General features: G+C 45.1%; 6 protein-coding genes across 11 annotated transcripts; 2 read left to right on the plus strand and 4 right to left on the minus strand.

Annotated features, from left to right (window-relative positions):
- Positions 1 to 49,658: 49,658 nt before the first annotated feature.
- Positions 49,659 to 123,153, minus strand: FAAP100 (FA core complex associated protein 100). Of its 4 annotated transcripts, none has more exons than XM_077253380.1 (10): positions 122,946 to 123,153; positions 109,840 to 110,022; positions 94,449 to 94,567; positions 89,739 to 90,619; positions 89,047 to 89,200; positions 77,634 to 78,349; positions 63,473 to 63,597; positions 59,281 to 59,397; positions 58,091 to 58,180; positions 49,660 to 51,242 (listed from the first exon to the last, which is right to left on the minus strand). In XM_077253380.1, exons 2-10 carry the CDS (start codon positions 109,990 to 109,992, stop codon positions 51,111 to 51,113), a joined length of 2,487 nt encoding a protein of 828 aa, XP_077109495.1. In that variant the 5' UTR covers positions 109,993 to 110,022; positions 122,946 to 123,153; the 3' UTR covers positions 49,660 to 51,110. The 4 variants fall into 4 exon arrangements, with proteins under 4 accessions (XP_077109496.1, XP_077109495.1, XP_077109494.1 ...); XM_077253379.1 differs by lacking the exon at positions 122,946 to 123,153 and adding an exon at positions 116,612 to 116,762; XM_077253378.1 differs by having other exon boundaries at positions 49,661 to 51,242; positions 122,905 to 123,153.
- A 2,981-nt stretch (positions 123,154 to 126,134) lies between these two features.
- Positions 126,135 to 134,094, minus strand: LOC143766035 (uncharacterized). Its single transcript, XM_077253382.1, has 4 exons — positions 134,005 to 134,094; positions 131,947 to 132,057; positions 130,704 to 130,833; positions 126,135 to 127,354 (listed from the first exon to the last, which is right to left on the minus strand). Exons 2-4 carry the CDS (start codon positions 132,041 to 132,043, stop codon positions 127,111 to 127,113), a joined length of 471 nt encoding a protein of 156 aa, XP_077109497.1. The 5' UTR covers positions 132,044 to 132,057; positions 134,005 to 134,094; the 3' UTR covers positions 126,135 to 127,110.
- Positions 134,095 to 136,392: 2,298 nt separating this feature from the next.
- Positions 136,393 to 203,810, minus strand: NPLOC4 (NPL4 homolog, ubiquitin recognition factor). Its single transcript, XM_077253383.1, has 17 exons — positions 203,573 to 203,810; positions 197,853 to 197,933; positions 194,393 to 194,505; positions 184,454 to 184,636; positions 183,784 to 183,832; positions 183,602 to 183,696; positions 182,695 to 182,818; positions 180,947 to 181,126; positions 180,514 to 180,600; positions 169,807 to 169,878; positions 169,247 to 169,373; positions 168,674 to 168,834; positions 163,364 to 163,435; positions 154,433 to 154,525; positions 153,470 to 153,586; positions 141,282 to 141,384; positions 136,393 to 140,547 (listed from the first exon to the last, which is right to left on the minus strand). Exons 1-17 carry the CDS (start codon positions 203,585 to 203,587, stop codon positions 140,387 to 140,389), a joined length of 1,833 nt encoding a protein of 610 aa, XP_077109498.1. The 5' UTR covers positions 203,588 to 203,810; the 3' UTR covers positions 136,393 to 140,386.
- Positions 203,811 to 229,068: 25,258 nt separating this feature from the next.
- TSPAN10 (tetraspanin 10) lies at positions 229,069 to 233,550 on the plus strand. The gene is made up of 3 exons (XM_077253385.1): positions 229,069 to 229,248; positions 231,003 to 231,607; positions 232,355 to 233,550. The coding sequence occupies exons 1-3, from the start codon at positions 229,177 to 229,179 to the stop codon at positions 232,659 to 232,661; spliced, it is 984 nt and encodes a 327-aa protein (XP_077109500.1). The 5' UTR covers positions 229,069 to 229,176; the 3' UTR covers positions 232,662 to 233,550.
- Positions 233,551 to 236,477: 2,927 nt separating this feature from the next.
- On the minus strand, positions 236,478 to 255,282 carry PDE6G (phosphodiesterase 6G). 2 transcript variants are annotated; one of them, XM_077253388.1, is made up of 4 exons: positions 255,148 to 255,282; positions 241,949 to 242,187; positions 238,661 to 238,701; positions 236,478 to 237,445 (listed from the first exon to the last, which is right to left on the minus strand). In XM_077253388.1, exons 2-4 carry the CDS (start codon positions 242,092 to 242,094, stop codon positions 237,369 to 237,371), a joined length of 264 nt encoding a protein of 87 aa, XP_077109503.1. In that variant the 5' UTR covers positions 242,095 to 242,187; positions 255,148 to 255,282; the 3' UTR covers positions 236,478 to 237,368. The 2 variants fall into 2 exon arrangements, with proteins under 2 accessions (XP_077109503.1, XP_077109505.1); XM_077253390.1 differs by lacking the exon at positions 255,148 to 255,282 and adding an exon at positions 249,857 to 249,966.
- A 47-nt stretch (positions 255,283 to 255,329) lies between these two features.
- CCDC137 (coiled-coil domain containing 137) lies at positions 255,330 to 275,662 on the plus strand. 2 transcript variants are annotated; one of them, XM_077253387.1, is made up of 7 exons: positions 255,330 to 255,486; positions 269,789 to 269,847; positions 273,035 to 273,162; positions 273,935 to 274,169; positions 274,633 to 274,715; positions 274,877 to 274,956; positions 275,080 to 275,662. In XM_077253387.1, exons 2-7 carry the CDS (start codon positions 269,795 to 269,797, stop codon positions 275,272 to 275,274), a joined length of 774 nt encoding a protein of 257 aa, XP_077109502.1. In that variant the 5' UTR covers positions 255,330 to 255,486; positions 269,789 to 269,794; the 3' UTR covers positions 275,275 to 275,662. The 2 variants fall into 2 exon arrangements, with proteins under 2 accessions (XP_077109502.1, XP_077109501.1); XM_077253386.1 differs by lacking the exon at positions 269,789 to 269,847 and having other exon boundaries at positions 255,355 to 255,486.
- The last annotated feature ends 12,696 nt before the right edge of the window (positions 275,663 to 288,358 follow it).

Here is a 288,358-nt window from a genome sequence, read left to right on the forward strand (position 1 = left end):
AAAATGGAGGTGTTTGCAAAATGGTGAAATCTGCATGCTGTACCTATATTCCAGATAATACAGGTCCCACCGGAAAGGTTACAGTAGCCATAAAAAAGCTGAATTCCCTACAAAAAGAATTAAAAAAAAATTCAGGTGTAGAAGATCCCTGGGACTAATACTTTTCATGGATGAAGGGATGGCTGAGATGGCTAGCTCAGATAGGCGTAGTTATCCTTGTCGTCCTAATCATTGCAGCTATTATTGTTTGTTGTGTTCTTCCCAGTGTAAGGAAGATGATCGAGAAAGGAGTAAAAACATCAGTGCCCATTTTCCTAGCTCAAGAGGTGAGTTATTCTGGAGACATAGAACAGCTAGGCCCTCTTCAGTCTTTTACAGTCCACAAATAGGCAGTAAGAGCAGCTGTATGCAAGTTTGTGCCTACTTCGGTCAGGATTGCTGAGCACCTCCTGGATCCATCACACACATTGTAAACTTGTTAGACAGGTAGGGACAGAGTAGGATCTGACCTGCTTGTCAAAGTCCAGCTACAAAGGGAGGTTTTTCAAAAGGGAAAACTTGTCTCAAACTGGTGAAAACTCCAATTCCCCCCCTCCCGGGCAAGACGGCCAGATCTAGGATGTGTACTTCAGGGTGAGTGACATGTGTATTTTATGTAACCATGGTGATGGGAGATTGGAGAGTAATAGGTCCAGCAGGTAGGAAAGTCCGGAGGACACAGGTAGAGCCCTCTGATATATCTCCTGATATACCCATAATTGGTCACACATTCTCTGGTGTCTATAGCATCCGTATTGTCATGAAGCCTCTGATGTCATAGTGACACTTAACACTGGTGGGTTGGGGAACCACGGTGGGATCAAGAAAAAAAAAGGGATAATAAAGTATTTAGGGGGACTGTTGAGGAGAGCCATAAGATCAAATACTTAATTAACCTCAAGACATAAGAAATTGAGAGAAGTGACCCATAACGTGTATTGTTTAACCTTACGTAAGTTTTCTCAGATCAAAGTAAGACACTAAAGATGGCTGCCATTTCCTGTATCAGCACACCGTGTGCTGATATCCAAGATGACGCCCACCCTGATGACCTCATGGATCCACCCACAGTGACGCCCACCTTGATGACCTCATGGACTAACCTACCCTGATGACCTCATGGATCCACCCACAGACTTGCTTTATGCCCAACCCACTAACCAATGGAATACATCCGATCACTCCCATTTTAAAGCTAACCGAGCCCCCCTTAGAGGGGTTATATAAACCTGTGTTCTGACTAAATAAAGACCCTTGGAGCTGAGCCATAGATTGATCAAGGAGAGTTTACATCTGACTGTGTGTTGTCATATGTTATTTCTTTGGTGTGCACCTGATCAATATCCATTAGGCCAGGAGTAGGCAACTAGAGAGTGAACATTTATTAATTGTTCAACCTAACATAAGTGCTACTATTTTACTTTGTCTCCTCATCTGTTTGGTATATGTTTTGGAAAGTTATATCCGACCTTACTAGAGAATATCTAGGGGATCATGCTACATTTATCTCATACCCTACATATTTCTTACTACTACCTGCATATGCCATTGTTCCTCTGCATGTGTGTTTAGCAGCCTCTGATTTTTTTTATTTCTGTACTTTGTGTCTTCGTTAATAAAGTTTATTTCTATTGGGTACATATACTCTGGAGGTTTCTTTTTTCCTACTCCTTTCTGATTTTGGTATATTAAGTGAGTTGTGCCAATTATTCAGGTTCTTATATGGGTCCTTTGTTGTAAATACTGAAGCTGTTGAGTCTGATTCACTCTGGATAGTGGACAGGATACCAGGCGGTTGACAACATAGGTAACCGCTTCATAGCTGCAGTCATGGAAGCTGGTGGGTCTGACTCACTGAGGATGGTGGGCAGAGTAGAATAGGAGAGCCAGCAGTGTAGGAGTGAGGCCATGTAGAAAAAAACCCAAGGAATATGTTATGTGTAAGGCAGAACATCTTTATTCCCTGTGGAGCCAGAGAGTGGTGAAGGGTTCAACTGGGGCGCAGTTTAGTCCCTTCTCCCCTGAGACCTCCTCCCAACAGGACTGCTGATATCCAATTGTTTTTTATGAGGAAAGCGGTTTTCCAGATGTTCCCAATTTTTAGTAAAGATTCCCTCAAACATCTTGCGATTGGAAAACGTCCAGGAGGGACGTTTTACCCTTTTGAATGAGTCGGAGTGATCCTGATGGGGAAACCTTGTCCCACTTTAATATTAAGGGTCTGGTTAATGGCTAATATGAGGCTGTCGACCATATGTTGAAACTTGGTCTGTTCCGTGTCAGGCTCAGAGTCTGACTGGGACTCTGGTTCGGACCACAGGGCCAGGGACACCTCAGGGGAGGAATACAAGTTAGGCAAGTGTTCTGGGACCTGGACCAGGGACTGTGACACCTTGGTTAGGTCAGAAACTGATTTAGAGCTAGCAGCAGCCCACTCAGGGGAAGGGGGTGCGGTCTCGTCTCAGTTGGGGGTCCTGTGATGCTAGCATAGTGGAAGGGCTGCAGGTCTGGCAGAAGGCAGAGGATTGGCCTGAGGGCCACTTCATTTTGCAGAGGGCACAGACCTAGTGAATGACAGTGGGGGAGGGATGGGAGTGAGGCTCTGACGGGTACTGCTGTGGAGGGCTAAGCCTCTGAAAAAAAAAAAAAAAAGATCGATATTTCCCAGGACAGAGCCTACCCGGTCCTGAAGAGGAAGGCCTTGTCAGTGCTGATCTGCTGAGGTTGTAAGCAGAGAGTGGAGTTGTTGTGTCCTCTCGAAGCTGCAGACGCTGCTGAGACCAGGAGAAGCGGGGAGCGGTCCCAGACAAAAAGCACTGCGGGACCCCAAAAAAATGAGCCGGTAGATCCTATAAGCCAAAAAAGGTGCGCATGTGAGGTCTCAGCCGCTGATAGGTCAGCCTGCCGACGGCATGGAATGGCCAGTAGAAAAGGGCCCAGTGATATGCCCGAAAAGCGCATCAAGACAGTCGCTCACAAATAGGCTGACCCGCACTGGAGGGGGGCATGGACAAGCCATTGGGGTTAGGAGAGACAAACTCGCTTATTGGATAAAAAAAAAGCTTGAGAAAGAAGCCGTGGAGCTTCTATTGTGGTGCCTCGGAGTGCCATGGGCTCCACCGATGCACCACCACCGCCTTGCAGAGGGACTGTGGGAAGGAGGAGGGACAGTACCTTGAAACTTGAGTCCCGACTCCTTTTTCACATATACAAGGATGCCATCAGGAGCCACCGAGTGAGAAGGGGGGTCATTGGGATATAATGGGCATCCTCCTTCCAGCACCGTCATTGTCCTAGACAGTGTAGAAGGTGTCAACCCCTAAAAAGGGGAGGGCCACTAGCAAGTGACCACCGTCTTCCTCCTAGCCCACTCCGAGGAGGCTGGGGAACTGGCTAGGACCGACCATCTGGTATCGCCATAAAATACAGTGAGGTAACGGGATAAGATCCTGCCATGTGGACCCGAGAGTGGACGATGTGGGTGACACCACACTGTTCTCTCGGTCGCTCATGTGCGGGAAAACAGGGTGAGAAATTACACCGTTACCCTGAAGAAAAAAACCTGAAAGAAAAAAGGGGAAACTATTAATAAAACACAGCAACCTGAAAAGGAAAAGATTGACTGCTTAGGAGGAGCTAATTGCTTTTTTGACTAGTGTCCGCCTCCTAGCGACAGCAGCATACACCCATGGTCACCTGTGTCCACCAATGAAGCGATAAATAAACAAGACCCCATATAACTCCAACAGAAAAAAGTTTGTGGTCTCAGACAAAAGCAGCACAAACCACTTTTTTTTTTTTTAAAGTTCAGAATTTTTTAGCCACTATATAAAAAAACTATGCAAGTTTGGAATTGACATAATCGTACTGACCTGAAGAGTGTTACCAGGTCATTTGTAACGCCGTAAACCCCCCCCCCCCCAAAAAAAAGGCAACAGTGTATTTTTTCCGCTATCTCACACCACTTAAAAAAAAAGTTCACTGTTTTTCAATAAATTATATGGTAAAATGATTGTTGCAATACAAAACTATAACCCACAAAAAAAAGTGGTTATACTCTTGAAAGAATAGGAGGAAAAAAGGGCAAAAATAGAAAATAGCAATGTCATCTAGAGGTCAAAAATGCTACTTGATGGCTTGTTACATTGCATTTTTAGGCGCACTTTTATTTTGCTGCAAAAAAATAAATGATTGTACCAGCAGAATGAATGAGATTTCTGAAATCTCGTGCTTTTTTCCCCTTCCAGCTTTGAATCAGTTTCAGATCTGCAGCATGTCAATTCTTTTAGCCTTTTGCAACATTTTTCACCCATTCCAACGAATGGAAAAAAATCCAATCAAAAACACATGCAAAAACAAGTGTATTTTACGTAGTATTTTTCCTACCACTTTTAGTGCAGAAATCTCTGCTGGAAATACCAATACTTAACGTGTGCGCATACTGTTAACATGTAAGAAAACAATGGTGTACACGACAGTTAAGAAATAAAAATGACCTTGTTAAATGGTTAAAAGACTTTTTTTTTTTTTTTTAAATGTAGAAAATACAGGACATTATTATAAAAAGTAAATGGTATCCTTGCGTAACTCCCATTAGCAAAGGTGACACATAGTTCTCATCATGTCGGGGTAAAACCCATCCACAGCATGCTTAGGTATGAGAGCTCCCGACATCCTTTGCGCTATGTATGTGCTCAAAATGACCTTATTTTTTACATTTGAAGAGAACACAAAGAGCTTTTCACTGGACTTGAGCTCCGATCGGGTTTTCAGAAGCGATACAGCAAGCTTCAATAATTGATAAGCTGTCAGCGCTTTTGGGAAACTGCCTGCGAGCTACCAGTCCATTAGCTTAAATCCATACCTCCAGACACCCAGTGCAGAACAAAAGGAGAATGTGAGTTCTGCATTAACCCTGTCACCCTGGAATCTTGATGCACCTAGCGGATTGTTTTGCTATCCATCTAACACATTGTACCTATACATAAGTAGAGCTCCACACCAGTCCTCGTAATGCCTGTTGCACAGATCCGTAAAGACAAAGTCCATGAATAAAAACCATGTAAAAGTAGATCGAGGAGAGTTAACAGCAGACACTCATGTACAAGCACACTGAGACACCTCAAGCAGCTAAATTTTATTTCTCTGCTGCTGTATTTGCCAATCTAGGGCAGAACGGTGTCCCAACAAGACTTGAGGACAGACATAATTTATAATACATGGTACAGAAACAGCACCGTGAGTCATACCCGTAATAGCAACAATGACAAATACTCTCCGTTCCCGAGGAAGGATGAAACAAAAATATATAGCCAAGGACTACTACAGCAAAACCACTCTAATTCATTACGAAGGGTTGAGGGGCATGTAATGAGGCAGGTGCTCCTTACTGACAGTTAACAAGTATAGTAATAGGGTGAGGGCTTAGGCTGCATTTTGGCTAAAAGTTGCACACGAACCACAAGTGCGGTATCAGTATAGTAGTCATAGTGCCTCAGGGGCTAGTTTCAAGCTCATCTTAATAGTAGCCCCTCTTTTTGTATTATCTGACATTGATTTCTTCTTAGCCTCTAATATAATTTTTCTAATGAAGACTACATTTACCGTCAGAAATATCTACAGGTAACTTTGACATAGTGGGAATAACCGAGACATGGTTAGATGAAAGCTATGACTGGGCAGTTAACTTACAGGGTTACAGTCTGTTTAGAAAGAATCGTAAAAATCGGAGAGGAGGAGGGGTTTGTCTCTATGTAAAGTCTTGTCTAAAGTCCACTTTAAGGGAGGATATTAGCGAAGGGAATGAGGATGTCGAGTCCATATGGGTCGAAATTTATGGAGGGAAAAATGGTAACAAAATTCTCATTGGGGTCTGTTACAAACCCCCAAATATAACAGAAATCATGGAAAGTCTACTTCTAAAGCAGATAGATGAAGCTGCAACCCATAATGAGGTCCTGGTTATGGGGGACTTTAACTACCCGGATATTAACTGGGAAACAGAAACCTGTGAAACCCATAAAGGCAACAGGTTTCTGCTAATAACCAAGAAAAATTATCTTTCACAATTGGTGCAGAATCCAACCAGAGGAGCAGCACTTTTAGACCTAATACTATCTAATAGACCTGACAGAATAACAAATCTGCAGGTGGTCGGGCATCTAGGAAATAGCGATCACAATATTGTACAGTTTCACCTGTCTTTCACTAGGGGGACTTGTCAGGGAGTCACGAAAACACTGAACTTTAGGAAGGCAAAGTTTGACCAGCTTAGAGATGCCCTTAATCTAGTAGACTGGGACAATATCCTCAGAAATAAGAATACAGATAAATGGAAAATGTTTAAGAACATCCTAAATAGGCACTGTAAGCGGTTTATACCTTGTGGGAATAAAAGGACTAGAAATAGGAAAAACCCAATGTGGCTAAACAAAGAAGTAAGACAGGCAATTAACAGTAAAAAGAAAGCATTTGCACTACTAAAGGACTACAGGATGGCACCATTGAAGCTCTAAAAAACTATAGGGAGAAAAATACTTTATCTAAAAAACTAATTAAAGCTGCCAAAAAGGAAACAGAGAAGCACATTGCTAAGGAGAGTAAAACTAATCCCAAACTGTTCTTCAACTATATCAATAGTAAAAGAATAAAAACTGAAAATGTAGGCCCCTTAAAAAATAGTGAGGAAAGAATGGTTGTAGATGACGAGGAAAAAGCTAACATATTAAACACCTTCTTCTCCACGGTAGTCACGGTGGAAAATGAAATGCTAGGTGAAATCCCAAGAAACAATGAAAACCCTATATTAAGGGTCACCAATCTAACCTGTTGTGAATTCTGTTCTCGAACTCCCTCCTGTGGTTATGAATGGTACTTCGGCGAGTTCTGTTCATGGACTCCCTCTGGTGGCTGAGAGTGGAGCTGCTGGGTCTGAGGTTCCTTCTCCAGCTGATCTCGTTTAGGCCTTGGCTGGCTGCTCTATTTAACTCCACTCAGATCTTTACTTGATTCCAGCTGTCAATGTCCTAGTACTGGTTCAGTTCACTTGGATCTTTCAGATTACCTGTCTATTTCAGCAAAAGCTAAGTCTCCGCTAGCTTATTTGTTATCATTGTTTTTGTCCAGCTTGTTATCATGATTTTGTTCTGTTAGCTGGAAGCTCTGGGATGCAGAGTGGCACCACCGCGCCGTGAGTCGGTGCGGTGGTTTCTTTTGCACACTATGCGTGGTTTTTTGTTAGTGTTTTATGCTGACCACAAAGATACCTTTTCTATCCTCAGTCTGTTTAGTTAAGTCTGGCCTCCTATGCTGAAACCTGTTTCATTTCTGTGTTTGTGACTTCCATCTTAACTCACAGTTAATATATGTGGGGGCTGCCTATTTCTTTGGGGAATTTCTCTGAGGCAAGGTAGGCTGTATTTTCTATCTTTAGGGGTAGTTAGCTCTTAGGCTGTGAAGAGGCATCTAGGCAGAGTCAGGAACGCTCCACGGCTATTTCTAGTTATTGTGATAGGATTAGGGCTTGCGATCAGCAGAGCTCCCACTTCCCAGAGCTCGTCCTGTATTACTAGTTTGCTCATCTGGTCATTTCTAGTGCTCCTAACCACCAGTTCAATCATAACAGTACAGCTGGCCCGTAAAGTGTTAATGCATCTCAATAGAGGGATAAGAGAAGTTCTGAGACCATTTTTTTTATTTTTTTCCTCTGCAGTGTGTTTTGTTTCTCTTTTCCCCTAAATCTCTGGGTGGTTCAGGACACAGGTGTAGATATGGACATTCAAGATCTGTCCTCTTGTGTGGATCAACTCACTGCAAGGGTACAAAGCATTCAAGATTATGTAGTTCAGAACCCGATGTTAGAACCCAGAATTCCAATTCCTGATTTGTTTTCTGGGGATAGATCTAAGTTCCTGAATTTCAAAAATAATTGTAGACTGTTTTTTGCTTTGAAACCCCGCTCCTCTGGTGACCCCATTCAGCAAGTAAAAATCATTATTTCTTTGCTACGTGGTGACCCTCAAGACTGGGCATTTTCCCTTGCGCCAGGAGATCCTGCATTGCGTAATGTTGATGCGTTTTTTCTGGCGCTTGGATTGCTTTATGATGAACCAGATTCAGTGGATCAGGCAGAGAAAATTTTGCTGGCTTTGTGTCAGGGTCAGGATGAAGCGGAGGTATATTGTCAGAAGTTTAGAAAGTGGTCTGTGCTTACTCAGTGGAATGAGTGTGCCCTGGTGGCAATTTTCAGAAAGGGTCTGTCTGAAGCCCTTAAGGATGTTATGGTGGGATTCCCCACGCCTGCTGGTCTGAATGAGTCTATGTCCTTGGCCATTCAGATCGATCGACGCTTACGTGAGCGTAAAAATGTGCACCATTTGGCGGTATTTTCTGAGCAGAAGCCTGAGCCTATGCAATGTGATAGGACCTTGACCAGAGCTGAACGGCAAGAATACAGACGTCAGAATGGGCTGTGTTTTTACTGTGGTGACTCCACTCATGCTATCTCTGATTGTCCTAAGCGCACTAAACGGTTCGCTAGGTCTGCCACCATTGGTACTGTACAGCCAAAATTTCTTTTGTCCGTTACTCTGATTTGCTCTTTGTCGTCCTATTCTGTTATGGCATTTGTGGATTCAGGCGCTGCCCTGAATTTGATGGACTTGGAGTTTGCCACGCGCTGTGGTTTTTTCTTGGAGCCCTTACAGTATCCTATTCCATTGAGAGGAATTGATGCTACACATTTGGCCAAGAATAAGCCTCAGTACTGGACTCAATTGACCATGTGCATGGCTCCTGCTCATCAGGAGGATATTCGCTTTTTGGTGTTGCATAATCTGCATGATGTGGTCGTTTTGGGTTTGCCATGGCTACAGTTCCATAATCCAGTATTGGATTGGAAATCAATGTCTGTGTCCAGTTGGGGTTGTCAAGGGGTACATAGGGATGTCCCATTGTTGTCTATTTCGTCTTCCCATCCTTCTGAAGTCCCTGAGTTCTTGTCAGATTACCGGGATGTATTTGATGAGCCCAAATCCAGTGCCCTACCTCCTCATAGGGATTGTGATTGTGCTATTAATTTGATTCCTGGTAGTAAGTTCCCAAAGGGCCGACTGTTCAATTTATCTGTGCCAGAACACGCCGCAATGTGGAGTTATATAAAGGAGTCCTTGGAGAAAGGGCATATTCGCCCGTCGTCATCACCGTTGGGAGCAGGGTTCTTTTTTGTGGCCAAGAAGGATGGTTCTCTGAGACCTTGTATAGATTACCGCCTTCTTAATAAAATCACCGTCAAATTTCAGTACCCTTTGCCGCTACTGTCTGATTTGTTTGCTCAGATTAAGGGGGCTAGCTGGTTCACCAAGATAGATCTTCGAGGGGCGTATAATCTTGTGCGTATTAAACGGGGCGACGAATGGAAAACAGCATTTAATACGCCCGAGGGCCATTTTGAGTAATTGGTGATGCCATTCGGGCTTTCTAATGCTCCATCTGTGTTTCAGTCCTTTATGCATGACATCTTCCGAAAGTACCTGGATAGATTCATGATTGTATATTTGGATGATATTTTGGTCTTTTCGAACGATTGGGAGTCTCATGTGAAGGAGGTCAGAATGGTGTTCCAGGTCCTTCGTGCTAATTCCTTGTTTTTGAAGGGGTCTAAATGTCTCTTTGGAGTCCAGAAGGTTTAATTTTTGGGCTTCATTTTTTCCCCTTCTACTATCGAGATGGACCCTGTTAAAGTTCAGGCCATTTATGATTGGACTCAGCCTACTTCTGTGAAGAGCCTTCAGAAATTTCTGGGCTTTGCTAATTTTTACCGTCGCTTCATCGCTAATTTTTCTAGTGTTGTTAAACCATTGACTGATTTGACCAAGAAAGGTGCTGATGTGGTCAATTGGTCCTCTGCGGCCGTTGAGGCTTTTCAGGAGCTGAAGCGTCGTTTTTCTTCTGCCCCTTTGTGTCAGCCAGATGTTTCGCTCCCGTTTCAGGTCGAAGTGGATGCTTCTGAGATTGGAGCAGGGGCTGTTTTGTCTCAAAGAGGTTCTGATGGCTCTGTGATGAAACCATGTGCTTTCTTTTCTAGAAAGTTTTCGCCTGCTGAGCGCAATTATGATGTGGGCAATCGAGAGCTGTTGGCTATGAAGTGGGCGTTTGAGGAGTGGCGACATTGGCTTGAAGGAGCCAAACATCGCGTGGTGGTCTTGACGCATCACAAGAATCTGACTTATCTCGAGTCTGCCAAGCGGTTGAATCCTAGACAGGCTCGATGGTTGCTGTTTTTCTCCCGCTTTAATTTTGTGGTTTCGTACCTTCCGGGCTCTAAGAATGTGAAGGCTGATGCCCTTTCAAGGAGTTTTGTGCCTGATTCTCCGGGAGTTCCTGAGCCGGCTGGTATTCTCAAGGAAGGGGTAATTTTGTCTGCCATCTCCCCTGATTTGCGGCGGGTGCTGCAGGAGTTTCAGGCTGATAGACCTGACCGTTGTCCAGCGGAGAAGCTGTTTGTCCCTGATAGATGGACTAGTAGAGTTATCTCTGAGGTTCATTGTTCGGTGTTGGCTGGTCATCCTGGAATCTTTGGTACCAGAGATTTGGTGGCTAGATCCTTTTGGTGGCCTTCCTTGTCACGAGATGTGCGTTCTTTTGTGCAGTCCTGTGGGACTTGTGCTCGGGCTTAGCCCTGCTGTTCTCGTGCCAGTGGGTTGCTTTTGCCCTTGCCGGTCCCGAAAAGGCCCTGGACGCATATTTCCATGGATTTTATTTCTGATCTCCCTGTCTCTCAGAGGATGTCGGTTATCTGGGTGGTTTGTGATCGCTTCTCTAAGATGGTCCATTTGGTACCTTTGCCTAAATTGCCTTCCTCCTCTGATTTGGTTCCATTGTTTTTCCAGCATGTGGTTCGTTTACATGGCATTCCGCAGAACATCGTGTCGGACAGAGGTTCCCAGTTTGTTTCAAGATTTTGGCGGTCCTTTTGTGCTAAGATGGGCATTGATTTGTCTTTTTCTTCAGCTTTCCACCCTCAGACAAATGGCCAAACCGAACGAACCAATCAGACTTTGGAAACATATCTGAGATGCTTCGTTTCTGCTGATCAGGATGATTGGGTGTCTTTCTTGCCTTTGGCTGAGTTCGCCCTTAATAATCGGGCCAGCTCGGCCACTTTGGTTTCGCCTTTTTTCTGTAATTCTGGTTTCCACCCTCGTTTTTCTTCAGGGCAGGTTGAGCCTTCGGACTGTCCTGGTGTGGATTCTGTGGTGGACAGGTTGCAGCAAATTTGGACTCACGTAGTGGACAATTTGACATTGTCCCAGGAGAAGGCTCAACGTTTCGCTAACCGCCGTCGCTGTGTTGGTCCCCGACTTCGTGTTGGGGATTTGGTTTGGTTGTCGTCTCGTTATGTTCCTATGAAGGTTTCGTCTCCTAAGTTTAAGCCTCGTTTCATTGGTCCTTATAAGATTTCTAAAATTCTTAATCCTGTGTCATTTCGTTTGGACCTTCCAGCTTCTTTTGCCATCCATAATGTGTTCCATAGGTCGTTATTGCGGAGATATGTGGCTCCTGTGGTTCCCTCCGTTGATCCTCCTGCCCCGGTGTTGGTTGAGGGGGAGTTGGAGTATGTGGTGGAGAAGATTTTGGATTCTCGTATTTCGAGACGGAAACTTCAGTACCTAGTCAAGTGGAAAGGTTATGGTCAGGAGGATAATTCCTGGGTGGTTGCCTCTGATGTTCATGCTGCCGATCTTGTTCGTGCCTTTCATTTGGCTCGTCCGGATCGGCCTGGAGGCTCTGGTGAGGGTTCGGTGACCCCTTCTCAAGGGGGGGGTACTGTTGTGAATTCTGTTCTCGAACTCCCTCCTGTGGTTATGAATGGTACTTCGGCGAGTTCTGTTCATGGACTCCCTCTGGTGGCTGAGAGTGGAGCTGCTGGGTCTGAGGTTCCTTCTCCAGCTGATCTCGTTTAGGCCTTGGCTGGCTGCTCTATTTAACTCCACTCAGATATTTACTTGATGCCAGCTGTCAATGTCCTAGTACTGGTTCAGTTCACTTGGATCTTTCAGATGACCTGTCTATTTCAGCAAAAGCTAAGTCTCCGCTAGCTTATTTGTTATCATTGTTTTTGTCCAGCTTGTTATCATGATTTTGTTCTGTTAGCTGGAAGCTCTGGGATGCAGAGTGGCACCACCGCGCCGTGAGTCGGTGCGGTGGTTTCTTTTGCACACTCTGAGTGGTTTTTTGTTAGTGTTTTATGCTGACCGCAAAGATACCTTTTCTATCCTCAGTCTGTTTAGTTAAGTCTGGCCTCCTATGCTGAAACCTGTTTCATTTCTGTGTTTGTAACTTCCATCTTAACTCACAGTTAATATATGTGGGGGCTGCCTATTTCTTTGGGGAATTTCTCTGAGGCAAGGTAGGCTGTATTTTCTATCTTTAGGGGTAGTTAGCTCTTAGGCTGTGAAGAGGCGTCTAGGCAGAGTCAGGAACGCTCCACGGCTATTTCTAGTTGTTGTGATAGGATTAGGGCTTGCGGTCAGCAGAGCTCCCACTTCCCAGAGCTCGTCCTGTATTACTAGTTTGCTCATCTGGTCATTTCTAGTGCTCCTAACCACCAGTTCAATCATAACACTAACCCAAGAAGAGGTGCGAAACCGGCTAAATAATATTAAAATAGATAAATCTCCGGGTCCGGATGGCATACACCCACGAGTACTAAGAGAACTAAGTAATGTAATAGATAAACCATTATTTCTTATTTTTAGGGACTCTATAGCGACGGGGTCTGTTCCGCAGGACTGGCGCATAGCAAATGTGGTGCCAATATTCAAAAAGGGCTCTAAAAGTGAACCTGGAAAGTATAGGCCAGTAAGTCTAACCTCTACTGTTGGTAAAATATTTGAAGGGTTTCTGAAGGATGTTATTCTGGATTATCTCAATGAGAATAACTGTTTAACTCCATATCAGCATGGGTTTATGAGAAATCGCTCCTGTCAAACCAATCTAATCAGTTTTTATAAAGAGGTAAGCTATAGGCTGGACCACGGTGAGTCATTGGACGTGGTATATCTCGATTTTTCCAAAGCGTTTGATACCGTGCCGCACAAGAGGTTGGTACACAAAATGAGAATGCTTGGTCTGGGGGAAAATGTGTGTAAATGGGTTAGTAACTGGCTTAGTGATAGAAAGCAGAGGGTGGTTATAAATGGTATAGTCTCTAACTGGGTCGCTGTGACCAGTGGGGTACCGCAGGGGTCGGTATTGGGGCCTGTTCTCTTCAACATATTCATTATTGATCTGGTAGAAGGTTTACACAGTAAAATATTGATATTTGCAGATGATACAAAACTATGTAAAGCAGTTAATACAAGAGAAGATAGTATTCTGCTACAGATGGATCTGGATAAGTTGGAAACTTGGGCTGAAAGGTGGCAGATGAGGTTTAACAATGATAAATGTAAGGTTATACACATTGGAAGAAGGAATCAATATCACCATTACACACTGAACGGGAAACCACTGGGTAAATCTGACAGGGAGAAGGACTTGGGGATCCTAGTTAATGATAAACTTACCTGGAGCAGCCAGTGCCAGGCAGCAGCTGCCAAGGCAAACAGGATCATGGGGTGCATTAGAAGAGGTCTGGATACACATGATGAGAGCATTATACTGCCTCTGTACAAATCCCTAGTTAGACCGCACATGGAGTACTGTGTCCAGTTTTGGGCACCGGTGCTCAGGAAGGATATAATGGAACTAGAGAGAGTACAAAGGAGGGCAACAAAGTTAATAAAGGGGATGGGAGAACTACAATACCCAGATAGATTAGCGAAATTAGGATTATTTAGTCTAGAAAAAAGACGACTGAGGGGCGATCTAATAACCATGTATAAGTATATAAGGGGACAATACAAATATCTCGCTGAGGATCTGTTTATACCAAGGAAGGTGACGGGCACAAGGGGGCATTCTTTGCGTCTGGAGGAGAGAAGGTTTTTCCACCAACATAGAAGAGGATTCTTTACTGTTAGGGCAGTGAGAATCTGGAATTGATTGCCTGAGGAGGTGGTGATGGCGAACTCAGTCGAGGGGTTCAAGAGAGGCCTGGATGTCTTCCTGGAGCAGAACAATATTGTATCTTACAGTTATTAGGTTCTGTAGAAGGACGTAGATCTGGGGATTTATTATGATGGAATATAGGCTGAACTGGATGGACAAATGTCTTTTTTTGGCCTTACTAACTATGTTACTATGTTACTATATCTCTGGCTTTGCAGCGGGGCACACTGCACTTGCTGTGTCCCGTCTTAGGGTATGTGAACATGATGTCTATTTCAAGCGGATACGTGAAAACGTCTTGCTGTGCATATGGTAAGTTTCTCTTGAGCTTTTTTTAATAGCTTCACATTTATTAAGACTTAGACGTGACCTGACCATTCTTCAGGTGGCTTCTGCTTGGAAGCCATTCACTACTTTAAAAAAAAGTATATAAAAAATAGTAATAAAAAATGCCGCTGTCGTAAACTGCAAAAAAAGCTGACAAATAGCATTTTGCTCATTCACCAATAATATGCGGCTTATTTAAACAATTGATAAATGAGTTAAACTGTAAAGCACTGCAGAATATGTTGGCGCTTTATAAATAAAGATTATTATTATTATTAGCGTTACCAATAATTCTCATTACTGATTATATAAAAGGGACCATTTAGGCAGGCCAAGAAAGCAGAAATTATATCGTTAGTTGCATGGTGGACATGCAAAAGGACAAGGAGGGCAGAGTTTGGGGAGAAGTCTCAAAACTTCCAGAAAGAGTTTGATAGGTGATGATGTCATCCTATAGTTCACAGGAAGTCTGACATCCTGTCTACCAAGGGGAGAATTTATTAGACTGCTAGTCAGACTGGGAAATACATGAATGGTTAAAACTATAATGTATGCAGCTAAGCAGGGATGAAATATATATCACAGATATAATGCTTACACACTGGCAGGATTCTATATGCAAAAAAAAATAAAAATTGCTAAGAGTGCTACTGTAAACCAGTGATCAAATCTGTGGCTGAGTGTTTGTTTGTTTTTTAAATCAGATATTTTTTATTCAACAAGTAAAGCAAATACAACTTATACCAAATAACATACAATTAGGCATTTATAAAATTTTTGGTTTGCAACAAGCTCGTACCCTCCAGAAAACTTAAAATCTCTTCCCTAGAAGCCGAAAGTTTAGAACTGTACATTTCTCCATAAAGCCTCCCAAATACACCCAAAATGTCCCATGTCTCCACCACCAACCTATCTTCCTCATCATACAGACTATACGCATAGGACAACCCCTCTGTGCAGCCGCTATCAATGACAAGAGATGACCCACTTTTTCACCATCTTCATAAAATGACACCTTCTGAAACTCCTGCATCTTTTTAGCGTTTTTAAATGGATCTTGTCTAGTACCTCCTGGGCTCCCTTTAGGCACCCCTGCGTCTCTGGGGTGGGCAGTCTTACCGCCTCTGCACTCCTCAAGTCCTCCAATGCCTGTCTGTCCTCCCGCCTAGATTGACTGTTACACCTGGAAATATCCCTAATGAACAGACCTCTAATAAAGGCCTTCATGGCGACCCATACAATTCCCTCAGGTGCGCTCCCTTCATTATCCTGGAAAAACAATTCCACCTCCCCCCTAATTTTCTCCAAATCAATAGATTTTAGCCAGGCTGGATGAACCTTCCATGTATGGTGGCGGAAAATACATTGCAGTCAGACACAACAAGTACCCATACACACGACACACTATATACTATATACACACATACTGTCCATCCTTATCCAGTCGCACCTCCACCTCCTCATACGGCACAGAAGTATGAACCAAGACCGAGACCTGTCTTGCATACTTAGAGTACGGCGCATGATATGAATGACGAATCCACCTTCTAGCCAAAACCCCGATCTTCTCTATGACCAGGTGTGTTTCCATCAGACACAGAATAGACGGTTTAAAAGAAAGAGCATGTTCGCAGTACAGCCGCTCTCTTACTCCTGTCAGCAAGGCCCCAAATATTCCAGCCAATTACCCTTACTTGTCTAGCCATATTACATTATACATTAGCATTAGTACCTAAAAGAGCTCCAGATCTTGCAGTCTACTCTCCCACCCCTCTCCAACCTCCACCCCCCTTTCGCCCCCGCCCCACCAAATAGTCCCCCCATACAAACCTCCACTACCAACTCCCCTTACCCACCAAAGATTAGCGTCTCTCTATCTGAGAGTAGGTAAAAACGCCTAAATCCAGCCCCTTTGCTCTCCTTTCAATTACACACACCCACAAGTCGCTCTCTTATCTAATATATAATTGTCAATAGGCTCTGTCACAGCTTCCGGCGATTGTGTGGCGACCACAATCCACCGCACCGGAAGTAGCCAACCACCACATTGGAATATCCAAGTGATGGGTATTCCAATATGGCACCGGCTGGTGGTACCGGGCCCTTGCGCAGTACCACTAGCGGGTCATATCATACTCACCTGCTCCCAGCGCGTCTCTGCATGTCCCTGCTTCTTCGGCGCCGGATGCTTCTTCCTGTGTTCAGCGGTACGATGTGACCGCTGAACATAGGAAGAAGCTGCCGGCGCCCGGAGACCATCTGTTAGTGAGAAGCAGGGACTGCGCCAGGAGCAGGTGAGTATAACGGGGGAGGGTGAGCATTCCGATATTCACCTGTCCCCATTCCACCGCACTGCGCCGCTCCATCTTCAGCGTCCTCTGCCTGTGACGTTCAGGTCAGATGTGTTTACTGTGCACGCCGCCCTCAGCCTGAACAAACAGTCACTGCAGAGTACGTGGAAGATGGAGCGGACATGTGAATATTGCAAGTGCCGGGGGCCTGCTCAGGACAAGAGGTGAGGATGTCTTTTTTTTTATCGCAGCAGCATATAGGGCAAATGTTTCTATGGAGCACCTTATGGGGCCATAATCAACCATTATGCAGCATTATATGGGGCAAATGTTTCTATGGAGCATCTTATGGGGCCATAATCAACCATTATGCAGCATTATATGGGGCAAATGTTTCTATGGAGCATCTTATGGGGCCATAATCAACCATTATGCAGCATTATATGGGGCAAATGTTTCTATGGAGCATCTTATGGGGCCATAATCAACCTTTGTGCAGCATTATATGGGGCAAATGTTTCTATGGAGCGTCTTATGGGGCCATAATCAACCTTTGGGCAGCATTATAGGGGCAAATGTTTCTATGGAGCATCTTATGGGGCCATAATCAACCTTTGTGCAGCATTATAGGGGCAAATGTTTCTATGGAGCATCTTATCTACTATATAATTGTCTAAGGGTACTTCCGTCTTTCTGTCTGTCCTTCTGTCGCGGTTATTCGTTCGCTGATTGGTCTCGCCAGCTGTCTGTCATGGCTGCCGCGACCAATCAGCGACGAGCACAGTCCGGAAAAAAATGGCCGCACCTTACTCCCCGCACTCACTGCCCGGCGCCCGCATACACCCCTCCAGTCACCGCTCACACAGGGTTAATGCCGGCGGCAACGGACCGCATTATGCCGCGGGTAACGCACTCCGTTACCGCCGCTATTAACCCTGTGTGTCCCCAACTTTGTACTATTGACGCTGCCTATGCGGCATCAATAGTACAAAATGTAATGTTAAAAATAATAAATAATAAAAAAAAAAACTGCTATACTCACCCTCTGTAGTCCGCTGAGCCGCTCGCCATCTTCCGTTGCAGGTTGCAGTGGCAAAGATGGTATGGCAGAAGGACCTGCCATGACGTCACGGTCATGTGACCGCGACGTCATCACAAGTCCTGCGCGGAAAGGACCTGACGTGACGTCACGGTCATGTGACCGCTACACGGTCATGTGACCGCGACGTCATCACAAGTCCTGCGCTTAGACCAACCCTGGGACCGGAAGCTGCCGTGGACTACAAGGGGCCCTCGAAAAGGTGAGTATGTGTTTATTTTTTATTTTTTAACCTGTGACAAACTTGGCTGGGCAATATACTACGTGACTGGCCAATATACTACGTGGCTCTGTGCTGTATACTACTTCGATGTGCAATATACTACGTGGCTCTGTGCTGTATACTACATCACTGGGCAATATACTACGTAATTGGGCAATATACTACGGCGCTGAGCAATATACTACGTGGCTGGGCAATATACTACGTGGCTCTGTGCTGTATACTACTTCGATGTGCAATATACTACGTGGCTCTGTGCTGTATACTACGTCACTGGGCAATATACTACGTGGCTGGGCAATATACTACGTCGCTGGGCAATATACTACGTGACTTGGCAATATACTACGTGCCTGGACAATATACTATGTGGCTGGGCAAAATACTACGTGGCTGGGCAATATACTACATACTACGTGGCTGAGCAATATACTACGTGGCTGGGCAATATACTACGTGACTGGCCAATATACGTGACTGGGCAATATACTACGTGGCTGGTCAATATACTACGTGGCTGGGCAATATACTACGTGGACATTCATATTCTAGAATACCCGATGCGTTAGAATCGGGCCACCATCTAGTAGGGCCATAATTAACCTGGGTGCAGCATTATATTTGGCATATTTTTGTATGAAGCATCTTATGGGGCCCATCATAAACTTTCTGGAGCATTATATGGGGCATATTTTATTATAGAGCATCTTATGGGGCCCATCATGAACTTTATGGAGCATTATATGGGGCGTATTTTGTATGGAGCATCGCTTGGGGACGAGAGATTCTCAGTGCTGCAAAGCCTGCCCCCATCGGGACGTCACCACCCTCCCTATGCAATAGCATCGGGCCTCATCTAGTATCTATATATATATAAATGAGTATGTTTGGGTGTATCAGCCATGCCCACTCCACTTCGCTCCAACCAATCACTAAGCGTGTGTGTGTGTATCAGCCACACCCACTCAACATAGCCCCAACCAATCACTAAGCATCTTTCATTTCACCAGAGCTGTTTAAAAGAAGCTGAGCTGTGACTGGTTGCTATGAGCAACAGTTTTCCTTGTAGACAGTTGTGGTAACTGAGGCCTATTATTCTTATTTCTATGGTGTTATTGTCCTTCTGTAAAGCTGGAAATAACACAATTTATTACCGTGCCAACACAGACCACCCTCTGCCACAGACAGCAGGGGGAGCAAAGAATCAGGAACTTCTCTTTGTCTGGCATGAAGCGTCATCATTAACTTAAAACACAGATTTAAAAAAAAACAAAAACAAAAAAAAACACACAAGACGGCCGTCTCCAAACCAGGTATCATTTTAATCAGTGTAACAGAGCCAACCTGACAATGTTGGCTCTGACGGGATGATGTGGGTGGGATATCAGGGGTAGTAGCCAATGGCTGTGGCTGACGGGATGATGTGGGATATTAGGGTTAAGTAGTCTGGTGGCTCTGGTTGATGGGATGATTGGGATATTAGGGGAAGTAGTCCGGTGGCTCTGGCTGACGGGATGATGTGGGAAATCTGTTCATCTTTGCACAGGAAGGAAAAACCAAAAATATTGTTTACCAATAGGCTCTTGAATGAGTTAAAAATAAAATACTATCAATATTTGGGTAATCATTTAGTTAATTTGTGTTGCAAATCTGTAGTGTTGAATATAAGATGCAAAATGTTTTTATGTGCCATATAATCATAATTTGTTATAACTAACCACAGTTTGTTACTATGCCCGGGCAACGACGGGCTCTTCAGCTAGTAAACTATAAAATAACAGTCAATTCGCACCTCCTCCCCCCCCCCAAATAACTCCCACTGTAAGCTATACTAGCTCGCCGCAGTGTCACAGCTCAACAAGTGACAGTCCAGGCTGCCCGTCCAAAAAGAATGCTTTTTCTTGAAGTGTTCAGAAACATGAAAACAGAAAAATCATTCAAAACTGACAGCACTCAGCCAGCTCCTAAGTCTCTCATGTCGTTGCATTCAATCCATTCCATGACTTCCTCCGGGGACTGAAAAAAATGAACCTTCTCAAACGCCACCACTCTCAACTTTGCAGGATATAGCATAGAGTATGCGACACCGAAACCTCTCAGTCTCTTTCACTTTTCCAAACCTCATTCTTAATTTCTCTACCATACAGAATAATCAGAATAGATGGAAACATTCTGACCATCGATCATCATGTCTAACATTCACGGCTTTCCTCAGAATACTGTCTCTATCCCGATAATTCAAGATCTTTGCCAGAATAGTGCGGGGAGTTACGCCGGGGGGGTGGGGGGGGGGGGGGTTGGGTGTCAGGGGTCTTAGTGGTACTCTGTGGGCTCTTTCAAACACAAACACTTTGGAGAGTGCATCAGTGCCGATTGTTTGTAGTAACCATTTCTCTATAAATTCAGTGGGATTTGAACCTTCGGCTTTTTCTGGGATTCCCACTATCCGAATATTGATCGGCCGCGAGCGGTTCTCAAGGTCATCATTCTTGGCAATAACCTCAGCCAGTTGTTTGGCACATTGTTTATGAGCCTTTTGCAATGTAACTATTTGATCCTCTGCAGTCTCAACTCTTTCCTCCACCTCTCCAGTCATGGCGTCTGCGTTTTGCATAGCAGCCCTCATATTCAGCATCTCAGCTTGAACGCCATGAACCTGCTGAGCCAGAGTGGTAAGGCTCTCTTTACAAAAATTCACAACAGCAAAGACATCCTTTATAGTGGGCTCAGTGATATTAGAGGCAGCCTTATCTCCTGAACTGCCAGCTGCTCCACTCACAAGTGGGCTTCCAGTCACGCTTCCATCCCCCACCATGGGCTCTTCCCTGCCCTGCTCCTGATCTTCATCATCCTCTTCAACCCCTGACTCCCAAATCCTCCTTCTCATCCACTGACCGCTCCTCCACTCTCGCAAGCCTTTCCAGGCATGCAGAAGCCATCCTCTTGGCACATGCTGCGTTCTCCTTTGCCACGTCCTCCAGCGCCTCAGCGCCATTTTGGATCTGGCAGCCCTCAGCGTTGCCGGCATCTCGCTGCCGTCTCCAAGTCATGATGTCGTCCCACTCAGCTCCAGATAATGTCACGAGGAGACTAGGTGGGCGAGAGCTAATAACCCGGGCCTCTGCAATTTCCCTCAGACTAGGGAAATGCTGACTGACCCTCTACCTGAAGTTTACACTGATGGTGTGCATGTCCAGGCCTCGAACCTCACCCTGCCTCCTGTTACAACCCTAGGCTGAAAACCTCCACCCTCCACCCGGTGAATGCAATACACCAATACCCACAGTTAGCACAGACAAGGATAAAGGAAAATATACACCACGCCGCAGTCACTCAGGAATACACTATAAATGTGCAGGGTAAAATAGACACAAATATAGGAAGGAGTAAATAAGACAAAGGAAAATACACCACAGCAAAGATTCTCCAACAACCAGCTCTCCACTGCAGACCGAGATAACAACGCAAGACAGAAGCTATAATCGGCGACGCCCAATGATCAGGAAAGCTATTTAAAGGCAATGGGCATGGCCCAGCTTCCAATCCGAGGATCAGGTAAATTAACCCCGGAACAGCTAGACAAAATCTAGCCGACGCCAATGAGCAAATAGTGGTCAAAAGCGGAACTACCGCTGTCTGTCGGACGACCTGGTCTGAACGGCGTCCGACATGACAGATACACCCTTGGGGGTCATCCTCGCACCAGCTCCGGTAAATGATGGGTCCTGTAGCGCGGCGATCTCAGCTCACAAGCAAATTTACAGGCAGGAGAGCTCTGAGCTGCGACCTCTCACATCGCTGGTAAGGCCACGCCCCTCATCCGGACATGTTAGGAGTCGTTGTTTCGCCCCTGGTGGAGTCTCAGGTTGGAGACTATTGTACTAGAGAACCTGGTCCACAGATTGCATTTGGTATTGAACTTCCATTCATTAGTATACTGCAGATGCTTTCATACAACCCTTCAGTGTTTCTTCTGAAGAGTTTCCCCACATCCATACGTGTGTTATATATCCTGAGGAGAACCTGACTATCATAGGAAGTCTACAAACTTCCAAAACTTTGATGAACACACTGCATCTGCTATAAAAACCATTAAACTGCTGCTCTCTGCCACTTCTAAGGCTTTTATTAGAATTATCTGCAGTGTTAACTACATTGCTGAGTGCAAGGAAAATTGTTCTTTGCTCCAAAGGAAACAAACTAATTTCCAGGCTCAATCACAATTATGCCATTTACGAAACCCACCACTTAGTGTGAAAGGATGCATCCGATCTAATCATGAATCCAATTTACCAATCTGCCATCATTCCCCACTACTACATGATGGCAGAAGTGACCTATACTGCTCAGGCTAACTGCAGATCATCATCAATCGTGTGCAAAAACATCCAGATGGGTGTAAAGGGCAATGGGATCACAGATCAAAACAGTTGAAATTACTTGAACAAGAGTAGAAACAGCCCCACTCTTGTCAATATGCTGATTCTAGTACTGCAACTCAAAGCTGTTTAACTGAAATAGTGAAAACTGCAGACGTGTTGTAGTTGCATAGCATTGGCCAGGAACGGGCACTGTGCGGGGGAAACAAGAAACCTCAGTCTCTTCATTTACTACATTAGTAGAAGTGTTAGAACAGATTCCACTGATACATATCAATCAAATTAGAAGGCCATATGCCTCTCTCAAGGACAAAACAATTATCACCATGGACACTCCCAAAACATGAATCCTACAAACTAACCACGGAGTGAAAATCCAGAAAAGAGTATTTGAAATTAATAATTTTATTATCAGAATATACGCATATAATAATGTACAAGCTATAACAACAAGACACATACAGAGCTCATGCATAAAGGACACCCTACACTGTAATAACAGAAGGGGTTAATTTGCATGCCTATACAAAAAATTGCACCCTGCAAAGCTAACTATGTAGGGTATGTTCCAAAAAAGTGCATAGTGCAAATAAAGTGCAATAAGTAATCAGTGGGGTCCTCAAAGCAATATAGAATATATCGAGCACAAGTGTGTTCAAAGCCAGAGGAGATCACCCATTAAAGAATGCTCATCTTACCCATGAATATCTGCCAGTGTGTCCAGTTGCAGCCTCGAGGCACGTTTCGCCCCCCCCCCCCCCCAAGGAAGCCCACACGAAACACGCGTCGGGGCTGCAACTGGACACACACTGGCAGATATTCATGAGTGCAATGGTGTCATTCAAAAGTACAACTTGTCCCGCAAAAAATAAGCCCTCACATGGCCATATTGACGGAAAAATAAAAAAGTTATGGCTCTGGGAAGGAGGGGAGCGAAAAACAAAAACTGAAAAAAGCTCCGAGGGTGCCCAAATACTTATTTTCCACCATAATTTGCAAAATAAATCTTTCCAAATCAGACAAGGTGATTTTCTGGATTTGTTTTCTCATATTGACTCTCATAGTTGTGGTCTATGGATATCTTGCACAACTGGTGGTTGACTAAATACTTTTCTTCCCCACTGTCTGTCCCAGGGGTGACAGATTCCCTTTAAAGCATGACAGTAGGAAGCACAAGACACCTAGATTTATATATGATATTGCCCAAATGATCAATGTCCAAGATGCAATAAGGAGGATATTGGGTTACTACACATGCTATGGCAATGCTCTGACTTGGGGAAATACTGGAAAAAGATTTTGTCTATCATTAGGAGAGTATATAAATATTGAGATTCAAGGAAGATCCCAGAAAATGCATATTAGGTTTAATAGAGGATGATATTGAATTTGACCCTATTCATAAAGGCATTTCCCGGATATTATATCAGCTAGGAAACATACATACGTAGTCAAAATATTAGGTACCCTTCGTTTAATAACAGAAAAACCCACAATGGTCACAGAAATAACTTGAATATGACAGAAGTAATAATAAATAAAAAGAAATCTATGAAAATTATCAAAAGAAAGACAGACATTGCTTTTCAACCATGCTTCCACAGAATTAAAAAAAAAAAATAAAACTCATGAAATAGGTCTGGACAGAAATGATGGTACCCTTAACTTAATATTTTGTTGCACAACCTTTTGAGGCAATCACTGCAATCAAACAATTCCTGTAACTGTCAATGAGACTTCTGCACCTCTCCACAGGTATTTTGGCCCACTCCTCAAGAGCAAACTGCTCCAGTTGTCTCGTGTTTGAAGGTTGCCTTTTCCAGACGGCATGTTTCAGCTCTTTCCAAAGATGCTCATTGGGATTTAGGTAAGGGCTCATAGGAGGGGCCACTTCAGAATAGTCCAATGTTTTCCTCTTACCATTCTTGGGCGTTTTACCTGTGCGTTTTAGGTAATTATCCTGTTGCAAGACCCATGACCTGCGAGTGAGACCAAGCTTTCTGACACTGGGCAGCACATTTCTCTCTAGAATCCTTTGATAGTCTTGAGATTTCATTGTACCCTGCACAGATTCTAGACACCCTGTGCCAGATGCAGCAAAGCAACCCCAGGACATAACAAAGCCTCCTACATGTTTCACAGTAAGGGCAGTGCTCTTTTCTTGATATGCTTCATTTTTCCATCTGTGAACATAGAGCTGATGTGCCTTGCCAAAAGGTTCTATTTTTGTCTGATCTGTCTATAGGACATTCTCTCAGAAGCTTTGTGGCTTGTCAACATGTAGTTTGGCAAATTCCAGTCTGGCTTTTTTATTATTTTTTCAACTATGGTGTCCTCCTTGGTCATCTCCCATGAAGTCCACTTTGGCTCATACAAAGACGGATGGTACAATCTGACACTGATGTTCCTTGAGCTTGAAGTTCACCTTTAATCTGTTTAGAAGTTTTTCTGGGCTCTTTTGTTACCATTCGTCTTATCCATCTCTTTGATTTGTCATCAATTTTCCTCCTGCGGCCACGTCCAGCGAGGTTGGCTACAATCCCATGGATCTTATATTTTTGAATAATATGTGCAGCTGTAGTCACAGGAACAAGCTGCCTGGAGATGGTCTTATAACTTTTACATTTAACATATTTGTCTATAATTTTCTTTCTAATCTCCTGAGACAACTCTTTCCTTCGCTTCCTGTGGTCAATGTTTAGTGTGATACACACCATGTCACCAAAGAGCACAGTGAGTGTCTGTAGCCCTATATACTTCCAACAGGTGGCGCTATAGAGTTAAGTCCTCTTTTTCTCAGAAGAGGCAATTTGCATATTTAATTTCCCAGAGGAGCATTGCACGGCGAATAAGCCTCCTTACCTTGACAAGCCAGCTGGTATGTCACTCTCCATAAGGAGAAACGTTACCCCTTAGACCCCAGTCCAGAGCCTCTCACCTAGCCAAATCAGTTCTCATGCTTCGCACTGACGAGGACCAACAGCCCGAAACACCGTGTCTGCGAATTGAGATACTGATTTGGCTTTTATCCTAAGTCATATTGCACGACTCGTTAAAGGGTTGATTGTGACTTGTAGGATCGCTACTTCCAACAGGTGGCGCTATAGAGTTAAGTCCTCTTTTTCTCAGAAGAGGCAATTTGCATATGTAGCCCTATATACTGTCAAGGTGAGAATATATTTTCTTATATACCTTTGTACTTTTATATATCTTATACTGTGAAACAATAAGTTTTTCCTATCTGCTAGCAAATGCAAAAGTAACTGTATTAAAGATGGCTGCCAGTGTTCATTCTTCACTTTAGGTTAGAGTTTGAAGGGTTAAGTTTCATTTCTCCTGAAAAGATAACTCTGGAATGTGAAGAAAGAAGTAACCACCGGGAGACGTTCTGACGAATCAGAGAGAGAGACTGAGCACTAGATGTATGCTGCTTAAACTCCGCCTAATGCATTCCTTTTTTCCTAAACAATAGTACTGTGTATTCAAAAATAAAGTAGTTGCTGCAACTGCTCTGGACACATATAGTCACATGAGCATGCACTGAGATTGAACCAGCTACCTGTCTGACTCATTCTTACCCGGTACCACATGCTTATAGTTTAATTTGGAATGACTGGTGAATGAGGGTATATTGTCGTTACGACCCCGACAATTTGGAGCCCAACGGGGGGCGTGGACAGCGATCCGAGACCCTCTGGACCCATGCCTGGATGTCTGCGGATGATACCCGTAGTGGCTGACCTCGAGGACTGATCACCCTCCGAACATGGTAAGTGGCGATCATATACACTGTATGTGTCACACTTGCTAGTGTCTCAGCCGTTATTGGTTTGTCTGTGGTCTCCTTGGGTCTGGGGAGTGACCGGTCGAGTGGTGAGATCGAATGCGATCCTGTGCCACGCTCTGAACCAGCAACTGAGAGACGTCGCATCCGGCGCGTCCTCATGTACACCACACCTCCTCCACCGGTCATTGTACTCCGTTCAACCACCCTACACGTGACTATTGTCTAGTAGTGAAGTGGAGTGAAAGATTGAGCTAGTTGTAGATTGTGGGGCAGTTTAGAGAAAGGGATAGGAGACGCAGCCTCTGTGATATTGTGCTGACAGGTAACTAAGGCGTTCCGAGAGGGGACCACCTGTCCAGATAGGTAACTAAGACGTTCCGAGAGGGGACCACCTGTGCTGACAGGTAACTAAGGCGTTCCGAGAGGGGACCACCTGTCCAGATAGGTAACTTAAGACGTTCCGAGAGGGGACCACCTATATTTTTGTGGAGGGGTCTCATTAGGAGGCTGCCTCCCAGCGGTTTAGAATATCGTGGCAGGATAGTCTGTAATCACTGTTGATCAGGTTAGGGACAGACAGGAAACATTGAGCGTGAGGCTCTTTTCCTAGTACGTGGAACGTGAGGCTCCGTACTGTAGAACAAAGTGTTGATATCGCTGCCAGTGGTTTACTGCAGAAAACCATAGTATTCTGTAAGAGTCATGCTACGTCTCTTAAAGCAGAAGAAGTCCGTGCCCCACAAGTAAGATGAGGATGCTGTGGAAGTCAAGGCAATAGTAGAGTCACGGGAGGGAAAGAAGGCAGTCAAGAATGTTGAGATTGTATAAGCATGTAGGATTGCCCTCGTCAGGGAGATTGCAGCCGGCTATGTGGCCCAATCTCATAGAAAATAAAAGGGGCATGTTGAAAGATAAAGGATTGTTAGAACAAGCGCAAGCTCATCTGCGAGTTGCGCAAAGCTTGAAGAATGAAGGATGAAAATAGGTTGATGGAGAGGGAGGATCAGACAATGTAGAACCCGTGTTTGGTTATAAAATGCCTTTGAACTGTGATTTTACAGATTGTAAAATGGCCGCCGTGCCACTGGTGATGAGAATGCAGTCCCAGCCACCGCCCTGTAATGGCGGCGGGATGAGCTTTCCAGAAGCGTAGGTGTGTCCTGTTTGTGTTGTGCAGAATCCAACCTGGGTGGAGACCTGCCGCGTGTGCGTGTACGGGCCGTCCTTGGGGCTCCGCCCAGACCACGGAGGATCATAGGAAAGTTTTGTAGAAATTAAGTCTGAAAACTGCTGCAATTTGTGACTGTGTAGAAGATACGGAGCTTTGTATCAGTGCTGTGTAGGAGAGGGGAGGAGGGAGCGGACCGCTGTGAGATTTCTCCTCTTTCCTCATCTGTGCTACGAACTTAGAGAAAGGGGGGCAAAGAGCTGGGCTTTTGTATTCTCCCTTGTGCGCTGTGGAATGCAGTGATTTTTCTTATCTCCGTGTTACTAGATGGGAGGGGGTGAGTGAATCCCTGCGCGACCTGCTTGAAATTTCTCCCCTCGGTGCTGTGGGCTAGAGGGAAGGGGGGCCATGTATTGCATTCTAAGTTTTCTCTGTCCTTGGTTTAGTACACGCTGAGAGATTTATGTTTAAAGCAATAAGTACTGTATGAAATTGGAAGTGAAATAGACCTGTGCTTAGTCTTAGAGGAAAACTTGTAAGTAATTGAAAGATTGGTAAAAGATTTACCTGCTTATATATAGCAAATTGAAGATCAACAGGGGGGCTCCCTGTTGGATAATATGGTCCCTCCCTAGCTTCGTTATGTCAATTTTCAGATTAAGAGTTTGTTTTAATCGGTGTAAATGGCAGACCCCCCAGCCCGGAAAGGCCCCTACATCTCCTCTTCCCGTGAAACCTTCACACTTACAAGGCCAGATTTTCCAGGAATCTGAAGTTTGGTTCCCCTGTCATTCACACTACTACATCACACCTCAGGAATCCCAGGTTTTTTTTTTTTTCTCAGTAGGGTATGGGGATATATTTACCCACCAGGTAGGAGCCATAGTGAACCCAGCTAACTCTACCCTGTCACATAGAGGTTGTTTGGCCCAACAGATAGCTAGAAAAGGGAAGCCCAGCCATAGCCCAAGAGTGTCAGGCCTACCTTGTCGTTTATGGCCCCTTGCATCCAGGAGACGCTATGTCCACCCAAAGAGGGAATTTGCCCTGTGATATAGTGTTACACACTGCAGGCCCCGTATATGATTACAAGACACCCGAGCACTGCTGTACAGTATTGCAGACTGCCTTGCAGACAGAGCTCACCTATGCAGGACATGCTACAGGTGTGCTGACTCAGCTTCATGGAAACAAACAGAGATCTGTTGCTTATTACAGTGGCCGCCTGGATACGGTGGCAAGAGGAAGTTCCTCCTGTGTTTGGACTGTGTTGTATTACCCACTGATGGTCCACACCCCACACGATGTATATAGTATCCTTAACCAGGTACAACCTAGCCACATGCCCATGGCTGGACAGCTGCGACTTTGGTGTGCTATTCTCATGCCTACTAATGTGACTTTGAAAAGGTGCACTGTCCTGAACCCCGCTACTTTTCTCCTAGTTCCCCTGGATCCAAAGGGGGAGGAGTAGGTGACATGAGCAAGGACACTCTTTTTGTTTCTAGAATGGATCCAGAGGAACAAGATTAGGTTTCCAAACCACATGATTGTCTAGAATTGATGTCTTAGGAAACGGCTGGCCTCCTTACTGTCTCTAGTGTGCCTATTCTAATGCTGATTTTGAGCTTTTTGTAGATGGATCCCGTCACCAAGATGACCAAGGACGCTACTGTACCAGATATGCTGTGGTCTCAGAACATGAGGTAATCAAGGCAGAGTCAATGCCAGCTCATATGTCTGCACAAGAAGCAGAGCTCAAGGTGCTCACAGAAGCGTGCAAACTAGCAGAAGGTAAGACTGTAAATATCTACACTGATTCTAGGTATGCTTTTGGCATTGCACACGGTTATGGGCCTATCTGGAGAGCCAGGGCTTTCCTGACAGCAAATGGCCACCCCTTTAAACGTGCTGAGGCAGTCCAGCAACTCATGAATGCACTACAGTTTCCCACCCAAGCAGGCATCATAAAGGTAAAGGCACATACCAAAGGCACTGATGGACGGACAAAGGGTAACGCACTGGCAGACCAGGCTGCCAAGAAAGCAGCAAGCACTCCTGTAGCCTCTCAAGTACATCACTTAGACACCCCACCATCTCCACTTGTGTTGAAAGACATCTTAGCCCAGTTACAAGAACAGGCAAGTAAGGAGGAGAAAAATAGGTGGCAAAAGATAGGGGCTTGCTCTGATACCGTCACTGGACTATGGGGGAGGGGTGAAAAGGTCTGCCTACCACAGGTACTGTACCCAATGATGGCACAGGTTCTGCACGGGAATGTGCACCACTCGAAGACGGCCATGTGTGACACCCTACAGAAACAATGGATTGCCCCCAGGGTTTTCCACCTGCGCAGAAAGGCAGGTACAGAGCTGCATGATATGTGCCACACATAATCAGGGTAGGACAGTGAAAACTCCATCCAAGCACACTCCCCGGCCCTTAAACCAATTCCAGAGACTGCAGATTGATTATATTCAGTTACCCAGGGTAGGGACGTATGAGTATGTGTTGGTCTGCATTGATTTATTTTCAGGTTGGCCAGAAGCCTACCCAGTTGCCAAAGCTATGGCTAAGACAACGGCGAAGAAACTGATGGCTGAGATCATATGCAGGTATGGAGTTCCTGAAGTCATTGAAAGCGATCGGAGTTCCCATTTTACTGGAGAGATCATGTCAGAGGTAATGGCAGCACTGGGGGTAAGTCAAGCATTACATACTCCATCCGCAGAACAGTGGAAAAGTGGAGAGACTAAATGGAATTCTTAAGCTTAAAATCCAGAAGGCAATGGCAGAGACTGGTAAACCATGGACAGAATGCCTTCCTCTAGTTTTGTTTTCAGTAAGATATACCCCAAACAGGAAGACAGGACTGTCACCGTATGAGATTCTGTTTGGCAGGAGCCCCAATTTTGAATGTTTCTTTCCACAACAGTTGCAACTCAAGTACCAGGACTTGACTAGCTATGTGCAGGCCTTACATGGACACCTTGCCAAAGTGCATTTAACTGTCTTCAGTTCTCTTCCAGACCCAGACAAGGATCCTGGACACCATCCCTTTGTGCCAGGAGACCTGGTGTATGTGAAAAAGTTTGTGCGCAGAGATTGTCTCCAGCCGAGATTTGAAGGACTTCACACGGTGATCCCGGTCACCCCCACTGCAGTAAAACTTGAAGGAAAGAGCACCTGGATCCACGCCTCATATTGTAAAAGAGACCAAACCAGTGTTTAGTCACAGTAGTGACTGAAGGGAAATGTTGCTGTTGTTTTTGATCCTGGAAATGGGGGCCATCCTCGCCCCTACCTTTTTGGCCCCTAATGTAAATGAAAATACTAAGGTCCCACTATTCTCTGGGTAAACCTGACAGCCCCGGTGAATATCTGGCGATTTGATTTCTGTGATGTAGTCAAGTGCCTCGAGACTGAACGGGTGGTAGAGGGAATCTTCCAGTTTTATATGTGTGTTACCAGAAATGACAACAATAACCGTTATTATTGGTCAGATGCTGCCTGGAATACGGGAGATGATTGGGGATATAAACCTAGCGAAGCCACGTTCCCTAAGGATGGGACGGGTAGGAGTCATCGTGGGAAAATGCATCTAACAGCCCTTCTGCAACCACTTAGGGGCTGTAAATGGGGTAGAAGTTGTCACCCCCTCCTCCTGAATCTTGAAAACCCCCAATCTGCTGATCTGCAGACGTTTGTACTAGGAAGGCATTTTAATTATGTATTTAGTAGTGGATATCATGAGAATTTAGGCCATATACAGCTCCAAGATATTAGTTTCAGACCAACCAAGGCCCCTGTTACCAGTACAGTTAAAACAGGCCCAAGTGAGCGTTTGCGAAATGTAGTTAATGAAGTGATACCCATTCCAGGTCTCAGTTGGCAAGAGGTTTTCTCCATAGAAACACAAACAGCCCCAAGGAAAAACCTATGGTTAGAATGGGTGAGATACAATGTAAGAGTCCAGAATATCTCTGTAGGATGTATTGCTTGTGCTGCTGCGAATACACATCTCTACACACATGCATTGCTTTTTTCCTGATGACAACACCACTGCCTGTGTCATGAATCTGTTGAAAGGTTTGAAGCCCACTGATTGCCCAGACTACGTCCCACTAATTCATGAGAAACCCAAACTAAAGGTCCCAGGAGAAGTAACCGTATTAGCTGACAACTACACCTGTTATAATTTCCACGACACCACAGGTACACCAGTAGGCATCTTCGAGACAGGTTTCTGCAAGGAGAACAGTTCCCTAGATACTGACTTGCTAATCAAACATACACATTATATGTATGACATTTATTGGTTATGTGGGGATGGTAAGCTCCGTCCTAGGTTGCCTAATGCCTGGATACGTCAATGCACCCTTGTTAAACTAGCCATGCAGTTCAAGATTTTACCTTGGGATCCAAAGATACCTGATGAACCTACCAGAAAGAGAAGTCTTGATCAGCTCCATATGAGTTATGAAGAAGATCCACTAGTATATATTGATGCCATTGGAGTGCCAAGGGGGGTGCCTGACCAGTTTAAAGCCCAGAACCAGATCTATGCTGGCTTTGCTTCTATAATCCCACAGGTGCAGATTAATAAAAATGTTGAATGAATCAATAATATATATATTACAGAGAACAAAGATTTGTTAATTATAGCTGTGATGCCTTTCAGGATATAGTTGAGGACTTGGGCCCTAACACTTGTATGACCCGTGCTGCAACCCGACCTAAGAGAATTACACTGAATCCTGTCCAGACAAGATCACATGTAGTGACATAAGAAGCTGACACAGGATTGTGGTTGGCGGATAGTGGGGACATTAACTTTTAGGAGTAGGCTGACAGTAATCCTTTTGGGAGGAGCTGTAGACCAGCATGTCATGTCACTCCCCACCACCAGAGAACCAACCACATCAGGTAGGGTAAGACAGATACAGGAGTATTATCCCTGGAGGCCCTCTGACTAGCTAGCTACGCAAAAGCAATTGGCTGACCCTGAGAACCAACCTTTCTCATTCTACAGACAAATAATTACCATATGATGGACGTATAAGTGCACCTAGGCAGGCCTAGGTAGTTAGTGAGCACAAAAACAGGTGACGTGCTTGGACGCAAATTAAGATTTTCTACAGATGTGACAAAGGAGAGAGTGTAGAGCTATACTTTGGACGGTTACAGCTGAAATGGGAAGATATGGAGTACAGTCCCATAAACCCACTTGATGTTAGAGTATTGGTAAATACATTCATTGACGGTATGACCAAAGACTTACGAGACGGACGAAATATAGACAGCCAGACCTGAATGGCGAAATGTAGATCCGAAAGACCTGAAGGTTTCTAAAGAAGTTGAACAAATTAGGACAATAAGACGACGTGTCATGTATGCTGGAGTGGACACATCTTTCTTCTCCAATTGGTTAGGTGGGATCAAGGGATTCCTTCAATAAGTTTGTTTAGTACTAATTGCCCTCCTTATAATTGAATCGATAATCCTCTGTTGTGTTATTCCCTTGTATAAAAAGGTTATTGCCAAAGCAACTCCGACTGGCGCCTTCCTCAATCAAGAAATAGATCCACCAGAGTACAATGGTACTGATCCAGGGGAGATCCCGAAGTATATTCCTCTCAAGAGAATAGACAAAACCCCCCATTCTCAGATGATGCCAAGAGATTTAGTTTAGGGACAGTGGGAGAACTCCATGTGAGGTTAGTGAAGGGTTCAGCTGCCTGGAGGCCTCTCGCTAGGGGAGAGTTTCTGAGGCGTCTGGATGAAGAAATCCACCTCCCCTTTTCCCATCACATGGACAGTCTCGAAGGATCCTTCTTTAAGGGAAAAACTTAGTGTTTAGGGGGGATTGTCAAGGTGAGAATATATTTTCTTTTTTTTTTTTTTTTTCCAAACTGTTTTTATTAAACATTTTCAATTAAACATTATCAACATTAGCATATCAATATGCAAACATAGGTACACGGGATTATTTCCCTCTTTCCGGTATTACAGAAGCCCATTATTAAAGACGGTAACTATTTTAGCGTTCCAGTTTGCAAATTAAAGGCAAAATACCTCTCAATCAAGATAAAGCATAGAATTCAACATGGAAATACAATACGAGTGGACTACCATTCTGTAACTAGATAACCCCAAATGGTGAAAGAGGGGAAGTTATAGCCAAAGAGAAAATGAAGAACAAAAAAAAAAAAAAAAAAAAAAAAAGGGGGGAGGGGTCAACAGACAGACTAGGGAAAGTCGAAGGGAGGGGAGGGGGGGGGGGGGCGAACACACGGCTCCGCACTTCGCCCAATGTGTTATTTAAGAGACAACTCCACTCACAAGGGTGCTCGGTCCGCTACCGTCTGTTCCAGGAACCATGTAGTTGTACAGAAGCATTGTTTGAGCCTCTGTTGTATATGCGTCGGAAGAATGGGTATAAGTGGCTGCCATAGTTCAAAAAAATTTTGGGTTTTTAGTTCTTTCTGAAGGGATGCTTCCACCCAATCCATCCTAAATAGGAAGGAGAGTTTGTCCAGGAAGATCCTCAGGGTGGGCACATTAGGTGCCAGCCAGGTTTGTAAAATCGTTTTCCGGGCCGAGGCCGAAATCATGTACAAGAATTTTCTACCATAAGTGGGGATCACAGCCCCTTCATTAGTAATGTACCCGAAAAGAGCCCAGGCTGGAGTGAGAGCCACCCTATATGGTGTATGCGTATGAGTAAATACAAGTATGCGTTGCCAAAATTGTTGGATTTGTGGGCAAGCCCACAAGCAGTGGAACATGTCTGCCTCGACCTCTCCACACCTGGAACAGATCGGACTCGGTATATTACCCATAAGAAAGTTGCGCCTTGGCGAGATATAGGATTTATGCATAATCTTCAACGTCATTTCCCAATAAGAGAATATATTTTCTTATATACCTTTGTACTTTTATATATCTTATACTGTGAAACAATAAGTTTTTCCTATCTGCTAGCAAATGCAAATGTAACTGTATTAAAGATGGCTGCCAGTGTTCATTCTTCACTTTAGGTTAGAGTTTGAAGGGTTAAGTTTCATTTCTCCTGAAAAGATAACTCTGGAATGTGAAGAAAGAAGTAACCACCGGGAGACGTTCTGACGAATCAGAGAGAGAGACTGAGCACTAGATGTATGCTGCTTAAACTCCGCCTAATGCAGTCCTTTTTTCCTAAACAATAGTACTGTGTATTCAAAAATAAAGTAGTTGCTGCAACTGCTCTGGACACATATAGTCACATGAGCATGCACTGAGATTGAACCAGCTACCTGTCTGACTCATTCTTACCCGGTACCACATGCTTATAGTTTAATTTGGAATGACTGGTGAATGAGGGTATATTGTCGTTACGACCCCGACAATTCAAGCTCACTCACTGATTCCAAGATTGTAGACACCTGTGATGCTAGGTAGTGGACTCACTTTCTTTTAACATGTCCCTTTTGACACATTATTTCCAGGGGTACCATCATTTCTGTCTGTTTCATGAGTTTTATTTTTTTTAAATTCTGTGGAAGCATGGTTGAAAAGCAATGTCTGACTTTCATTTGTTCATTTTCATAGATCTTTTATTTATTATTACTTTTGTCAGATTCAAGTTATTTCTGTGACCATTGTGGGTTTTTCTGTCATTAAACGAGGGGTACCAACAATTTTGACCACATGTGTATTGCATCTAAATTGATTTATCCAGGACCTCCATTAGAGGACTTAAAAACAGAATAAACATCATCATTAGAATGAAAAAAGGTATATACAAAATAAGTAATACAATGAACAAATTTGAGAGAATGTGGGGTCCATGGTTGGATACTCCTGGCTTGCCATCAAGAAAGTGGTTATTTGAGAGACAATTTGATTTATTTGGAAGTACATTACCTGCATCTAATGTGACATTTTGTTACTATAGAAATATTCAATGGGTCTATTAAAATTCTATTATCTGCCTGTTTCAATCACTGAAACACAATCTGTAATAAATCTGTTACTTAAAAGACCGTGTAACCATCGAATATGGAATAAAAATTTGCTGGCTATGTTTTCAATATACCGGTATATGTATTTTTTCTGAACTATGAGTGAGCTGGTCCAATAACTTCCTTGGGAATACTATGTACGAAACCCCTATGTTATTTGATTTTTCTGTAAGTAACGTAATGTTTAATGTAATTAATGTTATGAATGATTGTAAAAATGTTCAATAAAAATCATTTTATTTACAGCATGACAGAACAAAAACCACAGAGACAAAAACCGCACAAAAAAAACGCAATAAAAAAACACAAGTAAGGCCATGTTCACACAATGCGTTTTTTACCGCGGAACCGCAGCGATTTTGCCGCTGCGGGTCCGCAGCTGTTTTCCATGCAGGGTACAGTACAATGTAACCCTATGGAAAACAGGAAACGCTGTGCACATGATCCTGAAATTCACTAAAAAAGCCGCGCTGAATAGCTGCGGTAAAAAAGAAGGACCATGTCACTTCTTTGTGCGGAACTGCAGCGGTTCTGCACCCATAGACCTCCATTGTGAGGTCAAACCCGCAGTAAAACCCGCAGATCAAAAATATATCTGCGGGTTTTATTGCGGTTATGGGTGGAGAAACCGCTGCAGCAGGAAGTGCGGGGAAGCGGGCGGAAGTGCGTGGGCGGAGTGTGGTCCTGTATCCCGAAGAGACATGGAGGCATACCGTCGCATGGGGATCGCTGTCGGCCGTTTGATAGATTTGGTATGTGTGTGTGTGTGTGTGTGTGTGTGTGTGTGTGTGTGTGTGTGTGTGTCCCCATGCGACGCTAGTGCCACCATTGTGCTAAGTCACCGTATGGGACTACTACTCCCATATGGTATTAGGATGGGAGAGTTGTCCCTGTGTCCGGCGACTTAGCACAGTTGTAAAGTTACACAAAACACACACACTACACATACATGACACACAGTACATACAACATATAACACAGAGTATATACTCACCAACAGCACACTGGTAGGCGAAGCCCTCGATCCCCTAGAAAAAATCCCAAAATAAAAAATCAAATTCATACTCCTTGTCCGCAGAATCCATAAAACGAGTGTCCCACGCCGATCGGCTGCTCTCCGGCGATACACTGACAGGAGCGAAGCTCCTAGCAGTGTATCGCGTACTGTTCCGGAGTTCAATGGCTCCGGCGTCTCGGTTAACGGCAGTACAGCTGCGTTGAACTTTCCCACGCAGCACTGCCGTTAAGCGAGAGTGCCGGGGTCAATGACCGCCGGTAAACTCGCTTGCGCATGCGCAGTGACACACCGACAGGAACTATGGCTCCTGTCAGTGTGTTGCTGCAGCCGTGGAGAGCAGACATATCTCTGGATGTGTCTGTTCTCCATGGAAGATCTTCGTGGGACCCTCGATGGATTTCTGCGGACAGGGCCAGGGAGTATGAATTTGTTTTTTTATTTTTTCGTCTTTTTCAGGTCGAGGGTCTTCAGGACGGATTGAGCGTACAATAAAATATGGTCAAAAAGTGTGTGTCTTTATTTCATTAAAATAATTTTTTTCTAGTGTTTGTGGTTTTTTTTTAACCCTTTCATTGGATTAATAATGGATAGGCGTCTTATTGACAAATATTGGCCCGCAGCAGTCTGCCTAGCCTTTCTGGCCTAAAAATATAGGGGGACCCTATGTCATTTTTTTTTTTTTGGGGGGGGGTCCCCCTATATTTTTTTTGACCATTTTAATAGCACTAATAATGGATAGGCGTCTTATTGATGCCTCTCCATTATTAACCGGGATTAATGCCACCTTACAATAGCAAAAATACGTGCAACTGAAATACGTGGCACTTAAATACGTGATACGTGGCACTTAAATACGTGATACGTGGCACTTAAATACGTGGCATTGAAATATGTGATACGTGGCACTTAAATACGTGGCACTGAAATATGTGATACGTGGCACTTAAATACGTTGCACTTAAATACGTGGCACTGAAATGCGTGATACGTGGCACTGAAATACGTGATACGTGGCACTTAAATACGTGATACGTGGCACTTAAATACGTGATACGTGGCACTTAAATACGTGGCATTGAAATATGTGATACGTGGCACTTAAATACGTGGCACTGAAATATGTGATACGTGGCACTTAAATACGTTGCACTTAAATACGTGGCACTGAAATACGTGGCACTGAAATGCGTGATACGTGGCACTGAAATACGTGATACGTGGCACTTAAATACGTGATACGTGGCACTTAAATACGTGATACGTGGCACTTAAATACGTGATACGTGGCACTTAAATACGTGGCATTGAAATATGTGATACGTGGCACTGAAATATGTGATACGTGGCACTTAAATACGTTGCACTGAAATACGTTGCACTGAAATACGTGGCACTGAAATACGTGGCACTGAAATACGTGATACGTGGCACTGAAATACGTGGCACTGAAATACGTGGCACTGAAATACGTGATACGTGGCACTGAAATACGTGATACGTGGCACTAATTCTACGTTCACATTTGCGGTCTGCGCCGCAGCATGCGTCATGCGCCCCTATATTTAACATGGGGGCGCATGGACATGCGTTTCACTTGCGTTTTGCGACGCATGCGTCACTGCGGCGCACGCGTCCGGGCGCAGAGGACGCAGCAAGTTGCATTTTTGCTGCGTCCAAAATCAACCAAAAAAAGGACGCATGCGTTTTGCTGCGTTTTTGTTTGCGTCGTGCGTTGCGTCGCCGACGCTGCGGCGCACAACGCAAATGTGAACGTAGCCTTAAATATGTGGCACTTAAATAGCTGGATAGAGCTGGATCTGCGGGCTGTGATCTGGCCTACGCTCAGCACTCTGCGGAGCGCTGTCATTCAAAACACGTCCACTCATTTTGGTGTTTAGTCCCAAAATGGAGGATGGAAGAAGAAAAGGGTTGGACAAGGAAATGACATCATTTCTTTTTTTTTTTTTCCCCCACTGCAGTTAGGCTACGTTCACATTTGCGTTGTGCGCCGCAGCGTCGGCGCCGCAACGCACAACGCAAACAAAAACGCAGCAAAACGCATGCACAACGCTGCGTTTTGCGCCGCATGCGTCCTTTTTTCCATTGATTTTTGACGCAGCAAAAATGCAACTTGCTGCGTCCTCTGCGCCCAGACGCGGGCGCCGCAGGGACGCATGCGGCGCAAAACGCAAGTGCGACGCATGTCCATGCGCCCCCATGTTAAATATAGGGGCGCATGACGCATGCGGCGACGCTGCGGCGCCCGACGCTGCGGCGCACACCGCAAATGTGAACGTAGCCTTAAAGCTTTATTTGTGTCAAACACAGACAATCTGCAGAGAAAACTGCATAAAAAACTGCACCAAAACCGCTCCAAAACGCACCAAAAACCGCACCTGCGTTTTCTGCCAAGAGCTGCGGTTTTTAGTGCAGAAAAACAGCAGGGAAATCAGGAACGTGTGAACATGGCCTAACAATTTAAATAATAGGTGCAGAAAATCTGCAACATCAAAAACTCACCAAAAGATCATGGTGGGAACGTAGCCTAATAGCTCTGCTGCACTTTATATTATTTTTTCATTCTCAATTTTTTCATTCATTTTCAAATATTTCTTATTGAATTTTAATAGTATAAGGCAATAAGTTAATGAGACAGATCAGGTTCCACCACATCTGAGAAAACAATCTCATAAACAAGAAAATGACTACTTGCATAAGAGCTTAGGAGATCACCGCTGTCATGTTGTGTTTACAGAACTCATTTCAGCTAGTGATAGTTACTCTTCTTCAATATTAAAACGGAGGATCTTAACTAAACAGCGTACAGTCTAACTAGATGAAAGGGGACAAGTCTTGACCCATCTAGCCCACAAAGCCTCATATTTTCCTACTGTATGTCTTTTATGATGAATACCATTCGCCATTAAAATAAGCCAACAGAAATTGATAAATTCTTGTTTGGATACAGGAATTTCCACCTACCAATGTTGTGTGATAAGCTTTCAGGCCATGTATAATATACGTGCTACTACTGTTTTGTGTGGTTCAGAAGCATGAATGTCTTCAACATTTCCCAAAACACATACGAAGGCAGAAAGGATCTATTCTGTGAATGTTAGTCTATTTATCTGTAACCACCAACACCCAAAAGCTATCAAAGAAGAGAAGGAGGGACAAGACCACATCATGTGGAGAAAATTTGCATTATGTATTTTACATCTTTAGCACAAAGGGGAATCTCGAAGTCCAATATACAAAAACATAGGTGTGTCATATACAGGGTATATGGAAATTAGACATTTCACACAAAACCCCAAAAAGTGGTCTGATTAAAATTGCTGGCACCGTCAAGTAACTGGTGTGAGCAATATGAAAATTACATCTGAAACCAGATAAAAAGGGGAGAAGTTCTCAATCTTTGCATTGTGCGTGTGCGCGCCACACTAAGACTGGAGAACAGAAAGAGAACTATCTGAGGACTTGAGAAACAGAATTGGCTGAACAATATTAATGTCAAGTCCATCTTCAGAGATCCTGATGTTCCTTTGTCCACAGTGTGCAACATAATCAAAAAAATTATACCGTATGGCACTGTAGCTAGTGCCTTGACGTGGAGGGCAGAGAAAAATTGATGAATTGTTGCAACGCAGGATAGTCCGGATAGTGGATAAGCAACCCCAATCAAGTTCCAAACAAATTCAAGCCGTCCCGCAGGGTCAAGGTGCATCAGTATTAGCGTAAACTATCTGTTGACATTTGAATGAAATTAAACGCTATGGCAGGAGACACAGGAGGACCCCACTGCTGACACAGAGACAAAGAAGCTAGACTGCAGCTTGCCAAAATGAAGATTTTAGGTACTTACCGTAAAATCTCTCTTGAAGTCTTCATTGCGGGACACAGGAAACCATAGGTGTATGCTGCTGCCACTAGGAGGCTGATACTAGGCAATAAAACAGGATTTTTGGTTACTCACCATAACATCTGTTTATTGGAGCCTTCATTGGGGGACACAGGAAACCATGGGTGTATGCTGCTGCCTCTAGGAGGCTGACACTATGCACAAAAAAAGTAAGCGCCTCCTCTGCAGTGTACACCCCGCCGACCGGCACTAGGTTAATCAGTTAGTGAGAAAGCAGTAGAAGAAGTAACACAGAAAAGAAACAAAGACAACTCAAACTGTAACAATTAACACAGTAAAAAGAGCTGGGGGGTGCTGTGTCCCACAATGAAGGCTCCGAGAAACAGATTTTACGGTAACCAAAAATCCTGTTTTCTCTATCGCTTCATTGGGGGACACAGGAAACCATGGGACGTCCCAAAGCAGTCGCTGGGGACGGAACAGCAGAAACTCCGTTCAGGCAGGAGAAATAACCACAGCCACCAGCAAGATCCTTCTACCTAGGCTGGCGTCCACCAAATCGTAGGCATGGACCCTGTAAAATTTGGCGAACGTGTGGATGGAAGGCCAGGTTGACGCTTTGCAGACCGGATGCACTATGGTGTACAGCCCAAAAGGCACCCACTGCCCAAGTTGAGTGTGCCTTAATCCCAGGGGGAGGCACTCTGTTTTTAACCCGGTATGCCTCCAAAATTGCCGTCTGGATCCAGCAAATGATCGTAGCCTTGGAGGCCGGCAGGCCTCTACGTGCACCCTCTGGAATGACAAAGAAATAATCTGTTTTCCTGAAGGGAGCGGTCCTAGCCAGATAGACCCGCACCGCCCTGACCAGTGAACGCTCCAGAGGATGGGTCGGAGCCGGGCAAAAGGAAGGGAGGACAATATCCTTATTTAAGGTGAAAAGCAGACACCACCTTGGGAAGGAAAGAGGGAAGGGGCCGCAAAACCACCTTGTCCTGATGGAGAACAAGGAAAGGGGGCGACAGGAAAGAGCTGCCAATTCCGAGACGCGCCTAATGGAGGTCATGGTCACGAGAAACACCACTTTCCAAGACAAAAGAAAGAGACCTCTCGGAGAGGTTCAAAAAGAGAACTCTTAAGGGTCTCCAGGACCAGATTGAGGCCCCAGGGGTCCACAAGTGTCCGGATATGGGGGCGCATCATGCGCTAACCATTGGAGGAAAGTCCTGACCTAAGAACGAGAGGATAGGTTTTTCTGAAAAAAAATAGAAAGCGCCGACACCTGGCCCTTTAAAGAAATAAGAGCCAGACCAGCATCAAGTCCCGCCTTGAGAAATGCCAGAATGGAAGGGAGAGCAAAGGACAAAGGTGGGGTGTAATTAGATTCACACCAGCTGAAATAGGCTCTCCAGGTCCGATAATAGACTTGGGGCGAAGACGGCTTTCTAGCCTGGATCATGGTCCGAATCACCTGATCTTAAAATCTGGATGCTTTCAGAACCGCGGTTTCAACAGCTAAGCCGTTAATTTGAGCGACCGAGAATTCTGGTAGAAGATCGGACCTTGGGACAGAAGTTCCGGTCTGTCTGGAAGCTTCCAGGGGACGTCCGCGAGAACATTGACGACCTCTGCAAACCAAGACCTCCTGGGCCAATCCGGGGCAATCAGAATGACTGGCACCACTTCCCCCTTAGTCTTCTTCAACAGCCTTGGAAGAAGGGGGAGAGAGGAAACAGATAAGGAAGGGCAAATTGTGACCAGGGTATTGCCAGAGCATCGGCACCCACCACAAGAGGATTGCGGGACCTGGAAACGAACCATGGCATCTTCCTGTTGACCTATGACACCATGAGGTCCACGTCCAGAGTACCCCATCGAAGGCAAATTTGATGGAAGATCTCCTGATGAGGAGAATCTTGGATACCTTGGCCATCGCCAAGGGACTTAAGAGTCTCTCCCTGGTGATTGACATATGCCACCGCCATGGAATTGTCTGTTTGAACTCGGATTGGTAGACCCCTGAGAAGCCTTTCCCATTGGCGCAGGGACAGAAGAATGGCCCGTACCTCGAGGATGTTGATCGGCAGAGAAGATTCCTCTGCCGACCAATGACCTTGGACAGTCAGGAGGCCAAAGACCACACCCCAGCTGAGAAGGCAGGCATCCGTCGTCACAACCTTCCAGTGAACAGGAAGGAAGGACCGGCCTTGGAAGATGAGAGGGGATGACAGCCGCCAATTGAGAGATCGTTTGACTCGGGAGGAGAGCCGGATCGGATGATCCAGAGAGAGAACAGCCTTGTTCCACTGAGATAGAATGGCTTGCTGAAGCGGTCTTGAATGGAATTGCGCAAAAGGAATTGCTTCTGACGCTGCCACCATCCTTCCCAGGACCACCATGGCCGAACGGAAGGAAGGCAGCCGAGGACCCTGGAGGATTGCTCTCTTCTCCTTGGGAAGAAAAACCCTTGTCTGGCGGGTGTCGAACAGCATGCCTAGAAAAATGAGGCGCTGAGTCGGGATAAGGCAAGACTTTGCCCTGTTGATTAGCCATCCGAATCGGGACAGGGTGTCTAGAACGATGGACAGACTTTCCTGGGCCTGATGAAAAGAGGGAGCCTTGATGAGGATGTCGTTGAGGTACGGGATGAGCACTAGGCCTCTGATCCGCAGAATTGCCATAAGCGCTGCCATGATTTTTGTGAAAACCCTGGGAGCGGTTGCAAGAACAAATGGCAGGGTGACAAATTGAAAATGGTCCTGCCGCACCGCAAAACGCAGGAATTTCTGATGCCCAACCAAAGGATGCGACGTACAGCCACGATGTTGCTGCTTGCTCTGGCGGAACAGCCTACCCCATCCAAGGACTGAGAATATAGTACACCGCACACTCTGTATGTGTATTGCAATAGTGAAAATTTATTAACAAACAGCTATGAGATGTGAAAGCGACCAGAGGTAATTATGACGTTTCGGCCCTACCAGGGCCTTAATCATACAATCGCTTTATTGTGCAGAGTAGAGAGGATAGAGATCCTTGAAGGAAGAAGCATACACTTATGTGCCTGATTGCTGGGGACGTAGAGTCGCATAGACTGCCCTATTATGGGGGTCTTATGGTATAAGCTGCTGAGCGGCGCTCCCGCGCCCTGCTGTCAGTATCAAGCGGGAGCGCCGCTCAGCAGCTTATACCATAAGACCCCCATAATAGGGCAGTCTATGCGACTCTACGTCCCCAGCAATCAGGCACATAAGTGTATGCTTCTTCCTTCAAGGATCTCTATCCTCTCTACTCTGCACAATAAAGCGATTGTATGATTAAGGCCCTGGTAGGGCCGAAACGTCATAATTACCTCTGGTCGCTTTCACATCTCATAGCTGTTTGTTAATAAATTTTCACTATTGCAATACACATACAGAGTGTGCGGTGTACTATATTCTCAGTGTACGTGGGGCTCTACATAGCCCACTACACCTGCACCTCGCTCCCTTATTATCCTGAGTGCGCGCCAATTTTTCCTATTCATACCCTATCCAAGGAGGCAGCCAAAATATATTTGCCAGCGTGGCCAATCTGGTCTGCCAATTCAGCTAGCTCGTCTGGAGGAGCTGAAGCTAAGATGCCTCTGCGAAGTATCTTGGCCCAGGCTGAAATGGCTTTCGCCACCCAGGTGGAGGCGAAACTGGGGCAAAGGGATGCGCCAGTTGCCTCAAAGGCTGATTTGGCCAGTGACTCAATCTGCCTGTCTGTCGTGTATTTAAGAGACGCACCATCCCGTAGGGACAGAACCGTCTTAGAGGAAAGACGGGAAACCGGCGGATCCACCTTGGGGGACTCTGCCCATTTGCCGACAAGATCGGAGTTAAAGGGGTATAGGACGTCTAAGTGCTTCCTTCCCGGAAAACACTTTTCAGGATGCTCCCAGTGTTTTGACAGAGTAGACTCAAACTCCTCGTGGTTGGGAAAGCTGCGGGAGGGACGCTTTACCCGTTTAAATGAGACAGAGGAATCCTGGGAAGGAACCTCGTCCTCTTTAAGTTTGAGAAATAGCCGAGATAAGGCTATCAACCATGACCTGCATCCTGGAAGTCTGGTCTGTATCAGAGTCATACCCAGACTGGGAATCTATGTCCGACCCAAGGTCCTCCGACGAAGAGGGAAAGCAGCTTGGATGCTGCGGAGGGTCCCTGAGAGCTGGACGAGGAGCCAGACAGAGTCCTCTTCCTAGAACTCCTAACCGGTCTGTCCCTTTGAATGTCTAGGTCAGGTGCACGCAAATAGCCATGAGAGACATTCGGAGCACTGGTGGCTGTAGAAAGCTGTGGAAGGCATTCAAGGACCTGGACCAGGGACTGGGATACCTTAGTCAGGTCTGAAATTGACTGAGACATGGCAACGGCCCACTCTGGGGGAGGGGGAGTGCTCTCATCCCGGGAGTCGGAGTGCTCCTGAGGGGCAGACATGGTGGGAGGACTGCAGGACGGGCAGAAAGGCGACGACTGGCCTGACGTCCACTTTTTCTTGCACCGTGCACAGGCGTAATGAGTTATAGTGGGCTTAGTGTGAGAAGCCCCTGAAGAGTTGGACATAGGTAGAGCCTGTTGCGCTATAGTAATAGAGAGTATCTGAGTAGATACTACGGAGAGCTAGTTAAGGCACGCGGGTTAGAAGAGAAGGGCAAAGGCCTACCCGGTAGAGCGAACTGCAGCAGACGGAAGTTAGCTGTGTCCCCCGAGCTGAGAGTCTGTCCAGGTAGAGAAGGGAACGATGCACGAGATGCTGCGCAGCTTCCGAGATGGAGGAACGCAGGGACCCATCGTGATGTGAGGGAGGGCCTGGCTTAACTACTGAGCAGCATGATAGGCTGCTACCGAAGGTGGGCGCGGACCGGCGGGGGGGCTGGAGGATAAGAAAATGAAAGTGCCTCTGCGATAGGTCAGGCGACCAGGGGGGCGTGCACCATGTAGAAAAGCGGCATTCGATTTGCAGGAGAAAAGACGTCGAAAGAGCGTGCGAAAAGAGGGGGCGTGGCAAAGATGGCTCGCCTGAAGAGAAAGTGGCAGGCAGCGATATACCTGGCGAAGGGAACGCGCCATGTGAAAACAAAGGGGCGCGGACACTGTAGACCCGGTGCAGAAACGGAGAGACGGAGCGCATAAGAGCGATGTACAGAGTGGAGTGGGCCCAGGGGAAGGCAGGGACTGAGCAGGAGAACCGCGCGCATAAGAGGCGTGAAATTCAAATTCCAGGCTCTGCGGCTCCCTCTAAAAAAAAAAGGGGGGCGTCTTGCTGCGAGTGAGGAGCCGACGCAGACACCGTCGATTCTATTGGGGAAACTGCTGCTGTACCTGAGAGATGTCCGGCTCCACTTGCATACGAGGTGAGGATCGTCCAGGGGCCCTTGGGTGGAGAGGGTCGCTGGAGACGAAAATCCTTCTTCCCCCAGTCTCCGAATAGTGTAGAAGACGGCATCAACCCCTTCAGAAAAGGGGGGAGGCCACTGCTGGTGACCACTGTCTTCCTCTCAGCCCTCTCCAAGGAGAGAGGTGAGGAGGCAAATGGCAAGGACCAGCCACCGGAATCAGCCCTGGAGCACCCGTGAAGGTGACAGGGGATAGTGTCCTGCCTGCGGGCCTGAGAGTTGCGATGTGGGTGACACCACACTGCTCGCTCAGCCGCCTAATATGGGAAGGCAGGGTGAGAAATTTCACCCTGTTTCCCTGAAGCTGTATCTGAAAGACAATGGGAAAATGTTAATAAAACACAACAATACCTGTAAGGAAAAAAGGATTAGCTGCAGATCTGGGAAGATCCAGGTCCACCTCCTACAGACATTAAGCACAAACTGAGGTACTTGGTGCCTGTCAGTGGGTGTATACTGCCGGGGAGGAGCTATCCTTTTTTACTTTTTTGCATAGTGTCAGCCTCCTGGCAGCAGCAGCATACACCCGATGATTATCTGTGTCCCCCAATGAAGAAATCAAGAAAAGGCTGTTACAGGAAAACAGATATGGAGGATTCCAATAAGAGTCTATGAGAAGGTAGACCACTTCTGTGAGAACAAGGACTAACTCCTGAAGGAAGAGAAGGATGGGAAGCCCAGAAGACCACAAAGTGCTGGAAAACAACCACTGGGTCACAGAACCTAGAAGCGGACTGAAGAACCCCAAAGAAATCTTGTGTGTAATCGAGTCGATGTTGCATATGTTCCACTATAAACAACTATGACTATGAATGAGGACCATCAGATGAGTCAACCCCTTTCTTTTAGAAGGCTTTTGCAGATTGGGAGGTTGTGGTACATAGCTTACTCTGAACCTGTGAACTGTTGAAATACCGAGGCAGGCCTTGATCAGTCCAGACAGGGCCGGACTTGCCATCTGGCAAATACCAGAAGGGCCTGTCTGGTTATGGGCCACCTTGTCTGCTACGGTGTTAACAGAATTGGTGTTCTCATGACACCCATATTGTTAAGAGTTAGAAATATTGGTCTTGTAGTAGATTTTGCTTTCCTCCATGCAATCTCGCAGAATGCGGGCAAGAAGAGCCTTGGGCCATAATTGTGATCCTCGTAAGAGCACTGGTGAAAATGCGAAGCCAATCGAGGGATTCTTAACCTCTTTGGCAGTTCAGACAGGAAGGATTTAAAGGAGACAAAATTCAAGCGCTCTAGGCTGAGTAAGGTCTTAGGTTCCATGGGATTATCCGTGAAAACGAGGCATCCATCCTAGAGGACGTGAAGGGACACCATAGTACGTAAACCTAAGATCCAGAATGGGAGAAGTACTGTTCAGAAGACAGTATCTCTGGACCGTAAGAAAATTTAAATGAAAAAGGAATTTACAACTCTATGGAGAGTTGACTATTGTGGGATCTGAGGCCAGAACCAAAGTGTTGAGAAACGACAGTATGACGCCAGGAGCCATCCTGGAAGGAAGAAACTTGAGGCTTCTAGGGTAGCTCATAACTGACCCAGACCAGAGATATGGACGACATGGGAAGAAGAGAGCAAGAATCCTCTCATGCGAAATCACTTACATTGACGTGAGCCGCCACATGACAGATAATCCCAATGAAGGTCGAGAACCGTTGGCAGCAGGCAGAGAAAATAACCAATAGGCAATCTGCTCAGCGAAGTCCAACCATTTGAAGAAGGGACTCCAGAATGGTGCCTGGTGCAGATAACCAGGCATAGACAGCGTCACTGAGACAACCAGCTAGGGAAGAGTGCTGACCCTGGGAACCACAAGGTCAAACGTGGCCAGGGATTCAGTGAGCTGGTATGGACTGTTCCAGTGAGATAGCGCTAACCGTAAGAGTCATGATCTAAACAATGGGAGGGAAAGAATACAATAGCCATAATACCTACTGATAAAGCGCTGACTTTTTAGATAGTGGACAGAAACATCCTTTGAGCACCGCGGTGATGAGAATTGTGGTTTTCAGCAGATGGCAGTTCTCATTCACTGAAGAGTGAACAGAGCACATGTATCGCGGTGCGAGCTGTCAATAGGTGGATGGTTCGTCTGCCTCACTGGGTAGCGGAAAAAAAAAAAACTTGTATCACTGCTGCGATCAGCCATGAGATACCCAGTAGATAGTGCTTCTGAGTCACTGGATAGTGGACAGGAACCTAGGACCGCTGCTGCAATCGACAATGGAGCATGTGGAAGATAGTGCATCTCTCTGGATAGCGGACAGAGCACTAGCACACTGCTGCGATAGTCCCTGTGGTACCTTGCGTCTGACTTACAGTGTATAGAATACTGGTGGATGTAGGTATGGGAAATCCCACTCGATTGCTGCGGTCTAGATCTGGATACCGTGGTGGGATATGAATGAACTATACAGAATAGTGACCCCTGAAGGAGGGAAAATACCATAAAAGCAGCTGCAGGCATTCTTAATGGAAAGGCCCTTATGTCGAATGCAGAGACAGCAATGGAAGACGGTCCTTGAATCCTATCCTGTTCTGCTATATCCTATTGAATTACAGTGGAGGAGGGGTAAGGGGGGGGGGGATGAATTCGTGGAAGTATTAGCAATAGCAGGAAGGGGTTTTGTTAAAAATTATCGATGTGGAATTATGGACATATCCCGTTTAAAGTGGAAATTAAAAACATGGTACCAGGATTGGAGGCGAAGTCCATGACTCTGCGGTCTAGGGAGACAGGCTCCAGGGAGAGTTGCGGAGGCTGCGCAGATCGAATCTATGTAATGGTGTCGGAGAAAGGAAGGTGGTGACTAGGAGGGGAGGCATGAAAAAGAGCGCGCTGGGTTCCCGTGCATCTAGGGAGCAAAATGCGCTGTGATAGGTTGAGGTCGGTAGGAGGGGAGCATTGAAGAGCCGGTGAAACCGACTGGCAGGGATGGCAACGGCGTGTCCCGGCTGCAGGAGCAGGCCCCAGGCCAAGCCAGGGACTAAATTTATAGACCCGGCTGACAGGAAGAACCAGGGTAGCGTGGGGACCATTGCTGGGCTGTACACACAAAAACGAGCTGTCCAATACTGTGGGCCCTGAGCCCAAAATGAAAATGGAAAGGTATAGTATGAGCATTATTTTTCTTAATCATTTACAAGGAGATAGGGATACCTGTCCTGAGGACTCTGGTATCCAACTTCACGTTTTATACATGTACTGAAGGATCCGACATCCATCTTCACGGTACAATGGGGAAAACGCTTATCAGACGTCCCGATGTTGTCCGTTGGGAGGCTGGAAGGCACTGGTTCTGTCTCCCTCACCCTGCATGCCTGGCTCTGGGGGGGGCGCGTGTCCCAGGGGAATGTAGGCAAGGACCAGTCCGCAGTGTGGATGCCCTCAACACTCTTGATGTGTTAGGGGGATAGGGTCCTGCCAGGTGGACCAAGGAGACAACAGTAGTGACGCAATCCAACACTGTGCTCTCGGTCTTTAGGGGGGAGATCAGAGTGACCAATTAAACTCTGTCGCCCATAATCAAAAATCTGAAGCTGCAAAATGGAAATCATTACTAAAACACAACAAAAAACCTAAGGCAGAAATGGGGCTGAGAGCAGCCCCATGTCCACCTCCTACTGACACCAAGCTAAAACTGACCTGCGGCAGCAGCATACACCCATGGTTTCCTGTGTCCCCTAATGAAGCGATAGAGAAATGTACGTTAAGCCAAAAATCTTTCTAGGAAAGTGTCTTGTGGACAGATTAGACCAAGATAGAACGTTTTGGTAAAACACATCATTCCACTGTTTACCGAAAATGGAATGAGGTCTACAAAGAAAAGAACACAGTACCTACAGTCAAATATGTTAGAGGTTCAAAGATGTTTTGTGGTTGTTTTGCTGCCTCTGGTGCTGGGTGCCTCGACTGTGTGCAATGTATCATGAAATCAGAAAGTTACCAAAAGATTTTAGGTCACAATGTAGTGCCCAGTGTCAGAAAGCTGAGTTTGCGTTCTAGGTCATGGGTCTTCCAGCAGAACAATGACCCCAAACATATTTCAAGAAACACCCAGAAATGGATGAAAACAAAGCGCTGGAGAGTTCAAAATCTAAATCCCATTGATCACCTGTGGATAGATCTTAAAATTGCTGCTCGGAGAAGGCACCTTCACAGAGACACCTGGAGCAGTTTGCAAAAGAAGAGCGGTCCAAAATTCTAGTTGGGAGGTGTAAGAAGCTTGTTGATGGCTATATGAAGCGATTGATTGCAGTTATTTATTCCAAAGGGTGTGCAACCAAATATTAAGTTGAGGGTGCCAACAACTGTGTCCAGCCCATTTTAGGGCTTATGTGAAATTGTGTCCAATTTGCCTTTTTTTTCTCCGTTTTATTTTGTGTTGTTCCAGTACACACAAAGGAAACAAACAATTGTATAACATAACATGTGTATTTGCAATAATTTTCTGGGAAAAATAATTTACTGGAGCAATTTCAAGGGTGGCAACACTTTCAGCCATTGAATACATAAACACAATGAGCCTCACTAGGTGAAAGGTGTGGTGTGTTCTTTCAAGAATATCTTGCCACCGTTTTTCCTCCATAAGGCCCAAATTTCCCTCCCACTTCTCCTTGATATAAATTGGGTATTGCTTAAATATGTTACTATCAAGATGTTCATGAAAGGAAGAAAAACTTCCTGCTATCTTTTCTACAGAACCTAACATGTGGAATATTACAACCTTTGAGATTATTGTGTGATTTAACTTATTTTTCTCCATCTCGGTTGTCAGAGTGTGACTCCGCTGCAAAAATTTATAAAACTGATTTGGGCTTTTTTTCCCCATTTTTACCTTTTGCTTTTTCTCAGGATGCATGGATTTATTTATAGTTCTTGCTCTATTTTTTTTTGCAAATTCTGGTGCATATCCAGATTGCACCTTTTTCATTTTACACCTCTCTCTCTCTCCACTTTTTAAAAAGTAGGTGGGTCTTCGCTATAGGGGTGGGGTAAATCACAAACCAAGAATTTATTATAAATTACAACAGAAATTGGTGTAAGTTTTAGTGAAAATCTCTGCCAGTTAGTCTCTGGTGCACCAAAATTATTAAGAAGCATAGATTTACTTCAGTCTCAGTAAATCCCCCTTTATATGTGACACAATGTGCAGATGCAAACGTGGCCCAGAGGTCATGTATCTGGAAGTCAAAAAGGAGAATCATTTATTAGTACATGTAGTAAGAAGGAGAAAGAAGCAGAAGTTGACCATGGACGAGGCTCGGCTTGTTTCATTGATGAGAAGCTTAAGAGTGTCCTTTAATAATGTTGTCATATTTACATCTACATCGTGTCAGACAACGATCACTGGAATTCTCATCTAACCTCAGTGATGCATGTGATCCTGACACGTCTCTGGCGACAGTGCGAAGATTACATTCAGACTCATATGAAGAGCAGGCCTGGATCACGTAAGTCTCTGTAGATGTGGAGGAGTCTCTGGGCATATACACTGGAGAGGACATCTTCATCCGCACCCAGGCGCTCTCTCAGGTTCTTCACTTCCTTTAGCAATGGCTGAGTATGAAGAACGAGATCTTGTTAGAAGAATTGTATTATACCATATAAAGTAAAGAAAACTGGCAGAAAAAAAATTCCTAGTGCATTGAAATGGTGATTAAAAAAAACAATTCTGACATTGTTTTGGAGTTTTACTGTTATGGTGTTAAATGTGCAGCAAAAAATGATGTGACAACATGATTCCCTGAGCCAATATGATTACAGTGCTAACAAACATGTAATGTATTTCTACTATTTTAGTAGACAGCGGCATTTAACATGCATTTCCGGCAATCCACCAATCGGTGACGCCGTCACATGATCGCGGGTCACTGATGGGTTAACATGACAACCAGAGATCTCCTGGAGACCTCTATGGTTGTCACTGCCGGATTGCTATAGAGGGCCACCCGGTGGTCGGCACTCATAGCAAGTGAGGTATTCTATTACATGCAGGCGAGCTGATCCTTGCCTGTATGTAGCAGAGCCGATCAGGTTATGGCAGCTTCTAGTCTCCCATGGAGACTATTGAAGCATGCCAAAAGTGAAAAATAAATGTTTTTAAAAACATAAAAAAATATAAAAAGTTCAAATCATACCCCCTTTTGCCCCATTCAAAATAAAATAGATAAATAAAAAAAGAAAATCAAACATACACATATTTGGTATCGCCGTGTTCAGAATCGCCCGATCTAGCAATAAAAAAAAAAAAAAAAAGATTAACCTGATCGCTAAAAGGTGTAGTGAGAAAAAAAAAACCGCCAAAATTACGTTTTTTTTTTTGCCGTGACATTGCATTAAAATGCAATAACGGGCGATCAAAAGATCGCATCTGTACCAAAATGGTGTAACTAAAAACGTCAGCTCAGCACGCAAAGAATAAGCCTTCACCCGACCCAAGATCATGAAAAACGGAAAAGCTACGGGTATCGGAAAATGGCGCAATTTTTTATTTTAACAAAGTTTGGAATATTTCTTCACCACTTAGATAAAAAAAGAACATGTTTGGTGTCTAAGAACTCGTAATGACCTGGAGAATCATAATGGCAGGTCAGTTTTAGCATTTAGTGAACCTAGTAGAAAAGCAAAACAATTTCACCGCACTTTCTTCTCCCGTTTTCCAGGACACGTTACGTTAAAACTAATGGTGTCATTCAAAAGTACAACTCGTCCTGCAAAAAACTAGCCCTCACATGTCCATATTGACGGAAAAATAAAAAAGCTCTGGGAAGAAGGGTAGCAAAAAACTAAAACCTTTTTCAAGTGGCGAGCTGGTGTTTTTACTGAATTTTATGGTACACGCTATCGCTTATTATTGTATTTTTTGCAGTGCTGGTGGCGATCATAAAAAGCAATTCTGGTGTTTCCATTTTTATCTCCTCTTTACAGAATTTACCGATCAGGTTAATTAATTTTATATTTTGATAGATCTGACTTCTACGGACAATGTAATACCAAATACATGGATTTTTGTGTAGTCACCGTAAAATGCTTTTCTCCAAGCCACTCATTGGGGGACACAGGACCATGGATGTATGCTGCTGCCACTAGGAGGCTGACACTAAGTGAATATCTAAAAAATAACTCCTCCTCCTCTGCAGTATACACCTACCACTGGCTCCACTCCAAACCAGCTCACTGACAAAGCAGTAGGAGATCAAAACCATCAAATACTGGTACAACATGTCAAACTGAAGAACAAATACAGCCGTCAGGCCAATAGAGTGGATGCTGTGTCCCCCAATGAGTGGCTCGGAGAAAAGAATTTTACGGTGAGTACACAAAAATCCAAGTTTCTCCTTCGCCTCATTGGGGGACACAGGACCATGGGACATCCTAAAGCAGTCCCTGGGTGGGAAACCGACAACAGATCAAACCCCATGTACCAACTGTCTATAGATGCCCTACCGCCGCCTGCATCTGCGGAAGCCTGAGTGTGAACGTTTTAGTGCTTAGAGAATGGGTGCAGACTGAACCAAGTCGCAGCCTTGCAAACCTGTTCCACCGACGCCTGGTGCCGAATGGCCAAAGAAGCACCCACCGACCGAGTGGAGTGCGCCTTAATCCCCTCTGGGATAAGCTTGCCCCTGAGATTGTAAGACTCTTGAATAGCCGAGCGTATCCACCTGGCTATTGTGGATTTTGAAGAGGCAAGTCCCTTACTGTGACCCTCAGGAAGAATGAATAAAGCGTCTGACTTACGGAAGGACGCTGTCCGTGAGACGTACCTCCTGAGAGCCCTCACCACATCCAGAGTGTGAAGAGCTCTCTCCATCCGGTATACTGGGCAAAACGGGGGCAGGACAATGTACTCATTAAGGTGAAAAGCGGAAACCACCTTGGGCAAGAAGGACAGCGACGGCCTGAGAACCACCGTGTCCTGGTGGAAAATTAGAAAAGGAGCTCGCCTGGACAGAGAGGCCAGCCTGATTGACATCACCGCGACAAGGAGAGCGACCTTCCATGAAAGGTGGGATAGCAAATTGTCCCGCAGTGGTTCGAAAGGAGACTCCTGTAGAACACCCAGGACCAAGTTAAGGTCCCAGGCATATAAGGGCATTCTATAGGGAGGCACCACGTGGGAAACCCCCTGAATGAAAGTCCTCAACTGCGGATTGGAAGCGATCCTGCGCTGGAACAAAACAGATAAGGCACAAACCTGACATTTGAGGGAACTAAGCGCTAGACCTGAGTCCAGACCGGACTGAAGAAACTCCAATATGGTGGGAATGGAGAAGACAAGATGAGGACGACCACGTTCTCTACACCATGCAAAAAAAGTTTTTTCAGGTGCGGTGATAGATGCACACCGATACAGGCTTCCAAGCGCTAATCATGGTGGACACTACCTCTTTGAAGGACCCGTCTTGGGTTAGGACCCAGGATTCAACTGCCATGCCGTTAATCACAGGGCCCATGAGTTCTGGTGGCAAATCGGGCCCTGGGAGATTAAGTCCGGACTATCCAGTAATCGCCCCGGAAGGTTGACAAGTTGCACCAACTCTGCGTACCACGCCCGGCGTGGCCAGTCCAGAGCGACCAGGATCACTGGGACCCCTCCGCCTTTATCTTCCTGATGACCCTTAGGAGTAAAGGAGGTGGGGGAACCACGTACGGAAGACGAAACTGATGCCACGGACGAACCAGTGCATACGCCCCGAAGGATTTTGAATCCCGGGACCGAGCTATGAACTCTGGCACCTTGGCGTTTAGTCTTGATGCCATCAGATCCACGTCCGAAGTCCCCCAGCAACGACAAATCTGTTGGAAGACCTCAGGATGAAGTGACCACTCTCCTGAGGCGAGGCCCTGACAGCTGAGGAAGTCTGCCGTCCAGTTTTCCACACCACCCGGGATGTGAACTGCCGAGATGACTGAGTGGTTTCTCTTGGCCCAGCGGATTCCTTGGTACCGGAATAATGATTGGGTCTTGACGAAGTGAATCGATGGCCCAGTAAAAGGACAGTGTCTGCGCCTTCGCTTTGGGAAGACAAGAGGGGAAGAACCTTGCTGGAGGGTGGGAAGAAAATTCTATTTTGTATCCGGAGGACACCGGGTCCCAGACCCATTCGTAGTGAACGACAGAGAGCTAGGCATTTAAGAGAGAATCTATGGGACCTGGATCCCTTAGATCTTGACTGCTTAGGTTGGCTCATCCACGACTGGTTGGTCTTATATGAAACCTGGGGACCTCTGTCCCCATGAGGGGAGCGCCCCGATCCAAAAGAGTTGGTTGTAGTGGACCAACCGGGATTGCTGCAAAAGGTTCGGAAACGAGACTGTTGCGGGCAGCGAAAGGGACGCTTAACTTTATGCTGGGGGAGGAATTTACTCTTCCCACCTGTGGCATCAGAGAAAAGCTGATCCAGCTTGTCTCCGAACAAACGACCGCTCTGGTAAAGCAGAGAGGTTAGGGACTTTTTCGACGCACAGTTCGCTCGCCATTCCCAGAGCCACAGTGCCCACCTAATAGAGACGACATTTGAGGTCTCAAGCGCAGTGCCGTTAGATGCGTCCAGAGAAGCGCATACCAAATAGATTGGCCAGATCCGCTGCCTCCGGGGAAAGATCACTACCCTTTATGGTTCTGCTCAGAGTATCTGCCCAGGAGACCATCGCTTTGGCTACCAACGTCGCGGCGAAAGAGGGAGAGAGTGCTGAGCCGAGGCTTCAAAAACCAAACAGGCAAGGTTCTCTATCAGACAGTCCTTGGGATCTTTAATCGAGGATCCGTCTGGAAAGGATAGAAGGGTTTTGGAAGCCAGACGAGATACAGGTGGATCAACCGGAGGGGATTCCGCCCACTTCTTAAGCAGATCCGGTGAGAAAGGTTATCACGCCTCCAGAGGCTTCTGACCTGAGAAGCGTTTGTCCGGCCTCTCTCTATGCCGTTGAACTATGTCCTGAAACTCATGGTGATTGGCAAACACCCTGTGAGTACGTTTGGTCCTTTTGAAGGACACAGCGTGATCCGGGGTGGAGGTAGAGTCCTCGTCAACCTTCAAAGTCTGGTTAATGGCCTCTATGAGACTATCCACCGTCGCCTGATAATCCGGCGAATCGAGGTCGAGAGACCCGTCAGACTGGTATTCAGAGTCCTGATCGCTGCAAACCCCTGGTGAGGGGGAGCGAGAAACGGAGCTCACGGATGCAGAGGCGCGAGAGGGCCAAGGAGACGTGCTATGGATTCGTTTTCTAGATGTCCGTGTATCTTTTGACGGAGAATGGCCCCTGCAGGCTGACTGTTCCCGAGTGGTGGAGGAACTCTCTAAGACAGGCAGACAAATACCTCGACCCGAGGAGGGGTCATGGAGGGACTCATTCGCTTTAGCTAGTGAAGCCATGGACAGCGACAGTGACAAAGCCCACTCAGGGGGAGTAGGTACACTGGGTTCAGTAGCGGCGGAGGGCTCCTGAGCGCATTCGGGATCACAGACCTGGCAGAGTGGAGTACTCTGTCCTTGTGGCAACGAAGTCTGGAAGGTGGTACATGAGGTAAAAAAACACTATGTGTTTGGGTGGCCCTCTTCGATGTCTTGGAGAATGACATGGTGTAACCAGTCTGTCCTGACTCAATGCCCCAATAGAGACTTTGGTGTCTAATCACCAGTGAAATACTGCAGAAAAAAGGGCCAATGGGTGTCGCAGCACAGCTCTTACCCAGGTCCTGTGAGATCCTCCTGGTGTTATCGATCCGGCTGGCGATAGCCGCTGGGATGTTGCCCTGTGAGGCTGAGATGCAGCCGGTAAGCAAAAGATGGCCGCCAGGAGCAGGGAAGGAAGTCTCGCTCTGAGCAAGAAGCGCCAAGAGGGTGGGCAGAGCCATCGGCGTACGAGAGCGAGTGGGCAAGGCTTCCGGGTTGTGGCCTAGCAGACGCTGAAGCCGGGCACTAAATTTTCGGTGCCGGTCGGAACGCACCCGGGGAAAAAACTGAGGATACCGTACCGCGCGTGCTGCAGGAGCCCCCCCTTCCTTGCTGAGCCCGACCCAGGCACTTACCCATCCTTGGAGGCCCCTTGAAGAAGCGCAGAGCTCGACTGCTCTGCCTGCAGGTCAGGTGCTCCCGTGTGGACGGTGAAGGAACCCTTCATCTACATCCCTTTGTTAGGGATGTGGAGAGGGACTGTCCGCCTACTTCCATCACCGCTGTTCAATTAGTGGTGATGCAATGGGGGCTGCTTGACTCCATCAGTGCCTCTGTACACCCTAGGTGTTCATTCCCCCAGGATGGAACAGGGCTATTGGTCCGGCGTTAGTAAGCCTGGCTGCAGAAAGGGGTACATGGAGGAGACACTCCATGTTTCCGTCTGTTGTTGGTGCGGGGAGATCGGTGCCCTGAAGAGACCCGTCACCCAAAGAATAGAGCTCAGGAATGTGAACGGTGCAGGAAGGGGTACGTGGAGGCGACACTCCACGATCCCGCCTGTTGGTTGGCGGAGATCGGAACCCTGAAGGAAACCCTCACCCCTGTAATCTTTTAGAAAGAAAAAAAAATATTAAAAAGGTGAGAAATAGAATAAAAATAAAATAGAAAATTGTGGTCTGAACAGCAGACCCAGGTGCCTCCGACACTAAGCATGAACTGGTTGGGACTGGAGCCAGTGGTAGGTGTATACTGCAGAGGAGGAGGAGTTAATTTTTATATATTCACTTAATGTCAGCCTTCTAGTGGCAGCAGCATACACCCATGGTCCTGTGTCCCCCAATGAGGCAAAGGAGAAATGTATATATATATATATATATATATATATATATATATATATTTTTTTTTTTTTTTTTTTTAATTTGCTTCAACTACGGAAAAGAAGGAATTAAAATTGTTTTTTTTTTTCATTTTCTAAAACAGTTTTTTTGTTTTTTTTACAGTCTTGTTAGGGGATTTGAATTAACATGATAGGTACAGGGCCTACAGCAGACTGTGTCACGGGAGAAGGCAATGGGCGCACAAATGAATGCCCAGGCAGGATAGTGGCAATTAAATGCTGTGGTCAGCAACTGACAGCAGCAACAAAGTCAACAGCATGCATCAATGGTAGTGGAGATCATTGCTGTTAAAGGCAGATGCCAACTATGTAATATAGCTGGCATCTGCACTGCAAGGAGCAGGCACAGCTCCTGAGAACACCAGAAAACGCCCTTATATGCGCCTTGATTTAATAGTATGTCTTGGATATTTAAGGGGTTATGCTGAAAAAATATCCTCAGGAATAAATAATCTGCTGTGTGTGAATATTACTCACCCACATATACAGAGGAATAAGTGATTGTAGTATCAGACTAAACAACATTGGAAAATGTCAGCAAAACCTACAGTAGCCGCAATGTGTGAATGTAGTGTGAAACTCAGCAATGACAATTTTTTTACCTCATGAGCACTGAACAGCTGTTGAATCTTCCCCAAATTCAATCCAGGTGCCTGACTGCCCTCGTTCGGCTTATCTTGTTGAAGCAAGATCTATGAAATACAGCGAAACAACCAGAGCTTTAGGCTGGGAACCTGCAGTACATCCCTGGTGTACGTCCCACAGTGACGGATAACTGCGGCTAAGAATGAGTGCACAAGTTTGCAATAACACTGCAAGTGGGTGAGACTTTCAGTCGCATACGGTAGCACAGCACTCGTGCATGTGGTGTTTGGCTACATTCTCAAGGGTGTATATTCAGTCCTTGTCAGCACAACGGACAGCATATAGACCAATATTAATCTACGTACTAGTACACATGGGTTATTTCTCACACAAACCCCAGGTTTCTTCGGAAAAAATACACAGCACGAGATAGTCTGGTTCGATTTATGAACCGGACTCATGCAAGTAAGTAGTAAGCAGCTCCTGGACAAGTCAACGCAGTCAGTCACGATCAAAATTTGTAAATCAAAAATAAAAAAGGAAATTAATGTGTTTTTTTCTTCTTATTCAACAATTTCATAGAATCAACATACTTTTACAGTGAAAGGACAAACAAACACATAAAAATTACAATTACTCCCTACTAATCAATTAAAAAAATGCAGTTTTTGATATGGTTTTGACTGCAACCAACCATGGTGTCTCACTAAAACCTCAGGTTGGCCTAATAAGGATTGAATCATTATGCCACTAACAAGTCTGGCACAATCATGCCGGCAAAATGCTGCAAATTTCAGCCTTTGCAAAACATTTGAAAGGTAGAAATCTAAAGTAATTCTGCAGATTATTCAGACAATGACGACCAATGTTTAGGTAACTAATGAGCCACTATGCTTTGCATAAAACAACATTATTTATGCCAGTAAACAGTATGTGCAGGACTACTAGCTGCAGAAATAGCTGTCATAATTTGATCTCCCATCAATAGAGGCTATTCTTTGAAAGATCGATTTTTGCAATTTCTGGAATGTAATGAGAGTCCAATAGATCTATCATATCCATTGGTCAAAACATTAATGGATCCCTGCAACAGGCCCCGAACAATCAGTATGTGGGCCTGAAACACAGATCTATGTGTAATCTGTAACCCTGCACGTAATCTTATTGAAACCAAATAAATACATATGAAGAACTGACGTATTGTTACCTTGATGCGGCTGATGACAGCCAGATGTAGAGAGGCCACGACATGTAAATAAGAGCTTAGTATTTGCACCTCGACAGCTTGGATGGATCCCCCTGATGTTAGATCTGACACAGATACCTGAAGGAAGAAAGCAATATATACCGTATATACTCGAGTATAAGCCCATTTTTAAGGCTGAAAGTGCCCCTCTAGGCTTATATTCGAGTCATTGTCCCAGGGGGTCAGCGGGGAAGGCGGAGCGGCATCATACTTACTTGCTCCTGGCGCGGTCCCTGCTTCTCCGATGGTCTCCGGGCATCTGCAGCTCTTCCTGTGTTCAGCAGTCACATGGTACCGCTCATTAAAGTAATGAATATGGACACGACTCCACTCCCATAGGGGTGGAGCGCATATTCATTACTGTAATGAGCTGTACCAGTGACCGCTGAACACAGGAACAAGCTGCCAGCGCCAGAGACCATCGCATCGGAGAAGCTGCCAGGGACCGCTCCGGGAGGGTGAGTATGACGGGGGAGGGTGAGCATTGCAATATCCACCTGTCCCCGTTCCACCGCCAGGCTCCGTCTTCCGCAGCCTCTGGCTGTGACTTTCAGGTCAGAGGGCGCGATGATGTGGTTAGTGCGCGCCCTCTGCCTTAACACAGCGGCGCGCAGCGGTGGAATGGGGACAGGTGAATATCGCAAATGCCGGTGTCCCCACCTGCTCAGGACAAGAGGTGAGTACGTCATTTTTTTTTTTATTGCAGCATATGGGGCATAATATTCTATGGAGCATTTTATGGGGCCATAATCTATCTTTATGCAGCATTGTATGGAGCAAATGTTTCTATGGAGCATCTTATGGGGCCATAATCTACCTTTGTGCAGCATCATATGGGGCAAATGTTTCTATGGGGCATCTTATGGGGCAATAATCAACCTTTGTGCAGCATTATATGGGACAAATGTTTCTATGGAGCATCTTATGGGGCGATAATCAACCTTTCTGCAGCATTATATGGGGCATATGTTTCTATGGAGCATCTTATGGGGCCATAATCAACCTTTATGCAGCATTGTATGGGGCCAATGTTTCTATGGAGCATCTTATGGGGCCATAATCAACCTTTTTGCAGCATTATATAGGGCATATTTATGTATGAAGCATCTTATGGGGCCCATCATAAACTTTATGGAGCATTATATGGAGCGTATTTTGTATGGAGCATCTTATGGGGCCCATCATAAACTTTATGGAGCATTATATGGGGAGTATTTTGTATGGAGCTCCTGATTCAATATGGATATTCAAAAACACTTAACCTACTGATATCTCAATTAATTTTACTTTTATTAGTATCTATTTTTAGTTTTGAAATTTACCAGTAGCTGCTGCATTTGGGTCATTCCATGTAAAGTGGACCAGTGGTCCCCACTCGACCTTCTCCGATTTTGCTGAAAATTTTTAAGGATGTACATGTATGTTTGAAAAGAGGTTCTGTAAATTTTTACGGCCAGATCTCAAATACATTGGGCACTGTTGACCTTTCACTGGAGGTTCCACCAAGCCTGCAGCTTCAGCTAAGAGGATTTTGCAAACTTTGGAACATAGCCATTAGAGTTCTATACTGGCTATGATGCTGAAATTTGGCATACTAGCTCAGCTTTTGCTGCTAAACACGATAAAATTATTACAGGCTATGACAAAACAATATTTCGGCCGCAATTTTGTGTCAAAGTAGCTTGAAAAACGCGTTGCATAAAATTTATGCCAAAACTTTGCCCATATATAACTCAAGACCAAAAACCAATAGTAACTGGTGCTTTGCCCTGTACACCAAACATCTACATGACTTTGCATTGCTGGAATATCACGGTCAAAGCATATGTATTTGTGGAAATATTCACACCCACATATGATGAAAAACTTAAAAAAAACAAATTTTACCTATTTTTAGGTCAAATTTCTCAAAAAGGGTACCCCTAAAATATATTAATTCTGATATCCTTAGAAAGAGCACATTTTTCTCTACAAGGATCATTGGTTTTTTTTTTGGAGTCTCTCAGTTTAAGAAATGAAAAATGCCACTGAACATGGTGTTATTTATTAATACGCAATGAATGGTAACTGCACTATTCAAACCCTTGCGTTGGTCCATGGTGGTTATACCACAACCAATTCCCTAAGAATTGGTATTATAATCCTATTAAGAATTGTAATAATGCTATCTTTCCAGAATTGGCAGCCCCATCGCCTAGGAGCCATGGCCGATAGCCGTGCAAGGCGAGCCTCAGGCGGTCTCTTTATCGCAGGTTCCGAAGCCTGAGGGTGGGTGTCTTTGCCTAGGATCCCAAGCCTAATGTTGGGTATCTTTTGTTGGTTCCCAAGCCATAATGTTCAGTCGAAGTGGCCTGGAATTGTTGCTGAATTTGCAACATAATCGGTTCAGAGAAGCTGTATTGTCGGCCCATTGCTGTTGCAGCTGGTGCTGGAATTATTGCAATGATTGACTGCTCGGGAATCCAGCATGTATCATTTCTCACAGGCCAGTGAAAGAAGCTAGCTGGTCCATGAGGATGCATAAAATTTATTAATGCATCATGCTCGTCGACTGAAATTTCAGCAATATTTCCAATCCACCAGTTCCTATCGTAAATGCAGGCAAAGTATTGCCCTGGCTGGAGGTTTGCAATTGGCACAAAAGGCATTTCTGATCTGACAGATCTATCTACATGGGCAATGAAAGATGATGGGTCATTTGACACCCTTGAAATGCAAATCTTTTTGTCATCAATTGGCACAAACTGGTGATTTTCTCTTGTTCCAGCAATTGTATGTCCATCTTTGAACCTTTCCTCTTGAACTATCCGTATTTCGTCAATTTTTTCTTTTGGAACAAAAAAAAACTTGATTCCATGCAGTTTCTCGTTGCAAAAGTTGAATAAATCCACCGGGGTCAGTATTTGGTTTTCAGTTGGGCGATGGGGCTGCCAATTCTCGAAAGATAGCATTATTACAATTCTTAATAGGATTATAATACCAATTCTTAGGGAATTGGTTGCGGTATAACCACCATGGACCAACGCAAGGGTTTGAATAGTGCAGTTACCATTCATTGCGTATTAATAAATAACACCATGTTCAGTGGCATTTTTCATGTCTTAAACTGAGAGACTCCAAAAAAAAAAACAATGATCCTTGTAGAGAAAAATGTGCTCTTTCTAATGATATCAGAATTAATATATTTTAGGGGTACCCTTTTTGAGAAATTTGACCTAAAAATAGGTAAAATTCGGGTTTTTTACGTTTTTCATCATATGTGGGTGTGAATATTTCCACAAATAAATATGCTTTGACCGTGATATTGCAGCAATGCAAAGTCATGTAGATGTTTGGTGTACAGGGCAAAGCACCAGTTACTATTGGTTTTTGGTCTTGAGTTATATATGGGCAAAGTTTGGCATAAATTTTATGCGATGCGTTTTTCAAGCTACTTTGACACAAAATTGCGGCCGAAATATTGTTTTGTCATAGCCGGTAATAATTTTATCGTGTTTAGCAGCAAAAGTTGAGCTAGTATGCCAAATTTCAGCATCATAGCCAGTATAGAACTCTAATGGCTATGTGCCAAAGTTTGCAAAATCCTCTTAGCTGAAGCCGTAGGCTTGGTGGAACCTCCAGTGAAAGGTCAACAGTGCCCAATGTATTTGAGATCTGGCCGTAAAAATTTACAGAACCTCTTTTCAAACATACATGTACATCCTTATAAATTTTCAGGAAAATCGGAGAAGGTCGAGTGGGGACGATTTTTAAAACTGGTCCACTTGATGTGGAATGACCCATTTCCCACCCTATGCTTATACTCGAGTCATTAAGTTTTCCCAGTTTTTTGTGGCAAAATTAGGGGTCTCGGCTTATACTCGAGTATATACTGTAAATGTTTACATCTAAGCTGTATTAGGGTGTAGAAATGCAAAATTAAGATCTGGCGTCTTAAGGTAGGTGATGCCCTGATATGATGATCTATAATACGGGTGTACGAGCTTATGCAGAGGTCTGTGCAAATTAGTCCAATCTCAGACAACAAGGCACGGACTGGGAGCGGGTCTCACAACTGAAACATAATGGCTTCATATATTATCTATGAAGCCAAGCATATATCCTCTGTACATTTTTGATATTTCACATATCAGATTGATACAGAATGACTGACCTCTTGAACACGGATACAAAACTCCTTCCCATCCGGGGTTACACCTTCCACCTCCTGCACTTCCTGCTCCTTCATCAGCAGCTCTGACAGCAGCCAATGCAGTACAGCAGAGCAAAGGGACCTCCCTGTGGAAAAAAGAACATACCATAAAATAAATCTAAATAAATTTAAAAATCTAAGTAAAATAAAAAGGGGGTGATATAAGTGCTGCCGAGTATGATAGAGACTCAGGCAATATATTCAAAAAGTATTTATTTGTATGAAATGAATACAGGGCTGCTAAAGTCAGCATCGTACAGATGGCGCAAAAGCTGAGCAAAAAATTTGGACGTACGTAAAATAACTACATAGGAAAATGAAGGACATTTGCACAAAATCTTAGCAATTATGCAAACATCTGGAAAATAAAAACCACACTTTATAATGGCGAACATAAAAAAAAAACCAGGCGAACACATAAAATAGATTCCAATGAAGATGCAAATTAAAAGAAGAATAAAGCACACATCAAAAGCAGACGAAAAACATAAAAAGGCGCAAATGCAATAATGAATCAGGTCCATACTGTAGTATTTCTCCACATAAAGCCGTAATAACGTTTCACTGCAGGAGACAAATATTTATAGCCCAAACCAAGACTGGATCAAGTGTAGTCCGGCTTCGGGAAAGGCTTTCCTTATACACATGACTGGATCTGACCCTATTTTTGGCTGTAAACATACGGCTCCTGCTGGGAGTTGTATTACGACTGGCTAAGTGCAGACTAAGACATTACAGGACCTTGTAATCATTTTTTAACAAACGTTTTGTACTCTACCTAACGAGAATAAAAAGTGAGGACATCTTGCAATATACATTATAACACCTCAAACTATATCAAAGTTTGCAGTAGTAGGCTTATTTATGAGATACAGGACTTGATATAAGTTACCCATTTGTGGACATACTCCATGACAGTAGAGTGACCCCGGCCCATATTTCATGGTAGTCTATTCATTAGAAAATGTGCAGCTGGCCGGGTTACCCTTATTTTATAGATGATTACTGGAGGATTCCCCAGCTGGACCCACGTGCCCAGAGATAGCATGCAAATAGTCTCCTCAGAGAGGAAGAGAACTCTAGTGCCACCTCTTGAGGTTAGCCATCCTAAAAAGTCACCAACAACACTTTAATGAATCTTTGCCACATGATTTATGATAAGAAGCCAACCCAGACACTGTTTTTACCCCAATAGTGTAAAGAGATCAGGATCCGATAGTAGCCAATCAAAATTCGATATAAACACAGTTGTCAGGGCAGTTATTTATAAATGCTATACAGCCAAATAGAAAATCCCCCACCTTAGTATTTCCAATACATTTAGTTCAGTCATACAAAGACACAAATGGACTGCAATGGGACTAAGTAAGCTGGGATTGTCCTACACATCATATAAGCTGTTCACTTCTTTACCACACCGGGGTCCCATTTAGCGTTTGGTGCTCGTGTAGTACTCATCTTAGATGGACTGCTTAAGAAATCACTTCATAATCGCCTGCATAATAGCCAGCGCTGTGTCAGTATAAAACAGACTGACTCTGAAAATATATAATAAATTGGGTACAGGAGTTCAGTGCAGGATGTGCTGTAAATGTTTTTATAATATGGGAAAGTTATGACATGTCCTATAAATGTCTGTTTTATTCCCGATTTCAGGATCTAGGCTTTTAGTTGAGATGAATCTGTGCTGCACTTTATATACAAGCTTAGTAGTTAGGCAGTGCTGTGGAGTCGGACATTGAGTCGGAAGTCAGGGAAATTGAGGAGTCTAAGTTAGAGTAGGTGGTTTGTCTTACAGACTCCACAGCGCTGATAATAGCATTTTTTATTTGCAAAACAGTGTTGTCAATGACAATAAGCGAACAATTTGCAATCATGTTCTAATGATACAGCAAAAAGCTGATGCGACTTTTATGAGAAGCGGCTTCTTAGCTGCTCCTCTTCACTGCTACCCTGGCCTTAGACATCAATAAACCCAAGCTACACCACCTATAACCTGGTCAAACACTTTCAAAAAGCTCATTTGGATGACAAATATCACTGACGAAGGTTGAAAATCTTCATGCCCAATCTTTCTTTCAGACACAGACTGACCAAAGACTAAAGATTAGTCAGTCCATCTCAAAAAACTTAGGCTCGCCTGAGAAAAAAATTCTAAATCTGAAAATTGTGACATGCATTTGTATTCAGCCTGATCTAGTCTGATATCCCTACATTAAATCCTGAAAGACCAATTCCTCCAGAAGTCACATAGTTAGTAAATATGAGTCCACGTGTGTGTAATTTCTTAGTATAATTACAGATATTCTGTGAAGGGCACAGAGGTTTGTTTGAGAAAATCTATAACCTGAACCTTTCTCTCCCATCTCCAGTTCATATATATATATATATATATATATATATATATATATATATATATATATATAAATAGCCAAGCTCTGAACATCCCATGGCAGGAGAGCACTTACTGGAGAGGTAGCCAAGAGGCCCCTGGTCACTCTGGAGGAGCTGCGGAGAGCCACACCTCCGGTGGGAGAATCGGTCCACAGGACAACTATCAGTCACATACTCGATAAATCTGGCCTTCATGGAAGAGTGACAAGAAGAAAACCATTTTTGAAGGCAAGTCATACAAAGTCCCGTTTTCAGTTTGTAAAAAGCCATATATGGGACAGAGCAAGCATGTGGAAGAAGGTGCTCTGGTGAGATGAAACCAGAGGAGAACTTTTTGGGTTAAATGCAAAATGCTATGTGTGAAGGAAAACTAACAGTGCACATCACCCTGAAAACACCATCCCCACCGTCACACATGGTGGTGGCAGCATTATTCTGTGAGGATACTTTTCTTCTGAAGGGTCAGAGAAGCTGGTCAGAGTTGATAGGAAGATGGATAGAGCCAAATACAGGAAAATTCTGAAAGGAAACACTTTTAGAGGCTGCAAAGGACTTGAGACTGGGGCGTAGGTTCACCTTCCAATAGGACAACGACCCGAAACATACTGTCAGAGCTACATTAGAGGATTTATATTAGGGATCTCAAACAGGTGGTCCTCGGGCCGCATGCGTCCCCTGAGGCTGCTTTATGTGGCACACAGGCACCGTAGACCCCTTGACGATTGCGGCTCGGTCCAGGGACCCACCGACGTCAGCGTCTTATTTCAATTGAATATATACTTTCAGGAAATGCTAGCTGATGCAAATGTCCCAGCTTTATAAAAACCCAGCCTCCTCTAACCTTGTGCAAAAATACTGCAGCCATGGGTTCTTCTAAGCAGCTGCCTAGCACTCTGAGAATGGTGGAGGCCCATAAAGCAGAAGGCTAGAAGAAGATAGCAAAGCGATTTTCAAGTTGCCCTTCCCTCAGTTTGAGAAGTAATTAAGAAATGGCATGTTATCAGGAACAGTGGAGGTCAAGATAAGGTCTGGAGGACCAAGCAAAATTTCAGTGAGAGCAGCTTGTAGGATTGCTAGAGAGCAGGGCTGTGGAGTCGGTAAGCCAAACCTCCAACTCCTTAAAGGGCCACTGTCACCCCCCTCCAGCCGTTATAAACTAAAAGAGCCACCTTGTGCAGCAGTAATGCTGCAGTCTAACAAGGTGGCTCTTTTAGTTTTTGATTCAGTTATTCCCTCAATAAAGCGTTTTAAAATTTGTACAAAATAACCTGTCCTTAGACCTGGAGGCGGTCCGAAGCTTCCTCGGTGAATCTCCCAACTGCCGTCACTCTTCTCTTCTGGGGATGTGGTCGCCGCCCCCTGAGCGCTGTTTCTTCTTAAATCCAGCGCCTGCGCTGTGCGTGCCTGCCTGGGGCAGGCGCAGTCTTCATTGTCCGTCATAGGTCAGATGCAGGGTGCCTGACTGCGCCTGTGCGGGCAGTGTGGCCACCCTGTTGCTGAATCCCCGCCCCGCACTGTGTTATTCATTATGCACAGTGCGGAGCTGGGGTTCCTGGGCATGCGCACTGCGCTGTTCAGACGCTCCCCCGGTCCCCCGCCTTCCAGCGTTGCCGTAATATACAGGTTTCCTTGCCAGCGTTTGGAATGAAGCAGCCGCAAATAACAACGCTGGAAGGCGGGGGAGCGTCTGAGCTGGGGGAGCGTCTGAACAGCGCAGTGCGCATGCCCAGGAACCCCAGCCCCGCACTGTGCATAATGAATAACACAGTGCGGGGCGGGGATTCAGCAACAGGGTTGCCACACTGCCCGCACAGGCGCAGTCAGGCACCCTGGATCTGACCTATGACGGACAATGAAGACTGCGCCTGCCCCAGGCAGGCACGCACAGCGCAGGTGCCGGATTTAAGAAGAAACAGCGCGCAGGGGGCGGCGACCACATCCTCAGAAGAGAAGAGTGACGGCCATTGGGAGATTCACAGAGGAAGCTTCGGACCGCCTCCAGGTCTAAGGACAGGTTATTTTGTACAAATTTTAAAACGCTTTATTGAGGGAATAACAATCAAAAACTAAAAGAGCCACCTTGTTAGACTGCAGCATTACAGCTGCACAAGGTGGCTCTTTTAGTTTATAATGGCTGGAGGGGGGTGACAGTGGCCCTTTAATTTCCCTGACTTCCGACTCCACCTCCACAGCACTACCTCACTATTGAGCCTTGTGTATGAAGTGCAACACAGATTAATCTCAACTAAAAGCCTAGATCCCTAGATCAGGAAAAGAACATACATTTATAGGACATTTCATAACTTTCCCAAATTATGAAAACATTTACAGCACATCCGGCATTGAACTACGGTATCCCAATTTATTATATATTTTAGAAATTGGACCATTTCATACCAACTCCACAGCCCTGGGCATTACTACAAGATGAGAACCAGGATGGGGCATTACTACAAGATGGGGACCAGGATGGGGCATTACTACAAGATGTTTGCCAGAATTACTATGTGATGCTAATTGTAAGACAATATTACTGTATGTGGCCAATTGCGGGAAAGAAAACAGTCAAAATGTAAAAACAAATTCAAAATAAAGCATAAAAAAATATTTTGCCACTAAAAATGCTGTTTTATACACTGCTCAAAAAATAAAGGGAACGCTAAAATCCCACATCCTAGATATCACTGAATGAAATATTCCACTTGTAAATCTTTATTCATTACATAGTGGAATGTGTTGAGAACAATAAAACCTAAAAATGATCAACGTAAATCACAACTAATATCCAACGGTGGTCTGGAGTTGGAATGATGCTCAAACTCAAAGTGGAAAATGAAGTTACAGGCTGATCCAACTTCAGTGGAAATGCCTCAAGACAAGGAAATGATGCTCAGTAGTGTGTGTGGCCTCCACGTAATTGCATGATCTCCCTACAATGCCTGGCATGCTCCTGATGAGGCGGCGGATGGTCTCCTGAGGGACATCCTCCCAGACCTGGACTAAAGCATCCGCCAACTCCTAGACAGTCTGTGGTGCAACGTGACGTTGGTGGATGGTGGAAGACATGATGTCCCAGAAGTGTACAATCGGATTCAGGTCTGCGGAACTGACTGCAGGAACAGTTGACACACTCCAGCCACATGAGGTCTGGCATTGTCCTGCATTAGGAGGAACCCAGGGCCAACCGCACCAGCATATGGTCTCACAAGGGGTCTGAGGATCTCAGTACCTAATGGCAGTCAGGCCACCTCTGGCAAGCACATGGAGGGCTGTGCAGCCCTCCAAAGAAATGCCACCCCTCACCATTACTGACTCACTGCCAAACCGGTCATGCTGAAGGATGTTGCAGGCAGCAGATCACTCTCCTCGGCGTCTCCAGACTCTGTCACGTTTGTCACATGTGCTCAGTGTGAACCTGCTTTCATCTGTGAAGAGCACAGGGCGCCAGTGCCAATCGTCCTGCACGATTTTGGGCTGTGAGCACAACCCCCATCTGTGGACGTCGAGCACTCAGACTATCCTCATGGAGTCAGATTCTAACCTTTTGTGCAGACACATGCACATTTGTGGCCTGCTGGAGGTCATTTTGCAGGGCTCTGGCAGTGCTCCTCCTGTTCCTCCTTGCACAAAGGCTGAAGTAGCGGTCCTGCTGCTGGGTTGTTGCCCTCCTACAGTCCCCTCCGCGTCTCCTGGTGTACTGGCCTGTCTCCTGGTAGTGCCTCCAGCCTCTGGACACTACGCTGACAGACACAGCAAACCTTCTTGCCACAGCTCGCATTGATGTGCCATCCTGGATGAGCTGCACTTCCTGAGCCACTTGTGTGGGTTGTAGAGTCCGTCTCATGCTACCACGAGTGTGAAAGCACAACCAACTTTCAAAAGTGACCAAAACATCAGCCAGAAAGCATTGGTACTGAGATGTGGTCTGTGGTCCCCACCTGCAGAACCACTCCTTTATTGAATGTGTCTTAATAATCTACTATATAATTGTCTAAGGGTCACTTCCGTCTTTCTATCTGTCCTTCTGTCTGTCTGTCTGTCCCGGATATTCATTGGTCGCGGACTCTGTCTGTCATGGAAATCAAAGTCGCTGATTGGTCGTGGGTGTTTTGCCACGACCAATCAGCGACGACCATAGTCTGGCAGCAAAATGGCCGCTGCTTTACTGCCCTGCAGTCAGCGATGAGCGCTCACACAGGGTTAATGCCAGCGTTAACGGACCGCGGTGTAACGCACTCCGTTAACGCAGCTATTAACCCTGTGTGACCAACTTTTTACTATTGATGCTGCGTATGCAGCATCAATAGTAAAAAGATCTAATGTTACAAATAATAATAATAAAAAAAAGGTTATTCTCACCTTCCGACGTCACGTGCTGTCCTCGGCAGTGCAAGCGACAGATTAAGGTGCCAAGGATGCTATGCGAGAAGGACCTGCCATGATGTCACGGTCATGTGACTGCGACATCATCACAGGTCCTGCGCTCATACCAACCCTGGGACCGGAAGCTGCCGCGTGCACCGCACACAGGCGCCAGGACTTCAAGGGGCCTTCGGAAGGTGAGTATATGTTTATTTTTTATTTTAAGTCTTTTTTAACCATGCATATAGTGCTCACATTGCTATATACTATGTGGGCTATGTTACATATTGCGTGGGCTCTGTTATATACTACATACTATGTAGCTGGGCAATATACAACGTGACTGTGCAATATACAACGCGACTGTCCAATATACTACGTGGCTGTGCAATATACTACGTGCTCTGTATTATATACTATGTAGCTGTGCAATATACTATGTGGCTGTGTTGGTTCTGTTATATACTACGGCGACTGTGCAATATACTACGTGGCTGTGCAATATACTATGTGCCTCTACAATATACTACGTGGCTATGTTATATACTACGTGGCTCTGCTATATACTACATAGCTGTGCAATACACTACGTAGCTGTGCAATACACTACGTGACTGTCATATACTACGTGGCTGTGCAATATACTACGTGCCTATGCAATATACTACGTGGCTATGTTATATACTACGTGGCTCTGCTATATACTACGTGGCTGACCAATATACTACATACCTGTGCAATACACTATGTGGCTATGTTATATACTACGTGGCTGTGTTATATACTACGTAGCTCTGCTATATACTACGTACGCTGTGTTACATACTACGTAGCTCAGTTACATACTACGTAGCTATGTTATATACTACGTCGGTTGTGTTATATACTACATCACTGTGCAATATAGTACGTAGCCTGTGCTATATACTACCTACATATTCTAGAATACCCGATACGTTAGAATCGGGCCTCCATCTAGTTGCCAATAATTTCCATCTGTTGTCTATTCCATTTGCACAACAGCATGTGAAATTGATTGCCAGTGTTGCTTCCTAAATGGACAGTGTGATTTCACAGAGGGTTGATTTACTTGGAGTTACATTCTGTTGTTTAAGTGTTCCCTTTATTTTTTGAGCAGTGTATATAAACTGAAGTAAACAAAAAAAAGTGCACATTTGTTATTACCACATTCAACAACCCAAGCTATAAAACTGCACCATAACCAATATGATTAATGGCATTTAAAAAAAAATAAAACAAACACAAAAATGTTCCAAAAAAATTATCAACAGGTGTATAGAAAAAAAATGGTATCACTAAAAATGTCACTTTGTCCTTCATTGAATGTGGCCCCCCAAATTCAATTTTTCTATATGTGGTCCATATACCCAGCTTAGTTAGAGACCCCTGGTTTGGATCAAAGCATATTCATGTGTGTGCATGGCCCAGTCACAGTCTAAATCTCATTGAGGATCTATGGCAAAACTTGAAAATTGCTGTTCACAGAAGCCTCCATCCAGTCTCACTGTATGAGAGCAAGTGTGCAAAGAAGGAGAAAAAAATGTCACCTTTAGATGTGCAAAGCTGGTACAGACAGACCCCAAAAGACTTGCAGCTCTAATTGCAGCAAAAGGTGGTCCTACAAAGTATTGGCTTAGGGGGTAGAAATACAAATACACGTCACAATTTTCAGATTTATATTTTTAACATATTTAGAAATCCCATGTATTACTTCCTGTACACTTCACAAATACTTGCTATCTTGTGTTGGTATATCACATAAAGTCCCAATAAAATACATTTAAGTTTGTGGGAGTAATGTGAAAAAAAAAAAGTGAAATAGTTCACAGGGTATGAATAGTTTTATAGGTCATGTACATCTAAATTTTATGGTCTTCTTTAGTGGTATGGGATACAGTACTGTAATAATACAGACTAGAAAAGTGTGCTAGAATTATCTATATATATAATTGTCTAAGGGTTTTTCTGTCTGTCCTGGAAATCCCGCGTCTCTGATTGGTCGAGGCCGCCTGGGCCTCGACCAATCAGCGACGGGCACAGTATCGACGTAGATGTCATAATGGTTGCCATGGCGACGATGTCATAAAGGTTGCCTTGACCAATCAGCGACGGGCACAGTCTGCCGCGAATTCTGGAATCATCATTGTCCATATACTACGTGGACATGCATATTCTAGAATACCCGATGCGTTAGAATCGGGCCACAATCTAGTCTACTATATAATTGTCTAAGGGTCACTTCCGTCTTTCTGTCTGTCCTTCTGTCTGCCTGTCTGTCACGGATATTCATTGGTCGCGGCCTCTGTCTGTCATGTAATCCAAGTCGCTGATTGGTCGTGGCAAAACAGCCACGACCAATCAGCGACGGCACAGTCCAGCGGAAAAATGGCCGCTCCTTCCTCCCCGCAGTCAGTGCCCGCTCCATACTCCCCTCCAGTCTGGGCTCACACAGGGTTAATGGCAGCGGTAACGGACCACGTTATGCCGCGGTGTAATGCACTCCGTTACCGCTGCTATTAACCCTGTGTGACCAACTTTTTACTATTCATGCTCCCTATTTAAAAAAAAGAAAATCGTTATTCACCGTCTGTCGGCCCCTCGGATCAGGAACAGGCCTTTCCCGCTCCTCGCGACGCTCCGGTAACCGGTCCATGCAGCGATCACGCGAGATGATGACGTAGCGGTCTCGCGAGACCGCTAAGTCATCATCTCGCGAGACCGCAATGCGCTCTTGAGACCGGAGCACACGAGCAGCGTCGGTAACCGCTTCGCTTGGATCCGGGGGCTCCGGAAGGTGAGTATATAACTATTTTTTATTTTATTTCTTTCTTTTAACCCCTTTCTGTCATTGGACGTACTATTCCGTCCATGTGGGGTGGGCCCTAATTCCCAAGGACGGAATAGTACGTCCAGCGCGATCGGCCACGCTCACGGACCGCCCCCGGCACATTAACCCCCGGCACACTGCGATCAAACATGATCGCAGTGTTCCGGCGGTACAGGGAAGCATCGCGCAGGGAGGGGGCTCCTTGCGTGCTTCCCTGAGACGATCCCTGAGGCGATGTGCTCACCTTGTACCGAGCGTCTCCTCCCTGCAAGCCCCGGATCCAAAATGGCCGCGGGGCTGCATCCGGGTCCTGCAGGGAGGTGGCTTCACTCAGAGCAGGCGCCGGGAAGCCTCCCTTCTGTGCACTTCAGATCGCCGATCTGACACAGTGCACATCTGTCACTTTACTGTTTTACAAGGGTTAGGGCTAGGGTTAGGGTTGGGGCTAAAGTTAGGGTTGAGGTTAAAGTTAGGGTTAGGGCTAAAGTTAGGGTTGGGGTTAAAGGTAGGGTTAGGATTACATTTACGGTTGGGAATAGGGTTGGGATTAGGGTTAGGGGTGTGTCAGGGTTAGGGGTGTGGTTAGGGTTACAGTTGAGATTAGGGTTAGGGGTGTGTTTGGATTAGGGTTTCAGTTATAATTGGGGGGTTTCCACTGTTTAGGCACATCAGGGGCTCTCCAAATGCGACATTGCGTCCGATCTCAATTCCAGCCAATTCTGCGTTGAAAAAGTAAAACAGTGCTCCTTCCCTTCCGAGCTCTCCCGTGCGCACAAACAGGGGTTTACCCCAACATATGGGGTATCAGCGTACTCAGGACACATTGGACAACAACTTTTGGGGTCCAATTTCTCCTGTTACCCTTGGGAAAATACAAAGCTGGGGGCTTAAAAATAATTTTTGTGGGGAAAAAAAAGAATTATTATTTTCACGCTCTGCGTTAGAAACTGTAGTGAAACACTTGGGGGGTTCAAAGTTCTCACAACACATCATCTAGATAAGTTCCTTGGGGGGTCTAGTTTCCAATATGGGGTCACTTGTGGGGGTTTTCTACTGTTTAGGTACATTAGGGGCTCTGCAAATGTAACGTGACGCCTGCAGACCATTCCATCTAAGTCTGCATTCCAAATGGCGCTCCTTCCCTTCCGAGCTCTCCCATGCGCCCAAACGGTGGTTCCCCACCACATATGGGGTATCAGCGTACTCAGGACAAATTGGACAACAACTTTTGGGGTTCAATTTACACTGTTTCCCTTGGGAAAATACAAAACATTTTTGTGGGGAAAAAAAAGAATTTTTATTTTCACTTGGGGGTTCAAAGCTCTCACAACACATCTAGATGAGTTCCTTAGGGGGTCTACTTTCCAAAATGGTGTCACTTGTGGGGGGTTTCAATGTTTAGGCACATCAGTGGCTCTCCAAACGCAACATGGCGTCTCATCTCAATTCCAGTCAATTTTGTATTGAAAAGTCAAATGGCGCTCCTTCCCTTCCGAGCTCTGCCATGCGCCCAAACAGTGGTTTACCCCCACATATGGGGTATGTATCAGCGTACTCAGGACAAATTGGACAACAACTTTTGGAGTCCAATTTCTTCTCTTACCCTTGGGAAAATAAAAAATTGGGGGTGAAAAGATCATTTTTGTGAAAAAATATGATTTTTTATTTTTACCGCTCTGCATTATAAACTTCTGTGAATCACTTAATAGGTCAAAGTTCTCACCACACATCTAGATAAGTTCCTTAGGGGGTCTACTTTCCAAAATGGTGTCACTTGTGGGGGGTTTCAATGTTTAGGCACATCAGGGGCTCTCCAAACGCAACATGGCGTCCCATCTGAAGTCAATTTTGCATTGAAAAGTCAAATGGCGCTCCTTCGCTTCCGAGCTCTGCCATGCGCCCAAACAGTGGTTTACCCCCAAATATGGGGTATCAGCGTACTCAGGACAAATTGTACAACAACTTTTGCTGTCCATTTTCTCCTGTTACCCTTGATAAAATAAAACAAATTGGAGCTGAAGTAAATTTTTTGTGTAAAAAAGTTAAATGTTCATTTTTATTTAAAGGGCCACTGTCACCCCCTCCAGCCGTTATAAACTAAAAGAGCCACCTTGTGCAGCAGTAATGCTGCAGTCTAACAAGGTGGCTCTTTTAGTTTTTGATTCCGTTATTCCCTCAATAAAGCGTTTTAAAATTTGCCCTAACTACCGGTCTGCAGACCTGGAGGCGGTCCGAAGCCTCCTCTGTGAATCTCCCAACGGCCGTCACTCTTCTCTTCTGGGGATGTGGTCGCCGCTCCCTGAGCGCTGTTTCTTCTTAAATCCGGCGCCTGCGCTGTGCGTGCCTGCCTGTGACAGGTGCAGTCTTCATTGTCCGTCATAGGTCAGATGCAGGGTGCCTGACTGCGCCTGTGCCGGCAGTGCGGCCACCCTGTTGCTGAATCCCCGCCCCGCACTGTGTTATTCATTATGCACAGTGCGGGGCTGGGGTTCCTGGGCATGCGCACTGCGCTGTTCAGACGCTCCCCTGGTCCCCCGCCTTCCAGCGTTGCCATAATATATAGGTTTCCTTGCCAGCGTTTGGAATGAAGCAGCTGCAAATAACAACGCTGGAAGGCGGGGGAGCGTCTGAGCTGGGGGAGCGTCTGAACAGCGCAGTGCGCATGCCCAGGAACCCCAGCCCCGCACTGTGCATAATGAATAACACAGTGTGGGGCGGGGATTCAGCAACAGGGTGGCCGCACTGCCGGCACAGGCGCAGTCAGGCACCCTGCATCTGACCTATGACGGAGAATGAAGACTGCGCCTGTCACAGGCAGGGCCGCACAGCGCAGGCGCCGGATTTAAGAAGAAACAGCGCTCAGGGGGCGGCGACCACATCCCCAGAAGAGAAGAGTGACGGCCGTTGGGAGATTCACAGAGGAGGCTTCGGACCGCCTCCAGGTCTGCAGACAGGTAGTTAGGGCAAATTTTAAAACGCTTTATTGAGGGAATAACGGAATCAAAAACTAAAAGAGCCACCTTGTTAGACTGCAGCATTACTGCTGCACAAGGTGGCTCTTTTAGTTTATAACGGCTGGAGGGGGTGACAGTGGCCCTTTAAACATTCCAAAAATTCCTGTGAAACACCTGAAGGGTTAATAAACTTCTTGAATGTGGTTTTGAGCACCTTGAGGGGTGCGGTTTTAGAATGGTGTCACACTTGGGTATTTTCCATCATATAGACCCCTCAAAATGACTTCAACTGAGATGTGGTCCCTAAAAAAAAAATGGTGGTGTAAAAATGAGAAATTGCTGGTCAACTTTTAACCCTTATAACTCCCTAAAAAAAAAATGTTGGTTCCAAAATTGTGCTGATGTAAAGTAGACATGTGTGAAATGTTACTTATTAAGTATTTTGTGTGACATCTCTCTGTGATTTAATTGTATAAAAATTCAAAGTTGGAAAATTGCGAAATTTTCTAAATTTTCGCCAAATTTCCGTTTTTTTCACAAATAAACGCAGGTAATATCAAAGAAATTTTTACCAGTATCATGAAGTATAATATGTCACGAGAAAACAATGTCAGAATCACCGGGATCCGTTGAAGCGTTCCAGAGTTATAACCTCATAAAGGGACAGTGGTCAGAATTGTAAAAATTGGCCCGGTCATTAACGTGCAAACCACCCTTGGGGGTAAAGGGGTTAACAGGGATATGATGCCCACATTGCTATATACTACGTGGGCTGGGCAATATACTACATGGGCTGTGCGATATACTACGTGGCTGGGCAATATACTACATAGGCTGTGCTATATTCTACGTGACTGGGCAATATACTACATGGGCTGTGCTATATACTATGTGGCTGGGCAATGTACTACGTGGGCTGCGCAATGTACTGCGTGGGCTGCGCAAGTACTGCGTGGGCTGCGCAACGTACTGCGTGGGCTGCGCAACGTACTGCGTGGGCTGCGCAACGTACTGCGTGGGCTGCGCAACGTACTGCGTGGGCTGCGCAACGTACTGCGTGGGCTGCGCAACGTACTGCGTGGGCTGCGCAACGTACTGCGTGGGCTGCGCAACGTACTGCGTTGCCTGCGCAATGTACTGCGTGGGCTGTGCAATATACTACGTGGGCTGTGCTATACACTACGCATACATATTCTAAAATACTCGATGCGTTAGAATCGGGCCACCATCTAGTATAAACATATTTTTCATTACAGACAAGAAATGCATTACAGCTGGGAATATGTCAAGCCAAACATAGAGAAGGAGCAGCGCATCTCAAGATTTTTTTTTCTTGTAATCCAAATTTCCTGTCTAGGAACAACAGGGCCAGTTACAAAGGAAGTCAATTAAACTATCAGACTGTTTGATGGGTCTCTAATGGTGATACTTTTTCACTCAAACATCCAAACTCCATGTGATGTGAACCTAGTACCCCAGTACTGATGCCAACTGCTGAGCCCCGATGTGCCATATACAAGACTATATATGTGCGATACAGATGTAATACACAGCAATAACTCACCAGAAATGTCAATCTGTAAGGTATGAGTCAACAATGTGGCCGACAATCGGACTGAAGCTTTCAGAGGCTCTGTGTAATTAAGACCCTGGTTAGAAACGGACGCAGAAGGAGTCCATCGTGTGTCATTTACATACGCTGATTTCCAAATATCTTGAACCGCATCCTTCAGAAAAGTGTGTGATAAACCAAAGCAATGGGCAGCCGAGGGGGTAAGACGCAGGCATTGCAATAAGTCAATGATGTGATCTTGTACAGGTACGCAGACTCCATGTTTGTGTGATGAAAACATGTCCATCTCTGAAGGCGCAACACAGTCTGCAGCAAATCCCTTTAAACTGTAGAATAAGGAGCACGATATTGTAATAGGAAAGTTTATGCTGCTCAGTTCCTGTCCACACAAAGGAAAAGCAAATTCCTGTAGCTCTCCAGGTTTTAGCAACAAAACAGGAAAGGAATAAGAAGTGATTGGGTCTGTACTTATGAGAACACACAAGGTCCAGCCGTGCTCCAACGTGTAGCCACTCTTGTTTTCCAGACTACAGCACGTAGTCACATAAGATTTCTGAAGCACATGAGTCCATGACACCCTGATCAAACATCTCACTGGAGAAGTCTCCGACTGTCCGGAAAGCAACTCCCGGCTAAAGGACATCACCTGGTTGAGCTTCGCTAAGGACCTGCTCTTCTCATTTGCCACCGTCTTCAATGTAGATAATCTAAAGAATGAAAAAAAATGTGTTCAGTAGTATTATCCTTATAGTAGAGCTACAGCCATAGGAGTTGTCTGAGACTTTGTAACTGATAACCTATTCACAGGATTTCAGATCTGTGGAAGTCCGAGACCTGACACCCCACCGATCAGCTTCTACCTAGCAGCGGCTGGAGCTAAGCGTTGTATAAGGTAGGGCACAGCAGCTCTGCACATTGCTTAGCGCCCGCTACCAATTACTGCACTTTATCTCCCATTCAAGTGACTGGGTATGAAGCCTGTGGCATAAGAAAGGATTTATTTTTTCCCTCTGTGATAACTTAATCTTAGCTCCTAATATGGAGAACTGTCCTTCTCTAGATCAACTAGAGAAGAAGCTCAAGAAAAAACAAGATTATGAACATTTATATGAACTAGTCCAAGAGGGTATGGCTTCTTCCAGAGACCATTAGCTGGTATATGAAGTCTTAAGATGCCAGGCAATGCTCCTTGCAAAAAAACAAAACAAAAGTATACAAATTCTCTCTATCCCAGAGAGGGAAAGTCGGCTCTCTGGTGTAAATTTTTTTGAGGTAGTTACCCTATAAATAACTGTCCAACCCCTTAACAAGCCTTCAGACATGATCAAAGACATTTAGCCAAACAGTACAACGGTGCGTCTCCATCAAAGATCCCCCCACCCTACACGGACGATGGGGAAACTACCCTAAAATAGATGATTTTCCTTTTTAGAGAAAACTTGTTTGGCTAAATGTTCTTAGGCTGGGTGTTTCCATTTGTCCATTGAATCAGTTTTCTTGTATCACAACGGATGTCAAAACTGCATTAGTTATCATCAGGTTTTTTCTCCAGTTTTTCCTGCAAAAACATAGAACAAGATCGAAAAACACCATATGCAGTGACAACCAATGCACATGGTAATGCCAACATTTCCATAGAAAACTTTGGAGTTTTTGCAGCAGAACTGGAGAAAAAAAAAAGCCGGACAGCAAGGATTCATGGAAACACGACTTAAGTCATGTTGTGAAGCATGCCGAAAAATAAGAGGAAAAACCAGTGTGACACCGAATATACTGTATCATAAAAATACAAACTACATTGTTACATTAGAGAGACATGCTCTATGATCTGCTATCTAGATGTATTCTGGAATGCAAGTGGATGTGATACAAAAGGTTCGTACACTCCCACTAAAATTACCTGTGTGCACAGATGACGCTTTACTAGGTAGTTTCAATGCTTCCTTGGTTATAGGAAACTCTCTGCAGTACACATTACATGCAGCAGGGGGCAGAATGGTCATTACTGCAGCCTTAAGATTCACTTCCACACGATGAGAATCTGAGTGTATTTATTATGTTCCTCTCATTGTAGTGTATTTTCTGAAGTTCTCTGGTTCTTTATGAGTTGGTGGAGTATCTAAAATTAGCCTACGGCTGGCCATTTGGGAATGCCTATAATGAATGACGGAAGTTATTGCTCATAGTTCTTCCCTCTCAGCTGCCACTAACATCTCTCTCACATCCTCCTTCGGCCTCGCTCAATGGTCTTCTGCAGCCACTCACAAAGATGGCTACATATTGGACCTCATCTTCTTTTCTTTTCAATGTTCTTTTTAGGACCTCATCTTCACCCGCCTCTGCTCTCTATCTAACCTCTCTAACTCACAGCTCCCTCTTTCTCACCACAACCTATTTACATACTCTTCCCTCTCCTCTCCTTGTCCACAATCCCCACTCCACAAACTTGCACAACCTCGAAGAAATCTCAAACACTTCAATCCACACTCTCTGAATCCCTTCTCCCTCTTAGACATAAGTTCCTTATACAATGTGGACGCTGCTGCCGCTTTATATAACACTACAATAGCTGTAGCTCTTGAATCAGTCGCCCCTCTCACACATACCAAAGCTCACAAAATCAATAGATGACCCTGGCACATCAGCCTGACCAAAATACTGAGATGGGGTACCAGGGTTGCTGAGCGGAGATGGAAAAGATCCCACTCCAATGAGAACTTAATTGGATTCAAACAGTCCCTCACTACTTTCAAGGCCACACTCGATGCAGCAAAACAAACCTACTTCTCATCTCTCATATCCCCCCTGTCTCACAACCCTAAACAGATATTCAACACTTTCAATTCTCTCCTTCGTCCCCCAGCAGCTCCTCCATCTCCACTCATCTCAGCTGAAGACTTTGCCTCATTCTTCAAGCAGAAGATTGCTAACATCAGAGAAAGTTTTGGTCAACAACCTCCAGGGCCCCTCCTCCTAACAGCTGAGACCTGCTCCTCCAAAACCAACTTCTCCACCATTACAAAAGATCGACTCTCCACTCTACTCTCAAGATCACATCTCACCACCTACGCACTTGACCCGATCCATCCCATTTCATCCCAAACCTCGTCACAGTCTTCACCCCAACCCTAACCCTTCTCTTCAACCTGTTACTAACAACGGTGTTTTCCCCTCATGCTTTAAACATGCCTCTATCACACCCATCCTCAAAAGCCCTCTCTTGACCCATCCTCTTATCGAGCCATCGCCCCAGATCACCTCCTCTATGCCTCAAAACTACTGGAACAACACGTCCATGTTGAACTGTCCTCCCATCTCTCTTCTTGCTCCCTCTTCCACAGCTTACAATCTGGCTTCCGATCATATCACTCCACTGAAACTGCCTTAAGTAAAGTCACCAATGACCTATTAACCGCCAAAGCCAAGCGACACTACCCTGTCCTCCTCCTCCTGCACATGTCCTCTGCCTTTGACACAGTGAACCATTCCAAATTACTACAAACCCTCATCTCTTGGCATCACATACTTGGCCCTATCTTGGATCTCGTCATACCTAACAGACCAGACATTCAGCGTCTTCCACTCGCACATCACCTCGCCCCCTGTCGGAGTACCGCAAGGTTCAGTCCTAGGGCCCCTGCTCTTCTCCATTTACACCTTCGGCCTGGGACAGCTCATAGAATCTCATGGCTTTCAGTATCACCTCTATGCTGATGACACACAGATCTACCTCTCTGGACCAGATATCACCACCCTACTAACCAGAATCCCACAATGTCTGTCCATTATTTCATCCTTCTTCTCCACTAGATTTCTAAAACTTAATATGGGCAAAACAGAATTCATGCAACCTCCGATCCTCACAACAACTCCTTCTCGACACCCCTCTTATCTCTTCTTCCCACAATCGAATACAAGACTTCTCCCGCGCATCTCCCCTACTCTGGAACTCTCTACCCAAACACATCAGACTCTCGCCTAAAATGGAAACCTTCAAAAAGAACCTGAAGACCTACCTCTTCCGGCAAGCCTAAAACCTGCAGTAACCACCGATCGACCAAACCGATGCACGACCAGCTCTACCCTCACCTACTGTACACTCACCGGTCCCTTGTAGATTGTGAGCCCTTGTGGGCAGGGTCCTGTCTCCTCCTGTACCAGTAGTGACTTGTATTGTTTAAGATTACTGTACTTGTTTTTATTATGTATACCCCTCCTCACATGTACAGCGCCATGGAATAAATGGCGCTATAATAATAAATAATAATAGTTGGTAAATGATGAGGTCTGAACAGGACATGTGATTAACCCCTTAGTGACAGAGCCAATTTGGTACTTAATGACCGAGCCAATTTTTACAATTCTGACCAGTGTCACTTTATGAGGTTATAACTCTGGAACGCTTTATCGGATCCCGCTGATTCTGAGATTGTTTTTTCGTGACATGTTGTACTTCAAGTTAGTGGTAACATTTCTTCGATATTACTTGTGATTATTTATGAAAAAAATGGAAATATGGCGAAAATTTTTAAAATTTTGCAATTTTCAAACTTTGTATTTTTATGCCCTTAAATCAGAGAGATATGTCACAAAAAATAGTTAATAAATAACATTTCTCACATGTCTACTTTACATCAGCACAATTTTGGAAACAATTTTTTTTTTTGTTAGGGAGTTATAAGGGTTAAAAGTTGACCAGCAATTTCTCATTTTTACAACACCATGTTTTTTTTAGGGACCACATCACATTTGAAGTCATTTTGAGGCATCTATATGATAGAAAATAACCAAGTGTGACACCATTCTAAAAACTGCACCCCTCAAGCTGCTCAAAACCACATTCAAGAAGTTTATTAACCCTTTACGTACTTCACAGGAACTAAAACAATGTGGAAGAAAAAAATGAACATTTTACTTTTTTTTGCAAACATTTTACTTCAGAACCATTTATTTTAATTTTCACAAGTGTAAAAACAGAAATTTAACCACAAATTTTGTTGTGCAATTTTTCCTGAGTACACCGATACCCCATATGTGGAGGTAAACCACTGTTTGGGCGCACCGCAGAGCTTGGAAGTGAAGGAGCACCGTTTGACTGTTTCAATGCAGAATTGGCTGGAATTGAGATCGGACGCCATGTCGCGTTTGGAGAGCCCCTAATGTGCCTAAACAGTGGAAACCGCCCACAAGTGACACCATTTTGGAAACTAGACCCCCCAAGGAACTTATCTAGATGTGTGGTGAGCACTTTGAACCCCCAAGTGCTTCACAGAAGTTTATAACGTAGAGCCGTGAAAATAAAAAACCGCATTTGTTTTCACAAAAATGATTTTTTCGCCCACAAATTCTTATTTTCACAAGGGTAACAGGAGAAATTAGACCACAAAAGTTGTTGTGCAATTTCTCCTGAGTACGTCGATACCCCATATGTGGAGGTAAACCACTGTTTGGGCGCACCGCAGAGCTTGGAATTGAAGGAGCACCGTTTGACTTTTTCAATGCAGAATTGGCTGGAATTGAGATCGGATGCCATGTCGCGTTTGGAGAGTCCCTGATGTGCCTAAACAGTGGAAAACCCCCACAAGTGATACCATTTTGGAAACTAGACCCCTTAAGGAACTTATCTAGATGTGTGGTGAGCACTTTGAACCCCCAAGTGCTTCACAGAAGTTTATAACGTAGAGCCGTGAAAATAAAAAATCTCATTTTTTCTACAAAAATGATCTTTTTGCCCCCAAATTTTTATTTTCACAAGGGTAACAGGAGAAATTAGACCACAAAAGTTGTTGTGCAATTTCTCCTGAGTACGTCGATACCCCATATATGGGGGTAAACCACTGTTTGGGCGCACCGCAGAGCTTGGAAGAGAAGGAGTGTCGTTTTACTTTTTCAATGTAGAATTGGCTGGAATTGAGATCGGACGCCATGTCACGTTTGGAGAGCCGCTGATGTGCCTAAACAGTAGAGACCCCCCACATATGACACCATTTTGGAAACTAGACCCCTTAAGGAACTTATCTAGATGTGTGGTGAGCACTTTAAACCCCCAGGTGCTTCACAGAAGTTTATAACGTAGAGCCGTGAAAATAAAAAAATCGCATTTTTTCTACAAAAATGATCTTTTTGCCTCCAAATTTTTATTTTACCAATGGTAACAGAAGAAAATGGACCCCAGAAGCTGTTGTACAATTTGTCTTGAGTACGCCGACACCCTATATGTGGGGGTAAACCACTGTTTGGGCGCATGGCTGAGCTCGGAAGCAAAGGAGCGCCATTTGACTTTTCAATGCAAAATTGACTGGAATTGAGATCGGACGCCATGTCGCGTTTGGAGAGCCCCTGATGTGCCTAAACAGCAGAAACCCTCCAAAAGTGACCCCATTTTGGAAACTAGACCCCCCATGGAACTTATCTAGATGTGTAGTGAGAACTTTGAATGCCCAAGTGCATCACAGAAGTTTATAATGCAGAGTCGTGAAAATAAAAAATATATATTTTTTAACAATAAAGATTTTTTAGCCCCCAAGTTTTTATTTTCACAAGGGTAACAAGAGAAATTGGACCCCAAAAGTTGTTGTCCAATTTGTCCTGAGTATGCTGGTACCCCATATGTGGGGGTAAACCACTGTTTGGGCGCACGGCAGAGCTCGGAAGGGAAGGAGTGCCATTTTGGAATGCAGACTTTGATAGAATTGTCTGCGGGCGTTATGTTGCGTTTGCAGACCCCTAATGTACCTAAACAGTAGAAACCCCCAACAAGTGACCCCATTTTGGAAAATAGACCCCCCAAGGAACTTATCTAGATATGTGGTGAGAACTTTGAATGCCCAAGTGCTTCACAGAAGTTTATAATGCAGAGTAGTGAAAATAAAAAATATTTTTTTTCCCACAAAAAATATTTTTTTAGCCCCCAAATTTTTATTTTCACAAGGGTAACAAGAGAAATTGGACCCCAAAAGTTGTTGTCCAATTTGTCCTGAGTATGCTGGTACCCCATATGTGGGGGTAAACCACTGTTTGGGCGCACGGCAGAGCTCGGAAGGGAAGGAGTGCCATTTTGGAATGCAGACTTTGATAGAATTGTCTGCGGGCGTTATGTTGCGTTTGCAGACCCCTAATGTACCTAAACAGTAGAAACCCCCAACAAGTGACCCCATTTTGGAAAATAGACCCCCCAAGGAACTTATCTAGATATGTGGTGAGAACTTTGAATGCCCAAGTGCTTCACAAAAGTTTATAATGCAGAGTAGTGAAAATAAAAAATATTTTTTTTCCCACAAAAAAGATTTTTTTAGCCCCCAAATTTTTATTTTCACAAGGGTAACAAGAGAAATTGGACCCCAAAAGTTGTTGTCCAATTTGTCCTGAGTATGCTGGTACCCCATATGTGGGGGTAAACCACTGTTTGGGCGCACGGCAGAGCTCGGAAGGGAAGGAGCGCCATTTTGGAATGCAGACTTTGATAGAATTGTCTGCGGGCGTTATGTTGCGTTTGCAGACCCCTAATGTACCTAAACAGTAGAAACCCCCACAAGTGACCACATTTTGGAAACTAGACCCCCTAAGGAACTTATCTAGATATGTGGTGAGAACTTTGAAAGCTCAAGTGCTTCACAGAAATTTATAATGCAGAGTAGTGAAAATAAAAAAATATATTTTTTTCCAACAAAAAAGATTTTTAGCCCCCAAGTTTTTATTTTCACAAGGGTAACAGGAGAAATTGGACCCCAAAAGTTGTTGTCCAATTTATCCCGAGTACGCTGATGCCCCATATGTGGGGGTAAACCACTGTTTGGGCGCACGGCAGAGCTCAGAAGGGAGGGAGTACCATTTGACTTTTTTAGCGCAAAATTGGCTGTCGTGTTTGGAGACCCCCTGATGTACCTAAACAGTGGAAACCCCCAAATTATAACTCCAATCCTAACTCCAACACACCCTAACCCTAATCTCAACCCGATCCATAATCCTAATCACAACCCTAACGATAATCACAACCCTAACCCCAAAACAGCCCTAATCTCAACCCTAACCATAACCCTAATCAAAACCCTAAATCCAACACACCCCTAACCCTAATCCCAACCCTAACCCTAATCCCAACCCTAATCCCAAACGTAACACTAATCCCAACCCTAATCCAAACGCTAACCCTAATCCCAACTCTAACCCTAACTTTAGCCCCAACCCTAACTTTAGCCCCAACCCTAACCATAACTTTAGCCCCCGTCGTCACAAAAAAAGTTCAATGTAACCTTTTTTTTGTACGTCGCGTCCGCCATTTCCGCGGATGCGTGGCCGTAACTCTGCCCCCTCCTCCCCAGGACATAGACTGGGCAGCGGATGCGTTGAAAAACTGCATCCGCTGCCCACGTTGTGCACAATTTTCACAACGTGCGTCGGTACATCGGGCCGACGCATTGCGACCGCCCCGTACCGACGCAAGTGTGAAAGAAGCCTAAGGCTACTTTCACACTAGCGTCGTACTCGGCCCATCGCAGTGTGTCGGGCCGACGTACCGACGCTAGCGTTGTAAGCGCCGCACAACGGGTGCAGCGGATGCTGTTTTTTCAACGCATCCGCTGCCCCATTGTGAGGTGCGGGGAGGCGGGGGCGGAGTTCCGGCCACGCATGCGCGGTCGGAAATGGCGGACACGTCGCACAAAAAAGTTACACGCAGTTTTTTTTGTGTCGACGGTCCGCCGAAGCACGACGCATCCGTCGCACGACGGATGCGACATGTGGCAATCCGTCGCTAATGCAAGCCAATGGAGAAAAAACGCATCCTGCAAGCACTTTTGCAGGATGCGTTTTTTCTCCAACGACGCATTGCGACGGAAGCCAAAAAACGCTAGTGTGAAAGTAGCCTAACTCTAACCCTAGCCCTAAATTTAGCCCCAACCCTAACTCTAACCCTAACCCTAACTCTAACCCTAACCCTAACCCTAACCCTAATTTTAGCCCCAACTTGTCTTCTCCTGCCGGCCGGCAGATGGCAGCAGATGGCGGGCGCACTGCGCATGCGCCCGCCATGATGAAAAAGCCGGCTGGCAGGAGAAGACAGAAGAGGACCCAGGGACCCCGGGTGAGTATGATAGGGTCCCCGAATCCCCCTATTTCTCTGTCCTCTGATGTGCGATCACATCAGAGGACAGAGAAATAACTGATCGCTTTTTTTTTTTTTTTTTGCGGTCGCCGGTAAACTGTTAATTACCGGCGATCGCAAAGCAGGGGTCGGTGCAAACCGACCCCGATCATGTTCTTTGGGGTCTCGGCTACCCCCGGCAGCCGAGACCCCAAGGAACATCCGGGTGCCGGGCGGCGGGCGCACTGCGCGTGCGCCCGCCATTTTTTCCCGGAAAAAAGATGGCGGCGCCCATGGGGAGACACGAGGAGCACCGGGGGAGGTAGGTAAGTATTGGGGGGCTATTGGGGGCCATCGGGGACCACATTTCTCTGTCCTCCGATGTGCGATCACATCGGAGGACAGAGAAATTAAACGGCAAATCGCGTTTTTTTTTTTTTTTGTTGCGACCGCCGGTAAACGGTTAATTACCGGCAATCGCAACTCGGGGGTCGGTAAAAACCCCCCGAATCATGTTCTCTGGGGTCTCGGCTACCCTCGGCAACCGAGACCCCAGAGAAAATCCGACTCTGGGGGGCGCTATTCACTTTTTCCACAGCGCCGTTAATTAACGGCGCTGTGGATTAAGTACCCTTAGCGGCCGCCGTTAAAAGGCGTATCGGCGGTCGTTAAGGGGTTAATGTATGATGGCTGAAGACCCCCACCAGTCACCACCCTAAGGTACCAAGCCCCTGTTGTGGAAGTCATGTGTGTGTACTATTGCTCCATTCATTGCTTTTGGCACTGACTGAGATAGCAATGTGCTGCACCCTGATAAAGGTTTTCCGTGGGTTAAACCATTTCAGGTCGATTTCACACATCCCACAATCACAGACTGCGATGTCCGAGCAGGTGTATATCAGGCAGTCGACTTTAGGTCAGGAGACATGTGGCCAGTCTGTATTGGACAATAAATGACAGACACGTGAAATCAGCCCAAGATTAACTACAAGGTACTAAATATTCATTATTCACAAACTTTAAAGGGAAGGTGCCACCAGTTTTCTTGTAGTTTGTTTTTTTGTGAAATTAAGCTTAAAATAGTAAATAAAATGTACTAATGCAATGTTTGCACGGTTTGCAAACATTTCTATATGAAAAATATTATATATTTTCTTACAAATATATATATTGACCACTAGGGGGAGCATTTTCCGTTTTAGACCTCAAGCAGCGTAAGACTTACCAGCTTTACTGTTAGCTGGAAAATTGGGGCAGTAACTGCTGACATCAGCATTTCCCTCCCCTTTTGGGTGGTCTAATATCCCTGGGGCAGAATGAAGAGCAGCATCACAGGGCAGAGCCATTTTGTGTGTGACTGCCCTGTGATCTGCTATCACCAGCAGTTACTGCATCAGAAACACAGTTAGTTTATGTGGTGTGTATGGAGCAGCATTGTCTGTGCAGAGCTGTCTGTGACTCATCCCTCAGTAAGATAAGAAGGAGCTCCAGGTCTGCAGTGAATGGCCAGGCATTGTGGAGGGAGGGGAGAGATACATTGTATGGCTGAGAGGTGTCAGGTGTCATCTCTCTCTGCAGGCTGGGAATGCAGCTTAATGGAGTGAATGGAGCTCCTGTGATAGAGAGTAAGTGGAGCTGGGCAGAGAGCACTGGGCTATAATAAAATGGCTGCTAGTCACACCTACAGCAGTGAGTTGTGCAGCCCACAGAGGCGTGCCCAGCTCACTGCTAACGCCTCTCCAATGTTAAAGATAGGGTCAGCGCCCGTCTATTATCTCCTATATCCATGGGGTGCTGTAAAATGACACTGTTAGTGTCGTAATCTGCTGTGAAACTAAGATGTCAACCCCCAGTTCCTTCTTTAAACACATATAACACACGAAATCTGTTTCACATGCATTTAAAACTTGGTTATAGTAGCATGTTATGCTACATTACAGTGATTTATTAATGATCTACAAACGCGGTACCTTACCTTTAAGCATAGAGGATACAGACTTCAGCACGAGCCATATGGGTAAGAATCTCAACGCGTTTCTGGAGAGTAAGCTCCCTTGGTCATGATTAAGGGAGCTTAGTCTCCAGAAACGCGTTGAGATTCTTACCCATATGGCTCGTGCTGAAGTCTGTATCCTCTATGCTTAAAGTTTGTGAATAAAGAAAACTCTTTTTCACGGATTCGGTGAAGCTGGACATTCTCTTCTTTTTTGGATTCTATACGCCTGGACACAGCAGGTCCGTGCTCCTGAAGATTGGTTTATGCATCACGGGTGAGTTAGTTTATATTCCTTCTTACTAAATATTCATGCAACCCCCTCCCACCTTTCAGATACCGAGCCAATTCCTGACAACAGCTCTTTGATCTTCTGTCCTGTGTTCGCTCTGCTCCATCCATGCTGATGATCTTTGGTTTCTTTCTGATTTAACTTACAAAGCATAAGACGTCCCTTCTTAGACAAAGCAATCAGCTGAGTATCTTTCAAGAAAAAAAAAAAAAGAAAGTATATTATTTAGACAGCCTTGATCCTGCCTGGCTCACACTGCCGATCGGCTATTTTCAGAAGCCGTGCTATTCTAGCTCTGATCACTCTTTACATCTGGTAGCAACGGAGTTGAAAACAGCTGATCGGCAGAAGTGCCGGTCCAATAATTTGATACTGATTGCCTATCCTGAGGATAGGTCATCAATACAAGAAGTTACCCTTTTAATGCATCAAATGTAAAAAAAAGCAACTTGCAACAAATGGTAGCCTAATTCTGCAGTCATATTCTCTGCAAATATCTGTCTGCGGATGATAAAACTGCACCGCAGTCATGCACTAGTGCTAGAACTCCACATACATGTCTTCTCACAATCCAGATCCACGATTGCACGGCACAGATAAGGGGAACCTGATGTAAATTTATCTGAAGCTCAAGATACCCTCATAGTAATTCCCCTCCGCAACATACAAGGCATGCAAAGTAACTTAGTCAAGGTTTTACTGAAAACAGAATTTAATCTGTTAACTCACCATCCAAGGAGGACATCTGTGATAACGCCGCTATCATAGGTATATTGTGACGGAGAGATGACACGGTGGCGCATGTAGTCCTGGTTTCTGCTTTCTTCTCCGGATGACATAAAGTTACATAGATGAGATCGCTAGCTGTGCAGCAGAAGACACCAGACGTGGAGTAGAAAGTGCCGCTCACGGGGGCGAGTAATGTGTGATCCTTGTAGGTACAGGAGATGTCATCTGGATTTTCACCACTTGTCATGGACACTATAAGACCCTTCTGGCCAACAACTAGTAAACAGTCGCAGGCTCTGTTTTCTGCAGACTGCTGCTCGGTATCAGGGTCCATCCTTATGGCACCGATAGAAACGACAGATTGCTCCAAATGATAAAGAAGTTTTGATCCACCAAGATTAGCATTTTGATTTGTGGATGGATGTACACCAGTGCTTTTCAATGGAAAGCAAACTACCTGACCATCTGGGAACCCACAGAGAATGATGGGAGATTCCAGCAAAGCAACATCAACGCCAAAAAGCTTTGTGAATAAAGCAGCGTCCAGTGCAAATTCACATGGCGCATCGGCTCTTATTGCTTTATCTTTCCTCACAGAAACACAGCAGAGGACGGGCTGCAGATCACCGCTGCTAGCACCATATCTGGGGGAAAACTCTACTTCTCTAGATGGCATTGTTAAGGAGTCTTTAAGGTTTGGTGATTCCCAAGGATACACTCTGATCTTCCATTTTTCCTGCTGAGCTACTGCAACAATAAGGAACTTACTGGCCACGGTGAAGGAGCAGAGCGCTGGATCTAGAAGAAGGTCAAACGCGGAGCCTATTTGGTATATGGTTATATCTCCTTTATCCATGGCAGAGCTTGGTTCCCTCAATAATCTGAAATTAAAAAATGCAATGGAGTTCAGCAAGATCACAAACAGGACATAATTAAAAACAAATGTTACAAGGAAAATCAGAAGCCATTAAGGGTCGCTTTTCTAGTGTGTGTAAATGTCAATGTATCCAAAGGGAATGAATATAGAATATCATCAAAGTTGTCTTCTCTAGTGCTTTGTTATTTCTTTGCGGCACCTCATTGGTATAGTGTTTTTAACCATGTTAATATACTTTTCTTTTTTCTGTGTTTACATAATGGTAACTTTAGTAGTTATATCTGTCATATGAGTAGTTGTATACACATCTGTATTTTCGTGTGAACTACTGTCTGCTCTATATACCTTTGCATTGAATTTGCTATAGTGCTAATAAGGAATTAAAGAGATATTATATTGTCCCGCATATGATTATCAGATTAATCCCCGATTGTGAATTGCTTTTTGCGTTTAAGGTATGTACCTCCGTATGTCTAGATCCTGATGAGGTTTATTTGTTAAATATTGGGATCATGTATATTTTGATATGATGTATAATATGATAGGTAGTGTTTCATACTGGTAGGATAGGTTAAAATGCATAGGTATTGGTGTATTTATGTACCCGCGCCCATTGCGGACACAGTGTGGACTAGTTGTTCATTAGTCCATGCGGTGTCTGTGGGATGCGAAAATATATGATTCATTTAATCTTTGAATATTTAGGCTAAGTGCACACGTCGCAGAATTGTCGCGGAAATTTCCGCGTCAATTCTGCAACTCCTGCCGCGGGTATATCGCATGAAGGATTGGCATGCATATTCCTACTAAAAACTAGCGTTTTGCAAGCATAATTAGCCTGCAGAATGCTAGCGTTTTCCAAGCGATCTGTAGCATCGCTTGGAAAACTGATTGACAGGTTGGTCACACTTGTCAAATATCGTGTTTGACAAGTGTGACCAACTTTTTACTATTGATCCTGCCTATGCAGCATCAATAGTAAAAGATATAATGTTAAAAATAATTAAAAAATTTTTTTTAAAAAAATGGTTATACTCACCTTCTGACGTCCCGATCTCCTCAGCGGCTTCCGTTCCTATAGATGCTTTGTGTGCACGACCTGCGATGACGTCACGGTCACGTGACCGCGACGTCATCGCAGGTCCTTCACACAAAGCATACATGGGAACGGAAGCGGCCGCGTGCACCGCTGAGAGGCGGGAAGACTCCGGGGCCATCAGAAGGTGAGTATATCACTATTTTTTATTTTAACAATTATATGGTGCCCAGTCTCCTCTCCTCCACCCTGGGTACCAACCGCACATGATCTGCTTACTTCTCGCATGGTGGGCATAGGCCCATGCGGGAAGTAACCAGATCAATGCATTCCTAGGTGTGCGGAATCCCCGCGATTCCGCAAATTTAATGAACATGCTGCGTTTTTTTCTGGAATGCAATTCCGCTCAGGAAAACAACGCAGCATGTGCACAAAAAATGCGGATTGCATTCTATTAAATAGGATGCTTAATGTGAGCGTTTTTTTCACGGTTTTTATAGCGAAAAACAGCTAAAAATCTGCTACGTGTGCACACAGCCTAAATGTGCACGTTGTGCTTATGTTTCTTGCCATCTCTGTATATATATAGGGGTTAATGTTTACGAGTATATTTTAATACTTTTTCTATATGTACCTTTATCTTTTTTTATTATGAGCCCCTAGGTGGGATTGGATACTTATATTGTCCTATCTGTGTCTGAGTTGTGGAATATGCGCAGAGGAAACAGATGCACAAGTAATGAATGAGGACCTCTGACATGCGCGTTGGCTTCTCTGAGCCTCTGGCTGTGCGAGCGCTGGATGAAGACCTGAGACATGCGCATTGCTGCTCTGAAACTGCGCGGATATTATCTGGCTCTGGACATGCGAAGTTGTGATGTTATTCCAGACGGCATACGAGTGGACTGGACCTGCGCAATGATGCGCATTGCATGCTGGAACGATGCGGTCACATGATATGAGGCTTAACAATTTGATTGGACTGCGTCTACCATGGAGACACTGAGGGGGGTGGCTATCGCCTTAGTAACCACGAATGCTGCGTACTGTGTGTTTACATTTTTGTAGCGGGGAGTTTGATATGTTGTTTCAAGCTGGGATATGGATATAAGAGCGATCAGGGTTAGTGGATCTATGTTAGATTAGATGATGTTATGACTGCTACTCTTATTGAATTGTTTTTTATGTTGTTATATATGTATACGTGTTCTTATGTGTTTTTCTATTGTTGTGCTGTATCCCTATTGGTGTTTGGTCAATTAGGGGGTGGTACTAAGGGTATATAATGGTGGTTGGAATGTTATGTACTGTGCTTGATAAAGGTTTTCTGACCGAAACGTCGCCGCAGGAGGCAGAATAAAATGTCAGCTATCTTTTTCACTGTCCATTGTGGCGCCGTCTTTTTGATTCTTTTTGGATTTGGATTTGCATCTGGGATGGACCCCCTGGTGTTGACGTGTGCCCATATGCCCATAGAGGCTGTATGTTTGGAGGGTGCGGTTTGACTCCTTTTTTGGATTTTTGTAAATGTCACTAGTTATGACATGAACTAAGAAAGGTTAATCCTTCTCCTACACAGGAGATTTATCATCCCCATACACACTAGATTAACATATAAATAAACGGGTTCAGACGAAAGTCTGATGTGTATAAGGACCCAAGACAGGTAATGTTATGGGAAAAAGTTATCTGTCATGTCTGATTTCAGACGGCTGATGCTTCTTTTTCTCTAGAAGATAATCCACAGAGCGAGCTGGAAGAGCGAGCGCTCCTGTGTAAGAGAGACCGGTGAGATAGCTTCCAAGCGAACGATGAAACAACAGATATCTAAACGGTGTGGGGGAATAACAGTGGTCAAGGAGAATGAGAGTGAAACTTACTTAGGGAGATCACTAATGTCCTCCTGTATCACAGACATGCAGACATCTTATAATTAGGAATATATAAAATGCGCAGCAAAAACTCCAAAAGGAGAAAACTTCCTCTACGTCTGTTAACTTAAGATTCAAGCTCCCATAATAAAAAATAAAACAAAAAAATAATGAAAAGTCTGAATTAAATGGGTTATCTAAAATAACTGCACACAGCAACAATACATTTAAAATATTTCTAGCTTCTAGTTCCCAGCAGACCCAGTGACCCGTCCCTGATACCTCCGCTTACATTGGAACACTGCTGGCCTCAGCCGTTTCAAAGTTAGGCTACTTTCACACATCAGGTTTTCAGTGTCAGGCTAAATCCGGCGAATGTTGGAAAAACTGGATCTGGCGCAGATTGTGAAAAACTGATGCGACGGATCCGTTTTTTTGACGGATCCGACTAGCATATCTAGATTATTGGATAAAAAAAATTTGGAGCATGCTCAGTTTAAAAAACCGGATCAGGCTGCCGGATCCGCCTTTTTCCGGATCCGGCACCTTCCGGCTCCCATTCTAGCAAACAGCTGGAAGCGCTGGATCCGGCGCTTCAGGCTTTTTCGCCGGAGACAAAAAACGTTGCTATGGAAGTTTTTTTAAGAAACCGGAAGCGGCAGATTTGCCGGCTCCGGCGAAAACCGGACGAAACGCAATGTCATCCACTGCAATCCGGCACTAATACAAGTCTATGGGAAAAAAACCTGATCCGGCGGCAACATTTGCCTGATCCGTTTTTTTTTTAAATTAGCCGGATTTAGCCTGACACTGAAAACCTGATGTGTGAAAGTAGCCTTAGATAAAAGGGTAAAAAACACCGGACTAGGGACATGCATTGGGTAGGACATGCATAGGACAGCACTGATTTCAATTTTTCAGCTCACCTTCCATGCTCATCCCACTCCAGAAGGTACAGTCCATTCTGGGCACACAGGGCATACAGCTGGTGACGGCCCATAGAAACGTCTATGTGCCAAACGTTAGTGGGAAATAAATAGGCAGCCTGGAAAATATGGACATTATAGGATTTAGTTACAGTAATACCTGATAAAAAGCTCTCAAACTGTTTAATGTATACAGCTATAAGCAAACCCTATGTGTCTCAATATTACTGTATGAAAACAAACCCTGTGTGGTCTGATCCTGCAGTTGTGTGTTATCTTTTGATTTTGGTTATGGAAAAAGAAAAAATGGGTAAATGGAGCAACTAAGACATAAATGAAGCATCTGACATCACAGGGTTCCTATGTAGCTCTCAACCATCCGTACAGAAGCCGAAGGCACAAAGGTAAGGTTCTATTCACACATGGTGATTTTTTCTGCAGACAAGCTGCATTTTACAGTACCAGAAAAACCACTGAGATTTCTGCAACCTAATGCACACGCAATTTTTTTTTCCTGTTTGAATATGAGAATGACGAGGTTGTTGTTTGCGAATAAATTCTTTCAGCGTTTTTGCAGTGCTTTTTAACAATTGAAAGTAATGAGAAACTGCAAAAAGGCAGCATAACATTTATCCTACGTTTTTGCAGCATTTTTTACTAACTTTATTACCATCTACTAATAATCGTCTAATTCTGTCTGTTTGTCTGTAATGGAAATCCCGCGTCACTGATTGGTCGCGCCAGCCGCCCGCGACCAATCAGTGACAGGCGCAGTCTGGCTGCGAATTGAAGCGGGATTTGAACCACGCTTCGCTGGTTGATTGGTCGCGGCCGGCCGCGACCATTCAGCGATATTGGTGAACAATTTAAACCCGGAAAATCCTTTGTATTCATTGCATTATTCTTAAATCTTCATAAATAAACTACATACACATTCTAGAATACCCGATGCATTAGAATCGGGCCACCATCTAGCGTACTATAAACAAATTACACCTTGTAATCTGCACCTAAAAAATGAAACAAATAGATGCGTTTTATATGCAATGTTTATAGTGCCAAGAGTGAAGGATTTGGCCTTATTAATTTATCCAAGAAAACAACAGGCAGCAACAGATTGGTCATCTTAGTAATTAAATACAGATGTGCAGGTAATTGTCAACTACCGGCTTCTCCTTGGAAGGCAGGGCTCTCCCCCTGCTATTAGGGGGCACATGACGGGTCCTGTCTGCAATTCCTTCTTCCTGTGACGTCCTAACAGAGTGGTTCCTCCTCTTTCACATTACACAGTCGACGGGGCGTCAATGCCAACTTCATGCTGTTTGAAAGCCGGGTCTTGGCTGCTTAACACAGCAAAAGCCGAGAGCAGCCAGATTTACAGTAGATATGTAAGTGCATGCGAAGTGCTGAAAAAGGAAGCCTTCTAGTGACAGTGACACCCAACGTGGGCACTGGGGATTACAAATTTTAATGTCTACTGCTCATACGCCCACATTCCTAATGAAAATCCGAGTGAGGGAGTCATACCATGTGTGGGGGCTGGAAAGGGAGTATTACTCTGTGTGTAGGCACTGTGCGGACCTTGAATACTGTATGATGGGGATGTGGTAGCATCCAGATGGAGGTGTTGACATCATACTGTATGGTGGGATATGTGGTAGCATCATAATGTATGGGGGGGGGGGGGGGGGAGAGAGATCATACTGCATGGAGGGGATGTGGGGTCATTATAATGTAGGGTGGGTGATGTGGAGGCATTATGAGGTATAAAGGTGATACACTGTATGGGGAGGATGTAGTGGCATCATGCTCTATAGAGGGATCTGTGTAAAAGCTGTAGCGGCACTGCACATGGGCAGGCAGAGAAGGAGCAGATCAGGTAATCAGGTATCCTAGTGTAAAATAATATACAGTAACATGTAACAAGTGTAACTTTACGACTGCAATGGACACAGTGTATGGCACTTGTGTGGCACTGGTAAGAACGAAGAGGACAAGACCCATGATGACTTCTCTGACACTGATCCAGCACTGAAATAGTGGGTGGCCTCATAAAGCAGTAGAAAATGAAGGTGGCATGTGCAAGTAGAGAGAAATACAGGCAGGTGGGTGCTAGCATTGGCTGTGATGATAATAATAAGTTTGTTCAGAAAAAAAGCAAAGTAACTAGCCTAACCAAGAAGAGGAGAATGTAAACAGCCGACATGGAGAAACTGAACCGAAAAAAACAGAGGCAGTAAAAGTAGAAACAAAAAGGTAGGGGAAAAAAACAGGATTTTTTGGTTGCTTACTGTAAAATCTGTTTCTCAGAGCCTTCATTGGGGGATACAGGAACCATGGGTGTATGCTGCTGCCACTAGGAGGCTGACACTATGCATAAAAAAAAAAAGTTAGCTCCTCCACTGCAGTGTACACCCCACCGACTGGCATTATGAACTTCAGTTAAGGTACCGTCACACTAAGCAACGTCGCAGCGATATAGCCAGCGATCCGTGACGTTGCAGCGTCCTAGGTAGCGATATCGCTGTGTTTGACACGCAGCAGCGATCTGGATCCCACTGTGATGTCGCTGGTCGCTGCTGGAAGGTCTGAACTTTATTTGGTCGCTAGGTCGCCGTGTATCGTTGTGTTTGACAGCAAAAGCAATGATACCAGCGATATTTTACACTGGTAACCAGGGTAAACATCGGGTTACTAAGCGCAGGGCCGCGCTTAGTAACCCGATGTTTACCCTGGTTACCAGCGTAAAATGTAAAAAAAACAAACAGTACATACTTACATGCGTCCCCCGGCGTCCGCTTCCCACACTGACTGAGCGCCGTAAAGTGAAAGTGAAAGCACACGTCACCGCTGTGCCCTGCTACTGCCGGCGCTCAGTCAGTGCAGGAAGCGGACGCCGGGGGACGCATGTAAGTATGTACTGTTTGTTTTTTTTACATTTTACGCTGGTAACCAGGGTAAACATCGGGTTACTAAGCGCGGCCCTGCGCTTAGCAACCCGATGTTTACCCTGGTTACCCGGGGACCTCGGCATCGTTGGTCGCTGGAGAGCGGTCTGTGTGACAGCTCTCCAGCGACCAAACAGCGACGCTGCAGCGATCGGCATCGCTGTCGCTATCGCTGCAGCGTCGCTTAGTGTGACGGTACCCTTAGTGAGAAAGCAGTAGGAGAAGAAAAAAACAATATGGTTGAGATAACATAACCACAAACATGAGAACTGTAAATATGAGAACAGTCAGAACACAGAACAACAGAAACTGAATAATATGGGAGGGTGCTGTGTTCCCCAATGAAGGCTCCAAAAAACAGATTTTACGGTAAGCAACCAAAAAATCCTGTTTTCTCTATCGCTTCATTGGGGGACACAGGAACCATGGGACGTCCCAAAGCAGTCCCTGGGGTGGGAAAAACAGACTTCCATCAGGTCAGAGGACTCACCACTGCCGCCTGCAAGATCCTTCTGCCTAGGCTGGCATCCGCCGAAGCGTAGGTATGAACCTTGTAAAATTTGGCGAACGGATGGAAGACCAGGTTGCCGCATGGCAAAGCTGTAGGGCGGAAGCCCTGTGGTGCACCGCCCAGGAGGCGCCGACTGCCCAGGTAGAGTGAGCCTTAATCCCAGGAGGGGGCACTCTGTTCCTGACCCGGTAAGCCTCCAAAATTGCCGTTCTGATCCAGCGAGCAATAGTCGCCTTGGAAGCTGGCAGGCCTCTACGTGTGCCATCAGGAATGAGAAAAAGAGAGTCCGTCATCCGGAAAGAGGCCGTTCTAGCCAGGTAGATCCTCACCGCCCAGACGAGGTCCAGCTTGTTCAACGATCGCTCCAGAGGATGAGTCGGAGCTGGACAAAAGGAAGGTAAGACAATGTCCTCGTTGAGCTGGAAGGTGGAAACCACCTTAGGCAGGAAGGAAGGAAGGCCTCAAGACCACCTTGTCCTGGTGAATAACCAGGAAAGGAGGTCGGCAAGAAAGGGCCACCAACTCGGAAACGTGCCAGATAGAGGTGATGGCCACAAGAAAGGCCACCTTCCAAGATAAGACTGACAGGGAAACCTCCCTGAGAGGCTCTAAGGGGGGACCCCTCAGCACCTCCAGCACAAGATAGAGATCCCATGAATCCACAGGCACCCTGTATGGAGGGACAGCATGAGCTACTCCCTGAAGGAAAGTCTTGACCTGTGGCCGAGAAGATAATGTTTTCTGGAAGAGGATGGACAGCACAGAAACCTGGCCCTTTAGGGAATTAAGGGCAAGGCCCGCATCCAGTCCTGCCTGAAGGAAGGCCAAAATGGAAGGAAGGGAAAAGGACATAGGTGAAACGTGGTTGGACTCGCACCAACGGAAGTAAGCCTTCCAGGTACGATAGTAGATCCTGGAAGACGAAGGCTTCCTAGCCTGGATCATAGTATGAATCACCCGATCCGAAAGGCCTGACGCTCTTAGAACTGCGGTCTGAACAGCCACGCCATTAAACTGAGCGACCGAGAATTCGGGTGGCAGATCGGACCCTGAGACAGCAGATCGGGTCTGTCTGGAAGCCACCAGGGGGCGTCCGCGAGAAGATTGACGATCTCTGCGAACCAAGATCTCCTGGGCCAATCTGGGGCAATCAGAATGACCGGCACCCCTTCCGCCTTGATCTTTTTCAACAGCTTGGGAAGCAAGGGCAGGGGTGGAAACAGATAGGGGAGCACGAACTGCGACCAAGAAATGGCCAAAGTGTCAACGCCCTCTGCGAGAGGATCGCGGGACCTGGAGACGAACCGAGGGACCTTCCTGTTAATTCTAGACGCGGTGAGGTCCACATCCGGAGTCCCCCATCGAAGACAAATCTGAAGGAAGACCTCCTGATGAAGGACCATTCCCCTGCCGCGAGCCCCTCGCGGCTGAGAAAGTCGGCGGCCCAATTGTCCATGCCGGGGATATGCACCGCGGATATCACCGGGACCGTTGCCTCTGCCCAAAGGAGGATCTTGGATACCTCGGCCAAGGCCAGAGAACTCCGAGTCCCCCCCTGGTGGTTGACATATGCCACTGCTGTGGCACTGTCCGTCTGGATCTGAATTGGCAGATCCCTGAGAATCTTTTCCCAGTGAAGGACAGAAAGATGGCCCGAATGTCGAGGACATTGATCGGCAGGGATGACTCCTGCGTTGACCAACGACCCTGAACAGTCAGGTGACGAAACACCGCACCCCAGCCGAGCAGGCTGGCGTCCGTCGTCACCTGCCAGTGAACTGGAAGGAAGGACCTGCCCTGGGAGACGAGAAGTGACGTCAGCCACCAGTTGAGGGACCTTTTGACCCAAGGAGAAAGCCGAATCGGACGATCCAGGAAGAAGACAGACCTGTCTTACTGTGATAGAATAGCCTGATGAAGAGGTCTTGAGTGAAATTGGGTGAAGGGAATCGCTTCCAATGTGGCAACCATCCTCCCCAGAACCTTCATGGCCGATCGGAAGAAGGGAAGCCGAGGACCCTGGAGCAGGCGAACCTCCTGGCGAAGGATGGATCTCTTGTCTTCGGGAAGGAAGACTCTGGCCTGACGAGTGTCGAAGAGCATGCCCAGAAAAACGAGGCGCTGAGAGGGAACAAGACAGGATTTCTTCCTGTTGACAAGCAACCCAGAACGGGCTACAGTGTCGAGGACAATGGACAGACTTTATTGAGCCTGAGAAAAGGACGGAGTCTTGATGAGGATGTTGTCGAGGTACGGAAAAAGTACCAGGCCCCTGACCCTGAAGATGGCTATCAGCGCTGCCATGATCTTCGTGAAAACTCTGGGAGCGGTCGCGAGACCAAACGGCAGGGCGACGAACTGAAAATGCTCCTGAAGTACTGCAAAACGCAGGAATTGGTGATGTCCGGGGAATATCGGGACATGGAGGTAGGCGTCCTGGATGTCTATGGAGCACAGAAACTCCTGAGCCTCCATGGAAGCAATTACTAAACGAAGGGATTCCATCCTGAAGTGTCTGAGACGAACCCTCTTGTTCAGCAATTTCAGATCCAGAATGGGACGAAACTTGCCATCATTTTCGGTACGACAAAAAGATTCGAATAGAACCCTGTGAACCGTTTTCTGGGACGGGAACGATTACCCCAGATTTGAGGAGAGAAGCGATGGCTGCAAAGAAACCAGGAACTAGAGCAGGATCTGTTGGAGGTCGGGATTTGAAGAAGCGATCCCGCGGCCGTGAAACAAACTCTATTTTGTATCCCGAGGATACAACTTCCCTGACCCATGTGTCCTCTACTGAGGAGATCCAGACGTCTCTGAAGAAGAGGAGATGACCGCCCAGCCTGGGAAGTGGGCTGGGGGTCTTGTCTTGAGTCATGCTGAGGTGGACCTTCCAGACCTAGAGGATCTACCTTGGGAGTAGCGAGGACGCCAGGAAGCAGTGGGTCTAAAGGATACCTTCTTCTTCTCTTGACGTGCCTGTGGCCTCTGCTGTTGGGAAAAGGAATCTGACGACGCGAAAAGACGAAAGGGCCGAAAGGACCGAAATTGCCGCCTAGGAAGAGGGCGGCGAGGTTTAGACTGGGGAAGAAGGGAACTTGTGCCCACCGGTGGCATCCTTAATGATTTGGTCCAGCTTAGAACCAAAGAGACGTGAACCCTGAAAAGGCAGGCTGGTACGGGACTTTTTTGAAGACAAATCCGCCTGCCAGGCCTTGAGCCAAACGGTCCGACAGATGGCCACAGCATTGCTGGACGCCTGAGCCGCACAAGACGCGGCATCCAGGGAAGCGGAGGTAGTCACCCGCATGGGAAATCTGGTTGGCAAGCTCTGCCAGCTGTCCAGATGGGGCCCTGTCCAGGATGCCCTGACGGAGTTGTTTGGCCCATTCGGAAATGGATCTTGAAACCCAAGTGGAAGCAAAGGCCGGGCAAAGAGTAGACGCAGCCGCTTCGAAGGCTGACTTCGCAAAGGATTCAACGACTATCGTTAGAATCTTTCAGAGATGCTCCGCCGGATAACGGAAGGACCGTGTTGGTGGACAGCCTGGAAACTGGAGGATCCACCGAAGGAGGAGCAGTCCAATTAGCGGTGAGCTCCGGAGAAAAAGGATACAAAACGCCAAGGCGCTCTCTGAAAGTGTCTGGTCAGATTCTCTTTCTCTGGTCAGGTTCTCCTTGAATTCAGGGTGAGGAGCAAAAAACTTGGAAGGTGGTTTAGACCGTCTAAACGAAATCACCTGACCTGCGGGTTCCGTAGAGGAGTCTTTGATGCCATAGGTCTGATTTATCGCTCCAATGAGGTTCTGAACCGTATCCCTCATGTTAGAGATTTGGTTCGGGTCCAGCTCCGAAATATCCTCCAAAGGCGCATCTGAGAATGCCTCGCCTGACTCAGGGGAGGAGGACCGGGGGGAAGCCGACCGTAGAGAAGGGCCGTGGGGCGAGATGGAACGGGAAGAGGCCTCAGACCGGCGTTCCTGTCTGGATCTTTTGCGGCCTATATTGGAAGTCTCAGACGGAACTTCCTGCGACCCGCTGGCTGCTGTGGAAGTCTGCAGGGGCAGCCGATCGAGCACGGACACAAGGGTCTGGGACACCCGTATGAGATCCGCTACCGATTGTGACAGAGAGGAGGCCCAGCCTGGGGTGGGGACTCCGCTCTCAGGCGGAACAGCAGGGGGGTCCTGGGTGGTGGGCATAATGGGGTTGCTGCAGGCCTGACAGAGGGGAGAGGACTGACCTGAGGGAAGTTTGCAGCTACAAGACAAACACGCAAAGTGTTTGACTAAGGCAGAGGAAGAAATAGGAGGACGAGAGCGACCTCCCTTAGAATTAGACATGACGAACGGGTCCCTGACGAATGCCAGAAGGTTAGGGGACAGGAGGGCAGAGGAGAGTGTCAGGCTGCAGTGCAGAGCTACTCACAGCAGACGAATCGGTGTCCAGAAGGAAGGCTGCACGGTTTGGATGATGATCCTCGGGAACGCAGTCAGGGAAGGCTACTGGGGCACACTCGTGACCGGAGCTTGGTGAAGGCCTGAAGGGACAGCTCGACCGCTGTTCCCCTGAATCAGGGGCTCCAAGATGGCGCCGGTGGGCAGGACTCGAAGTCGGGCGGGAGAAAAGCCCGCCCAAGAGAAAAGGGGAAGTGGGCGGAGGCGCGGCCGGAAGTAGGCCCGGGCCTAAATTAGAGGTCGGTGACCGCCGGAGAGGACCGCGGCGCTGAATAAATGAGCAGTGCGGTGGGATCGGTCTTCTGAGCACGCTTGTGTGCTAGGGGTCTTGGTCCTGCTGTCGGATCTATGAGGATACGGGGTGGCAGTACACGCCGTACTCATAGTCCGTATTGTGGGATTACAATTGTGACCGTTCACACTGTATCCCTCCGGAACCTGAATGAGAACGACGCACATTGAGGTAGATAAGGGTCTAATAAAAGACCCGTGTCCACCTCCTACTGACACTAAGGGTACTGTCACACAGTGCCATTTTGATCGCTACGACGGCACGATCCGTGACGTCGCAGCGATCGTATGATTATCGCTCCAGCGTCGTAGACTGCGGTCACACGTTGTAATCACGGCGCTGGAGCGATGCCGAAGTCCCCGGGTAACCAGGGTAAACATCGGGTTACTAAGCGCAGGGCCGCGCTTAGTAACCCGATGTTTACCCTGGTTACCAGCGTAAACGTAAAAAAAACAAACCGTACATACTCACATTCCGGTGTCTGTCCCCCGGCGTTCTGCTTCTCTCCACTGTGTAAGCAGCATAGCCGGAAAGCAGAGCGGTGACGTCAGACGTCACCGCTGTGCTCGCTTTCCGGCTGGCAGGCGCTCACAGTGCAGAGAAGCTGAGACGCCGGACAGACACCGGAATGTGAGTATGTACTGTTTGGTTTTTTTTACTTTTACGCTGGTAACCACGGTAAACATCGGGTTACTAAGCGCGGCCCTGCGCTTAGTTACCCGATGTTTACCCTGGTTACAAGCGAACACATCGCTGGATCGCTGTCACACACAACGATCCAGCGATGTCAGCGGGAGATCCAGCGACGAAAGAAAGTTCCATACGATCTGCTACGACGTACGATTCTCAGCAGGATCCCTGATCGCTGCTGCGTGTCAGACACAGCGATATCGTATGGATATCGCTGGAACGTCACGGATCGTACGGTCGTAGCGATCAAAGTGTGACTGTGTGACGGTACCCTAAGCTAAACTGAAGTTCATAATGCCAGTTGGTGGGGTGTACACTGCAGAGGAGGAGCTAAGTTTTTTATGCATAGTGTCAGCCTCCTAGTGGCAGCAGCATACACCCATGGTTCCTGTGTACCCCAATGAGGAGATAGAGAAATTGGGAGACTTTTTCATTAGAAATCAAGAGCAGATTAGCTTGTAAAAATTATTGAGTTCAGAGAAGGAAAACCTCTAAAAATCTATTAACAAATGCTATCAAATGTTCCTTAAAGGCTGCTAAAGGAAGGCTGGGGCTGAGCTTCTGGGCTGCCGTATCTCGGGACACAGGGCTGGATCCCACAAGCCTATGCAGCCACTCTTAAATTTAGGGATCATACTCACTTGCGAGAAACTTGGATGAGTCTCGCACAGCAATACCCGGCCCTGCACCTGGCACAGAGGAGCGAAGCGTGCGGCTCCATGTATTCCTATGCGGCCGCACGCTCCAATCTGAGTGCCGGCAGCAGCGCCGGGTATTAACCCCTTCACCCCCAAGGGTGGTTTGCACGTTAATGACCGGGCCAATTTTTACAATTCTGACCACTGTCCCTTTAGGAGGTTATAACTCTGGAACGCTTCAACGGATCTTGGCGATTCTGACATTGTTTTCTTGTGACATATTGTACTTCATGATAGTGGTAAAATTTCTTCGATATAACTTGCGTTTATTTGTGAAAAAAACGGAAATTTGGCGAAAATTTTGAAAATTTTGCAATTTTCCAACTTTGAATTTTTATGCCCTTAAATCACAGACATATGTCACGCAAAATACTTAATAAGTAACATTTCCCACATGTCTACTTTACATCAGCACAATTTTGGAACCAAAATTTTTTTTTGTTAGGGAGTTATAAGGGTTAAAAGTTGACCAGAAATTTCTCATTTTTACAACACCATTTTTTTTTAGGGACCACATCTCATTTGAAGTCATTTTGAGGGGTCTGTATGATAGAAAATACCCAAGTGTGACACCATTCTAAAAACTGCACCCCTCAAGGTGCTCAAAACCACACTCAAGAAGTTTATTAACCCTTCAGGTGTTTCACAGGAATTTTTGGAATGTTTAAATAAAAATGAACATTTAATTTTTTTTCACACAAAATTTATTTCAGCTCCAATTTGTTTTATTTTACCAAGGGTAACAGGAGAAAATAGACTGCAAAAGTTGTTGTACAATTTGTCCTGAGTACGCTGATACCCCATATGTGGGTGTAAACCATTGTTTGGGCGCATGGCAGAGCTTGGAAGGGAAGGAGCGCCATTTGACTTTTCAATGCAAAATTTACTGGAATTGAGATGGGACGCCATGTTGCGTTTGGAGAGCCCCTGATGTGCCTAAACATTGAAACCCCCTACAAGTGACACCATTTTGGAAAGTAGACCCCCTAAGGAACTTATCTAGATGTGTGGTGAGCACTTTGACCCACCAAGTGCTTCACAGAAGTTTATAATGCAGAGCCGTAAAAATAAAAAATCATATTTTTTCACAAAAATGATCTTTTCGCCCCCAATTTTTTATTTTCCCAAGGGTAAGAGAAGAAATTGGTCCCCAAAAAATGTTGTGCAATTTGTCCTGAGTACGCAGATACCCCATATGTTGGTGTAAACCACTGTTTGGGCGCATGGCAGAGCTCGGAAGTGAAGGAGCGCCATTTGACTTTTCAATGCAAAATTTACTGGAATTGAGATGGGACGCCATGTTGCGTTTGGAGAGCCCCTGATGTGCCTAAACATTGAAACCTCCTACAAGTGACACCATTTTGGAAAGTAGACCCCCTAAGGAACTTATCTAGATGTGTGGTGAGCACTTTGACCCACCAAGTGCTTCACAGAAGTTTATAATGCAGAGCCGTAAAAATAAAAAATCATATTTTTTCACAAAAATGATCTTTTCGCCCCCAATTTTTTATTTTCCCAAGGGTAAGAGAAGAAATTGGTCCCCAAAAAATGTTGTGCAATTTGTCCTGAGTACGCAGATACCCCATATGTTGGGGTAAACCACTGTTTGGGCGCATGGCAGAGCTTGGAAGGGAAGGAGCGCCATTTGACTTTTCAATGCAAAATTGACTGGAATTGAGATGGGACGCCATGTTGCGTTTGGAGAGCCCCTGATGTGCCTAAACATTGAAACCCCCCACAAATGACACCATTTTGGAAATTAGACCCCCTAAGGAACTTATCTAGATGTGTGGTGAGCACTTTGACCCACCAAGTGCTTCACAGAAGTTTATAATGCAGAGCCGTAAAAATAAAAAATCATATTTTTTCACAAAAATGATCTTTTCGCCCCCAATTTTTTATTTTCCCAAGGGTAAGAGAAGAAATTGGTCCCCAAAAAATGTTGTGCAATTTGTCCTGAGTACGCAGATACCCCATATGTTGGGGTAAACCACTGTTTGGGCGCATGGCAGAGCTTGGAAGGGAAGGAGCGCCATTTGACTTTTCAATGCAAAATTGACTGGAATTGAGATGGGACGCCATGTTGCGTTTGGAGAGCCCCTGATGTGCCTAAACATTGAAACCCCCCACAAATGACACCATTTTGGAAATTAGACCCCCTAAGGAACTTATCTAGATGTGTTTTGAGAGCTTTGCACCCCCAAGTGTTTCACTACAGATTATAACGCAGAGCCGTGAAAATAAAAATTCTTTTTTTTTTTCACAAAAATGATTTTTTAGCCCCCAGCTTTTGTATTTTTACAAGAGTAACAGAATAAACTGGACCCCAAACGTTGTTGTCCAATTTGTCCTGAGTACGCTGATACCCCATATATGGAGGGTAACCACTGTTTGGGCGCATGACAGAGCTCGGAAGGGAAGGAGCGCCATTTGGAATGCAGACTTAAATGGATTGGTCTGCAGGCGTCACGTTGCATTTGCAGAGCCCCTGATGTACCCAAACAGTACAAACCCCCCACAAGTGACCCCATATTGGAAACTAGACCTCCCAAGGAACTTATCTAGATGTGTTGTGAGAACTTTGAACCCCCAAGTGTTTCACTACAGTTTGTAACGCAAAGCCGTGAAAATAAAAATTCTTTTTTTTTTCACAAAAATGATTTTTTAGCCCCCAGCTTTGTATTTTTACAAGGGTAACAGAATAAATTGGACCCTACAAGTTGTTGTCCAATTTGTCCTGAGTACGCTGATACCCCCTATGTGGGGGGTAACCACTGTTTGGGCACATGACAGAGCTCGGAAGGGAAGGAGCGCCATTTGGAATGCAGACTTAAATGGATTGGTCTGCAGGCGTCACGTTGCATTTGCAGAGCCCCTGATGTACCCAAACAGTACAAACCCCCCACAAGTGACCCCATATTGGAAACTAGACCTCCCAAGGAACTTATCTAGATGTGTTGTGAGAACTTTGAACCCCCAAGTGTTTCACTACAGTTTACAACGCAGAGCCGTGAAAATAAAACATATTTTTTTCCCACAAAAATGATTTTTAGCCCCCCAAATTTTTATTTTCCCAAGGATAACAAGAGAACTTGGACCGCAGAAGTTGTTGTTCAATTTGTCCCGAGTACGCTGATAACCCATATGTTGGGGTAAACCCCTTTTTGGACGCACGGGAGAGCTCGGAAGGGAAGGAGCACTGTTTTACTTTTTCAACGCAGAATTGGCTGGAATTGAGATCGGACGCCATGTCGCGTTTGGAGAGCCCCTGATGTGCCTGGACAGTGGAAACTCCCCAATTCTACCTGAAACCCTAACCCAAACACACCCCTAACCCTAATCCCAACGGTAACCCTAACCCTACCCCTAACCTCACCTCTAACCGTTTAATGAACATTTTCTGACAGTCATAAGTGCCACGTATTTAAGTGCCACGTATTTAAGTGCCACATATTTAAGTGCCACGTATTTAAGTGCCACGTGTTTCAGTGCCACGTGTTTCAGTGCCACGTGTTTCAGTGCCACGATATTTCAGTGCCACGTATTTCAGTGCCACGTACTATAAATACTATAACTATGTGGTTATACGTGGCACTGAAATATCGTGGCACGTAAATACGTGGCACTTAAGTACGTGGCACTTAAGTACGTGGCACTTAAGTACGTGGCACTTAAATACGTGGCACTTAAATACGTGGCACGTAAATACGTGGCACGTAAATACGTGGCACGTAAATACGTGGCACTTAAGTACGTGGCACTTAAGTACGTGGCACTTAAGTACGTGGCACTTATATACGTGGCACTTATATACGTGGCACTTATATACGTGGCCACTGAAATATCGTGGCACTTATATACGTATATAAACGTATATTTTAGTGCCACGTATTTCAGGTTAGGGGTAGGGGTAGGGTTAGGGGTAGGGTTTTTTTTTTTTGTTTGTTTTCTTGTGTTTTTCTATAAAAACGCATGCGTCTAAAAACGCATGCGTTTTACCACGTTTACATGCGTTTTTTCACACATGCGTTTTTTAAAAAAACGCATGCAGATAAAAACGCAAGTGTGAAACCAGCCTAAAAGACGCTTTTTATAGCAAAAAAGTTTTTGCGTCTCCACATTTTGAGACCTATAATTTTTCCACATTTTGGTCCACAGAGTCATGTGAGGTCTTGTTTTTTGTGGGACGAGTTGACGTTTTTATTGGTAACATTTTCGGACACGTGACCATTTTTGATCACTTTTTATTCCGATTTTTGTGAGGCAGAATGACCAAAAACCAGCTATTCATGAATTTCTTTTGGGAGAGGCGTTTATACCGTTCCGCGTTTGGTAAAATTGATAAAGCAGTTTTATTCGTCGGGTCAGTACGATTACAGCGATATCTCATTTATATAATTTTTTTATGTTTTGGCGCTTTTATACGATAAAAACTATTTTATAGAAAAAATAATTATTTTGGTATCGCTTTATTCTCAGGACTATAACTTTTTTATTTTTTTGCTGATGATGCTGTATGGCGGCTCGTTTTTTGCAGGACAAGATGACGTTTTCAGCGGTACCATGGTTATTTATATCCGTCATTTTGATCGCGTGTTATTCCACTTTTTGTTCGGCGGTATGGTAATAAAGCGTTGTTTTTTGCCTCGTTTTTTTTTTTTTTTTCTTACGGTGTTTACTGAAGGGGTTAACTAGTGGGGCAGTTTTATAGGTTGGGTCGTTACGGACGCGGCGATACTAAATATGTGTACTTTTATTGTTTTTTTTATTTTATTTAGATAAAGAAATGTATTTATGGGAATAATATATTTTTTTTTTTTTCATTATTTTGGAATATTTTTTTTTTTTTTTTTTTTACACATTTGAAAAATTTTTTTTTAACTTTTTTACTTTGCCCCAGGGGGGGACAATACAGATCGGTGATCTGCCAGTTTGCATAGCACTCTGACAGATCACCGATCTGAGGAAAGTGCAGGCTGCTTCACAGTGCCTGCTCTGAGCAGGCGTCTGTGAAGCCACCTCCCTCCCTGCAGGACCCGGATCCGCGGCCATCTTGGATCCGGGTCTGGGAGCTGCAGGGAGGGAGGTAAGACCCTCGCAGCAACGCGATCACATCGCGTTGCTGCGGGGGGCTCAGGGAAGCCCGCAGGGAGCCCCCTCCCTGCGCGATGCTTCCCTGCACCGCCGGCACATCGCGATCATGTTTGATCGCGGTGTGCCGGGGGTTAATGTGCCGGGGGCGGTCCGTGACCGCTCCTGGCACATAGTGCCGGATGTCAGCTGTGATAATCAGCTGACACCCGGCCGCGATCGGCGGCGCTCCCCCCGTGAGCGCCGCTGATCGCGTATGACGTACTATCCCGTCGGCGGTCATACGGGCCCACCCCACCTCGACGGGATAGTACGTCGGATGTCAGGAAGGGGTTAACATGCGAGACTCATCCGAGTTTCTTGCAAGTGAGTATGAGCCCTAAGATCCGTAATCGTGCAGCAAAGGATGTAGCAGAGCTCATTTAGTTCACAGCGCGAGATCTCATGGTAACATGCAATATCTCACGCGTTCACTGTGAGAGGGGCAGCGCAGGGTCCTGCAATTCGGCTCCACATTCCTCAATCTGGAAATTAAGATTTAAGGGACACTTGATAGCAATTTTTTTAATACATGTTGATTACTAAAATCACTGGTCTTCGGCTGCTTATTGATTTCTTAAATGAAAAGGGCAGCCTCAGATTGGCGATAGGTGCTCTTTAATCTTCAGCACTAATGATAATACATAGAATATGAAGTTTCTCACAGTTATTTGCTTCTTCTCCGTGCTGAACACATAAACAAATCTGGTGCCATTACAGATATAGATGTCTGTGCCCCTGCATACGATTCGGGCTTTAGATTGGAACAGACCATTGTTCAGACTCTGCAACGTAACCAAGTGCTCAATCTGAGACATTTTACAATCGTTTCAAAATCGCAATAAGACCTAAAAGAAAAGGAAAAGCGATCAGTAAACTTCGAGTGTTGTAATACTTTACATGACTACAGAAAGCATTAGGTATATGGAGACATAATGATATTGCCCAAGAGTTTTCTTCAGGATTAAAGGTGTCCTTTCTCAGTTAATGACGGCCGATATGCCTTTTTGTGGCAGCCACTTGGACAAACCCTTCTCAAATAATAACACCAGTGCCATTCTAGCAGTGTCGGTACAGACTCTCTCGGGGATCGTGGCCAATCAGCACTGGCTTCACTCTCCACACCTTCGGACAGACCTCATAGAGTCTTGAAAAAGTATTCATAACCCGTGAACATTTCCACACTTTTTTAATATGGTATGGGGGCACCACAGAATATACAAAACTGGGATCCAACCTTGACCTTAGAATGTAGACATATGTGACACCCCTGATGAAGCCACCGCAGTGGCGACACGCGTAGGGTATTCGCTCTTGCTCTGTGCCTGTTACTAATATTGGGTTATTATACCCTTCTGTTTCTTGGGGAAATGATGGGCGTGCATGCTTTGCACCTAGATGGCTGGTTCACTTGGAGCGCAGTACTTTGAGTTTGTATCTGCTTGTTTTAGCATTGGAACATTCAGGGTTATTTTTCCTGCTATATATATGAGTATTACCAACTTACGTGCATTTACTGCTTGCCATATTCTATGGCCTGATTTCAGGCCTTTTTGTGACCTAAAGTTGTTATACTGCATGCACCTCTTATTTGTGTACCTCAGTATCCACTATTTCCTAAATATGTGATTCATATAGGTTCTATGTGTTTGTTTATTTGGTATATATACCGTTAAATATGCTGTCCATATAGGAATCTGAGGATCATCTGTACACCTATATTCCATCCATTTCCCCTCTTATTTGTATACAGGCATATGCCTTATTTTAGGCATTGTTTCAAATTGTTTTTAATGTTTATGTCCTGTGTTACACCTTAATAAAGTTGTGTTTGTTGCACAAATCCATGCTGTCTGGTGATCCCCATTTTATATGGCCTTTGCTGTTTCTTTTTGTTCTTGACATTTCCACACTTTTTCACATTACAGCTACAAATGTTTTTGAGATTTTAAGTGGTATATACAAAGCAGCAAGTATTTGTGAAGTATAAAGATGACAGAAGTATTCTTGGAGTGATACCTTTATTGGCTAACCAGAAAATAATATGTTTGCAAGCTTTCAGAGCACAGTGGCTCCTTCTTCAGGCAAGATTACAAATAGATTAATAAGAAAAAGGCACAACATTTAAAGAATGTTACAGGAGGACATTTGTTAGGGGGTGGGAAGTTTGATGAGTCCATAGATCAGCCAAGGTAATCAAATTAGGCATTTTCTTACAAATGGAGAGGAGGTGGGAATAATGTTCTTAGGGTACCGTCACACAGTGGCATTTTTATCGCTACGACGGCACGATTCGTGACGTTCTAGCGATATCGTTACGATCTCGCAGTGTCTGACACGCTACTACGATCAGGCACCCAGCTGAGAATCGTACGTCGTAGCACACCGTTTGAAACTTTCTTTCGTCGCTGAATCTCCCGCTGTCATCGCTGGATCGTTGTGTGTGACAGCGATCCAGCGATGCGTTCGCTGGTAACCAGGGTACAATTCACACCTCCACCAGACAGACTCCAGATAACTAAGGGTACCGTCACACAGTGCCATTTTAATCGCTACGACGGCACGATCCGTGACGTCGCAGCGTCGTATGATTATCGCTCCAGCGTCGTAGACTGCGGTCACACTGTGCAATCACGGCGCTGGAGCGATGCCGAAGTCCCCGGGTAACCAGGGTAAACATCGGGTTACTAAGCGCAGGGCCGCGCTTAGTAACCCGATGTTTACCGTGGTTACCAGCGTAAAAGTAAAAAAAAAAAAAAAAAACGTACATACTCACCATCTGATGTCCGTCAGGTCCCTTGCCGTCTGCTTTCCGCTCTGACTGTCTGCCGGCCGGAAAGTGAGAGCAGATCACAGTGGTGACGTCGCCGCTGTGATCTGCTTTCACTTTACGGCGGCACTCAGTCACAGCGGGAAGCAGACTGCAAGGGACCGGACGGACATCAGATGGTGAGTATGTACGATTTGTTTTTTACTTTTACGCTGGTAACCAGGGTAAACATCGGGTTACTAAGCGCGGCCCTGCGCTTAGTAACCCGATGTTTACCCTGGTTACCCGGGGACTTCGGCATCGCTCCAGCGCCGTGATTGCACAGTGTGACCGCAGTCTACGACGCTGGAGCGATAATCATACGACGCTGCGACGTCACGGATCGTGCCGTCGTAGCGATTAAAATGGCACTGTGTGACGGTACCCTTAGTTATCTGGAGTCTGTCTGGTGGAGGTGTGAATTGTATCCAAGTCCTCTTTTTTTCAGCAGAGGCAATTTGCATATTTGTATCCATGTAGTGACTCATAAATCCAGGTGTTAAATTGAGTCCTACTGTCAACGAATTAAACATATTCATTAGTTTGTATTCCCAAATTTTTCTTTCCCTGTGGTCCTTAAAATTACCTTTTAGTATTAAGACTTTTAAGTCTGTCGCACTGTGTCCAGGTCCAGAGAAATGTTTTCCCACCGGTGTGTCCATTTCATTCTTGATTGTGTGTCTGTGTAGATTCATCCTAGTTTGTAATTTTTGCATGGTTTCCCCAATATAGAGGTCACATACAACCCCCACATGAGCATCCTAAGGAAAATTGGTGCTGATCTCCAACCCATATTCCATAGAGATCACAAATTGAAAGACATATTCCCAAAACTACCACTTCTCTCCTATAAACAGCCCCCTAACTTAAAGGGAAGGTGCCATCAAAAAATTTTTTTTTGCAGCAATTGTAAAAATGTAAAGAATTAATGTTTACATTTTCTTAAAAAATATTATCATTTGTTTATAATTTAGTAAAATATGAAAAATAATTTGAAAAGTTTTGGAATTTCCACTTTTAAACACTAGGGGGAGCAGCTGCTGAAATTTCAGAAAAACCTAGTGTACAACTAGCTCACATTACTGCACTGCAGTAATTATGGGCGGAGTCTGCTGACGTGTGATGTCTCCTCTCCTTCCCTTCTGGGTGTCTGCTAAGGGATAAGAGCGGATGATATTCAGGAATCCAGTGAGCAGCCATTTTGTTGGTGACTGCAGAGTAAGGCTGCCGTCACACTAGCAGTATTTGGTCAGTATTTTACCTCAGTATTTGTAAGCCAAAACCAGGAGTGGGACAATTAGAGGAAAAGTATAACAGAAACATATGCACCACTTCTGCATTTATCACCCACTCCTGGTTTTGGCTTACAAATACTGAGGTAAAATACTGACCAAATACTGCTAGTGTGACCGCAGCCTTAGGCTACTTTCACACTAGCGTTGTTTGCAATACGTCGCAATGCGTCATTCAGGAGAAAAAAAACGCATCCTGCAAAGTTGTCTGCAGGATTCGTTTTTTCACCATAGACTAACATTACCGACGCATTGCGATGTATTGCCACACGTCGCAACCGTCGTGCGACGGTTGCGTCGTGTTTTGGCGGACCGCCGCCACAAAAAAATGTTACATGTAACTTTTTTTGTGCGTCGAGTCCAACATTTTCGACCGCACATGTGTGGCCAAAACTCCGCCCCCTCCTCCCCGGACCTTACAATGGGGCAGCGGAAGCGTCGTAAGACTGCTTCCACTGCCCACGTCGGGCATTTCTTTCACAGCATGTGTCGGTACGTCGGGCCGACGCAGCGCGACTGGCCCGTACTGACGCTAGTGTGAAAGCAGCCTTATACTGACAAGTAGACCGTCACCGAGGATGGCAGGCAGCAAGGATTCTGGGAGATATGTGGTGGAGGGAGCAGGGTGACAGCAGCACAGAGTATTTCAGGAGAGCAGTGTGCTGGTCTATGGGGGGCACCCTGTTTAGTGCACGGAGCAGCCAGGGATTGTACATAGAGCGCTGTCTTTTATACACATGGATGGACCGTCTCCTCAGAAATCCAGGAAACATTTCTGTGGATTGATGGCCTGTTCTGATCCAGACTTTGCATGCAGACCCCATTCCCCTCCTCAGATCCTGTCTTCTCCATCCTGTCCTGGCGATGTGTGAAAGCGAGGCGACAAGCGCAGTCTGGGGTGATGCTGGGAAGGAAATGTAGCCATATAGTAACGATAAAAATGAGACTCCTCTTCAGCTGCCTCACCAGCCTTCCCCTGACTGCACCTAACTGGAGGTCATGCTGCCCCCTCTATTACCCCAGACCCGCGTGCAGGTGCTCAGCCAGAACCACCCTATAATGGTCCGCTTTCTGAAGATAATACTGCCATAGTGTTCTCACATAATACCGCCATATAGATCACACATAATACCGCCATATAGATCACACATAATGCTGTCCTATAGTTCTCACATAATACCATCATATAGATCGCAAATAACGACGCCATAGTGTTCTCACATAATACCGCCATATAGATCACACATAATACCGCCATATAGATCACACATAATGCTGTCCTATAGTTCTCACATAATACCATCATATAGATCGCAAATAACGACGCCATAGTGTTCTCACATAATACCGCCATATAGATCACACATAATACCGCCATATAGATCACACACAATACCATCAAATAGATCACACAATACTGTCATACAGTTCTCACATAATACCACCATATAGACCACACATAATACCGCCAGTGTTCTCACATACCGCCATATAGATCACACATAATACCGCCATATAGATCACACAATACCGCCACATACTTATCACAATGCCGCCATATAGATCTCACATAATACCGCCATATAGATCACACACAATACCACCATATAATTCTCACAATACTGATAAAGCATAATACCACCATACAGATCACATAATACCGTCATATAGATCTCACATAATACCGCCATATAGATCACACACAATACCACCATATAATTCTCACAATACTGATAAAGCATAATACCACCATACAGATCACATAATACCGTCATATAGATCTCACATAATGCCATAATACAGCATGACCCCTGCAGCTCCTGTTATCGCACGCATTGAGTTGTGTGTGCAATGGGGAAAGACATGCAGGGGGGAGAGGAGTGCATAGGAGAGGATTAGATACACTGTTCACCAGACAGTATCACACAGGATAGGATTAGATACATGGCTCAGCAGACAGTATCACACAGGAGCGGATTAGATACACGGCTCAGGCTACTTTCACACTTTCGTCTTTAGGGATACGTCACAATGCTTCGTTTTGGAGAAAAAACGCATCCTGCAAAGTTGCCCGCAGGATGTGCTTTTTCCCCATAGACTTACATTAGCGACACATTGCGACGTATGGCCACACGTCACATCCGTCGTGTGACGGATGCGTTGTGTTTCGGCGGCCGCGACGCGCAAAAAAAAGTTCCATGTAACTTTTTTTGTCCGTCGGTTCCGCTTTTTCTGCCCGCTCATGCGCGGCCGGAACTCCGCACCCTCCTCCCCGCTCATCACACTGGGTAGCGGATGCGTCGTAAGACTGCATCCGCTGCCCACGTTGTGCTAAATTTATCACAACATCCGTCGGTACGTCGGGCCAACGGTTTGCGACGGCCCCGTACTGACGGTAGTGTGAAAGTAGCCTCAGCAGACAGTATCACACAGGAGCAGATTAGATACACAGGTCAGCACAGTATAGGATTAGATACACAGGTCAGCATACAGTATCACACAGTATAGGATTAGATACACGGTTCAGCATAGTATCACACAGTATAGGATTAGATACACGGCGCAGCAGACAGTATCACACAGGATAGGATTAGATACACGGCTCAGCAGACAGTATCATACAGGATAGGATTAGATACACGGCGCAGCAGACAGTATCATACAGGATAGGATTAGATACACGGCTCAGCATAGTATCACACAGGATAGGATTAGATACACGGCTCAGCATAGTATCACACAGTATAGGATTAGATGCATGGCTCAGCACACAGTATCACACAGGATAGGATTAGGTACACGGCTCAGCAGACAGTATCATACAGCAGTGATTTTCAACCTTTTTTGAGCCGCGGCACATTTTTTATACTTAAAAAATCGAGGCACACCACCAACCAAAATGGCACAAAATGGTGCGTCCAGGTTTGAGATGAAAGTCTGCAGTCATTCTATGTGACTGCAGGCTTTTGAATTCTCACAGCGCAAGCACTGCACACTTTCAGGATTCTCCCTTGCCGGTGGCCAGAGTGGACGGTCATGACAGCACAAGTATGTGATTTGGATACTTCTGGTCACATTCTAACTAGACGTGTCCGGCCTCAGTCAATTCATTTTCATTGAATGAGGCCACACATGTCTAGTCAGCACGTGACCGCATGTATGTAAATCACCAACATCAGAGAATTATGATAGCAGTGTGCACTGTGAGAATTCAGAAGTCTGCAGTCACATAGTATGACTGCAGACTCATCACAACCTTGGACATCCCCTTTAATGTTCCTAACAAATAAAAATGAGAATTAGTATCACAAAAAAAACACATTTACATCCAGGTACCTGATAGATGACGTTGTTTGTGGAGTCGCCTCTTTCTTTTCATCTTCACCTTGTCCAGATGCCATGATGACTCTTCTCATCCACCGGCAGAGCTCGTTTCTGCAGACTTCCATCTTCTCCTGTCTTCTGCAGCACATCCCGACACAACACCCTTAAAGATAGCAGTGTTATTATAATGCTCCGGAATAACAATATCTGCCCTAGGCTGAGCCTCTGAGTAAATAATTGCCCCTCACTTTATTCCCAGCACATAATATGACCCTCACTGTCCCTCTTATGGTAAGTGCCATCCACACTACCCTCTCTCTCTTTTCCATACTTCACACTGCCTTCTCATACGGTGTCCCTCATAGAGAGCCCAGTCTCTCTACTGTGCCCCTTCATTACACTCCTCCTACTTGGCATACTGTCTCCTCCTGGCTGTTACCCTCACACTACTCAGTATCTATTATGTGTCCACTCACACTTTCATCCCCCCATACTGTCTGCACACATTTCTAATAGCCTCCTCCTGTACATCCCCCCCCTGCTAACATACCCCTTTGCTCTCTCCATATTTCCTCCTCACACATTCCCCCCTCACACATTCCCCCAACTCCCCATACTGTCCTCACACATCCCATCACCGTTGCTCCCAGTACTGTCAGCACACATTTTTCCCCTCGCTACTGTGTCCACCCCCATCTCCCCACTCACCCCCACAGAATATATCCACTGCCCTTCCGATAGAATAAATCCATCCCCTTCCACAGAATAAATGCACCCTGCCCCACACATGCTAAATAAATTCCAGCCCCCCCCCCACGTACACACTGAATAAATCCCCCACACACAATGAATAAATCCCCCCACACACTGAATAAATCCCCCCACACACTGAATCCCCCCACACACTTAATAAATCCCCCCACATACTCCCCATAAACCCACCCCACGCTGAATCTTCGGTGTCTTCAGCTCCACAGCACAGGAGCACTTACCACCAAGTCTCTTCTTTCTCCTGCGCGCCGGATAGTGACGTCAGCAGCGTGATCACATGACTTGATCACGCTGCTGGCGTCGCTCTGACCCGGCAGTCAGAGCCTCAATTGTACTCGCAGCTGGTAGATGTCTGCGAGTACAATTGATCTCCGGGAGCCGGCGCGCTGCAGCTTCTCTGTGCCGGCTGTCAGCTTGACAGTCGGCACAGAGAACAGCTGACTCCCGTTCCCCGCGGCACACCCGACCATGTGTCGCGGCACACTAGTGTGCCGCGGCACACTGGTTGAAAAACACTGTCATACAGGATAGGATTAGATACACGGCTCAGCAGACAGTATGACACAGGAGAGGATTAGATACACGGCTCAACATAGTATCACACAGGAGAGGATTAGATACACGCGCAGCAGAAAGTATCACACAGGATAGGATTAGATACACGGCGCAGCAGACAGTATCATACAGGATAGGATTAGATACACGGCTCAGCAGACAGTATGACACAGGAGAGGATTAGATACACGGCTCAACATAGTATCACACAGGAGAGGATTAGATACACGCGCAGCAGAAAGTATCACACAGGATAGGATTAGATACTCGCGCAGCAGAAAGTATCACACAGGATAGGATTAGATACACGGCTCAGCATAGTATCACACAGTATAGGATTAGATGCATGGCTCAGCACACAGTATCACACAGGAGAGGATTAGATACACAGCTCAGTTAGTATCACACAGGAGATGATTAGATGCATGGCTAAGCAAACAGTATCACACAGGAGAGGAGTAGATACACAGCACAGTAACACACATGGGAGGAGATAACTGCTCAGTCAGCACCACAAAGGAGAGGATTAGATTCCCTCTCCCCCTCCCCACTGATACTTACTTCACGGCTCCCGGCTGAGTCCTTCTCCCTCCCGTCCTTGGTCTCCTCCTCCTATGACTGCAGGGCTCCTGTGATTATCCTGGTAAGCTGGAGCTCACAGCTGCAGTGTGAGCTCCAGGAAGATGGCTCTGGTCTCCTGCCTCTGCCGTGCTGTGGACTGCTTAGGGGGCGTGGCCAGACACAGCAGGGACTAGCTTATAATGGTAGGTATAGAGTCGGCTCCCGACTGCAGATCTCTATGCCCTGGGCTGCCGTAAATGCAGAGTGAAAGTGCCGTGCAGCTACACATAAGGTACCGTCACATTAAGCGACGCTGCAGCGATAGCGACAGCGATCCCGATCGCTGCAGCGTCGCTGTTTGGTCGCTGGAGAGCTGTCACACAGACCGCTCTCCAGCGACCAACAATGCCGAGGTCCCCGGATAACCAGGGTAAGCATCGGGTTGCTAAGCGCAGGGCCGCGCTTAGTAACCCGATGTTTACCCTGGTTACCAGCGTAAAAGTTAAAAAAACAAACAGCACATACTCACCAGCGCGTCCCCCAGCCTCTGCTTCCTGACACTGACTGAGCGCCGGCCCTAACAGCACAGCGGTGACGTCACCGCTGTGCTTTCACTTTCAGTTTAGGGCCGGCGCTCAGTCAGTGTCAGGAAGCAGAGGCTGGGGGACGCGCTGGTGAGTATGTGCTGTTTGTTTTTTTAACTTTTACGCTGGTAACCAGGGTAAACATCGGGTTACTAAGCGCGGCCCTGCGCTTAGTAACCCGATGTTTACCCTGGTTACCAGTGTAAAATATCGCTGGTATCCTTGCTTTTGCTGTCAAACACGGCGATACACGGCGACCTAGCGACCAAATAAAGTGCAGACCTTCTAGCAGCGACCAGCAATTTCACAGCGGGATCCAGATCGCTGCTGCGTGTCAAATACAGCGATATCGCTATCCATGTCGCTGCAACGTCACGGATCGCTGGCGATATCGCCTAGTGTGACGGTACCTTTACACTCCTGCAAAGCAAAATGGCGGCGCCCAGTGGCTGAAAAAAAAATTAATAATAAAAAAAATGTTGAAGTTAAAAAATGTAAATTTGTATTAAAAATAATTGTTTATATAAACAATCATTTTTAATACAAAAAATAAAATGCGGCACCTTTCCTTTAAGGAATCTGCTTGTCAGAAGTGTCCTCTCATCACCATCAGTGACTGGCACATTCCCCTGTAACAATAAAAAATGCAAGACATGTCCCCACATATTAACAACAGACATAGTCCGTGTACCAAACACAAATCAGGACTATAAGGTTATGGATTCCTTTTCTTGTACATCCTCTAACGTGGTGTACATGATACAATGCACGAGGTGCCCTGGAAGTATCTATATTGGGGAAACCATGCAAAAATTACAAACTAGGATGAATCTACACAGACACACAATCAAGAATGAAATGGACACACCGGTGGGAAAACATTTCTCTGGACCTGGACACAGTGCGACAGACTTAAAAGTCTTAATACTAAGGCTATGTTCACACGCTGCGGTTTTTGCTGCGGATCTGCAGCGGATTTGCAGCTGCGGATCCGCAGACGTTTTCCATGCAGGGTACAGTACAATGTTACCCTATGGAAAACCAAATCCGCTGTGCCCACTTTCCTTTTTTCTGCCAGAAAATCCGCGCTGATTTTCTGCGGAAAAAAAGAAGTAGCATGTCACTTCTTTCTGCGGATTCCGCAACTGTTTTCCACCTGCACCAATAGGAAAGTGCAGTTGGAAACCCGCAGTGGAATCCGCAGGAGAAACCGCACAGAAAACCGCAGGGAAATCCACCGCGGTTTTGCACTGCGGGTTTACTCAAATCAGGACCTGAAAAATCCGCAGACAAAAAAGGATGGTGTGAACAAGGCTTAGGGTACCGTCACACAGTGCCATCTTGATCGCTACGACGGCACGATCCGTCACGTCGCAGCGTCGTATGATTATCGCTCCAGCGTCGTAGACTGCGGTCACACGTTGCAATCACGGCGCTGGAGCGATGCTGAAGTCCCCGGGTAAACATCGGGTTACTAAGCGCAGGGCCGCGCTTAGTAACCCGATGTTTACCCTGGTTACCAGCGTAAACGTAAAAAAACCAAACAGTACATACTTACATTCCGGTGTCTGTCCCCCGGCGTCTCAGCTTCTCTGCACTGTGTAAGCACGGCGGCCGGAAAGCACAGCGGTGACGTCAGACGTCACCGCTGTGCTCGCTTTCTGGCTGGCCGGCGCTCACAGTGCAGAGAAGCTGAGACGCCGGAGGACAGACACCGGAATGTAAGTATGTACTGTTTGTTTTTTTTACGTTTACGCTGGTAACCAGGGTAAACATCGGGTTACTAAGCGCGGCCCTGCGCTTAGTTACCCGATGTTTACCCTGGTTACAAGCGAACACATCGCTGGATCGCTGTCACACACAACGATCCAGCGATGTCAGCGGGTGATCAAGCGACGAAAGAAAGTTCCATACGATCTGCTACGACGTACGATTCTCAGCAGGATCCCTGATCGCTGCTGCGTGTCAGACACAGCGATATCGTATGGATATCGCTGGAACGTCACGGATCGTACCGTCGTAGCGATCAAAGTGTGACTGTGTGACAGTACCCTTAAAAGGTAATTTTAAGGACCACAGGGAAAGAAAAATTTGGGAATACAAACTAATGAATATGTTTAATTCGTTGACACTAGGACTCAATTTAACACCTGGATTTATGAGTCACTACATGGATACAATTCACACCTCCACCAGACAGACTCCAGATAACTAAGAACATTATTCCCACCTCCTCTCCATTTGTAAGAAAATGCCTAATTTGATTACCTTGGCTGATCTATGGACTCATCAAACTTTCCACCCCCTAACAAATGTCCTGTAACATTCTTTAAATGTTGTGCCTTTTTCTTATTAATCTATTTGTAATCTTGCCTGAAGAAGGAGCCACTGTGCTCTGAAAGCTTGCAAACATATTATTTTCTGGTTAGCCAATAAAGGTATCACTCCAAGAATACTTCTGTCATCATTGGGCAGAAAAATATTCACATTGATTTTTCTGGCTAACACGGTACCACAATACAATTTGTTATTGTACATCATGAAGTATAAAGAAAATGGTACATGGGATTTTGAATTATTTAAAAAATATAGATCTGAAAAACTGTGAGGTGCATTTGTATTCAGCCCGAGTCAATACTTTGTAGGACCACCTTTCACAGAAATTACTGCAGTCAGGGGGATAACGTCCTCTTGGCATTCACCAAACCCAGACCCGTCTCATCAGATGCCACATAGAGAAGTGTAGTCCATCACTGTACAGAACATGTGTCCTCCAGAGTACAATGGAGGAGGCTTTACACCACTGCATCTGACGCTCGGCATTGTGCTTGGTGATGTAAGGCTGCTTGCAGCTGCTCGGCCTTGAAGCTCCCGGCCGGGGCACAGTGTTTGTGCTGATAATATACCAGGGGAGGTCTGGTGTCTGAAAATATGGAGTCAGCAGAGAATTGGTGACTTTTCTGCCCTCTCAGCACTCTGTGACCCCACTCTGTAATGTTATAGGATTTCCACTTTGTGGCTGAGTTGGTGCAGTTCCACTTTTCAATAATATCTCACACAGGTGATGGGGAAGATGTTAGAAATGTCATGAACGGACTTGTTACCCCGGTGGCTATTACAGGACCGCATTAGTATCAGTGAGCTCTTTACCACCAACCCTTCTGTCTCATATTAAAGGATGGCATAGTGGGGGGCCGGAGGCTATACACAGGAGGGGCACAAAAAGCTGAATGTTATACACCGGGGGGGTGCGAGTGTCTGGATGTTATACACCAGGGGAGGGGGCGAGGGGCCCGACGTTATATACCAGGGAGGGTGCGAGCATCTGGATGGGGGGGGGGCGAGAGTTCTGATGTTATACAAGAGAGAAGAGGGGCTGGATGTTATACACCGAAGGGGTGAGGGTCCAAATATTATACATGGGGGAGAGGCGGAGGACATACACTGGGGGAAGAGGGGCTGGATGTTATACAAAGAAGGGGGGAGAGGCGTGGGCCGGACAATATACACTGGGGAAAATTGGGAAGAGGGGCTGAGGTGGGGGGCCCGGAGGATATACACTCACTGGGAATTGGTTGTTATACAGAGAAGGGGGTTGGGGGGGGCGAGGATCCAAATTTCATACACCTGCAGGGGGCATTAGACACCGGATGTTATACACTAGGGGGCGAAGGGCAATGGTAAACACTGTGGTAAAGCAGGGTAGGTAATCGCAATGTGCTCGACCATTGTTCTATGGACATGTATAGAGAATCCCAGTTGTCACCCACATTAAAGGCTGGCACGTCCTCCCACACAGCTACATGAATAACCCCCCTGTATCCACATTTTTACCTCAGGAATTGAGAAATGGAGTCACTTCACTAACTAGTCACCTTCCCCAGCAGACGGGTATATGACGCTCAGGGCGCCGCTGCCGACAGGATATTTCCCACTGCCCTTCAGTAACATCCAATAATCGCAAATAATAGAGATCTCGCTCCATTTCCCGCCCGCCGGTCTCCAGTTACCATGACAACTGTGGCTTCTAATCTACACAGCCAACTTCACCTCAGAGAGGAAAAGCCCGCCATACTGACCGGATCTTCAGAGCTGCGCTCATTGGATAACGGGGCATAGACCACGCCCGCTACGCAAGTACATGCGCCGAGAAGGGGAGGGTTATATGCTAATGAGCACTGAGTGACAGGGTGCGGGGGGTTAGGGTGCCAGGAGTACATGCAGATTAACTGAAGGGGCCTGTGAGTTCCGCAATGCAGGGGAGCGATTGCTGGAACTTGTAGTTCACTAGCAACAATTACTTATAAAAGTAGAAGAAACGAAGTACAAATTAAGGGACAGGAAAGTATTTTAATGACAGTCATTGTACAGTTTACCCCTCAGGAACAGGATGTGTATCCGGAAAACATTTCAGTGAATGCGAAACAACTTGTTTGTTGTCCCCCTATGAAATGAGGCAAAAAAAAAAAAAAAGGCACAATTTCCAAGCAAATTATTGCCATATGCCACTTAAATTCCATATGTAACTTCCCGCAGCTGCCGCGTACCGACAACACCCCGCGAGACCCGCCGTATACCGACAACACCCCGCGAGACCCGCCGTTTACCGACAACACCCCGCGAGACCCGCCGTGTACCGACAACACCCCGCGAGACCCGCCGTGTACCGACAACACCCCGCGAGACCCGCCGTGTACCGACAACACCCCGCGAGACCCGCCGTGTACCGACAACACCCCGCGAGACCCGCCGTATACCGACAACACCCCGCGAGACCCGCCGTGTACCGACAACACCCCGCGAGACCCGCCGTGTACCGACAACACCCCGCGAGACCCGCCGTGTACCGACAACACCCCGCGAGACCCGCCGTGTACCGACAACACCCCGCGAGACCCGCCGTGTACCGACAACACCCCGCGAGACCCGCCGTCTACCGACAACACCCCGCGAGACCCGCCGTATACCGACAACACCCCGCGAGACCCGCCGTGTACCGACAACACCCCGCGAGACCCGCCGTGTACCGACAACACCCCGCGAGACCCGCCGTGTACCGACAACACCCCGCGAGACCCGCCGTGTACCGACAACACCCCGCGAGACCCGCCGTATACCAACACCCCGCGAGACCCGCCGTATACCGACAACACCCCGCGAGACCCGCCGTATACCGACAACACCCCGCGAGACCCGCCGTATACAGACAACCCGCGAGACTCGCCGTGTACCGACGAGACCCGCCGTGTACCGACAACACCCCACGAGACCCGCCGTGTAACAACACCCCACGAGACCCGCCGTGTACCGACGAGACCCGCCATGTACAGACAACAACCCACGAGACCCGCCATGTACCGACAACACCCCAAGAGACCCGCCATATACTGACAACACCCCACGAGACCCGCCGTGTACCGACGAGACCCGCCATGTACAGACAACAACCCACGAGACCCGCCATGTACCGACAACACCCCAAGAGACCCGCCATATACTGACAACACCCCACGAGACCCGCCGTGTACCGACAACACCCCAAGAGACCCGCCATATACTGACAACACCCCACGAGACCCGCCGTGTACCGACAACACCCCACGAGACCCGCCGTGTACCGACAACACCCCATGAGACCCGCCGTGTACTGACAACACCCCACGAGATCCGCCGTATACCGATAGCACCCCACGAGACCTGCCGTATACCGGGAACTCCCCACGAGACCTGCCGTATACCGGGAACTCCCCACGAGACCTGCCGTATACTGGGAACTCCCCACAAGACCTGCTGTTTTGGAGATAGCCTCACCCAGTCATCACAATTTGGTCCTGTCACAGGTGCTTGGGTGCCATTAGCATGAGATATAAACCATGGTATTCACTTGACCTGTCTTTCACGTCGGGACATTATGTGAGCACAATATGGTTCTATTATTTGATCACTATATGGTGGTATTATATGAACATAGCATTGTTCTCTAAATCCAGCACTATGTGACTTATGTTAGAAGGGTTGTTCTCTGTCAGTAAATGAATGTCTCGGACTGTAGGTTATTATACTTAAAAAAAAACAGCGCTGTACTCACTTTCCCTAGGTCCAGCACTGAGTCTCCGCCACTACTTCTGGTTGCTGGCATTACCTGTGGTGTTGACGACAGCTAGGAAGTGAGCTCAGTAGCATGTAGACAGTGCTCCCTTCAGAGCTGATGAGCTCAGTGATTGGCTGTCAACGCAACGTCACCGCCACAGCCAATGCCAGACAGCAGGAGCAGTGACGAGACTTGCCAGTGGACTGGTGATATTTACTGAAAGGGAACAAATTCTTTAATACAGTAAGGTTCTATTATTTGATCAATGCATGGCAATATTATACGCACACAGTATGGCTCTATTATTTGATCACTATGTGGCAGTAGTATATGCACACAGTATGGCTCTATTACTTGATCACTGTGGCAGTATTATATGAACACAGTATGGCTCTATTACTTGATCACTATGTGGCAGTAGTATATGAACACAGTATGGCTCTATTACTTGATCACTATGTGGCAGTAGTATATGAACACAGTATGGCTCTTTTACTTGATCACTATGTGGCAGTAGTATATGAACACAGTATGGCTCTTTTACTTGATCACTATGTGGCAGTATTATATGAACACAGTATGGCTCTATTATTTGATCACTATGTGGCAGTATTATATGAACACAGTATGGCTCTATTATTTGATCACTATGTGGCAGTATTATAGTATTATATGAACACAGTATGGCTCTATTTTTTGTTCAGTATGTAGCAGCAGTACATGAACAAAGTATGGCTCTATTTTTTGTTCATTATATGGTGGTGTTATATTAAAGAGATTGTTCCCGTTCAGTAAATGAATATTCCCAGCTAAAAGTTATTGTAAAGAAAAAAAAAAAACACACTGTACTTGTTTTCCTTCTCCCTGAGGAGCCATATATTTCCAGCAGGAATAATTGAAGAATGTCAAAATGCAGAATTTTAAGAACTCATGGACAAGTAATATGTAGATGAAAACGGCTTTGAAAGGCAAGTGCAGCAGACACATGTATAGAATATATTTATTATAAAAATGTGTACACGTTACATAAGTTTGTAATATAAAACCAGAAAGTGACCTCGCTGATCAGGAAGTCATAATTAAAGGGGACCACTCAACATTGTTTAGAGGTATCGGTCCTAACAATGCTGGGGGTTACCCTTCACTCCATATGTCGCTCTACAGATAAAATGGACACAGAGGAGTCCCAGATAGACAGTATGAACTCTCCTACTGCGCCCTCTCTCCCTAGTGGCCCAATCACAGAAGGCTTGCCCAACAGAGGATTATATTGTACAACAAGAATATGCATTATCCAGGTAAATGCGATATACTCGAGGGTAATATGGCAGTAAGAGACACGGATAGACCTGATTTATAGCCTACCAAGCCTTGTTGGTCCTTCTATGCCCTCATTTCAGTGTCAATTCCCCTTTAAAGAGGACCTACTACTCTTTATAAATATGTAAGTGTTATACCTGGTGTACATGCAGCTGTTCTCCCGAATCTGGCATTGTTTTTCTTTTGTTCCTGCACCTCTCTGTTCCTGAGATATGATCCTTTCTTTCCGGTATGAAAATCTTGTGATTTGTTTGTTTTTTTGCTAAGGGGGTGTAAATTTCTCTATGGAGTCTACTTGAGGACCACACCTACTTGTATAAAAACCTAGATTAATTTACAGAGAAGAAGAAGCCATATCCCATTAATGGAGAGACGCAGAAACAAAAATGGAAACAATGCCGGTTCAGGGGAACAGTTGAATTTACACCAGATATGAACAAAATGTTACATATTTAAGTGACAGATCCTCTTTAAAATCTGCTAGGGGCTCACTGCCTGACATCCAGAAGACTATGATTGTTAAGCATTGTATTCATGGCCACCTGTCAGGTACGAGCAGAGAAGGAGAAACGCGGCTCGGCAGCAATCGCACCATGCCTTTCCCAATTCCAATCCCCCATCACTGGGTTTTATACCCGATTAACAGGTGCTTTCACTTTTTTCACTCTTCGTGTTTGACCACTTTGGCTTGGCACAGAGTACGAGTCTTCAACTGCTGAAGGTGGCCTGGCAGGTGGCATGTGCCGACCAGCATTCATCTGGTCAACAAAGGCTTCCACTCCATCAAATTTAGTAGTGAGCTCTCCGAGACGTTCCTTCAAAGCGTTAAACTCTTTATACAAGTCATCGAGAGCTTCGGAAAGTGACTTGATTCTAAAAGGAAGAGAAGGGCAAAATGATTAAATATTGGTTATGAATTTCACAAAATCCATAAAGTAAGGTAGAGGCGCCCAACTTGTGAGTGCATGGACCCCTGAGGCTGCTCTGAATGGTCCTCAGTGGCATTGGCTGGTTGGCACTACTGTGGACAGGGTTCTGGGTCTGGTACATTTGATTTATTTTTAAGCCATTTAAAAGGAGAAACCCAGCCAAAACGGTTACTGTGTTCTCTTTGGTGCTTTACTAGTGGCATGTTCAATTTAGAAAGCGCTTGAAACAATCTATATGGTTGAAGTCAAACTTGGGGGTCTATCTTATTTGGTGGAGGCCTAACTGAAGGATCAGATCTTACAGAGATGAGCAAATCGATTGGTGTCGAATTTTGGGTAAATTTGCTGAACCTAAAGAATTCAAACAATTTGTCATTCAATTCCTGGAATATCCCCCAAAAATGGCCAACACTATTTTACACAAAGCAGAAGATTGCATGAGGCAGAGAAGACTCAGATGAGGTTAGGTACATCCGTACAGGCTTCTCCATAATGCCTAGCAGCCATCACATCACATAGTATAGCACAACCAATCAAGGAGGACTATCATAGTCTGTATAAAACCATAGGCAGGGAATGCAGCAGTTGTTATATAGCAAGCCTGGATAGTGGAAGGATGTCACAAGCAATAGAGATAAGGAAGCTTTAAAACAGTGAATAGACAGTACAGATAGTGTGTGTGTGTGTGTGTGTGTGTGTGTGTGTGTGTGTGTGTGTGTGTGTGTGTGTGTGAACGGACATTGTATAGCCCAGCCAATCAAGCATAGCCTGTATTAAAGCAGAGGCAGGGAATGCTTCAGCCGCGATATAGTGAGTCTGGATAGTGATAGGACATCACAGCTTAGCAATAGTGATGAGGAAGTTTTGAAAAACTGAATAAACAGTACAGATGTGTGTGTGAAAGGACAATGTATAGCCCAGCCAATCAAGAGAGACTATCATAGCCTGTATAAAACCAGAGGCAGGGAATGCAACAGCTATATAGCGAGTCTGGATTGTGAGAGGACATCATTGCTTAGTGTAAAATATTAATATAACAATAATAAAAAATATAGATGATTACTTAATACATGCAGAGTCTAACAAGCAAGCAGAGATTCTCGTTAGTGTGTGACTGAGCCATTTTGAGAATCTTGCTAGATACATCTGTTCTCTGTCATAACTATAGGGCTCTTGTCAGAACTGTCAATATGTGGCTATTTGGAGATAGTAAATGGCTCTTTAAAGATCACAAGCTATATGCTTAAGCATTTCAAAATGAGGTAATGTATAAAATAACTAATATGCATATTCCGCAAGGTACTAGTGTTCTTCTAATATGGTAGAGGCTATGAACATGGCTAAGAACATAGCGGCAGATCACCATATGTGGTTAGGAGACAGGAAAAATAGAAACCAATGTAAGTCTATGGGTCAAAATAGTATATAAGCAGACCCAACTCCTGTTCAGTCAGATCTCTCATACTTTGGGAATCTCCAACACGGACCACATCATGCCTCAAGACCATATGTAAGACCAATGAATGCTTGGTTTCTCTTCTACAATACTAAATTTTGTGTACTATGAACTTACTTTTCTTCATTTTTGTAATCATTTTTGAATTAACATTAAACAAGATTTGTTTTATCCACACAATTCAATATTGCTTTCCTTTATATCCTCACCGTTCTCTTACTTGAAAAAGTAAGGAAGTGTTATTTTTTCTAACCCTTAGCAATGAAGATAAGAAAGCTTTAACCCCTTAACGACCACCGATACGCCTTTTAACGGCGGCAGTTAAGTGGCCTTATTCCTCAGCGACGCTGTTTAACGCTTTTCTAACCCTAAATCAGACCCCCCGTTGTCACCCCCTTAGTTAAGTAAAAATAATAAAATAAAAAAATGTATTTTTTTTCCATTTTGGGGGGTTAGGGTTGGGGATAGGGTTAGGGTTGTGGTGTTGGGGTTGGTTTTAGGGCTGTGTTAGGGTTGGAGTTAGAATTGAGGGGTTTCCACTGTTTAGGCACATCATGGGGTCTCCAAACGAGACATGGCGCTGCCAATTTTCAGTTCAAAAAGTCAAACGGTGCACCCTCCCTTCTGAGCCCTGCCATGGCCCAAACAGTGGCTCCCCCCCCCCCCCCCCACCTACGGGGTATCTGCATACTCAGGAGAAATTGCACAACAAATTTTGTGGTCCATTTTCTCCTGATACCCTTGTGAAAATAAAAAAAGTTTGGGTCTAACGTAAATTTTTTGTGAAAAAAGTGAAATGTTAATTTTTTTCCTTCTACACTGCTTTAGTTCTAGTGAAGCCCATGAAGGGTTAACAAACTTCTTGAATGTGGTTTTGTACACCTTGAAGGGTGCAGTTTTTACAGTGGTGTCACTTTTGGGTATCTTCTGTCATATAGACCCCTCAAAGTGACTTCAAATGTGAGGTGGTCCCTAAAAAAAATGGTTTTGTGAATTTTGTTGGAAAAATTAGAAACCGCTGGTCAACTTTTAACCCTTATAACGTCCTAACAAAAAAAAATTTGGTTTCTAAAATTGTGCTGATGTAAAGCTGAAATGTGGGAAATGTTATTTATTAAGTATTTTGTGTGACACGACTCTCTGATTTAAGGGCACAAAAATTCAAAGTTTGAAAATTGCAAAATTTTCTAAATTTGTCAAATTTCAGTTTTTTTTTTTCATAAATAAAAGCAAGTCATATCAAAGAGATTGTACCACTAACATGAAGTACAATATGTCACGAAAAAAACCAATCTCAGAATCTGTGGAAGCGTTCCAGAGCTATAACCTCAAAGTGACAGTGGTCAGATTTGTAAAAATTGGCTCGGTCACTAAGGGGTTAAAACACTGCATAAACATTAGAAATAATGTGAAAAACAGGACTGCGGTGCAAAAGTTTATTCATAACCATAGATGTTGAGGTCACTCTGCAATCATTAAGTTTGCAGTAAAGAGCTTGAAAAGTATTAATTACAGTCATAGGAGACCTCGCTGTTACAGGTCTTTTAGCAGCAATTCGAGGCTCTACAGTACTTGCAAATTTCATTGAGTTGATTTACTGTAAATCATATTTTTGGGGAAAAACTTGAAGAATCTGGCAAATTTGAATTTCAAAAAAGACTTGCTCATCTCTACGACCATAATCTTTCTAGTCTCCATTGTAGCTAGTCGAATGGAAGGTTTCTGATACAGCTAGCTTCCTCCCAGCCAGAGACAAAGGACCACACAATAAAAAAACAAAGCTCCACAATAAGTGGATGATGTAGACATGCAGAACTGTAGGCTCTGAGATTCTCACCTCCCATAGTCCGGCAGTACAGTGTGATGATCATACAAAAGAAGGTTTCTGAACTGTGTCAGGATGGCAAATTTCCAGTTGTCCAACACATTGGTTAGATTAGCGCACCCTCGCATGTTCACTTTCTCCGCTGTGGAATCAAAGAAGTGAGAAACTTCTGTTCTATGCCCAGAACTAAAAACAGCAACCCACATCACACGAGACTGCATCACATTGTAGATGATGTGTACACTGCGGTCGTAGCTGTCACCAGTTGGAAAAAAATCTTCATGGCGGAGCGCCTGGTATAAAAGGTCAACATGCCTTAATGGGACATTTAGAAAGGTGGTGTCTGTAGGAGGATTTCCACCATGCCGTATAGTTAGGGTACACTATGGTGGTCCAATCACTGGAACTCTACCAGCCTCCAAAATGAGGATCCTTAATTACTGTACTCGGCAAACGCCTGGCTGAGTGTACCCTCTGCTCGTCACCGGTAAATAAGGGAATCGCTGAATGGGTAATGACCTATCCTAAAGAACGAGGTTGGCCCAACCTGCCATTTTCGGCCAATCCGTCATATGTGCATGAGGGCCTCATGACTCTTCTTTGACAGAAGAGATCAGTAAAGAGGAAAGTATCGGGCATGTTAAATTTTTATGCCCTACCCTTTTGCCACAAGCAACCTCTAGGTGTCTGGCAGTGGCTTTCTCCCTGTTAAGAACACATTCACACTTGAACAAGCAGATCATACATGTGTATATCAGAGTGTCAGGAGGGACATCTGTCAACCAAACAAGCATTCAACCAACAGATATTGGATTCATATGGGTACTTTTAGTCAGAAAAGGCCATTAATACCTGTTTTAATCCAACTCGTGGCACTCCGACTGATCAGCCATGATGTTCCATTAATTTATTCATTTCTGGGGATCCAACAGCAACTGAGACATCAGCACTCTTCATTATCTATGTGTCTGCCGGAGAAAGCCTAGCGCTGTACACGACTATTTCTGGCAGTCCCATTGACAATGAATGGAGCGGAGGCCGAGCAGTGGCACCCCTCAGCTTCATTCAAGTCTGGACTGCAGAGCCTCAATCTCAGGATTGATGGGGGGTCCCCATTCTATGTATAGGGAATAACTTTCTCCGAAACAATTTTCCATGAATTAAAAACAAGCACCGAGTGTTCCATCCTATATTGCTGACTGACCCCCACCACAGTCCAATCATCACTAATCACTGTAGGAGTCCCACATCTCACCTTCTGATCGGTAGTCCCATTCTAATGGCTCTCGCTTTTGCTTAGAGGCCAAGCCTATTGTGAAGATCAACAACAGACATAGCAGGATCTTCTCCATGGCTGGTCCTGAGACTGTAGGGACAATAATAGAGGTTATTATAATTTGTTAGACTGACCTAAAACCATTTGGTGTAGATGAAGGAGCATCACTTGGTCATGGTGGGTTCACCACTTAGACCAATAACGCTTCTGGAACAAGTACTAAAGTATGGTGTCCAGATTCGTGGTCTTGGCTTTTGAAGATCTTCTTAGTAAAGAGGACTGGTGGGAGTCTTGGAGGATATGACTGTGAAGTTTCAGAAAGTTGTGCAACTTCTAGGTCAAGCAGGTCAAGTTTTCCTGGGACTTATAGTTGTCCTTCAGCTTTTGTCTATCCCTTTTATTCAAAGTCTTGAGTAGGAATGGACTAGATCCACCTGTGTGGATCCTGAAGAGCATGGAGAGAGTATGATGGAGAGGGAAAAGTAACTGATAAAACCCATCTGTTCTCGGGATGATGAAAGCATTCAGAACATTCTCAATCTCCTTCCTGCATTTTCCTAGTCACGCTATGTACAGAATGATTTCTCATAAACAGATGGACACATACCTCCCTAAGAACCTAAGGAGGCAAGAATTAGGACATAAGATGAAGTCATGAGACTAGTATGTTTCTTATGTAACACTATAAGAGGTAAGACACGGGGGTAAATAGAGGAGAGGAGGACAGAGCATGGAAAACAAGATGAAGCCCCTTGCTTGTGCTGGTTCTTCTTGTTACCACTACCGCACATGACAGGAGGTATAGGTACATAAGAAACGCCTCCAAAAATGGCGGCCCGACCACTGGACAGGACTTCAATACAATATCCTTACCAACTATACAGGGAACACTACAACCCCCAACGTGATCACTAGAAAAGAGCTAAATACTATTATAATATGCAAACTTATAGAATACTACAACCCCCAATATGACCTTAATACAATTCTATTATAGGTCATAGAGGGTATACTACTACCCCCAATATGCCCTTAATACAATTCTGTTATAGCCTACTGAGGGAACACTACAACCCCCAACATGACCATAATACAAGTCTATTACATTCGGTACATAGAAAACTAGTACTCTCAGCATGACCATAATGTAGTTCTATTATACTGCATACATTGAATGCTACAACCCGCAATGTGTACTGATCTCTGGACATGACCATAATACAGTTCTATTATACTCCATACAAACACTACAACTCCCAACAGGACCCGAGAACTCAACATTGTCTTAGGCCATGTGCACACGTTGCGGTTTTTGCTGCGGATCTGCAGCGTTTTTGACGCTGCGGATCCACAGCAGTTTTCCATGCGGTGTACAGTACAATTTTAACCTATGGAAAACAAAAACCGCTGTGCACATGCTGCGGAAAAAAACGCGCGGAAACGCTGCGTTTTTTTTCCGCAGCATGTCAATTCTTTGTGCGGAATCCGCAGCGGGTTTGACACCTGCTCCATATTAAAAAACCGCAGGTGTAAAACCACAGTAGAATCCGCACAAAAACCACAATAAATCCGCAGGAAAAACGCAGTGTTTTTGCCCTGCGGATTTATTAAAATCAGTGCGGAAAAATCCGCAGACCAGTTCGCAGCGTGTGCACATAGCCTTAATGTATTTCTATAATATTCTATGCATCGAACACTACAACCCCGAAGATGACCAAAATACAATCTACACATAAAACACCACAACTCCCAACATAATCTGACTACTAGGACATAATACTTAACCAGGAGAAAATTCTATTCTCCAGTCACATCATGCTATACTGGGAACCAGCGCAGAATTCCAACGTTACAGAGTGTGAATACGGTTAATGAAGTATTCAGCTCTGCTACATCACTATGCTTTATCTGAAAAACAGCTGGACTCTTATGTAACTTTTTTTTTCTGTTATGAAGGATTCCTTAGCTGATTCCCAGTACACTGCGGAGAGTAAAGCCAGTCCATACTGGGAGCGTAACTCCATCTGGTGCGCATACCTGCTGCGTTGTTCCCCACACGTCCTTCCACCTTCCCTGGTCCTGGTCCCTCCAGACTTCCTCCAGTCCGCGCAGTTTATAGTCCTCGCCCACTTTGGACTCCTCCATATCTCCTCCCTTTCTTGTGGGAGATCCAGCCATTCGCTCTTACTAGTTTGGGATAATTAGGAGCAGAATCCGGGAATTGATGTGGTCGTAAATATCCAGGGTTATAGAAAAACAAGGCAGCTTTCTTGTAGAAACCATGTCACACCTGTCCTGAATGCTATACTCGGCACATTGGAAGTGAATGGGTTCTGCAATACCGCATACAACCTGTGGGCATGGGTGGCGCTGTTTTTGAAAGACCGCTATTATTTTTCCCTAGACAACCTTGACTGACCACAGAAGGAGGGGAACAACATAAACATCCTAGATTACATTTCTTAATGTTTCAATGTAATCAATGCACAAAGAGTGAGGCTGTGTATAATACACCAGAATCATATGGCAGGGGCAATAAGGAGTGACATGTGGGCAAGTTGTTTTTTTATTTCTACATTATATCCCTTGCAGGTAATTAACTCAGGAAGGGCGCTGCATTTCATGCAGATCTGAGGGGGAAAGCGCGGCTTTACATGAAATCTTATGGGATTTGAGACTTGGAGGTCTGGAAACCATTCCTGTATGACGGAAGATAAACATGGAGCAATGGGCTTATTAACCAGTAACCTGCCAGGAAGCTATGGCAGTGGAGAGAATTGTTGAGGTTTACAAGCTGAAAATTGTGTAATGATAGTAAAATTAAAGGCTCCTGCGGGATTATTAAAAAAATATAGTACCAGAGACATTGCATTTGCACCTTTTATGATCCAGTCTTTGGCATTTTTTGCACCTTTTATAATTTTTTTTATATCATGTTTATCATTATGGATTTGAGATTTGCAGATGTTTCTGGCTGCTTCAATTGTGGCATTTTAAAAAGTTCCTAATTTTTGGAGCAAATGTACTTTAGTTCCCAGTTCAGTTCCATTCACTTACAATCAAGTAGCAGGTGGATGGCCCAGTTTCTGATTTTCTAGTCCTGGGGGTCCAACTGTCCACAACCTGCCGGTCATCTGATTGAAGGCTCCTTGGAGCGACAGCTGATTGTTTACCGGTCACTATGCTGCTGTTACTGATCAATAGCACAATATAGCGTTTTATGCGCAGAATGATAAATAGGTAGACGGATGCTCAGTCTGGGGATTATTAATAAGCACCTTAGGTAAAAATGTATTTGTTCCCATTTCTCTAACAAAGCAATTTCCAGGCTTGGGGTTCAGGTTTGCATTCACGGCATGTGACTGCAGACTTGTGAATCCTCACAGAGTGCAGAGTGCGCACTGTCAGGATTCTTCAGTGTCGGTAAGTGTGCGATCACACGCTTGACTAGGTGTGTACAGCCTTGCTCAATACAAGTGAATGGAGCAAGGCCAGACTTGTCTAGTCAGCATGTGGCCTGAAGTATACAAATCAAATGACCGCCCACTCTTGGCGCTGGAGAATCCTGACAGCGCGCACGGTGCAGATCACAAAGTTTGAATTCACATAGCGTGACTGCAGACTAGAACCCCAAGCCTGGACAACCCCTCTAATAAATGGTGCTACCGTTAATCCCCATTCCCCTCAACGTTGAGTTGAACACTCACCTACCTGATATTGATGGGACTTTCCTAAGGACCGGCAACTAATATTGTAGTGTTGGAGGACCCTTTTAATATTTGATGTCCCATGTTATTATAAAATATTATACATTACCACTGCACTACCGTAAGAGTTGAATCACTGGCTCCCAGGGAGTATATGGGCATGGCTATAAAAGTTATTAGCCGTTAGGAACTACGAAAGTCAATGGCATTTCCAAAGAACTGAGTTGGGAAAATTTGTCCCCAGGACCAAAAGGGCTTGAATTTTTTTTATATTTTTTATCTTTACAACAGGCACAAATGCCGTCCCATCAGATAGTGAATAGTGATGAGTGATCGGGCTCGGATAAAGTGTTATCAGAGCATGCTCAGGTGCTAACCAAGTGTCATCGGCGTGCTAGAAAAATAGAGTCCCGGCGGCTGTACGTCTCGCAGCTGTTCGACATCAACACCACATGCAGGGATTACCTAACAAACAGGCAATCCCTGCATGTGTTGTGGCTGTCGAAAAGCCGTGAGACATGCAGGTGCGGGGACTAAAAAATTTTTCGAGCACGTCGAAGACCCTTGGTTAGCACAGGAGCATGCTCTGATAACACCTTATCCGAGCCCGTTCGCTCATCACTAATAGTGAAGGCTCCTTAGATGCCAACATTTCTTAATTACAAAGAAGACTAATGAACTTGGGGGGGAGGTCTTATAAAAATAACACAGACAACGGTGGCTATTCGTCAAGCATTTATTTCAATTCAACAGTGCTAAAATACACACAACCCTGTCTGACGCCTGGTGTCCCACACTCCTGTAAGCCCCAGCGGGAAAGTACACCATGAGGAAAGAATAAAAGAAATCGGAGAGGTCAAGCGGCACTACACTTCAAAAAGAGCTCTGGTGTACTCACGGCAAACCACCGGTGGTACCTGGGTGTCCTTCTCACACAAGGACCCACAATACCTTCTACTCCCCCATGGACCAGTATCTATTAGTGGAACGATCATAGAGACTTTGCCACACTTTAGATGGCCATAGAAGAAAATCCGGGCACATATTGTTACATCATTAATCACAACCCGATCGATGGAAATATGTAAGGGACCTTCTTAAAAAGGCACTTGTCATGAGATATAGCCCATAGTATTAGGGTGTCTATAAGATGCCCTACCACACAGACCGACACTCCTGGCTGGCCCTTGGCAATGGAAGCGTTCCTGCTCCCTCTTGACCCATCGAATACACCAAGACTTTGGTTAGGGTAGAAATGGAACCATTTGGGAGGCAGCTGGACTCTAACTAGGTAGGGCAAAGGATTCCCTGTCATTATTGGTTGAAAGTGGACCATATATTTTTATATATATATAGTTTTCCACTGTAGGTGTAGGTTCTGATATATGGACCAATCTGCAGGAAATATTTGGCAGCGTTATTTGCCAAACCCCTTTTTCAATATCCAACCACAGAATTAATGGAGGGACCCTTATCCCTTTTCTAGGATTGAGCACATGTATAAAAGAGTTTTGTCTCACTGTGGAGGACCTGTCCGGTTCTACTTTGCAAAGGCAACCCCCACTGATTTTATTAGCAACTGTGTAATGCTTAATGTCTCCTGTGGTGGCGCTGCAGGGAAACAGAACACTTAATGAAGATACAGCTGATCATTTTGGGGGGTCTAGAGACCATTCTTACATGTTAGGGCTAGCGCAATGTGGAGGATTCCCTTAGGGGGTGGTACAGCCTTCAGGACATATATGAGAAGGGCTGGTGCCCTTTCTGATTTTGTTTTCCTGCAACACTGTGCTAGCCTCCTCTATGGGATGCATTGTGTACTGCAGCTTAGCCCCACGCAATATTAATGAACAAAATCAGGAGGAGGTCAACGCTCATCATGGACACTTCCTAGTAGTGCTGTATGGACCATTTCAAAGCAGGTTGGGCTCATCAGTCAGCCCTTCTAATATAGGAGCTGACACAAGATGAGTAGTCAAGACAGTTTAACGGGAACCCATCACATTAGCATTCAGTCAGATCTGCAGACAGCACGATGTAGAGGAAAAGCTGAGAAGAATGATATAGCAGTTTGTTGGAAAAGATTCAGTAATCATTCAGTATTCTATTCATTGAAACCCTGCTGTTTCTATGTAGGAGTCCAGTGGGCGGTCCCACTCAGTGATTGCCTGAATAGGACCGCCCATTGGACTCATTTGCAAACAACATGGAATTCAATTAATAAATTGCAACTTTTACTTACATTTTTCCTATAAACCTGATCACTTACTCCTGCTCTATATCATCATGCCTGCAGATCAGATACCATTTTCAGTACAACAGGTTCCCTTTAAGTCCTCCAAAGCGAAAGCCATACTTCAAGTGTCTTTCCCTCCTGGGTCATAGATAGGGGTCCCGAGTTCCAATATTAAATTTACATAGGCTGCCTTGGTGAGACTACCCCTTAAAAGTTCTGTCCATAGCAACCAGACTACACCTTTTGTTCCATATGCCAAGTGGCCAATAATCTGTCAGCCGTCAGTCCTTCTCTTCTAATATAAGAGGTGATCCTCTTTAGCTCGGCGGAGGGATGTCAGGTTGGCAACATCCCATGCTACAGAAGGTGCCATGCAAAAAATGGTAGTAAGTATCAGCCATTCCTCTGCTCTGTTCACACATCTGCCATTAAGCTTAGCACATGACTCTCCTTCTAGTGGAAACAAAGGAGTCAGATGAGTAATACGTTCCACGTAGAGCACTTGGCAGGTTTTAATGGTAAAAGTTTGCAGCGGTGGCGGTAGCCACTACGGTCAGATACATGCATCCTCGCAGAAGTCGGATTAGTACGGAACCCAGGGAAATTAAGTTGCTAGGCAACACATCCCTGCCTGTACTCTAGCCACGCCCCCTGCTGCCTTATTTATCAGATTCTCATACAATGTAGTGATAGGACCTCTTTAAGAAGCAGAAACTCTTCCTCTTTTATCTTATATATGCTTAAGAAAAAAATATATCCTCCTCCCTCCTAAACAAATGAGCGGGCGAATGGTAAACCCACACTAGGGCAGTACTAATAAGGCACTCTGCAAACTTCTGTGATCACTGTGGGTCAGACGTACTGATATATGGGCTTTTTAACTCCGTATCTAAATATACTGTCCGGCGTGGCCCTGAGAGGCTTGTCTTATTGTATCCATTATATACAGCGCTATTGGGATATGGAAATCTATTATACATGAAGAGGATTTACTGCAACCGCCTGGTGCCAGCGGAGCGGACTGCGCCGTTCTTTCCACTCACCTGCTACATTGGCAGGATTTACACGTCAGGGGATCGCAACATTTTCCTTAATCCCCTCAGGTTAATGGGGCTTTGGAAGACCTTATAAAAAGCTAATTTAATAAAAAGTCATGTAGGAATTGCCATTGCCTTTATAAGTCACCTAGTTGGGGAACAGAGTCTAACTATGAAGGTTAAAAAGGTCGGGGGTTGCATAAGATTAAACAATAAGGGGGGGGGGGGGGGTTGTACTATTTTCCCTTCCCAGAAACAGCACCACTCTTGGGTGGTGTGAGATATTGCAACTCAACCCCATTTGCCTGACTAATGCAATATCAGACATCGCCTGCAGACAAGTGTGGCACCGTTTCTGATAATAAAAATGTAAAAAGTTCTCCACCACCTTTGGGTAATGGCAGGAGAATGTTGTACTATAGGTAGAGACCTGACTAGTCCAGTGCAGCCCCTGGAAGACTTCTCCCCAACCCTATCTAGTTGATTGACAGGTCTCTCCGTATGTGCACACATGGGAAAAACCTGTCAATCAACTGGACCTGTGCGAGAGCAAGAGAAGATATCCGAGGGTTTTCTCCCTGTTGCAGCAAATTAAAGACCCCCAGACAGACCCTTCCTCACCAATTTATAGTACCGCCACCTATCGGTAGTCATAGACAGTTAATCGGATCTTTTCTTCCTCACACATATAAATTGTTCTGGGCCCTGCTATGATCAAGAGGCTGATACGAAAATAAATCCCGATACACTGTGTAAAACTGGAGTTTTTTGTGTGTGGTTTTTTTTTACAACCTTTTCTGATGCACATAAGCATTTCCCTTTAAGAAAAATAACAAGTACCAATGACAGGAAGTCCACCCAAAAGTCTGTCTTTAATCTAAGGTCGTTAGCATTTAAAGTAATACTTGCGGATCGCGATCATGGTGGGTAAAAGCTGATCGTTTCTCCGACGTAGGGATTTGCTTGTTGCCAATCCAGATGTTGCCAGCGTGAAAAAGTAAAGCGACGACGTGCCGACAGATGCAGAGAATGGGACGGGTGCAAGAGCTGCCTCTTGGTAAAGTAATAATCATCAAGACATGACCGCTTTAACTAGGCTCCGTTTTCAATCAAGGAGGTGAATGTGTAAGAAGATATGCAGGAAAGCTTAGAGGTGCCAGCCCAAGCTGTAGAACTGGCTGCAGACCGTCCAGGAGGCAAAGCAAGGAGCAAGACAACATCTTACAACCCAACCCCCCTCCCATACTTTATGGGCTGGGCTTCAGTTGTGGCTGGTGGGCTCGTAAGCTCTGCACCCCTACATACTACCCTTGGAGGATGGACACACTTAAGACGTCTCCTTCACACAGCCCTACACAAGCGACGTTGTAGGGTGGGGCTCGCCTAAGATCAGCTCCTGATAGTGCTTTCTTGCTAGCCCCAAGGTCTGTGCGCCGATGCTAGGTCCGGGGCAGGCGGCACATCTCACACTGGTCTGTCCCAGCCTGGTTCATGAAGGTGCAGTGTTGACAAGACCACATCGACGTTGATGAGGCAGCATGCGTGGATCCCCCGATGGCCCCGTAATCTTGAAGCTCTGATGGTTGCACCCCAACCGTGCCTAAAGGAGAGAGACCATATTTTATTCATAAGGACTGGAAAACACGTGCATGGATAAGAAATGGAGACCGGCATATATTTTGAAGCAGGTGTGGCCCCTTAAGTCCCAGTGATGGCCATCATGAGCATGCGAGCTCTAATAATACATTACATAATGAGTAACAAATGTGTGACGGATATTCGCAGCATCTGTACCGACGCCAATTGTCTTGTTCATCGTTTTGTTCAGAGCCGCAAAAAATTCCTTTACTTCCTGCTGTCATCACTTCTCAGCCTCCAGTCTATTCTCATCAGTCCGTGTCCTCTCAGAACTGGGTGGTGCTGTAAGACCACTGGTGTCACCTATACAATATAGATGGCCGCAAGTTCATAGTGGTTGATTTATCCTTTAATACGCCCCTTCGAGATACTAGGAGAACTATACCAAGTTCAGATCTGCAGAGATCTTCCATTTTGGAAATTAGTGGTGGTCACAGCTCAAGAACCCCCTATCTGTACTACTGACATGGCCGCTAGACTAGGGTCCCGGGAATATTTCAAGTCAAGTTGCTATTGGGAGTGTATAGAAATTATTGGGAGGGAATGAATGATGTCGATCGCCACTTTTGGTAAAATAGACAAACCCCCTTTCTCATCCAGAGTTTATAGCATATCCTATGGATACATGATACGTGACTTCGCCAGATTTAGAATTTGGGGTGAACGCGGTTACTCATTTTATCTTGTGGCACTTACTGCACAACTGCTCGATGGTCGCCCACTGCTCCGATTTCTTCCAAGTCTGAGCAAGGTCTTCATTCCTGGTTCTTACAGCATCCAAGAGCAAGCTTATACTATCCTAAAGGGAGAAACACATATGTTAAGGTGTCTAGAATTAAAGGGGAACTCTATTTTGCATATCACTGCTGTGAACTTCAATGTAATCTATTTCTCCCTGTTGTCAGTCACTCCAAGCTAGGGGGAGGTGGACTAGAGTGATTTTAGAGGACAAATGCTATCCAAGCCATGCAATAAACCTTCACGAGACGGCCTAAAACTTCAAAGGGCCTGACCACCAGGCGAACAAGGACATCCCAGCTGCTGTGCACATGCTCTATAAGCATAGGCTGATCTCCTGGCCTATAAAATAGGGACTGGTCCCCTGCCAGTGTCACTGGCTGCCAATTAGGAGTGTGAACGGGAGGCTCTGCGGCCCGGCACAGACATCTGTGAATGATATCTCACAGCTGAGATTCCTGTTGCTTGTGGAGTGAATACAGAAGAGACACCAACATCGAGAGCGAGCCAGGGCGGAAGCGTATCACAGACACCAACATGGACGACTTATAACTCACCATCATGTGCGATGGACATTGCCAAAGCCACAGCTTCAATGCCATGGCAGCACCTATGTGTACTTATTATATTCTTCCTTTCTTATTATGTGTTTTATCAGAGGGCTAACCACCTGGCATATATGCCACTTTAGTCTGCAATGTCTGCTCAGACATAACATCACAGCCACAATAATGTGTGACACCCATAGGCTGCTCACAAAAAAGCTCTGACCCATGGACTCCACCACCAGACCTTCGCTTATGTATGACCACAGGACGTTAGCAGAAGCTGCGATGCTCGGCAAGTCCTGACACCTTTTTACCATAGCGGCGATGCTCTGTGTGTCCTGACACCTTTCTATTAAAGCTGCGATACTCTGCATGTCCTGACAACTTTCTATTATAGATGCGATGCCCTGTGAGTCCTGACACCTTTCTATCATAGCTGCAATGCTATGCGAGTTCTGACACCTTTTTACCATAGCTGCGATGCTCTGTGTGTCCGAACACCTTTCTATCTAAGCTGTGATGCTCTGCGATTCCTGACACCTTTCTATCGTAGATGCAATGCTCTGCGAGTGCTGCCAACTTTCTATCGTAGCTGCGATGCTCTGCAGGTCCTGACATCTTTCTATCATAGATGCGATGCTTTACGAGTCCTGACAACTTTCTATCATAGCTGCGATGCTCTGCAAGTCCTGACACCTTTTTACCATAGCTGCGATGCTCGGTGTGTCCTGACCCCTTTCTATTAAAGCTGCGATACTCTGCATGTCCTGACAACTTTCTATCATAGTGGCGATGCCTGAAAACTTTCTATTATAGCTGCAATGCTGTGTCCTGACACCTTTCTATTATGAGAAAAACAAACAGTTCATCAGCAAACCGGTGTAGAAGATATAGTGGAGCGGGGCGAGATGCACGGAGGGATCAGACTCGCTCCTGAGCTGAAACCATGGAAGAAGAAATAAAAATCCAGCAACCACAAAAAATTTTATTTTATATATAAAATTTGACTTGGTCAAGATTAAGCCTGTAAGGTTCAAAACATGTAGGCCTGGTGTCCACCATGTTATTTTATACTATCTTCATTTTTTCTTTGTTTTTAGCCATATCAAAACAATTGTGATGTTTTATATATAAAAAATATTTTGCAGTAGTTTTTCACCATTTCTTCCACCTTTCTATTATATACTATGTCCTGAGACCATTCTATCATAGCTGTGATGCTTTCCATGTCCTGACACCTTTCTATCTAAGCTTCGATGCTCTGCGTGTCCTGACACCTTTCTATCTAAGCTTCGATGCTCTGCGTGTCCTGACACCTTTCTATCTAAGCTTCGATGCTCTGCGTGTCCTGACACCTTTCTATCTAAGCTTCGATGCTCTGCGTGTCCTGACACCTTTCTATCTAAGCTTCGATGCTCTGCGTGTCCTGACACCTTTCTATCTAAGCTTCAATGCTCTGCATGTCCTGACACCTTTCTATCTAAGCTTCAATGCTCTGCATGTCCTGACACCTCTCTATCATAAATGCAACACATGTTTTAGCCAAAGGAACATGGCCAAAATAAGGAAGCGATCCATTGAATAAAATAAATCATTTTTATTGAAATTAATCTTCAAACATAATGGAAAAAGCAGAAATGCCAGACAGGGGACACTGCTGAGTTATTAATGTAATTAATTTAAGGTATAGCCAATCAGTTTTTAATACTATAACAAAACATGCAGCATTAATCAAACAATGTTGGGTCCAGTGACCATCTATTATCGCATTGTTATACCATAAAACTATAAGTCTCCTTTAAACTGAAACCGAATGTCAAATCCAATAGAGTAAAGTGATAGCAAAGTCTACTGACATTAAAAGAAACAGGGATTCAGTGAATAATCAGAGTTGTCAAGGATCCAGTGATCCATATATGGCCAATGAGTTCCAGTAAAGGAAGGGCTAGAAGGGTCTAATAAATATGTGCAATACAGTGAAAAAAATTGATCAATAAATGATTGGAAGTTCCCTTAGTAGTTTGTTATACCTTGTAGCACAGAGGAGTGAATACCCAGGGATGGAAGTAATGAAGACCAGCGATTCACCACCTACTTCTTCTGGGGGCGCCATGCACCATTGGCTAAAATTTGTGTTGCATTTATGTTGGAGACGTGCCATCTGAAAAACTTTTTTGAACTTTGTGACTAACCTTTCTATCATAACTGTGATGGTCTGCATATTCTGACACCTTACTATCATAGATGCGATGGTCTGCATATTCTGACACCTTGCTATCATAGATGCGATGGTCTGAGTCCTAACGCCTTTCTATTTAATCTGCGATACTATGCTTGCCCTGACACCTATCATAGCTGCGATGCTCTGCGTGCCCTGACACCTTTCTATCATAGCTGTGATGGTCTGCATATCCTGTCACCTTACTTTCATAGCTGCGATGTTCTGTGTGTCCTAATGCCTTTCTACCTAACCTGCGATACTCTGCGTCTCCTGACAACTTTCTATCATAGCTGCAATCCTCTGCTTGTCCTGATACCTATCAAAGCTGCGATGGTCTGCATATCCTGACGCCTATCATAGCTGCAATGCTCTGCGTGTTCTGACACTTTTCTATCATAGCTGTGATGGTCTGCATATACTGACCTTTCTATCATAGCTGCGATGCTATGTGCATCCTAATGACTTTCTATCATAGCTGTGATGCTCTGTGTCTGAGGCTCTGAGGCTGTGATTGCCTGGTTGCTAGGGAATCCTCACATGTAATCAAGCTGTCTAGTAGCTGTAAATCATTCAGCTGCCGGGATGAAAACTTAATCTCCGAACACTAACAAATACTCGAAGGTCACCCGAGCGTGATTGGGAAAACCCGAGCAACAAGTACACTCGCTCATCACTAGTCCTGAGATCTTCCTATCATTGTTAGCAGTAAGGTACTCAGTAATTTGTATTTTAGTTGCTCTACTGTGGGATGGGACCAGACGTCCGAGGGCTTCTCCCCGCTGCAGCAAATTCCTTAGAATCTTAGACCGCTCCATTCCCACTAATGGTCGATGAGCCTCAGATACATGACCCTGTCGCTGGTTCACTTCTTGCCCTTGGATCATTGCATATCAGGAACACCCCCACCCGCTCTTTAGCAGAAACACTGCACAAGAGATGCAGCTTCCCAGAAACACCCCACAAGAGATGCAGATTCCTGGGAACAATCTGCAAGAGCTGTAATATACCGGTAATACCCCACAAGACCGGTAACACCCCAAAAGTTCTTCCGTATACCAGAAACACCATACCAGACAAGCTGTACACTGGGAACAACCCACAAAACCTGCCATATACAGAGAACACCCAACAAGACTTTCAAAATACTGAAAACCCTCCACAAGACCTGCTGTTTTGTAGAAGCTCTGAACCAGTCGTGTAGACCTTACAATGGTGGACCTGTGTATAATAGCTCAGAAGACATCTTGTAGCTTTAAAGCACCACTTCAGGATTAGCTTTTTTCAGTATTAGGAGTAGTGGTTTAACCACGCAAGCCCCCTGCCTCCGGTCATATACTCACCCTCCGTCATCTTCACAGTTTTTCTGAGCTGCTCGGGTCCTGCAGCGCTTGTGAGCGCGGCTTCTGACTGGCCATAAGTCAGAAGCTACGTCACCAACTGTCAATGCAAGTCTATGAGAACCAGAGCGGACGCATAATTAGCGAACGCAATGTCATGTTTGGAGAGCCCGTGATGTGCCTAAACAGTGGAAACCCCCCAAAAATGACCCCATTTTGGAAATCTGACCCATTACGGAACTTATCTAGATGTGGATTGCGCACCTTGAACCCTCAGATGCTTCACAGAAGTTTATAACGTTAAGCCATGAAATAAAAAAAAAATTAAAAAAATTAAAAAAAAATTCACATTTTTCCCAAATAAATCTTTTGTAGCTTCAAATTTTGCATTTTCATAAGGATATCAAGAGAAATTGCTCCATACAATTTGTTGCACAATTTGTCCTGAGTGCGTAGACACCCCATATGTGGAGGCAAACAACTGACTGGGAGCACGGCAGGGCTTGGAATAGAAGGAGAGGCATTTGAATGTAAAATATTCTGGAATAATTAGCAGACGCCTTGTCGCGTTTCGAGAGCCCCTGATGTGCCTAAACAGTGAAAACCCCACCACCACAAGTGACACCATTTTGGAAACTAAACCCCTTTGGAACCCTATCTAGATGTGTATTGAGAACCTTAAACCCCCAAGTGCGCCACAGAAGTTTATATCGTTAAGCCGTGAAAATAAAAAAAATCAAAAAAAAAAAAAATCACATTTTTCCCACAAAAATCTTTTTTAGCTATAAATTTTGTATTTTCACAAGGGCAAAAGGAGAAAATGGACCCAAAGTTTGTTTTGCAGTTTCTCCTGAGTTCACCGATACCCCATATGTGGTCGAAAACTACTTTTGAGGCACAGTACAAAGCTCAGAAGGGAAGTAGCACATATTACAGTGCAGATTTTGCTGCACTTGTTTTAGGGTGCCATGTTTCATTGGCAGAGCCCCTGGGGTGCCAGAACAGCAGAACCCCCATCAGTGACCCCATTTTACCAATTAAACCTCTCAATAAATTCATCTAGGGGGTGCAGTGATTATATTGACACTACAAGTGTGTCACAAACTTTTATACCATTGAGCAGTGAACAAAAAATTATTTACATTTTTACCACCAAGATTGTGTGTTAGCCCCAAGTTTTACATTTTCACATGTAGAATGTAGAAATACCCCATATGTGGATGTACAGTACTACTTTGCCATATGGAGAGACTCGGGAGGGACGGGGCACTATTTGCCTCCTGGAGTGCAGATTTTCCTAGAATAGTTTGTGGATTCCATATAAAGAGGCCCTAAGTGCTAGAAAAGCAGAATCCCCCCCTCAATGTGACCCCGGTTTGGAAATTAAAACCATTTTGGAATTTATTTACAGATGTAGTGATGATTTTGACTCCATGGGTGTTTTCTAGAAACAAGCAGCCGTGGATGTTGCGGACTGAAAATTGTAAACCGTTGTAGTGACCAGTACATTATGCCCAGCTCATGCTTCTGGAGACTCTAACCCGTAAACTAGGCGGCTCATCACTACAGAAATGCCAAACATGTGGGTGCTAAATGTGGTTTAGGCACACTGGAGCTCAGAAGGGAGGGGGGGCATTTGGATTTGGAGAATTTGCTGAATTTCTTTTGGGGGCAAGGAGCCATTTCGCTTTTCCAGAGTCTTTGTGCTGCCAGTAACGTTGAACCCCCCCCTATATTTCCGTTAAGAGATGACAGATCTGAGTGGGGACTTGCTTTTTTTTGTGGATTGAGTTGAAGCTTTTATTGGGAACATTTTACATAACGTTTGGGATCACATTTATCCGGCACTCTACACTGAGCACTTACTTTGGGGTTTCCATTTAAATCTCTGAGTGATGTGACAATTTAAACCCCGAGGGATCCTTTCACTATAATGGGGCAGCAGAGTTACTCTAGACTCCGTCTGGCCTCTGCTCAGCAGTGTCCTTTTCACGAGTGCACAAAACTGTGGTTGACGGCACTTTTATGCAGTCCTAAAAAGACAGACATCGCCGGATCACAGGTCAGACGGTGTCCACAGTGCCTCCATCTGCCTCAATATAGGAAATTTTCCACCTGGGGTTTTGTCTGAATCACGTATTTCAGAGATTTACATGGAAACCCCGATGTAAGCGCTCAGCGCAGTGCGTGGCATAAATGTGCGCTGAGCCTTAATGAGATCTTTGGGAGGCAGAATGAAAAAATCAACAGCAGGTGAAGAATTGGTTTTATTTATTTTTTACGCAGTTCCTGGTGTGGTATAAGTGATTAGGTGACTTTATTCTTCAGGTCCATGTGATGACAGCGATACCAGATTTATATGGGTTTTTATGTTTGGCTGCTGTCACACACTAAAAGATGATTTTTTTATTGCGAAAACTAGTTTTTGCATCACCGTATTTTGAGATCTTTAATATTTTTATATTTCAGCAGAGTCATGTAAGAGCTTGTTTTTTGTGGGACGAGCTGACATTTTTATTGGTGCCATTTTCGGGTACATGACTTTTTTGATCCCCTTCTATTCTGATTTTCGGGAGGCAGAATGAACAAAAACCAGCAATTCACGAATTACATTTTTTTTTATTTATTTTATTTTTTTTTTTAATACCGTTCCACATGTGGTAGAATTGGTAAGATAGCTTTATTCTTCAGGTCAGTACGATTATAGCGATACCTCATTTATATAGTTTTTTTATGTTTTGCCACTTTTACACAATAACAACTATTTTATAGAAAAAATAATTATTTTTGCATCCCTTTATTCTGAGAGCTATAACTTTTTTATTTTTCTGCTGATGGAGCTGTATGGCGGCTCGTTTTTTATGACGTTTTCAACTGTACCATTTTTAATTACATCCTTTTTTTTTTTTTAATTCGTTTATTAACCAAAAAACAACATATACATATGTGGGTGACCAAGCCAGTATATGTACACTTGTCAAGGTAATTACAAATGGACAACAAATTTGTACATTAAATTACTCATACACTTTCAGTTTCATAAGTCCATATGTTGAGATATATATATATATATATATATATATATATATATATATATAATAAACCACTGGTCAAGTGAACAGAAGACATTAACATAACTTCATGTCCGCTTGGTAACATGTATCCAAAAAAGAGGAAAAAATAATTCCTTCTCCCCTCTCCTCTTTTCTACATTATACAACCAATTAAGCCATAACTATCCTATCCTATTCTTCCGCCCGATACCTATATATTATGCAGTCCTAAAAAGACAGACATCGCCGGATCACAGGTCAGACGGTGTCCACAGTGCCTCCATCTGCCTCAATATAGGAAATTTTCCACCTGGGGTTTTGTCTGAATCACGTATTTCAGAGATTTACATGGAAACCCCGATGTAAGCGCTCAGCGCAGTGCGTGGCATAAATGTGCGCTGAGCCTTAATGAGATCTTTGGGAGGCAGAATGAAAAAATCAACAGCAGGTGAAGAATTGGTTTTATTTATTTTTTACGCAGTTCCTGGTGTGGTATAAGTGATTAGGTGACTTTATTCTTCAGGTCCATGTGATGACAGCGATACCAGATTTATATGGGTTTTTATGTTTGGCTGCTGTCACACACTAAAAGATGATTTTTTTATTGCGAAAACTAGTTTTTGCATCACCGTATTTTGAGATCTTTAATATTTTTATATTTCAGCAGAGTCATGTAAGAGCTTGTTTTTTGTGGGACGAGCTGACATTTTTATTGGTGCCATTTTCGGGTACATGACTTTTTTGATCCCCTTCTATTCTGATTTTCGGGAGGCAGAATGAACAAAAACCAGCAATTCACGAATTACATTTTTTTTTATTTATTTTATTTTTTTTTTTAATACCGTTCCACATGTGGTAGAATTGGTAAGATAGCTTTATTCTTCAGGTCAGTACGATTATAGCGATACCTCATTTATATAGTTTTTTTATGTTTTGCCACTTTTACACAATAACAACTATTTTATAGAAAAAATAATTATTTTTGCATCCCTTTATTCTGAGAGCTATAACTTTTTTATTTTTCTGCTGATGGAGCTGTATGGCGGCTCGTTTTTTATGACGTTTTCAACTGTACCATTTTTAATTACATCCTTTTTTTTTTTTTAATTCGTTTATTAACCAAAAAACAACATATACATATGTGGGTGACCAAGCCAGTATATGTACACTTGTCAAGGTAATTACAAATGGACAACAAATTTGTACATTAAATTACTCATACACTTTCAGTTTCATAAGTCCATATGTTGAGATATATATATATATATATATATATATATATATATATATATAATAAACCACTGGTCAAGTGAACAGAAGACATTAACATAACTTCATGTCCGCTTGGTAACATGTATCCAAAAAAGAGGAAAAAATAATTCCTTCTCCCCTCTCCTCTTTTCTACATTATACAACCAATTAAGCCATAACTATCCTATCCTATTCTTCCGCCCGATACCTATATATTATAATAACTATCTGATGAAGTAGAGTATGATTTGATGCGTTCTAACCACGACACTCATGGTGGTGTCAGGCCACCATGTCCCGATACAGTAAGATGAGAAGAGTTCCACCTGTCCCAAATCTTGTTGAATTTCTTTAAGCAGCCCCTGTTTTGATATGTTCGTTCATATGATATGATTGAGTTTACCAATTCTATCCACGTCCCGAGAGAGGGATGTGCACTACCCATCCAGCGCAATGCCAATACCTTCCTAGCCAGAAAGAGTATCTCACGTAGAAAAATTTTAACATAGTGTCCCCAGGTTTCGTCGTCTAGCACCCCAAATAAGCAAGCTAAGGGACAGAGGAACAGGGGATTGTACTAGAGATGTCAACAGCGACGTTACTTGGCTCCACTAAGACAGAATAATGGGGCAACTCCATACCATGTGTATAAAGTTTGCTTCCAGCGAATGACATCTCAAACATTCCGATGTTTGAAACCGACCCATCTTAAAAAGCCGCAACGGAGTTAAATATGACTGATGTATGATATATAACTGGGTCATTCTATTATTGACTGATGGGGACACTCCAATCGGAGATTCAAGAATTTCCTCCCAATCCTCATCTTGAGCATCAGGAATGAGACCTTCCCACCTTCCCTTAATTGACACTATAGCAGAATTTATTCCCACTGATAACATGTATGTGTATAAAGCAGAGATGAGACCCCGGGGACCTTGCGACATAAGAATTCCTACTAAGGGGAAAGATGAGATGATTTGAGTCATACTGCCAGAACGTAGATATGACTGGATAGCTGATCTCAGCTGAAGAAAATGAAAGAACTGGGACCTAAGGGACATTATTACATCCATCTTTTTGATCGCATTTTATTGCACTTTTTGTTCGGCAGTATGATGGTAAAGCATTGTTTTTTGCCTCTCTTTTTTTTAGGGTGTTCACTGAAGGGGTTAACTAGTGGGACAGTTTTATAGAGCAGGTCTTTACAGATGCAGCGATACCAAATGTGTACTTTCATTATTTTGTTTTTCATTTACATAAATAAATGTATTTATTGTTAAAATATTTATTTCATTTTTTCTCTTTATTTAGGGATTTTAAAAAAAAATATTTTTACACATTCTAATATTTTTTTATTTACGTTGTCCCAGTATGGGACATTGCAATGCAGAGTGTCAGATCAGCGATCTGATCTAATATAGTAGAGTATCAGATCAGGAAGGGAAGGCAGGCATGCCAGCTCCCTGCAGGACCTGCAATCGCGTTGTCCTGATGGAAGCGCGCAGGGAACCCCTCCCTGCGCAATGCTTCTCTATGCCGCTGTCACTAATGACAGTGGCATCAGAGGGGTTAAATTCCCGAGATCGGTGCTAGCACCGATCATGGGCGTCGCTGTGGGGTGTCAGCTGTCACATACAGCTGACATCTGCACGCGATTGCCGTGGCGCTCAGCGTGAGGCCACGCGATCGCAGCGCCATACATATACTGCTCTTTGCGGAAACGCACCTCCCGCAGAGCAGTATATGTACAGTGCATGTCGGGAAGGGGTTAAGAACCACTCCAGTGGTCAAATTAAAAAAAATGCTGGAGTGATGCTTTAAGTGTTTCTTCAAACTGGCGACTGGAGTTCTTCACATATTCCCCAATTACTTGATTGATCTGAAGTATTTATAGCGGAAGCCCTCATAGATGTGCTGCCCAGCTGTGTATGGCCCACACTTGCCTCCTCCTATCCTAACCAGGACAACAAGCTACGAGAAATGTTCAAAAATCATGTACAAACCCCCAACATTGTGAAAACCGGATGATGAACCAGACAGGGCCATATACCAGAAGTCTATTTCTGCCCACTACAGTTAGAAAATCCTAATCCTCTTTACTTTATATTAATAATGTACAAAAAACATTTTAAAGGAATTTTAAAATCCCAAGAAAAATAATTTTCACTTTCCCAATCCCCTGCCACCTCTATGCCGCTGCTTCTCTGGTTCCCTGCCAATCTCCAGCAATGATGTCCTGCCCTAATGAAGTCCCTGCATCGGGTAGATGTCATCTCGAAATGGCATTACTGGTGCCGGGAGAACAGAGACTGGCAGAGAACAGGGGAGTGTCGCTACTGGAATGGCAGGGGATTGGAAGGTACACCCTTCTAAGCCGTATAAACCCTTATAATTTATTGTATGTCTGCTATAAATGACTGCCTACAATCACTGCCCTACAGAGGGATTCTGACCTTCGGATATAGATTTTTGAAGATCCAATGCTCCAAATATATAAAAGGGTTTTCCTACTCCACTCACTTTCACATGGAGAGGTTAGTGGGGTAAGCAACCTCACGTCCACCAATATCTGCTGGGACATATGCCTGGATGAGATCAGCCAGTATCTCACATCTCTCCACTGTTAATGAATGAGACAAATGCACGGTCGACAGGTACCACTAGAATTTACATCACCCAGCCAACTCACCACTTAATGCAAAAGTGAGTGGAGCAAGAAAACCCTTTAATGTTCCCACACAGCCACACAATGGCCACTATTCATGTCAGGCCTCTATGACCACATGGCATCTATCAGGAAATAGAAAAGAACATTATCCCTCAGTAGTGCAGCATCGCGCTTAACAGGTTTTGCACCTGAACCCCTTTAAGATTTCCATGAAGGATAGAACTTGGCACAAAGCTCTTAGATGTCAGCTTCCGCTATACAGAGCTGATGTAGAGGAAGACGAGAGCTCAGGCACCACCTTAGAATATAGAGATGGTTCAAAATAGAGTTCTAGGTAAGGAGCGATGCGATGATGGCTCCACAAGACAACGAGCTGCTTGTCATCTCGGGGGCTGCCAATATTTTGGATGTTCACATTAAGGAGTTTTGTGTCAAACAACATTAAATTCCACAAACGAGGCCTAAGAAAGCCACAAGTGGGAGGAGGTAGAGCTATGACACCAGGTCCTTTATCTAATGCCTCCATCATCCTTAACGGGGTAGTATGAAAATCAAAAGAGACCACTGATCACTTTGGGGTTCTGAGAATTAGGGTCTTCAGAAACCCCGTCGTGAACAAAACGGAGGTACACATGCTCTACTTCCGCTCCACTCATTGCCCATGAGACGAGCACAGCACTCCACTATCTTCGGCAGTCCCTCAGACAAGTAATGGACAGGAGGTTGAGCATTCGCAACTTGGCTCTATTCAAGTCAGGGCTCTGCAGAGCCAGGTTCTTGTAATTCTCGAGCCCCATCCTCAGGATTACAAGGGGGTTCAAGTGGTCAGACCCCCAAGAACAAACAAATTTTGCTTCTGGGAATACCCCTTCATTGGGCCCAGCTTGAGTCTTCTTGCCATGTAAGGCCCCTCTCTTGCCCACAGCTATAATACACACAGTACACAGGGAAGCCAGGAGCAGCATATGTCACACAGGATTGGATCAGCTGGGCAGGCATACACCAAGCATGGTGGCCAGGGATATAAATAGGGGGAGGCTTGGGGAGGAAATGTACCCTGCTCACCTGTAGCGGCATCACTTCATTGGTAACTAAGAAAAGAAGTAGATGGAAATCGGAGATGATCTCAAGGAAGATGGCCGAAGGATTTTGGGAGAGATACGTCGCCAAGCTATGGAAATCCTGCACATGAGAAAGAAGAAAACTCATCAGCAACTTCAGAAGTGTAGGGATTATAGCGACCATTATACTGACAATAACAACAACGCTGGAACTACACGCATAGGGGGCAGTGCAGATTAATGGAGGCAACTGCAAGCAGGTGGATCTGGTGGGGGGGGGGGGCACTTTCAGAGGTCATGATGTGGTGGTCTCTGGTGCTGCCGCTCAATCCCTTTCAAGCAATACTGGGAATAGCCACATATGTGAGAGCCAGACCTCCACCGATTAAGTTCTAGTTGCCTTTCCTATGCCATCAGTAATTAAGGGATACCTAGGATTATAAAAACATGGCGGTCATCTTCGAAAAACTGCATCATCCCTGCCCACAGATTGTCTGGTTTTACAGCTAGTCTTTAATGAATTCAACAGAGTGGAGTTACAATACAAGGCAAAGACAACACAGACAGGGGGTGCCGTTTTTGGAAAAAGGCAGCTACATATTTCTAATCCTGGACCATCCCTTTTAATATATTAAAAGTCACATCTCGAGTTCTATGACCTATTACATAATTCCTTTAACTGCTTTGTGACCATTAATATTCTAAATATATTTACTGTAAGTGGTATATTAAATGACTGCGGGTGAGCTGAAGTACCATAACTGCCCATCGACAAGTGGGGGCACTATTTCAGGTAAGCATGCAGGCTCCTAATATCATATAGCCTCGGACTCATGAAGTTTACTAACTTTAAATGGACGAACATCTGAATAAAGAGCACCCTGATCATGAAGTGTAATGTCACCTGAGATTACAGGAGAGGGTTGATATCTTTTTTATGCATGTCACAAAACAATGGGGGTCTCACCTGGGTCTCCCCAAGGGATTCTCTGTTTTCAATGGGAAACAAATTGGAGGTGGAGAATGTATATACTGGATCTTTTGGGAATGTGGTTGTGATCTGTGAAGTAGAGAGAATACAAACTGTTAGGGATACAAAAAGCTGAAGAAGAGAGAAGCGCAGAAGACATTTCACACACACAATGTTGTGTATATATAAGTTTGGCAGATCTATAGGATATTTGATAGATATTTGTCTCACCTCTTGGACGCACAGCATGTGGTGAGGCGACCTCTGCCTCCAGGAGGAGTGTAAGAGCAGCCAATCATATCTGTGGTTTACTCTATTCACTTCAATGGGAGTAATGGAGAAAGAAATCTCTCCATTCATATGCCCCTTTACCAGGCAAGATGTGGGTTAGAGACCCCAATTATGGAGAACGATGCGACTCCCTGGAGGTCGTACCCACATCTATACACAGTTATAGCATATCTGGAGTATAAGCTATAAATTCTTAGGGTGAGATTGAAATCACCTCTTGCAAGGAATAAATAGTGTCATGTAAAAGTTTGGGCACACAGTCAAAATGACTGTTATTGTGAACAGTTAAGCAGGCAGAAGATAACATGATCTCTAAAATGCCATAAGCTGTGTGTATATATATGTATATATATGTATATATATATATATGTATATATATATATATATATATATATATATATATATATATATATATATATATATATATATATATATACACACACACACACATATACATATATACATATATATATATATATATATATATATATATATATATATATATATATATATATATATATATATATATATATATATATATATTTCCATTTTAAAAATTAGAAAAAGGAAAATGGGCTAATGCAAAAGTTTGGGCACCCATGGTGGAGATTTGTGTGCTCAGAAAACTTTAACCAAGGTTTCAGACCTTGATTAGCCTGTTAGGGTTTTGGCTTGTTCACCATCAGTGTTCGGAAAGGCTGTATGATGCAAATATCCCAGTCTTATAAAAACCCAGCCTCCTCTAACCTTATACTAAAAAAAACAGCAGCCATAGGTTCTTCTAAGCAGCGGTCTAGCAATCTGAAAATGGTAGGGGCCGACAAAGCAGGAGAAGGCTATAAGACGATAGCAAAGCATTTTCAAGTTGCCCTTTCCTCAGTTTGAAATGTAATTAAGAAATGGCAGTTAACAGGAACAGTGGAGGTCAAGATAAGGTCTGGAAGACCAAGCAACATTTCAGCGCCACTCATAGGAATGCTAGAGAGGCAAATCCGAACCCCTGCTTAACTGCAAAATGCCTTCTGAAGATTTTGCATACTCAGGAGTTGTGATACACTGTCCTACTATTCAGAGACACCTGCACAAATATGGCCTTCATGGAAGAGTCATCAGAAGAAAACCTCTCCTGCATCCTCACCATAAAATTCAGAGTCAGAAGTATGCTAAAGAACATATAAACAAGCCTGATGCATTTTGGAAACAAGTCCTATGGACAGATGAGGTTAAAATAGAATTCTTTGGTCACAACTATTAGGCATAGGGGTGGATCATTCATGCTTTGGGGTTATGTTGCAGCCAATGGCACAGGGAACAGAATGGATTCAATAAAATTTCAACAAATTCTTGATGCAAACATAACACAATCTGTAAAAAAAAAAAAGCTGAAGTTGAAAAGAGGATGGCTTCTACAAATGGATAATGATCCTAAACACATGTCAAAATCCACAATAGATGACCTCAAAAGGCGCAAGCTGAAGGTTTTACAATGGCCCTCACAGTCCCCTGATCTGAACATTATTGAAAATCTGTGGCTAGATCTCAAAACAGCAGTGCATGCAAGACGACCCAGGAATCTCACAGAGCTGGAAGATTTTCCAAGGAAGAATGAAGGAAAATACATCAAATAAGAAATGAAAGACACTCATCTGGCTACAAAAAGGAGATTTTTGTGTACACACCGTAAAATCTTTTTCTCCGAGCCAATCATTGGGGGACACAGGACCATGGGTGTTATGCTGCTGCCACTAGGAGGACACTAAGTTAACAAAGAAAGATTAACTCCTCCTCTGCAGTATACACCCCTTCACTGGCTACGATTCAACCAGTTCGGTAGTAAAGCAGTAGGAGCATTAAACAAAAGACAATAAACTATGTCAAAACCAAAGAAGTAACAACAAGCCAACAGGCTAACAGGGTGGGTGCTGTGTCCCCCAATGATTGGCTCAGAGAAAAAGATTTTACGGTGAGTACACAAAAATCTCCTTTTATCCTACGCCTCATTGGGGGACACAGGACCATGGGACGTCCTAAAGCAGTCCCTGGGTGGGGAGCAACATAGCTGCTAATACTCCATGTACCACTGGCTTACGGCTAAGGTACTGCCGATTGCAGAATGCGCCTGCCAAGGGCGGCGTCTGCAGAAGATAGAGAATGAATGTGGTAATGTTTCATAAAAGTGTGCAAGCTGGACCATGTCGCTGCCTTGCAGCCCTGTTGTGCTGACACCTGGTGCGGAATGGCCCAAGAGGTGCCCACCGACCGAGTAGAATGGGCCTTGATCCCTGCTGGGATAGGAACACCTTTGACACGATATGATTCCTGAATAGCCGATCGAATCCATTTGGCTAAAGTAGCTTTGGAAGCGGGAGAACCCTTCCTTGGTCCCTCTGGAAGTACGAATAGGACATCCGACTTGCGGAAGGCAGCCGTCCGAGAGACGTACCGTCGAAGGGCCCTCACCACATCAAGAGTGTGCAGAGCCTTTTCAATGCGATGGACTGGTGCCGGACAGAATGAAGGCAGAAAAGCAGAATTTCTCAAGACCGCCTTGTCCGAGTGAAAAATTAGAAACGGAGGCCGGCAGGAGAGTGCCGCCAGCTCCGAAACACGCCTAATGGATGTAATAGCCACTAGGAAAACTACCTTCCAGGAGAGGAAGGTCAGGGAAACGTCCTGCAGCGGTTCGAAGGGGGTCTCCTGAAGAGCTCCAAGGACTAAATTAAGATCCCACGGATCAAAAGGCATTTTGTAGGGAGGCGCCACATGGGAAACTCCCTGAAAAAAGTCTTCACCGGCAATCTATTGGCAATCTTTCGTTGGAACAGGACTGAATGCCGAAACCTGACCTTTGAGAGAGCCAAGTGCAAGGCCCGACTCTAGTCCAGATTGGAGAAAGTCCAATATGGCAGGAATGGAGAATACCAGAGGAGATCATCCTTGTGCGTCGCACCATGTGAAGAAGATTCGCCAGGTACGGTGGTAACTGCGCATGGACACGGGTTTCCTAGCCCTGATCATGGTGGAAGACACCTTGGGAGTGAAACCCGCTTGGCCTAGAATCCAGGATTCAACGGCCAGGCCGTAAAAGACAGGGCCCCTGAGTTCTGGTGGTAAATCAGGCCCTGTGAGAGAAGATCCACGCGATCTGGAAGATGCCAGGGGACGTCTGTGACCAGCTGAACCAGTTCCGCGTACCATGCTCGGCGCGGCCAGTCCGGCGCCACGAGGATCACTGGTACCCCCTCTGCCCTGATCTTCTTGATGACCCTCGGTAGCAGGGGAAGAGTGGGAAATATGTAAGGGAGGCGGAATTGACGCCACGGCCCGTGCGTCGAGAGATCGTGCAATGAACTGCGGAACTTTGTTGTTTAACCTGGAGGCCATGAGGTCCACATCCGGGGTCCCCCAGCGATGACAAATCTGCTGGAAAACCTCCGGGTGAAGGGACAACTCGCCTGAGGCGAGGCCCTGGCGGCTGAGGAAGTCCGCCGCCCAATTCTCCACACCTGGTATGTGGATCGCCGAGATGGGCGAATGGTTGGACTTGTGGGACACCTCGAGCATAGCCGTCTTGCTGCGGGTTCCCCCTTGACGGTTGATGTACGCCACAGCTGTCGTTGTCGGACTGGATTCTGACGGGGTGACCCGCCAGAAGATGGGGAAACCTGAACAACGCTAGCCTGATAGCTCGTATTTCCAGGAGATTGATGGAAAGACGAGACTCTCGAGTGGACCACCGCCCTTGTGCTGTGTGGTGGTTGACCACCACCAGCCACCGCACTGGGAGAAAGGACCTTCCCTGGTTTAGGGAGGACTTCAGCGTCCACCACCTGAGGGTCCTTCTGACCCGTGGGGACAGAGTGAAACGGCAGTCGAGGGAGGACGGGTTCCCATTCCACGCCGACAGCAGCGCATGTTGTAGGGGACGGAGGTGAAATTGCGCGAATGGAACCGCTTCCATGGCTGCTACCATCTGCCCAAGAATGCGCATGCTGAAACGAATGGAGTGGGAGACTGGACGGGAAAGACTGAGCTGCCTGCTGCAAGGCCAAGGCCTTGTCTTGAGGGAGAATGACCAGACCACGTGAAGTGTCCAGTGTCATTCCAAGAAAGGAGATCCGTTGAGCCGGGATCAGAGAGGATTTTTCGAAGTTTATCTTCCAACCCAGGCGAGAAAGCGTATCCACCGTGAGATCGACGAACTCTTCGCAGGCTGGGTAAGATGGACCTTTTATCAGTAGGTCGTTCAGGTACGGAAGTACCACCACTCCCCTGGAATGAAGAATGGCCATGCCAGCCGCCATGAACTTCGTGAAAACTCTGGGAGTGATGGCGAAGCCGAAATGTAAGGCCACAAACTGGAAGTGTTCCCCGCGAAATGCGAAGCGAAGAAACTGCTGATAAGGAAGAAAAATTGGGATGTGGAGGTAAGCATATTTGATGTCTATAGATGCCAGGAACTCTCCTTTTTCCATGGACGTGACGACAGAGCGGAGGGATTCAATTCTGAAGCGCCGAATTTTGACAAATTTGTTCAGAAGTTTTAGGTCTAGAATTGGACACAGCGATCCGTCCTTTTTTGGGACCACGAATAGGTTCTAGTAGAACCCTTTGAACCTTTAGTCTTGGGGAACCGGAATGATGACTCCGTCCCTTTGTAGTGCCCGTATGGCCTGGAGAAAAGCTGTCGTCTTTGGTTTGGGAGGACACGACTGGAAGAAACGTGTAGGGGAGGGAGGAAAATTCTATTTTGTATCCGGTAGACACCAGTTCCCTGACCCACTCGTCGGAGACGACCGAGAGCCAGGCTTGACGGAACGAAAGTAGATGACCTCCTACTTTGTTGGTGCCCTCCGGATGTTGCAAAGAGTCAATGAGTGGAGGATCTAAGGGATCTGGATCCCTTAGACCCAGATGGTCTCGGTCTGGGTTTCCAGTTACAGTTAGGACTATAAGAGACCTGGGGACCTCGGTCACCGCGTGAACCTCGTCCTGATGCCGAGGAGAAGGATGTAGATGACCAGTTGGTATTGTTGCGAAAAGGCCGGAATCGAGATTGTTGTTGGTACCGAAACGGCCGGGTAGGCTTTTGTTGGGGGAGAAATTTACTTTTTCCCCCGGTGGCATCCGAGATTATTTGGTCTAATTTTTCTCCAAATAAACGACCAGCCTGGTAGGGCAGAGATGTCAAAGAGTGCTTGGAGGCCGAATCTGCTCGCCAATCCATGAGCCACAGGGCTCTTCTAATGGAGATTGCATTTGCGGCTGCGTGTGCAGCGCAATTGGCCGCGTCTATTGAGTCGTTGACTACGAAGTCCCCAGCCTGGGCTATCTGGTTAGCCAGGTTGATCGCCTCTGGAGGGAGATTGCTGTCTTGGATGGTCGTGGTAAGCACCTCAGCCCAAGCGACCATAGCCTTAGCCACCCAAGAGGCGGCGAAGGATGGGAAGAGAGAGGCTACTGTGGCCTCGAAGACGGAGCGGGCTAGGTAATCAATTTGACGGTCAGAGGGGTTCTTGACTGAGGAACCGTCTGACAGGGATAGGATAGTTTTGGAAGCGAGATGTGATACAGCAGGGTCCACTGAGGGGGACTGCAGCCAGTCCTTGATTAGTTCCTGAGCAAAAGGGTATTTGGCCTCGATGGGCTTTTGACCCATGAAGCGTCTGTCAGGACGGTCCCTGTGTTTTTGTACAATCTCCTTAAACTCAGGATGAGTGACAAAAACCTTTTGGACACGTTTAGTCTTTTTAAACGACACCACGTGTTCTGGGGTAGATACGGATTCCTCGTCCACCTTCAGGGTCTTGTTGACCGCTTCAATGAGAGAATCGAGTGTCTCTTGGGAGGTGGAGGAATCCTGGACGTAGGAATCGTCTGACTCATATTCAGAGTCATTTAGGTTCTCTGGAGAAGGGGACCTGGATACTGAACTCGCAGACGCTGAAAAACCAACTCATCTGTGGTCAGGGGATGGAACATGGGTACGTTTTCTGGAGCCCCGAGTCGTTAGTGAGAGTACGCCCCCTGCTGGTGGATGGATCCGTACCGTCGCCCGAGTCCTCCGCGGTCTGACTTGAAGGGGGACCCCGGAGGGAGTCAATTGCCTTGGCTAGGGAAGCCATAGATCGTGACAGGGAAGTGGCCCACTCAGGGGGACTAGGCTCTGCAGGGTCGGTGGCGGGAGGCGGCTGCACAGAGGCCAGGTCACAATCCGCATATAACGGGGTACTGTGAGCTCGGGGCAGGGCCGTATTGCAAGTGGCACATGAAGTGAAAAACACTGTGTGCTTCTTGTTACCCTTTTTGGTCTCCTTAGATTGAGACATAGTGTCCTTAGAGACAGAGCAGGGCAGTATGTGCAAGGAAGGGGTTAAGCTTTCTTGAAGCAGCTTACCCACGGTCCTGTGCCTGTGTCCCCGGGGAGGAATGTAGCCGTGGCGGTTCCGGTCAGCGTGAGCCACCTTGCAGGAAGATGTGGCAATATGGCCCCCGAGATCTGCAAGGCGCCTCTCGTCCCAAATGAGAAGCGCCGATATAGGGGGCGAGGTTACGGCCATGGGCGGAACTGCTCACTGCGGCCTAGCCCGGCTGAAAAGCCGGGGACTAAATTTCTGGGTCTTGCCCGGCGGCGGCCGCGACGGAGCGCCGCTGACCACCGCTGACCCCCGACCGACGGCGCCTCTCCCCAGGGACCCGGACCGCACCTCTGCCGCAAAGAAGGAGCGCAGGGGGTAATGTACTTACAGTTGTGCAGGTCCTCCTGTCACTGTGAGAGTGTGCGCTCAATCCATGCACCCATGGGGGATGGAGAGGCTTCTGATATACTTCTTCTGTCCCCTCAAGGTGGGGGCTTTTTGTGCAACGCCATCAGTTGTGGGCCTTGTCTGTCGGGCCCCGGAGAGGTACATTAGAGCCAGGCTCTACGTGCTCGCCGTCTTGCAGGGGGAAGGGGGGGGGGGGGGGAAGATCGGGACCAAGGAGGAAACCGTCGCCCCAGAAAAATTTGGCATGCTCCAGACGTCGCAGGAGAGGGACGGGGAGGTATACTCGCCGTGCTCGCCTGTTGCTGGTTCGGGGGAGAACGGACCCTATAAAAAAAGGAATCAGTCGCCCCCTTCACTCCGTTAGATAAAAAATAAAAATTTACAGAAAAATTTAAATTTAAAATAAGAAAGTCGGGGTCTGAAAAAAAACAGACCCAAGTGCCTCCTACAGACACTAAGCGAGAACTGGTTGAATCGTAGCCAGTGAAGGGGTGTATACTGCAGAGGAGGAGTTAATCTTTCTGTGTTAACTTAGTGTCCTCCTAGTGGCAGCAGCATAACACCCATGGTCCTGTGTCCCCCAATGAGGCGTAGGAGAAAAGTGTTTACAAGCTGTGATACTTTCAAAAGGGGTGCTACTATGGGGGGAGGGAGAGGGGGGTTGGTTAGGGGGTAAGGGTGTTGTTTAGTAAAATGAAAATGTATTATCAGGTCATGTATCTAATGTACGGTATTTGTCTGGAAATTGTATTTGACTGTGTTATTGGCGTGTCATATGCTTTAATAAAAAAATACATGATTAAAAAAAAGGGGTGCTACTAGGTACTAACCATGCAGGGTGCCCAAACTTTTGTATGGGCCCATTTTCCTTTTTTAAATTTTTAAAATGTAAAAGATGAAAAAATAAAAGGAAAGTGTCATCTTTAACTTTTAGCCCTTTTAGAAATCATTTCATCTTCAACTTGCTTGACCATGGGTGCCCAAATTTTAAAATGTCACTGTAGTTTAAATGGTTATTCCAGTAGGTAGACCCAGCAGTCCGTAAGAGAACGATTGGAGCATCACTTTCAATTTACTTATACATTTCCAGAAGGAATAACCGAAGTACCACAACAAAAGATGCAAAAATATTTACTGAAACAGACATGTCCAGAGAGCTGACATATTTAATATAAGATCCAGAGAACTAACTCATAAAAAATACTTTTAATGCCATTTACAAATTCTACAGAGCAGGAAACAAAAGTCTCCTCATGCTGTCAGTCTATATTTATATGAGTTGTGTGCAGAATCTAAGAGATGCAGCTATACACAGATGACAGGGAGAAACCTATCACCAGCAGGAGGATGAGACTGGCTAAAGCTGCTCACGACTTAAAGAGGTGTTCCATTGTTAAGCATTAATGACCCGAATACTACCATCGTTAAAAATAACAAGATCGTCATCTTTAATGTACTTCATCCTTACTGATTTTCTAATTTGTTTGTTTAAATGTGATTGCTTTTTGTTTTTGATTGTTAAAATTATATAAAATTCAATAAAAACTACAGTTATATATATAAAAAAATATAAGATCATTATTACTTATCTGCCACATTAAAAATGCTTCTCAGCTGACACTTGCTGGTCCTTGTTAACATGGCAGAAATGCCAAACTCACAGCAAGAGCACGTGACCACTATGGCCAATCACTGGGCTCAGCGTTCATGCCAAGGTAGAGGGCAATAGACTGTTGAGCCGGGCTGCAAGAGTGCAAACACTGCAACAATATCGAGAATCGGGCCAGTGACATCGAGTCTACTGAAACTTGCAAATATGCAGTGGATATGTTCGTTGGTGGCGTTACAATTATTGATGGAGAATACTCACGTCAATGATCAAATACTCGACAGGTAGAGGCCGCGCTAATTGTGTAATTTCATTACCAAACTTGTCAATGTCCTGTGAAGGCAAAATACTGTAGTAAATGACAAGGGTAAGTTATAGATATAGATAATAATAATCTTTATTTTTATATAGCGCTAACATATTCCGCATTGCTTTACAGTTTGCACACATTATCATCGCTGTCCCCGTTGGGGTTCACAATCTAAATTCCCTATCAGTATGTCTTTGGAATGTGGGAGAAAACCGGAGTATTCGGAGGAAACCCATGCAAACACGGGGAGAACATACAAACTCTTTGCAGATGTTGTCCTTGGTGGGGTTTGAACCCAGGGATGCAATTCTAACCACTGCGCCACCGTGTATATACTTTGCAGAGGTCATTTTCACACCTTCAGGAACCTTAAAGGGCCCTACCAGCTGTTTCCCCATGATTCCGGCCCAAAACATGACTCCTCCACCTCCTTGCTGACTATGGACATAAACGGAGATAAACTCATGGTGTGGCCACCATCTTCCCCTGACCTCAACCCTATAGAGAACCTTTGGAGTATCATCAAGCAAAAGATCTATGAGGGTGGGAGGCAGTTCACATCAAAACAGCAGCTCTGGGAGGCTATTCCAACTTCATGCAAAGAAATACAAGCAGAAACTCTCCAAAAACTCAAGTTCAATGGATGCAAGAATTGTGAAGGTGATTTCAAAGAAGGGGTCCTATGCAGGTACAGACTGAGGCTGAAATTCAGCCCTGGCATTTGAAATCACGCAGGCCCATGTTGTCTCCGCCCAAAAGCACCAGATGGGATATATTACTAATATTACCCTGGATGGAGGAAAGCAAGATTTACTACAAGACCAATATTTCTAATGATACCCATGGCCTGCTGGGGTAAGTTACGGAGTCGGCAACTTTGTGCTCCATCACAACGCTTAACAGTATGGGTATCTTGAGAACACCGATTCTGCTAACAATGTAGCAGAAAAGGCAGCCCATGACCAGACAGGCCCTTCTGGCATTTGCCAGAATTGCCAGATGGCCAGTCCGGCCCTGGTCCTATGTTAACATGTAACTTGGCCTGTTAGGATGTTTTGGAGTTAAATAGCTTTTGGTTCAGTAAATGTGACCTCCTAATGCTGCAAATTCCACAAATGAGCATTTTCAGTTCTTTAAAACATATCAAATGTTTAGAAATTCTACTGTGCCTAATAATTTGGAACAGTGCATTTTGAGTTTTTATTCATTTTGGAGATTATACTGTTATCGTTGGGAGGTTTCTTCAATAAAATTCGATGTATACTCTAACGGGTGATGACTTATTAGACTGACTGTCATTTGCAACGACCATTTAGGAAAATCCGAGAAAAATGTCATTTGCATAATAATTTGGAACATGGTGTGTATGTATATCTATCTACAGTATATATATATATATCTCTATCTATCTATCTATCTATCTATCTATCTATCTATCTATCTCTCTATCTGGGCCCTCTGCAACCGTTTCTGCTTGTGAACACTGTTTAGGGGTGGCCGAATAGTAGGTTTATGCACCACAGCAAGCCTTTGAAGGATCCCACACCTTGAGGTTTGAGGGACTCCAGAGGCACCAGCAGCTTCAAATAACTGTTTGCTGCTTTGTAATGGTATTTTGGCAGCTGCTCTCTTAATCCAATGAATTTGGCAGAAACCTCTCTCATTATGCCTTTATCTGCATGAACTCTGTATGTGCACTGTTTCAATCACAAATCTCTTCACAGTATGATGATCACTCTTACGTTTTCATGAAATATCTAATGTTTTCATACCTTGTCCAAGGCATTGCACTATTTAACCCCTTCCCGACCTTTGACGCAGCGTATGCGTCATGAAAACCTGTGCCAATCCGACCTGTGACGCAGCCCCGACGTGTGCCCAAACAGTGGTTTACCCCCACATATGGGGTATCAGTGTACTCAGGACAAACTGGACAACAACTTTTGGGGTCCAATTTCTCCTGTTACTCTTGTGAAAATAAAAAATTGCGGGCTAAAAAATAATTTTTGAGGAAATAATGATTTTTTATTTTCACGGCTCTGCGTTATAAACTTCTGTGAAGCACTTGGAGATTTAAAGTGGTCACCGCACATCTAGATTAGTTCCATGGGAGGTCTAGTTTCCAAAATGGGGTCACATGTGGGGGAGCTCCAATCTTTAGGCACACAGGGGCTCTCCAAACGCGACATGGTGTCCGCTAACGATTGGAGCTATTTTTTCATTCAAAAGTCAAATGGCGCTCCTTCCCTTCCGAGCCTTGCCGTGTGCACAAACAGTGGTTTGTGACCACATATGAGGTATCGATGTACTCAGGAGAAATTGCCCAACACATTTTAGGATCCATTTTATCCTGTTGCCCTTGTGAAAATGAAAAATTGAGGCTAAAAGAAATTTTTTGTGAAAAAAAAAAAGCACTTTTTCATTTTTACGGATCAATTTGTGAAGCACCTGGGGGTTCAAAGTGCTCACTATGCATCTAGGTAAGCTCCTTGGGGGGTCTAGTTTCCAAAATGGGGTCACTTGTGGGGGAGCTCCAATGTTTAGGCACACAGGGGCTCTCCAAACGCGACATGGTGTCCGCTAAAGATTGGATACAATTTTTCATTGAAAAAGTCAAATGGCGCTCCTTCCCTTCCAAGCCCTGTCGTGCGCCCAAACAGTGGCTCCCCCCCACATATGGGGTATTGGCGTACTCAAGACAAATTGTACAATAACTTTTGAGGTCCAGTTTCTCTTTTTACCCTTGGGAAAATAAAAAAATTGTTGCTAAAACATTTTTGTGACTAAAAAGTTAAATGTTCATTTTTTCCTTCCACGTTGCTTCTGCGGCTGTGAAGCACCTGAAGGGTTAATAAACTTCTGGAATGTGGTTTTGAGCACCTTGAGGGGTGCAGTTTTTAGAATGGTGTCACTTTTGGGTATTTTCAGCCATATAGACCCCTCAAATTGACTTCAAATGTGAGGTGGTCCCTAAAAAAAATGGTTTTGTAAATTTCGTTGTAAAAATGAGGAATCGCTGGTCAAATTTTAACCCCTATAACTTCCTAGAAAAAAAAAAATTTGTTTCCAAAATTGTGCTGATGTAAAGTAGACATGTGGGTAATGTTATTTATTAACTATTTTGGGTCACATAACTCTCTCGTTTAACAGAATAAAAATTCAAAATTTGAAAATTGCAAAATTTTCAAATTTTTTTTTTTTTCTTTCACAAATAAACGCAAAAATTATTGACCTAAATTTACCACTAACACGAAGCCCAATATGTCACGAAAAACAATCTCAGAACCGTTAGGATCCGTTGAAGCGTTCCTGAGTTATTACCTCATAAAGGGACACTGGTCAGAATTGCAAAAAACGGCCAGGTCATTAAGGTCAAAATAGGCTGGGTCATGAAGGGGTTAACGCTTTTCGGCAGCAGAGATATCCTTTTTATTTCCCATATTGCTTGAAACCTGTGGCCTGCTTAATAATGTGGAACATCATTTTTAAGTAGTTTTCCTTTAATTAGAATCACCTGGAAAACTAATTATCACGTGTGTATAAGATTTATTTCAGTGATCCATTGAGCCCTGAGACGCAATACCATCCACGAGTTTATTTGAAAAACAAAACAATTACATCTTTATGACACTTAAATCCAATTTGCATAATAATTTGGAACACACTGTATATCTATCACATATACTTACACACTGCTCAAAAAAAAGCAAACTCTAAAATACCACATCCTAGATATAATTCAAAATCAAAGTGGAAAATCAAATTACAGGCTGATCGAATATCAGTGGAAATGCCTCAAGACAAGGAAATGATGCTCAGTAGTGTGTGTGGCCTCCACGTGCCTGTATGACCTCCCTACAACACCTGGGCATGCTCCTGATGAGACGGCAGACGTTCTCCTGAGGGATCTCCTCCCAGACCTGTATTAAAAATTCAGTCAACTCCTGGACTGTCTGTGGTGTGTTGGTGGATGGAACGAGACTTGATGTCCTGCATGTGCTCGATTGGATTCAGGTCTGGGGAATGGGCAGGCCAGTCCATAGCATTAATGCATTCATCATACAGGAACTGCTGAGACTCTCCAGCCACATGAGACCTAGCACTGTCATGCATCTGCAGGAACCCAGGGCCCATGCACCTGCGCATACGGTCTCACAGCAGGTCTGACGATCTCATCCCGGTACATAAGGGCAGTCAGGGTACCTCTGGGTAACGCATGGAGGGCTGTGCGGCTCTCCAAATATATGCCTCCCCACACCATTACTTATCCACTGCCAAATCGGTCATGCTGCAGGATGTTGCAGGCAGCAGAACATTCTCCACGGCGTCTCCAGAATCTTTCATATGTGCTCAGTGTGAACCTGCTCTCATCTGTGTAGAGAACAGGGCAGCAATGTCAAATCAACCAGCCTTAGTGTTCTCAGGAAAATGCCAATCGCCCTACACTGTGTTGGGCTGTAAGCAGAACACTTACTTGTGGATGTCGGGCCCACATATCACCCTCCTGGAGTCTGTTTCATGTGTCTGCTCAAACCATCAGAATGTTCGTGAATGTTAGGGTTCTGGAACTGCTCCTCCTCTTTCTCCTTGCACAAAGGAGGAGGTAGGGGTCCTGGTGCTGGGTTGTTGCCCTCCTACAGCCCCCTCCACGTCTCCTCGTGTACCGACTGGCCTGTCTCGTTGTAGCTGCTCCATGCTCTGGACACTGTGCTTACAGACACAGCTACCCTTCTTGCCACAGCTCGCATTGATGTGCCATCCTGGATGAGCTGTACTACCTGAGCAACTTCTGTGGGTTGTAGATACTGCCTCATGCTATTGTACCTCGAGGGGTGGGAGCAATGACAAAATTCAAAAGTGACCAAAACAACAGCCAAAAAGGATCAGAACAGAGAAATGGTCTGTGGCCACCACCTGCAGAACCACTCCTTTATAGGGGTCGTCTTGCTTATTGCCTATCATTTCTACATGTTGTCTGTTCCATTTGCACAACAGCAGGAGAAATTGATTCACAATCAGTGTTGCTTCATAACTGGCAAGGTTGATTTCACAGAAGTGTGATTGACTTGGTGTTTCATGTTGTTCAAGTGTTATATATACATACATACACACACACGTCATGTGATTGAATATGTGCCATGTAATGCTGCACTTTTCCTGCGGAAGGATTTCCTCCATAGGGCAGGAAAGTCCAGTGGGGACAAAAACTTTAAGAGACTCGCCCCTCCACCCTTCATAAATGCCCTCATCATGACACTGACCTTGTAGAAGACATCAGGGACATACTGCTCACTGCTTGACTCTTTGGCATAGCCCAGCTCTGGGGCATCTCTACAGGGCAAGAGACACTCGTCCCGTACTAGCGCCATACATTGATTCGACACCTGGTATCCCTCAAAGTGCACTTGGTTATCTGGTCCACCTGAAAAATGACAAAAAGAGAGATGAAACTGTCGCAAACACAGGATATAATAGTGTAAAGTGAAAGCATCCAGTGGGATATTCCAACAGTTTACTCCGGATTACACGACATGTGGTTGAAGGCTACCTATACTATAGGGCAGAGGCCTCCAACTTGTGTCTTCCCAGCGGTTGTGAAACTACAATTTCCAGCATATTCCCATTTTTTCATGGTTTTATCCCAAACCCTGCATTCTGAGAGCCATACATATTTTTTTTTATTTTTCCCTTTATGTAGCCAAATGATTGTAGGCCAACTTCATTAGTGGCCAAAGAAATCACTGGCCAAAGGCAGTCGAGGCATGTAATTCAGGCAAAGTATTCATCTTTTGGCAGAATGAGGGTCTGGCTCCTGTATAAATTTATGATCTTACCTGTAGCCACTACAGTCACAAATTTTGAACCAAAGTGTCCATCTGGAGACAGTCGGCAGTGGTTTGGGTGCTGGTTTTGGAAGAAGCCAGCCGTGATGCATTCTTCTGCACTTAGGAAATATGAATCCTGGCAGGAGAGAGAACGCAGTCGAGTAAGGCACTCATACAACTAATGTTTCATCCAAGCTCAGCAGAATCTCAACATTTCTCATCCCTTATTATAGTCAGTTAAGTATCAGAAAATTGATACAGTGACAGATAGAAACCCATCACCAGCAGAGGGCAAAGGAGACAGGCTGAATATGCTTAAGAGCAATTTGATGAGACTCCTGCCCCTCTGAACAGCCAGGAGTATAATTGGAAATGTAGTTTGCTTTACGTGAACCATATACGAGGGCAAGAAGGACTCAAAATAGCAACAACCCAGAAATGGCAAATCAACTAAGACAGGTATACACAAGAAAGATATCTGACCCTTCAACAACTGATATTCCGAAACATGAGAGCACTTGAATAAGTGATGGTGCACCTATAGCGGTGGTGTTCGGATGAGAGCTTACCTTGTTCCTACTGTACCGGACAGTACCTTTTCTAGTATCTTCAGAAACCAGGTCTGTGAATATCCAGCCAACCTGCAAAGACACAAAATAGTGAGCTGCTCTGTATGTGCATCATCACTGCACCTACTTGGATAAATCCATAAATGTAGATGTATGAAATCAGAAAACCGCTCCACCTCTCTTCAGGTTAATTATTGTTCCTATATCATGCCAGAAGGGAGAGCAACTAACAAGATACAGCCTCAGGGGACTTCAGCCATCTGTAATACGTACCCCTAAGAGGCTGGCGTGTAATACAATGCTTGGAAATGGGAAAAAAAAAATATATATATATATATATATATATATATATATATTATATATATATATATATATATATATATATATATACACTCACTGGCCACTTTATTAGGTACACCTGTCCAACTTCTTGTTAACACTTAATTTCTAATCAGCCAATCACATGGCGGCAACTCAGTGCATTTAGGCATGTAGACATGGTCCAGACAATCTCCTGCAGTTCAAACCGAGCATCAGTATGGGGAAGAAAGGTGATTTGAGTGCCTTTGAACGTGGCATGGTTGTTGGTGCCAGAAGGGCTGGTCTGAGTATTTCAGAAACTGCTGATCTACTGGGATTTTCACGCACAACCATCTCTAGGGTTTACAGAGAATGGTCCGAAAAAGAAAAAAAATCCAGTGAGCGGCAGTTCTGTGGGCGGAAATGCCTTGTTGATGCCAGAGGTCAGAGGAGAATGGGCAGACTGGTTCGAGCTGATAGAAAGGCAACAGTGACTCAAATCGCCACCCGTTACAACCAAGGTAGGCCTAAGAGCATCTCTGAACGCACAGTGCGTCGAACTTTGAGGCAGATCGGCTACAGCAGCAGAAGACCACACCGGGTACCACTCCTTTCAGCTAAGAACAGGAAACTGAGGCTACAATTTTTACAAGCTCATCGAAATTGGACAGTAGAAGATTGGAAAAACGTTGCTTGGTCTGATGAGTCTCGATTTCTGCTGCGACATTCGGATGGTAGGGTCAGAATTTGGCGTAAACATGAAAGCATGGATCCATCCTGCCTTGTATGGAGCATCTTTGGGATGTGCAGCCGACAAATCTGCAGCAACTGTGTGATGCCATCATGTCAATATGGACCAAAATCTCTGAGGAATGCTTCCAGCACCTTGTTGAATCTATGCCACGAAGAATTGAGGCAGTTCTGAAGGCAAAAGGGGGTCCAACCCGTTACTAGCATGGTGTACCTAATAAAGTGGCCGGTGAGTGTATATATATATATATTTTGCACTCCCTGCAGGCTCCCGCCTCTTCATGTGTACAGTTGTCACTTCCCTTTACCCAGTACCTAAAACATCAATAATCCCGTAAAGAACCAGACGTTTTTGTCCTTAAAGGGGTATTCTAGTACAAAGTGATTATCACCTGTCCATAATATTAGTGGCAGTCCTAGAACATAATCGTCAGAATGGAGCAGTTTCTGCAGCAGTCTCAAAGGGAAGAGCAGTGGTCGGGCATGTGCACCTCTGCTCCATCCACAGGACAAAAAGGAGATTTTTGTGTACTCACCGTAAAATCTTTTTCTCCGAGCCAATCATTGGGGGACACAGGACTATGGGTGTTATGCTGCTTGCCACTAGGAGGACACTAAGTAAACACGAAGAGTTAACTCCTCCTCTGCAGTATACACCCCTTGACTGGCCAGTAACAACTCAGTTCGGTAGTAAAGCAGTAGGAGTATAAGAAAACCAAGACAAGTAAACTATGTCCAAAACTGAGGAACAAAATACAACAACAAACAGCCAATAGGCTAACAGGGTGGGTGCTGTGTCCCCCAATGATTGGCTCGGAGAAAAATATTTTACGGTGAGTACACAAAAATCTCCTTTTCTCCTACGCCTCATTGGGGGACACAGGACCATGGGACGTCCAAAAGCAGTCCCTGGGTGGGGAGCAATTGCACTGCTAAAACCCCATGTACCACTGGCTTAGTGAGGTACCACTGTCTGCAGAATGCGCCTGCCAAGGACAGCGTCTGCCGAAGCCTGGGTATGGACGTGATAGTGCTTCGTGAAGGTATGCAGACTGGACCAAGTCGCAGCTTTACAAAGCTGTTGTGCGGAAGCCTGGTGCCTAATGGCCCAAGAAGCACCGACCGACCAAGTCGAATGTGCCTTAATCCCTGCTGGGACAGTGGTGTTCCTGACGAGATAAGATTCCTGAATAGTGGAGCAAATCCACTTGGCTAGAGTGGCCTTTGAGGCAGGTAGACTTTTCCTATGTCCCTCCGGAAGCACGAACAGGACATCCGACTTACGGAAGGGAGCCGTGCGAGATATGTACCGCCGAAAAGCTCGAACCACATCCAGAGTATGGAGAGCTTTCTCGATACGATGGGTTGGTGCCGGACAGAATGACGGCAAGACGATGTCCTCATTTAGATGAAAGGAGGAGACAGCTTTCGGTAGGAAAGAGGGAGAGGTTCTCAAAACTACCTTGTCTGGGTAAAAAATCAGGAAAGGGGGTCGGCAAGAGAGCCGCCAACTCAGAAACTCTCCTGATTGACGTAATCGCCACGAGAAAGACCACCTTCCATGAAAGGAGGGTGAGAGAGATGTCCTGCAATGGTTCGAAAGGGGCCTCCTGAAGAACTCCGAGAACCAAGTTAAGATCCCATGAAGCCAAAGGCATTCTATAGGGAGGGACCACCCGGGAGACTCCGTGAATGAACGTCTTAACCGGCAGTCTGGAAGCGATCTTTCGTTGGAATAGAAAAGACAATGCGGACACTTGTCCCTTGAGCGAGCTTAGGGCAAGGCCTGACTCTAAGCCTGATTGAAGAAACTCCAGAATGGACGGAATGGAAAGAACCAGAGGAGAACGTCCATGGGCATTGCACCATGAAAAGAAGATGTGCAGGTGCGATGATAAATGCACCTGGATACGGGTTTCCTGGCGTGAATCATGGTAGAAGAAACCCCTGGAGAGAATCAAGCTTGGGCTAAAATCCAGGATTCAATGGCCACGCCATCAAAGACAGGGCCCCGGAGTTCTGGTGGCAAATTGGGCCCTGTGAGAGAAGATCCGTGCGATCTGGAAGCCGCCAGGGGACGTCGGCGACCATTTGGACGAGTTCCGCGTACCATACTCGGCGCGGCCAGTCCGGCGCGACGAGAATCACCGGTCTCCCCTCTACCCTGATCTTCTTCATGACTCTCGGGAGCAGAGGAAGAGGCAGAAATATGTATGGTAGCTGGAACCAATGCCACGACAGGACCAGAGCATCTGCCCCAATGGCGCAAGGATCGTGGGACCGCGCAATGAACTGGGGAACCTGGTTGTTGAGCCTCGAGGCCATGAGATCCACATCCGGCGTCCCCCAGCGAAGACAAATCTGCTGGAAGACTTCCGGATGGAGGGACCACTCGCCCGAGGAAAGACCTTGGCGACTGAGGAAGTCCACTTCCCAATTCTCCACACCCGGTATGTGGATCGCCGAGATGAGCGAGTGATTGGTCTCGGCCCAGTGCAGGATGTGAGAGACTTGGAGCATGGCTGCCCTGCTGCGGGTTCCCCCTTGCCGGTTGATATACGCCACGGCTGTGGCATTTTCAGATTGGATTCTGATGGGATGGCCTGCGAGAAGGTGGTGAAAGTTGCGTAAGGCAAGAGTGATTGCTTGAATCTCCAAGATATTGATTGGAAGACGCGACTCTCTTGTGGACCAACGACCCTGTGCCGTGTGGTGATTGAAAACTGCGCCCCAGCCCAAAAGGCTGGCATCGGTGGTCACCACTAACCAGCGCACTGGGAGAAAGGACTTCCCTTGGTTCAGGGAGGACTGTAGCGTCCACCACCAGAGGGTCTGCCTGACCTGTGGGGGTAGGCGAAAACAACGGTCGAGGGAAAACGGGCTCCTGTCCCAGGCTAACAGAAGCGCCTCTTGCAGGGGACGTAGATGGAACTGCGCAAACGGAACGGCTTCCATTGCCGCAACCATTTTCCCGAGGATGCGCATTGTGAAGCGAATGGAGTGAGGGACTGGGCGGGAGAGGTTGCGCGCTCCCTGTTGTAAGGACAAGACCTTCTCTGGAGGGAGAATGACCAACCCGCGGGAAGAGTCCAAAATCATGCCTAGGAAGCAGATTTGCTGAGCCAGCACTGGAGATGATTTCTCAAAGTTGATTTTCCAACCCAGGCGAGAAAGAGAATCCATGGTGATATTTACAGACTCCTCGCAGGCAGAATGGGACGGACCCTTGATTAATAGGTCGTCCAGATACGGCAGAACTACCAGTCCCCGAGCGTGAAGAATGGCCATGACAGCCGCCATGACCTTGGTGAAGACTCTGGGGGCAGTGGCGAGTCCGAAGTGCAAAGCCACAAACTGGAAGTGTTCTTCTTGGACTGCGAAGCGCAGGAACTGCTGATGAGAGGGAAAAATTGGAATATGTAGATAAGCATCCTTGATGTCTATGAATGCAAGGAACTCTCCTTTTTCCAGGGACGCGACAACGGAATGGAGCGAATCCATCCTGAAGTGTCGGACCCGTACAAACTTGTTCAGCAGTAGTGTCCAGTATGGACCGTAGAGTCCCGTCCTTCTTTGGGACCACAAAAAGGTTGGAGTAAAACCCCTTGAACCTTTGGTCTCGAGGGACTGGAGCGATGACACCATCCCTTTGAAGCGCCTGTATGGCCTGAAGAAGATGTGACGCCCTTGATTTGGGGGGAGAAGCGCGGAGGGGGGGATGGAAGAAAACTCGATTTTGTATCCGGAAGACACGAGCTCTCTGACCCACTCGTCGTGAAGGACCGAGAGCCAATTTTGACGGAACGAAAGGAGGTGTCCGCCTACTTTGTCGGTGTCCGCCGGACACGTCGACGAGTCATTGTGTAAAAGGCTTAAGGTATGCGGCTAGCTTAGGGGTAGAAGGTCTCGGTCTGGGTTTCCAGGAATGGTTTGGTCTGTATGAGACCTGGGGATTTCAATTGTCCCGCCGTCCCGAACCAGAGGAAGAGGACGACCAACTGGAGTTGTTACGAAAGGACCGGAATCGAAACTGCTGTTGATTCCAAAAAGGCCGGGCAGGTTTTTGCTGGAGAAGAAATTTACTCTACCCTCTGGCGGCTTCAGAAATGATTTGGTCTAGCTTCTCCCCAAATAAACGGCCAGCTTGGTAAGGTAGAGAAGTCAGCGACTTCTTAGAAGCAGAATCTGCTCGCCAATCACGGAGCCATAAGGCCCTCCTGATGGAAATTGAGTTTGCAGCCGCTTGCGATGCGCAATTAGCCGAATCTATGGAAGCGTTAACTACGAAATCTCTGGCCCGAGCGAACTGGTTAGCTAGTCTGGCCGCCTCTGGCGGAAGATTACTGCCATGGACGGTAGAGGTTAACACCTCTGCCCAGGCCACCATTGCCTTAGCCACCCAGGTAGCTGCAAAAGATGGAAGGAGAGCGGATCCTGAGGCCTCAAAGACTGAGCGAGCCAGATAGTCAATTTGACGGTCAGAAGGATTTTTGACTGATGAACCGTCGGACAAGGATAAGACTGTTTTGGATGCGAGTCGCGATACGGCAGGATCCACAGAAGGAGAGAAAAACAACTCCTTCACCAGGTCCTTGGAGAAAGGATATTTAGCTTCCGAGACTTTTTGAGCCGTAAAACGCTTCTCTGGGTGTTCCCTGTGTTTTTGGATAAGGTCCTGAAACTCAGGGTGATTAGCAAATATCTTTTGGACGCGTTTAGTCTTTTTAAAAGATACGACGTGTTCCTGAGAGGAAACAGATTCGTCATCCACCATTAGTGTTTTGTTGACTGCCTCAATAAGGGAGTCAAGTGTCTCCTGACCGACAGAGGAATCTTGGGTCAAAGATTCCTCCGACTCGTATACTGAGTAATGTACGCTGCGACCCTCAGGGGAGGGGGAGCGAGAAGATGAGCTCACAGATGCTGAAGCTCGAGCATACACGGGAGATGAGAGAAGGGTTCTTTTTCTGGCACCCCGAGAGTCCCGTAGAACGGTACGCCCCCTGTGGTCGGACGGCCCCGCACCGTCACCAGATTCCGTCGCAGCCGACGGAGGTAAGTTCTGGCTTAAGGAGGGCCCACGGAAAGAGTCCAATGCCTTGACCAAGGACTCCATTGAACGTGACAAGGACGCGGCCCACTCAGGAGGGTTAGGCTCGGCGGGGTCGGTGGAGACATTGGAGGTGGCGGCAGAAGGCGGCTGCGCACAAGCCTGGTCACAGTTCTGGCACAAAGGGGTATTGTGGGCACGTGGCAACGCAGAATTGCAAGTGGCACATGAAGTAAAAAACACAAGTGTGCTTTTTATTGCCCCTTTTTGCGTCCTTAGATTGAGACATAGTGTATGTCTATACTCCGAGTAAACTGCGATAGCAGGGCTATGGGAGCAGAGAAGGGGTTAAGCTTTTCCCTATGGAGTGGAGCAGCTTACCCACGGACCTGTGCTGGTGTCCCCGGGGAGGAGAGAGGGAAGGCAGCGTTTTCGGCTGAATTTTCCCTGCAGAAGTGGAGTCCCAAGATGGCGCCCGAGATTTGCAGGGCACTTCTCGTTCAGAGTGAGAAGCGCCTGAGTAGTGGGCGGGGCTTGGACGGTGGGTGGGAATTTTAAGTTGCGGCCTAGTCCGGCAGTAGAAGCCGGGGACTAAATTTATGGAGCCGGCCGGCGGAACGCACCGGCGGCCGCGCCTGATGACCGCCGCTGGCATCTAGCCAGCGGTATCTCTCCCCAGGGACCCGGACCGAACCTTCCCACGCAGGCAGCGTGAGGAAGGGTATTACTCACCGAGGAGGGGTGCCTGCAGCTCGATCGATCCTCCCTATGCCGGGGGATGGAGAGCGTCCGTCTTCAGATGTGCCTGCCGCAGGGGACTTACGGAAATGCCTGCCGCAGGGGACTTACGGAAATGCCTGCCGCAGGGGACTTACGGAAATGCCTGCCGCAGGGGACTTACGGAAATGCCTGCCGCAGGGGACTTACGGAAATGCCTGCCGCAGGGGACTTACGGAAATGCCTGCCGCAGGGGACTTACGGAAATGCCTGCCGCAGGGGACTTACGGAAATGCCTGCCGCAGGGGACTTACGGAAATGCCTGCCGCAGGGGACTTACGGAAATGCCTGCCGCAGGGGACTTACGGAAATGCCTGCCGCAGGGGACTTACGGAAATGCCTGCCGCAGGGGACTTACGGAAATGCCTGCCGCAGGGGACTTACGGAAATGCCTGCCGCAGGGGACTTACGGAAATGCCTGCCGCAGGGGACTTACGGAAATGCCTGCCGCAGGGGACTTACGGAAATGCCTGCCGCAGGGGACTTACGGAAATGCCTGCCGCAGGGGACTTACGGAAATGCCTGCCGCAGGGGACTTACGGAAATGCCTGCCGCAGGGGACTTACGGAAATGCCTGCCGCAGGGGACTTACGGAAATGCCTGCCGCAGGGGACTTACGGAAATGCCTGCCGCAGGGGACTTACGGAAATGCCTGCCGCAGGGGACTTACGGAAATGCCTGCCGCAGGGGACTTACGGAAATGCCTGCCGCAGGGGACTTACGGAAATGCCTGCCGCAGGGGACTTACGGAAATGCCTGCCGCAGGGGACTTACGGAAATGCCTGCCGCAGGGGACTTACGGAAATGCCTGCCGCAGGGGACTTACGGAAATGCCTGCCGCAGGGGACTTACGGAAATGCCTGCCGCAGGGGACTTACGGAAATGCCTGCCGCAGGGGACTTACGGAAATGCCTGCCGCAGGGGACTTACGGAAATGCCTGCCGCAGGGGACTTACGGAAATGCCTGCCGCAGGGGACTTACGGAAATGCCTGCCGCAGGGGACTTACGGAAATGCCTGCCGCAGGGGACTTACGGCTACTGTGGGGTCTACGTGACGCCGAGGTGAGGGCATAATTTCGGATGAGCCCGGGAGATGCACATACAGTTAGGTCCATATATATTTGGACAGAGACAACATTTTTCTAGTTTTGGTTATAGACAATACCACAATGAATTTTAAACAAAACAATTCAGATGCAGTTGAAGTTCAGACTTTCAGCTTTCATTTGAGGGTATCCACATTAAAATCGGATGAAGGGTTTAAGAGTTTCAGCTCCTTAACATGTGCCACCCTGTTTTTAAAAGGACCAAAAGTAATTGGACAGATTCAATAATTTTAAATAAAATGTTCATTTTTAGTACTTGGTTGAAAACCCTTGGCTGGCAATGACTGCCTGAAGTCTTGAACTTATGGACATCACCAGACGCTGTGTTTCCTCCTTTTTGATGCTCTGTCAGGCCTTCACTGCGGTGGTTTTCAGTTGCTGTTTGTTTGTGGGCCTTTCTGTCTGAAGTTTAGTCTTTAACAAGTGAAATGCATGCTCAATTTGGTTGAGATCAGGTGACTGACTTGGCCATTCAAGAATATTCCACTTCTTTGATTTAATTAACTCCTGGGTTGCTTTGGCTTCATGTTTTGGGTCATTGTCTATCTGTAGGATGAAACGACGACCAATCAGTTTGGCTGCATTTGGCTGGATCTGAGCACACAGTGTGGCTCTGAATACCTCAGAATTCATTCGGCTGCTTCTGTCCTGTGTCACATCATCAATAAACACTAGTGACCCAGTGCCACTGGCAGCCATGCATGCCCAAGCCATCACACTGCCTCCGCCGTGTTTTACAGATGATGTGGTATGCTTTGGATCATGAGCTGTACCACGCCTTCGCCATACTTTTCTCTTTCCATCATTCTGGTAGAGGTTGATCTTGGTTTCATCTGTCCAAAGAATGTTCTTCCAGAACTGTGCTGGCTTTTTTAGATGTTTTATAGCAAAGTCCAGTCTAGCCTTTTTATTCTTGATTCTTATGAGTGGCTTGCACCGTGCAGTGAACCCTCTGTATTTACTCTCATGCAGTCTTCTCTTTATGGTAGATTTGGATATTGATACGCCGACCTCCTGGAGAGTGTTGTTCACTTGGTTGGCTGTTGTGAAGAAGTTTCTCTTCACCATGGAGATTATTCTTCTATCCTCCACCACTGTTGTCTTCCGTGGGCGCCCAGGTCTTTTTGCATTGATGAGTTCACCAGTGCTTTCTTTCTTTTTCAGGATGTACCAAACTGTAGATTTTGCCACTCCTAATATTGTAGCAATTTCTCGGCTTGTTTTTTTCTGTTTTCGCAGCTTAAGGATGGCTTGTTTCACTTGCATGGAGAGCTCCTTTGACCGCATGTTTACTTCACAGCAAAACCTTCCAAATGCAAGCACCACACCTCAAATCAACTCCAGGCCTTTTATCTGCTTAATTGAGAATGACATAACGAAGGGATTGCCCACACCTGTTCATGAAATAGCCTTGGAGTCAATTGTCCAATTACTTTTGGTCCCTTTAAAAACAGGGTCGCACATGTTAAGGAGCTGAAACTCCTAAACCCTTCATCCAATTTTATTGTGGATACCCTCAAATGAAAGCTGAAAGTCTGAACTTCAACTGCATCTGAATTGTTTTGTTTAAAATTCATTGTGGTAATGTCTATAACCAAAATTAGAAAAATGTTGTCTCTGTCCAAATATATATGGACCTAACTGTAAGAGATATACTCTACGTGCTCGCCCTCTTACAGGGGGGAGATCGGGACCGTATAGGAACCGTCGCCCTGGTGTAGCTTAGGTGTGCCCCAGTCGTCGCAGGAGAGGTACGGGAAGGTATACTCGCCGTTCTCGCCTGTTGATGGTTCGGGGGAGAACAGACCCTAGAGAGGAATCCGTCGCCCCCTTCACTCCCGTTAATTAAAAAACAAAAATTTTCAGAAAATAAAAATAAAACAAAAAACGGTGGGGTCTGAAAACAGACCCAAGTGCCTCCTACAGACACTAAGCAAGAACTGGGTCATTAATGGCCAGTCAAGGGGTGTATACTGCAGAGGAGGAGTTAACTCTTCGTGTTTACTTAGTGTCCTCCTAGTGGCAAGCAGCATAACACCCATGGTCCTGTGTCCCCCAATGAGGCGTAGGAGAAAGTGCCTCTCATTCTTGCTAATCGACGAGGGCGTCTGCGGTCTTAATTTTGTCACCCTCTCTTTGGGTACAAATTTTTAACATTCTATCAAAAAAATGTATAACACACACACATATATAAAAGTTTACTCTGAGAACTGATAATGAAGCCTACACACCGTTGTGACGGCATACTTAAAATAGAGCCAAGTGCTTCAATGAACCCAGAGCTGTCCACATATACAAGGGAAGGAAATACATTGCACTGTTGGGAATTTCTTTGCTTTCCCTTTGAAGGTCACGTTCTTCTATGATTACACCATTTTTAAACCTTAAAGGGCTTTTCCAGTTTTGGAAGACCCCTGTACCCATGACCGCAGTTTGTTTTAAAAACAAACTGACTGTGCTTTACTCACTCTCCTGGGTCCAGCACTGAGTTTCAGCATCTGCTCCCAGTGTCTGTAGTGCTGACTACACATTGACAACACTGCAGCCAATCAGTGAGCTTATCGGCTTTGAACAGCTCGTACACTCTAGTTGGGCCACTGAGCTCAGTGATTGGCTGCAGCATTGTGCATTACACCGCAGATAGTCATTGGGTTCCAACCTATGGGGAACCCCACCCTTAGGAGCATAGTTTACAATACTTCACAGTCATGCTTTTCTCTTGCCTTTCTTAATCCGAGCTTGGCTGCAATCTCATCCACCACTTTGGCTTTTGGATCGTCGAGCAGCTCCAGGCTGTTCTGTGTCCCGATCTGAAAGTGAAAAACAGAGATGGATGAATGCACATAGACTGTGATACGCACAGAGAGTATCAATGCAAACTGGGGAGCCTTTCACTAGACAGACCACTTTTTCAAAAGGGTTATCCAAAAGGTAATCATGTAAAGGAATACTCACCTCACCGATTCCCTGCCAGTGAGTGGCGGCAGAAGTCATTCGTCTCAGGGTCAGGATAGAATATCTGCAGCAAAAGTAGAGGCCAGCGGACGACTCGGCATTGTCAGAACGGGTCGAGGAGGCGAGCACTGTTTTTTTTTTATTTTAACCTCTTCTGCTCTTTTTGTAAAAAATATTCCCATTTGCAAAAAAACCCCATACCTGCGGTGGTTCATAAATGGCAGCCACCTCAGCCCGAATGCCTAATGGGATGTCCTTGTGTTCAGTGTAACGGCCATACAAGTAGCCTATGCGCTGGTTTCCAGTTTTGCGCCAGAAGTCCAGGAAGCGATCAGCAATAGTGTGATTTTCAAACATAATGTTGTCCACATGTCGGTATTTCTACAGAGAAACAAGAAAAGTCACAATTGTAAAACTAAAAAAGAGCCAGTATCAATATTTGCCTTAAAACAAAAAGTGAGTAACCTCCGACTATTGTTAGATTCCCACCTGTCACAGCTGCAAAAGCATTTGTAGATTTGCCACTTTTATACTGGCAAACCCATAACTCAAGAAGCTGCAACTTCCCAAAAGTCTGATACACTGTTACTACCCCCAAAAAACCTGGCACCCTGATTCTTCCAGTCAGTAAGATAACGACAATTTCCATATACCGTATTTTTCGGACTTTTGCTCCGCCGGCATTTTTTTGCCCATCCATTGCTGCATTATGGTGGCCTCCGGGAAAATGGCCGCAGGAGGTGGGCGCATGCTCAGATTGAGATCTCGGCAACGAGATCTCGATGCCAAGATCTCAATCTGAGCTTGCGCCGCCTCCGGCGGCCATTTTCCCAGAGGCCACCGCATCGCAGCAACAGATGGGCAGGTGCCTCACAAAATGCTAGCAGAGCCCTCCCCCCGCACCACAGAACACCGCTGAACCAGCCTGGGATGAGATTTCCCAGAATCCACCGCATCGCAGCAATGGATGTGCGGGGTTCCTCCGGGCTTTCAGAAAATGCCGGCGGAGCCCCTGCAGCACAGAGCACCGCTGAACCAGCCTGGGATGGGAGTCTTATCACCGTAGCACCGAACACCCCCTGTGACCATGCCCCACCAGTGCTGCCAAATTCGGTCAGCGGTAAGCTGAATTCGGACTGTAAGACGGCCCCCATTTGACACATTCAATTTTTTTCCCCTATTTTTCTAATGAAAATTTGGGGTGCGTCTTATGGTCCGAAAAATACGGATTTTTTTTTTTTTTTTTTTTTAAGCAGGAAAATAAAAACATCAGAAATGTTACAACAAAAAGAAAAGAAAAATAACCTCACACATGTGGTCTGTATCCCAATTTTCTGAGACCGTGACTTATTTTTCTGTTGATGGATCAGTGGGATAGTTTTGTTTTCTTTGGCTTGCTGTAGTTTTTATAGGAACTATTTAGCGGAATGTGCAGTGGCCGAAAAACAACAATTCTGCATATATATATTCATTTTACATTTTAAATAGATTATCTTACCACAGACAAGGAGGATACGAAATGTGCTTTTTCAAATTTTTTTATTTTCGTACTTGGACAATGGGGTTCATTGTTGCAGCGGTTTATTTTTTTAAATGTTTTAACTAATATTTACGTATTTTTTTAGTCGCCGTAGGAACATGTGCTATACACTGCCATACCAAAGAAATGTACCAATGTCATGATGAAACGTCACTCTGCTTCATAGAAGCATCCAGCTGTCGCTCAAACAGACGTCCACACTACTTCAAACCATTTAAATGCTGTTGTCAGAGATTGTTGGCGACATCATAATGACTAAACAGCAGCAAGCCGAGCTGACTCCAATCACTACTTTTAGAGGAAGGTGCAGCCTGTGTGACACAGATGACACCTGCCATGTATGAAGCAGTGTCAACTCCTGAGTCCACTCCATACATCGAGATCTGACAGGTGATTTGTCCCTTCTTACCTGTCGGTTGAGTGTGATAGCGCTGGGCTGACATTTAGTACAGATTCCTTCTGGCCATGGTGGGTGACCTTCACAGCCCGATTTAATCTTGCAGCTGATATTCTCCAAGGCCACAAATTTGCCCCTGAAAATAGTATCAGTTAGCATATGAGACATTACAAAGCATCACGTTAGTGTAGTCACCCCATGGAGTGGGCAGGATAATCCATCAGCAAGTTAAGTCATGAATATACAGTATATTAGTTTCAAGTATTAGTAAATGTGGAAAATAAATAACTCCATTTGCTCCAATTTCTTCTCATAAAAAAAACATGATAAATATGTAAAGGTTTCTTCTTTAAGTATTCCAGGCAATCAGTCTTTTCCTCTTACTCTTTCTCTTAAACCTCCTATCTATAAGGCAACTAACTGCAGCAGGAGCCTCCCCCCATTGCTCTACCTGCAGCAGGAGCTTCTCCCTATTGTTCTACCTGGAATAAGTGACCAGGAAGAAGGTGAAAAGGTAAAAATAAAAATGTGCATTTGTGTCAGGCAAAGCCCCATGTATGGACAAACCACCGTGGCTATATAGACAAGTAAGAATCAGGACAATCCAGGGAAGTGCTAAAGATACTATATTTTGCAAACTGAAGATGTTTCCAGGAGTGGACCCCTAACTGATCACACGTTGATGGCCCACCCTAAGAAAAAAAGTACTATTGAGACAATATATATTGCAAATAAACCCACTTAAAAGAAAACACAGGCAAAAAGAAATATATCCATTAGTCACTTTTATATCGCATGTTATGATTACAGAAGAGGAGGGAAATCTTCTTGTGTATTTTCTATGGTTAATGTGCCATTGCATTCAGCTCGGCTCCCCCTTCCCAGTGGCATATGAGATATCTGGACTGCAGAGACTCACTTATCTGCTCCTCCTGTCAGCTTGCGGATGTAGGCATGGAAGGACATGTGTTTCACTGGGGGCTCCAGATGGTTGAGATAATCCTCGTCGAAAGGCTGCAGGACAACGAAGTGTTAGCTAAGGGGATAATTCACATACTCCCTCCAAACTGAAACACGCTGTTTCTATGTCGGCATCCTCACCTCTAGCGGGACACAGTGAACGCATTTACCCAGCGGACCATGGCGACATCTGCAGGGGGAAGGAATATAAGGCAACATTACCGCAGGGGTAGCTAGAAAAAAATCAATTAAGATCACTTGCAGGAAACCACATTGTGCAGGGGTCTGTAGTGCAGCCACATTCACTTCGAGGGACCAATATATCCCATGCTAACAAAATAAACATCCATAATATTACGATGGCGTTACCACTTTAAGGGCTATGTGGTGTCATTATAGCAAATTATATACTAAAATATTATGAGGGTTAAACTTCAGTAACAGGAGGGTCTGAGGTCACTTTCGTCATTTCTCTTGTACCACTGGCACACCAGGCCACCCACTGCGCAGGAATTTGCAATAAAGCGGTATTCAGGTGAATGGAGCTGTGCTGCACTGCCAAGCATAGTGGATGGCAAAAATGTGCAGTCAATGATTTGAAGAAGCCAAAGTGCAGGTTCTGAGGACTGATGGGGTCCTCGAAGTTGTACCCCCAAAAACCAAGAAGTAATGATGTAATCACAGTAATATGCCATCACTTGATAGGAAAATCTGTCTAGCCTATACCATAGCACTTATGCAACATGATGCATGCTGCACATAAAGCAAGGCAGCCCCCCTGTGGTCGATATACCACGACTGCGAAACGTACAGCTGGGCGTCTCTGTTCCTGTAGATCTTTCCCTCTTGTTTGTTGAGGTACTGGTCAATGTCGTCTTCCACCACTAGGGGCGCACTTGACGGCCTGGAAGACAGACTTGATGCAGACGTATCCATAACTTCCGATGAAGGGCCAGCAGCGCTAGATGGAAAGAGGAACAGCATGTCTCCATGTCTACAAGGGAAGCAAACAGAGCAGTAATCAGACACGGCCATTTATTATTTATCTTGAGCAAGTGGTGTCAGGTGAAGAGCCGAGAATCGCCTCCTGCGCTGACGATCACACAGGGCGGACTGTCGAGCTTCATATTACACTGCTTGATGAGCGCTAATACCAAGTGCAGACGTCCCAGCTGAAAAATCCTGTGTGTGCTGACGCTTTTATAACCGCATACTTTATTTAGCCAGGGAAAATTAAACGGTTTTTGCTTTTTTTGTAAGCTTGGGACACCCGTTGCTAATGGTGTGCATTCATCCCAAGCCCATACAAGTATTAAAAGTCTTGAAACCCCTGCCAATAGTTGAATTAACCCCTGTATATGACCTTGCTCCACACAGGGAAGAAGACAGATGAGTTACATAGCCGGCATATGCCTCTTAGGCTGCTTTCACACTAGCGTCGGCCTGACGTACCGACGCATACTGTGAAAAAAATGCCCGACGTGGGCAGCGGAAGCAGTCTTAGGACGCTTCCGCTGCCCCATTGCAAGGTCCGGGGAGGAGTGGGCGGAGTTTCGGCCGCGCATGCGCAGTCGAAAATGGCAGTCTCGACGCACGAAAAAACTTTACATGTAACATTTTTTTGTGGCGGCGGTCCGCCAAAACACAATGTGTCGCTAATAAAAGTCTATGGAGAAAAAACGCATCCTGTGAGCAACTTTGCAGGATGCGTTTTTTCTCCACAACGACGCATTGCGACGTGCAGTGCCCGACGCCAGTGTGAAAGTAGCCTTACAGCAGAGATTAGCGTTTCCACCGGTCGTTGCCATTACAGGGGCTGACAGCACAGAATGACTGTTCAAACCAAGCACAGGCACTCAGATCTTCTATGCTGACAGACTCCCATTAAGCCCTTAACCCCTTAGTGACAGAGCCAATTTGGTACTTAATGACCGAGCCAATTTTTACAATTCTGACCAGTGTCACTTTATGAGGTTATAACTCTGGAACGCTTTATCGGATCCCGCTGATTCTGAGATTGTTTTTTCGTGACATGTTGTACTTCAAGTTAGTGGTAACATTTCTTCGATATTACTTGCGATTATTTATGAAAAAAATGGAAATATGGCGAAAATTTTTAAAATTTTGCAATTTTCAAACTTTGTATTTTTATGCCCTTAAATCAGAGAGATATGTCACAAAAAATAGTTAATAAATAACATTTCTCACATGTCTACTTTACATCAGCACAATTTTGGAAACAATTTTTTTTTTTGTTAGGGAGTTATAAGGGTTAAAAGTTGACCAGCAATTTCTCATTTTTACAACACCATGTTTTTTTTAGGGACCACATCACCTTTGAAGTGATTTTGAGGGGTCTATATGATAGAAAATAACCAAGTGTGACACCATTCTAAAAACTGCACCCCTCAAGCTGCTCAAAACCACATTCAAGAAGTTTATTAACCCTTTACGTACTTCACAGGAACTAAAACAATGTGGAAGAAAAAAATTAACATTTTACTTTTTTTTTGCAAACATTTTACTTCAGAACCATTTTTTTTAATTTTCACAAGTGTAAAAACAGAAATTTAACCACAAATTTTGTTGTGCAATTTTTCCTGAGTACGCCGATACCCCATATGTGGAGGTAAACCACTGTTTGGGCGCACCGCAGAGCTTGGAAGTGAAGGAGCACCGTTTGACTGTTTCAATGCAGAATTGGCTGGAATTGAGATCGGACGCCATGTCGCGTTTGGAGAGCCCCTAATGTGCCTAAACAGTGGAAACCCCCCACAAGTGACACCATTTTGGAAACTAGACCCCCCAAGGAACTTATCTAGATGTGTGGTGAGCACTTTGAACCCCCAAGTGCTTCACAGAAGTTTATAACGTAGAGCCGTGAAAATAAAAAATCGCATTTGTTTTCACAAAAATGATTTTTTCGCCCACAAATTCTTATTTTCACAAGGGTAACAGGAGAAATTAGACCACAAAAGTTGTTGTGCAATTTCTCCTGAGTACGTCGATACCCCATATGTGGAGGTAAACCACTGTTTGGGCGCACCGCAGAGCTTGGAAGTGAAGGAGCACCGTTTGACTTTTTCAATGCAGAATTGGCTGGAATTGAGATCGGATGCCATGTCGCGTTTGGAGAGTCCCTGATGTGCCTAAACAGTGGAAACCCCCCACAAGTGATACCATTTTGGAAACTAGACCCCCCAAGGAACTTATCTAGATGTGTGGTGAGCACTTTGAACCCCCAAGTGCTTCACAGAAGTTTATAACGTAGAGCCGTGAAAATAAAAAATCTCATTTTTTCTACAAAAATGATCTTTTTGCCCCCAAATTTTTATTTTCACAAGGGTAACAGGAGAAATTAGACCACAAAAGTTGTTGTGCAATTTCTCCTGAGTACGTCGATACCCCATATGTGGAGGTAAACCACTGTTTGGGCGCACCGCAGAGCTTGGAAGTGAAGGAGCACCGTTTGACTTTTTCAATGCAGAATTGGCTGGAATTGAGATCGGATGCCATGTCGCGTTTGGAGAGTCCCTGATGTGCCTAAACAGTGGAAAGCCCCCACAAGTGATACCATTTTGGAAACTAGACCCCCCAAGGAACTTATCTAGATGTGTGGTGAGCACTTTGAACCCCCAAGTGCTTCACAGAAGTTTATAACGTAGAGCCGTGAAAATAAAAAATCTCATTTTTTCTACAAAAATGATCTTTTTGCCCCCAAATTTTTATTTTCACAAGGGTAACAGGAGAAATTAGACCACAAAAGTTGTTGTGCAATTTCTCCTGAGTACGTCGATACCCCATATGTGGAGGTAAACCACTGTTTGGGCGCACCGCAGAGCTTGGAAGTGAAGGAGCACCGTTTGACTTTTTCAATGCAGAATTGGCTGGAATTGAGATCGGATGCCATGTCGCGTTTGGAGAGTCCCTGATGTGCCTAAACAGTGGAAACCCCCCACAAGTGATACCATTTTGGAAACTAGACCCCCCAAGGAACTTATCTAGATGTGTGGTGAGCACTTTGAACCCCCAAGTGCTTCACAGAAGTTTATAACGTAGAGCCGTGAAAATAAAAAATCTCATTTTTTCTACAAAAATGATCTTTTTGCCCCCAAATTTTTATTTTCACAAGGGTAACAGGAGAAATTAGACCACAAAAGTTGTTGTGCAATTTCTCCTGAGTACGTCGATACCCCATATATGGGGGTAAACCACTGTTTGGGCGCACCGCAGAGCTTGGAAGAGAAGGAGTGTCGTTTTACTTTTTCAATGTAGAATTGGCTGGAATTGAGATCGGACGCCATGTCACGTTTGGAGAGCCGCTGATGTGCCTAAACAGTAGAGACCCCCCACATATGACACCATTTTGGAAACTAGACCCCTTAAGGAACTTATCTAGATGTGTGGTGAGCACTTTAAACCCCCAGGTGCTTCACAGAAGTTTATAACGTAGAGCCGTGAAAATAAAAAAATCGCATTTTTTCTACAAAAATGATCTTTTTGCCTCCAAATTTTTATTTTACCAAGGGTAACAGGAGAAAATGGACCCCAGAAGCTGTTGTACAATTTGTCTTGAGTACGCCGACACCCCATATGTGGGGGTAAACCACTGTTTGGGCGCATGGCTGAGCTCGGAAGCAAAGGAGCGCCATTTGACTTTTCAATGCAAAATTGACTGGAATTGAGATCGGACGCCATGTCGCGTTTGGAGAGCCCCTGATGTGCCTAAACAGCAGAAACCCCCCAAAAGTGACCCCATTTTGGAAACTAGACCCCCCATGGAACTTATCTAGATGTGTAGTGAGAACTTTGAATGCCCAAGTGCATCACAGAAGTTTATAATGCAGAGTCGTGAAAATAAAAAATATATATTTTTTAACAATAAAGATTTTTTAGCCCCCAAGTTTTTATTTTCACAAGGGTAACAAGAGAAATTGGACCCCAAAAGTTGTTGTCCAATTTGTCCTGAGTATGCTGGTACCCCATATGTGGGGGTAAACCACTGTTTGGGCGCATGGCAGAGCTCGGAAGGGAAGGAGTGCCATTTTGGAATGCAGACTTTGATAGAATTGTCTGCGGGCGTTATGTTGCCTTTGCAGACCCCTAATGTACCTAAACAGTAGAAACCCCCAACAAGTGACCCCATTTTGGAAAATAGACCCCCCAAGGAACTTATCTAGATATGTGGTGAGAACTTTGAATGCCCAAGTGCTTCACAGAAGTTTATAATGCAGAGTAGTGAAAATAAAAAATATTTTTTTTCCCACAAAAAAGATTTTTTTAGCCCCCAAATTTTTATTTTCACAAGGGTAACAAGAGAAATTGGACCCCAAAAGTTGTTGTCCAATTTGTCCTGAGTATGCTGGTACCCCATATGTGGGGGTAAACCACTGTTTGGGCGCACGGCAGAGCTCGGAAGGGAAGGAGCGCCATTTTGCAATGCAGACTTTGATAGAATTGTCTGCGGGCGTTATGTTGCGTTTGCAGACCCCTAATGTACCTAAACAGTAGAAACCCCCACAAGTGACCAAATTTTGGAAACTAGACCCCCTAAGGAACTTATCTAGATATGTGGTGAGAACTTTGAAAGCTCAAGTGCTTCACAGAAATTTATAATGCAGAGTAGTGAAAATAAAAAAATATATTTTTTTCCAACAAAAAAGATTTTTAGCCGCCAAGTTTTTATTTTCACAAGGGTAACAGGAGAAATTGGACCCCAAAAGTTGTTGTCCAATTTATCCCGAGTACGCTGATGCCCCATATGTGGGGGTAAACCACTGTTTGGGCGCACGGCAGAGCTCAGAAGGGAGGGAGTACCATTTGACTTTTTTAGCGCAAAATTGGCTGTCGTGTTTGGAGACCCCCTGATGTACCTAAACAGTGGAAACCCCCCAATTCTAACTCCAACCCTAACCCCAACACAGCCCTAACCCTAATCTCAACCCAATCCATAATCCTAATCACAACCCTAACGATAATCACAACCCTAACCCCAAAACAGCCCTAATCTCAACCCTAACCATAACCCTAATCAAAACCCTAAATCCAACACACCCCTAACCCTAATCCTAACCCTAATCCCAACCCTAATCCCAAACGTAACACTAATCCCAACCCTAATCCAAACCCTAACCCTAATCCCAACTCTAACCCTAACTTTAGCCCCAACCCTAACTTTAGCCCCAACCCTAACCATAACTTTAGCCCCCGTCGTCACAAAAAAAGTTCAATGTAACCTTTTTTTTGTACGTCGCGTCCGCCATTTCCGCGGATGCGTGGCCGTAACTCTGCCCTCTCCTCCCCAGGACATAGACTGGGCAGCGGATGCGTTGAAAAACTGCATCCGCTGCCCACGTTGTGCACAATTTTCACAACGTGCGTCGGTACATCGGGCCGACGCATTGCGACCGCCCCGTACCGACGCAAGTGTGAAAGAAGCCTTAGGCTACTTTCAGACATAGCGCATTTTTGAGCGCTATTTTGCGGGCGCTTTTCAAAAATGCGCAATGTCATTTTCGTCTGCCGGCAAAGTGAATGAGAAATTCACTTTGCCGTTCAGACACACCGCAAAAAAACGCGGCGCTTTTGTCTGCAAACACGCCGGCGTAAAAAGAATTGACATGTCAATTCTTTACGCAGCGGCGTGTCTGCGTATCCCCCTAGGGCCCCATATTACCTTCCACACACAGCGCCTTTGTCCTGGGTGTCGGCGTCTTTGTACGGAGGGGTTGACACCCAGGACCGGACGTGACGTCGGACAGGAAGAGGGAAGCCCCCGCCCCCCAGTGAAGCAGCATGGAGTCCTTCTGTGTGTGTGTGCGTGTGTGTGCGTGTGTGTGTCCCCATGCGACGCTAGTGCCACCATTGTGCTAAGTCGCCGTATGGGACTACTACTCCCATCCGGTATTAGGATGGGAGAGTTGTCCCTGTGTCCGGCGACTTAGCACAATTGTAAAGTTACACAAAACACCTACACACAATACACATACATGACACACAGTACATACAACATATAACACAGAGTATATACTCACCAACAGCACACTTGTAGGCGAAGCCCTCGATCCTCCAGGAAAAAATCCAAAAATAATAAACCAAATTCATACTCCCTGTCCGCAGAATCCATAAAACGAGTGTCCCACGCCGATCGGCTGCTCTCCGGCGATACACTGCCAGGAGCGAAGCTCCTAGCAGTGTATCGCGTACTGTTCCGGAGTTCAATTACTCCGGCGTCTCGGTTAACAGCAGTACAGCTGCGTTGAACTTTCCCACGCAGCACTGCCGTTAAGCGAGAGTGCCGGGGTCAATGACCGCCGGTAAACTCGCTCGCGCATGCGCAGTGACACACCGACAGGAACTATGGCTCCTGTCAGTGTGTTGCTGCAGCCGTGGAGAGCAGACATATCTCTGGATGTGTCTGTTCTCCATGGAAAATCTTGATACGTGGCACTTAAATATGTGGCAATTAAATACGTGACACGTGGCACTTATACGTGATACGTGTCACTTAAATACGTGGCACTGAAATACGTGGCACGTGGCACTTTGATACGTGGCACGTGGCACTTTGATACGTGGCACGTGGCACTTTGATACGTGGCACGTGGCACTTTGATACGTGGCACTGAAATATGTGGCACGTGGCACTTTGATACGTGGCACGTGTCACTTAAATACGTGGCACGTGGCACTGAAAGATGTGGCACGTGGCACTTTGATACGTGGCACGTGGCACTTTGATACGTGGCACGTGGCACTGAAATATGTGGCACGTGGCACTTTGATACGTGGCACGTGGCACTTTGATACGTGGCACGTGGCACTTTGATACGTGGCACGTGGCACTTTGATACGTGGCACGTGGCACTTTGATACGTGGCACTGAAATATGTGGCACGTGTCACTTAAATACGTGGCACGTGGCACTGAAATATGTGGGACACGTCGCACAAAAAAGTTACATGTAGTTTTTTTTGTGTCGACGGTCCGCCGAAGCACGACGCATCCGTCGCACGACGGATGCGACATGTGGCAATCCGTCGCAATGCGTCGCTAATGCAAGCCAATGGAGAAAAAACGCATCCTGCAAGCACTTTTGCAGGATGCGTTTTTTCTCCAACGACGCATTGCGACGGAAGCCAAAAAACGCTAGTGTGAAAGTAGCCTAACCCTAACCCTAGCCCTAACCCTAAATTTAGCCCCAACCCTAACCCTAACCCTAACCCTAACTCTAACCCTAACCCTAATTTTAGCCCCAACTTGTCTTCTCCTGCCGGCCGGCAGATGGCAGCAGATGGCGGGCGCACTGCGCATGCGCCCGCCATGATGAAAAAGCCGGCTGGCAGGAGAAGACAGAAGAGGACCCAGGGACCCCGGGTGAGTATGTTAGGGTCCCCGAATCCCCCTATTTCTCTGTCCTCTGATGTGCGATCACATCAGAGGACAGAGAAATAACTGATCGCTTTTTTTTTTTTTTTTTTTTTTGCGGTCGCCGGTAAACTGTTAATTACCGGCGATCGCAAAGCAGGGGTCGGTGCAAATCGACCCCGATCATGTTCTTTGGGGTCTCGGCTACCCCCGGCAGCCGAGACCCCAAAGAACATCCGGGTGCCGGGCGGCGGGCGCACTGCGCGTGCGCCCGCCATTTTTTCCCGGAAAAAAGATGGCGGCGCCCATGGGGAGACACGAGGAGCACCGGGGGAGGTAGGTAAGTATTGGGGGGCTATTGGGGGCCATCGGGGACCACATTTCTCTGTCCTCCGATGTGCGATCACATCGGAGGACAGAGAAATTAAACGGCAAATCGCGTTTTTTTTTTTTTTGTTGCGACCGCCGGTAAACGGTTAATTACCGGCGATCGCAACTCGGGGGTCGGTAAAAACCCCCCGAATCATGTTCTCTGGGGTCTCGGCTACCCTCGGCAACCGAGACCCCAGAGAAAATCCGACTCTGGGGGGCGCTATTCACTTTTTCCACAGCGCCGTTAATTAACGGCGCTGTGGTTTAAGTACCCTTAGCGGCCGCCGTTAAAAGGCGTATCGGCGGTCGTTAAGGGGTTAAATTTAGTTATCAATCAGTATATAAGCTCTTCCATCTGGCCTCTGCGCTTAAGCACTTGTCGGCTACCCCGCGACTTGATTATGGGGTGCTGATGGGTTTGGCATGGCAGCCGAGGGCAAATTGAATGCCCTTGTTGCTGACTTGTTAGTTCTCCAAGGCCTGGGCTTCACTAAATACGCAGCTATTGCAGTAGATTGCAGGTAATTAAAAAACTACAGGTTCAAATCCCCTAAGGTGACTGAAAAAAAGGAAACAGCAAAATGTTTTTGTTAATATTAAAAAAAAAAATCCAATCAGTTACCCTTATCTTGGTGTGCTCATTGGGGGGTGGGCATGAAAAAAAACATACACAAACTGTACAGCAAGAAGAAAAAAAAGTTATGGCTTTATGAAAAAGAGAAAGAGAAATGAAAACAAAAAATAGGCTGTCCTAAAGGGTTGATTAGATAAGGAGCTAATACTCTGATGCTCACTGATTATACCTTTAGTGCTTATAGGGCCCGGAATAAAATATTGCCCAGCAGGTCAGAACAGTGGGCACGTCCGACTGCTTATAGCCATAGATCAGGGTCTGACAAACCGAATTGAAGGGCTCTGCATAATGTCCCCCTCTAGGGACAGGAGAGCAGCAGACTCGGCCATTGATTATGTGTCTCCAGTCCGGTGATGACGAGACGCCTGAAAGATTCCAGGACACATTTATATGCGAGAAGTTCCCTGGCACAGAAAGTTGCTTGCATAGAAAACAATCTTAAGCCTCTGGAGCTGCTCCGAGCTGATGGGACAAATGAAAACAAGCTCCAGTGATTGAAGTCGGCACAGATTGCTGAAAATACCGAATCACTGTGTTATGCCTAGTGCAGGTAGTAGGGGGCATTATTTAACTTAAATGTAGTGCCCCCTGCACTGAACATAAGAAAATGCATCAGTTTTTGTTCCTTTATTAGTAGAGCCAGTATATCGGATCTACCTGACCCTGTAACAGAAGATACGTAAGTAGAGCCCTGCCAGGACCTTCCTCATCCATCACAGATATATATTTCCCAATAACCTGAGGGGTAGGGTTGTGGTCACACCGTAAACGGAGGGCTTCTCCTTGCCTCCCTCAGTCTCGCTAACTGCTTCATTAATTGACTGAAAGGGTAATACAGCGAGAAGTGCCCAGTGCATAAACTAATGCAACCAAGGATTTTTCTTATGGCAGACCATCAATATGCAATCAGTGAGGGTTCCACTCTCAAAACCCCCACTAATCAGTGAAAGGAAGGGGCTGAATGTAGTGTGCAGCACAACTACACCAATATGATAATATGATGGTGGGCATGCCTGGTACTGGAGCGTAGGCTCTCTCACTGATGGGCGGAGAATAGAGCTGGTGTGGCAGAGGCTTCAGATCTACAAGTAGCTCTCCAGACTCATTTGCACATCAACTCAAGCACAGCCACGTCTCCAAACCATCGGGGCATGTCAGAGATCTCTTTACAAGATCAGTCAGGCTCTCATCAGTCTGAACCCCATCAACCAGCAAGATACCACTTTTCCTCTGGACATAAATAAATTAGCCTCAGCAAAACAGGTGATAACCGGGTTGTCAGACAACCCTGTAGTTGTAGGTAATCCCACAGAAAGTACTTGTTGAACATTTCTGGCACGCTCGCCATGGCACTGATAAAGAAGGCCGGGTACTCACTTAATTTTGAGTAGGTTGAGTGACTTGTTTTGGCTGGCAGATATCTCTCCTGTCCTGTTCCTGTTCACATACACAGAGAAGCCGTTATTCCTGAAACCAAACTCTTTTGCTACCTGTGGAAAAAAAAAAAACACAAGGAGAGGAATTTACAAATTGACACTGTGCCAACATGGGATTGTGTGAGCAATTCAGCAGAGCCCACCGCCCCGTGGCGCATATACCCCACAATCCAGCACAGCCCATCGCCCCGTGACACACTCATCTCATCCCAATTCCAGCACAGCCCATTACCCCGTGACACACTCATCCCAATTCCAGCACAGCCCATCGCCCCATGACACACTCATCCCAATTCCAGCACAGCCCATCGCCCCATGACACACTCATCCCAATTCCAGCACAGCCCATCGCCCCGGGACACACTCATCTCATCCCAATTCCAGCACAGCCCATCGCCCTGTGACACACTCATCTCATCCCGATTCCAGCACAGCCCATCGCCCCGTGACACACTCATCCCAATTCCAGCACAGCCCATCGCCCCATGACACACTCATCCCAATTCCAGCACAGCCCATCGCCCCGGGACACACTCATCCCAATTCCAGCACAGCCCATTGCCCCGGGACACACTCATCCCAATTCCAGCACAGCCCATCGCCCCATGACACACTCATCCCAATTCCAGCACAGCCCATCGCCCCGGGACACACTCATCCCAATTCCAGCACAGCCCATCGCCCCGGGACTCACTCATCTCATCCCAATTCCAGCACAGCCCATCTCCCCGGGACTCACTCATCTCATCCCAATTCCAGCACAGCCCATCTCCCCGGGACTCACTCATCTCATCCCAATTCCAGCACAGCCCATCTCCCCGGGACACACTCATCTCATCCCAATTCCAGCACAGCCCATCGCCCCGTGACACACTCATCTCATCCCGATTCCAGCACAGCCCATCGCCCCGTGACACACTCATCCCAATTCCAGCACAGCCCATCGCCCCATGACACACTCATCCCAATTCCAGCACAGCCCATCGCCCCGGGACACACTCATCCCAATTCCAGCACAGCCCATCGCCCCGGGACTCACTCATCTCATCCCAATTCCAGCACAGCCCATCTCCCCGGGACACACTCATCTCATCCCAATTCCAGCACTGCCCATCGGCCCGTGACGCACTCATCCCATCCCAATTCCAGCACAGCCCATCGGCCCGTGACACACTCATCCCAGTTCCAGCACAGCCCATCGCCCCGTGACGCACTCATCCCAATTCCAGCACAGTCCATCTCCCCGTGATGCACTCATCCCAATTCCAGCATAGTCCATCGCCCCGTGAGGCACTCATCCCAATTCCAGCACAGTCCATCGCCCCGTGACACACTCATCCCAATTCCAGCACAGCCCATCGCCCCATGACACACTCATCCCAATTCCAGCACAGCCCATCGCCCCGGGACACACTCATCCCAATTCCAGCACAGCCCATTGCCCCGGGACACACTCATCCCAATTCCAGCACAGCCCATCGCCCCATGAAACACTCATCCCAATTCCAGCACAGCCCATCGCCCCGGGACACACTCATCCCAATTCCAGCACAGCCCATCGCCCCGGGACTCACTCATCTCATCCCAATTCCAGCACAGCCCATCGCCCCGGGACTTACTCATCTCATCCCAATTCCAGCACAGCCCATCTCCCCGGGACTCACTCATCTCATCCCAATTCCAGCACAGCCCATCGCCCCGTGACACACTCATCCCAATTCCAGCACAGCCCATCGCCCCATGACACACTCATCCCAATTCCAGCACAGCCCATCGCCCCGGGACACACTCATCCCAATTCCAGCACAGCCCATCGCCCCGTGACACACTCATCTCATCCCAATTCCAGCACAGCCCATCTCCCCGGGACTCACTCATCTCATCCCGATTCCAGCACAGCCCATCGCCCCGTGACACACTCATCCCAATTCCAGCACAGCCCATCGCCCCATGACACACTCATCCCAATTCCAGCACAGCCCATCGCCCCGGGACACACTCATCCCAATTCCAGCACAGCCCATCGCCCCGGGACTCACTCATCTCATCCCAATTCCAGCACAGCCCATCTCCCCGGGACACACTCATCTCATCCCAATTCCAGCACTGCCCATCGGCCCGTGACGCACTCATCCCATCCCAATTCCAGCACAGCCCATCGGCCCGTGACACACTCATCCCAGTTCCAGCACAGCCCATCGCCCCGTGACGCACTCATCCCAATTCCAGCACAGTCCATCTCCCCGTGATGCACTCATCCCAATTCCAGCATAGTCCATCGCCCCGTGAGGCACTCATCCCAATTCCAGCACAGTCCATCGACCCGTGACACACTCATCCCAATTCCAGCACAGCCCATCGCCGTGACGCACTCATCCCAATTCCAGCACAGTCCATCACCCCGTGAGGCACTCATCCCAATTCCAGCACAGCCCATCGCCCCGTGACTCAGTCATCCCAATTCCAGCACAGCCCATCGCCCCGTGACGCACTCATCCCAATTCCAGCACAGCCCATCGACCTGTGGCACACTCACGCCACCGCCCCTTAGCACATTCACCCCACATTCCCGTACAGTCCAACACCCCGCAGAAAATTCACCCCACAAACCAGCAGCGCTCACCGCCCGGTGGCACATTCAACTCACATTAAAGGACAGCGCATTGCCCCATGGCACACTCTCACCCCACATTCTAGCACAGACCACTTCCCCGTTGAAGCGTTCCAGAGCTATAACGCCATAAAGTGACAGTGGTCAGAATTATAAAAATTGGCTTGGTCATTAAGGTAAAAATTGGCTCAGTCACTAAAGGGTTAACTATATAACAAAAGTACAAATAAAACCCAACAAATAAGTGACATATTCATAATGCACATATTGAGCCTTTAGGCAGCGTACAGGCGGTAACCTGATCCTGCCGACATTGGGCAGTGATTTACACTGCCTTTGCCAGCAATGACTTTTTATGATTTTTAGAAATACAGTTAATTATTAATCGCATCTGGTTCTGGCCATGCTGTGTTTTGTGCGCTGAAGATATTTAATAAAAAAATACTTATAAGGGATATACAGGGCCCTGGGAGTACATTCACTATGTATGATCTCCAAAACAGGATTCCCAAAATTCACCATGTGAATACATTTATGGCTTGTTAACAGCTCCATTCACTTCTTCTACTTCCACCAGTCCCATAAAAGTGAATGGAGCAACAGACAAGAATGCATGCTACCACTTCCCTCAATGGAGTTTCCAGCATTCACACATTTCTCATCTATGCTGGAAATAGATGATTATTGCATTTAGTAGGGGAATCCCTTTAATTGGGCAGTATGGGGTACAGCAGTGTATAATGGATGCAGTAATGAAGTAAAACCCTGTCAATAGGGGAAAAGAACATACCTTTTTGAGAAACGTTGCAGCAGATTCCCGCTTGCTTGCGTTGATGCGCTTCACCCCCTCCGGAGACTGGATCCGGATGATCTACAGACAAATAAAAATAAGATTTGCATTAATAATATAAGATATATCTGGGCATGTATGAGGGAGGTAGTATGCCTGCTTGAGGATGGCAGCCTAGCGTTCTCTAAGCTTTCTGAAGCTATGCTACATAAAGGGGTATGCCGACTTTATGTACAGTACCTGTGAAGTTTGGCCATACCTGTTCTCGCAATGGTTTTCCTTGTTCTTATAGGAATGTGCACATTGAAGATTCAGACTGAAGGTAGCAAAAGTACAAAGCTATACATATGGAAACAAGGATTAAACAATCACATGTAAAACAAACCAGAATATGAGCAAAACCTAAGATTTTTGGTGAAATTGCTGCAAAGTCACTACTGAGGACCATAAGCAAGAAGAGAAGACTTTTTTGGGCCGAGCAAGATTAAGGACTGGACCAATGGAAATCTGTCCTGTGAATTGAGAAGTCAAAAAGTGAGATTTTTGGCACCAGCCTCCATGCCTTTGTGGAATGCAGAAAAGGTGAGGAGATAGTATCTACATGTGTGGTGCCCACCGTGAAGTATGGAGGGGGAGATGTGATGATGGTGGGGCTTTGCTGGTGACACTGTTGGTGATTTATTCCAAACTCATGGCACAGTTCTTACCCAGCATGGCTAACACAGCGTTCTGTAATGACAACAGCTCATCTGGATTGCTTTTAGTTTGACCATCACTTCTGTTGCAATAGGACAATGACCCCCCAAAAAATTTCCAGGCTATGCAAAGGCTAGGTGACCAAGGAGGAGAGGAATGGAGGCTAAGGCTACTTTCACACTAGCGTCATTTGTAATACGTCGCAATGCGTAGTTTATGAGAAAAAAACGCATCCTGCAAAGTTGTCTGCAGGATGCGTTTTTTACCCATAGACTTTCATTAGCGACGCATTGCGACGTATGGCCACATTTGGCGGAATGTCGGCACAAAAAAGTTACATGTAACTTTTTTGCGTGGCCGAAACTCCGCCCCCTCCTCCCCGGACATTACAATGGGGCAGCAGAAGCGACATAAGACTGCTTCCGCTGCCCACATCGGGCATTACTTTCACAACGCGCGTCGGCACGTCGCTAGTGTGAAAGAAGCCTTAAAGGGCCACTGTCACCCCCCTCCAGCCGTTATAAACTAAAAGAGCCACCTTGTGCAGCAGTAATGCTGCATTCTAACAAGGTGGCTCTTTTAGTTTTTGGTTCAAGTATTCCCAAAATAAAGCGTTTTGAAACTTAGCCAAAATACCTGTCTTTAGCCAGGGAGGCGGGTCCTCACTCCCCAGCTTGAACTGCTACTCTGCCGTCACTCCAATCTTCAGTGGCTTTCGGCGCCGCCCCCTCCGCGCTTTTTTCTCTTCAAAACCGGCGCCTGCGCTGTCTTTAATCTCTGGCTGTGTGTCCCAGCCAGGCTTGTAGACTGCGCCTGTGCGGGCATTGCGGCCACCCACCTTGGGTATCCCAGCCCCGCAGTGTGTTATGCATTATGCACAGTGCGGGGCTAGGATTCCTGGGCATGCGCACTGCGTGTCAGCCTGTCACCCAGGTCCCCCGCCTTACAGCGTCTGTATACTGTACTGTACTGTATTGTATACTGTATTAGGAGGCACGATCAGCTGAATACAGTAAACAGACGCTGTAAGGCGGGGGACCTTGGTGACAGGCCGACACGCAGTGCGCATGCCCAGGAATCCTAGCCCCGCACTGTGCATAATGCATAACACACTGCGGGGCTGGGATACCCAAGGTGGGTGGCCGCAATGCCCGCACAGGCGCAGTCTACAAGCCTGGCTGGGACGTCACACAGCCAGAGCTTAAAGACAGCGCAGGCGCCGGTTTTGAAGAGAAAAAAGCGCGGAGGGGCGGCGCCGAAAGCCACTGAAGATTGGAGTGACGGCAGAGTAGTGGTTCAAGCTGGGGAGTGAGGACCCGCCTCCCTGGCTAAAGACAGGTATTTTGGCTAAGTTTCAAAACGCTTTATTTTGGGAATACTTGAACCAAAAACTAAAAGAGCCACCTTGTTAGAATGCAGCATTACTGCTGCACAAGGTGGCTCTTTTAGTTTATAACGGCTGGAGGGGGGTGACAGTGGCCCTTTAATCAGATGTCATGGCCTCTACAATCATCCGACCACAAGCAAACTGATCAGTTTGAGATTATTTGGACACACAAAGTGAAGACTGAAGTCAAAGCAGCAACAAGTGTTCTGCTCCTCTGGAAATCCTAGACTGTTGAAAATCATTCCAGATGACAACATGATGAAGCTGCTGGAAAGAAAGCCAAGGGGTGCAAAGTGTCGTCAGAGTAAAAGGGGGGACTGAGAGGAATCTAAGGCATAACAGATATTCTGGTTTGTTTCGCTCGTGTTTCTTTTCTCTTTGTTTCCATGTGTTCATTTGTGCCGCCTTCAGCCTGAATCTGCAATGTTCACATTTTAATAAAAACAAGAAAAACCATTGGACGAACAAGTGTGGCCAAAGGTTTGACAGGTACATTATATATACAAAATATTCTGAGATCGAGGGCAAGCTAGCCTTGTGTTTTCTTAAAGGGGTTGTCTGAAGTCCAAACTCATTTTCATTCTAACTCCCTATCTATTTAGTGCCATAATCTACACTATTTTCTAAAACACAGGTGCTTCTCACTAAATTAAATTATCATCAAAAAGTTAAAGGGAACCTGTTACCAGTTTTGGCCAATATAAGATAAGACCATCACCTTTCAGGGCTGTTATACAGCATTCTATAATTCTGTGTATCTGCCCCCAACCCGACCTGTAAGAGAATATAAACTAACCTGCTGGACAGTCCAGTCCGAGGGGTGTCGCTCTTCTTGGTCCGGCGCCTCCCATCTCCTTATGATCGCCGCCCTCCTGCTTGCTTTGTGTAGATGACGCGTTGCTGCATCATCCACATAGTCCCCCCAGTACCGCGATCCTGCGCAGGCATACATCTCTGCCCTGTGGAGGGCAGAGCAAAGTACTGCAGAGAGCAGGTGCCGGGACTCTTTGAGCTCTTCCAGCACCTGCACACTGCAGCCTTCCCTCAAAAGGACAGATAAGTACACCTGCACAGGAGCAAGGTGCCGAGGAGACTGTGTAGATGATGCAGAAACTAGTCATCCGAAGCAAGCAGGAGGGCGGCATCGGACCAAGAAGAGCGACCGCCCTGCTGGCGAGTATAATAAAACCTATTTTTCTTCTCTTAAAGATCGGGTTGGGGGCAGATATACAGCATTATAGAATGCTGTATATCAGCCATGAAAGAGGGTGGCCATAATTCATATCGGACAAAACTGCTGACAGGTTCACTTTAATTTATTTCAGTTCTTCAACACAAAAAGTGAAACTCATTCTATAGAGTCATTACAAACAGAGTGATCTATTTCAAGTGTTTATTTCTGTTAATGTTGATGGTTATGGCTTACAGCCAATGAAAACCCAAAAGTCATTATCTTAGGAAATTAGAATAATTAACAAAAACACCTGCAAAGGCTTCCTAAGTGTTTAAAATGGTCCCTTAGTTTGTTTCTGTAAGCGTCACAATCACGGGGAAGACTGCATGACTTGACAGATGTCCAGAAGACAGTCATTGACACGCTCCACAAGGAGGGTAAGCCACAACAGGTCATTGCTAGAGAAGCTGACTGTTCACAGAGTGCTGTATCCAAGCATATTAATGGAGAGTTGAGTGGAGGGGAAAAGTGTGGTAGAAAAAGGTGCACAAGCAACCGGGATAACCGCAGCCTTCAAAAGGATTGTTAAGAAAAGGCCATTCAAAAATTTTGGGGGAGGTTCACAAGGAGTGGACTGCTGCTGGAGTCATTGCTTCAAGAGCCACCACACACAGACGTATCCAGGACATGGGCTACAAGTGTCGCATTCCTTGTGTCAAGCCACTCATGTCCAACAGACAACACCAGAAGGGTCATACCTGGGCCAAGGAGAAAAAGAACTGGACTGGTGCTCAGTGGTCCAAGGTGCTGTTTTCAGATGAAAGTACATTTTGCATTTCATTAGGAAATCAAGGTCCCAGAGTCTGGAGGAAGAGTGGAGAGGCCACAATCCAAGCTGCTTGAGGTCTAGTGTGAAGTTTCCACAATCAGTGATGGTTTGGGGAGCCATGTCATCTGCTGGTGTAGGTCCACTGTGTTTTATCAAGACCAAAGTCAGCACAGCTGTTTACCAGGAAATTTTAGAGCACTTCATGCTTCCCTCTGCCGAGAAGCTTTTTGGAGATGGAAATTTCATTCTCCAGCAGGACTTGGCACCTGTCCACACTGCCAAAAGTACCAATACCTGGTGTAAAAACAACAATATCACTGTGCTTGATTGCCAGGAAACTCACCTCACCTTAACCCCATAGAGAATCTATGAGGTATTGTAAAGAGGAAGATGAGAGACACCAGACCTAACAATGCGAACGAGCTGAAGGCTGCTATCAAAGTAACCTGGGCTTCCATAGCTCCTCAGCAGTGCCACAGGCTGATCGCCTCCATGCCACGCTGCATTGATGCAGCAATTGATGCAAAAGGAGCCCTGACCAAGTATTGAGTGCATTACTGAACATACATTTCAGTAGGCCAACATTTCGGATTTTAAAATCATTTTTCAAGCTGGTGTTATAAAATATTCTAATTTACTGAGACAATGACTTTTGGGTTTTCATTGTCTGTAAGCCATAATCATCAACATTAACAGAAATAAACACTTGAAATACATCAGTTTGTAATGACTCTATACAATATATTTCACTTTTTGTATTGAAGAACTGAAAATAATTAACTTTTTGATGATATTCTTATTTAATGGAAAAAAATTGTACTTAATTAAAAATCCCTTAACTACACTAACTGCTTTTCTACTTTTGTTTTTTTTTCCATTTTGATGATGCTTCGTTTATGAATCTCAGTGCATGAGGGGATACTCAAATGAAGCGTTATAAAGGGGAAGAGGCTGCGGTCACTGACGAAGTTTCTGCCCCCTCCCTGAAACAAAGGGTTATTAGTGACTTTCATTTCAGGTGTAGGGCAATTGTTAATCAATGATGTCCCAGATGTAATGTGATTGATGGAAGACAAGTCCGGGGACGCTGCAGACCATGGTGGCCGCTCACAGTAACATGCGGCCTGGTGTGGTCATGGTCGGAGAATTGGTCCCATGACTGGTCCATCCTGTACCGCCAGTGACATAAGGAGGATTGGCCCATTCTATATATAAAGTTGTGTGAGTGTGGAGCAGTGTGTATATACACAGGAGCAGCCCCAGCAATAGTCAGGGACCCAGCCTCCCAGCTGACCAAACCTTCACGAGAATAATGGAGGCAGCCCTTCAATTTGACCCGGTGACACACTGCGCCAGTATAGCCCATAATGGCGACGTCTCGGTTCTGGCTGAGAACCTTTCTTGAGAAAGAAATTGCCCAAGTTTCCCAGGTTCTCCGAGCACTGCGCTGCCTCTATGTCTCTCATTATGCACACACACACACACGGTGTGCACCCAGCGGTCACCGCCGCACTCCCCTCACACACGGCATCTGTGCCCGGTGCAGCCGGCAGTGATGACACATGACATGACACTATTTCTGGGCCTGCTCTCCCCGCCCGGCATCCCGCACACGGATGCAGCCTCCTCCTCACCATACTCTCCGCCATGTCTGTCGCTCCTCGGCCTCCTCCTCCGCCTCACACCACGGGTACCTCCGGGTATTCCCGGCCTCTAACGGCTCCAACCGGCCGGTCCTGCGCACTGGTGTCACCTCGCTAAGCTTCCCCCCGGTGTCACTAAACACGATCACAAGGTTCCGGTTCAGAACGTTCCTCCCTGACATGGAGAGCGCCACCTAGCGGCCTGCGGGTTTGACATGACGGTTCTGGGGATGACATTTCCTTCGTACTGATCTTGATGCTCTCAGTAAATGTTGTCCTGCTCCCTGACTAACAGTCACCAGCAAAGCCCCCCATGTCCTGCTCCCTGACTAACAGTCACCAGCAAAGCCCCCAATGTCCTGCTCCCTGACCAGCAGTGTCACCAGCAAAGCCCCCCATGTCCTGCTCCCTGACCAGCAGTGTGACCAGCAAAGCCTCCAATTCCTGTTTCTTGACCTACAGTGTCTCCAGCAAAGCCCCCAAATTCCTGCTCCCTGACTAACAGTCACCAACAAAGTCCCCCATGTCCTGCTCCCTGACCAGCAGTGTCACCAACAAATTCCCCCATGTCCTGCTCCCTAACAGTCACCAGCAAAGCCCCCATATCCTGCTCCCTGCCCAACAGTGTCACCAGCAAAGCCCCCCATGTCCTGCTCCCGAACCAGCAGTTACCAGCAAAGCCCCCAATGTCCTGCTCCCTGACCAGCAGTGTCACCAGCAAAGCCCCCCATGTCCTGCTCCCGGACCACCAGTGTCACTAAAAAATTCCCCCATGTAATGCTCCCTGACTAACAGTCACCAGCAAAGCCCCCCATGTCCTGCTCCCGGACCAGCAGTGTTACCAGCAAAGCCCCCAATGTCCTGCTCCCTGACCAGCAGTGTCTCCAGCAAAGCCCCCCCATGTCCTGCTCCCTGACCTGTAGTGTCTCCAGCAAAGCCCCCAATGTCTTGCTCCCTGACCTGCAGTGTCTCCAGCAAAGCCTCCAATGTCCTGCTCCCTGACCAGCAGTGTCACCAACAAAGCCCCCATGTCCTGCTCCCTGACCAACAGTGTCACCAGCAAAGCCCCCATGTCCTGCTCCCTGACCAGCAGTGTCACCAGCAAAGCCCCCATGTCCTGCTCCCTGACCAGCAGTGTCACCAGCAAAGCCCCCAATGTCCTGTTCCTTGACCTGCAGTGTCTCCAGCAAAGCCCCCAATGTCCTGCTCCCTGACTAACGGTCACCAGCAAAGTCCCCCATGTCCTGCTCTTTGACCACCAGTGTCACCAGCAAAGCCCCCATGTCCTGCTCCCTGACCAGCAGTGTCACCGACAAATACCCCCATGTCCTGCTCCCCGACCAGCAGTGTCACCAACAAATTCCCCCATGTCCTGCTCCCTGACCAGCAGTGTCACCAACAAATTCCCCCATGTAATGCTCCCTAACAGTCAACAGCTAAGCCCCCATGTCCTGCTCCCTGACCAATAGTCACCAACAAAGCCCCCATATCCTGCTCCCTGCCCTGCAGTGTCACCAACAAAGTCCCCATTTCCTGCTCGCTGCCCAACAGTGTCACCAGCAAAGCCCCCCATGTCCTGCTCCCTGACCAGCAGTGTCACCAGCAATGCCCTCCATGTCCTGCTCCCTGACCAGCAGTGTCATCAGCAAAGCCCCCCATGTCCTGCTCTCTACCCAACAGTATCACCAGCAAAGCCCCCCTTGTTGGGGAAGGGGGGAGGCAAAGTGACCAGAAAACAGTGATTTTTTTTCTTTAGGTCTTTTTTGTATAGGATAAATGTGATGATATTGTATTAATTTGGACGGTGACACAGGCGGCGACACCAAATATGTCCTTTTGTTTGTTTTTTTTAGACTTTATTTACTGTCCTGTAAAAGGGAAGGGGTGATAAGAACCTTAATTTTACTGATCAAAGCCCATGGGCCTCATAGGTGTCCAAACGTGGCAGACATGAAGGTCTCCAGCAGGCCGCTGGTTAACTTATAATGTAAATGCTGCATTTTATTCCATAGCTTTTTATCTGCATGTTTTTTTGCAGGTGTCCAATCCAAAATACATAACAAGGTCTCATTCATTTCATGAAAACTAAGGCCGGCTTCACACTAGCGAGTTTTACGGACGTATGAGCGCATAAACTACGTCCGTAAAATACACATAACACACGGCCCAATGATTCCCTATGTCCCAGCTCCTATCAGCCGTATTTTACTGATCCGTATTATACGGTCTTGTACGGCCGTACAAAATCGCAGCATGCTGCGTTTGTCACCGTATTGCGCAAAAAAATCGCCAATGAAAGTCTATGGCCGGCGTCACACTCAGCGTATGTAAATACGGTCCGTTTTTTTACGGCCGTAATACACAGAAAAGTCCCCAAAATAGTGATCCGTATGTCATCCGTAGGCAGGGTGTGTCAGCGTATTTTGCGCATGGCATCCTCCGTATGTAATCCGTATGGCATCCGTACTGCAATATTTTCTCGCAGGCTTGCAAAACCGACATCTAATGGATTTATGTGCTCAAATGTTCGTTAAAACATATATACAGTATATATATATATATATATATATATATATATATATATGTCATTGAGACACATATATATATATTCTGTATTTATATTTAATTCAGCGCGATATATGTGAAAAGCCGGTAATTCAATTGCCGGCTTTTCATTTCTCCTTCCCAAACCCGACAGGATATGAGACATGGTTTACATACAGTAAACCATCTCATATCCCCTTTTTTTTGCATATTCCACACTACTAATGTTAGTAGTGTGTATGTGCAAAATTTGGGCGCTGTAGCTGCTAAAATAAAGGGTTAAATGGCGGAAAAAATTGGCGTGGGCTCCCGCGCAATTTTCTCCGCCAGAGTGGTAAAGCCAGTGACTGAGGGCAGATATTAATAGCCTAGAGAGGGTCCATGGTTATTGGCCCCCCCTGGCTACAAACATCTGCCCCCAGTCACCCCAGAAAAGGCACATCTGGAAGATGCGCCTATTCTGGCACTTGGCCTCTCTCTTCCCACTCCCGTGTAGCGGTGGGATATGGGGTAATGAAGGGTTAATGTCACCTTGCTATTGTAAGGTGACATTAAGCCAGATTAATAATGGAGAGGCGTCAATTATGACACCTATCCATTATTAATCCAATTGTATTAAAGGGTTAAAAAAACACACACATTATTAAAAAGTATTTTAATGAAATAAACACACAGGTTGTTTTAATACTTTATTGCTCTCTCAATCCACCTGAAGACCCTCGCTCTGAAAAATAATAAACCAACAATATACATACCTTCAGATGATCTGTCACGTCCCACGAAGTAAATCCATCTGAAGGGGTTAAATCATTTTACAGCCAGGAGCTGTGCTAAAGCACTCGCTCATGCCTGTAAACCCCGGGTACTGAAAGGAAAGCAGGATGATCTGTACTTACCTTGAGTTGCGGTGATGCGCCATCCTAAGGTTGTGCACACGTTTACCTACCACTTTATTTCATTAAAGGACTTTGTAATAATGTGTGTTTTTTATTAACCATTTCGTACTATTGGATTAAGAATGGATAGGTGTCATAATTGACATCTGGCTTAATGTCACCTTACAATAGCAAGGTGACATTAACCCTTCATTACCCCATATCCCACCGCTACACGGGAGTGGGAAGAGAGTGGCCAAGTGCCAGAATAGGCGCATCTTCCAGATGTGCCATTTCTGGGGTGGCTGGGGGCAGATGTTTGTAGCCAGGGGGGGCCAATAACCATGGACCCTCTCTAGGCTATTAATATCTGCCCTCAGTCACTGGCTTTACCACTCTGGCGGAGAAAATTGCGCGGGAGCCCATGCCAATTTTTTCCGCAATTTAACCCTTTATTTTACAAGCTACAGTGCCCAAATTTTGCACAGACACACTACTAACATTAGTAGTGTGGAATATGCAAAAAAATAAGGGATATGAGATGGTTTACTGTATGTAATCCATGTCTCATATCATGTCGGGTTTGGGAAGGAGAAATGAAAAGCCGGCAATAGAATTACCGCCTTTTCACATATCTCGCGCTGAATTAAATATAAGTACAGAATATATATATATGTGTCTCAATGACATATATATATATATATATATATATATATATATATATATATATATATATATATATATATATATATATATATACACTCACTGGCCACTTTATTAGGTACACCTGTCCAACTTCTTGTTAACACTTAATTTCTAATCAGCCAATCACATGGCGGCAACTCAGTGCATTTAGGCATGTAGACATGGTCAAGACAATCTCCTGCAGTTCAAACCGAGCATCAGTATGGGGAAGAAAGGTGATTTGAGTGCCTTTGAACGTGGCATGGTTGTTGGTGCCAGAAGGGCTGGTCTGAGTATTTCAGAAACTGCTGATCTACTGGGATTTTCACGCACAACCATCTCTAGGGTTTACAGAGAATGGTCCGAAAAAGATAAAAAATCCAGTGAGTGGCAGTTCTGTGGGCGGAAATGCCTTGTTGGTGCCAGAGGTCAGAGGAGAATGGGCAGACTGGTTCGAGCTGATAGAAAGGCAACAGTGACTCAAATCGCCACCCGTTACAACCAAGGTAGGCCTAAGAGCATCTCTGAACGCACAGTGCGTCGAACTTTGAGGCAGATGGGCTACAGTAGCAGAAGACCACACCGGGTACCACTCCTTTCAGCTAAGAACAGGAAACTGAGGCTACAATTTGTACAAGCTCATCGAAATTGGACAGTAGAAGATTGGAAAAACGTTGCTTGGTCTGATGAGTCTCGATTTCTGCTGCGACATTCGGATGGTAGGGTCAGAATTTGGCGTAAACAACATGAAAGCATGGATCCATCCTGCCTTGTATGGAGCATCTTTGGGATGTGCAGCCGACAAATCTGCGGCAACTGTGTGATGCCATCATGTCAATATGGACCAAAATCTCTGAGGAATGCTTCCAGCACCTTGTTGAATCTATGCCACGAAGAATTGAGGCAGTTCTGAAGGCAAAAGGGGGTCCAACCCGTTACTAGCATGGTGTACCTAATAAAGTGGCCGGTGAGTGTATATATATATATATATATATATATATATATATATATATATATATATATATATATATATATATATATACTGTATATATGTTTTAACGAACATTTGAGCACATAAATCCATTAGATGTCGGTTTTGCAAGCCTGCGAGAAAATATTGCAGTACGGATGCCACACGGATTACATACGGAGGATGCCATGCGCAAAATACGCTGACACACCCTGCCTACGGGTCCCTTTCCACTTGCGAGGAAAACGGACGAGTGCAATCCGATAAAAAATCGGATTGCACTCGAACCAATGTTATTTAATAGGTGTCTTTTCATTTGCGTTTTTTTTCTCAGCCGAAATCGGACTGAGAAAAATCTAGGTCGGCTGAGAAAAAAATCGCAGCATGCTGCATATTGCTGCGATTCTCGGACGAGACTCGCCAATGCAAGTCAATGGGTGCGAGAAAAAAATCGCACAGCACTCGCACCATGCGAGTTCTGTCCGATTTTTACGCACCGGTGTCCTGTGAAAAGCCGGTAATTCAGCGCGGTGTACAGTAAAATCACACTGACAGGTTAGAATAGAGTAGATATATACACATAGAATGTGTATATATACATATACAGTGGGGCAAAAAAGTATTTAGTCATTCAGCAATAGTGCAAGTTCCACCACTTAAAAAGATGAGAGGCGTCTGTAATTTACATCATAGGTAGACCTCAACTATAGGAGACAAACTGAGAAATAAAAATCTAGAAAATCACATTGTCTGTTTTTTTATCATTTTATTTGCATATTATGGTGGAAAATAAGTATTTGGTCAGAAACAAAATTTCATCTCAATACTTTGTAATATATCCTTTGTTGGCAATGACAGAGGTCAAACGTTTTCTGTAAGTCTTCACAAGGTTGCCACACACTGTTGTTGGTATGTTGGCCCATTCCTCCATGCAGATCTCCTCTAGAGCAGTGATGTTTTTGGCTTTTCGCTTGGCAACACAGACTTTCAACTCCCTCCAAAGGTTTTCTATAGGGTTGAGATCTGGAGACTGGCTAGGCCACTCCAGGACCTTGAAATGCTTCTTACGAAGCCACTCCTTCGTTGCCCTGGCGGTGTGCTTTGGATCATTGTCATGTTGAAAGACCCAGCCACGTTTCATCTTCAATGCCCTTGCTGATGGAAGGAGGTTTGCACTCAAAATCTCATGATACATGGCCCCATTCATTCTTTCATGTACCCGGATCAGTCGTCCTGGCCCCTTTGCAGAGAAACAGCCCCAAAGCATGATGTTTCCACCACCATGCTTTACAGTAGGTATGGTGTTTGATGGATGCAACTCAGTATTCTTTTTCCTCCAAACACGACAAGTTGTGTTTCTACCAAACAGTTCCAGTTTGGTTTCATCAGACCATAGGACATTCTCCCAAACTCCTCTGGATCATCCAAATGCTCTCTAGCAAACTTCAGACGGGCCCGGACATGTACTGGCTTAAGCAGTGGGACACGTCTGGCACTGCAGGATCTGAGTCCATGGTGGTGTAGTGTGTTACTTATGGTAGGCCTTGTTACATTGGTCCCAGCTCTCTGCAGTTCATTCACTAGGTCCCCCCGCGTGGTTCTGGGATTTTTGCTCACCGTTCTTGTGATCATTCTGACCCCACGGGGTGGGATTTTGCGTGGAGCCCCAGATCGAGGGAGATTATCAGTGGTCTTGAATGTCTTCCATTTTCTAATTATTGCTCCCACTGTTGATTTCTTCACTCCAAGCTGGTTGGTTATTGCAGATTCAGTCTTCCCAGCCTGGTGCAGGGCTACAATTTTGTTTCTGGTGTCCTTTGACAGCTCTGTGGTCTTCACCATAGTGGAGTTTGGAGTCAGACTGTTTGAGGGTGTGCACAGGTGTCTTTTTATACTGATAACAAGTTTAAACAGGTGCCATTACTACAGGTAATGAGTGGAGGAAAGAGGAGACTCTTAAAGAAGAAGATACAGGTCTGTGAGAGCCAGAAATCTTGATTGTTTGTTTCTGACCAAATACTTATTTTCCACCATAATATGCAAATAAAATGATAAAAAAAACAGACAATGTGATTTTCTGGATTTTTATTTCTCAGTTTGTCTCCCATAGTTGAGGTCTACCTATGATGTAAATTACAGATGCCTCTCATTTTTTTAAGTGGTGGAACTTGCACTATTGCTGAATGACTAAATACTTTTTTGCCCCACTGTATATATGTCAGTGAGACACCTATATATGTATATTTATATTTAATGCAGCGCTAGATAGCATAAAAGCCGCTAATTCAATTGACGGCTTTTGCTTTCTCCTTCACAAACCCGACAGGATATGAGACATGGTTTACATACAGTAAACCGTCTCATATCCCTTCTTTTATTACATATTCATCTTTACTAATGTAACAAGTGTCTGTGTGTCAAATTTGGGGGCTCTAGCTATGAAAATAAAGGGTTAAATCGCGGAAAAAATTGGCGTGGGCTCCCGCGCAATTTTCTCCGCCAGAGTGGTAAAGCCAGTGACTGAGGGCAGATATTAATAAATAACCAAACACATGACAGAAAACAGCATAGCAAAAGATGAACCAATCTATGCTAAAGGTATCCTACGGAAAATAGGGACCAATAATTGGGGATAGTCGCTAACACAATTGTAGAAAGAGCTATGGGTCACAAGGGCCCAAAAGAACGACCAAAAAATCCCAATGTAAAAAATATATCAACTTTATTAATACATAATAGTACTGAGAACATAACATATAGGAAACAGGTGAGGCACAGTGCCGCAGGGTGTGCACAGACACCACCGCAGGAGCATACTAAGGGGGCACGGAGCCGGGATAAAACCATGTACCCATCAAAAGAACAAAATTACTATTAGTAAAGTACTGCATAGTGCGTCATATTCAATGCCCTGATGAGACACTGCTGAAGATCCAACAGCTATATAATGAACAGCAGACCAGAATGCCAAGGTATAATAAATGTATATTACCTCAAAGGGCAGATGGGTAGAGTGTATCCGGGGTCCGTGCGCCCTCCCCGACGCACGTTTCGGTGAAAAGACCTTCCTCAGGGGGATTACTAAGGGGAGTCAGATGTGCCGTTTTATAGATGCCCGCGACCGGAAGTAACCGGAACGAAACCGGAAGTGATTCATTGTTGCTATGAAAACGGGGATATACATATCCCATGATAATGATATCGAGCGCTACAAGGCAGCTTGTACCCGATCATACCAGACACCAGCAAGTGCGTCGCACATCGCCACGCACCGAGCCGGCACAGGGCCCTGTGTCGCTCGGCGGTGAGCGTGTAGCGGCGCAAGCGCAGTGCAAGGCAAGTGAGAAAATAGCCGCGCATGCGCAGAAGAACTTACAGGTACGACGCCGCCATGTTGGAAGAGGGAAACATCAATGCAAGCTACAGCAACAAAAATACAGGCGGTAACAGGGCACACATAATATAAATGAATATCAAAAGATGACATATAAACAACATAATACACAAAAAATAGAATAAGTATATAAATACATATAATGAATGTGCAGATATGAGCAATATACACCGGACACATAGAAAAAAAGGGGACCATCATTCGATCTTAACAATTGCGGCCATACATAATATACATAGAAACATATATGATGTATTACATGCATAGATTGATCAAGCACAAAAGAATATGGATGAAGCCTAATAATAATCTATATATTTAGCTACAAAGCTTATAATCAATTCAGGATATTCAATCCATAATAGGCTCCATGATATGTCAAAACGTTTGATGTATAGCATTCATGCAGGAAAGGCCATCAAGATGACAGAGGGTCCGAAGTTAGAGATTGTCCACATATCGACATCCACGTGACAGACATGAGGTGAGACACGAAACAGCACAACTAAACCTAAATATAAAGTGGATAGAGCAATAAAAAATTATTAGGAACACCATATATGATAAAAAGTTAAAAACAGCAAAACTAAACTGAAGCGGTATCCTGCACAGATGTACAGCAGGGAAAGATCACAGAAAGGACGAGAAATTAAAATGCTCATTAAGGCCCCGTGGATGGACCGTGCCAAGTGTCCAAATCCATCGGGACTCTAATTGAGAGAGGCGCTGAGAAATGTTACCACCCCGAATACCCAGATCAATTAAATCAATGCCTTTCACACGCAAACCTCTACTGTTACACATATGATGCAACTTAAAATGTTTTGGTATTGTTTTCAGGAGGGATGCGTCCTCCTGTTCACTGGCCGCCTCTATGCCACGCACGTGCTCCCTGACCCGCACCCTCAGTTGGCGTGTCGTGAGGCCAACATAGATCAGGGAGCACGGACACGTGGCATAGTAAATGACATTCTTAGACTCACAGTTTATTGACTTTTCAATTTTGAAGCTGTTATGCCCAGAAGAGTCAACAAATGAGTTACTATGCTCAATATTTCTACAGGCGACACAGTGTCCACAAGGCCTACAGCCACTCCTGATAGGGATATCATTAAGGAATGTACGAGGGGGCATACTTTCGTAGTGACTACGTATTAGCCGATCCCGCAGGTTTTTTGCACGGCGGAAGGTAATAGCAGGCTTCTTGGGGATAATTTTGGCAATAGTTTTATCGGTCATCAAGATGGGCCATGCTTTCGTGAGGGCAGCACGCACCGACTCGGATTGGGTGCTAAAGTTGGTGACAAACCTTATCATATTTCTATCCTTAGTGTCAGTACGGGCCTGATATAGTAAAGTATCCCTGTTTGACCACTTAGCCCTATGATAGGCCCTCTTGATAGACCTACGGCTATACCCTCTTTCAAGAAACCGCTGACTAAGTTTCTCCGCCTCAGCCTCAAACAATACCTGGGTGGAACAAATACGTCGAAGGCGCAAGAACTGGCCCACGGGTACGGCGCGGATCATGTGGGCAGGGTGCGAGGAGGAGGCATGTAGCAGCATATTGGTGGATGTGGGTTTACGGTAAATGTTAGTACCAATTTTACCATCGGGCTCTCTACGTAAAGTTACGTCAAGGAACTCAATTACATTGTGATGTTTTTTGACAGTGAGACGAATATTAAGATTGTTCTTATTGACTCCCACAAAAAATGAATCCAAAGACGAAGAGGTACCCTGCCAGATGAGAAAGACGTCGTCGATGTACCGCGCCCAGAGCAGGACGCAGTCCACCGACGACGGCCGCTCATCTGACAGGAAGAGGTCCCTCTCCCACAGCCCCAGGAACAAATTAGCATATGAGGGGGCAAAGGCCGCCCCCATAGCCGTGCCCTGGAGCTGGAGGTAGAGGGACCCCTTAAAAGTAAAAAAATTATGAGTGAGAGTAAATTCTAGCAACTCTAACACAAGAGCCCTGAAGCTGGGGGAGTGGTCGGACATTGCCAAGAAAAATTGGACTGCCCGTAATCCATCATGGTGCCTGATGTTCGTATATAGAGATTCGACATCAGCTGTCGCTAGAAGGGTGTCCGGATCAAGGGAAAGACCATCAACCGTCCGGAGCAGCTGTGTCGTATCTTTAAGGAAGGAAGGAAGACCCACCACCAATGGTTGTAAAATGGAATCAATCCATTTATTTATCTTCTCCAGGAAATTCCCCCGTCCTGACACTATTGGGCGACCCGGGGGGACATGGATGTCTTTATGTATTTTGGGGAGGAGGTACAGGGTAGGAATGGTGGGCTCTTTAACCACCAAAGCTGCCGCCAGTTCTTTCGTGATCACCTCATCATCAACAGCTGCAGAGAGGATGGTAGAAAGTTGTGTACAATAGGCGGACAAGGGGTTAAATGTAAGTTTTTTATAGCAAACCGAATTTTTGAGTTGATGAAAGGCCTCCCGTTCATACATCATGGTAGGCCAAATAACAACATTACCCCCCTTGTCCGCCGGCTTGAACACAACACCTGGAAGCTGCTGCAAATGGCGCAGCCGCTGTCTCTCCTCCCCAGTTAAGTTGTCCCCACGGATGTGCTGTGGAATATTCTTGAAGTCATTAGTGACCACCTGCACAAAGAGATCAATTGCGCTACAACTGGAAAGGGGGGGAAATTTCCTGGAGCGAGGTCTAATGGATGGGGGTATCCTACCTCCCTCAGTGGATTTATGTTCGTCCGACAACTCCTCCAGTATCCTCAGGGCTGTTTGCTCTTCGTCTGTGGGAAAAAGGGTATGTAGATCATTATAAAAAAAATGTCTTTTAAACAATAAAGACCGCGCAAACAGATGTAAGTCCTTAACGATAGAAAATGTATCAAGACCGGCAGCAGGTGAAAAGGATAAGCCCCGATTTAATAAAGACAAATCAGATGGGGTCAATTTATAGTCACTAAGGTTAATTACCCTGTTCCCATTTGACTCCTTGTCTGAAGACCGACCACCCTGGCGTCTATATGGGTGAAAATTGTGTTTGCGAGGTCTCTTATAACCCATGCCAGACCGAGTTACCATAGATGACGCCGAGGTATCCGAGGTATCACCGGCTGAGGAAACCGATGAAAGGGAGCCAACACGATTTCTAACATAAGGTTGTGACACCTTTTTAGCCCACCGATATACAGTTTTAAATTGATAGTCCTTAGTGTCACGATTAAATTTGTTAGTTTGATTTTCATGGATTTTTTTCAAAATTTGGTCAAGGGTTTTCTCCAAATTTAATTCAAAACTCTGGATCTTATCATCAGTGCCCACAGAACGCAGATCCACTTGTGCTGCATCAATGGATTTATCCAAATCCTCAATTGATTTTGTGTTCAATCTGATAAGGAGCTGCATCAAAGTTTTGGAACAGCTGCTACATGCCTCCTCCCACTCCCCAACAAAGTCCGCATCATCAACTGGGTAGGCAGGGGCAACTCTCACTCTCAGGCCTCTAGGAATCATGGAGCGTGCCACATATTTTTCTAGGAACGCACGGTTCCACCAAAGTTTGGTGCGTCTAATCAATAAAGTCTGAACAGTGCCACATTTCTCGTCCCACATGCGATCATCCGCCTGCTGAACCCCGACAGCACCTTCCCCAAAGACCTGTTCCATCTGTCCGAGCCAAACACGTTCTCTGGCTCTGTAGTCCATTTTGTCATGTACTAACCCTGTGCAAAACACAGTAAGAATATAATGAATAACCAAACACATGACAGAAAACAGCATAGCAAAAGATGAACCAATCTATGCTAAAGGTATCCTACGGAAAATAGGGACCAATAATTGGGGATAGTCGCTAACACAATTGTAGAAAGAGCTATGGGTCACAAGGGCCCAAAAGAACGACCAAAAAATCCCAATGTAAAAAATATATCAACTTTATTAATACATAATAGTACTGAGAACATAACATATAGGAAACAGGTGAGGCACAGTGCCGCAGGGTGTGCACAGACACCACCGCAGGAGCATACTAAGGGGGCACGGAGCCGGGATAAAACCATGTACCCATCAAAAGAACAAAATTACTATTAGTAAAGTACTGCATAGTGCGTCATATTCAATGCCCTGATGAGACACTGCTGAAGATCCAACAGCCACAACAGCCACACGGATTACATACGGAGGATGCCATGCGCAAAATACGCTGACACACCCTGCCTACGGGTCCCTTTCCACTTGCGAGGAAAACGGACGAGTGCAATCCGATAAAAAATCGGATTGCACTCGAACCAATGTTATTTAATAGGTGTCTTTTCATTTGCGTTTTTTTTCTCAGCCGAAATCGGACTGAGAAAAATCTAGGTCGGCTGAGAAAAAAATCGCAGCATGCTGCATATTGCTGCGATTCTCGGACGAGACTCGCCAATGCAAGTCAATGGGTGCGAGAAAAAAATCGCACAGCACTCGCACCATGCGAGTTCTGTCCGATTTTTACGCACCGGTGTCCTGTGAAAAGCCGGTAATTCAGCGCGGTGTACAGTAAAATCACACTGACAGGTTAGAATAGAGTAGATATATACACATAGAATGTGTATATATACATATACAGTGGGGCAAAAAAGTATTTAGTCATTCAGCAATAGTGCAAGTTCCACCACTTAAAAAGATGAGAGGCGTCTGTAATTTACATCATAGGTAGACCTCAACTATAGGAGACAAACTGAGAAATAAAAATCTAGAAAATCACATTGTCTGTTTTTTTATCATTTTATTTGCATATTATGGTGGAAAATAAGTATTTGGTCAGAAACAAAATTTCATCTCAATACTTTGTAATATATCCTTTGTTGGCAATGACAGAGGTCAAACGTTTTCTGTAAGTCTTCACAAGGTTGCCACACACTGTTGTTGGTATGTTGGCCCATTCCTCCATGCAGATCTCCTCTAGAGCAGTGATGTTTTTGGCTTTTCGCTTGGCAACACAGACTTTCAACTCCCTCCAAAGGTTTTCTATAGGGTTGAGATCTGGAGACTGGCTAGGCCACTCCAGGACCTTGAAATGCTTCTTACGAAGCCACTCCTTCGTTGCCCTGGCGGTGTGCTTTGGATCATTGTCATGTTGAAAGACCCAGCCACGTTTCATCTTCAATGCCCTTGCTGATGGAAGGAGGTTTGCACTCAAAATCTCATGATACATGGCCCCATTCATTCTTTCATGTACCCGGATCAGTCGTCCTGGCCCCTTTGCAGAGAAACAGCCCCAAAGCATGATGTTTCCACCACCATGCTTTACAGTAGGTATGGTGTTTGATGGATGCAACTCAGTATTCTTTTTCCTCCAAACACGACAAGTTGTGTTTCTACCAAACAGTTCCAGTTTGGTTTCATCAGACCATAGGACATTCTCCCAAACTCCTCTGGATCATCCAAATGCTCTCTAGCAAACTTCAGACGGGCCCGGACATGTACTGGCTTAAGCAGTGGGACACGTCTGGCACTGCAGGATCTGAGTCCATGGTGGTGTAGTGTGTTACTTATGGTAGGCCTTGTTACATTGGTCCCAGCTCTCTGCAGTTCATTCACTAGGTCCCCCCGCGTGGTTCTGGGATTTTTGCTCACCGTTCTTGTGATCATTCTGACCCCACGGGGTGGGATTTTGCGTGGAGCCCCAGATCGAGGGAGATTATCAGTGGTCTTGAATGTCTTCCATTTTCTAATTATTGCTCCCACTGTTGATTTCTTCACTCCAAGCTGGTTGGTTATTGCAGATTCAGTCTTCCCAGCCTGGTGCAGGGCTACAATTTTGTTTCTGGTGTCCTTTGACAGCTCTGTGGTCTTCACCATAGTGGAGTTTGGAGTCAGACTGTTTGAGGGTGTGCACAGGTGTCTTTTTATACTGATAACAAGTTTAAACAGGTGCCATTACTACAGGTAATGAGTGGAGGAAAGAGGAGACTCTTAAAGAAGAAGATACAGGTCTGTGAGAGCCAGAAATCTTGATTGTTTGTTTCTGACCAAATACTTATTTTCCACCATAATATGCAAATAAAATGATAAAAAAAACAGACAATGTGATTTTCTGGATTTTTATTTCTCAGTTTGTCTCCCATAGTTGAGGTCTACCTATGATGTAAATTACAGATGCCTCTCATTTTTTTAAGTGGTGGAACTTGCACTATTGCTGAATGACTAAATACTTTTTTGCCCCACTGTATATATGTCAGTGAGACACCTATATATGTATATTTATATTTAATGCAGCGCTAGATAGCATAAAAGCCGCTAATTCAATTGACGGCTTTTGCTTTCTCCTTCACAAACCCGACAGGATATGAGACATGGTTTACATACAGTAAACCGTCTCATATCCCTTCTTTTATTACATATTCATCTTTACTAATGTAACAAGTGTCTGTGTGTCAAATTTGGGGGCTCTAGCTATGAAAATAAAGGGTTAAATCGCGGAAAAAATTGGCGTGGGCTCCCGCGCAATTTTCTCCGCCAGAGTGGTAAAGCCAGTGACTGAGGGCAGATATTAATAAATAACCAAACACATGACAGAAAACAGCATAGCAAAAGATGAACCAATCTATGCTAAAGGTATCCTACGGAAAATAGGGACCAATAATTGGGGATAGTCGCTAACACAATTGTAGAAAGAGCTATGGGTCACAAGGGCCCAAAAGAACGACCAAAAAATCCCAATGTAAAAAATATATCAACTTTATTAATACATAATAGTACTGAGAACATAACATATAGGAAACAGGTGAGGCACAGTGCCGCAGGGTGTGCACAGACACCACCGCAGGAGCATACTAAGGGGGCACGGAGCCGGGATAAAACCATGTACCCATCAAAAGAACAAAATTACTATTAGTAAAGTACTGCATAGTGCGTCATATTCAATGCCCTGATGAGACACTGCTGAAGATCCAACAGCTATATAATGAACAGCAGACCAGAATGCCAAGGTATAATAAATGTATATTACCTCAAAGGGCAGATGGGTAGAGTGTATCCGGGGTCCGTGCGCCCTCCCCGACGCACGTTTCGGTGAAAAGACCTTCCTCAGGGGGATTACTAAGGGGAGTCAGATGTGCCGTTTTATAGATGCCCGCGACCGGAAGTAACCGGAACGAAACCGGAAGTGATTCATTGTTGCTATGAAAACGGGGATATACATATCCCATGATAATGATATCGAGCGCTACAAGGCAGCTTGTACCCGATCATACCAGACACCAGCAAGTGCGTCGCACATCGCCACGCACCGAGCCGGCACAGGGCCCTGTGTCGCTCGGCGGTGAGCGTGTAGCGGCGCAAGCGCAGTGCAAGGCAAGTGAGAAAATAGCCGCGCATGCGCAGAAGAACTTACAGGTACGACGCCGCCATGTTGGAAGAGGGAAACATCAATGCAAGCTACAGCAACAAAAATACAGGCGGTAACAGGGCACACATAATATAAATGAATATCAAAAGATGACATATAAACAACATAATACACAAAAAATAGAATAAGTATATAAATACATATAATGAATGTGCAGATATGAGCAATATACACCGGACACATAGAAAAAAAGGGGACCATCATTCGATCTTAACAATTGCGGCCATACATAATATACATAGAAACCTATATGATGTATTACATGCATAGATTGATCAAGCACAAAAGAATATGGATGAAGCCTAATAATAATCTATATATTTAGCTACAAAGCTTATAATCAATTCAGGATATTCAATCCATAATAGGCTCCATGATATGTCAAAACGTTTGATGTATAGCATTCATGCAGGAAAGGCCATCAAGATGACAGAGGGTCCGAAGTTAGAGATTGTCCACATATCGACATCCACGTGACAGACATGAGGTGAGACACGAAACAGCACAACTAAACCTAAATATAAAGTGGATAGAGCAATAAAAAATTATTAGGAACACCATATATGATAAAAAGTTAAAAACAGCAAAACTAAACTGAAGCGGTATCCTGCACAGATGTACAGCAGGGAAAGATCACAGAAAGGACGAGAAATTAAAATGCTCATTAAGGCCCCGTGGATGGACCGTGCCAAGTGTCCAAATCCATCGGGACTCTAATTGAGAGAGGCGCTGAGAAATGTTACCACCCCGAATACCCAGATCAATTAAATCAATGCCTTTCACACGCAAACCTCTACTGTTACACATATGATGCAACTTAAAATGTTTTGGTATTGTTTTCAGGAGGGATGCGTCCTCCTGTTCACTGGCCGCCTCTATGCCACGCACGTGCTCCCTGACCCGCACCCTCAGTTGGCGTGTCGTGAGGCCAACATAGATCAGGGAGCACGGACACGTGGCATAGTAAATGACATTCTTAGACTCACAGTTTATTGACTTTTCAATTTTGAAGCTGTTATGCCCAGAAGAGTCAACAAATGAGTTACTATGCTCAATATTTCTACAGGCGACACAGTGTCCACAAGGCCTACAGCCACTCCTGATAGGGATATCATTAAGGAATGTACGAGGGGGCATACTTTCGTAGTGACTACGTATTAGCCGATCCCGCAGGTTTTTTGCACGGCGGAAGGTAATAGCAGGCTTCTTGGGGATAATTTTGGCAATAGTTTTATCGGTCATCAAGATGGGCCATGCTTTCGTGAGGGCAGCACGCACCGACTCGGATTGGGTGCTAAAGTTGGTGACAAACCTTATCATATTTCTATCCTTAGTGTCAGTACGGGCCTGATATAGTAAAGTATCCCTGTTTGACCACTTAGCCCTATGATAGGCCCTCTTGATAGACCTACGGCTATACCCTCTTTCAAGAAACCGCTGACTAAGTTTCTCCGCCTCAGCCTCAAACAATACCTGGGTGGAACAAATACGTCGAAGGCGCAAGAACTGGCCCACGGGTACGGCGCGGATCATGTGGGCAGGGTGCGAGGAGGAGGCATGTAGCAGCATATTGGTGGATGTGGGTTTACGGTAAATGTTAGTACCAATTTTACCATCGGGCTCTCTACGTAAAGTTACGTCAAGGAACTCAATTACATTGTGATGTTTTTTGACAGTGAGACGAATATTAAGATTGTTCTTATTGACTCCCACAAAAAATGAATCCAAAGACGAAGAGGTACCCTGCCAGATGAGAAAGACGTCGTCGATGTACCGCGCCCAGAGCAGGACGCAGTCCACCGACGACGGCCGCTCATCTGACAGGAAGAGGTCCCTCTCCCACAGCCCCAGGAACAAATTAGCATATGAGGGGGCAAAGGCCGCCCCCATAGCCGTGCCCTGGAGCTGGAGGTAGAGGGACCCCTTAAAAGTAAAAAAATTATGAGTGAGAGTAAATTCTAGCAACTCTAACACAAGAGCCCTGAAGCTGGGGGAGTGGTCGGACATTGCCAAGAAAAATTGGACTGCCCGTAATCCATCATGGTGCCTGATGTTCGTATATAGAGATTCGACATCAGCTGTCGCTAGAAGGGTGTCCGGATCAAGGGAAAGACCATCAACCGTCCGGAGCAGCTGTGTCGTATCTTTAAGGAAGGAAGGAAGACCCACCACCAATGGTTGTAAAATGGAATCAATCCATTTATTTATCTTCTCCAGGAAATTCCCCCGTCCTGACACTATTGGGCGACCCGGGGGGACATGGATGTCTTTATGTATTTTGGGGAGGAGGTACAGGGTAGGAATGGTGGGCTCTTTAACCACCAAAGCTGCCGCCAGTTCTTTCGTGATCACCTCATCATCAACAGCTGCAGAGAGGATGGTAGAAAGTTGTGTACAATAGGCGGACAAGGGGTTAAATGTAAGTTTTTTATAGCAAACCGAATTTTTGAGTTGATGAAAGGCCTCCCGTTCATACATCATGGTAGGCCAAATAACAACATTACCCCCCTTGTCCGCCGGCTTGAACACAACACCTGGAAGCTGCTGCAAATGGCGCAGCCGCTGTCTCTCCTCCCCAGTTAAGTTGTCCCCACGGATGTGCTGTGGAATATTCTTGAAGTCATTAGTGACCACCTGCACAAAGAGATCAATTGCGCTACAACTGGAAAGGGGGGGAAATTTCCTGGAGCGAGGTCTAATGGATGGGGGTATCCTACCTCCCTCAGTGGATTTATGTTCGTCCGACAACTCCTCCAGTATCCTCAGGGCTGTTTGCTCTTCGTCTGTGGGAAAAAGGGTATGTAGATCATTATAAAAAAAATGTCTTTTAAACAATAAAGACCGCGCAAACAGATGTAAGTCCTTAACGATAGAAAATGTATCAAGACCGGCAGCAGGTGAAAAGGATAAGCCCCGATTTAATAAAGACAAATCAGATGGGGTCAATTTATAGTCACTAAGGTTAATTACCCTGTTCCCATTTGACTCCTTGTCTGAAGACCGACCACCCTGGCGTCTATATGGGTGAAAATTGTGTTTGCGAGGTCTCTTATAACCCATGCCAGACCGAGTTACCATAGATGACGCCGAGGTATCCGAGGTATCACCGGCTGAGGAAACCGATGAAAGGGAGCCAACACGATTTCTAACATAAGGTTGTGACACCTTTTTAGCCCACCGATATACAGTTTTAAATTGATAGTCCTTAGTGTCACGATTAAATTTGTTAGTTTGATTTTCATGGATTTTTTTCAAAATTTGGTCAAGGGTTTTCTCCAAATTTAATTCAAAACTCTGGATCTTATCATCAGTGCCCACAGAACGCAGATCCACTTGTGCTGCATCAATGGATTTATCCAAATCCTCAATTGATTTTGTGTTCAATCTGATAAGGAGCTGCATCAAAGTTTTGGAACAGCTGCTACATGCCTCCTCCCACTCCCCAACAAAGTCCGCATCATCAACTGGGTAGGCAGGGGCAACTCTCACTCTCAGGCCTCTAGGAATCATGGAGCGTGCCACATATTTTTCTAGGAACGCACGGTTCCACCAAAGTTTGGTGCGTCTAATCAATAAAGTCTGAACAGTGCCACATTTCTCGTCCCACATGCGATCATCCGCCTGCTGAACCCCGACAGCACCTTCCCCAAAGACCTGTTCCATCTGTCCGAGCCAAACACGTTCTCTGGCTCTGTAGTCCATTTTGTCATGTACTAACCCTGTGCAAAACACAGTAAGAATATAATGAATAACCAAACACATGACAGAAAACAGCATAGCAAAAGATGAACCAATCTATGCTAAAGGTATCCTACGGAAAATAGGGACCAATAATTGGGGATAGTCGCTAACACAATTGTAGAAAGAGCTATGGGTCACAAGGGCCCAAAAGAACGACCAAAAAATCCCAATGTAAAAAATATATCAACTTTATTAATACATAATAGTACTGAGAACATAACATATAGGAAACAGGTGAGGCACAGTGCCGCAGGGTGTGCACAGACACCACCGCAGGAGCATACTAAGGGGGCACGGAGCCGGGATAAAACCATGTACCCATCAAAAGAACAAAATTACTATTAGTAAAGTACTGCATAGTGCGTCATATTCAATGCCCTGATGAGACACTGCTGAAGATCCAACAGCCACAACAGCCACACGGATTACATACGGAGGATGCCATGCGCAAAATACGCTGACACACCCTGCCTACGGGTCCCTTTCCACTTGCGAGGAAAACGGACGAGTGCAATCCGATAAAAAATCGGATTGCACTCGAACCAATGTTATTTAATAGGTGTCTTTTCATTTGCGTTTTTTTTCTCAGCCGAAATCGGACTGAGAAAAATCTAGGTCGGCTGAGAAAAAAATCGCAGCATGCTGCATATTGCTGCGATTCTCGGACGAGACTCGCCAATGCAAGTCAATGGGTGCGAGAAAAAAATCGCACAGCACTCGCACCATGCGAGTTCTGTCCGATTTTTACGCACCGGTGTCCTGTGAAAAGCCGGTAATTCAGCGCGGTGTACAGTAAAATCACACTGACAGGTTAGAATAGAGTAGATATATACACATAGAATGTGTATATATACATATACAGTGGGGCAAAAAAGTATTTAGTCATTCAGCAATAGTGCAAGTTCCACCACTTAAAAAGATGAGAGGCGTCTGTAATTTACATCATAGGTAGACCTCAACTATAGGAGACAAACTGAGAAATAAAAATCTAGAAAATCACATTGTCTGTTTTTTTATCATTTTATTTGCATATTATGGTGGAAAATAAGTATTTGGTCAGAAACAAAATTTCATCTCAATACTTTGTAATATATCCTTTGTTGGCAATGACAGAGGTCAAACGTTTTCTGTAAGTCTTCACAAGGTTGCCACACACTGTTGTTGGTATGTTGGCCCATTCCTCCATGCAGATCTCCTCTAGAGCAGTGATGTTTTTGGCTTTTCGCTTGGCAACACAGACTTTAAACTCCCTCCAAAGGTTTTCTATAGGGTTGAGATCTGGAGACTGGCTAGGCCACTCCAGGACCTTGAAATGCTTCTTACGAAGCCACTCCTTCGTTGCCCTGGCGGTGTGCTTTGGATCATTGTCATGTTGAAAGACCCAGCCACGTTTCATCTTCAATGCCCTTGCTGATGGAAGGAGGTTTGCACTCAAAATCTCATGATACATGGCCCCATTCATTCTTTCATGTACCCGGATCAGTCGTCCTGGCCCCTTTGCAGAGAAACAGCCCCAAAGCATGATGTTTCCACCACCATGCTTTACAGTAGGTATGGTGTTTGATGGATGCAACTCAGTATTCTTTTTCCTCCAAACACGACAAGTTGTGTTTCTACCAAACAGTTCCAGTTTGGTTTCATCAGACCATAGGACATTCTCCCAAACTCCTCTGGATCATCCAAATGCTCTCTAGCAAACTTCAGACGGGCCCGGACATGTACTGGCTTAAGCAGTGGGACACGTCTGGCACTGCAGGATCTGAGTCCATGGTGGTGTAGTGTGTTACTTATGGTAGGCCTTGTTACATTGGTCCCAGCTCTCTGCAGTTCATTCACTAGGTCCCCCCGCGTGGTTCTGGGATTTTTGCTCACCGTTCTTGTGATCATTCTGACCCCACGGGGTGGGATTTTGCGTGGAGCCCCAGATCGAGGGAGATTATCAGTGGTCTTGAATGTCTTCCATTTTCTAATTATTGCTCCCACTGTTGATTTCTTCACTCCAAGCTGGTTGGTTATTGCAGATTCAGTCTTCCCAGCCTGGTGCAGGGCTACAATTTTGTTTCTGGTGTCCTTTGACAGCTCTGTGGTCTTCACCATAGTGGAGTTTGGAGTCAGACTGTTTGAGGGTGTGCACAGGTGTCTTTTTATACTGATAACAAGTTTAAACAGGTGCCATTACTACAGGTAATGAGTGGAGGAAAGAGGAGACTCTTAAAGAAGAAGATACAGGTCTGTGAGAGCCAGAAATCTTGATTGTTTGTTTCTGACCAAATACTTATTTTCCACCATAATATGCAAATAAAATGATAAAAAAAACAGACAATGTGATTTTCTGGATTTTTATTTCTCAGTTTGTCTCCCATAGTTGAGGTCTACCTATGATGTAAATTACAGATGCCTCTCATTTTTTTAAGTGGTGGAACTTGCACTATTGCTGAATGACTAAATACTTTTTTGCCCCACTGTATATATGTCAGTGAGACACCTATATATGTATATTTATATTTAATGCAGCGCTAGATAGCATAAAAGCCGCTAATTCAATTGACGGCTTTTGCTTTCTCCTTCACAAACCCGACAGGATATGAGACATGGTTTACATACAGTAAACCGTCTCATATCCCTTCTTTTATTACATATTCATCTTTACTAATGTAACAAGTGTCTGTGTGTCAAATTTGGGGGCTCTAGCTATGAAAATAAAGGGTTAAATCGCGGAAAAAAATGGCGTGGGCTCCCGCGCAATTTTCTCCGCCAGAGTGGTAAAGCCAGTGACTGAGGGCAGATATTAATAGCCTAGAGAGGGTCCATGGTTATTGGCCCCCCCTGGCTACAAACATCTGCCCCCAGCCACCCCAGAAAAGGCACATCTGGAAGATGCGCCTATTCTGGCACTTGGCCACTCTCTTCCCACTCCCGTGTAGCGGGATATGGGGTAATGAAGGGTTAATGTCATCTTGCTATTGTAAGGTGACATTAAGCCAGATTAATAATGGAGAGGCGTCAATTATGACACCTATCCATTATTAATCCAATAGTACGAAATGGTTAATAAAACACACACACACATGATTACAAAGTATTTTAATGAAATAAAGACACAGGGTGTTGTAATATTTTATTAGACTCTTAATCCACCTGAAGACCCTCGTTCTGTAACAAAGTAAAAAAACCAAACAACAATATTCCATACCTTCCGTTGTTATGTCCCACGATGTAAATCCATCTGAAGGGGTTAAATCATTTTACAGCCAGGAGCTGTGCTAATGCACTCGCTCGTGCCTGTAAACCCCCGGGTACTGAAAGGAAAGCTGGGTGACCTGTAGTTACCTTGAGTAATGTGATGCGCCCTCTGCTGGATGTCCTCATATGAACTCGAGCGTGGGAACTTTTCCAAGGCTCCAGTTCATGAGGACATGAGAGTGGCCAAGTGCCAGAATAGGTGCATCTTCCAGATGTGCCTTTTCTGGGGTGGCTGGGGGCAGATGTTTGTAGCCGGGGGGGGGGGCCAATAACCATGGACCCTCTCTAGGCTATTAATATGTGCCCTCAGTCACTGGCTTTACCACTCTGGCGGAGAAAATTGCGCGCCAATTTTTTCCGCCATTTAACCCTTTATTTTAGCAGCTACAGCGGCCAAATTTTGCACACACACACCTAAAATTAGTAGTGTGGAATATGCAAAAAAAAAGGGATATGAGATGGTTTACTGTATGTAAACCATGTCTCATATCATGTCGGGTTTGTGAAGGAGAGAGCAAAAGCCGGCAATTGAATTAGCGGCTTTTATGCTATCTAGCGCTGCATTAAATATAAATATACATATATAGGTGTCTCACTGACATATATATATGTATATATACACATTCTATGTGTATATATCTATTCTATTCTAACCTGTCAGTGTGATTTTACTGTACACAGCACTGATTTGCCGGCTTTTCAAAGGACACCGGTGCGTAAAAATCAGACAGTAATACGGATGATGCGATTACAAAAAACGGATGATGCGATTAAAAATCGCATTGCACTCGCATGACACTCGCATGACAATCGCATACGTTACATCCATATTTTCGGTCCAGATTACGGACCGTTTTTTCTCTCGCAAGTGGAAAGGGTCCCTACGGGCTTGTTTCCACTTGCCAGAAACACGTCCGTGTCTCGCATGTGGAAACCAAGCTCTGGCGCCGGCACTCCAGAGCGGATCGTGCGGCTCCATGTGTTGCTATGCGGCCGCACGCTCCGCTCCCAAGTGCTGGCACCAGAGCTTGGTTTCCACATGCGAGACACGGACGTGTTTCTCGCAAATGGAAACAAGCCCTACGGATGACATACGGATCACTATTTTGGGGACTTTTCTGAGTATTACGGCCGTAAAAAACGGGCCGTATTTAAATACGCTGAGTGTGAGGCCGGCCTTATACCCACTGTGCGTCTTTTGGTGCACTTTTTCTCTATAGATTTCGGGAGGGTGCCTCAAAGAAACACAATTGGAATTTTTAAAGCAGAATCACAATTTTTCTGTGTAAAAAAAAAAAAAACCCTCAGCTTTAAATTGGCAACAAAAAAAATGTTCTCTGATTATTCAGTTTTTGCTGCATTTATTGGGTGCGTTTTTCATACAGATTTGAAGTAGCTTTTTTAACATGTCTTTTTTGTGCAGAAAAGCTTTGATTCTGCATATAAAAATGCACCAAAAAATTAACAGTCCAATAGCGTCTTTGAACACATGGTGGGCAGCGGTTTTCATGAAATTACATCTACTTTGCTTGGTCTGTAAGGTTATGTTGACACAATCAGGATTTGGTCAGTATTTTACCTCAGTATTTGTAAGCCAAAATCAGGAGTGGGTGATATATACAGAAGTGGTGACGTGTTTCTATTATACATTTCCTCTGATTATTCCTCTTCCGGTTTTGGCTTGCAAATACTGAGGTAAAATACCGACCAAATACTGATGGAAAATACTGAGGTAAAAACCTCACCAAATACTGAGGGAAAATACTGAGGTAAAAAACTCACCAAACGCTGATGGAAAATATGGTGGTAAAAAACTCACCAAATACTCAACACGTGAATGTGGCCTTATGTGATTTTAACCGGAGTGTTTTTCTGCAATGAATTTGATGCAAAACTAGTTATAAAACTTTCAGATTAACCCCTTCACGACAAGCGCTGCATATATATACGGCGCGAGTCGGAAGTGGGTGTATGGGGGGCAGGCTCACACAGTGATCCGCATCATACCTGGCAAGCGATGCGTGAGTATTACGGGGGGGAAGGTGAGTAAAACCCACGGTGGTTTTTTTTTGCGCTGTTTTTTAATAAACTGCACCTAGGAGACAGGAATTTTCGGAAACCTGAAAACAATAGACCATAGGGATTTGACCATCTAATGTCTATGGCCTGTTTTAGAGCCAAGGTTGTTGCTACTTTGACCCTGACACAGGTAGTATGCTACATCGCAGCGTAATGCAAGTGAGTGGGATGCACTGCAACTCACAAGGTACTGTGACCACAGACAATCAGATCAGCTCAGAATTTTGGATACTTGCATGTCGCTGTCACGGTACTTTTGGGTCACAATGCCACCCTATTCATGTGTATTATGCAGTGCTATACAACGATGGTGACCTGTATTGCAGGCAGAGTTGCTTTATTCACATGTTGCAGTCCAGTGCTAGAGCCTCATTGGGCACCGTACCCCTCCAAGCACCAGGGACCCCTTTAGTCTAGTCATTAATAGGGATGGGGGGTCAGTTTATGGATCCTCTATCGTTGAAACTTAGATCAGGGAAGTCTCCAGCATAGATGGGGTTAAATAAAGGAGGCGAAATCAAGCTGCACTGGAAGACATGGTGCCTCACATGATTAGAGGCTGACCTCCAGTCTCCTGATTAACTTGCTGGGGGATGGGGATCGGATAATCACCAGAATATCTGAAGTCCATATGATATTAGCCCCTTTCAGAACATTATACGTGTGAAAAGGGGCACAAAAATGTATCGTCTGCTCCAAAAACTGCGAAGAAATCCAGGACAGCACGAGGAATCGAGAAACTTGTTATCCGAGGTGATAATTCTTTATAATCTGTGTGTTCCAGAATTTTAATGTTTGGGTGGGAGAGGGGGTATTTGTGCTCTGGTTTTACTAAAAAAAAAAAAAAAAAATCTTTTCAACATATATTAAGTCTCCTCATAAATCCTGAAACTTTCTAATACAGATGGGGTCCGGGTCTGATTCATCATTTGCAGCTATTGAAGTCCCTTTTCTTTCTCTATTCTGACTTGTGATATAAAATTATGGGGCTTTTTTTGTTTTTGCACAAAATTTAGTAAACTGGATCAATAGAGTCATGAATTTTGCACAAATTAAAAATGATTTTTTTTTTCTTTATTTTTTTCTTTGCTACTTTTTAGTGCAAAAAGTCACACATGCTTTTAAAAAGCGCCAAAAATGAAAATTCCCCAGAAAAACTTAGCGACTGGAGTGAGGTGTCCCAAAAAACGGGACATTTAGTAAAAGACACATTTAATGAATCCATCTCGATTCGCAAAGTTGTCAATAAAAATAAACTAAACTATGATATATTAGGGCCTTTGTTTCAAGTTCTCCGCTTGCTGCCAGTGAATAAGACCTTTTTTTTGTTTACATCTAGAAGCTAAAAACCTGGCAAAATTCTGTCCATCAGATATGTGTTCGGCGAGTAGGGTCAGGGACTGCATCTTGCTGCCAAGGGGGCGCAGCGGCAAATTATGTTGTCTAAAGATGGATCAGGGCAGAAAAGGGTGCAGGGATTTTACTTGTAGCCCCTGGGAAGGTTTTTTTTTTTTCTGGAAATATGTACAACCTACATTTAGAAAAACGGCAACATTTAAATTGTTGCCTCTGGTATTGAAAATCATAGGTATTACTCTGTAGTAGGCTTAAAGCCAGGAAACAAATTCCTACGCGGCCCACTTTTGCCCAAGTTTCAATTTCCGACATACATGGCTACCTATGATATTGAAGGCAGAGACTATGGCTGACCACATTCTGGAGAGAGCTGACTGTGACTAAAGCCTCTTTCACACTTCAGTCTTTTGGCATCAGTTTGAATCCGCCGTTTTCGTCAAATAGCGGATCCGCCATTTTTGGGGGGCGGATCCGCTATTTTCCCATAGACTTGCATTAGCGACGGATTGTGGCGGATGGTCGTCAGTTCCATCCGCCATGTGACGGTTCCGTCGAGATTTGGCGGACGTCATCTAGACATTGACGGACATTATAAAGTTTTTTGTCTGCGCCGAAAAAGCGGTTTGCGACGGATCCGTCGCGTCCGCCATTCCCTAGAATGGCCGCCTATGAGCGACGGATCCGTCACGACTATCATTTGGCGGATCTGTCGCCCCAATCCGCTTTTTCAATTGAGCATGCTCCAAAAAGTAGATACTTTCCCCAGACAACCCCCAAGTAACGGATCCGTCAAAAAAACGGATCCATTAGAACTGTTTTCTCAACAATTGTGACGGATCCATCACTATGTCAGAGCAGACTGACGCCAAACAACTGAAGTGTGAAAGAAGCAGTCATTTGGGAAGGCATTGACAGTGTCTGGTAATGCGCAAGCTGGTGAACAGACAATCTCTGTGGCTGGTGATATGATGGGGTGGGCAGGCCATAACTCCGACTCATAATGACATTTGGCTAATGAGGTCTCGGTTTGGGCGAGCTGCGGCTGGCAAATCCTCGGCTTCGGTGGGCAATGTGGGGTCACAGGCAGTGACAATGAATGTGTGCACCTGTAGGGATCTAAACTTTCTCTCATCTTAAAACCTCATTTTCAGGGTGCTCAAAAATGGAATAGAAAATATGGTGAGGAATCAGATGACTTCCAATACTATACCCATAGTAATACTGAAGTGGACAACTCCCCATTCTCCATTGTGCCGGAAAACTGGCCACCACCTCGAGGCCATCATGCCGATCCCTTTCTATCTTTCATCAAATATCTCATGTTCTTTCTCAACTTCATCTTCTTCATATTGGGCTTCGGACTGCTGTGTATTGGATTTTGGGGCCTTGTGGACAAGCAGTCCTTAATGGGTGAGCAGATCAATAATCTGGGTACCGACCCCATGCTTGTGTTCGTACTGGTGGGCTTGGTCATCTGTGTCTTGTCTTTATCTGGATGCCTTGGCTTCATCCGGGAGAACATTTGCCTCCTCAAATTTTTTTTCACTGGGATTACCACGTTGTTGGTTGTACAATGTGTGGTGGCCCTGGTGGTCGTGTGTTTTCACAAACAGATTGAGGATTCGCTAAAGACAACCATGATGGTAGCCGTGAACAGATACCAAGACGATTCAGACCTCAAGTTTATATTGGATGAGATACAACTTGGCATGGAGTGTTGTGGAGTACAGTCCTACCACGACTGGACTTCAAATCTGTAAGTATTGGTTGAGTCAAATTTATTTGTCTATAAAGCGCACCCATGTTGTAATCCAGACTTACTTTTTGTATCATACTCTTGCAGCATTTTGTAATGTTCAATAGCAACCAATCATAGCACGGCTTTTAATTTACCAGAGTTGTCAGCAAGCTTGTCTAATGGCAGCGAGCTGAATAGTGAGTGCAGCTCTGCAGCATAATACAGGATGTAACTCAGAATCAGTATAGTATGTTATGTTTTATCTCGATCTTGTCTACATCAACCCTGTAAAATAGTATTTGAAGGGCAAACCTACGAGGTCTTTGACCAGTTTTTTTTAAAGGGTTGTATCATAAAGATAAGCTTTGTCCTTATGCCATATTAGGGCATGTATGTAATGAGCTAGCCCATGTATTTTATGGCTAGGGGTGCGGAGATAGTCGGGTACATGGTGTGTCTGATCTAAGAGGAGGTGTCTCCGACAATACAACCCCTAACCAATGTGTCTGCCAGTAGCTGAGGGTCTACTGCAGTGTTTCCCAAACTCCAGTCCTTCCGGACCCCAACAGGTCATGTTTTCAGGATTTCCTTAGTATTGCACAGGTGATGGAAGTATCAGGAGTTCTCCCACTTGTGCAGCACTATGGAAATCCTGAAAACATGACCTGCTGGGGTCCGGGAGGACTGGAGTTTGGGAAACACTGGTCTACTGGGATGAGGGTTGATATAATCATATGGACCTAACAAGAGTCTCTACTTCTACAGGTATTTCAACTGCAGTTCTCCTGGTGTCAACTCCTGTGGTGTCCCTTATTCCTGCTGTATCGACCCACTTCAGAATGGTACTGTGCCCAATTCCCAGTGTGGATTTGGAGCCCTTGGTATGAGTGAAGCCACAGCCTCCAGCCTGATCTATCTGGGAGGCTGTATCCCTCAGCTTGTACTTTGGATCAACCGCAGAATTTGGGATATTGCTGCTGCTTACATGATGGTGGCTGCCACTGAACTTGTATGTATTGTTTGTGCCCAAAGGGTCTTGAGTGACATAAGAATAGTAAAATCCATTTATTAAAATCAATGTTTAATCGTTCCTCCTTACAATGGTAAATGGGTGACGTAGAGGTGGGTATGTTATTTGTTATGGATGCAAGTTCTGTCACCGTAATGGTGCTCCTTGCCCACCATCAAACTAGTGCACGGCAGCTGTGGGCAATTGCGCTGCTCTGACGTATCATCCAGATCAGGGGTGGACACATCAATGGTGCAGCTACATAGGGGCCCAAGAAGTAATGGGTCCCACTCCACTTCCAAGACAGACTGTAAAGGGCCATGTTCTTGCACAGGGGCCTTCTTTTGTCTCTCTGCCCTAATTCAGAATTACCAAAAATATAAGACCTCTACTGATCTTGAAAATTACCTCGGTTGGTTCGTCTTTGTAAAAGAAGAAATGTAAAAGTGTTAGTAGGGACTCTAACCCTCAACCTTCCCAAACCCCTTTCCATATTAATGGTGCTGATCTGTGATGTCTGATCTAATGGAACTATAGTTTGAGACCTCATTCTTTAATTAAAGAGGACCTGTTAAAAAGTCAAGTGCTCTGATTTTATTCCCGCTGCTCCCCATACTGATCTTTTTTTTTTTTTTTTGTTTAAATGAAACCTGTCACTCTGTTTCAGAGATATGGGCTTTTTTTTGTGGTTTTTATTAAATCAGGTGTGGCTAACCGGATCCTCTTGGGTGTGTCTTTAGGTTGCTTTGCATAATTACTGAGCCTAGCCCTATTGATCATAAAACTAACAAATAAAAAGGCCCATATCTCTGGAACTGTGTAGCATTCTTAAACTAAGCAAAAAAAAAAAATAGATACTCAGGGGAACAGCGGGAATAAGATAAGTGAAAAAAAATTGACCACTTTGGACCAAGTGACATGTCGTGTTTTTTTTTTTTTTTTGTTTTTTTTTATAAATGAGGTATTTTCATCTGATCCATTTACTTCATATATGCAAAATAACCATGAGTGCCTGATAGCTACTGGTCCTACCCTCACCTCTCTCTCTCGAAATGATAAAACCAATTCATAGAGGCATGTTTCCATTTTAGAACCCATATGTAGAAGTGCCCACGCACTGGTCTCATTTACTTAGCCCATGCACTGTCAGCTGGTTGCCATAAATAAGATGTCCCATGACATCTGTAGGGCATTTTTTTTTTCTTTCTATACCTAGGATTCTCATCTATTGGGCGTTTATGGCATATTTGCAAATATAAATGCCATTAAATTGGAATGTGAGGCAACATGCAGTTACTAAATAGATACCAGCTTGATTTCTGTGAACACTATTAGATGATTCGAAGGCTGCGACACCTCTCTACTATGTCCATCAAGAATCGTCATGCAGGTGTCATGGAACAGCCATTCACCTGTTGGATGTGGACCCTAATTTTGTTTTGTTTGGTTTTTTTTGTGGATAGTAAAGCCAGGCACCAATATCTGTTTTACAAACACTTCTTTAAACATGAAGAGCCGGTTCCTGTGGTGTTGTGGTCCAAAGCGGTGCAGCTGGTGAGCTTCTATCGTTGGGGGACCTCCTAGAAGATCCCCTGGTAGACCCCAGCTTTGGTGACCCTATACTTGCTGTATATGTAGTTATCTAATACATTTCTATTACTAGTAGGAGGCAAAAGCATGTCAGGTAAGGATCCAATCTTCAGCTGAAAATAAGCACACATGGGTGAAGTGATAATGCTTGGTAGAAAAAAAAATGGAAACCTACCACTAAGGGCGCTTCCTTTGAATCTCATTCAGATAGTTGAACGTTCTCCATTCTTACAATTGAACCAGGAATAAGGACACTTTGGTCCCAAAGCTGGCATGGTACCCTGCTGCTGGAGGCACTCCTTTTTGACATGCCATGATGGGTTCATCATAACGCCATTGGAGACTGGTGTTGAATCTTGTCAAGAGATTGTGTGCCGCATCTTCCAGGCTGCTTCATCTGCCTTGCGTTTGTTGCTTAAGACTGCCTATAGTGTATGGAAGCATTGCCTAAAATAAGTGTCTTGCACACATTGAGAAGGTGCCGAGATTAATCTGGAAGTGTTTAGGGCCTTGCCTAAACCAGTATACCATATGTACCAGCTTATCTGCAGGATATACCCCTACAGTCATCCTTTATCTTATAAAACCATTGAGCAGTCAGGATTAGAGGAGCAGATTACAAGTGATTTATAGAGACAGCAGCAAGGACTGGTACTGTATGTACAAGATTATATCACCCAGCACGCTGAGGATTCATCTGGAGAGGCAGGATTAGGACATCAAGGGAATGCAACTACAGGCTTTGCAAAACCTCAGCCTTCCACATGTCTGTTTACATCATTACAATTATTAATTGGGAGGAGGGAGATGAAGCTGCATTCTTTCTCTGAGACTGAATGCTGTGAGAGGGGGAAAAGGGAGCTGAAGCGGAGAGTATCCAACGTGCTTAGTGCAGCAATAACATCATACCAGGAACACTTGACATGAGGAACAAATACGCCCTACAAATTGTACCAGGGGATGAGCTGTAACCCACTCTTTGATGGAGAGAAATCCTATGTTTAATATTATAAAACCTATCAGTGACAAGCCATGGTACATTAGTTTTTTTTACAGGACTAGTGAAAAGAGATGGTCTGGGGTTCGATATATGGTGTGCCAAAAAAAACACCTCCACAACTATCCATAAATTTTGTTTGGTATTGCAGCTGTGCTCCAATAAAGGAATGGGGCTAAGCCGCAATACCACACACAACCTGTGAACCGGTGTGGAGCTGTTTTTGGAAGATGGCGGCTATGATTTTCTAATTTTGGAGAACCACTTTAACGTGCTTATGGCTCCATTACTTCTCCAAATTGACCAGATCTCTACATGAGCAGAAGACTTATATCGCTATACTATATCGCCTACTTTCTGAAGAGCTGGTCCCTTCTGCTCCAAGACACCAATAAGGGTATGAGTACGCGTTGCGGATTCGTGTGGATTTTTCCGCGCAGGTTCTGAAAAATCCGCAGGTAAAACTCCCTGCGGATTTACTGCAGTTTTTGCGCGGATTTCACCTGCGTTTTTACACCTGTGGATTCCAATTATGGAACAGGTGTAAAACGCTGCAGAATCCGCACAAAGAATTCACATGCTGCGGAAAATAAACAGCAGCGTTTCCGTACCTGCTAGGGGGGTTGGTAGGTAGCCGTCTATAATTTACTTTGTTGCGGTAGCGCAAGACATAGCAGTTGTAAATAAACAAAATTTAAATAATAATAATAATAATAAAAAGGTTATAACTTGCAGATTAATGCGGTCTGACCACTGGGAACCACACATATCCCAAGAATGGGGTTCTGATGCGCTATGTGTCAATCCTGTGGATTCATATGTGTGGCTAACTCTCCGTTCTAACAGAGCCTTGGGATTTATGGGGGTCTCAGTGGTTGGTTATTTACAGTCTATTGGGGTGCATATTGCCGTTAGTTATATATAACTCAATGGGAAGTCTATTGATGGCCTAGTTATACTGGCTGACCAGAATTTGATGCACACAGAACGATTGTTAATATGATCTATGTGCATAGAATATAATTATCGGCAGAGTGTATCCTGTCTATCTAGGACAATGTTCTGCCAATAGTAATGATTTTAATGCCGGCATTAATGATCCAATCAGCTGATGATCACACGTTTTACTCCTTCCTCGGGGGATTGTTGGTATGAGCCTGCATGCCCCTATCCTTCTGATAAGTGGTATTTTTTAATGTTTCCTCATTGCAGACAGTGGTGGGGAGAGGTTCTTGCTCCAGCAATCTGCCTCCCAGCCAGAGATCCTTGAAACAGAGGGAAGGAAAAAAACAACTTTTTGGTAATGTTTTATTGTATATTCCATTACTTTTGGATTGTGCCTTAATACAACCGAAAACTTAACAAGGGGGATAAGACATACAGTACCCTGCAGATGGAAAAGAAAAAATGTAACCTATACAATTTACTTTATATTATCGGAAAGTCTGACATCCCCCTTCCCCTTAACCATAATTCCACCTATTTGCCTGTGTCTCCCAATAGAAGGCAACTGTTAACACAGGAGAAGGCTTCTTCCCAAAATAAAAAGATTATGAATTTGTGCTCTATTCCAGCGTCTGATGAGATGGACACCATCATGAGTGATTGGACTTGGGTGACAATCATAGTCTTTCTCCATTAAGGGCAGAGTATCCATTTCTTACCCTTGGTTTTGTGCCTAAATTCCCTAATCATGGCTTCTTGGTACCCCCTCCTGGTCCCTAATACTAAATAGATGAGGCCAGATTTTTACAAAGATGTAGGAGAGACCATAATTTAATCCTAGACAATATATGTTGTGGCTCTCGCACAGTAATGATGCCAGGAGAGGTAGCAGAGGTACGATATGGTTTTTAAGGAATTTGGAGAATGTGGGTAGAAAAGAAAAATAGTTTCACCTGCTCTGCACCAAGGGAATTTTTCAAATCTTTTGTAGATTTACATGATTATTCTCCCGGACTGCACAATATGGTGGATGTGACGGAGATCTCTATTTGGGACCAATACAGTGTGTGTGCAAGTTCTTGGGTCTTGCCAAAAGAAAAAGCCGTTCAGCAAAGAGACTTCAGAAAAGCAAAATTAGGCGACCCTGTCCTTTACCGATCACTACGCACTACACCTCCCTGTAGCATCCAGCCGCCAGGAAATAAATACAGGCTTGACCAGTGGGACAGCTGGGGTCTCTAGATGATGCCATACTGGGCCAATTCGTGCAGCTCCAAGTGGTTGAAGGCTTCCCAGGGGCAGATGACTGTGATGTCTGAAAAGAGATAACAGATGTAGCGTTAGAACAAAAGATACTTGCCTATTATTATTATTACTAGCTGTTTCCAGCCAGCTAACGCTCGGCAGGCTCATTGCTATCTAATTAACGCTGCTAGAGACTAAACTAAAGTAAATAATTACAACATTCAATAGCACTTAAGCAGGTGGTAAATTAACTTAAAATGAAGTTAATAACAATAGTGTGGTGATGTGTTGGGGGCGGGATTGTGTGGGGTGGGGTGCGGGATTATGTATGGTGATGTGGTGGGGGGAAGGGATTGTGTGTGGTGATGTGGTGGGGGGAAGGGATTGTGTGTGGTAATGGGGTGGGGGGCAGGATTGTGTGGTGATGGGGCGGAGTTACTGTGCAGGGGGCGGGATTAGCGAGTAATCACGATGCTATATATATATTATATATGTTATTCACCTGGTGGTCTACAATGGCTTGATTGTTACTATAGTGAGTTGTCTACGTGGCTGGCTAATGTGTAAATATTATAATTTATTTATATAGCACCATTAATTCCATGGTGCTGTACATGAGAAGGGGTTACATACAGGGTTATAAATATCGTTTACAGTAAACAAATTTACAGTGACAGACTGGTACAGAGGGGAGAAGACCCTGTCCTTGCGGACTTACATTCTATGGGATAATGGGGAAGAGACAGAAGGTCGGGGTGCGACAGCTCGGGTGGTGGTGAGGCAGCAGAATGGTTATTGCGGGCTGTAGGCTTTCATGAAGAGATGGGTTTTCAGGTTCCGTCTGAAGGATCCGAGGGTGGTGGATAGTCGGACGTGTTGAGACGTGGAATTCCAGAGGATGGGGGATAGTCGGGAGAAATCTTGGAGGCGGTTGTGTGAGGAACGAATAAGTGTGGAGGAGAGTAGGTCTTGGGAGGATCAGAGATTTCGTGAGGGAAGGTATTGGGAAATTAGTTCAGAGATATAGGGAGGGGACAGGTTGTGGATGGCTTTGTAGATCAGTAAATATCCGGAAGGGCTATGATGGCATCCTAGGTGAACATCTCATAGCTCATGCTAGTATTTTGCAACTTTCTAAAATGGGTTTTCTTTAAAATCCTCAACTTTTTCAGGATCTAATTTTTGTTTTTATCGTACGGCGTCATTTTTCTTAATATATCAGTGACTTAACCCTTTCACCTTTTCACTTCCATAATTAAATAATACAATGGAAAGATTGTATCACCTGTTCCTAGTCCTTCCATTCCAGGGATGTCGTCACCAAAGCTGTAAGGGAAGGATGGAAATATTTTAGCTGTATTGACTGCAGTTGTGTATGCTTATGCATCTAATAGCAAAGCAATGAAAGCTACCGTTTTGTGCACACAGATCCTATGCAGACTTATGCTTCTCCATAGTTACAGATGACAAACTAAATCTTTTGCATAGTCTGAACTTTGTCGTCTCGTACTCCACACCCTCTGATAGCTCTGCTCTACAAAAGTGAATGGGGCAGCGCTGAGATACCAGACAGATTTTGTGCACAAGTGTGATGTTCTTTTTGGGAAGGAGAGCGCAGAGGTAAAAAGAAAGAAACCTTGCTGAAAGATCACAATAGGATCTACATCAGACCCTTCTAAATGCCCTTGAAGAACTTCTTAACAGGGTTTTCTGCTCCAGAAAATCCCTTTAATTATAATGTTAAGAAATGCTGAGATAAAATAGGAACTGTGTAATGCATAATTTCACCTGTGGTGGTGCTGCAGGCAAATTGGGGCACTTGTTGCTGGATTCCTTCACATTCTTTAACTGCTGACGTCCAGTGGAAGGACATCAAGTCGTCTGCTTATCAAGTAATGTTTCTTGCAAATAGGACTATTTAAAATGGACACTCCCTTTTATTTGATAAATACAGTGGCATGTAAAAGTTTGGACACCCCTTGTCAAAATTACTGGTATTGTGAACACTTAAGCAAGTTGCAGATTACCGGTAAATGATTTCTAAAAGGGTTAAAGTTACAGATTACACATTTCCTTTGTATTTTAGGCAAAAAAGTAAATCATCTCTTAAACTAAAAAAATTACAAAAAGGAAAATGGCATTGGACATGCTTAATGGTTGGCGAGATGTTCTTTTCCTGAAATTCTGTCTTTTTTTTTTTTTTTCTTCACACATAGCTTTGATCATTGTGACCAATGAGTTCTATTTTATACTGACTGATCCACAGGATTTGTTTCCAAAATGCATCAGGCTTCTTTGTTCTTTTGCATTCTTCTGACACTGAATTTTATGGCGAGGAAGCGGGAGAGGTTTTCTGCTGATGACTCTACCTTGAAGGTCATATTTGTGCAGGTGTCTCTGAACAGTAGGACCGTTTACCACAACTCCAGAGTCTGCTAAATCTTTCTGAAGGTCTTTTGCAGTAAAGTCGAGCCTCTGGATTGCCACTTACGAGCAACTCACTGAAATGTTGCTTGGTCTTCCAGACCTAATATTGGTTTCCACTGTTTTTGTTAACTGCCTACATTTTGAACTGAGGAAAGGGCAACTTGAAAACTCTTTGCTATCATCTTACAGCTGTCCGACACTATTTTCATTTTCAGAGTGCTAGGCAGCTGCTTAGAAGAACCCATGGCTGCTGTTTTATGGCACAAGGTTAGAGGAGGCTGGGTTTTTATAACTTTGGGAAATTTGCATCACCTGGCCTTTTCGAACGCTGATGGTGAACAAGCCATCACCTTAACAGGTCAAAATTATCTGAACGGTGGTGGTGGTGGTAGTAGTCTTTATATAGCACCAACATATTCCGCAGCGCTTAACAGTTTCAAACGCAAGTCATAAGTAGCAACGTTAAAAATACAATAATTAAAGCACAATAAGACGACCCTGCTCGTGAGAGCTTATAATCTACAATGAGGTGGGGGAGATACAAAGTACAGGAGCTTATTTACAATGATGGTCCAGCCATCTTCAGGGGGTGGGGGATAGATGGAAGTAGTGAATTGGGCTACACACGCGCCCGTACACATAAAATGAATTTTTATTAGGGAACGTGATGGGCCGCTCTGAATAAATGTTTTGAGGGCATGCCTAAAACTATGCAAATTGTGAATGGTCCTAAATTCTTGGGGTAGAGCATTCCAGAGGATTGTCGCAGCACGGGAGAAGTCTTGGAGATGGGAGTGGGAGGTATGGATTAGTGCGGAGGTTAGTCGAAAGTAATTTGCAGAGCGCAGCAGTCGGCTAGGCCGATGGACTGAAATGAGGGAGGAGATGTAAGGGGTGCCGCACTGTGGAGAGCTCTGTAGGTGAGAAAAAGTACTTTGAATTGTATCCTGTAATGAATGGGCAGCCAGTGTAATGACTGGCGAAGAGCGGCTGCATCTGAATACCGATTAGCCAGGTAGATGACCCTAGCTGCTCCATTAAGGATAGACTGAAGAGGGGAAAGTCGAGTAACGGGGAGGCCAATTAATAGAGCATTGTAGTAGTCCAGGCGGGAGTGGATCAGGGCGACAGTGAGGGTTTTTGTTGTTTCCATAGTGAGAAAAGGGCGGATTCTAGAGATGTTCTTTAGGTGTAAGCGGCAAGAGATTGTATATGGGAAGTGAAGGAGAGATTGGTGTCAAACGTAGCACCCAGACAGCCCTCCTGCTGCTGGGGTGTTATGGTGCCACCCATGGGGAGGGAAATGTTAGATTTAGGGAGGTTAGTAGATGGCGGGAGCAGAAGTTCAGTTTTGGAAAGGTTGAGTTTCAGATAAAGAGCGGACATGATGTTGGAGACTGTGGACAGACAGTCACTGGCGTTCTGTAGTACAGCGGGAGTAAGGTCAAGGGATGATGTATATAGTTGTGCGTCATCGGCATAAAGATGGTACTGAAAGCCAAATCTGCTGATGGTCTGTCCAATTGGGGCCGTGTAGAGAGAAGAGATGTGGGCCAAGGACTGAGGTACCCCGACAGTGAGAGGAAGAGGGACGAAGTGGAGCCCACGAACGATGCACTGAAGGAGCGGTTAGAAAGATAGGAGGAGAACCAGGAGAGAGCAGTTTCCTTAATGCCTAGTGACTGGAGCCTAGAGAGTAGGAGATGGTGGCCAACAGTGTCAAAAGCTGCAGAGAGGTCGAGAAGAATGAGCAGTGCCCAATAGTCCCCAATACTGCCCAAACTCTTGCGTTGGCCCATTTTCCTTTTTGTAATTTTTAAAATGATCTCATTTATTTTTTGTTGCCTAAAATACAAAGGAAATGTGTCATCTTGAACCTTTTTTAGGCCTTTTAGAGATCATGTCATCTTCAACTTGTGTAACTGTTCACAATAACAGTAATTTTAACCAGGGGTACCCAAACGTTTACATGTCACAGTACACTCCATTTCTCTTTAAAGGTTCTTTCCAATACAGAGGGCTGCATGTCGTTTTTTTTTTTTTTTTTTTTTTGACAACCCTTTTAACAGTCTGAATGTCCTTGCAGTATTCTTCATAGACCAGTCTGCAGTGATATCAAGTGCTAGAAAGGTTCGTGTTCTCTTACCCCTGAACTCCTTTCTTCGGAGGTTTACTCTTGAACTGCCTGGTCTGCCGCTGTTTAAATTTTGGTGGTCCTTTCCTTGGGGTGGCAGGTCCTCCAGTCACCCGTGTGGCAGATTTGATCTCCGGCTTTGCTGGCTCAAGATTCATACTGAGCTTGAAGCCTCTTTAGCGTCTCCCTCACAGGCAAAATGGAAAAAAAATCCAGGTGACACCAGGTGAAGGTAGGAATGCTAGACCTACCTGCAAGAAAGGAAAAGTCCGTAAATACTCAAATACTGTACTAAAGAAATACAGGTCAATAGGATGCAGCAGCGTCTTTTGTATGGGACCCTATTACAAATGAGTTGGGTGGATTCCTACAGTGGACACGAGCGAGGAATCATCAGGTTTGTACATGTGTACTTTGTTACCAAACTAGTCCTTGGAGGTTATGCGATGATTTCAATGAACTCATCCACCCTCCTCATTAAAACCCAATTCAAGCAGTTGGCATCCCACTGCTATAATGTTCAGTTATTCCAAGTCTCCAGTTTCTGCTGTTCCAGCTCTGCGCCACATGGGTCAAACGTTGTTCCAGCTCCTCTTCTGTGCTGCACCAGCATCACCTGTCCGTTCTACATCTAAAACTGCTCATTCAGATCACGCACTTTGTGGATCCACCTCACCAGGTGAGACATAACCTTCTTATGCCTATAAAACGTTGGGACAAAGTTGCATCTACATGGGCAGCACGACTTTTGGATTTGGTTGGATTCCCTTTCCAAAACACTGTCCATATGAGAAAGTGTTCAGGCTCACCCAGCCAGTTCCCATTAGAAACACTGTGGACCATCTATATGGTATTAATTTCCTAGCACGTTATCTGTACTTCTAAGAAGTCCTTTCTTGAGAATTTGGTGTTGATGTCTACGTTATGGTACCCTTCCACTGTTGGCAGATCTATTAAAATTTTAAGTGGGTCAATCTTCACTACAATGGACAGCTATAGAAGAAACTTATAGACAGGTATGGCAGGTTGACCTCCTAGTCTAGGTTTGGCTGGTTGACTCCATGGCTATTTATGAGTATGCGATCGTACAGAGAAGGAATAAATCGAAATTGGGCCTGTTTGCTAATAATGGATTACACAACTACCATTTGAGGACCCAGCAAGTGCTTTTTTTTCCACCAGTGGCGTAAATAGATTGGCATCAAAACTGTGGGCCAAATTTGACCTTTTTTTATGTTCCTTAGGCCAGATTCACATGTGTCTCAGTCCATGATGCATAGACATCCTGACCCAAACTCAATAGCATATATGAGGTTGTCAAGATCAGGCCATGAGAAAGTCTGTGTCTCACGGACCATACTCTGTGTGAATCATGCCTAAGGGTCTTCCTCCATCATACATACACATGACAGGGGGTCTGAGCTGGTTCTGGACCAAATAGGAAATCAAATCCCAAAACTAAAGTATGGTAACCTAAACCTGACTGACCACTTCATAGTGATGGACTCTCTTTTGGATTAAACCATTCCAAAAATTGTATATTCTAGCTCTATTTGATAATTTCTAAGGCTCTCATTGACTTTTACTGCATGGCACAGTTGCAACTGTAAGGTCCGAAATTCAACTCCAACAAAGACAGCCTATCAAAATGACTTCCCGTTGCTTCTCTGGTTAGTGACTCACTTTTTAACTAGTAGAGTTTTGAATAGAATCTGTAATCTGTGCTGACCTTTTTATTAACTCGGCTCAAGCCTGATCCTCTTAACCCAAGGGCGTGAGAGACGGTTATAATAATGTGATGTGTAATAACAAGAAAAACACTGCAGGGGGCAGCGAGGATACAGCCCACAAACACAACTGCTCATAGTGGACATGAATGGACCATAGTACAAGTGTCGCTGACATTCTACATACACAATTCTAAGAATCAGGTGACTCCTCCTATAGAGAAACACATGGTAACCTCTCCCGACAGCAGAGATAACGGTGGAGGTGAAGTTATGTTCTATACTGTACATAAGGGCATCAATATAGTTCTGTATATATTCTTGTACATGGGGGCAGTATTATAGTAGTTATTTCTGTACATAGAGATCAGTATTATAGCATAGTCTTGTACATAGGAGCAGTATTATAGTAGTTATTATTGTGCATAAGGGCAGTATTATAGTAGTTATATTCATGTACATAGGGGCAGTGTTATAGTAGTTATATTCATGTACATAGGGGCAGTATTATAGTAGTTATATTCATGTACATAGGAGCAGTATTATAGTAGTTATTATTGTACATAGGGGCAGTATTATAGTAGTTATATTCTTGTACATAGGGGGCAGTATTATAGTAGTTATAGTCTTGTACATAGGGGGCAGTATTATAGTAGTTATATTCTTGTACATAGGGGGCAGTATTATAGTAGTTATATTCTTGTACATAGGGGCAGTATTATAGTAGTTATATTCTTGTACATATGGGGCAGTATTATAGTAGTTATAGTCTTGTACATAGGAGCAGTATTATAGTAAGTATTATTGTACATAGGAGGCAGTATTATAGTAAGTATTATTGTACATAGGGGCAGTATTATACTAGTTATATTCTTGTACATAGGAGCAGTATTATAGTAGTTATTATTGTACATAGGGGCAGTATTATAGTAGTTATATTCTTGTACATAGGGGCAGTATTATAGTAGTTATAGTCTTGTACATGGGAGCAGTAGTATAGTAGTTATTATTGTACATAGGGGCAGTATTACAGTAGTTATATTCTTGTACATAGGGGCAGAATTATAGTAGCTACAGTATATTCTTTTAACTTTACTATTCCTTTACTATTGGGCCAGCACAAATAGGTTCAAGAAGCAATTGACATGGTTTTCCCAGCTATTACTACTTTTTTAAGAGATTTCTAGGACGTCCTGACAATCGCTACCGCTGATCTTAGCAGGCTATTGTAACAGACTACCAGAATATGGCCATAAATCCATAATTAGCGGGGACTATGAAGGTGAGAATCTCACCTTGTGTGCGGAGTGCCACCTTAGGATGGAACCAAAATGTAATAAACCATGAGGCAGTGTAAACAGGACCTGATTAGAAGGGTTTTTTATGATCGTTAGAGATCTAAATGTCCATGCTCCTTACCCGGACCTGTTCATACCTTCAAACCTTTTATATACGATAAATGTTCTCTTAGAATTTTGTGTATACTGTTCATATGAAGGTCTGTGTCTCCGTGGTTACATGCTACAAACCTGCAGTGAGATGTTCCTACCTTCCATTTGCACACTCTCCTGCTATTTGTAGGTTGGCAAGATGAAAAGGCAGAGGGCGTGGAGTAATACGACTAAAGGATAAGACTATACAGGTGTGTATGTAGTTGTAACCGTGGAGACACATGGGTCAGTATAGGAGCAGAAGAAAGCAGATCTGAAGCAGATTTATACCCCGTCCCACTAAGGCCTATAGCACATCCTAGATTAATATTTTCCAGCCATAGTAGTCAGTGGAAATCTACCACCTTCTGTGGACTACAGGATGCTCTATTGCTGACTGTTTGAGTCACATCAACTCTGGAAATGGATTAGCCACAGCTTTAACTATATAATATTCCAAATATTGATGTTTATAATCCTTACTATATGTATGTCACTCTTACACAATGAAAAGATTGAGCCCTTCCATCGACTACATGTGATGTTATAGAACCACAGGGACGTTCTGCTGAGGAGGCAAAATACCTTCACTGCAAGCGGATTATGGGTGACACAATCCATATGGTCAGCCTCCCCTGGTACTGCGTATCCCGTAGTCTTGTGTACCACTGGTTTCAGTGACATTATAGGTATTGTCTGAAAAGCCATGCCTGGCTCAGTCAGAGCCACCCTGTATCTGTTAGGCCTGTTCCAAGGGAGTTGCCTCATGAATATCGATTTATATCATGAATGTCATCTTTATAACAGCTCCAAAGAAAACATGGGACAATATGGCAATTCCCTTGTAGCATGACCGTAGGAAACACAACATCTCTCTTGCACCTGTTTAACATGGTGACTCCCTCCTTGTAACAGACTAATGTATAAGGGAGTGTCTACAGTCAGGGCCAAAAATATTGGCACACTTGAAATTTTGAAATTGTTCCAGAAAATGAAGCATTTCTCCCAGAAAATTATTTCAATTGCACATGTTTTGTTATACACGCGTTTATTTCCTTTTGCGTGCATTGGAACAAAAAAAAAAAAATTTGGGGAAAGGCAAATTGAACATAATTTCCCACACAAGCCCAAAAATGGGCCAGACAAAATTGTCGGCACCCTCAACTTAATGTTGGGTTGAATATACTTCGCAATAACTGCAATCAATTGCCTCCTATAACCACCAACAAGTCTTCTTACACCTCTCAACTGGAATTTTGTACCCCTCCTCTTCTGCAAACTGTTCCAGGTCTCTCATGTTAGAAGGGTGCCCTCTCCTAAGAGCAATTTTTAAGATCTCTCCACAGGTATTCAATGGAAATTATATCAGGACTCATTGCTGGCTACTTCAGGACTCTCCAGCAATTTGTTTCCATCCATTTCTGGGTGCTTCTTGAAGTACAGTTGTGCTCAAAAGTTTACATACCCCGGCAGAATTTTTGCTTTCTTGGCCTTTTTTCAGAGAATATGAATAACACCAAAACTTTTTCTCGACTCATGGTCAGTAGTTGGATGAAGCCATTTATTGTCACTACTGTGTTTTCTCTTTTTAAATCATAATAACAACACAAAACATCCAAATGACCATGATCAAAAATATCAGACTCCACAGCACTGCCGTACTACTAAGCATGTACATTTGCCACAGGGCACGTGCCTAGGGCGCCAGGATGTAGTGGGGGTGCGAGGGGGTTGGGGCTGCACCTGAGCAAGGTTTTTGCTTGTTTGGCTAAGTTTTTTTACGGGGGGTATTTCAATATGCGAGCGCACGGCAGGGGAAGGGGAGCACTGATCAGCTCCCTGCCTAAACAGAAGAAATTACATCTGAATGGTACAGGACCTGCGATGGCGTCACGAGCATGTGACTCAAGGGCATCTCTCACTCGTCTGTGTTTAAACACATACTTGTAAAATGGTTCCGGCATCATCGGTGTACGGTCCGTGCGTCATCGTTGTATGTAGAATCCATGTATCAGTGTACGGTCCGTGTGTCATCAGTGTACGGTCCGTGTGCCCATTTTTACCATCAGTTATCGTTGGTGGTTTTCACAGATGGATGAATAAATAATGAAGCCTCTGCTATACTTTGCAATGTTAATCACAGGCAGCACACGGATGACGCACAAACTATATACTAATACTATCCATGTGATATGGGTTTTTTTCTGGACCCATAGACTTGTATTAACACTTTTCATATGTTGTACTGTAAAAAAACGGACAAATCTCCGTAAGTTTTGCACAGGCACACACCGTCCATGAAAAATCACGGATATGTAGACCGCCTCATAGACTATAATGGCTACCTGTAGTTGTGAAAAATACGGATAGAATTTTTAGGTGTAACACTGACGGCTGCAGGAGACTGTTGTCTGACTAGCCAATAGAGGGAGTGACCACTTCCAGTGCCTAGGGCAGCATGAATGCCAAATACGGCCCTGCATAAAATGCAAAACAGATTTCTTAAGTAAAAGTCTAGATTGTCAGATCAGGAACAGACAAGACATTTCATAACTTTCTCAAATTCTTATGAAAAATTATACATCACATACTGCATTGAACTACTGTACCAATTTATTATATATTTTAGGAGTCTGAGTCAGTCCATTTAAAACCGACTCCACCAAAATGGACACCGACTCCACAGCCCTGAAAGTAACATCAAGATCTCTGGAAATGGACTTGAGAACCAAAGTTGTTGAACAGTATCAACAATCTTAAGGTTACAAGTCCTCAGACAGTTCTTCTCTTCTCTGTTCTCCATGCTTAGTGTGACGCGCACACACAGCAAAGATTGAGTCAACTTCATTCCTTTTTATCTGATTTCACGTGTGATTTTCATATTGCTCACATCTGTTACTTGCCATAGGTGAGTTTTAAGAGCATCATATGCTTGAAGCAAAGTTGTTTACCCACAATTTTGGAAACAATTTTTGTCCAGACGATCTTGAGGGTTTTGTGTGAAATTATGTTCAATTTGCCTTTTTTTGTGTGTGTGTTGTTCCAATACCTACAAAAGAATAAAACGTGTAACTGCAATAATTTTCTTGGAGAAACACTTTATTTTCTGGAATAAAATCAAGAATGCCAACTCTTTTGGCCATGGCTGTATGTTGTCTATAGCCCTTGTACAAGGGAGTAACCAAGTTGTCTAAGGTTAATGGATAAAACTGTAACTCCATAGTTGGAGGCAGAAGATGGCATGGCAACTGCCTTGTGCTAAGCCATACATAGCAATTGCCTTATACTAAGCTAGAGACATCATGGCAACTTACTAGTACCAGACCAAAGACATGCCCTCCCATGTAACAACCTGGCAATCTGCTTATGCAAGGTCATAGACAATATGACAACTGCCTCCCTAACACCAGGCCAAAGACATGCATTAGGCTGTAGCCATCCTAGCAATTCCCTTTTAGAAGGCAGAAGACTGTCAAACAAATTTCTTATGCCAGGCCAAAGGCAACATGGCAACTATCTAATGCTGAGTTATAAACCACAACTCTCTTGTACTAGGCCAAAGACAAAAAAACAAACTGGGCTGTAGACATCCAGGCAACTAATTGCACCAGTTCATAGACAACATGGCTGCTCACTTGTAGTAGGCAAGAGATGGGACGGCGACTTCCTTGTACCAGGCCATACATAACATGGCATTGGCCTTATATTTAACCATAGACAAGATGTACCAGGCCAAATACATGGAAACAGCCTTTTTTCTGGCTAGAGTCGTCTTGACAACTCAACCGAAACCAGGTTATAGACAACATTGCAATCTTCTTGTACCAGGTCATACACAATACTACGCTTCAAAATTAAAAAAACTTATTTAAAAAAAAAAAAAAAAACCTAGACTGATTTAAGGCAGGCTGAAGTGGGCATCATTGGACAAACCTCTGCTTGAGGTGACTCAGGTCTTCAACTCATGGATTATGCTCAGTATTGTCCATCTCTTACTGCAATACTAGTCAGATTTACTTACTTAACAATACATCTTGAATGTTTTTATTTTTTTCGTCTACATCTACTGAAACTATAATGGCCGTGTGTAAAGTATTACCCTTGAACTATGTCCCAAAATGTATATCCTAGTGTGTAGAACCAGTAAGGCCATGGAATCTAGGTATTGTGTGATTGTCAAGGTTAGAGGCCTTGTGAAGTGTAATGGGAATAATACACTTTTGTCAAGAAATCTATCCTGTTTGGTGGTTGGAGGTTATACATTTTTGCTACCCTAGATCTTTACATCGAGAAGTATGCTCCAATGAGCTCAGATTAAATCGGTATAAATTGGAGATGCAACTAGAAACTTGAGCAGTCAACGAAAAACTTTGCGCCTCAATCAGTCAACTGGCAATGTCCGAGGGAACCATAGACAAGAAGAATTGGGTCTTACCGAAACTTGACCATATCTGGTGACAATGAGGACAAATAAAACCTAATTTAAAAAAAACACCTTTTTTTATCTAAACCCTATCATACACTATGTATACTAGTCTTCCTCTTGGAGGGAACCAGTCCTCTAGAGTCTAGGCCACTTTTCAGTGCCATCCAAAGAGATTTCACTGTATTTTATATACATAATCCCAAAAATTGCTTAGGGATGTCATCCTGAGTATGTAAGACAATAACTTTCCCCAAGGACAACGACTTAAAGTAATATTTCTGGAGAAGTTAAAATCCAACAATTTCCCACTAAATTGAAGTTCTTGCCATCTCCTTACCTTCTAAAAACTGCTTTCACATATCCAGATGCAGCAATATCTGGCATTTGGTAGTCAGCCCCTTCATGTGCTCGGCTATGGGAATACACTGAACCGCCCTTTCTTTTGAGGCCATGGATTTATTAGGCTCAGGAGTAATAGGATTACACTTCTCTATCTCACATGGTAATCTGATAGCCCATCTGGGGACACGGATAGTGAACTGACATGAAGAGCTATGTGAATGTTTTCCATTATTTCTTAAAGTACCTGTACTTCTCAGGTAGGTGTCAGCCAAAAGCTTGTCTAGCTGACTGCTCTCCCTAAAGATACCTTCCTCATTGTCTTAGAGCACCATTGATTCCATGGTGTTGTACATGAAGAGGGGGGTTACATACAAAATACAAATATAAATTACAGTGAACAAACTAACAATGACAGACTGTAACAGGGGAGTGGACCTTGCCCTCACGGGCCTATAGTCTACAGCATGGGTGGGGAACTTTTTTCTCTGCAAAGGGCCATGTGGATAATTATACCATCCTTCGGGGGCCGTACAAATCGTGCAATAACTCTGCCTACAAAGTAAGCCCTGACGCTGGCAATGGAGTCAGGACATAATCTTTCATTGCACCCTCAGCATACAGAAGTAAACGCTGAGTGCGTGTGCTCACAGCGAAAGAAGAAATTAAAGGACCTGCAGTCTTCAAACCACAACTGTCGGCCCTAGCACTGTGGTCCATGTGAATCTTCCCAGGGGCCAGAGAAAAGGTCATCATAGGCCATAAGTGGCCCGCGGTCCTGAGGTTCCCTACCCCTGGTCTACAGCATAATGGGGAAGCAGACAGTAGGTTAGGGAGTTGCAGCGGCTTCGGTGGTGGCGAGGTGGCAGCGGGGTTATTGCAGGAGGTAAGCTTTCTTGAAGAGATGAGTTTATGTTCCGAGTGTGGTGGATAATAATTGAACGGGTTGGGGTACAGAATTCCATAGGATAAGTGATGCTCGGGAGAAGTTTTAGAGGTGATTAGACGAGGAACGTATAAATGTGGAGGTGAGAGAGAGGTTTTGGGAGGAATGGAGATTGTGTTGAAAGATAACGAGATTTCCATGTATGCAAGCACGCTCTCCAAGAGTGGAGTGGTTTATCTATCGGGAGAACAAAAGGACAGGATGTGGTATATCAACAAGACCAATCCTTCTTTTAAAGGTAGGGACAATTTTGTCAGGACTATAGGACTTCCAATGTAGGAGGTGCCTGATTCTTCCCTTGACAGAAAATGCCGTGGAAGAGTCAGGAGTCAACCATTCAAATTAGCAGGTCACAGATCTATATCAGGCTCTTTACACTCAGCAGGATCTTTTAGATCCAGAAGACCCAGCAAGAAACCAACAAACTCCTGATCCAACCATTTTAACAGCAGCAGGAGTTGCAGAAGCAGTTAGTACAGCAGCAGCAATAGCAGATGTCTCTCTTGGCAGAAACTGTCCAGGCCAGTGAGATGGCACCACCTGCCAGCCAAAGTGAAGGTATCCGGATGAGTGGAATCGTACGGGAAGCCTTGCAGAAAATGACTCCGGAGGATGACATTGAGGCTTTCCTGCCTTTGAGAAGGTGGCAGACAGGGAGAAAATGCCCCCAGAGCAATGTGCAAAGGTTCTTGCTCCATACCTTACTGGGAACCACAGAATGTGTACTACCACCTTGCCCTACAAAATTCCAAGGAGTACAGCAAGCTGAAGGCGGAGATACTGGCACATTTGGGCATGACCCAAGAGGAAATATTTCAGAGAGTATAACCGGTTGGCTCGAATGAAACAATTTATGCCTAGTGATTGGGTACTTTTGTTTAGTGCCCACAGTGGAGAGCAAGTTCCTTACCCAGTGGCAGGGACCCTATAAGGTGGTGTAAAATGTGGAAGAGGTCAATTAAAAAGTACAACGACCATAGAAAAGGAAGCCCTTTCCCAGATATTATGGCAATCTACTAAAACCCTGTAAGGATAGGGACCCACTTGAAACCTCTTGTTTGTGGTGGCAAAATAGAGGAAAATGTGTAACTTTCTCAAAAAACAGCATAGTCAGAAAAGGGTACCCAAAAATATGAGCAGGTTCGTGGACGTAGTATGTCACCCTTGTCATCAAGCTTGAGCCTCATATTCTAGTAAACTTAGCCCAGTAGGCTCTGTGTGTTGGCAGATAGTGCCCAGTCCCCTACTTTGGGCAAAATGGGGGATTTGTAGCAAAGCCAGGTAGGCAATGATTAAATCCTATCCCTACAAGCTCTGATTATATGCACCTGGCTGTCTCTGCATATAATCAGGCTAGGTGTTCACCTTAGTTAGTTGGGGAAGCTGATCAAAGTGGATTGTGTTGGAGCTACAGAGAGGAACAAGCCAGAATCTGCAAGTATCAATGGTTGCTATAGACAGTAGCCATTGTGTTTTCACCAAACTGAAAGCTGTGTGTGATAGCCAGAGTTTATTTTGTTTAGTTAGTGCCTGGACAGGGCTAGGGATTTTGTGTTTTATGATTTTGTTTTGGTACTTGTACAACCAGTGGAAATAAACATCATATTGGTTTGACCCAAGAATACAGTGCCTATTAGAACACTACCTAATGCATGAGAGCGCAAATCCCTACAGGGTGCTGTGGCTGGCTCTAGTTACGTGGGCCTTGTAACTGACTCTGGTATGCAGTGCTGTACTTGGCTTTTTTATGTAGTCACTGTGGTTGCCTACATTATAAGTTTGCCGTGGCTCACACTGTTAGGTGGGCACTGTGACCAATACTGAAACTGGCTCTTTACGTGGGCACTATAGCTGGCTCATTCTACTATGGAGTCATTTTGACTGTTGAGGCGTGTAGTGCTTCTACTACGGGGGTGCTGTGATTGACTGTTATGTGGGCCCACTCTTATGCAATGCACAGTTCTTCCTTTGAAGCCATTACCACTGGTTGACTACTTGAGATTCAGTACAGCTGTCTAACATAACCTTGCCATAAACAAGCTGACAGATGCTGTGGTTCCCTTAGCCCTACAATGAAAGAAATTCACAAAACACGTCTTCAGTTATAATAAATATATATTTAAATTAAAACATTATACGCAGAACACTTATTGTACAGAAACCACTTAAGGTGGTGTTTTACAAAAATGTTGCGGCTATCTTCCAGGTATTTTGCAACACCTGCCCATGGGATGATAAACTCATTCTAGTTTTCTAGATCTGTCAGCTATGCCCTTGGCACTACAGTCATATGGACATTTTATAAACTTTAGGTCTGAAATCCCTTTTAAGTCCACAATATGGCTGCCTCCACAATCCAACATTTAGACATGCCATAAAATAGTAGGGGAGTGTTCAGGATCGTGAGAGACTACCAAGGGGTCATAGATGGCAAACAGGAAGTCACAAGGTGACAGAGGAGGCTGATCTAGTGGCCATAACATTCGTCAAGGACTGTTCATTCCTCTGGCCATAGTTACTATGGACGTGGTTTGCTCTGAATTCGGAACCGTATCTCCATCCTTATAAACATCTTAATGTTTTCATCATCTATCTGCTTCTCCAGGGCGGCCAGCGCTCTCTCCCCTCCATCTTTGTACAGATCCAGAAGTTCTTCAGCATATGCAATCCACACACAGTTATGGCAGCCGCTCATACAACAGTGAGTGGGAGGAGGTGGAAGATGAGGCTCGATGAGCTGGTGAGGATCTCCGGGAAATGAATCCTTGGTCTTCAGGGGGTTGCTATCCACAGAGGGCACAATGTTTGTGTTCTCCACACCTTGATCAAAGGTTTTCACGGATCTTCTAGAATAAGTTCCATCTCTAATGAGTAAGACGGAGACGAAAGACGGAAATCTTCGTAGAAGGCAAGTCAGCAGCTGTAAGATACAACAGACTGGAGGGTGAGGGGTATAATATGGCCTGATGTCTTTTAAAAGGTTGAAGCAATAGAGGAATTTGGGCCCCAAGAACAAATCTTGGCGTGTCAATGGACAAGAAACCCACATACAGAAGTCCAAGGATTCCTCTCTCTTCCATGGGTGAAGACATTCTGATGGATCTCCTCCCATGGATCAGTACTCAAGTTATTGGATGGGTCTCGAGCAACAGAAGCTGTAGGTAATCACATAAACAGTAACATGGCTACTAGAGATGAGCAAATATATTTGCAGGAGTTTGATCTACAGGCCACATTCCTATTCGGTGACAGCCATGACACAGTCCTGCGTACCTCCTCCCTGCTGGCATCCCTGGCTCTTCACGTATGAGCACTGTAATCTGGCTACAGACCTAAGAGGACAGTTGGACTCCTGACCACAATTCCCTAATGATTCCATGGGGTGTCAAACCTTCGTTAGAGGAGTCAGCACTACCTACATTGCGGCAGGCTGTTATAGCGCACTATGGCCGACCATGTTATGGGGAAGGCATGGCTGTCGCTGTTCTTGGCTGCACTGGCTGCCCTTATTATGGGAGCACCATGTGTGTGCTATAAGGTGTTATGGGGGCAGGGCTGTCACTTATGGGGGCACCGTGTATATTTGTTTTATGAGGGGTGACGTGTAGGTCCATGTTATAGGGATGCCGTGTATGCAAGTGTTATGGAGGAGCGCCGTTGATGCCAGCATTAAGAGAGGGCACCATGTATGCCAGTGTTATGGGGGGCACCGTGTATATTTGTGTTATGGCGGGGTGACGTATGTCCGTGTTATGGGGACGCTATGTCCGTGTTACGGGGACGCCGTGTATGCCAGTGTTATGGGGGCACTGTGTATGCCAGTGTTATGGGGGGCACCGTGTATATTTGTGTTATGGCGTGGTGACGTATGTCCGTGTTACGGGGACGCCGTGTATGCCGATGCTATGGGGACACTGTGTATGCCAGTGTTATGGGGGCACTGTGTATGCCAGTTTATGAGGCAGGACTGTCACTGTTATGCTGGTGTCGTCTAGGTCTCTGTTATGGGGGAACAGTATATGGAGGCTTTGTGGCTGTCAATACTATGGATGCCCTGTGTATGTCCTCGTTATGTGGAAGAGCTGTGTATTTCCGTGTTATGGGGGGGCTTTGGCTGACACAGTTATGGGGGGGCAGGACTGTCAATGTTATGGGCGCATTGTAACTGGCATTACATGAAGTAGGTAACGTTATGGGGCATTGTGACCAGTACTGTCGTGTGCACACAACACTACAACACAAGGTTGATATTTATGGCTCTGCATCCATAAAATCACATATACAGAACCTACTGAACACGGCTAAGGATAATGCCTGCACAAAACATAGGTCCTTAAGGTTACCATAGTAACGCTCCTCCCGACACCGTCTGGGACATGGATCCCGCTTCCCCTTCTTTTTAGGGCTCTAATTCACATTCTCCCTCGACACCTAAAAACGGAAATGACGAGAGCAAAAAACAAGTTCCAGTTTCAAAGATGGCGCATCCGTGACGTCATCGGCGCGTTCCGACCGTGAATAGTACAGCGTGCACCGGTTTCACGATTACGTATAACGCCGTGGCCGGAAGTTCTCCGTCTCGTGCGCTCCACGTGTGTTTACTGGTCTGACAGCGCGATGGGAAAGCGGCAAGAGATGAAACCAGCGAAGTGTCCAGGTCCCGGAGCAGGAAAGGGGAAACGGTGAGGGTTTGTCCCTGTGTGTCAGTGACTGGCGCTGAGGCAGAGGAGACTCGGTTGCTTTGCTTGATGATGTCCCGAGTATGGGGGCTTGTACTATTGAGTTGTGATAACTGAGGATATCCCAGGTCTCTGCCTTTTTCTGTAACGCACTTGTGACGTGCTCTGCCTGTATTCTATACCTGGCGTTACTGTATACTTTGCCCTGATCCTCAGCTATCAGCAGCTCCAGTTCCTGATATGTAAAGCACAGATCTGAGCATACACCAGTAGTATTGCTGCAGATCGGAGCACAGTTCTTCCATACCTCCCAAGGAAGGGAAAGAGGGACAGTCAGTGGCAAATTTTAGGCCACACCTCTGACCACACCCATTTCACAACTAGTCACGCCCCAACCACACCCACTTAGCACTTCTGATCACAATGTTTCGTAAACAATAATTATAAACAAAAAAAATAGCCACACATGACGCTCCATGCTGTATAATGGCCACACATGACGCTCCATACTGTATAATGGCCCCACGTGACGCTCCATACTGTATAATGGCCACACAGTGCTCCATACTGTATAATGGCCACATGATGCTCCATACTGTATAACGGCAACATGATGCTCCATCTACTATATAATTGTCTAAGGGTACTTCCGTCTGTCCTTCTGTCTGTCGCGGTTATTCGTTCGCTGATTGGTCTCGCCAGCTGCCTGTCATGGCTGCCGCCACCAATCCGCGACGCGCACAGTCCGGAAAAAAATGGCCGCTCCTTACTCCCCGCACTCACTGCCCGGCGCCCGCATACACCCCTCCGGTCACTGCTCACACAGGGTTAATGCCGGCAGTAACGGACCGCGTTATGCCGTGGGTAACGCACTCCGTTACCGCCGCTATTAACCCTGTGTGTCCCCAACTTTGTACTATTGACGCTGCCTATGCGGCATCAATAGTACAAAATGTAATGTTTAAAAATAATAATAAAAAATAAAAAAAACCTGCTATACTCACCCTCAGACCAACCCTGGGACCATAAGCTGCCGTGGACTGCAAGGGGCCCTTGGAAAGGTGAGTATATGTTTATTTTTTATTTTTTAACCTGTGACAAACGTGGCTGGGCAATATACCACGTGACTGGGCAATATACCACGTGGCTCTGTGCTGTATACTACTTTGCTGTGCAATATACTACGTGGCTCTGTGCTGTATACTACGTCGCTGGGCAATATACTACGTCGCTGGGCAATATACTACGTCGCTGGGCAATATACTACGTGACTTGGCAATATACTACGTGCCTGGACAATATACTACGTGGCTTGGCAATATACTAAATACTACGTGGCTGGGCAATATACTACGTGGCTGGGCAATATACTACGTGGACATGCATATTCTAGAATACCCGATGCGTTAGAATCGGGCCACCATCTAGTACTGTATAATGGCCATTGGCCACATTATGCTCCATACTGTATAATAGCCCCACATGATGCTTCGTACTGTATAATGGCCACACATGATGCTGCGTACTGTATAATGGCCACACATGATGCTCCATACTGTATAATGGCCACACATGATGCTCGTTACTGTATAATGGCTCCACATGATGCTCCATACTGTATAATGGCCACATTATGCTCCATACAGTATAATGGCCCCACATGATGCTGGGTACAGTATAATGGCCCCACATGATGCATGGTACAGTATAATGGCCCCTCACAATGCTCCATACAGTATAATGGCCCCACACAATGCTGGGTGCAGTATAATGGCCACACATGGTTACCCCACCCCCATCATTGCCTTCTCCATCACTACACACACACACCTTTCACCGCGCTCCCTCGCAGCAGCCGGCAGCTTCCACTACCACGGTGCTGAATGGTGTCATCCAGCTGTGCCGCTGACTGCTCGCGTCGCTGCAGCTGTGATACGCCACTGATAAAGACCTCCTGTGTCTCCTGTGCCAGTCAGTGTCAGAGCGAGAAGCAATATCTGCTCCGATCCGACACAGCCAGCGTCCGCTCCGTACACCTCGTACACATGCGACTCCGCTCCATACACCTCGTACACACACTACTCCGCTCCATACAGCTTGCACATGCGGCTCCGCTCCGTACACCTCGTACACACACGGCTCCGCTCCGTACACCTCGTACACACACGGCTCCGCTCCGTACACCTCGTACACACACGGCTCCGCTCCGTACACCTCATTACACACACGGCTCCTCTCCATACATCTAGTACACACACGGCTCCACTCCGTACACCTCGTACACACATGGCTCTGCTCCACACACCTCACACGGCTCCACTCCGTACACCTCGCACACACATGGCTCCGCTCCACACACCTCGTACACACACACGACTGCGCTCCATACACCTTGCACATGCGGCTCCGCTCCGTACACTTTGTACACACACAGCACCGCTCCGTACACCTCGCACACACACGGCTCCACTCCGTATACCTTGCACACGCTGCTCCGCTCCGTACACCTCGTACACACACGGCTCCGCTCCGTACACCTCGTACACACACGGCTCCACTCCGTACACTTCGTACACACACGGCTCCACTCCGTACACTTCGTACACACACGGCTCCACTCCGTACACTTCGTACACACACGGCTCCGCTCCGTACACCTCATACACACACGGCTCCGCTCCATACACCTCATACACACACGGCTCCGCTCCGTACACGTCTTACACACACGACTCTGCTCCATACACCTTTCACGCTGCTCCGCTCCGTACACCTCTTACACACACGACTCTGCTCCATTCACCTTTCACACGCTGCTCCGATCAATACACCTCGTACACACACACTACATCCACGCTGTAAACACCTCCTGACCTCACACATACGCTTACCTTCCAGCGCTATGACAACCAGCAGAGTCCCGTACACGGAGGTCCTCCCGATCATGTGACTCCCTGACTCCTCCCATCCTGTGAGTTCATCACAGGTCCTGTGTGCACAGAGCAGCCAATATGCTGCTCTGCAGGTGCAGGGGCTCAGGGAGCTGACCGGGTGATATACACACCTCCCAACCAGTGCGGGACAACTAATGTCCCGCCCGGGATTGCGGGGCTGACTGTCAAAATCGGGACAGTCCCGCTGGATCCGGGATGGTTGGGAGGTATGGTTCTTCTGTTTAACCATCTAGATAACTGATGGCAGCATATAAACGGTTGGGTTGCCAATGAGTACATGTACCGGTGCCCAGTGGCCCCCCGCAATGTCAATAGGTTCCCATGTCAGCCAGTGGCCTAACAAAGGCCCCACGTCGCTGGTATCTTGGACCTCTTATAAAGCCCAGAATGTAGTATTGCGCCGTGCTGTACAACCTCCCTATAGGGACTAAAATTTAAGGGGAAAATCAACTACTTTTTTAAGAATATTTGAAAAATAAAAGTTTTAAATTGCCTCTCTTTTTCCAGCTTCGAAGTGAAATGTAAAAAATAAACATACCGTAAATCAAAACGCTACAGGTCTGAGAGTGACAGCATAACCAATTTTCATATACAGCTCTGACAGAGACCACTGCAAAATGTTCAGTTTGTCTGATTTTTCTCTTTATAGGTATATTTTTAAGTAAAGTGTTAATTGCTCTTTTATTCTATAAACTACTGACATGTCTCCGAATTTCCAAGCAATACATTTTGTATTTATTTTCTGAAAATGAAAAATGGTCAAAAGAACCAAAAAATGCATTGCTTGCAGACCTCAAATAATGCAAATAAGACAAGTTCATAATCCTTGAGAAACAACAATACTAATGTTTTAACTCAGGAAGAGTTCAGAAATCAATATTTTGTGGAATAACCATGATTTTTAATCACAGCTTTCATGCGTCTTGGCATGCTTTCCACCAGTCTTTTCACACTGCTTCTGGGTGACCTTATGCCACTCCTGGTACCAAAATGTAAGCAGTTCTTCTTTGTTTGATGGTTTGTGACTATTCATCTTCCTCTTGTTTACATTCCAGGGGTTTTCAATGGGGTTCAGGTCTGGAGACTAGGCTGGCCATGACAGGGATTTGATGTGGTGGTCCTTCATCCACACCTTGATTGACCTAGCTGTGTGGCATGGCACATTGTCCTGCTGGAGAAACCAAGTCCTCAGAGTTGGGGAACGTTGCCTGAGAAGAAGGAATCAACTGTTTTTCCAGGATAACCTTGTATGCGGTTTGATTCATACGTCCTTCGCAAAGATTAACCTGCCCAATTCCAGCCTTGCATCCCCTGATCATCACCGATCCTCCACCAAACTTCACAGTGAGTGCAAGGCACTGTGGCTTGTACCCCTCTCCAGGTCTCCGTCTAACCATTAGACGACCGGGTGTTGAGGAAAGCTGAAAATTAGACTCATCAGAGAAGATTACCTTACTCCAGCCCTCCATGGTCCAATCCTTATGGTCGTTGGCAAACTTCAGCCTGGCTCTCCATTGTTTCTCATTGATAAAAGGCTTTTTTTCTACCTTTACATGACGTGAGCCCTGCCTCTAGGAGCCTGTTACGAACTGTTCTTGCCATGCACTTCACCCCAGCTGCCATTTGCCATTCCTTTTGTAGGTCATTTGATGTCATCCTGCGGTTGCTGAGTGACATTCAAATGAGATGACGGTCATCCCGGTCAGTGGAGAGTCGTTTTCACCCTCTGCCGGTCTATAGCTTTGTTGTCCTCAATGTTTGCTGCTTGACCTTGTTTTAATGGACTGACTAGTGTTGAGCATTCCGATGCTGCAAGTATCGGGTATCGGCCGATACTTGCTGTATCGGAATTTCCGATACCGAGATCCGATATTTTTGTAATATCGGATATCGGTATCGAAACAACATTAATGTAAAAAGGTGTAAAAGAAAGAATTAAAATAAAAAAAATCGCTATACTCACCTCTCCGACGCAGCCGGGACCTCAGCGAAGGAACCGGCAGCGTTGTTTGTTTAAAATTCGCGCTTTTACTTGCTTACGTGAATTCCCGGCTTCTGATTGGTCAGGGCGGCCATGTTGCCGGGACGCGGACCAATCACAGCAAGCCGTGACGAAATTACGTCACGGCTTGCTGTGATTGGTCCGCGTCCCGGCAACATGGCCGCCATTAACCAATCACAAGCCGTGACGTCACGGGAGGCTGGACACGCGCTTATTTTGAAAAGCGCGCGTGTCCAGCCTCCCGTGACGTCACGGCTTGTGATTGGTCACGGCGCCATATTGCCGGGATGCGGACCAATCACAGCAAGCCGTGACGAAATTACGTCACGGCTTGCTGTGATTGGTCCGCGTCCCAGGAACATGGCCGCCATTAACCAATCACAAGCCGTGACGTCACGGGAGGCTGGACACGCGCTTATTTTGAAAAGCGCGCGTGTCCAGCCTCCCGTGACGTCACGGCTTGTGATTGGTCACGGCGCCATATTGCCGGGACGCGGACCAATCACAGCAAGCCGTGACGTAATTTCGTCACGGCTTGCTGTGATTGGTCCGAGTCCCGGCAACATGGCCGCCCTGACCAATCAGAAGCCGGGAATTCACGTAAGCAAGTAAAAGCGCGAATTTTAAAGAAACAACGCTGCCGCTTACAATCGCCGAGGTCCCGGCTGCGTCGGACAGGTGAGTATAGCGATATTTTTTATTTTAATTCTTTATTTTACACATTTATATGGTTCCCAGGGCCTGAAGGAGAGTTTCCTCTCCTTCAGACCCTGGGAACCATCAGGAATACCGTCCGATACCTGAGTCCCATTGACTTGTATTGGTATCGGGTATCGGTATCGGATTGGATCCGATATTTTGCCGGTATCGGCCGATACTTTCCGATACCGATACTTTCAAGTATCGGACGGTATCGCTCAACACTAGGACTGACATCTTAGAAATGGATGGAGGCAACACGACTCTCACTGTGTCCCTCTGCTAGTAAAGCCGGAATTGAGCCCTTCTTTTCCTCACTCAAGACTTTTCCTTTCAACTCCTTTGGCATGGTTAAAAGTTGTTTTTTTTTCATTCCTATTACTTTTGGGATATATGCTAGCACTTGTTTTGCCATCCAGCTTGTCCTGTTGCAAGAGGATTATGAACACCACAGCAGGGTTTTTTTTATACTTTCCTTCGTTAAAATAAGATTTGGTTCAGGTGATCACCTAATCAGAAGCACATTAAGTAGAATGGGCTGTTATCTGGTTGGAATTCAACTGACAATGGAATGGCTGTCAGACATGTAGAGAAGCTGATTTTTTTTTAAAACTGTGCAGTGGTATGTATGTATATATGTATGTGTGTGTGTGTGTGTGTGTGTGTGTGTATATATATATGTATATATATGTATGTATATGTATATATATATATATATTATATATATATATATATATTATACAGTGGGGCAAAAAAGTATTTAGTCAGTCAGCAATAGTGCAAGTTCCACCACTTAAAAAGATGAGAGGCGTCTGTAATTTACATCATAGGTAGACCTCAACTATGGGAGACAAACTGAGAAAAAAAAATCCAGAAAATCACATTGTCTGTTTTTTTATCATTTTATTTGCATATTATGGTGGAAAATAAGTATTTGGTCAGAAACAAAATTTCATCTCAATACTTTGTAATATATCCTTTGTTGGCAATGACAGAGGTCAAACGTTTTCTGTAAGTCTTCACAAGGTTGCCACACACTGTTGTTGGTATGTTGGCCCATTCCTCCATGCAGATCTCCTCTAGAGCAGTGATGTTTTTGGCTTTTCGCTTGGCAACACAGACTTTCAACTCCCTCCAAAGGTTTTCTATAGGGTTGAGATCTGGAGACTGGCTAGGCCACTCCAGGACCTTGAAATGCTTCTTACGAAGCCACTCCTTCGTTGCCCTGGCGGTGTGCTTTGGATCATTGTCATGTTGAAAGACCCAGCCACGTTTCATCTTCAATGCCCTTGCTGATGGAAGGAGGTTTGCACTCAAAATCTCATGATACATGGCCCCATTCATTCTTTCATGTACCCGGATCAGTCGTCCTGGCCCCTTTGCAGAGAAACAGCCACAAAGCATGATGTTTCCACCACCATGCTTTACAGTAGGTATGGTGTTTGATGGATGCAACTCAGTATTCTTTTTCCTCCAAACACGACAAGTTGTGTTTCTACCAAACAGTTCCAGTTTGGTTTCATCAGACCATAGGACATTCTCCCAAAACTCCTCTGGATCATCCAAATGCTCTCTAGCAAACTTCAGACGGGCCCGGACATGTACTGGCTTAAGCAGTGGGACACGTCTGGCACTGCAGGATCTGAGTCCATGGTGGCGTAGTGTGTTACTTATGGTAGGCCTTGTTACATTGGTCCCAGCTCTCTGCAGTTCATTCACTAGGTCCCCCCGCGTGGTTCTGGGATTTTTGCTCACCGTTCTTGTGATCATTCTGACCCCACGGGGTGGGATTTTGCGTGGAGCCCCAGATCGAGGGAGATTATCAGTGGTCTTGTATGTCTTCCATTTTCTAATTATTGCTCCCACTGTTGATTTCTTCACTCCAAGCTGGTTGGCTATTGCAGATTCAGTCTTCCCAGCCTGGTGCAGGGCTACAATTTTGTTTCTGGTGTCCTTTGACAGCTCTTTGGTCTTCACCATAGTGGAGTTTGGAGTCAGACTGTTTGAGGGTGTGCACAGGTGTCTTTTTATACTGATAACAAGTTTAAACAGGTGCCATTACTACAGGTAATGAGTGGAGGAAAGAGGAGACTCTTAAAGAAGAAGTTACAGGTCTGTGAGAGCCAGAAATCTTGATTGTTTGTTTCTGACCAAATACTTATTTTCCACCATAATATGCAAATAAAATGATAAAAAAACAGACAATGTGATTTTCTGGATTTTTTTTTCTCAGTTTGTCTCCCATAGTTGAGGTCTACCTATGATGTAAATTACAGACGCCTCTCATCTTTTTAAGTGGTGGAACTTGCACTATTGCTGACTGACTAAATACTTTTTTGCCCCACTGTATATATAATGTGTTGGATGAAATAATAGAAATAAATAATAGAGGCACCTAACGTTTTGGCATCATAATCTTCAAACATGTTATAAACATGCAAACGTGACATATGGTAATGTTTTGTAGTTGATTATTTGTGTTGTGTATGTAAATTAACTGTTTTGTTTTGCTGAATTGCAAGAACATTGATGAGAACCTGATACCAATGGCAGACCTCTCGGATTTTCAAAGAGGCCAAATTGTTGGTGCTCGTATGGCAGGCACTAGTGTATCAAAGTGCCCGAATGCTTGGCGTGTCAAGAGGTGCTATCTCCAAAGTAATGACCGCATTTGAAAGAGAAGGAAAAACATCCGCAGCAAAGCACAGGTCCGGCCGAAAGTTAAAGTTGACAGAGAGACCGTCGGACTCTAAAGCGAATTGTGAGAGAGGATCGCAAGACCACGGCTCCGAAAATCACTGCTGAGCTCAATGAACACCTACAGAACCCAGTTTCCCAGAAAACTGTTCGTCGGGAGCTTCACAAATCTGGATTCCACGGAAGATCTGCAATTAGAAAACCGCTGCTCTCAATGACTAAGGTTTCCAAGCATTTAGAGTGGTGTAGAAACCTCCAGAATTGGTCCCTCGAGCAGTGGAGACATGAGATATTCTCAGACGAATCATCGTTTACCCTATTTCCGACCTCCAGCCAAGTGTACATTTGGAGACAGCCGAAAGAAGCATTCCATCCAGACTGCCTTCCCCCAACCGTAAAACATGGTGGAGGTTCTGTGATGATCTGAGGTGCTATTTCGTGGAGATCTGCCGGGCCAATGATATCCCTTAATGGAAGAATTAACAGCCGAGATTATTTAGGCATTTTGGGTGACCAAGTGCATCCAATGGTTCAAGCACTGTTCCCTGAGGGGAATACCATTTTTTCAGGATGATAATGCACCAATTCATACAGCTAGAATCGTTAAAGCATGGCACGAGGAACATTCTAATGAAGTTGAGCATCTAATCTGGCCCCCACAATCCCCAGACCTCAACATTATTGAGCATTTATGGTCGATTTTAGAGATTCAAGTTAGACGTCGATTTCCGCCGTTCTTAAATACAAAAAGTGAAACTCATATTAGTCATTACAAACAGTCAGTGATCTATTTCAAGTGTTTATTTTTGTTAATGTTGATGATTATGGCTTACAGCCAATGAAAACCCAAAAGTCATAACCTGGAGATATCAGACTTAGAGCCAGGATCCAGAAAGATTTTCCTAGGGGTCTTACTGGATTCCAAGCTAAGAACGTTCTTCTTACCAGTGGAGAGACGGAGGTCCTTAAAGTACAAGGTTCTACTGTTCCTGAACTCATAGTTCCATCAGAACAGCAATGAAGATCCTAGAGCTACTAATATCTTGCATTTGGTGGACCCAGTTCCATTCCAGGAGTCTACAGAGGGCTATCCTATCCTCTTGGGGCAGACTCCTGGTGACACTCGACAGAAGAATCTGCATATGCCTGGCAGTAAGGAAATCTCTGCTCTGGTGGACGGTTCTCGGGAATCTTCGGCAAGGAATCACGTGGATTGCCTCTCATTGTGTAGTAATTACCACAGATGCCAGCAAAGAAGGTTGGGGAGTGCACCTGGAAGGGAAGATATTCCAGGGATGTTGGCCTCCGAACATTCAGGCCTAGTCATCAAATTACAGAGAACTTTATGCCGTGTGGGAAGCCCTGAAACAAAATCGCTCAGTATTGAAAGGTCAACATGTGAAGATTACGTCAGGCAACGTGACAACAGTGTCCTTCTTGCACCATCAAGGAGGACCAAGACATCGATTTACTTCAGGATCTGTTTCTCTGCCCAGGCGAAGATGACTGAGTCTCTGCGGTTCATCTGGAAGGAGCCCAGAACAATGTGGCAGATTATCTGACCAGACGGAAGATCTGGCCTATGGAATGGGAATTGAACATGAAGGTATTTCAGCAGTTGTGCTAACTTTGGGGGACTCTCCGAATAGATCTATTCGCAACAAAGAAAAATGCAAAGGTCTTCAGATTTTACTACCTGGACCCTGCAGACCATCCAGAGTGGATCTGGGGCTGTCAAATGCTTTCCCACCAATGGCACTCATTCCAAGGGTGCTCAGGAGGATCAGGCAAAGGTACTTCTAATCGCTCCTTTCTGGCCAAGAAGAAGTTGGTTCCCCTTGCTGAAGGCTGTCTCTGGAAGATCCTGTCTTGCTGTCTCGGAGAAAGGTTTATTCATCAGGGTCCAGTCTTTCACCACGAGTTGGAGAGACCCCATCTGTCAGCTTGGAACGTTTTAAGGGCCCAGGGTCTATCGGACCAGGTCATATATACGATCCAAATTGGAAGCAGTTCTGTTTGGAGTGTGGCAGTTCCAATTTGACATGGGCCTGCTGGACATCCCAAAAATGTTGGAATTCCTCCAGACAGGCTTTAACAAAGGTCTTAGGCCGATCACATTTAAGGTTCAGATCTCGTCCTTGAGCATCTTCCTAGATAATCTCTTAAATGCTATAGAGGAAGATTTGTGGATTATGTCCGTGCTTCCTCTATAACGTTCCTGTTATGGTCGCATGTCGACCCGTGCATCTGCGGCAGCTTAGATATACTCGCTTTCACTATACCACGATCAGGTTAGCAGCTCTTTGCTAATACCGTGTTTCCCCGATAGTAAGACACCCCCGATAGTAAGACGTAGTGGGGGGTTTAGCGGGGTCGGCTAATGTAAGACGCACCCCCGAAAGTAAGACATAGTACTGTACGTTGTAAAAATATAAGCCGTACCGGTACCTTTTGCTGCATTAACTGCGGGATGCGGACGATTCAGCCACTGGTAACCAGGGTAAACATCGGGTTACTAAGCGCAGGGCCGCGCTTAGTAACCCGATGTTTACCCTGGTTACCAGTGTAAATGTTAAAAAAAAAAAAAAAAAAAAGTGAGGTGTCATATCTTGTTTTTTCCAGAGGTGATTTTGGAGTTTTTGGGCTGTCGGAACAGAATACAGTGGCTCTTCCTTTGCCTTTTGGTGTTTTTAATCCTTCCATCTCCAAGTTCTAATGGTCGCTTCGCCGGAGGGCGCCCCAGTGCAGGCTGCAGTAGGCCGGCTCTGGCGGCGGGTCCATGCCGGGTGGAGTAGATGAAGCTGGCCGCTGCTTGCTGCTCCGGAGCGCACAGTCCGTGCGGGGGATGGTGCACCGGGCCGGGGGAGGACAGGACGTGCAGGTATCCGCCGCCTCCTGCGCCAACCACAGCGCCGCCCCCGGCCACGAACCCCCCGGAGAAGCTGGAGCATTTGTCGGGGAGCAGCAGCTGGTCGTGCCCAAGGTGGCTTCCCTTTTTCATGGTACGGAGCCGCCGCCTTCTCCGCTCTCCTCCTTGTGACCCCAGTAATCCGCACTGCCCAGCCTGCACCCTACAAATAGCCGGGGCTGCAGTTAGAGCAGGTGCTGAGGTGAGCTCGTCGGAGGGCTATCGAGCACCGGGGGAGGCGGATTGTACGGCTGTGTGTGCTCGGGCCCCAGCTCCGACCTCCCTGCCACCGCCGCGGCTGAAAAATGGCTCCAGGTCAGCTGACAATGAATGAAGGGATGCGGTTTACGTGCGAAGGTCGGAGCTGGGGCCCGAGCACACACAGCCGTACAATCCGCCTCACAAGGAGGAGAGCGGAGAAGGCGGCGGCTCCGTACCATGAGAAAGGGAAGCCACCTCGGGCACGACCAGCTGCTGCTCCCCGACAAATGCTCCAGCTTCTCCGGGGGGTTCGTGGCCGGGGGCGGCGCTGTGGTTGGCGCAGAAGGCGGCGGATACCTGCACGTCCTGTCCTCCCCCGGCCCGGTGCACCATCCCCCGCACGGACTGTGCGCTCCGGAGCAGCAAGCAGCGGCCAGCTTCATCTACTCCACCCGGCATGGACCCGCCGCCAGAGCCGGCCTACAGCAGCCTGCACTGGGGCGCCCTCCGGCGAAGCGACCATTAGAACTTGGAGATGGAAGGATTAAAAACACCAAAAGGCAAAGGAAGAGCCACTGTATTCTGTCCCGACAGCCCAAAAACTCCAAAATCACCTCTGGAAAAAACAAGATATGACACCTCACTTTTTTTTCTTTTTTTTTTTACATTTACACTGGTAACCAGGGTAAACATCGGGTTACTAAGCGCGGCCCTGCGCTTAGTAACCCGATGGTTACCAGGGGACTTCGCATAGTTGGTCGCTGGAGAGCTGTCTGTGTGACAGCTCTCCAGCGACCACACAGGTTTTTTTCCCAATGTAATACACCCCCCTGAAAGTAAGACATAGTGGGACTTTTGAGTGGTAAAAGAAAGTAAGACGCTGTCTTACTATCGGGGAAACACGGTACGACACTTGTAAATTGTGAGATAAGACCCTATCTGGGCTTTTCTTTTTCCTGCAAGTTTTTATTACTAGATCATCTCTTAGCATCGCACCCATGGGTGTCTAGGTTTATTAAAGCAGTGCAGAGGTTGAGGCAATCATGCCCCTGTGGGATTTAAACTTGGTGCTTAATGCCCTTTGTAAGGCCCCATATGTGCCCATAGATCACATAAGTATATCCAGACTCACCTTCAAAACAGCATTACTAGTGGCGATTACATTCACTAAAAGGATAGGGCAGATCCAGGCTCTGCCCATCCGAGATCCATACATCCAGATTCTGGATAACTGGATAGTCTTTAGGCTTGATCCGACCTTACTGTCCAAAGTAATGTCTGTCCAGAACCTAAACCAGGCGATAGTGCTACCCTCGTTTTGTGAACATCTGGCAAATCAAAAGGAATCCCTCTTTTGTTTGTTAGGCAGGCGGTCATCAGGTACTTAGAGGCCACAGGCAGTTGGAGACAGGATTTCAATCTGTTCAGTACGGGGATAAAGGTACCGTCACACTAAACGATATTGCTAGCGATCCGTGACGTTGCAGCGTCCTGGCTAGCGATATCGTTTAGTTTGACAGGCAGCAGCGATCAGGATCCTGCTGTGATGTCGCTGGTCGCTGAATAAAGTCCAGAACTTTATTTGGTCGTCCGATCGCCGTGTATCGTCGTGTTTGACAGCAAAAGCAACGATACCAGCGATATTTTACACTGGTAACCAGGGTAAACATCGCGTTACTAAGCGCAGGGCCGCGCTTAGTAACCCGATGTTTACCCTGGTTACCAGCGTAAAATGTAAAAAAAACAAACAGTACAAACTCACCATCTGATGTCCGTCAGGTCCCCCGGCGTCCGCTTCCCACACTGACTGAGCGCCGCAAAGTGAAAGTGAAAGCACAGCGGTAACGTCACCGCTGTGCTCTGCTCTCACTGTACGGCGGCGCTCAGTCAGAGCAGGAAGTAGACGGCAAGGGACCTGACGGACATCAGATGGTGAGTATGTACTGTTTGTTTTTTTTACATTTTACGCTGGTAACCAGGGTAAACATCGGGTTACTAAGCGCGGCCCTGCGCTTAGTAACCCGATGTTTACCCTGGTTACCCGGGGACCTCGGCATCGTTGGTCGCTGGAGAGCGGTCTGTGTGACAGCTCTCCAGCGATCAAACAGCGACGCTGCAGCGATCGGCATCGTTGTCGCTATCGCTGCAGCGTCGCTTAATGTGACGGTACCTTAAGAATAAGGGAAAGAATGCTTCCAAGGCCACTATAGTAAAGTGGATTATTTCAGCAATTTCCCTGGCATATAGTGCAGAAGGGGTTTCACCTCCAGAAAAATAAAAAGGCTCACTCGACTAGAGCAGTCTCCACCTCCTGGGCTGAGAGGACACGGATATCGGTCAAGCAGATCTGTAGGGCCACAACCTGGACCAGAGTAAACATGTTTTGTAAGCACTATAAGTTGGACATGTTGTCAAATAATCAGACTGCCTTTGGGAGGAAGGTCCCCCAGGCAGTCCTAAGTGAAGCTGGGTATAAGAAGAAAAAAGGAGATTGGTTGGCACCGAACGTACTTAAATTACCATGAACCACTGCTGCAACCATGGAGTATAGATATCCGGGGGTTAATGTTTGTCCTAAGTGAAGTACTTTGGTATTCTCCATGGTGCTGTCAGGAGGGACATCCTGGGAAACTGATGTTAGACCTACCGGTAATTGTTTCCAGGAGTTCATCTAAACAGCACAGTTCCCTCCCTGATGAAGTTCCTATTACTATTGTGTCTTAACTTTGTATGGGAATTTAATACATTTTTAAGTTGTGTCAATCATGGTGTGTTACTTGAAAAAGCACTGAGGTGGGTGAGAGGGGTCTTTTAACTTCTCCTTGTGTTTCCTGTCCCTGTAAGGATGAGATGGACGACCTCCATGGTGCTGTCAGGATGGACTCCTGGAAACATAATTACCGGTAGGTCTAATACCAGTTTTGGCAGTGTGGACAGGTGCCAAGTCCTGCGTCCTGCTGGAGAATTAAATTTTCATCTCCAAAAAGCTTGTCGGCAGAGGAAGCATGAAGTGCTCTTAAATTTCCTGGTAGATGGCTGTGCTGACTTTGGTCTTGATAAAACACAGTGGACCTACACCAGCAGATGACATAGCTCCCCAAACCACCACTGATTGTGGAAACCTCACACTAGACCTCAAGCAGCTTGGATTGTGGCCTCTCCACTCTTCCTCCAGACTCTGGGACCTTGATTTCCAATTGAAATGCAAAATTTACTTTCATCTGAAAGCAACACCTTGGACCACTGAGCAACAGTCCTGTTCTTTTTTTTTTTTTTTTTTTTTTTATAAATCATGTATTTTTTATTAAAGCATATGACACGCCATTAACACAGTCCGATACAATTTCCAGACAAATACCGTACATTAGATACATGACCTGATGATATATTTTCATTTTACTAAACAACACCCTTACCACCTAACCAACCCCCCTCACCCTCCCCCAATCTCTTGCCCATTATCCAATACAACCATCTGACAGCATCACCTCTTGAGAAAAGATAACAAGCTTTACAAAAACACGCCTGTACATGTAGGAGTCCCCCCAGAATCAACTACACAACACCCATTCTACTTTGCAGTAACTCAGCAGACGCCACACCTGGGTAATCCATCCAGCCATCCACCCCACACATTTTCAGATTTTGTATTCTGACCTCTCTTACTGTATATATTTCTTTCCATAAGGACAATAAAATTTATCTTGTTGATAAATTCCTTTTTCACTGGCGATTTTTCATCCAACCAGTGCATTGCGATAAGCTTTCTCGCAGCATACAACAATCTTGCGATAGTCAGCCTTCCACATTCATCCGTAGCAATATCATCCATACAGCCCAAAAGGCAAGTCAGCGGGTTACGCACCACATCTACTCCTGTCACCTCCTGGATCAAGTTAAGCACCTTCACCCAAAAGGGTTGGAGGCGAGCACACGACCACATCATATGTAGCAGATCAGCGCCTTCCTCACCGCACCCGGGACATTCTGAGTCACCTCTCAGTCCTGCCTTCCTCATCCATGCCGGGGTCCTGTACACCCTATACACCAGGTATAACTGTGACACCCTCTTAGCCTCACTCAGGGAAGCCCTGGGGATATATTGAAGTATGGACTCCCACTGGGACTCCGACAAGGGGCCCACATCCGCCACCCATTTCTCCTTAATCCTTAACGGATGCTTCAATAAAAAGGTATCCATCAGACCCCTGTACATCAAGGTAATGAACCCCCTCATACTCCTCCGAGGCCCAATAAGATTCAACAAGCTATCTGACTGCAGATTCACGCGCGACACCTCATTTTGACAGTTTAGGGCATGTCTCAACTGCAGGTACAGAAAGATTGACTTCTGGGTTAAAGGAAACTCAGTCCTAAGTGTCTCGAATGTTTTAATAACATCTCCATCAAGCAACTGAGACACGAACCAAATGCCAATGCGCCTCCACTGACCGAGCCCCCGCAATCTCATGAGCTCTGCCAACCTAGGTTCAAACCAAATTGGCGTATATCTCGTAAATTCCATTACTCCCCTCCATTGCTTAATTTTCTGCCATACTTTCCCCATCATAGCTATTGTTGGGAATTTTTGGGGGTTAATTCTGAATCTACCTGCTTCAAGACTGGCCAACAATAGGCCCTTCCCTACCGCGCGTTCAATGATTATCCCCGCTGAAGAGCTCTGTTCTGGCTCTCCCCAACCTACCATGTGCTGGCAGACCACCCTCATCCTTTGCCCTTTGCAGATGTTCCAATTTGATGCGCGCCCGTCCACCCCTCCAAATTAAATCCCTAAATAGAGTATTGATCCTATAAAATTTACTCTGAGGCAGCCACACTGGAGCATTATGCAATATGTAGAGGAGCTGAGGCATAAGTATCATTTTGATCAAACTGGCTCTGCCTGCGACCGACAGAAATAGCTTCTTCCAGGCCCCAATCTTCTGCTGGAACTTCCCAAGCAAAGGAGTCAGGTTGAGCCGCACATAGTCCTCTATTTTGTCCGAAACCACAATGCCCAGATACTTAAACTCATGTACTACTCTTAAGGGAACCCCAGGGTCAAGAGTCAGAGGAGCCGCCACGTCCATGGGCAACAACACAGACTTCTCCCAATTAATAGATAATCCGGAAAGAGCCCCCAAATTTAGAAATACTGTTCATAGCGGCCCCCAGAGACTCCTGTGCATCTTGCAAGAACAATAACACGTCGTCAGCGTACAGGGCTATTTTTTTCTTCATAGTTTCCATACCGAAACCCCTTTACGTCCCTGTCCCTCCGTATTGCCGCCACCAAGGGCTCAACAGCAATTGCAAACAGCAGAGGAGACAAGGGGCACCCCTGCCGCGTTCCCCTATATAAAGGGAGTCCAGTTCTTTTTCTCCTTGGCCCAGGTAAGACGCTTCTGGCGTTGTTTATTGGTCATGAGTGGCTTGACACAAGGATTGTGACACTTGTAGCCCATGTCCTGGATACGTCTGTGTGGTGGCTCTTGAAGCAATGACCCCAGCAGCAGTCCACACCTTGTGAATCTCCCCCAAATTTTTGAATGGCTTTTTCTTAACTATCCCTTCAAGGCTGCGGTTATCCTGGTTGCTTGTGCATCTTTTTCTACCACACTTTTTCCGTCCACACAACTTTACATTAATATGCTTGGACACAGCACTCTGTGAGTAGCCAGCTTCTTTAGCAATGACCTTTTGTGGCTTACCCTCCTTGTGGAGTGTGTCAATGACTGCCTTCTGGACATCTGACAAGTCAGCAGTCTTCCCCATGATTGTGGAGCCTACTGAAACAGACTAAGGGATCTTTTTAAATGCTTAGCAAGCCTTTGCAGGTGTGTTTTGTTAATTATTCTAATTTACTGATATGGTGACTTTTGGGTTTTCATTGGCTGTAAGCCATAATCATCAACATTAACAGAAATAAACACTTGAAATAGATCACTCTGTAATGACTATATAATTTGAGTTACACTTTTTGTATTGAGGAACTGAAATAAATGACCTTTTTTGATATTCTAATTTTATGAGCAGCACTTGTATAGAATGGATTTGTAATTTATAATGCTCCAATGTATCTGTATTTAGACATGAAAAGAAGAAAACAAATAGTAAACCAAAAGACCTGGATACCCAGGAGATCCCCTTCAAGCTTCGAGAGATCATGAGGAGCCGTATGGAGATGAACAATCCGAAGAAAAAAAAGAAAAAGCCAGGTGGGGGATATAAGGTTAATCGTTAAAGGGCTTAAAAATAAAATTTCAAATCCACTTGTAGAGAATAGATTTAATAGAAGGAGGTCTAACGTTCAGGACCCTCATGTATTGCCAAGAGCAGAGAGTGTTCCTCACTGTCCAGGACACGGGATATGCCTTTATTTCATGAACAGCTCTATGTTTTTAATTAGAACTATGTAATTCTTCATTTTTCCTGTGGTGGCTTTGCAGCAAAATTGAACACTTGCTGCTGGATACTGCCATAGAATCCAGTTGATTTTGTTGCGGTGGGGGGGAGAGTCTCATCAGTGGGATTCCCAATAAACCGCTTGTTTTCATAGGACTCCATAATTTTAAAGAGTTGTTGATTAGTTGTATTTGACAACCTCTAGGGGTGCTGTATCTGCTCCTAATAGTCATTGTAGCCATAATGTGGCATCATCAGACCCCGGATAAAAATTAGTATAGTAAATATATTAAAGGTTTTGGTTTGTTGCAGCAATCTGTTGATGGTTGCATGTCTGGATCCTGGGTGTCCTTGCAAATGATGCCACCTCGGGGAAAATATGGCATTGCATGTCGTCTTTCATGTTTTCCAGAATGGAAGGTATCTCCGAGTGGCCCATAGAGAAGTGTCCTGGGTAGAGAGTTTGCCTTCACATCTAGTTTTGGTGGAAATGCTCCTTTTAATGATGGGGACATTTAGAAATATGAAAAACATGTATTATTAATGTCTTATAACTAGATTCTGACTTTGCCATCTTATTTTCAGCAAAGAAACAAGGTCCTGACAATGAAGAGCTGCAGACAGACATTAAAGTCCCAAAGTTCAAGAGGAAGATCCATGAACCTGTATACGCCTATCTGGAACGAATGGACCGAGAAACTCAACACGTCATTTTCCTTAGCAAGAACCAGCCGGATCGGATGCCAGAGACTGAGGTGAATGAAAAGGGCAAGCCAGTGACGGAGGTAGCCAAGAAGGAGAAGTCACAGAAAAAGAAAGAGTGAGTTGTGGTGAATCTGTGCAGAACATTGTCCATGTCTACCTGTTATAGAACAAGACTTTGTGGGGCATTTAGTTAAACTGGTAATTTGTACAGCAGGTGGTGAAGTTGGATGGGATAAATTTTAGTATGAAGTACATATACCTAAGTTTTGCTAATATTCTTAAAAGATGCATAAGTTACCCACCACAAATTCCAACTAAACGCTGTAAAGTTGTAGTTACTGATGGTCCTTCATCATGGAGATCAGTGGAGACTTCTCCAATATGGGCCAACTAGATCTGGTTTGTCCAGGGTTTGGGTTGTCATGGGTTCCCTGGGCCCAGATGGTAATTTTTCTAAGACTGGTATGGTAGTAGAGTATGTGGATATTACATCCTTTGGTTCTTGACCCACCTGGGGTAACAAGTTGCCCTTTTTGCAGCTACATGAATTTGCATACAAATGTTGTGTTCTGTTTCAGTTTTGACCGAAGACGTCTTGATAAGTTCTTGAAGAGAAAAGAAGACAAGAAAGAGACCAGATTAGAAAAAGACATATTCACAGGTGATGTATGAGAAACAGAACAACTACAGTGTTGGATAGTAGTAAGAACAGGCACATGACAGCTCACGAGTAGCTAACAAAGGCAATATGAGCATACCATGTAAAGGTACTGCACATCCTCTGTGAGGATTGATCATTTACTGGTTTCATTTTTTGGCCAGACACGGTGATGTTCGGGGAAGTGGTTACCGAGCCTCCAACTCTCACAGTAAAGCCAAGGAAGAGTGCAGACAAAACTAAGGTGAGACAGTTCTCCATATAGTCTTCATGGGTGGATTTAGAAGGGAATGCATCTTTAAAATATCAGATTTGCAAGATGTTTTCCTTGTTCGATAATCTTACACTTTTTTTTTAACATCTATAGCCGGGAGAAAAGAAGCTTCTCTTGAAAAGCCTTTTGGACAAAGCCAGTACATCATCCCCACCTGTTATCTCCATGGCCAGAAAGAGGCTGTTGGAGGATGAACGGGAACGCGTTGTCCAGGCATACCGTGATCTTAAAAAGAAAAAGCAACTTCAAAGTGAAGACTCCAAAAGGTCTAAACCTTGCCATACATGACCTATGACTATAAATGGAGACCACTGAAATATGCTGCTAAGGACCTTACAGCAAGATGGGACATGGGTAGACGAGGCCATAGACCGAACGTCAGATGTTTGCTTCCTCTCTTCCCATAATGTTGGCGATTGCCATAAGAGGTTTATAGAACTGTTATTACAGAAAGCAAATGATTTTTCTTGTGGCTTTATTAAAGGGGTTGTCCACAACTTCAATATTGATGGTCTATACTTTGGATGTGCCATCAATATCGGATCGATTTGGAGTGGCTATAGGATAGTGTACGGAGCCTGAAGCTTTTTAACTGATTCTTGGAAAAGTACCGTTCATTTCCAAAAACGGGCTCTTATTACTTCACAAATAAACATAAAAGAAGGATTTTATCAAATTGTTTTTTGTTTAAATCATAATGACATATTGATTCTTATGGTCCTGGTTTCTCTTTCATTTGATTACTAGACCACCAGAGATAGACTTTAATATCTTCATTGCACTAGAACAGGTATGCATATCTTTACCCATTCTCTGCCATAGACCACCAGGGATGCAGACCTTAACCCGTTTCTTCCCTAGGCCACCAGGAATGCAAATCCTAAACCCTTCTCTGCCATAGGCCACCAGGGATGCAGACCATAAGAACTTTTTTTTGCTGAAGGCCACCAGGGAGGCACACTGTAGTCCGATGCCTCTAAATAAAATCGTGAGTGACCAATTCCCTCTAAAAGTCACACAAATAGTAAATTGAGTCCACCTGTGTGCTTCATAGGTTTGAGAACATTAGGGATCAAAAAGCATCATGAAAACCAAGGAACGCACCAGACAGGTCAGGGATAATGTGGGGAATAGTAAAGCAGGGTAAGGTTTTGTAAAAAAAAAATAGCCCAAGCTCTCAACATCTCGCAGAGCTCTGTCTAATTAATCATGCAAAAGTCGAAGATGTATGGCACAAGTGCAAACCTACTAAGACATGGCCGTCTACCTAAACTGACACTCCAAGGAAGGAGAGCATCAATTAGAGAAGCAGCCAAGAGGTCCATGGTCACTCTGGAGGAGCTGCAGAGATCCAAAGCTCAGGTGGGAGAATCTGTGCACAAAATAACTATTAGTTGGAAACTTAAAAAATCTGGCCTTTATGGAAGTGGGAAGAATAAAGTCATTTTTGAAAGCAAGCAATAAGAATTCCTGTTTTACAAAAGCCAGGTAGGTGATACAGCCAGAATGTGGAAGAAGGTGCACCGGTTCCGATGAGACCACAGTAGAAATTTTGGGGCTAATGCACATCACCCTGAAAACACCATCCCTACCGTCAAACAAGGTGGTGAGCATTATGCTGCGTGGATACTTTTCTTCAGCAGGGACAGAGAAGCCGGTCAGAGTTTATTGGAAGATGGATGGAGCCAAGTACAAAGAAATACTGGAGGCAAAAACTGTTAAATGCTGCAAAAGACTTTTGAGACTGGGTGTAGTTTCACATTCCAGCAGGACAACAACCCTAAACATGCTGTTAGAGCTACAATGGAGGGTTTACATCAAAGCACGTTCATGTGTGTGAATGTCACAGTCCAGACCTAAATCCCATTGAGAATCTGTGGCAAGATGTGAAAATTGCTGTTCAGATGTCTCCTTCCAATCTCACTGAGTGAGAGCGAGAGTGCAAAGAATGGGCAAAAATGTCACCTCTAGATGTGCAAAGCTGGAAGAGACTTGAAGCAGCAATTACAGCAAAAGGTGGTCCTACAAAGTATTGACTCAAGGGGGATAAACACAAATACACTTGACAATTTTTAGACTTACATTGGTTTTCTAAATATTTTAAAAATATATTATTTCCTGTACACTTCCCAAATATTTGCTGCTTTGTGTTGGTATATCACATACGGTAAATTCCCAATAAAATACATTTAAGTTTGTGGGTGTAATGTGAAAAATTTGGAACACTTCAAGGGGTATGAATACTTTTTCAGGGCACTGTATGTGCTTTATGTACTACAGTAGTTATATCCCAAGCCTAAGGCCTGTGAATGACGCTATTGGCATCATTGTTGACCTTTTGAGGCCCTCTCCTAAAGTATGTGCTCTCCGCGTCCTGTGTTGCTTTTCTTGAGTACGTGTCTAGACCGGCCTTGTCACTTTGCCTTGATTTATAGCACTGTCAGCCCTTAGTTTGTTTTTTGCTTAGTAAATTAAACAGGTGTTCCCGGTATTTCGGATATTTGTGTCACCTGGGGTGTGAATGTAATACCTGTGACGTACCAACAGGGGGCAGCAACTTCACTTGCTTCGCCCCTGGCTCAGTCTTATCCTACCTGCCAGTCTCAGTGACTTTTAGCAGATTTGCCCAGTTTCGGGCTCTTCCTCCATAGGACTGGGTGCTAATGCCGTCTTATGCAGTAGCCGGATTAGCCCTAGATTTATGCGGACCTTTGGGCGTCTCAGTGAGCCCGTCTTTTATTTCGATTTTTCCTCCTCGTCTTCCAAGAGCTATAAGTTTGTTTTCATCTTTGTGATCGATTTTAGTTTTATCAAGGATTGTTTTTTTTTTGTTTTGTGTTTTGTTTTTTTGTTTTGTTTTTTTTGTGGTCTGGGCTGTAGTTTGTTACTACTATTTTGGGGTCCATACAATTTTCTTGTCTCTTTTTATTCCATCTTTCTTGGATGCTAAGTGACCAAAAAACTGCTTTTCTGTCTTTCTGGATTTTTTTTTTTTTGGGGTGTTCGCTTAAGGCATAAATTATTATATTTTATTAGTTCGATCGCAGCGAAACCAAATATGTTCAATTTTTTAAAATTTCTCTTCAGGTTTTCTTTAAAGTCTAGGAAAATAGAAACAATATAAACATAAAAAAAAATCGTAGTCGAAATATATTTATACTAAGCTATTGAACCCATTCTACTCCCGGGTGGCAAGCATTTTTATTGGTACAATTATACAGTGTCTTTAATAAAATGGCGCCGGAGATCGCGGTAGGCGCACACACTGACTCAGGCGCCATTTTATTGAAGTAATGTCCTACAATGTGCAGTATGTACGTGCCGACCATAGGGGTAATGGCGATGGCCGGCAAGTGTGCACTGACATGTTGACGTTGTAGTAGAATGCTTCAATAAAATGGTGCCGGAGTCCACGCTTGTGTATCCCGTGATATACAGCGCCGTTTTGTTGAAGACACTGTGTTCCCATACAGTGTCTTAAATAAAATGGCACCGTAGTGCGGTATAAGCCCGTGCTGACTCCGGGTCTCCACTGCCCAGTCGCCGCCCATCCCGGCCTTCAGACAGAAGGACGCATCCACTGTATCATATATTCCCACCTCCTATGTAGGCACAGGCAGCGCTTCCCAGGTGTAGAAACATGGCAGCCATGTGGGTTGCCATAAGGATGCCATCGGCATTTTGTAATCCTGTTGCAAGGGACATTTTTCCCCTCTCAACATTTCCAACCTGTTAAATGTCGCTTTGCCCATTGACAGCGGCATCTACGAGGTTAAACAGCTGCGATTTGGAGCTGTCAGAGCACCAAACACCCATGTGGCTATGAATGTCCCGTGTAAAGACTGTATGAGGGAAGCTGCAGGATATTGTGATTGACCCAAGGGCTAAAGAGGTATTCCCATTTCCAAGATTCTATCCCAATATGTAGTAAGTATAATAATAATATTAGAAAATACCTCCAATTAATATAGTGTAGTTCTTCTGATTCGCTATGTCGCTTACCCCATGTGCAGTAGCTTAGGCATCCATGATTACGACCACTAAGAGCTGTCGCTATATGAGTGGTTGTAATCATGGATACCTAAGCTACTGCAATGCCCTATACATGGCGGAAGTGGCATAGCGAATCAGAAGAACTATACTCCAAATTCGATGTATTTGCTAATACTATTATTGCACCTACTACGTATTGGGATAGGATCTTGGAGATGAGAATACCCCTTTAAGAAGCGAGTGCTGCCTTCTAATGAATTGCTTCAGGCATGCAGCGTGGAGATATGAGCTGCGCCACGGGTGCTTTCTGATCCGACATGGAGTATTATAAAGTAGGTTAAAGGGCCCAAGACGTCCTAATCCACATTCCTTCACCTCAGCTTCACACCACACAAGGAGAATTCCAGCCATGCCTCGAGACTGGGATAAAAAAAAAAAAGGCCCTAGGCCTGCCCGAAGACCGGAGGTTTCTACATTATGTGAACCAAATCTAAAGCAAAAGTCGCATGAAGCTGTCTAAAACAAAAACTGGTTTTGTTGGCCATAGCAACCAATCAGAGCTTGGCTTTCATTTTTTAAACCGCTTTGGTGAAATATAAGTTGCGCTGTGATTGGTTGCTATGGGCAGTAAAGGCAGTTTTTATTTTGTTGAGGTGTTTGATGCAAACTCAATACCAGACAACGCCGAGCAGACGGGGCACAGGGTCAAGCCAAAATAATATGTGTCCGTATTTATGTACCCCCTGCAGACGTGCTGGCTGTGAAATTGGTTTATTAAACAGGTCACAGTCACACTGGTAAAAAATAGGAGCCGACCTGCTTAATGGAAATTAACTGAGAAATCTATTTAAAAGATGAATTTTCCTCACAAAAAAAAGTGGTTTCCCACATGCAAAATATTTTTGCCAATCATACTTGTGTCTTGGCCCAGATTACAGAATACAGACCTAATAACGATTCATTTTAATCACAGCAGTGTAGTACCGAATTTCTCCTGAAGTGGCCACTGCAGTTCGACCCATGACGACAGCCGATCACTAAAGGTTTCTGCTCCTGAAGATGTGGGAATCCTTCAATGCCATTAATAGTAAAGGGGTCTTGTACAATTTATTTGGTTAGAAGGGTCCCCCAATTATAAGCAGATCAAAGTTGATAGGGAGACTTGTTGTCAAATTTTCAATTTCTCCACAGCGCCATCACAGGATAAACTGAGAATTGCATAGTTGCAATTGCATTGAAATCAATGGAGTTAGAGTGTAATCTACAGATGTGGATGTTGTGTATAAAGGAATTGCTTTTCATGCAGTTACCTCACGTGTGTAAGTTGATGTATTTACTGTATGTATAACTATTCCCATATTTGTATGTTAGATGACAATATTGCAGCACAAGTCGATATAGTCAGCGATACAGACTCCGTTTCCATATGTCCTGCAGCCCCCTTCAGCTTAGAGGAATAGATTGTGCATTCAGCTTCTTAAATAAAAGCCCCTATTGCTCAGAGGATATAAGAAGAAGCAAGATGTTTTGGTGGGAACTCGGTATAGACAGGGTTGGACTGGAGCACTGGGATACCGGACGATTTTCCCGTGGGCTCAGGTCCTTGGCGGGCCCTCGAGCAGGACATAGAGGGGACCTGCTGCTTTCAACTGAGCGTGTGTCCGAGGACGCACATTCAGGTGAAAGTTTTGTGGTGCAGAAAGTCTTCACCCCAATAGTTAACATGGCCACCAACCTGTCAGAGGCCGGCGGATGATGTCAGTGTGCCCGTCTCAGGCGGCGTATGAATGCAATCTCAATGGACGCACTGACGTCAGCCACCGGCCTCTGATAGGTCAGCAGCCATTTTAACATGACCGCACTGGATCTGAAGGAAGGGGACACGGTGCGGGGAGCAAATGCAGGTAAGGGGGATCGTGTTTTTGGGGGGTTTTTTAGTCTGTGCATGCGGTATAATGCTGGGCCAGAATATGTGACATAGGATCAGGGGCATGGGGCCAGCACAAGGGACATAGGGGCCCGAGATGGGTGACACTATTAATTAAAGGGGCCAGGTTGAGGGACCTAATTACTGTATGTAGGCCAAAATGAGGAATCTACATTATTAGTTTATGGTGGCAAGTGGACAGACATAATTTCTGTAGGAGCCAACACGGAAACATTATTGCTGTAATATAATTTACTTTTTAGAATACTGTTTTTCATGGGGGGAACCAAATTAAGGTCCTGTTACTGTTCATGGAGGCACTATGTTGCCATTTTTCTTCATCTGACGTAGTGTATAAGTCAGGGAATGTGTTCTAGAAGCAATCAGCTATTGGTAACCGTGTGTTCTTTTCTGCAGTGACGAGTCCTGGCTGGAAGAAGTGATGGCGGTCTGCACTGGATGAAGAAGAAAAGCGAAGATGAAGGACTTCAAATCAAGACATCACTGGTAAGTCAGTGTGTTACCTGTACACTTACACTATATACAGAGCTCCTGTGTGTATAATGTCTCTGGTGATCACTGTATCACTTGTACATTATACTCTACAGCTCTGGCAAAAATTAAGAGACCACTGCAAAATGTTCAGTGTGTCTGATTTTTCTCTTTTTAGGTATATTTTTGAGTAAAATGTAAATTAATTTATTCTATAAACTTCTGACAACTTGTCTTTCAATTTCCAAGCACTAAATTTTGTATTTTTTTTTTCTGAAAAGGAGAAATGGTCAACATTAAAAAGCAACAGTGCTTTCAGACCTCAAATAATGCAAAGAAAACAAGTTCATAATCCTTTAGAAACAACAATACTAATGTTTTAACTCAGGAAGAGTTCTGAAATCAATATTTTGTAGAATAACCATGATTCTTTATCACCGCTTTCATATGTGTTGGCATGCTTTCCTCCAGTCTTTCATACTGCTTCTGGTGCAAAAATGTAAGCAGTTCTTTGATGGCTTGTGACTATCCATCATCCTCTTGATTACACTACAGAGGTTTTCAATGGGGTTCAGGTCTGGAGATTTGGCTGCCCATGACAGGATTTTGATGTGATGGTCTCTCAATTTTTGCCAGAGCTGTATATAGAAAGCTGTGTATAATGTTACTGGTGATCACTGTATTACCTGTGCACTGACACTATATACCGAGCTCCTATGTATAATGTCACTGGTGATCACTGTACTACCTGCACACTATATAGTATATACAGAGTTCCTGTGTATAATATCACTGGTGAACACTGTATTACCTGTACACTATATCCAGAGCTTTTGTGCATATTGTCATTGGTGTGTCACTGGATTACCTGTACTCGAACAATATACACTGTATACTATATACAGAGCTCCTGTGTATAATGTAACTGGTGGTCTCTATTTCCATTTGTGATTAAATATTTGGAGCAAGATGCACTTACAGGGTTCTCTGGTGAATCAGATCTCCACAGGAAAAGTTATAACTTATTGATTGGTGGGGGTCCGACTGCTGAAACTCACACCGATTGGCAGAATGTGGTGCTTTTATCCCCATTAGACTGGAGCGGCATGTGCGACTTGACCACTGATCCATTCATTCCCTCAGTGGCTGCGAGCGCTGCACTTGTTTTTTCTGGAAGCCCCAAAGCGAATGAAATGAGCTGCGATCAGACATCCCACCTACCGCATCATGGGGATAAAAGTCTCCTGGTCAAGGACAAGCTCTCCATTCTTCCGATCTGTGCGATTTCCAATGGTCGGACCCAAACGATCAATAAGATATCACCTATCCTGTGAAGCCCATGGATCAGTGATAACTTGTTTTAACCAAAGAAGCCCCTTAATGCAAACTACTGTAATTGTACATCCCAATTATGGAGCGCACAGGAGATATGCAGGAGCCGCCTGTGTTTTACAGTTGACGCTCCACTATAATGGGGACACGGCTAACAGGTATTTGCATATAACTGTAGGGAGGGCCCCTAGGGTCAATTCTTCCTGCGGGCCCCAGACACCCCAGTCTGATGCTGGGTATAGATGATTCTTTTACATTGCTGAGTGGGAGCTCATTAAGTAGGAGGAAGTCTTTGATTTTATTGTTTGCTAGGGGTGCATATATTTTGTTTTTTCTTTTATATCGACCCATAAAAAGTGCAAAATTATTTGCCAACGTCAAGATCTTTAATTGGAAAACATGAAATATCGTAACTGTGTCGTTGGCTATAGGTTTCTTGGCCAGGAAGTCATATAAGATGTAATGTGACTACGTTTTTGTTTCACCTAGTCACTTAGTCTATGTTCACAAGCAGCGTTTTTGCGCTGTGTTTTTTTTCTGCAGCTAATATCTGATCTCTTGACAGTAAAAACACTGTGTTTAAAACGCCTGTTTTTCCACATTTTAGTGGCGTTTTGACACTTTTTGCAACATTTTTCAGGCGTGCATTACATATGTAATATGTTTACAGTTCATGTTCAATATTTAGTTGTTTGTTTTTTTTTCACCAAAACTATTGTGAAAACCACTGTTGCTTTTTTGCAGAATTTTTTTTTTTCATTTTCCCATAGCTTTCTGAGGCAGAAAAAATGCTGAAAGAGTTGACATGCCACAGATTTCAAAACACTGGAGTTTTCCAATTCACTCAGGAAAAAAAAAGCATGTGCATGAGATTTCTGAAGTCTCATAGGTGTTGTTGGTAGTGCAAAAAGCAGCTATTAATTGGCATAAAAAATGCAACAAAAAACGCAATGTTTGAACATAGCCATAGAGATTTCCCAGGTTTCCTCTTTTAGCTCTCCTCGTTGTCAATCACAGTTAAAGCCCACCTCTTCTTCTGAAGACACCCATGTATAGCGGGCCAGCAACAGATATGTGGCTTTTCGTGAGAAGCTCGCCAACCTATCAGCTATCCAGAGCCGCCACAGGGGGGAGCTCACCGCATACAAATTTGTACAAGCCCCATTGGGTTCAAGTGTGTGCTGGGTGGTCCAAGAAAGTCTGTGTCCTGGTCAATAATTTTTTTAAGCCCACCCATTGATTGAGGTAGAGAAAGAAACCAGTGCTTACCTCATGTGGTTAGAGTATTTATTATTTGCCCGCACATACACTTGGACATTGGAATGGCATATGTCTAATCACTTGTCGTAACTCTACTCTGAAACAGTCCAATTCTGCGCTTGAGCTTGCCAATGTTTGTTGATCTGTACACATGCACCACAGAATATTGCTTACTATGCGACAAAGCCTGTAGTCAAAAATGCTAAATTCCCAAAAACTAATCCAACCATCATGAGTCTTTAATAGCATTGGTCTCTCATATGGATCCTCCTAATTTTGGGACCTCCTAGACTCTGGTTCCTGTGCCACTGCTCTGTTAACGCAAAAGCAAACGCTCTGTGTATGTGTAATAAGAAGAGCCTTTGCAGGATGTGCCGTTAATGAGCAGAGATCGCCATCTGCTGGCCAGGTGAACTCAAGTGGAATCAAATTTTGCTGGAAGATTTTCAGGGGGGGGGCGACTTTGTGTGCTGAGCTTCATCAGATGACCCACATGAAGGACTTCATTGATATAAAAGCCCTGCGCCAAACCACAGGCCGATTTGGTGCCAGAGAAGAGAGTGGAGCATTCGCGCTGTCCTGCTGGCCTCAGCGGGAAGTCTATACCACTAAGGTATTGGTCACCGCCTGGCAAGGTCCGGATTCCGCTCAAGAGGAGTTCCACTTTCGCTAGTTGGGACCAGGATCCATGCTCCACGCCAGTAAAGCCTCAGAGACCAGACGTCGCCTGTCAAGAACTGAGGCCTAGTCCTCTCCACTCCAATCCTAAGAGACTTCTGTCGACTGTCAAGCTGAGAAGATCCGTGAGGATACTGCGTCAGGAGAGGCACGCCTGTGACTGCAGAGGGACAGCATGCGTGAGCAGGTCCGTCACTTCCAGGTATCACCTATGGTACCAGGGTCAGCTGGGATTAGGACCTCAGGTTCTGAAGGTGCCAGTTGGTGCGTGGGAGGCTCAAAGCACTTTGATGGACTACATCGGAGAAAAACTTTCAGCCTAGCGGGAAAACCCAATGACCCCCAATAGGGCCAGAGCTGCAGAAAGAACTTACAAGGTGACTCCCACAATTGGATGCACCACCTTTGTGAAAAGAACATCAACGTTCAATAAAGGCTTTCTTTGCTTTTTCAAGTTTATTGTTATTTTTATTTGAATGTTGATTTGCTAACACTAACTGTTTAATTACTTTAAATCACTGAAAAGTTATTGCTGTATATAACTAAAACTATAATGATCCCTGAGGGTATGTCCACACGTTCAGGAATTGGCAGCGCTTTGGACGCAGCACATGTCCGCTGCGTCCAAAGCGTTCCCGGCTATTGGAACGCAGGTGAATCCGCACATGTTCATTGAACCAATACATTGTACGGGTGAAATTTCTCTTGCGGACACATGCTGCGGTCTAGAGAGACGCTCCGCATGTGGGCATGGGATTCTTGAAATTCCATCCACTATGCTGTAACAGTTGGATGCTGCGCAAGTACGCACCGTCCAACCGCAGTGTTTACTGATCATGTGCACCTACCCTTACTGTTCCCACCTCGTGCACCTGCATTACTTATGCACTGTTTTTTTTTTTAAGTTAGCACGCAAGCACAAGGTTTGATGAAATCAGGTCACTGCTTACAGTAGGGGTGGGACCCATTATGTGTTTTGCTATGAGTCCCTATGTTTACCCTTTGCTCTCTTCTAAAGTTCCTGATTAAATCTGTACTTGAAGAGTGGGAATCAGAGCCATGTACCAGTTACTGGATGTCTACACAAAACATTTGCATTACATTCTGTATCTCTAGTGTACTTTATTCTTGGCGCAGGGTTCTGCACCTGTTCTGTTTTTTCCATTCTGCAATCATAACTCCAAAAGTATTCATCTATTTTATTTTACGCACAGTAAAAGGAATTTATAATTTGTTTTTTGGACACTGTGTGATAATTTTTGGACATTTTTTAAAACCCTACTAACAAGGAGCTGAATTATAAGTAATGGTGAACCAGATATTACACTTCCCTTTTAGTGAAGGGACTTGTTGAAAAAAAAAAAAAAGTCTCATTTAATAAATGTGTCTTGCGCAACACATCCGTTCTGTTGGGCAAAATCTGATACTGCGAGATAAGATGGAGAAGCATCACATTTTCGAGTAAATACTATATAAATATATCGGACATTAAAGAGGAACAGAAAAAGTTGTGCAGAATTTGCCAAAATTGGGCATCTTTACACTATGTTCGAATTGGTAGGAATCTCATCTCTATATGTAATACCGTATATATTCAAGACAATAATCAATAAGCATACTTTAGAAACAAATATACATTACCAAAAAGGGGTTCCAATAATAGAACAGCCACCTCCAATCAATCACGCCCCCATTTGAGGAAGCCAATATGGCGAAACGGCGCTGTCGGGGTCTCTGATGGTCTTTCATATGTAAGTAACAATATTCACGGGTTGCGGTACAGGCCCTTTCTTTTCTGCACTGCACTTTATATCTCAGTTCCTGTTTTTGCCTCGTCGATCCATTTATAATATATATTCCTTTGTACAGCATAGAGCACGTTATTTAGTGCCGGTTATCATTGCCATCATTGCTGCCATAGGATACTTGTACAGGACTTTGCATCCTATACTGGGCTAAGATATATGAAGTGCCTCGTTGGTTCATTCATAATATGCATTCCTTTGCACAATACAGAGCACTTTATATAGTGCCGGTGATTATTGTTGCTATAGGGTATAATTAATTAGCATATTTGCATAGGACTTTACACTAGGCCAAGATATACTAAGTATCTTGTTGGTCCATTTATGGATTGCATTCCTTTACACAGCACAGAGCACTTTATATAGTGCCGGTCACCATTGCTGCTATAGGATATAATTAATGAGCATATTTGCACAGGATTTTGCACTTTATATACTGGGCTAAAAGTGAGTTTTTTGTAGACAGTAAAGGTTTTTTGTTTTGCCCTATATGAAATGAAAGCAAAATATATTCTTGAGATACATTGTATTTAAATGGGCAATAGATGACTTACCTGTATACCCTGTTTACCTGTGTATTCTTTTGACCATTGGATTTTTTGTAAACATGTGATCATCAGTTATTTCGTAATTTTTGGAAGTCTCCTTGTCTTGTTTTATGTGTAATTTTATATTCTATATGTCAATAAAGATATCTATTTTATGTATTTCTGTCTTAGCCTCGGTATTTCACCAGTTATTTTCCTGGTGATTAGGAGTTGAATACTTTAGAAACAAGGCTAAAAGTAAACAGATGTCATTTTCCCCCCCCAATATCATTATTAATACCGTATATATTATCTATCTAAAAATTAAAAAAAAATGTAGGCCACACTCCAAAGTTAGAGGGTAGAAAATTAGTTTTTAATTAGCCCATGCGGCTACGTTTTGACTCAAAATGAGTCTTTCTCAAGCAATTGGTTGAAAAATTGCTCTTGATTAACTCTTGCGGTCACTTGCTTGAAAAAGGCTCCTTCATTTTGAGCCTTTTCCGCATGGGCTAATAAAAATCTAACTTTGGAGTGCTGCCTCCACTTTGGGGTATTTTTATGCATGCAGAGGTTTTGTTCCTGCTTATGCTTGGAAGAGTGTGGCTTAAATTTTTCTATTTTTATCTATCTTATTTTGGCACTTTCAGTCCCAGTTGTGAAAGGGTTAGTTTATTGACACTGGATTAACTTGTCAGACAGGATTTAGGGTGATGTTTGTAGGAAAATTCCACTATGGGTCTGAGTAAACTGAGAGTAAAGTGTTTGTTTTGTTCTGAGTGTTGACAGGTCCTTGTCATCACCTAAAGAAACTTGCTGTAAACTCCAGGTGTGACTGATCGGGGGAGGCATTACCACATTGTGCCAGGAAGAAAGGCTATTGAAGGTCAAATACTGGAAATCACTATCATTGTGGAGACAGGGTCATACTCAAGAGACAGGACTATAGTCAATTGTTGAGATACGTGGGTGGTCATTTGTCAGATCAGGTCCAAGCACTTGCTAATAGAGGATGCCTGTTGGCAGTTGGCGCCATTCTTCTTTAAATTAAGGCATTTTACAAGTATTCTGCACCCGATTGTTCTGAATATTCTGTATTTGGGTCTTCACCGATAATAATAATTGTGATCTCCTAGAAGAGCGGGTCAATCTACAGCACTACACTCTATTGCAAAACTACATGACGTTATTTTCGGGTGGATTCCGCCTGGTACCTGCCTGAAAGAGCGCTGAACAAACACCAAAAACAATGAATGTATGCACAACAATCTCAAAATGACCTGCTGTGCACAAGTTCCGTCTTTTGTAGCTTATATTAATCGCTTCAGTCTTTTGTAAGCCACAAAATGGCTAATGCT

Source organism: Ranitomeya variabilis, chromosome 4 (genome assembly GCF_051348905.1).
Source record: "Ranitomeya variabilis isolate aRanVar5 chromosome 4, aRanVar5.hap1, whole genome shotgun sequence".
Taxonomy (NCBI): domain Eukaryota; kingdom Metazoa; phylum Chordata; class Amphibia; order Anura; family Dendrobatidae; genus Ranitomeya; species Ranitomeya variabilis.

Bases quoted from the DNA above. Each gene is read 5' to 3' on its own strand.
- FAAP100 (XM_077253380.1), bottom strand. From the start codon at position 109,992: ATGTCTCAGATTGAGCACTTGGTTACGTTGCAGAGTCTGAACAATGGT. The intron at 94,568-109,839 runs GTGAGAAACTTC...CATATTTTCCAG, and splicing joins CGGAGAAGAAGCAAATAACT to GCTGCCTATTTATTTCCCAC. The intron at 51,243-58,090 runs GTAAAAAAATTG...CTTCATACTCAG, and splicing joins AGCTGTTCAGTGCTCATGAG to CCATTGCTAAAGGAAGTGAA.
- LOC143766035 (XM_077253382.1), bottom strand. From the start codon at position 132,043: ATGGAGAAGATCCTGCTATGTCTGTTGTTGATCTTCACAATAGGCTTG. The intron at 130,834-131,946 runs GTGAGATGTGGG...TTGATTCCACAG, and splicing joins ATGGGACTACCGATCAGAAG to CGGAGAAAGTGAACATGCGA. The intron at 127,355-130,703 runs GTGAGAATCTCA...TCTTCCTTTTAG, and splicing joins GTACTGCCGGACTATGGGAG to AATCAAGTCACTTTCCGAAG.
- NPLOC4 (XM_077253383.1), bottom strand. The intron at 169,374-169,806 runs GTAAGCTCTCAT...CTCTCCTGCCAG, and splicing joins TCCGGTACAGTAGGAACAAG to GATTCATATTTCCTAAGTGC. The intron at 153,587-154,432 runs GTGAGACCCCCA...TCTCATGTGCAG, and splicing joins AATCCCTTGGGGAGACCCAG to GATTTCCATAGCTTGGCGAC.
- TSPAN10 (XM_077253385.1), top strand. From the start codon at position 229,177: ATGTATCGTCTGCTCCAAAAACTGCGAAGAAATCCAGGACAGCACGAG. The intron at 229,249-231,002 runs GTGATAATTCTT...CCTCATTTTCAG, and splicing joins CGAGAAACTTGTTATCCGAG to GGTGCTCAAAAATGGAATAG. The intron at 231,608-232,354 runs GTAAGTATTGGT...CTACTTCTACAG, and splicing joins CACGACTGGACTTCAAATCT to GTATTTCAACTGCAGTTCTC.
- PDE6G (XM_077253388.1), bottom strand. From the start codon at position 242,094: ATGAATCTTGAGCCAGCAAAGCCGGAGATCAAATCTGCCACACGGGTG. The intron at 238,702-241,948 runs GTAAGAGAACAC...CTTCCCTTACAG, and splicing joins CCGAAGAAAGGAGTTCAGGG to CTTTGGTGACGACATCCCTG. The intron at 237,446-238,660 runs GTGATACAATCT...ATCTCTTTTCAG, and splicing joins AATGGAAGGACTAGGAACAG to ACATCACAGTCATCTGCCCC.
- CCDC137 (XM_077253386.1), top strand. From the start codon at position 255,422: ATGGGAAAGCGGCAAGAGATGAAACCAGCGAAGTGTCCAGGTCCCGGA. The intron at 255,487-273,034 runs GTGAGGGTTTGT...ATCTGTATTTAG, and splicing joins GGAGCAGGAAAGGGGAAACG to ACATGAAAAGAAGAAAACAA. The intron at 274,957-275,079 runs GTGAGACAGTTC...TAACATCTATAG, and splicing joins AGAGTGCAGACAAAACTAAG to CCGGGAGAAAAGAAGCTTCT.